Below are 236855 nucleotides of genomic sequence, written 5' to 3'. Positions count from 1 at the left end.
CCTGTAATTCTTCTGAAGATGACATCTTACAGCAGCCTTGCTGTTACTAAGCTCCACGGTGTGAAGCAGACAGAACTCCGCTTACTCTTAAAGGTTTAAACCCTGGAGACCTAGGGTCTGAGTCAGAGCCCCTAGCACTCCAAGCAGTCCAGAGAGTCATAGCTGCTGGAACGAGGAGTGTGGGGAGTGCTGCAGCACCTCCTGGCTTGAAGTGGTCTTCATTATATCTGGGGTTTACAGTTTGGTTCAATGGCTCTCACCACCCCCACTATAAAAATTGTTCCGGTAGTTTCCAAGCCCAGAGAGGAGGTGGATGAGAATCTGTCAAGATGATGTCTTCAGAGAAGCAGAATTCTAGCCCTGTGACCCTGGGTGCCTTCAGTGCTCTGCTGCTGTGGCTCACAGCCCAGAGACCAACAGCTAGCAGATGAACGTGCAGTTCCCAGAGTGGCTGTGTGCTGTGCAGCCCTGCTTCAGTGCTCTGACTCCAGCAGCCTGCCTACAACACCCCACCCTGGTCTCCACCAGCCTGGGTTACTACTTTCAGGGTAACCCAAACATACCCTTAATCCTGAATTGTCCCAAAACCATCTGCCCTGAAGTGTCCAGCCCTCTCCTGGGGTACTCAGAGAATTAATAAGATTCATTGCTCCTTTCAAGAGGCAAAGAGCTCAGCTGACTACTTTAACTGGAGTTAACAATCACTTCAATTCCAACACAGCACTGGGTTGGTTTAGATTCAACGTAAAACAAGTTTATTAATAGAAAGAGGTTTTAAAGTGAATTCAAGTACAAGGAATAAGGACAAAATGGTTACAAGCAAATAACTGTAAAATATGCTTTCAAGGGGCTAAGACTTAACTCAACAAGCTACAGCCTTGGTTCAAGCTAGTTTTCTTCCCAGTCCTTTTCTTTCCAGCTACGGTGGATTTTCACTCAGTCAGGACATTCCACAAAATTACAAGGTGCTGACTTCCCTTGTCTTTCTAGAGGAAAGAAGCCAAAATGGCTCTGTTTCCCCTTCCAACTCTGAGTTCATGAACTCTGTTTCAAGAGGCAGAATGACCCAGTACTATTCTTCCCTTCCCATTCCTCTGCTGATTTGTAAATGGGGCTTCCTGTGGTTTGATTCCACCATGGTTAATGTACATAGGAGACAGCTGGATAGCTGCTTTCCCTCCTGTCTGGGAGAAAACCTGTTTCTCTCCCTCTGTTTGGTCACAGACTTCAAAGCATAATATTGGTGAGCATCCATAATTCCTCCTGAAACAAGCTATTGGTGAGTTTTATTTCCTAGAGGAAAAGTGGAGCCTACTATGTTTGCTGATGCAAATTAGGACGATAGAGTTATCAAGCCATGCCATAAATGAGAGCTCTGGAAACCAGCTGCCATACATACATGTTACAATGACATTAATCACCCATGTATCCCCAGGTCGCATATGACACCTCACAGGACCCATTTTAGATACAGAGTACGACAACAGTGAATTGGGGTACCCTGGGCTGGTCAGGCCAGCTCAAGCTCACTGCTATGTCCCTTACCAGCTGGCACTGAGGTGCTCTTAGGGTCACAGTGCCTACCTCAGGCTTTGTGGATCCCAGTATGGTTCCAGTGATTTTCTAGGTGCCTAAAAATTAGGCACCACAACACTCAGCATCACAACACCTCAGTCCCTTTGTGAATCTGGGCCCAGGTCCCGAGGGGTGGAGTCCCTCTGTGTGGGCTCCTTGTCCCAGAATGGTACCTGCCATTTGAATGGGAGCTGTTTAGGGACCCACTCCTAATTAGAGACTGTCCCTGGAATACCACCAGGCCAGAAAAGCCCAGGGCTTGTCTATTACTTGGATGTGATGTTGCAGTCCCTGTGTTGCTTCCTTCTACCGGAATCTCAGGGTCTGGTGAGGTTGTCCCGGGTAGTGCCATTGGTACTGTGAATACCCTTGCAACCAGGAGGCTTAATCTTCAGAACATCGTGTGAACTGTCTCTTCCTGATTCTTACTTATCCTTGCTGCCAGACCCGATGTCCTGGATCCTGCCCTGGAGCAAAGAGACTTGGTGCTGAGCCATGTCTAGCTGGGCTCCTATGTACTACTTGTCTGTGGTAGACAAGTTGAGACTCTGAATACCGTATCCTGACCTCTAGTGACTCCACCCCAGTGGTGGCACAGATTGCTCTTTTCAGACCTTCCAGAGTGCTGTCCTTGGCCACCCAATTTTCCATGTTGCAGGGCATCCCCACATGGTGTAGCCAGGCCATGACCACCAGCAAACATTTTGTGAGAACAACACAGCACTGCTGCAAAAGGTCAAAGGCAAGATACAAAGTTGGTAATGCTGTTCCCCTATGAGAAATCTGAGATTGGGGAACCATCCCTTTATCTATGTGAGCATCCTCCTTATAGACACTATACACAGATCTCCTTTTGCACTTTAACCAGGAACTATAGTGACCAGCCTTTATATTCTGTAACTGAGGCTCGATGACTCATTGTTACAGAACTGGGATATTGCTACTGATTTGCCTATGGAAAATGGAAAATCTAGATCAGAGCTAGTGATTAAAATGCAGAAGTCCAGTAGGCCAGGATTAGAAGTGCTACTTAGACAGTAACATGTTAAACAGGCTGTTCCACCTCCTATCTCTTTCCCAAATCCTACCTGAAGATATCTGAGGAATTGCTGCATCTAAATGTACTTTGAAAATCTGATAACCTGGCCCTGTGGCAGCCTTATGCAAATAGACCATCGCCCCACAAGGGTAGGCTCTATTCAGGAAGTTCACCCAAACTCAGTTCTGTGATGAGGTCCATATTTGCCTTTCCAGGGTTCCCCAAGCTATTTCACTTCCCTTTAACGGTGTCTCCTCTAGGACACAAGATGAATTATTAGGGAAGTGAGAAGAACTGTGGCCAGGCCATACCGGGCTGAATTCTTGTTATATACTCAGTAGAACTGGGCCTTATCAGAACTTGGATGGGGAAGTGCCAAGGAAAACCCAAGAGATCTGGAAGTAGTTGGTAGTGACTCAATGGGAGGCATTTTTCCCTGTGACTCCTGACCCCAGCAGGGTACCATTGCTGTACTCTTGGAGCTGCAGTCTTACAGATCAGATGTAAATTGGAGCTCCTGACCATTTGTGACACTGAAGATGCTGTAGCACTTTTTGTGGTCCAGTGTCTTGGACAAATTCTAATCTGGATAATGACATTCCACTCCCCCATGCACTTTCACTGTGTAAGTTACTTTCCACTTTGGTTAATAATAGCTCCTACAGCTTCTAAGGGGGCTGCATTCACAAGGTGGGTTATAGAAGTGCTCCATGAGCTCTGTATGAAAAGTAACACTGGACAGACAGTATTACAGTGTTATTGTCCAGAAGGACAAGGGATCCTCTGATTGCAGAGAAATCGTTGACTGGACTCTGGCTGCCTGATGTTATAGGGGCATATCTGCCAGAGATAAGTCACCCTGCTGTAGGGAGAAGTTTGACATCATTAATCCCGGGAGCTTTGTGATTCCAAATAAATCTCTAAACTAAATTAGGAAACACAGACATGCATCCTGTACCCATAAGTCCATATAAATCCTCCAATTCGTTTTGTAAGGATTTATAAAGTCTAGAAGGAAGGGAAGGGGTCAGTCAGGGGAGGGTGAAATAAAAAAAGTCTGGCCAGCATATTCAGTTCTGATTGCTTGAACTCATCCACATCCTGAAAGGTTTCCATGAGACCTAGTTCAGTATTCCAAGTAACAGGGGGCTGCATCTTTCCAAAGCACATGTGGGAAGTTTGCGGATGCTTAGCACTAGCCTAACTCTGCCCTCAGTGAATGGTGAAACTCCCCTAGACCTCAATGGGAGTGGAGTAAGACCAATCCCACCCTACAATAATTCAGACATGGAAGGATTTCACTGCTCTCCATCACAGTTGGAGGGCGAATCTGGAAATGACAACCTCTGTTCTCAAAGGGTAACTTTCACTTGCATCCTCTAAAACGTTCCCTTTCTAAGCGATGAGTCAGTTGAAATACACACCTCTGCCCATGCTGGACGGGACCTGGACTTGCAGACTGATGCAAAAGCCAAAGTTTTCAAACACAGCGACGTAAAGCTAGGCTCCCAAATCCTTATTTAGGTGCCAGAATAAATCGCTGGAGTTTTCAGAAGTGCTGAGCAGCCAGCTCCCATGGAAGTAAAATCTGGCTGTCAGACACTGACAGCACAAGAGAGAGCGTGGTAATGATCCCCTAGAGTTAATCCCATTACTTCCGACCTTTCTGTTGAGGAGGCTGACAAGGTGAAAAGAATTGGAGACAGTTGAAACTGTATTGGAGGATTCAGCACTGGAAGGAAGGAAGATGTTTCTCTCCTAGAGGTCCATGTCTCTGTAGTCAGGCCCTCCCATTTCCAGCAACAGCCCTTTAATTCTACAGCTCTGATCTGTCATGCCTTATAAAGTCAACCTAGCCCAGGTAATACAGTTGCCCCTTTTTGACCTGAGCAGCGAGTCAAATTTCAGGGCCGTGGGGATGTTCCAGCTTGAAACAGAAATTGAGGGAGTCTGGTATTTTCTTTAATGCAGTCTTGTTTATTTAAAAGGAATGTATGAAATCCTGCTTCTCCGAACACAGGCGGAACCAAGAACGAAAGGGAACAGTTTCTTAACTCACAGCCCCAAACCTCTTTAGCCAACCGTAACGCTCGCTCCAGATTTTTCCAGGGTCAGGCTGTGCTCATAGGTTGCTACTCAGCTTGCTTCCTCTTCGGGGTTTCTCTTCTGTTCCTCTCAGGTTCTCAGCATTCAACTGGACTTTTTCCATTAAGTTTTGCATTATTGCCAATTTCCCTTCTTTTAACAACCAGGTTAGAATCTCCTCTCTCCTCACACACATTCAACATGGAGCTGGGCTTACAGGGCTCATGGCAATCAACTTCCGTCTTCCTCACTAGTGGTTGTTGCCTCTTCCAGAGAACTGCTGAAAGGAAAGATTCAAGTTCCCTGGCTATTTCCCCAGCCTCTCAGAGTGCTTTTAGGCTCCTTTCTCTGATCTTGATCTGCAAGTCCACATCCAGATAAGCATCTATAAACTGGTCCATCACCAGTTTATCTTGGAAGGCCTCGTTGGTATCTGGGTACACCTGGAATGCAAGCCCCCAGAGGTGCTCTGCCTGTTCAGTTGGGGTTTCTGTTTCCCCTCTATTCTAGGTCTTTGCTGTGCCCTGGCCCACTCAGATTGAGGTCTAGCTCCAAACCACATCAGGGACTTGCACCAGGCCTAGATAACTGTGTCTGTTTTTTGGGGGTAAGTCTACAGCACCGTCAGAGCTGGGCCACTCAACCTGGCTACTAGTAACCCCCTTTCTGTCCATCTTCCCAGCCATTCATTTGAGCTATAATGTTGAATTGAGTCAAATAAGCCTCCTAGGGAGTTTTACCCTGAAAGGTTTTGCATAATTTGGACTGGGACAGCCTGATCTCTCCCTTCTGGGCCTCTGTGGGTCACAAGCAGGGTAGAAAACGAGTATCAATGCCCGGTCTTACCCAAGCCTTCTGGCTGGCTCAATTCCTCATCCAGGAGGCTGCCTTCAGCTGTGTTCTGTGACCCTTTCATTTCCTTCTGGAGCTGGGTTTCCAGCTCCTTAAGTCCTTGCCGGAACTCATCTTGGTGAGCAAGTTCCAGACTGGCCAAAGCCTGTTTGGTCTCCACTGTTTCATGGAAAATCTCCACGCTGTGGCAGTCAGATTGCTGGTCCTGTCATCAATCTATTTTACCATTCCAGCCTGGGTGTGTTGCAGCTGGGTTTCTCAATCTGTCTGGTCACTGTGTCCTTGCTGCTCTAACAGGGATCTCATCTCGATCTGCAGTCCTGTCTAAGCCCTTTCTGAAAAACCTCCAGCTCCTATTTTAGATCTTGTTTTAAATCCTGCTGGCCAGTCTTGATTTCTGCAAGCACCTCCAATATTTGCTCTGTCTCGGTTTGACGGGTATACTAGCTCACAATTTCTCTCCTTGGAAACTAGGTCCCACCACTAACACCAGGATTGCTGCTTTTTGACCCGAGTGGCCTAGTCAAATTTTGGGGCCCAGCTGGAAGTAGAAATGGATGGAGTCTGGTATTTTCTTAGATGCAATCTTGTTTATTTACACAGTGGTTCTCAAACTCGTGTAGTGGTGACCCCTTTCACACAGCAAGCCCCTGAGTGTGACCCCCCCTTATAAATTATAAACATTTTTTAATATATTTAACACCATTATAAATGCTGGAGGCATAGCGGGGTTTGGGGTGGAGACTGACAGTTCACAACCCTCCATTTAATAACCTCACAATCCCCTGGGGGGTCCCGACCCCCAGTTTGAGAACCCCTGATTTACGAGGAACGTACAAAGTCCTGCTTCTCTGAATGCAGGAGGACCCAAGAACCAGGAGCTGCCCTAGCCATTTTAATGGCGGAGAGAGGGGAAACCATTTTCAGTGCCCCTCTCCAGCCTCACTGCACAGCAGTCCAGCACCCACTGGAAGTTGGGACGCAGGGCAACTGCCCAACTTGCCTGTCCTGCCAAAAACCAAGGGAGCAGTTTCTTAGCTTACAGTCCCAGGCCTCTTTACCCAACACCAGACCCAAAAGCTCTCTCTCTAGCTTTTTCCAGGGGCATACCATGCGTACAGGCTGTTGCTTGGCTTTCTTCCTCCTTTGAGTCTCTCTTCTTTTCCTCTCAGTTTCTGTGTTCCCTCATACACACAGACCTGGTCACAACACCCAGCTGAACCCCGCTGCCCACAGGGTGCTAGTCTCTGAGCGGATTCTATTACGCCTTGTTTTAGGTATGGCCCCTTAAGTGTTATTTATAGCTATCTTATGTGAAGAGGTTTGTGATCCAAGCAGTCCCCAGTACCTCGCACTGTAACAGTTCCTTTCAGTAGGAATTTACATGATGGATCTTTATTCCAAGTTTAAACTGTTATACCTTCTTGGCCTGGAGCAATAGCTTGGAGATAGAGTCGGTCAGAGATCTCATAAAAGCACTCAGTGCTCAGCCAGCCCTGTGACAAAGTCTGTCTGGTCAGGATGATCCTATAATCAGGTGATACTTCATAATCTAATAAACCCAGTAGAGAAACCTAGCAGGGGGTTAATCGTCTTTTAGAAGAACAATTGAAATGAGGCCCCTGTAAAAAACACAGAGACTTATTAGCCACTGCCCTTGTGCCATTGTTAATCTGGAAGCACTTTGTACTCACAACACACACATGTAATTGATTGAGCAAGGTGCCAGGCAGTGGAGAAACTGGCTCGCAGTGAGAGAGTGCCTGTGTTAAGCTGTATGAAATACTGTATCAAATACTGAAGGTTACATCCTCGGGGGGGGGGGGTGAATCGGCAGAGCCTCAGTGAAGTCGATTGAATTATAGCAGCTGAGGAGTTGACCCAAGTATTTCCTCCAAAGTGGCGTCTAGCTGGGAATGCAACTGAGACAGTGGTAACATTTTCAAAAACACCTAAGTGACTTAGGAAACCGGCTGGTCAAAATGTTCCATCAAAACTTGTTTTAATGGAAAATTGGGGTTTTCAGGCCCGGATTAACCAATGTGCACTAGATGGACTCGCACAGGGACCCCCATCTCTGTGGGAACCCCAACCACCAGAAAAAAACAAAACCTGAGTAGCTCTGAAATATAGTGTGCCAGGTCACAAGGCGACTCACTCAAATTTGACCCAGCCCCTCTCCCCACTGCTCTGTCATGATGGAGGGGCAGCTGGGCCAAACCTGAGTGAGAGGCATTTCAACATGGTACTTGGTGGACACCCCCCACACAAGCTTCTACCAGAACCATTGAACCATGAGAAAGCTCACTGTACCTCCTGTCCCCCTGGCAGTCTTGCTTCCCACCCTGGTGAGCACCTCTATTCTCAGGGGTAGGATGGGGAGGCATACTGAGGCCTTGCCCAGGGTGGGGGTTGTTTTGTATATCACATGCACTGTCTAGGTTCCATCATGCACAGGGTCCCCCAATTTCCATAGTGTGCAAGGACCCCATATTCTTTAATCTGGGCTTGGGGGGGTTGAGTAAACAAAAATGTTTGGAGGAAATGTCTGGTTAAAAAACAGTTGAAAATTGGAGGAAAAACATGTTGGTTTTGGGCGGAAAACAGGGAAACGCTGGGGTTTTCAACAAAAAATCCAACTGTTCTCCTGCGATTTTCAACAGCACCGAGATTTGTCTGGCTTCTGCCAACGTTGCCAGCGAGGGTATCCTATTTCCCAACCAGCTCTACGCGGCCTCCTGAGTCTCACTGGTATTCAGCTGCCTTGTGACTTTCAATGGCCAGGGTACCTCTTCTCTGTGTTTGAGATGGCCACATTGCTGGCTATTGATGAGGCCTTGAGCTATGGATGCACATAACCCTTTACATTGCGCCACACTAACAGGTATTTTGTATGGACGTAGGTGCCTCTTCAGGACTAGAGAAGGGCTGAAAATCACCGCAGGTTTACAATCTGCAGCCATTTTGCACCTGCCTAGCACTTCAGGGGAGCACTGCTGCTCTCAAGAGAAGGAATCTCCCATTGGCAGAAGCTGGAAAAAAACTTTCCCTGGGGGCAGGTTATCTCATCGCCACGTTTCGTGGAGTTCTCACACCTTCCCCTGAAACATCTGGTGATGGCCACTGTCAGAGGCAGAATACTGGGCTAGGTGGACTGCAAGTCTGATCTGGATTGGGAATGCCTCAGGATGATTAGTAAAAAGGAGAATCCACAGATATAAAAATGAGATCAAAGATGGACAAATAAGGGGGCAGCTTTGTTGGTCCTAACACTGGTGTCCCACCTAATATTGCTGCAGCAATTATGGGCCACCAGAGCTTAGTGATGAGCTGTCAGACAGGGCAGTACATAGCTGCCTAGACTACCATGTAGTAAAGCAATGTCTGGTTGGCCTTTTTGAATTTCTCTTGTAAGCGTGAGCTATAAAAGGTGATCTGTTCTGAAGCAAATTTCCAGGGGGAATTCATACTCTCTGTAGGTATTACATTGTGCATTCAAATAGCATTTATTCCCCTTTCTTAAAATCCTAGGGGGAAACTGTGCCATAATTTTTTGCGGACATATATAAACTGTGAGTCTAACGGAGGGCAAGCTACTACTGGAAACCGGAGCTATTCTAATCACAGGTATATTTCTTCTTTCCACAGTTGCTGGGCTGGAAGTTACCTGCTTTATAGTTTCATTCCTATAATAGCTTCAGAGTGAAGAAGTATATTTCAAGGGGTTTTTCAGTGCCTCTGGTGTGATCTTCATCAGGAAAGGACAGAGGCATTAACCTCTGATTTAAGATGACTCCGAAGGTCCTTTAGTTGGGTTTGAGATTCTGGAGTGAGATCCGCACCACGCGCCAGTCCCTTTCTGTCTGGTTAAAGAGCAGGAGAGATGACAAGGGGCCCTAAAAGGCTTGGTTCTGGCTGGGTGGGAGAGGATTCCCCAGGACAAGACGACCCATACAGCTGTCCTCTCAGGACCTCTCATAAGCCCTGGGTTGGAGGGTGTCAGGCTTGCAGCCTGCAGCGCAGTGGAGATTCTGGGCAGTGCTGCAGCCCATAGGGCAAATCAACGAGCTTAGACACGTCCCCAGGGCTGTCTAGGGGTATGGCGACATTGCAGCGAGCTTTGATCTAGCTAATTCAGGTACCAGAGCAGTGAAGCTGCAGCAGCAAGGGCTGTACAAACCCACCTGGAACCGTGGAATTACTCCCGGGGTAGCCCGTGCTGCCGCAGTTTCATTATGGTAGCCACGCTAGCTAGATTAAAGCTAACTTTGGTTCAGTTACACATGCTGCAAGTTGAACACTGACAGACACCGGTCGGCGGCGGGCAGGATCGAACCTGGGACCTCTGCAGCTTCATGCATGAGCCTCTGCCACATGAGGCTGTAGAGAAGACTCATTTAACCCACACTCACACTCTCTCTCTCTCTGGCCTCAATGTCACTAGATGGGACAGAACACCACACCCAGGAGGTGTGTGGGTTACACAAGCACACCTCATGCTTGCGTGTAGACATAGCCTAAGGCCTTGTCTACCCTTGTGGTGCCATGTAGGGTACGTGGCGCTGCACACCACTGTGAACAGCAGGCTGCCTCCACACTGCGGTGTGTAGCTACATGCGGGAGTGAAAGGCTCTGGCAGGGGAGCGGGACACCACACTGTTAAAAACAGCCGTCTAGACGTGGGAGGCGCTGCTTGGGTGTGCAGAGAGCCGTGCCAGGTATATAACCTAAAGTTCTGGCCTAACTTTAAAGTTCTGGCCTAACTCGGGGCAGGGCAGAACTGTTGTATGTAGAGGTGAGGACTAGGCTCTGCACGTGCTAGGAAACCAGCGAAGCAGTTGGATGGGTTTGCAACAGGGCTCAGAAAGCGCCATTCCAGCAGGGGGAGCTGCATTCTGACAGTGAGCAGCCTACCAAATACACAGGGATTAGCTATGAAAGCTCTTTGGAAAATCTGTCAAGGAATAAGAGCTGCAGGAATTAGAGAATAAACACATGGAACGTTCCTTGGCATTTGCATCCCTCCAAACAGCTGTCGGTCCCGGACGCACACACCCTCCTTTAGTTTGGCTTCTGAACTAGCACTTTCTCCCCCGATTCAGCAATTCATCCTTACTGAGCAAAGCCCTTAAGCGTGTCCTTAACTTCAGGCATATGCTTAAGATAGGATGTAAGCTTGTGCTTCAAGTTATGCATGTGCTTAAATGCTTTGCTGAATCAGGGCCTTCCACTGGTACTTAGAAGAGGCTTATGTTAGGGAAAGAGTGGAAACTACAATCAATTGCTCTTCCTCTCCAGTTATGATCAACCCTTGGGAAATCGCTCTAACTGAGCATTTCCTGTTCAGGGTCAGGTACACAAAGGGATGCTGGCAAATGAATAAGCAGTTCTTTAATGAATCAGCCAATCACTGGCTCCACCCCCATCTTCGCTGAAGCTAGCGTTGACATCATGAGGAAAATTAAAGCCTCCTGTCCAATTGACACCACTTGCTTTTCTTTTGTTTGGATGTCCTGGGTAGTTCCCTGTTGTTCAGTCTCCCCTTGGGGGAGATTTTTCATTTGGGGTTGTTAATAGTCTGGTCAGCGTCTTTCCCTAATGCACTTTGTTGTTGCTTTGATTCATGCATCGGGCTTGAAGGGATGTACTTTCTCATAGACTCATAGATATTAAGGTCAGAAGGGACAATTATGATCAGCTAGTCTGATTTCCTGCACAACGCAGGCCACAGAATCTCACCCGTCCACTCCTGCAATAAACCTCTCACCTATGTCTGAGCTATTGAAGTCCTCAAATCATGGTTTAAAGACCAAGGTGCAGAAAATCCTCCAGCAAGTGACCCGTGCCCCATGCTACAGAGGAAGGCGAAAACCCCCCAGAGCCTCTTCCAATCTGCCCTGGAGGAAAATTCCTTTCCAACCCCAAATATGGCAATCAGCTGAACCTTGAGCATGTGGGCAAGATTCACCAGCCCGATACCCAGGAAAGAATTCTCTGTAGTAACTCAGATCCCACCCCATCTGACATCCCATCACAGGCCATTGGGCCTATTTACCACGATCAGTTAATTTCTTCTGCTGTTCCCCCTCCTTTGTCCCCATTACGCTCCTCAGAAATGAGAGACAGAGACAGAAGAGTGGAGATATAAATCAGAGTTTACCTATGGATTCATTCATGCTGCCACAAGGAAACAAAAGCTGTTAAATCTGTGACTCAACCATCTTCTCTCAAACCATTCAATCCCGCTCGTATTTCACTGATGCTAACTTCGCTGCCATATGGAATTTACATTCCAAATTTGATCCTTTGGAGTCTAAATCAGACCCGCTTGCTTTTAAAATGTCATTCTGAGCCATGCATTCTAATGGGAGAGGCGAAAATGAAAGCTCCTGGAGAAGAGAGAGCGGCTGTCAGGTGCAAAATGATGGCACCAAACTCTGTGACTGAGCAACTTGAAAAGGGGAATGTGAATGTAAATGGCATATATCAGAAACTAATGATAACTGAAATGTCATTAAAGCAAATCCTGTGAGATTACTGTGTGTGCTTGGTGATAGAGGTGAGGAACTCTTTAACTATTTTTTAATTCTGAGGCAGAATTTCATCTTCCATCCACTCCTTTTATAGTATTTTAAAAACCTTTTTAAAGGCAACTCATTTGAAATCTCCCTCTTCCCTGTCTAAATTTATTAGACCCTTTATAGTTTCCTTAGTCTCAAAGTTTGATAGCAAGCAGATTATGAATATGATGGTGCATGGATGACAGTGTGTGACTTCTTAATAAGACATGTCATATTGCCCCAGATGATTATAATTAGTTTTCAGTGAGATTCTTTGATTATTGTGATGATTCTGCTATTTTTATGGGGGAAAAAAAAGTGAGAGGGGAAAAGTTTCCCCTCTTCCCATGTATTGTTATCTACTGGGGGGAGAAAGAGGGTTAATTTATTTTCTTGAAACAAATCAAACAATGCAGTGACTATGGGAAAGTCAATAAGCACAAATGAACCCTCAGGAATTAACAGCATCAGGAGGGGATAATTCATACCAGCTCTAGGCAGGAAAACAAGTCTGCAGAAGTACAACCCCCTGGGAGGAGACACATAGACTGGCTTTAACTGGGTTCAAGAGGCCCAGCAAACAGAACGCTATCAAGTGGGCAGCCTGATACACAGGAAGTATCTCTCCCACTGGATCCAAGAACTGACATGAGACTGTGACCCAGAGGGACAGACCCCGCAGCCACAGTCTGAAGGGATAGAAGATAGAGGATGCTTGGTCATACACGCATGTGTCCAAACTGTTGGTTGTTTTTAGGATATTCTTCCTCTACTTTGCTTCATGAAGGCTGACTGGTCGCTGGTAAACCTGCCATTTTGTTTGGGAGAGAGCAGGATGGCAATTGCTGGACTATGCCAGGCTCATTAGAGCGATCACAGTGAATGGCAGGCAGAACTGCCTCCAAACCCTTGTTCTGGAGGAAGAAGATTGTGGGGTCCTGCCCTGAGAAGGCCAATGGCTGAAGGTCCGAGTAGGATGCTCTCCAGGTCACAGAGAGGTCAGAAGTGCCGTTACGCTGGACCTATGCCAAACTGATCACGCAGCAATTCTCTCTCTAAAAATGCATTCATTATGTGTCACGATGCTGGTAGGATATTACAAGATTCTCATCCTTGGCCTGACTCTGCTCCCATTGGAGTCAGTGGGACTTTTACCGTTGACTTCAATAGGAGCCGAGTAAGGCCAATGCTGATGGCTTTTGAAAAACCCAGTCCCTGTACTTTGCACTTCTCCCCACCCGTGCTTCTATGCTAAGGGATTTTGCTCATTTTTAGTGTGCCTGGAAATTCGTCTCACCGAGATGTCGTTCAGTCTTTGTATTAGCCTGGGGAATTATTTTGTAATCAGAGGGGCAAATCTATGGAAAATATTAGTGATATTGTGAACAAGGAGAAGAGAAGTTACTAGAAATATCTACAGCATAAGGAAAGACTTGCACTAGTATTCACAACATCCCCACTGGTCCTAGCTAATCAAACACACAAACAGGTTCTGTATAAACTCACCTCTCCAATGGTGAAGGGGGGAAAAATATCTGACCAACTCACAAATCCTCTCTAGGTGGGAGCATACCCAAGCCAAAGAAATGAGATGCGTTAGTCAGCTCCACAGTGCTGACGATCCCCTCTGGTAGTGAAAAAGCAGATCAAAGGGCTGTTAAGAAGGATTGAGAATTGGGACCAATAATGTTCGGATCAGTTGCTTCCAGCCATTCCAGGGTCTGTTGGAAAACAGTGTTAGTCAGAACTATATATTAAATAATGTTAGAGAAATGAATCTTTTATATATATATAAATATATATTTTCCATATGGAAAAAGAAAAGATAAAGGAATTTTTGCTTTTGTCTCCGCTGATGCAGCATTTCAGAACACTGTTGAAACAGCGTCTGGGTGGTGTGAAACCTGGTTTGTCCGTCTTACTTTGTAAAACCTTGCTCTGTGTAAATAGTAAGGTGAAACAGATCGTTGTGAGTGAATTGTTAATTTCAGGTCCCTCCCTCCCGCCCCCGAGCTAACAAGCAAAAACCCAAGGCCCCAAAACAGACCAGCAAGCTAAAACAACTGGGTGGAGCCAGTGGGATTAACAGCAGAGAACATGTGGTAGAAATAGACAAATATAAGCTTAAGCAGGGTAAGCCAAAATGTGTTAGCCATTGCGATTTATGCCGAACAAGTTTTAGTCAAGGGGTTTAGAATGGGTGGGTTCATAGATGAGGTAACGGAGTAACAGAGTCTGCGTAAAGTTACGGAACAGGGTATAAAAGATCATGATTGACAACAAGAGAGTGGAGAAGACACAAGGCAGAACATAGCAGGACCAGAGATCTGAAAAAAAAAAGTCACCCTGTCCCCAGGAGAGGTAACTTGATCAGTTACTCTTCTTCCCTGATCTGTTTTTGGAACGTATAAGTAATTCATAGGTAATAATTGCATGGTCTTAAAACATACAAAGTAAAGGCTACAAAAAACTGTTTAAACCTAAATTGGAGTGGATCCCATCTGTCACCCAACAGGTCAGATCTTTTCTTTAAAAAACTCTTAATTTAGAAGACAAGAAACGCATGTAGTTAAATTGGACTGGGGAACGGGGTCATGGAGTTGTGACTCCCTTGCTGTTCCCACATTGCTAAGTGGGAGGGAGATTTGTGGGGGAGGAGAGAGTCCAAGTATGGAAAAGGTTGACTGGTGTAACCCACACCCCTACTAGGGAAATATCTCTTTAAGCTGTCTAAAGAGAAGCAGTGAGAGGAATTCGTTTTGTCTGGGACCTTGGTGCAGATGCACAATTAGCATTCCGCACCTAGAAGTTTCTAGGAATCGCCCTGTCTGAAGCTCACCCCCAGGAGCAGAAAGCAAGCAGGTTTCTCCTAACTCTGAAGCATTTTGAAGCAGGTTAGGTGACCCAGTTAACGTTCCAACAGGGAAGTACTGGCAGCGTTAGTTATAGAAAGGGGAAATGGGGAGGGAAAACTATTGAGGGCAAACAGTCAGGGCAGCTGCAAAAGGACATGTGACCTGCACTTTAAGGCCTCTTTAAAGAAGTGGTGGAAAGGGGTCTAAACATCTGTTGAAAAGAAACTATTCTCCCCGCAGTCAAGGAGAGCCGGCTGTTCAGTGCATAGGAACAACTAGAGAAACACACTTTCTTTATGCTATAAAGTTGTCTTGCTTAGCAAGAAAAGATCTGCATATGTTCATGTTCCACCCAAGCTGGACATCACGCAAAGGGGAGCTCCCTTCAGTTCTTAACCACAAACCCTTGAGACAACATAAACAGTGTTGACTTCTAAAGCCTGGTAGAGCCTTATTTTTTGCCATCCTTTGCCAAATACTGTATGCAAAACACAGTTGATGAGGCAGATGGAGAGAAAGCAACTGACTCAGGAGACCAGTGCCAGGCATATAAAGCAGTTCATTTAGAGGCTCGGCAGTACAGTAAGAATACTGTGAGGAACAAATTGAATTAATGCGCAGCTGAATGAAGAGCTGGGGTCTGAACATCACCCCCTGCAGTGCCATTCAGGTGCAGTTACAAGACCGAGGTTGTTACAGACACACATCTTCTTGAGGCCAAACTGCAGTCATCCTGAATCTTAAATAAGCCATTATATTAGCTCTGGTAGAGCCGGTGGGGAATTATCCCTTTCCCCTACCCCCTCCAAAGAAACATTTTTGAAGAAAATGAACATTTTTGTGGTTTTTGTCCAAAATTGAACATTTTTCAGATGACACATTCTCGGTTGCCAGAAACTAACCAAAAATGGGTATTTTTGTTTTTTTTACTGAAACCTCCAGAAAAGACTGAAAACAGACACTTCCAATGGGAATTGCCATTTTTGACAAAAAGCCCTTTTCCACTGGAAAAAAAAAAAACATGTTGACAACGTTTTCAGCCAGTTCTATGTCTCAGTGCAGGATGAGTCAGGTTTTCAAAGCACTCAGCATGCCCTAACCCCAAGTGGGAATTTTATCATGAACTTGGAATGGGACCAAAGTTATCATGAACTTGGAATGGGACCAGCACTAAGGCCCAGATCTTCAATGACATTTAGGTTCCTGACTTCCCTTGAAATCAACCGGCGTTGGATGCCTAAATACCTTTTGAGGATCTGGGTTTGAGTGCTTTTGAAAATTCCACCCAGTGCCTCTCCAAAGAGCATCGCTTCACGTAAGAACAGAGATTTGCATGTGCTAGCTGATCCGCAACATTTCTGTCTCCTGAACAGTATCTTGGGGAGTGAGAGCAGCCAGGACAATCGGCTAACAAGTGAATGTTACATTCAACGTGGGGGAAAAAATGCATTTCTCCTGAGAGGGGACAGACTAGCAGCCCTGCAGAATGAAGCCTTCTGTTCATCCACATAGATATAGCCAGTGGCCAGAGGTTTAACTTCCTCCAACATGGCATTTTCCACCACAGTGTGACATTCCCTGTGTGTCATACCCTCCCACTCCTCCCTTCAAATCTACTAGCGCCATCCTAGCCTAAAAATAACCCATCAATGCCACACCCTGGCAGCCAGAAAAATTCAACCTGGAAATAAGAGACACAGAGGGCTGTTAACCATCGGAGCAGCCTTTCCATAGGACATGGCAGATTCTCAATCACTTGCAGTCTTTAAATCAACTCTTTCTAAAAGATGCACTCTAGCTCAACCACAAGTCACTGGGCTTGATGCAGGGATCAAAGTGAGCTTCTCTGGTTTGCATTACCCAGGAGGTCAGATTACATGATAACAGAGGTCACAGCTGGTCTTGAAATTTGATGTTTAACAAAAGCCAAATTTTCCTCCCTTTTTAACCAGCTATAGCGACAACCTCTGTTTCTGAATTAACCTGTTTGTAAAATGTGTCTAACACCAGCTACATACATCATAAACAGGCGTGGAAGGATTAGATTTTTATTGGTAAACGTCAATCTCACTGTACACACAAACCGATGCAAAAATATTTCCATCAAAATTTACAGATGAGCTCAATAAGAAAAATGCTGTTAGAGAACTCATGAGTTTGATGTAAGGCTATTCGCTTTGCATGTTTTGCATGTGATGTTGACAACGGTTTTAACGGTTATACGGCTTTAAATTCTTGAATCTCTCCATCTGCTGTCATGAAATAATCGTCTTTCCCACGCTGTTGTCTGATTGCCACCCTCTACTTTCCCGCAACTGGGAAAATATAAATCAATAAAAATTGTGTGTGGGGGGGGTGGAATGCTTAAAGCTAAACATCGATATTTTCTGTCAAAAATATAACAAAATCAAAATCAAATTCTGCCAAGCCGAATTATAAGGGATGGTGCAAGCCTTGACAGTGTTTTCAAAGAGTTTCGAGATCGGCAATTAAAGGACAACAGAGAAGTGCCCCGCATTATCAGTAATAATTTGCCCTGTATCTTTAATGACTTCTTTTTGTTCTTGTTGGTCCTAATTTTCAGCATCCTCACCACAGATTAGCAATGAGACCAATCTTGTTTCGTCGTTTCCTTGTATTCCCTTGACAGTCTGCATCCACCTGTTGTCTCTTGTTTTATACTTAGATTGGCATCTCCTGGGGGCAGAGACTGTCTTTTCATTCTGTGTTTGTACAGGGCCTAGCGCACGGGGGTCCTGCTCCATGACTGGGGTGCTTAGGTACTATGTCATAACAACTAAGTCAGTCACAGTTCTGAGGTTGTCAAGCATCTGTAATGCCTTACGAACCCCAGGACACGAACCAGGACCCGGCGTGTCTGGCTTGGGCTAATGATTCAACAGTGAAATATATTTAATATGTTTCTTTGGAAGCCTTCTAAGGAGATTGTCACAATGTACTCGCAGACAAATAGCTACTGGAGCCTGAATTTCCATAATAATACACAGTTTCTTTTCCCTGCTGCCAGGAAACCACATTCTGGCACCCTCTTTAATCCCCCTCCAACCCATGAAGGCCGCTCCTCACTCCCCTTCCCTTTTTTAGTATAACTCACATTTGCAGGAGGAAACGTTGGTTGCTGATATTTGTGCACGGCTGTCAGTGTCTCTCATTGCCATTCTGGAGGTCAGCCTCCTCAGGGCGAACTGTGAGACACAGTGGGCCACTAAAAACCTAGAAGGGAGAACTTGGCCCCTCTGTGCTGTGCTTTGCCAACCTGCCCGCATCAGAGACAAGCAGCCACTGCTCAGGCATTCCCATGCATTCCCGATTCCTGGGATGTACATGTGCCCCGCTAATACCTACCTGGCAGCATACACTGGGAGGCGCCCCATGGGCTCTGATCATCTAAAATTAGAATATGCGACGTCAAACTAGCCTTCCCTCTCCCCCAGCTAGAGTGACCAGATGTCCTGATTTATAGGGACAGTCCTGATTTGGGGGGCTTTTTCTTATATAGGCACCTATTACCCCCCCACACCCCGTCCTGATTTTTCACACTTGCTGTCTGGTCACCCTACCCCCAGCACATGCATACAGACCCTGCTAGCAAGGGACCAGTGGACGCAGAGCTTAAAGCAGCGCTGTCCCGCTGGTCCATGGCCTCGCTGGTAGAAATGTCACTGCAGCCACAAGCAGAGCACAAAGAGCTTGCCCCTGTGTCCATGCATGGTCACCTACAATTTATCACATAATGCACTGTGAAATGAAACCTCCCTCAAAATCCTAGTCGCTTCTGATCGGACAGGGCTATAGATCCTTACACTTATTGGCGTCTTTCACGATAAGAGATTCCACTCCAGTTACTTGTATTAGGTGAATTGAAAAATACCCTTTCTTTTGATTTTACAGTGCAAATATTTGTCATCAAAAATAATAATATAAATGAGCACTGTGCACTTTGTATTCTGTGTTGTAACTGAAATCAATATGCTTGAAAATGTAGAACATCCAAAAATACTTCATAAATGTCAATTGGTATTCTAGTGCTTAACAGTGCAATTAACACTGCAATTAATTGTTTTAATGGCGATTATTTTTTAGTTAATTGTGCGAGTTAACTGTGATCGACAGCCCTAGAATAAATCTAATTTACCGAAGCTGGCAGGGCCTGATGAAATTCATCCTAAGGTACTTGTTGGAGCAATTCTCTTCAAGAACTAATGGAGAACAGGTGAGGTCCTAGAGGAATGGAGAAGGACAAACATAGGAGAGCCCAGGGAAATATCGACCAGTCAGCCTCACTTCAATACCAGGAAAGATACTGGAACAAATTATTAAACAATCCATTTGTAAGTACCGTACCTAGAGAATAACAGGGTTATAAGCAACAGCCAACATGGGTTTGTCAAAAACAAATCATGCCAAACCAACCTAATTTCCTTCTTTGACAGGGTTGCTGGTTTTGGGGGAGCAGTAGTTTTCAGTAAGGCTTTTGATACAGTCCCACATGACATTCTCAAAAGCACATTAGAGAAATATGATCCAGATGAAATTACTATAAGGCAGGTGGCACAAGCGGTTGAAAAACCCTACTCAAAGAGTCATTATTGATGGTTCTCTGTCAAACTGGAAGGGCGTACTTCGTGAAATTCCATAGGGGTCTGTCCTGGGTCAGGTACTCTCAATATTTTCATTAATGACTTGGATAATGGCGTGGAGATTATGCTTACAAAATTGGTGAACACCACTGCACTTGGAGGGGTTGCAAACACTTTGAAGGACAGGATTAGAATTCTAATAAATGACCTTGACAAACTGGAGAACTGGTCAGAAGTCAACAAGATGAAATTCAATAAAGACAAGTGCAAAGTACTACACATAGGAAGGAAAAATCAAATGAACCACTACAAAGTGGCGAATAGCTGGCTAGGTAGTAGTACTGCTGAAAAATGGTCTGGGGATTAGAGTGGATCAGGAACTGAGTATGAGCCAACAATGTGATGCCATTGAGAAAAAGCCTAATGTTCTCGGGTGTATTAACAGCAGGGTTATATGTAAGATTCAGGCGGTAACTGTCCTGCTCTATTCAGCGCTGGTGAGGCCACAGCTGGAGTACTGAGTCCAGCTCTGGGCACCACACTTTAGGAAAGATGTGGACAAATGGAGAGAGCCCAGAGAAGAGCAACAAAAATGATCAAAGGTTTAGAAAACCTGACCTATGAGGAAAGGTTAAAAAACTGGGCATGTTTAGCGTTGAGAAAAGAAGACTGAAGGGGGAACCTGATAACAGTCTTCAAATATATTAAGGGCTGTTGGAAAATGGAGAAAATTCAACACTGTCCATGTCCACTGAAGACAGGGCAAGAAGTAACAAGCTTAATCTGCAGCAGGGGAGATTTAGGTTAGATATTAGGAAAACTTAGCCATAAGGACAGTTAAGATCTGAGGTAGGCTGAAGATTTTTAAGAACAGGTTAGACAAACACCTGTCAAGGAAGGTCTAGGTTGACTTGCTGGTGCCTCAGAGCAGGGGACTGGACTAGATGACCTCTCGCGGTCCCTTCCAGCCCTACATTTCTAGATTCTGTGATTTTCAAACTTGGGCTCAGTGAAAGTTGCGTGCACTCAGGCCCTCTGCAGATCAGACCACTTGTATTTAGGTGCCTGCCTTTAGGCACTGAAATTTGAAATTTTTTGCTCTGTGTGTTCAACCTTAATTTCAGCCATTACTGATTTTTAGACTATGTACATTTGTAACCCTAGAGTTCTATCTGTGTTCAATTTGTGCATGTCTCTCTCTAAATATACTATATATCAAATACAAAGCCAAATTAAACTAGCCAGTAATTTGCTCAGCAGCCATTGACTTAATAAAGTAAGATCAAATGTTACCGGTATTATCCAGCATACCTCAGCAGTATAGATTCCACAACATGACATAACAATACTGCCTTAGGCTACTCTTTTTGCCAGTCCAGATCATAGATTTAATATTTGTCTCAAACACGTGCATGATGCCCAATAAACTTTTTTATTGTTATAATTACAGCCTTACCTGAATATAATCCACAGTGACAGATTTACTGTAAATTGAAAGGACTCATAGCATAATTTCTAGTTATCAAGAAGATATCCTTCCCCACCCCCACCCCTGGTTGAGCAACCAAGAGTAGGATTGGAAGGTGGGGCAATAAAAACACATGGTAAATTGCCTCAGTGGTGGGGTAAATCCCAACAGGATGATTTGCAAATATTCTATTTAGACAAAGAGATGAAGGACATTTGTATTCAGCTTGAAGTTGTGTTCACTCCTCATGGGCATTTCAAGCTGAAAAACAAAAAGAACAAAACACAGAATTTCTTGCAGTCTGATTTGTTGCATACAAACTTCACAGGACTTTCTTGGGACTCCTGAGGAGAAACATTTCCTAGGACTTTACAAGACAGCAGCCACTTTTTCATTGCAATGAGCCCATTTTTAGCGGTGTTTACAGGGCTTGTGGTTTTACAGCAGTAAAAAGCTTATGAGGTGCTTAACTGAACAAGACCACGAACCTCGCCCCATACGGCCCACAATTCAGCGTCAGCAGCCATGTGAGGGTGGGGACCAATCACTCAATGAGCAGGGAATGAAGCAAGGTAGGAAGAGGGTTACAGAGAAATGGACACAGGGTTACTCAACTGAGGTCCCATTTCCATTGTTAAAATGTAATGATTATTTAATCCATGTTCCTGCAATTCAGCATCATGAGGAATGAAGGTCCCAGTGTCCCAAAAACATCCTCCTCCGATTCTGACTCCAGAAATGCCAGCGTGAAGGTAGACAACCTCAGGCTGGAGCTTACAGACACCAGGCTTTCTGAGTAAGAAGCAGCTTCATATACAAGCTGATGTTAATTGGCCACTCCCTCCTTTCACACACATCTTCTTCTCACTCCTTTGCACAGCTTCCTCCTCTCCTATGAGCGAGCACAAGTAGATGTCCAGGAGTAGATTGTTCAGGAGTCCAAATCTGCGTAAAGGAAACTAAATGACCACCACCTTATTCATCACTTGTGAATCTGAATATTTGTAAACAGATTAAAAAGGGAAAACTGCCTTTTAGCCAAACAAAGTAATGTTAAATCCCTCCTCCCCGGAACACTCATACATACACGTACATGTCCTTCCATGTCAAAATGTCACACATGCCCCAAAGAGGGAGAGACAGGAGATAAAAGCTGACTGGGTGGGTTGACTCAGATCAAGATTCATTGGATGAAGGAAAGTATTAAACTTTTGTGCACATAGACTCAGACTTTAAGGCCAGAAGGGACCATTCATGATCATCTAGTCTGACCTCCTGCACATTGCAAACCACAGAACCTTGCCCACCCACTCCTGTAATAGGCTGAGTTAATGAAGTCTCACATCATGACTTAAAGACTTCCAGTGACAGAGAATCCACCATTTACACTAGTTTAAACATGTAAGTGACCCGTGACCCATGTTGCAGAGGAAGGCAAAAAAAAACCCTGGGTCTCTGCCAATCTGACTTGGGGGAAATTTCTTCCTGACCCTAAATACGGCGATCAGTTGGATTCTCAGCATGTGGGCAAGACCCAGCAGCCAGACCCCCCGGGAAAGAATTCATTGTAGTAACTCAGAGCCCTCCCCATCTAGTGTCCCATCACCGGCCATTGGAGATATTTGCTAATGGCAGTCGCAGATCAGCTAGATGCCACTGTAGCCAATCTCCTCATACTATCCCCTCCGTAAACTTATGAAGCTCAGTCTTGAAACAAGTTAGGGAGCAGTGAGGGCAAAAAAACCTTTGGAAGGCTTGTACCTTGTACCAGAACAACCACACAACAAACAGGTACAAGCTTGGCATTTCTGAAATATTCAATGACATCTGTCACTCTATCTTTTCCAATTGTGTCGGGAAGTACCCTATCAAAGGCAGTGACTCCTGGTTCTTGCACATTAACATTGGATCGGTAAGTCCTTTCTTCCTCCCACTATGTAGCATGCTACCTCCATCCAGAGAACAAAACAATTTAGTAGCTAATGAGAGCTAGATTTCAACAAGAAGTTGTCATCGTTGCTACACAACAAAAACGGGCCAAAGGATCAAGCACAACAGTTACAGTTTAATGCCATAAAAGGCTGTCATGTGGAAACTTGTTTCGGTGTAACACTGCCAGTATCTTGGGCCTCATCAAAATTGAGTAAACAAAACTCTTGACCTCAGCTGCAAACATGACAGCATTAGTCATCTGTAGGCTGACTGTGGCATCATATTTATTGGAGTGGGTTAAGGACAAAAGGCTTGGGTGGGATTAACATCGATGATGTATTTGAAACCATCAGACTTTTTAGCCTTGATGGACACAGTCCATCATATCCAGACAGCATCACGCATCACACAGCAGTCTTGCCTTTCATTCAGAACTGATGGTTGTTTCAAATCCATTAGCACTTGGAATTATACCTACCCTTGGGTCAACATGATGTTGCTCTTGTAAATGAAAGCTTTGTAGGACATTAAAGTTAAGATATTCACAGATCACAAGAGAAGTCTTAGCTGTGTTAGGGGGATGCAAACATTGTTAACTTCACCATATGTGGTCCATTCTCCACGGTCCCACTTGAGGAGCAGAAGTGCATGCTTAACGCTCGGCACATAATTCACTGCTGTCCTGAACAGGACTGCTGTCTTGAAATCAGGGTGCATACTTAAAAAAAATCCTAACTCAAACATTGTATGTGGGGGCTGAACATTGAAAGCCTACTTTGGATAGGCCTGGCATAGCAGGAAAGCCCCACTGTAAGTCTTCTAATCATGAGGTTTTCTAACTTCTGCCCAGTTACGATGGTGCCAAGATTGCCGATATCCTCACAGCCCAAGACTGTGTTTTGCCATCATGACCGGAATAATTAAAACTAGGAGACATTCTAAAGCTCCATTCAGATTCCTGAGGCATTGTTGCAACATGAAATCAGATTATTTGGTTAGAAACACTCCCATCTCCCCAAACTTTGAGTCTATTGTAAGACCCATAAGATTTCTAGTGTAGAAATGCAGCAGGATTCTATACTGGGATGGAAAGGAGCTAAGAAAACCCATCCAGTATAAATGGATAGCAAGTAGCTGTGAAGTGAAGACTGTGGGATGTGCATTTGCTGTGGAATCAGGACTCTGGCTCCTGATAATGCCCTTGTGACAGCGAATCCACAGTGTAAGATCTAAATCAATCTTTTTTTACATAGTCACATACACAGTGGCATCGGTGCCAGACTACTCCAGAAATCATGATGTGGTGCAGGGGCGCAGTGGAGGCTAGCTCCCCCGCAATGTAAATACCAGGGAGTGGATCTCGGTTTCCGCCCTCCGGGTGGTTTCCATCCCTATGACTCTTGCAGAGGCGAGAGCAGGCACCAGCTATGTTTCCCCCCACGCACCCAGGGAGGGGGCAGAGACAAGAGCAGAGCGGCAGCAGGGGCTGGAATTGCCACCATGATGCAGGAGATTGGGCCAGCCACTAGGGAGCAGAAGGGACTACCAGCAGAGATACCCACAGTGTGGGAGGGGCCAGAGCACATGGACCAGCCCCCAGGCTGGGGTACCAGCACCTAGGTGGGTGACAGGGGACGTCACCGAGAGGGAGGGGAAAGCACTGGGCACCAGCTGCCCAGGAATGGCAGTAGAAACTGCCGGGATGCCCCTTCCCCGCCTGAAGCCGGCATTCCCCCCAGTCTCATTAGCTCCCCTCACTCCCTGTCGTAGCTCTCTGTCCCCCAATGTGTTGTACGGGAACTGAGACACAGAGGCTAAGTGATATGCCCAAGGACACACAGGAAGTCTGTGACAAAGCAGGTTATTGACTGAGGGGCTCCTAAATTGCAGGCTAGCCCCCATACCATAGATCCTCCTTCCTCTCATTTTAATGACAGATCAGGAGAGAAACACCACACTCATCCCCCTAGAATTCCACTCAAAGTTTGTTTAGTTTCTCTTTGCTTTCTCTTTGGATTTTAAAAGCTGTTCTTTGATTTAATGTCTCCCAATTTACCTTCCCGAATGCAAAAGGGGTGACTATGTCCATGCCATACTTTCAAGCTACAGGACGGAATGCAAGAATTCAGAAGTGGGCTGTGGCAAGTGTGTGACAGAAGGGCTTAGGTAGGTACAACAGAGGGATCCCAAAGTAAGTGGAGCTGTTGCTTCAAATATAGCATCAGTGTTTTGGATGTCTGGGACTCTGCTACGAAGCTGGTCGGATTCATTCCTCACAACTGATTAAACACCGATCTGATCCAGATTGTCAGGACACTGTTTATATACCAAAAGAATCCAAAGTGACAAGACACGTTAGGAGAGAAATGATCCCCTTCCTCCCAAATTAAAAACAACCACTTATACACGGAGACGCAAAATGCCTTTCGCACCAGGAAATGACTTGATATGGTTTATGGTCTGCGTGGTGGCAAGATTAGGGTCTACAATCAAGTGAACCATTAAAAGCAAGATTAATTGAAACCTTTCAACCAATGTTAGCTACTTACTGCTCTGTTTAGAGTGCCAGGGTTGTGGCCAGCCAAATCTTTGTAAGAATAGCCATACATGGTGAGTTTCTGAATTCTTCCTGTCCTCTGTCAAATGTTTTATTAGACAATAAACTGTGAATTATAAACACAAGCAGAGAGCAGCATTTGGAAATGCTACATGAGCAAAAGACCATGGATGGCTTTATAGTCTTGCAATACAGTAACAATTGGATTCAGAATGACAGGTCATCAGTGAGGTAGCTCAACAATAAGGGATATAACAGTTTTCACATCATAAGGTACAGAGACAGAGTTCAGAGGAAATCTAAGGCTTCAGAAAGTAAATGGTTCATCTTCCAAAAGAATAATCTAGTGACAAAAGCAATTTAGAATCCATCCAAGCATACAAGTAAATTTTTAAAATAAATGCTGAAACACTGAAACCAATGTACGACAAACTGTTGTTGTTGTTAATGAATCACTGCTATTCAGCTATTTAGCAGGAATTATGTTCTTGCCTGGGGTTACCCTGGTAACAATAAGAAAAGGAGTACTTCATCGGATGCTGTAGCTCACGAAAGCTTATGCTCAAATAAATTGGTTAGTCTCTAAGGTGCCACAAGTCCTCCTTTTCTTTTTGCGAATACAGACTAACACGGCTACTACTCTGAAACCTGGTAACAATAACTCCTTCCTTGACAAATACACTTTATAAAAGTACTACTACATCTAACAAAGAAGCAAACATCACAGCCTTTAATTTCCCCTCTCAGAGGAGTTAAAGGGACAGGACTAAAATTTCCTGGGCTTTCACACAACAGCAGTTTCCGTAGCCTGCTATTTCTCTGCTCTCACTGCACTCTGCCAGTTTTCAAAGGTTATTCTGCCTCTGCATCTGATAGAAATATCACCAAATGCAAGATACTGTAGATGGAGCGGCTGCCTCTAAATTTTGGTGGCCAGCAGAAAGTGTCTAGAAGATCTAGACTGACTATGCCTAAAAGAGTTAAATGTACCAAGGCAGAAACTTTTGTCAATAGAATTTTTTTTAAGGGCGAGAGGAATACGATACTCTTCAATTACAAACTTTTCGGACAGATACTTGTGCTCTGCATTAGTTGTATTGTTAAAGTTCATTGCGTCCCCAAGATTACAGCAATCCATATCAAACACCAGCAGGCGATAAGGTAGTGTAATTTGTTTAATAAAGTGTTTTCTTTTTTAAAAAAAAATTTTATAAGACACACGTATTTCACAATAAATGATCAATGATACATGAAAAAAGACTGCACTCCCAAACCTGGTGTTAGACATAGATTGTACAATATATGGTAATGTACACAGATATACACATTGCTATGGAAACGGGCAGCACATGACACCACACAACGAAAATGAAAATTCAAGCTTGCTTTGAGATATCTCCAGAATTAAAGTCAGAATTTGAGGAAAATTGAATTTATTTTTGGAAACTGATCATGTGCTCTGTTATCATATGTTCTGTTACAATCGGCATGAAAACAAGTCACCCTTCATTCACTAACCATGTGAAAACAAACGCAGATACACAGAAAAAAAGCTGTGAATCATTTTCACTACTACAAATACATTTTACCTGAAACTGATAACATTCCTTTGGTTGTTTTTAGTACAGAATGATGGAGAGTCACAATTTCTTAGTTCTGTTTTCCTGCTTTTCTTTCTTTTCCAAAGTCTTTTAAGATCGACGCTGAGGATAACGTAAACTGTGAATTCTTAAGGATCCAACATAGCCTTTGTATGACAAACTGTTAAATGCAAAAAGAAATATGAATATCACTAGAGACATACAGGAAACTTACAGGCTTCTTTCAAACCACATGAAGAAAAATACCTTTGCTTGCAGTCATGTGAAGTCTCCTCCATGAACGTTTTTCCCTTTGCTACGCACACCCCACTTATCTACACCACTCTAGATCAGAGCTCCATTTAAAAACCAGGATAAAAATACATGGCTGAGTAGCTAAAATAAATAACTAATGGCACCCCACAAAAAGGAACAGCCCCCATCCAGTGGAAGATCTGCAGATTTGTATCTACGCAGTGTAATGGTGAGGCCAAAATTGTTGGGCTATTAACAAGATGTAGCAAAAATTTACTAAGTGCTTCCCCTTCCTCCAATATTAAAACAAGATGTTGCAAACACGACCAGCCTCTGTTGCTCTGAAGTATAGACCATATAATAGTAAGCTCTTAAAGTAACCCTCTCTACCTTCTGGCTTGATTTCAGCAGTTATATGTCACAGAAACCTCATTTGTTGTGATTGCAGTGAAGAGAGACAAATAATTCTCATATGCATAACAAAACTTCTTCGGTAAACAGCACTTAATTAGATCTCATTAGAAATCCTGCATTCTCATCTGGCAAACCCCCTGGCAACCCCCCGCATACATACTGCCATGGGTCAGAGCTCCTTTTGTTTACTAAAGTACATCGTAAATAGTGTCCGCAAAAATACAGTAACGGCAACTGGCCAGTGGAAATATTAGATTTACTGAATGTGTAATATGCCACTCCAGTACTAAAAATGAAGGGATCATCTAGTTTATCAGGAGACGTTTTGAAGAGTGAACTGTAGGCTAGCTGGTGTTAGTAAGCCAGCAGGATGTTAACAGGTAGAGAACATTAACAGAGCTGAGGACTGGAGCATGGGACTGCATACTCTATGATTCCAAGACAAAGAAATGTTTCCACTTAAAGGTTTCTCAAGATCTTCCCTGAACAGACTAAAGCCTTTATAGAGAACCTCCTCGTGCAACTTCATTCATTCATTCGCTTGGATCCAAAAGGTATGGGACCTACCATACTGTGGAATTCATCCCTGTAGCCCTATGCACCAAGCGGCATCACAGATCAAAGCAGTTTCTAACCAATACCTGATAAATCATAGTCCAGCCTGAGCTCTATAGCTACAGCATTTGAGAGGAGGGACCAGGTCTAACTTAGTCACTGTGGTAATAAATGAAAACGATTAACAAACTGAGATCTCAAATAGCCATTCAAGGGAAGCACTGCCTTCTTATTAGTAAAGGAGAAAATTTTCAAAGGTGCCCAAGTGATTTAAGCAACTATGTCCTATTGATTTTCAGTGGGAAGCAGGCCCATCCCTTGGGCACCTTTGAAAATTCTACCCAGACCAGAAGAAGTGTTCAAAGAAAGGGTGGGAAGCCCTGTCTTAGAGACCTCAACCATGTCCGAGATTACAAGATACTCAGGGACGTGGCAATTAAAGAGGACTACATGTCAGATCAAAACGTCTCAATAGCAGCTGCCAGGATGAACGGAAAGGGCCATTTGTCCAAGTCATCCTCAAAAATATTTAGAAATATTAGGAAGTTAGGGAGTCATAACTGGATGACTCATTTCTGGTCTCTTTTCCACTTTTAGACTGATTCCATAGCAACTCTTGGAGACAATGTTTTCTGGAGATAAATTATGGTGGCCACTGCTTTCACAGAGATGCCTCACTATTAGGGAAAGCTAGGAGGGCAAAATATCTCAGTGCCTCTTAATGCTGAAGAGGACAAAGAATAGGATTTCCAGACAGGCCACCAGAGAGCTTGAGAATAAGAATTTACTAGACTCCAGCTAGAATCAGGTCCAGATTCAGCTAAATCTCTATACACTAGATCTGGATTATGGCAGACATGAGTGGCTGTCAGGAGTTAAGAAGTCTCTCCCAAAGGCATTTATTACCACGCTCAGAACTGTGGGGAATGGATTCTAATAATCCTATCAACTGTCAGGATGTGGGGTATTCTCTCAGCCCCAAAGAGTCACAGCTGTTTTTGTTTTTACAAATAATATTTTTATGACTGTTACCACTGAGTGCATTATTTTCACTTAAGTATATTATAGGCCAAGACAAAGTTCAGGTCTCTTGGGTCAAACTAACAACAGACCCAGCGGGGCTTGCTTCTCATTTACACCAAGGCTATTTTACGCTTCTCTGGCAGAGTAAAGGGGCCTTCAAATGGAAGGAAATTACATTTGTACCCACTCTAATGCCCCCTCTGTGCTGCCATTGTGGTGTAAAACGGCTTGGGTGTAAATGAGAATCAAGCCCAGATGTTTTTAAAGACAAGGGATTTTGAGGAATAAAGCAGCGAACAACATACCAGGAAAGCCTGAGGTGTTGTGTCTGGAAAAGAAGGATGAAAAAGTATAATTGATGATGCAGTTAGTGTACACAATGGATATAAATATGAGAAAGGGCTTTAGCTGGGAGAGAGAGAGAGAGAGAGAGAGAGAGAAAACAAATTATTATTACAATTGGTCTGGTAGGTCTTGATTGATGGAACCTGGAGTGTGACAACCCAACAGCTGATTTGTGAATCCACAGTGACAGAATAAGATAAGGTGGGAGCAAGATTAATCTGCTCAGGGCAGGATATTTCTTTCTAGTCACACCAAGGTCAGATCAGGACAAGAGCTGCTGAAAAAAGTATCTTATTCTGCTTAAAGAGTCAGAATATGGAGCTTGACTGTGTCAGAATCTTTTAAAGGAGACACATTACAAACCCTTCTTCACTAGCTGGGACGGGGCTATGGATATAACTGGTATGCTTATCTCTGCTAATGGAAAAGCCCTGCAGGACTTCTGGCTGGCGTGCCTTAAAGCAAGAGGATAAGAAAAACAGAAGCAGCTTTTAGCAGTTTTATGTCATTTGATAAAATAACCAAGTCACATTTCTTCCTGATGAATGCAGAACCGTTGATCGCCTGGGAACTTGAACCGAACTGGAAAGTATCTTTGTATCTTCAAAGGAAATTTTGCACAAGATTGTATAGTCATTCATTTTATTCACTTTCTTAGATCTTTCTTGATATATGTGATGTTAAGGCCTCCAAGGATTTTTCAGCTCTTCAGTGTCAGCTTCCAGTGCAAAGCTATGAGAAATCTGCAGCTCACTTTAGCAGGCTCTGTCGGCTTCCTGAAACAGGAACAGCGTACAGGCAACTGCAGCACCAGCTACAAAACGCTCTACCATCAAGGAGTCCCCTCTTTGTTTTAAATTTTGCTTCACGCACCCGCCACTGGATTTAGTCATTTGAGTGCAGCTGAACTAATGCATGGCAGGCTGGCAAGTCATCAAACTCCACAAAAAGAAATAAAGAACAAGATGCAAACCTGGACAATGGATTCAGGTACACACGGTTCTGATTCTTCAGCTGAAATACAGAGCAGTTTTTTTTAAAAGTACCATCATTTCACCAGGAGCAGGTCTCATAAAAATAAGAGAAATTAAAAATGAAAGAAACATATATGGTAACATAGTTCACTCCTCAGCCTACGACCATCCCCTGCCGTATAACCTTAAGTGCTTTGTCCAATCGAGTTTTGAGTCAGGCACTCACGGGGGTTTTCACCACTACTTTATAAAGCTTGTGTAACACACCTCACTGTCAGGAAACTGTTTTCCAAAAACCCATTTTAGACGAAAGGTACGCCTGACCAGAGATGTGCTGCCAAAATGTTAACAGGGGGCTTCCCTAAAAATGTTAGCCTTAGAGGTTCATGTAATGTCCCCTGAGCAAAAAACCACCCCCCAAACCAACAGCCTGCTCACCGACCCAAATCCACCTATTTATTCCCTGCTCTTCCCTAACCCCTTAACAAACCAGAGGCTGGGAGTGGGCAACAGGGCATGGAGCATTTGGGTGATTGCCTGTTCTGTTTATTCCCTCTGGGGCACCTGGCATTGGCTGCTGTGGGAAGACAGGATACTGGGCTAGATGGACCTTGGGTCTGACCCAATCTGGCTGTTCCTAACCATCAATTCCATACTCGTATTTCCCCACAATCCATTAATTACATTCTCCCCCGCAACCATGAATCTTTCAACACCTCCCCTATCCTTGTGCCCTACAGCCCACCATGCTCCTCCTTCCAAGCACATGTCCAATTTCTTCCACATACAAGATTTTTTTTTTTAAGATAGAGTTGACTTTGTCAGAATCTTTTAAAAAGGAGACACCATAAACCAGGCTTCGCTTGCTGGAACAAGGCTGGGGATGGTATGATTTTTGCTGCTAATGGAAAAGTTCTATAAAACCTTCTGGCTCATGTGCATTAAAGCAACAGGATAAGAAAAAGAAAGTAGCTTTTAGCAGTTTTGTGTCCATTTGACAAAATAAGCAAGTCACATTTCTTTCTGATATATATATGCAGAACTTTTGATCGCCTGGGAACACTAACTGAACCTGAAGATATTTTCTTATCTTCAAAGGAAATTTTGCACAAGATTGTACATTTTTTCCATCTCCCAAACCATCAATCCTTCAATCCCACCCCTATTCTTCTACCCTTTAACCCACCATGCTACCCCTTCCACATGTCCAATTTCTTCCACACAAGCCATCTGAAAATTCTGGCTAAATGAGAGTAAGGAACATCCTACTCCGGAAATCAAGAGAGACATGAAAGCTTCTGTAAATGAAAACGCCACCAATTAAGATGTTTCCACACCACTGACTATTTCATGTATCTCCACAAATACAAGAAAATGATCAACAACTGAGGAAAATACCCACAGAACAAAATTAGTTGAGAATTAAAACATTCCAGACAAAAAGAAAAAAAGCCCACAAGAGCACTGACCCCTCTTGACACCTACATGAGGGTCTGAAAAGCAAAAGTATGGAGCTATGCAGCGACGACAATGAACTACTGTCTAACTGGTCGCTGAAAATTGCAGACAGGTCTTTGGTGACATTGTATAAGCAAAAGTTTGTATCTGATAATTATCATGAACTGAAGAAAGTCCATCTGTGCTGTGAATGAAAAAGACTTTCCTTTTTTTCCTCCAGAAAAGAAGCCTCGCTATTCTTGTTTGTTCAGTTTACACGGAACATGTCCATTTTCTCCACATACCACTGCTTCTCATTCAGGAAAATGGCAGATGCCAGTCACCTGGCTTCAAGTTTTCAAATACCAAAAGCATGGTCCTGTCAGAATGTTGCATTGCAGATCTGTGACGTCTCCTTTCGTTCAGATGATTTTATTAAATTAAGTGGCATTTTGCATTTCCACCAATGTGGAACATAAGAGCTTTAAAACCTACAAAAAGCTTAAGAATTACATTTACAACACATTAACAAAAGAAGACTTAAACCCAAAAGAGTAAGGTACATTTATTCCACTAATCCCAGGCACAAAAGAATTTACTACTTACATTCCCTTTCCAAAGATCTAGTTTCAAAGATGTATGACAACTCCTATATTATTCCACCTATTTTTAAATCAAGATTGGATGTTTTCCTAAAAAATATGCTCTCGTTCAAAACAGGAACTAATTCAGGAAAGTCCTAAGGCCTGTGCTGTAAAGGAGGTCAGACAAGATGATCACAATGGTTTTATAACCTATGAATCTACTCTTCTTATAGGAAAAGAAGCATTGACATACGGCACCAAACTAGTGGTCCATCTGTTCCAGTATCCCATCGCTGCAAGTGGTCAATTCCAGGTACTAGTTAATGGCCAGTTTCTTCTTCTTTTGTTTGTAATTAAAAAACAAAAAAGATGCCCTAAAACATGAGGGTTTATATCCCTATTTTAAATACCATCCAATGCCAAATGGATGTCCTCATAAACGATATCTATGTCTAATTCTTTTAGACATTTACATAAGTCATACGAATGGGTCATCTGACTCCTACAAAGATCTAGGATTCAATGTTATATTGTGGCAATGCCTATCGCAGGTTAATTATGAGCTGTATGAAAATATTGCCTTTAATACGTTTTAAATGGGTTGTCTTTCTGTTCTTTGAATGCTACTTGTTCTTCTACTATAAGAAAGGATAAATCAGGAGCATCTGATTTACTTTCTGTATACCATTCATTATTATGCATACCTCTACCATATCCTCCTATTCTTCTCCTCTAAATTAACAGTCCCAGTCTTGACAGTCTCTCTTTTTACAGAAGCCTGTCTGTGAACTCCTATTTCTGCCATATCTTTAATGAATGCTGTGTAGTTGTAGTCATGTCGGACTCAGGATATTAGAGAGACAAGGTGGGTGAGGTTATATCTTTTGTTGAACCAACTTCTGTGGGTGAGAAAAACAAGCTTTCAAGCCACACAGTGCTCTTCTTCAGGGATGGGAAAGGAACTTCCAGCATCATCACAAAATACAAGGTGGAACAGATTGTTTAGCATAAGTAGTTAGCACATATTGTAAGGGACCATTCAAGCACCCCTGCAGTCATAGGACAAAAAGATGGGGTTAGTGGGTCACAGGTTGTTGGAATAAGTCATAAATCCAGCGTCTCTGTTCAGTCCATGATTGTTAGTGTCTAGCAGAGTAATAAATTTAAGCTCCCAGGCTCATCTTTGAAAGTGTTGTGCAGATTTCCTTTGAGGACGAGGGCTGATAGGTCAGATCTAGTTTCTGCAGGTGATAGGGTGTTTTTGTTTTTTATTGTTTTCCTGTGCGAGTTCATTGGAGAGCGTAGTGATATGCTCCGAGGAGAAAGTCCGGGATACACACCTTAACACACACAAAACCACATTCACCGAACATGGGCACTCCACCAGAGAAGTCGTTCACATTGTGGAAGAGGCCACTCAAATACCCTGAGAGAACCTGCTTCAACACAGAAATAAAACCCTCTCTGACCACACCCCTAGTTGTCACGTACCACCTCACACTGGAACCCATATGGGATAGCATCAAAGAACTACAGCCCATACTCTATGGGGACACCATCCTGGAAGAAATCTTTCCTAAACCCCCTCTTCTGGCCTTCAAACACGCCCCCCAACCTCTCTAAGCTCCTCATTAGAAGCAAGCTCCCCACAGACCAGGACCCGAAAACAACTCAAAGCATCATCAGACCCTGCCAGAACAACAGATGCCAAACCTGCAGACTTATCTCCACTGCTACAATGATCAACACACATCAAGATCCATGGGTCCTACACATGCCTATCACAAGATGTGGTGTACTTCATCCAGTACACTGAACGCCCCAACAACTATGTGGGTGAAACCGGACAATCTCTACACTCCAACAAACTCTCACAGGAAAATGATAAAAGACAAAAACACCCTATCACCTGCAGGTGAACATGGTTCACAAAATGATCACTCTATATACATATTTGTAGTTTGAAATGCAAAACATACAACTTTAGAGTTCATTTTAATGTTTGAAGTGTCTGGGTTTAAAGAAGCAGGGTATATTGTTTGGAAATAAATGCTTAAGAACTTTGCTACTTGCGTTCATAAAACCCAAAGATATCTTGAAATGCTACGTGTATGTATATAAATATGTGCAGACCTATATTCAACCTTGGGCTGAATTTTTGGGGGAAAGTTTCACCTAAACAAGTTTAGCTGTTTCAGAGAATGAGATTAAGAAAAAAGATGTTTTGTCCATTTAAAAAAAATTGTAACTGTTTTGTTGAGATATTCTAGCTTCTCCCTGGCTTTGCAGCAGGGACTTGAAATTTGGTAAGGGATTCCCCGCCGTATCTGGGGTGTGCCTTTTGCTGTCCCCAGGAAATCCACCCACATTTGGCCAAGTTATAACTCTCTGAAAATCTCAGTTTGCACGTGAGCAGTAGAAACTTGTTCGAATTTGGCAGCTAAATTCTTTGGAGATCCTATCTACACTGAGCACGTTCCATGCCAGGGCTGCGGTGGCTGAGCCGGATTTTGCCTCCAATTGCTTCGTCTGGCAGCCAGAAATCACTGTAGTGTCAGGCACCATAACTAAGAGTAAGGATTCAGAGTAACAGCCGTGTTAGTCTGTATTCGCAAAAAGAAAAGGAGGACTTGTGGCACCTTAGAGACTAACCAATTTATTTGAGCATGAGCTTTCGTGAGCTCACGAAAGCTTATGCTCAAATAAATTGGTGAGTCTCTAAGGTGCCACAAGTACTCCTTTTCTTTTTAAGAGTAAGGAGACACTCTCTCCAGTGCTCCCAATGCACCCCATGCTGGTGGTACAAGCAGCAAGCAGGAGGAATCATCCTGAATGGAAGGCAGAGGGTGAGCAGCTGGGAGGGTCCTAGTTTCAGCCCCAAGAGGATTCCGTAACCTAGGCTAATATAAGGGTAGCTTTAGAAAAGATTGTACCTTTTCCTACATAGCCAAGGATTTTTCAGAAGTGTACCTGCCAATAGTCACAACTGCGAGCCAAATTCACACTTGGGCCTCGTCTACAGACAACTCCTACTGGTGCTGCCAACATTTCTGCTGGTAGTCCTGGCGGAAGCCTTAGCATGTGCAAGGTTTTGAGTGATTTCCAGCATTTTAACTGCTAGGGGTGAGATTTCGTGCTGCACCTCTGTGAGGCACAGCGCAGAACTTGCCACCAGCTGGAGAGGAGTTGGGTGAAGGCTATGGTGGCGGTGGCTTTAACCAATTTTGCTCTCTCCTAATCCTGGTCTGCTCTGGGGGCTGGAGAGGCAGCTGGCTTCCCTATGGACTGCGTGTTGCGACTCTACCTTCAACACACCCCTCCGACCACCAAGCCCTGGCACTCCCCCTACACCAGGGCTTGTAGTGGGGTCCTGAGAAGGCAGCCAGAGTTCTTTATTATGGGAGTCCTCTCCTGGCTGGAACCAGGGCTTTCAGACCTTCTTTGCGCTTGGGACCCTTTCGCCCAGCATAAACGTGGGGCAGAACGGGGCTGAGGATCTCACTCGGTCATGTACACCACAGTCTGGGTTCGGGGTTAGTAGAGGTGTTAGAATTGCAGCCAATAATAAACGAGAAAAAAGTGACTGTTCAAGAAGCTGAACTGAAGAGGAGATATACTTTTGAATTCTCTAAATCAAAGATGCTGTCATCTCCAACTTAGCTGTCTCCTTTAGGGCCAGGCTGAGGATACCCTTGTTCACAATGAATAAGTACCTCGCCCAACAAATAGCCCCTTAGGCTAGTCACTGCGAACAAGGGTATCACTATTAGGCCTTTAGGCATTTGCAAGGTGACTGTCAGAGTATCTGGGCAAGTGTCAAGGACTCGTACCTGAGGCCTGCTTTTGAGGATCAAGGTTCCCTTTCAGAAGACACATCTCCCTCTGCCCCACTGCTTGCACTGGGGTCCTCCTTATTACGAGGGGCATTTCTTTCTCTACTTGATTCAGAGGGTGCCTTGGTTCTGGTCTTCTCTTTCCTTTGCTGCTGTTTTTCAAGCTTTGCCAGCTATTAACAAAGAGAAAGGAAAAGAAACACTTTAAAAAATACAAACAGAATATTAGACAATAGCACCAAAAACTTCCTGAATTTGAACCTCTCTTCTGCAACTACAATAAAAACATTTTCAATGGTTCCTAACGTCACAAGAAAAGTGAATAATTTATAAGATGTGATCTCAGTGGATTGGAGGTGAATAGAAGAGCGCTCATCCTCACGCTCTTCTTTTGGGAGTGCAGTACCTGGTCATTTGACAATATGGAAAACTGATTAAAGACCTGGATCAAACAAGGACGGAGAGTTTAATTACAAAGCCCCGGATCCACAAAGGGACTTAGGCCTCACAATGCTGAGCACTTCGGCACCTAACTTTTAGGCATCTAGAAAAATCACAAGAACACCACTGCAGTCCACAAAGCCTAAGTTGGGAGATGGGTGCCTTAGAATGCTATCTGCAAAATCCAGTACACTGGGCAGGGAACCAACGAGGACAGGGCGGGTGTGCTAAAAAACCTCACCCTTTCTCAGAGACAGGCTCTTAAGTCCAGGCTACATGGAGGCACCTATCTCTGCTTAGTGAACCATGAATGGGAACCCACCTGGAGTCAGTCACACTCACTCTCTCTGGCCCAGTGACTATATAAGTATTTATTCCCAGTGAAACAGTCATTGGACCAGAGAGACAATGAGAATGACTCTGTAGTCCAGAGGTTAGGGCGGCCACCTGGGAGACCCAGGGTCCAATCAGCCTGCTCCAATCACTCTTTCATTATCTATCCACAGTGGAACAGCTTCAATGGGAGAGAGTGAGGGGGCCACACACCAGGATATCCCATAGCTCAGTGGTCAGAGCACTCTCCTGAGAGGTGGGAGACCCCTGGGCAAATCCTCTCCCACCTTCTGGCAGAGGGGGGGTGGAATTGAACCTACGTCTTCTACATCCCAGGGGGGTGCTCTAACCACTGGGTTAGAAGTTAAAAAGTGGGTACTACCACCACCTCCTCCTCCTAGATTTGAATAGGATATGATCCGGTAGACGGCCTCTGAGCATGCTTACCAGATCAGACCCCATACTTGGGTTAGGCGGCCAACAAATGTCTTCCCTGGCCTGTGAATCACGCCGGGGCTTCGGCAGGAGAAAGGTGCCTGGACACCTAGAGGGAGGGAGCAGCGCGCATGTCCAGAGGCAGAAACTTAGGCACTAAGGGAAATTTTACCCTGAAAACTTAAGCACCAAGTGAGTTTAGATGTCTACAGAATTTGGCAGGAGTTCTGTGAATTGCGGGGGAGCCAAATCCCAGACATAGGTGCCTACCCCCAAACTTAGTTGTTTAAGTCTGGGGTTTAGATGCCTAAGTCCCTTTTGTGGATCTGGGCCAAAGCTCTTGTAGAATTCCAGTGGAAACTCACCAGCTGTACAGCCTCGTGTTTTAGAGGGGCTTCATAATTTCAGCCATTTCTTATTCTGTACTGTTATGACTAAGGCAGAGCCAGGAACCAAATAAAGACATCCCATGTTCTGAGACCCAGCCTACACGACCATGCTAGAGGAGAATGTTATCTTTACAGAGAAAAACATTTGTATGGTCCAAAGCGAGGAGAACAGAACACCCAATTTCAGCCACATCAGAGAGAAATCTCTGCTAACATTGTAGACCTAATATTCAAAAGGAAAATAATGAAGAAATCATTTCTCAATGTAGAAGCCTTCAACCCAATGTGAAAAACCAAATTAAGTTGAATGTCGGTGTCACTTTGGCATTTATCTCCCATTTTTCAGAGAAGCAGCCTGCAACACGTTTCAGGTATGTTGCTTATCAATAGCTACCCTACTGACTAGAGACACTTCATGATTTTAGTTTATCAGTTGATTTGATTTTCTGTAATCTACTGTAATTTATCAAACTGCTTTTTCCAATTTCTTCTGGGTTAATAATGTGTTAGCTGCAAATCATCATTTCAAGGCCATCAGGACTTTTTGGGAATGAAATCAACAGAGAACAAACTGAGCTAGTTTACGTGTTACTATTCAGCAAGCTGAGAAACAGCTTCTTTTTCCTGTCTGAGATGGTAGAGTGTAATAGTTTAATTCATGCCATACAGTATATTGATAAGTCATGAGGACAAGTATGTAATATTTCGCCCAATGTATATGTATCACCTATATGTACAACAGTCTAAATCCCATTATATATTATTATAAATTATATAACATGCGCATTATTTTCCCAGCAACACTACAGATAATACAGCAAGTGAATGTTTTAGGTGATAATGGAAAATTGGTAAATTTGCATCCCAGGAAATCTACGGTACATTTGCACTGCAAAAACCAAACAAACAAAAAACCACGGCAGCGAGTCTCCGAGCCCACGTCAACTGACTTGGGTTTGTGGGGCTCAGAATAGCAGCGTAGATGTTTTCAATTGGGCTGAAGCCCAGGCTTTGAGACCCTGCCCTCTCACTGGGTCTCAGAGCCCAGTCAGTTGACTCAGGCTCGCTGCCGTGGGATTTCTTCTACGGAGTATTTGTACCCCTAAAGTAGAATTGTTATTTTAAGAACCTTTGTAATTTTTGGCTGTTCAGCCTCTCACAAAGCACTGACAGGTGGTACATGCAGTTCATGCTGGTGGCTATTTATGTTGTGGTAATGGTAAACTCCAAAGGCCCAAATCAGAAGCAGAGCCTCACTGAGCTCAGCCCAGTGTAAACACGACTGTCCCTACTGCAAGGAGTTAACAATCTAATTTAAGAAGCAACACAACAAGTGTGACAAATTGCACAAGGGAAGGAAAAACTGAGGGTGAGGGAACAGAATGGGAACATGCTAACATGAAGAACTCAAACATTCCCAACCAGTTTTAAAAAATGTTATATGTATTTTGATATGTGCAAATAATAAACAAATAAAAACTAACTAAATAAATACCAGCAATCTTCAATCGCTTAGCCCTCAACCTAGCGGTTATCAGTTACATTTATAAATCCGATATTAACCTCCAGCTACACCAATGCAAAGGTGCCATGAGGAGATGGTAGACAAGACCCACTACGACAAACCTCTGAGAAGTTACTCGTGTTATCAATGTGTTTCCTCGTAGAATTACAATCATTCCCTTTACTGAAACACACTTAATCGCAACAATGACCCACCTACCTTAAATAACGGTGGTGGAAACAATCTCTGCTCCAGCCGTGTAACCGTACCTTCCATAACTTTTATTTAATAGTTTGTGATAATGATGTGATGATCTGAACCAGATGAAACCCATTATTTTGTAACCGATGTTCTCCTGCTCCTCATATTATTCAATTGTTTAAAAAACAACATATGGCACCATGAATCAAACAGTCAAATTTTCTCTGAGAACACTGTGAACCAACCTAAGAAATCTAAGTCTGTACTTTCTGAACTTTGAAAGCAGCAGTGTATGCAAATTGTGGAATTTGCATTATGAAGCAGAAAAGCCACAATGTTTATTCTATATTTTTATATTATATATTTGATATGCAAATGGACCAGATATGCTCTTAGGATAACAGTCTTCAAGTTACTGGATAGATGCATGTGAAAACAAAAATACAACTTCGAAAGAAATAGTAAAGACTCATGTATATTTAATGAAATATTTGCAAAGGTCATTTTTATCGTTTGAAACAGTTCATATTTCTAAAAATCAAATAGACTAAACCAAGCAGAATAAGGCACTACAGATAGAAAATTAACTAGAGATCTAAAGGCAACTCCAGATCCATCTCAAAGCAGGTCAGGAATCCAGGTGTCAGTATTTGAATAAACCCCTTTCTTAGAGGATGTGGCACCTTTAATAGACAAAAAATGGGAACTGAGATAACCAGGTAATTCAGTCCTGTCCCTGGGTTGCAGTGGTCGAAATGGCAGTATTCTCCCCCCAAAATGGAAAAGATGTAACAAATGGCTTGAAGAAAAAAAGGTACCCACCTTTTTAGTTGCTAAATTAGCCTACAACTTGTGTCAGACATGGGATATAGTATCTATTACATAATACTTTATTAAAAGATTAAAAAGCAGATTGTTACCCTCAGCAAAAATACAAAGAACTCGTGAATGACATGTATGAGACAACAATCTAACTATGTACTTATATGCTACCATCACCGTACCATTAATCTGTGGGTCAGAGTTCAGATACTTGGGATGTGATCAAATAAGTATTCCTAGTACAAGACTGATTTTGACCTTCGCTTTTCACTTCCTTGCTTTTAAGTGCTTGGGTTTGTTAAAATGATGTGATAAGCAAGTACAATGTTGTCACTATGTTTAAAAAGAGTTAAGTTAGTTCCATTTTTTGGCTTTGGATAGAATATAATCTGAATTGTAAACACTCTGGTCCAACAAATCATGTCTTGCAAGCTTTCAATGTATTACTGAACTTTTTATAAAGATCACAATGTCCTTTGAGATGGTTTTAAAAACAAGCATAAGACATTTTATTGTTACCATTACACTGTGTTTGTTGATTTGTTATTGTTGAGAGACTTCATGTGTGCAAATGCTGTAGTCAATGAAGAGCATTTCCATATTTTCCAAGACATCCTGAGAGGATCACAGACTACATACCTTGTTAAATGAGTATGGGCTGCAAGGGGAGCAATTAAGCCTTCAAACTAATTAGGAAACCATAATTTTCAAATGTAGACCCTGGAAACTCTGACCATCCAATCTACTGATGCAGTGTCCTGGAGCTCATTTGTGTTATCTTTCTGGTCCTCAGCCAGAGAGGGCCAGGGGGAAGGGAGAACACACCATACCAAACCAATCAGTTACACAGAAATAATCCTCCAATTCCACCCATGTGTTCTGAATCAAGAACCCATGGTTATTTCTTTAAATATCAGCTTCAGTTTTGGTTCAACTGCTGACTTCCTGGAGCATGGTAAGAGTCAAAAGTGTCTTGAAATATCTCAGGTGTTGTAAGGCTATTTTTCTCCTCATCCCATATAAAAATGCAAAAGCCCTCACTACACAGAAGGCAACTTCTTCCATTTAATATTTATATTTTCTTTCGTTGTGACTGAGCTGATAATCAAATCATCTGGAACTATGTAAATACACATTTTTTCCACCACTAAAAAAAAAAAGCCCTTAAATAATCAACATGCAGATTAACTGATGTATGCGATAACAATTTTGAAAAAGGTCAACATTTACATCTGGGTTGACAACTTCTGTGCCAAATTCTAGCATTAGGCAATTTAACAGTACATGACAGATCTGAAATCCTAAAACTGGAATTCTTATAATGGAAAGCTTGACAGAACGTTAAGACAGGAGGTTTCATCAACACTGAAATGCCTACCATTATGTCAGTTGTAGAGTCATGTCATGTCACTTTTAAAAATCAGTTTTGCCTTTAATAAAAACACTCTGAAACAAGCTGGCATATCAAGTGAAAGAAAGCGCAGAGTCAAATAAAGTAAAAATCTTAAATGAACCAAACTGTACCATGGAATCTCTTTGGATAGTAATTCCATGCTCTAATAATAAGAATATAGCAGTAGGGATATACTATCGATCACATGACCAGGATGGTGACAGTGACTGTGAAATGCAGAGAGATTAGAGAGGCTATAAAAAACTCAATAATAATGGGGGATTTTAGCTATCCCCATATTGACTGGGTACATGCCACCTGAGGACGGGATGCAGAGACAAAGTTTCTTGATACCTTAAATAACTGCTTCTTGGAGCAGCTCGTTCTGGAACCCAAGAGGAGAGGCAATTCTTGATTTAGTCCTATGTGCAGCACAGGATCTGGTCCAAGAGGTGAATATAGCAGAACCGCTTGATAATAGTGACCATAAGAATGAAATTTAACATCCCTGGGAGGGGGGAGACACAAAAGCAGCACACTACAGTAGCATTTAATTTCAGAGAGGGGAACTACACAAAAGTAATGCACATTGGAAAACATAATCCCAACTATACATATAAAATGATGGGGTCTAAATTAGCTGTTACCACTCAAGAAAGAGATCTTGGAGTCCTTGTGGGTAGTTCTCTGAAAACATCCACTCAACGTGCAGCCGCAATCAAAAAAGCAAACAGAATGTTGGGAATCATTAAAAAAGGGATAGATAAGAAGACAAAAATATATTGCCTCTATATAACTCCATGGTACACCCAACATCTTGAATACTGCGTGCAGATCTGGTCGTCCCATTTCAAAAAAGACATATTGGGATTGGAAAAGGTTCAGAAAAGGGCAACAAAAATGATTCAGGGTACAGAACGGCTTCCGTATGAGGAAAGATTAATAAGACTAACCAATTTATTTGAGCATAAGCTTTCGTGAGCTACAGCTCACTTCATCAGATGCATACTGTGGAAAATACAGAAGATGTTCTTATACATACAAACCATGAAAAAATGGGTGTTTACCACTACAAAACGTTTTCTCTCCCCCCACCCCACTCTCCTGCTGGTAATAGCTTATCTAAAGTGATCACTCTCCTTACAATGTGTATGATAATCAAGGTGGGCCATTTCCAGCACAAATCCAGGGTTTAACAAGAACGTCTGGGGGGGAGGGGTAGGAAAAAACAAGGGGAAATAGGTTACCTTGCAAAATGACTTAGCCACTCCCAGTCCCTATTCAAGCCTAAATTAATTGTATCCAATTTGCAAATGAATTCCAATTCAACAGTCTCTTGCTGGAGTCTGGTTTTGAAGTTTTTCTGTTGTAATATCGCAACTTTCATGTCTGTAATCGCGTGACCAGAGAGATTGAAGTGTTCTCTGACTGGTTTATGAATGTTATAATTCTTGACATCTGATTTGTGTCCATTTATTCTTTTACGTAGAGACTGTCCAGTTTGACCAATGTACATCGCATTGCTGGCACATGATGGCATATATCACATTGGTGGATGTGCAGGTGAACGAGCCTCTGATAGCGTGGCTGATGTTATTAGGCCCTGTGATGGTGTCCCCTGAATAGATATGTGGGCACAGTTGGCAACGGGCTTTGTTGCAAGGATAGGTTCCTGGGTTAGTGGTTCTGTTGTGTGGTATGTGGTTGCTGGTGAGTATTCGCTTCAGGTTGGGGGGCTGTCTGTAGGTAAGGACTGGTCTGTCTCCCAAGATTTGTGAGAGTGTTGGGTCATCCTTCAGGATAGGTTGTAGATCCTTAATAATGTGTTGGAGGGGGTTTAGTTGGGGGCTGAAGGTGATGGCTAGTGGGTTTGTGTGTGTGGAAAGGCGGGGGGGGAACCTGGATTTGTGCTGGAAATGGCCCACTTTGATAATCATACACATTGTAAGGAGAGTGATCACTTTAGATAAGCTATTACCAACAGGAGAGTGGGTTTGTGGGGGGTGGGGTGGGAGGGGAGAAAACCTGGATTTGTGTTGGAAATGGCCCACCTTGATTATCATACACATTGTAAGGAGAGTGATCACTTTAGATAAGCTATTACCAGCAGGAGAGTGGGGTGGGGGGAGAGAAAACGTTTTGTAGTGGTAAACACCCATTTTTTCATGGTTTATATGTATAAGAACATCTGTATTTTCCACAGTATGCATCCGATGAAGTGAGCTGTAGCTCACGAAAGCTTATGCTCAAATAAATTGGTTAGTCTCTAAGGTGCCACAAGTACTCCTTTTCTTTTTGCGAATACAGACTAACACGGCTGTTACTTTGAAACCTGTCATTAATAAGACTGGGATTTTTCAGCTTGGAAAAGAGATGACTAAGGAGGAGATATGGCAGAGGTCTTTAAAATCATGACTAGTGTGGAGAAAGTAAATAAGGAAGTGTTATTTACTCCTTCTCATAATACAAGAACTAGGGGTCACCAAATGAAATTAACAGGCAGCAGATTTAAAATAAACAAAAGTATTTCTTCACACAATGCACAGTCAACCTGTGGAACGCTTTACCAGAGGATATTTTGAAGGCCAAGACTATAACAAGTCTTTTTTGTTGAAGAATTTTTTGCTGAAGAATTGTCACTTTTAGGTCTCTAATCGAGTGACCAGAGAGATTGAAGTGTTCTCTGACTGGTTTTTGAATGTTATAATTTTTGCCATCTGATTTGTGTCCATTTATTCTTTCACGTAGAGACTGTCCAGTTTGACCAATGTACATGGCAGAGGGGCATTGCTGGCACATGATGGCATATATCACATTGGTGGATGTACAGGTGAACGAGCCTCTGAGAGTGTGGCTGATGTTATTAGGCCCTGTGATGGTGTCCCCTGAATAGATATGTGGGCACAATTGGCAACGGGCTTTGTTGCAAGGATAGGTTCCTGGGTTAGTGGTTCTGTTGCGTGGTGTGTGGTTGCTGGTGAGTATTTGTTTCAGGTTGGGGGGCTGTCTGTAAGCAAGGACTGGCCTGTCTCCCAAGATCTGTGAGAGTGATGGGTCGTCCTTCAGGATAGGTTGTAGAGTCTTGATGATGCGTTGGAAAGGTTTTAGTTGGGGGCTGAAGGTGATGGCTAGTGGCATTCTGTTATTTTCTTTGTTGGGCCTGTCCTGTAGTAGGTGACTTCTGGGTACTCTTCTGGCTCTGTCAATCTGTTTCTTCACTTCAGCAGGTGGGTACTGTAGTTGTAAGAATGCTTGATAGAGATCTTGTAGGTGTTTGTCTCTGTCTGAGGGGTTGGAGCAAATGCAGCTGTATCGCAGAGCTTGGCTGTAGAGAATGGATCATGTGGTGTGATCTGGGTGAAAGCTGGAGGCATGTAGGTAGGAATAGCAGTCAGTAGGTTTCCGATATAGGGTGGTGTTTATGTGACCATTGCTTATTAGCACCATAGTGTGCAGGAAGTGGACCTCTTGTGTGGACTGGTCCAGGCTGAGGTTGATGGGTGGGAAGGAAACTGTTGAAATTGTGGTGGAATTCCTCAAGGGCTTCTTTGTCATGGGTCCAGATGATGAAGATGTCATCAGTGTAGCGCAAGTAGAGTAGGGGCATTAGGGGACGAGAGCTGAGGAAGCATTGTTCTAAGTCAGCCATAAAAATGTTGGCATACTGTGAGGCCATGCGCGTACCCATAGCAGTGCTGCTGATTTGAAGGTATACATTGTCCCCAAATGTGAAATAGTTATGGGTGAGGACAAAGTCACAAAGTTCAGCCACCAGGTTTGCCGTGACATTATCGGGGATACTGTTCCTGATGGCCTGTAGTCCATCTTTGTGTGGAATGTTGGTGTAGAGGGCTTCTACATCCATAGTGGCCAGGATGGTGTTTTCAGGAAGATCACCGATGGATTGTAGTTTCCTCAGGAAGTCAGTGGTGTCTCGAAGATAGCTGGGAGTGCTGGTAGCGTAGGGCCTGAGGAGGGAGTCTACATAGCCAGACAATCCTGCTGTCAGGGTGCCAATGCCTGAGATGATGGGGCATCCAGGATTTCCAGGTTTATGGATCTTGGGTAGCAGATAGAATACCCCAGGTCGGGGTTCCAACAAGAACCAGTCCAACAGACTCCAACAAGAGACTGCTGAATTGGAATTAATTTGCAAACTGGATACAATTAACTTAGGCTTGAATAGAGACTGGGAGTGGATGGGTCATTACACAAAGTAAAACTATTTCCCCGTGTTTATTTCCCCCCACCCCACTGTTCCTCAGATGTTCTTGTCAACTGCTGGAAATGGCCCACCTTGATTATCACTACAAAAGGTTTTTTCCCCCCCTTCCCCCCCACTCTCCTGCTGGTATTAGCTCATCTTAAGTGATCACTCTCCTTACAGTGTGTATGGTAACACCCATTGTTTCATGTTCTCTGTGTATATAAATCTCCCCACTGTATTTTCCACTGAATGCATCCGATGAAGTGAGCTGTAGCTCATGAAAGCTTATGCTTAAATAAATTGGTTAGTCTCTAAGATGCCACAAGTCCTCCTTTTCTTTTTGCAAATACCGACTAACACGGCTGCTGCTCTGAAACCTGACATTTAGGGTGGTTCTTATTTGCCTTTTGGCATTGGAGTCTTTCACATTCACGTTTTTAAGCTTTCCACTGCAGCCACGAGGGAGATATTTTTTATTTATTTATTAGTATTTTTTAATGAAAGCTGAGAGTCTCATGGAACGGTATGACTGGAACAGATCCTTCAGAGAAATACCAGATATCCTGAGACTCGTGATTCAAATCGTATGAGTTAGCAAGCACTGGCACTGGAGAAAACAGCAACTGTTAGTGCCAGGGCAGAGGGCTGTGGCTGTTTTTCACATGTGCAATATGCTGTGCGATGGGCTTTATATACCGAGACTGGGGAAGCAGCACAATTAGCTGATCCTGAGAAAAAGCAACGGTTAGGGGATCCTGCCCATACAGCAGAAGAATGGCATCTGCTTTTTGCCTCCGGCAACGTAAATGTCCAAATATACACAGATTACATTTGGGATGCCAAAACGTTATTATGCAAAATTAAAAATAAGCCAGCTTTCCCCTGCATTGCTGTAAACCAAGAGCACACAATTTTTATGAAGGGATTTAGATAAGGCACATTTCTAATGAAAAGGGGAAAAAATTATAATTGGATAATGTGGTATTATGGTATCATTCTTAACAGTTATGCAAAGCTGCACAAAGATAAAACAGCTGTCAGATAAACTTCATGATTAGTGCTGAAAAGCCCTTGCATTTTGCTTTAAATTCTACTGCTATTACAAGATGCAAAACAAACTGATGCCACAAACCAAAACCCCACAAAACTTTGTGAATAAAAGAAAGATAGTCTGTCTTTCTCAAATACTTTATCAGAGAAGCAAAGGAACATGAATTCCACTTCTATTTAACCTTCAGCTCTGATAGATTTTCACAAATAAAATTTGTAAAACAAATGGATTTTAACAAAAAATGGCCAGTCAAAGTGTTTCTCTTGAATCCTGACCAGATTAGGAAGGATTAAGTGGGCAACAGCTTGAACTTTCAACTCTGCAAACCTGTGCAAATCCAACTTCTGGTATTAACCGAAATGAGTTTAGTAGCAAAGGCTGCCTTTGCTCAATTCCTAGTGAACATATTCCACTACTTCTAATTCCTCAATATTAATCACTGTAAGATGAAAAGTATGCAACTGGTATGAATCTTCCACAGGAAGTGCATTACTTCTTGCTAGTACAAGGAGTGGTCCCACCAGGACAGGTTATGGATTACTGCCCAATCCTGACAAAAAGTTAATGATTGACGTCAAAGAGACTACTCATGTGAATGAAGTTACCCACAAACTTCTGTCTTTGCAGGACCAGTCACTATATGAGGTGTTGAGTTAAGAATACTTCCTACACATTGTAAGCTTTCCAACGATGTTTCAGAGATGTTTGTAGATAAAGTTTATTGAACAGCGGGAAAAAAGTCCCCAAAACAAAATAAAACAAAAATGCTTCAAAGTTTTGTTAATAGCACCTTCTGATAGTTAGGGGTATGTATTCTTAAGAATAAGTTGAGGGCTTTTGTGTGTCCAGACCATTGCAAGTCTTAACAGATTTCTTCTAGTTACTTGTATTAGAGGAAACTCTACAAAACACATTGTCTTCATAATCAATCTAGAAGAAAAAAAACTAGACAACTCATCTAAAAGTAAGAAACCTTGCAAATTAAACAAACCTCATTATTCGTTATTTGTATTTCATTAACACCTAGGAGCTCCAATCATGGACCCAGACCCCAACACCGTGTTAGGTGCTGTATCAACACAGAATAAAAAGAGAATCCATTAGATCATTGTTTGTTATGCTTTAAAATAATTTACAGAAGGACAAGATGGCTGAGGGGATTAGCAACAGGATATACAGCTTTTCACTTAGTGATGAGAATCCGGACCATGTCAGTAGTAACCAAAAATAATTACCTGATGTCTGTCTAGAAATCTGTTATATAAGATCAGTGTACAGGGCTATCAGTACAGTTACCAGTGTCCACACTGTGAAAAAGCACCACCAAAATTAGCATTAACTGACAATGCTCAGAGCAGTCTTGCCAGACAAGTGAGAATGGGCACTGGCACTGAAATGCACTCCAACCCCGCAAGACAATCCCATCAGGTGCCTTGAACTACACTCCAACCCTGAAAGACGGGCTCGCCAGGTCAGATTTCAGCCACATTGGCAGAGCAGTGTGAGGAAGCTTGCATCGCTACTGCTCATGTTGTTCTTGTTCTGTAGAGAGTAAACTTAAGTCTTCAAGTTTGTCAATCCAGCACCTTTGACAGGGACTAAATTCCCACACAAAAGCAGAAGTGTGTTTTGTTGCATTTCTTTAAAGAAAAGGAGCTACTTTACACAATTCAACTTGGTTTTTTTCATTGAGCAAGTTTTACATCTACGCAAAAATGAAAGACGACAAGCACTGGATAGCAACAGGCAAAGCAAAGTCTCATCTAAATGGGCTAACCTCATCCCTGCTGTCAACAGAGTTACATCCAAATTTGGCCCAAAATTCAGACAGGAGCTTGCTTAAAGTCTTGTTCATTGAAGTATATTTTTCATTAGAACAGATCAGTTTTATGTGGCAAGCAAAAATATTACATAAAAGTGAAAGACATCAATTTTATGGTTAATAATGGATCAAGACTTTTTCTATATGATGCATATTGCCTGCTCCTTTTCTTGGGACAATAGCATGCTCCTGAAGCAAGGTCTTGGCTAGCTAATTATCTTCATTTCTGAGACAAACCTGTTAATCAGAGAAGGATAATTTTTTTAGTCATTTCCAAACAAAACCATATTAACTGGTCTCAGCAACAAGCAAGCAATGACAAGGAGATACAGTCCAGGGCTGACTGGACTTACATTTGAAGTTCAGCTACAAGAAAGTTCCTTATCTACACGACGAAAATTAAACCCTGTAATTCATCATGGTTACAGCTCCACCACATGACATACCATATATAGGGCTCAGATATTTTTACCACATCCTTTGACCCTGCTCAGAGCAGGTCTAGCTGACACAGAAGTAAACATGTCAATGTAATTGTACCGGTGGTAGCAACAGCAGGAAATTTTAAGAAAAAGTGTCTAGGGTAGAAAAGGTCCAAAGAGACAAGCGTCATTTCTTTTTCAAACGTTATCTTGCTCTCATGCAGAGGAACTTGCAAGTCAAATGCCTCAGCCTCAAATATTAAAATATTTAAATTAATGTTTTAAGGCTGGAAATCTCTTTCATATAGTCTCTAAGTGAATAGGTCTATGCTTTGTTAAGATATGCTTTTTTTATCTTGCTTAATTCATATATTTCTTTCTAATGTAAATTTCAATTCCTTTGGGTTTCCATGTGAAGAACTGAATACTTGCTTTACAAAACACGGAAGTCAAATAGGAGGGCTAGATTTTCTATGATTATTAGAAGATTTCTTTAACGTTTCTTCCAAAATTTATTTACGTAGCTCTACTTTTGATCAATTCATTTTTCTTTTCTTCTCTTTTTGTCTTTTTAAGTTAATGATAATAAAATGAAGTTAGCACTTTTGTCTTTGAGGGATGAATGTTCGCCCTTCTGTCTTTCACAAGTGTAACTTTATGAAGCAGTTCTTCGGGATTTTCCTGCAGTTCTTCTAGGTTTGAGGAATAACTGCATATGTATGCAATGTATTGATCAATCAATCAACTATATTTGTACACAGTCAGTTTTATAACATGTCAAACAGTTGGTTCAACTTTCAGAGTTTCATCCTCCTCTGATTAAATATGGACTAAAACATTTGCAAGACATCGCCATCTACTGGCTATGAAGGGAATGCAATCCAGAAATCTACCAGCCATACATGTCACTAGGTACTTCTCAGACCAACAGGAATGAAGGGTGTTCTCCCATGCCTCTGACAGGCCTCCACAAACCTGAGTAAACCCCTATCAAAGATGCTCTACAACTGAACCCAGCCAGGTTGTTGTAGTTTCACTTCTCCTACAGCCTGTGGTATTCACTGTACATTATCCTCCCGCCCAAAATGGTCCAGCCATTCAATCAGGAAACAGAAACAATTCCACTTGACTATGGTGACCAATCATACCACAGGTAACAAACAGCAAATACACTGAAGAGTGTGCAAGTATCCACCCAAACTATCCAACAAATAGTTATAGACAACAAATACATTCTCAGAAATCAGCACTGGTTTGAAAATGTTTTGCAAACAGAAAAAAATATTATGAGCCCAGTGAATAATACTGGCAACAAATAATTCAGCTAACTTTAGTACTAATATACAAATTAACACAACATTATGCACAGAATATGAAATATTAATCCATGGAAAAGGATGAGGTCCAACAAGAACCCTACATAACATTCACTTATTATTGAAATGAATGAAAAAAATTGTTGCAATACAGTGTTGCACTGTTAAATAACTCATCTATCAAGCATTTGATTTTATAGAATGCTAAAAAGCTGAAGAGCATGGCCACATTTCCAGTTTGAGCCCATGTACTCTTTAAAGGAAAGTTTCTTTTTTCTATGACTCTCTGAAATGTCCCATTACCTAACATTTCAGGAGCTGTTCTTGTGTCTAGTGAAGAGGCTCAAATGTGAATGGGAGGGATTATTCTATTGATTAAGGGTGTCATCATACTGTTAAGAAAAATACGATCCTTTTTAAATATTTCAGTTGTTTTAAATACCATCCTTGTTGAGCGGCCAAGAACAACCAAAATCCCAGCCCAAAGAAATTAAGTTTAAATGACTTACCTCTCACACAAACTTCTGATCAAACAAGGTCCTAATCCCAGTTGCACCGACTGACCAAAATGTCTGACTTTAAACTGAGTATGAAAACAGGGGCCAAAAAATTTTTTTTAAAATGAACCCTTAAGTAAGGCTCCTGAATAAAAGTTTGCCTGATTTTTCATAACTGCTGAGCACCTTCAGCTTCTGCTGATTTCAGGGGGAGCTGAGAGTGGCTCACCATTTTTGGAAAAAAAATCAGGCCAAACTTCTTGAGGATCTCATCTTTAGGCACCCACTTTCAAAACTCATGGCCTGGACTTCCATTTCAGTTTGTCACTGACATGCAAAAGAAATTAATGTTCTCACCTGCCCAGCTTCTTTGTTTCTCTGGCTCTATTCTGCCAGCAATGTACCTATGCTGCAACGGGGAAAGAATGTATCTATGGCTTAAAAATCAATAAATAAATTCTGAATTATTTTCTTGTCAGCCAATAATCTGGAAGCTATATCTTTTGACATGGTGTTTTAGTTTTTTCTTAATGTATTGTGGTAATTTTTTTTTCACGGGGATGGGCCATCTTGTCCATTTCACATGTTATTGGATTCAAAGTAAAAGGTTCCAGAAATGAACATTTACCACAATAATCAACTACAGCAGCTGGGTTTATCATTCCTGAATGCATTTTAACAAAGATGCCAAGTCAAGAACTGGCTATTGCTGTGGTATTTTTCATTATTTTTAAAATATATGTTCCATTTCTCACTCATAATCACAAGTTTGGAAGCTTGATACTGAAAACTATTTCCCCTACAGCATGTTTCCCCTTCACTACATCTGTGGTACTGTCTGGTCGTAAGAAGAGTTGTAACTACTGGATTGAACTAACTGAATAGTTCACACACACACACACACACAAAGCATGGGGTTCGTGTTTTAAAAGAAAAGGTCACGAAACTAAAACCTTGCTCCTGCAAAACCTTCTGCATACCATTAACTTTATCCACATGAGTAGTGCCAGTGATCACACGAGTGAAGTGAGGCAAAGCCCGTGCAAAAGCATTTTTAGGAACCAGGGCTACAGTAGGTTCCTTAGACAGGAACAAACAATAGGCCAGCGCAGTTTATTTTAGCATGGAAAGCTTCACTTAAGATCATCTAGTCCGAGTTCCTGCCTAACACAGGCCACAGAACTACACCCAGCGATGCTTGGATCAAGCCCATAACTTCTGCCCCTTTCAGAGAGACATCCCATCCTGATTTAGAGACTTCAGATAATAGAGAATCCACCACATCCCTTGGTAAGCTCTTCTAGCAGTCAACGGCCCTCACATAAAATTTTGGTCTAGCTTCAGCTTCCAGCCATTATATCTTTTTGTGCCTTTGACTGCTAGGTATAAGAGCCCTCTAGTATCAGAAATCGTCTCCCCATGAAGGTACTTATAGACTGTGCAGGGTTATATTCTGGGAGATTGACAACATTAACCCCTGGGCCCCAGCTCCTCCCTCCACCTTTGGGGAGTCTTGAATCCTCCATGGTGCTTGGAGGGAGCAGTTTGCATCCGATGAAGTGAGCTGTAGCTCACGAAAGCTTATGCTCAAATAAATTGATTAGTCTCTAAGGTGCCACAAGTCCTCCTTTTCTTTTTGCGAATACAGACTAACACGGCTGTTACTCTGAAACATAACAGGACTGGAATTGTACCACCTGCAGGGGCTGGCGCAATAGAGAGGAAGGCTTCTTGGGACCTCCTTCCTTGCACACCTACAGAAGGTCAAACCAGCCTGGCACTTGGCAAGTTTTTCCAACATTTAGACTAATAGTGTAATGTGCTAGATTGTGAATTAGTTGCCCGAAGGCAAGACATTTGAAAACAGACTGGACAAAGTACTAACAAATACTGTAAGTAGCAATACTGCATTGGCAGCAAATGGACTAAATAACCCAAAGGATTTAACTTTTACGATTATACAAACCAAACCCGCTGAAAGAGTTCCCATCCTTTGAGTTACCCCTCTCTCCTCCCTCTGCTACTCCTCTCCCTTACCACACTGTCTATTGGACATGGAAAATTCTCTCTTCTCACACACACAGGCTGAACTGCACTCAACTAAGGCTGATTTTTGAAGCCCAATTCCATTCAAAATGACTCTCTCACACACACATAATATTACACACATGAAAATGTGAATGAGAAATTTTTTTAGATGTAGTTGCCTCTAGATTTCCCTGGGAAAGGTTATTATTATCATGGAAATTTAGAGGCACCTACAATTTAAAAAAAAAAAATGTAAAAGGGACGTGGTGTTTGTTGACTGTGAGAGGATCAAGAGATCTTCCCCTACAGACAAAAATGAAGTTAAAGCACTAAGAATTTTAAGAGCCCTCAGTGCCTAGCTGCTGTGCAAAACACAAAGTCACCCCAAGGAACGAGAAAAAAAAAAAAGCTTTATGTAGTATGGCTTACTTAAATTAAGCATAAACCTGAGACAACTAAAGGGGAATGCTGTAAATAGGGCAGAATACAACTCACGGAATATACAGAATGGTTTTAATACTGTTCACAAAACCATATGCAAACATGAAAATGGAGGGTAAGCTTTCCATAAGTTATATAAGCTCTCTGAACAATATAATTATAAGCAGAGCTGGTGGTGATGGCTAACACTTTCCATGATAAACCCCACTTTCAATCATTGATAACCTGCCAAACCTTAACTCTTCAGACTGGAGTCTTCCTTTCTCACTGTCTCAAGGTGATTTTCTTTTCTTTTTTTACGTTTCAACAAATGGCTCAGACATTTTCCTAATGCAGATAGGGGGAAAAATAAGTATTTTTGCCAGTGTTAAAAAATGTTTCCAGTTATTTCTTTGAAGGGCTCTAGCACTTCCATATCTTTAAAAAGGAACTCAAAATTTGGGTGATACTCCTGAGGTCAGCACCACACCTTTTGCTGTTTAAAGAATGTTAATATTGCTAAATCAACAATTCCTAAATTCGGAAGTGTCAGAATTAGGGGTGCCTATCCAATCTTAATTCAGCCCGCCTGTGCGTATGAATTGATATTGCCTTTAATCACATGACCATGCACTATTTGTTCCAATTTGTTCTACAGGATCCCAGCCTCAGTGTATGGGATGGACAGCAAATGAGTCCAAAGGCAATGAGGAGACGAAAAATGTTCTCTTGTTGTTATGGCACTGGCCTGGGACCCAGGATAGCTGAACTCTACCTCTGGCTTTGCCACAGACTCTATGTGATGTTAGGGGAGGCTATTATAACGCACACAAACAAGAGGGCCCAATTAAGGCTGCATAAAGAAAAACTTTAGCATGGCCATTCCTAGCATTAGAGTGCTTGATTCTGCAATCTTTGGGAGGGTTAATGGAGTTTTCTTGTATATAAAATAAAATAGACCACAAGCTGAGAGAAACCTGATTTTAAAAAACAGATCATACTTTAAATTTCCAAAATTGTTTGAACAGAGGAGAAAAGCACTTTTGACACCTCATTCTTGAAAATCCAAGTTCCATTTTGAAAACATTTCATACAGAATGTGGCTAGAGTATGTTGTACTTTTATACGTCCCTTGAACAATGAACTGTGAAAAGCAGTTAGTACAAATATGCTGAAATTGCGCATCATTTTAAAACACTAACCTAGAAATCTGAATGAACAGACTTCCAGCAATACCTTCCAGTGCTTTCCTGCTAAACAGGCCTGCTATAAATAATCCTGTTTCATCAATAATAAATTATGAATGTACTCAACAGGGTTTCTAAAATAGATGTCGATTCTGAACCATTCAATAAAAATGAACCTTCCATAAACAGCAGATTTACTCAACAAGCTAAAAAGCCATAAATTGCTGGTTGATCAATCAATCATGCATTCACAGTGAAGGCTGCCATAAATAGTGTTGCAGCCTGGAAATACTTTTTTAGTATTATTATTTCTGTCATCTTTGTATTACTGGTTTTATTTTATCAGTTTCTGTGCTTTGCAGAAAAAATCATGCTTCATCACCTCTACTAAAAAACCACCCATAGGAAAATTAAATCTCTGTTTTGACATGGCTGATCTAAGCAGTTGCATAATGTGAGTATATATAGAAATTACATCCCAATGTTTAGATCAGAGCACAGAAGTAACAGATATTTAAAAAAAAAAAAGAGAGATATCCCATGAAACTGTGGGTGGTTTTATATATGATATCTAGAAGGAAGTAAATCAGTTTACTGTATGTACATGGTTAACATTACTCTTATGCTATTTACATAACAAGCAAAAAAGATTTAAAAATGAGACTGGAAAATGGGAGTAAAATGGTGATTTGTCCATTTGTGATACTTTGCCAGTCAACTAACTAAGAGCTGAAATCTGTGCAATCACTTGGCACCCGTCCAATGGAAATCAGAGGGTGCCCCCTCCAATCAACCCTGAAACTAGTGTATATAAAATGGAGGTTACCATGCGCTCAGGGGAGTTGACTGAACCCAACACAAGAAGCTGCAGAATCCTAAATGTAAATAATGCCATGACCAACCATGTGGAAAGGAGTCTCTCCCGTCCCTGGGTTAAGAGGATAAGAAGTGGTGGTGAGATTTCATCTCAAAGGTTGTATTTCCTCTTCTGTTCTTTGATATAAATAACTATAGGTTATCTTGCGGAGTCTGCACTCTCTGGTGAGACCTCAAGTAACCATATTTTAGATTTTTACTCCTTTATAAATCCAAGCAAATTGGTCTGAGAGAGACTGAAAGGAACGGTTTTAAGCAATTTCTTTTAACATTCTCAACTTGTCCCTCTTGGATTAATCTAGTCAAAGAGAAATAACCACACTCTTCACAGTGCCTTAAAGACAAGTGCACCATTGGAAGTCTGATAAATGTGGGGTTTTTTTTAGAATTGTTGATCATAAATAAATGTAATAAGAAATCCTGGTAATTTGCATTGTTGTTTGATAGAACTACTGACCCTCAACTCTAGTCTGTGATAATTGCTTGCAGGACTGTATTCTGTGCATAATAATACACAACACTGATTACGTGTATATTTGAGCGGGGAAAAGTTGATTATATATTAATGTGGTTCTGGCAAAAATAAATAAATTGTGGTTGGTTAAGTATAAGCAAGTGTCCTGATTTGAGACATACTGTTCAAGTTAAAAGCTGAACGTAAGAACAGCCATACTGAGTCATACCAATGGTCCATCCAGACCAGTATCCTGTCTTCTGACAGTGGCCGGTGCCAGATACTTCAGAGGGAATGAACAAAACAGAGCGCTTTATCAAGTGATCCATTCTCTTTCATCCAAGTAGGCTGTACTGCCACCTGGCCGAGAGGAGAACAGAAGGCTGGTGACAGTTTAAAGCTGTCGGTCGAGCTGCCCACTGGATGACCTCTGTGAGCTGGAGCACGTGCGAAAGGGACTAGGAGTTGGTAACAATGTTGTAGTGATGGAAGGCTACACTGGATAATGGTTGGTGAGAGACCTTGTCAAAGGCTTTCTGAAAATCTAAATACACTATATCTACTCTTCATATTATTTTTTGGCCTGCTTAATTACACTTTTACACTTGACTGGCTAGAGTTTATGCTCCTTTCTATTTTCCTCAGTAGGATTTGACTTGACCAGAAAAAACCCAGCATTAAACTAGTACACTAATGCTCCCTGGACTCAATAAAAGAGGTTATCCTATTGGAATCTAATGTTTTGGCAAATTTAGTTTGTTAGATTTCAGCTTTAAAATCTAACTGGCGCCATAGCAAATTCATAAACTGACCACCTTTCAAGCTTAAAGGGGTGAAGCACTCTGCACCAGCCAGCAGACCTAGGCCAGTATGCATGTGTGGGGAAATGCACTCTGCACCCTCTAAAAGGGAAGGAGAAGCAGCCACTGTTCTGGGTGCTTCCCATAGGACCCCCTGTGATTGACTTGGGGCACAATGCCTCTATGAGCTGCAGCTGGTGTTTTGCAACTTTGAACCCTCCCCTACCAGAGCACTGTATTTTAAAAATATAATCCAGCCATAACTGTTTTATGCTACTTTCCTTAATTTTAACTAGGGCTGTCAATTAATCGCAGTTAACTCACGTGATTAACTCCAAAAAATTAATGGGGACTAAAAAAATTAATGGCGATGAATTGCAGTTTTAATCACACTGTTAAACAATAGACTATCAATTGAAAATTATTAAATATTTTGGATGCTTTTCTACATTTTCATATATATTGTATTCTGTGTTGTAATTCAAATCAAAGTGTATATTATTTTTATTACAAATATTTGCACTGTAAAAATGATAAACAAAGAAACAGTATTTTTCAATTCACCTCATACAAGTACTATAGTCCAATCTCTTTGTAATGAAAGTTCAACTTACAAATGTAGATTTATTTTTACATAACTGCACTCAAAAACAAAACAATGTAAAACTTCAGAGCCTACAAGTCCACTCAGTCCTTCTTGTTCCGCCAATGGCTAAAACAAGCGAGTTTGTTTACATTCACATGAGATAATCCTACCCTCTTCTTATTTACAACATCACCAGAAAGTGAGAACAGGCATTTGCATGGCACTTTTGTAGCTGACATTGCAAGGTATTTACGTCCCATGTTTATTAAACATTCGTATGCCCCTTCAGGCTTCCGCCACCATTCCAGAGGACATGCTTCCATGCTGATGATGCTCATTAAAAAAATAATATGTTAATTAAATTTGTGCCTGAACTCCTTGGGGGAGAATTGTATGTCCCCTGCTCTGTTTTACCCGCATTCTGCCATATATTTCATGTTATAGCAGTCTCGGATGATGACCCAGCATGTGTTGTTCATTTTAAGAACACTTTCACTGCAGATATGACAAAATGCAAAGAAGGTACCAATGTGAGATTTCTAAAGATAGCTGTAGAACTCGACCCAAGGTTTAAGAATCTGAAGTGCCATCCAAAATCTGAGAGGGATGAGGCATGGAGCTTGTTTTCAGAAGTCTTAAAAGAGCAACACTCCAATATGGAAACTACAGAACCCGAACTACCAAAAAAGAAAATCAACCTTCTGCTGGTGGCATCTGACTCAGATAATGAAAATGAACATGGGTCAGTCCGCAATGCTTTGGATTGTTGTCGAGCAGAACCCATCATCAGCATGGATGCATGTCCCCTGAAATGGTGGTTGAATCATGAATGGACATATGACTCTTTGGTGCAGCTGGCATGTAAATATCTTGCAACGCCAGCTACAACAGTGCCATGAGAATGCTTGTTGTCCCTTTCAGGTGACATTGTAAACAAGAAGCGGGCAGCATTATCTCCTGCAAATGTAAACAAACTTGTTTGTCTGAGTGATTGGATGAACAAGAAGTAGGACTGAGTGGACTTGCAGGCTCTAAAATTTTACATTGTTTTATTTTTGAATGCAAGTTTTTTGTACATAATTCTACATTTGTAAGTTCAACTTTCATGATAAAGAGATTGCACTACACTACTTGTATTAGGTGAATTGAAAAATACTATTTATTTTATTTTTTTACAGTGCAAACACTTGTAATCAAAAATAAATATAAAGTGAGCACTGTACACTTTGTATTCTGTGTTGTAATTGAAATCAATATATTTGAAAATGTAGAAAACATCCAACAATATTTAAATAAATGGTATTCTATTATTGTTTAACAATGCGATTAATCACGGTTAATTTTTTTAATCACTTGAAAGCCCTAATTTTAACTCTTTGTTACTGTAAAATGGACGTTCCGGGTCATGCTCATACCTTAACTAGTATTGCTCATTTTTTAAAAGTGAATGGAAAATAATTTGAAGATGTATAATAGGTAGATAATTATACATTTCTGCCACAAGCTGACATTTTTCTCTGTAATGTAGAATTGTAATTACATATTGTTTTTTTAAATCTGCAGGCAATTAATCTGTTGCTGATTAGAAAAGTGATACCAGCACTCTTACTCTAGAGCCTGAAAAATAATAAAATGTTCACCAAGGTAATAAAAAGCAGATGATATATAACCACAAGGCATAATGGTCTATAACTTGTGTTTAATTATACTGTAACTTACCCTGAGGTATTTAATATGAATCATCCCAACACTATTTACTTTCTTTGCTCCTCCTTCAATTCTAAAATTCTAAGCCTGCTAGATTACAAAGTAAAAAGATTTTGTTCATGAGCATCATTACCAAATCCGAACAGATAAGTTTTATCTAATAAGCAGACTTGCAGAACAGTAGGTCCTGCACTCACTACTCGTTTGCCTGTTGCGCCTTTATAAAAAAAAAACAACCCACTGTCTATTAGCCTACTAGTTCTCCCCATCCTACACAAATTAATGACACGCACCAAAAACACCCCACAGAACACCAGTCTCCATTGTGTCTCGGAGACAAAATACAAGATTACTTTGCAACAGTGCCATCCCTTTCACAAAGTATGACTCCTGAAAGTTGCAATAAACAGTCCTCTACCCCATAAAAAAGCCAATGACACAAACATGGCTCGGTATACTACAAGTGCCTGATCCCGTGCCATTGAATTCAGTGGGAGCTGACTTCAACAGGTACAGAATCATGCCCGAAGAACCACCAGGAACAAGCATTAAGTTATTTCAGTCACCAAGGAGTCAACTTATGAGAACTAAAGACAAAAAGTCACATTTTCACCTATCCGAACAACAGAGAGAGACTGCCAAACAGATTAGTCTCAATACTGAACACTGCAGTATTGCCAACCTCAAGTTCAACATCATGAGACTGGCTTAACAATCATGAGATTTTTTTTTAAATTGACTCTTTACTTGCCTTCTAGTTCCTGAGCCTCTGGAGTGCCCCCGTTTTATGTTTTCAAGCTTGTTGCCACAAAAACTAGAAACTTACTAGAAATGTACTTTGTTTTAATGAAAGCTGAGACTCTCATGAATTCTCCTGATTCTAACAGTTGGGTTTGAAGAATAACACCAATATCATGGGACTGGTTTCAGAACTGTATGTTCTAGAAGTAGCTTCATGTATGGATAAACCTAATCTTAACCTCAAATTGCTGGTTAAGGCAGATATACTACATAAACTAGCTGTTTCTCTGGTTCACAATATGCCAGATAAGGGATGCAATATCTGCACGTAGTAGCTTCTGTCCGTGATATATTCCTTTTGACATGCCAGCATTCAGCATGGAATGCAACAAAATGCAGCAGTCAGCATAGATGGAATTAGATTAAAAGTGTAATGAGAAAAAATAAGCAGTCCTCAGCTTTTTATTTATTATTATTTACTGCTTTCTTTATGGTTTAGTTTGAGGCAAGATTTTAAATACACACTAGGGGCTTGCCTTCACTGCACCGGTTTGCTCGAGTTGCTCCACTTGAGGGCTAGCCTCGCTCCGCAAGAGCAGAGTGAGGGGACAGCTACACAGCAAAAGCTGGGCATGGTGTAGCTACCAGTGCTGCCTTCAGTTCCAGCCTTGCTAACAACAGCAGGGAGGAGAGTGTAGCCCAGGCTTCAGTGCAGGCTAGCAGGGTCTGGGCCAGGCTTGTACGGAAGCCCACATTGCCCTGTCTTCCCTGCTCTGGTTACCCCCGCTAGCTGGATTCAGGCTACAGCTTTTGCAGCGTAGACATACCCTGAGAATCACCACACGTCCAAACACTCAAGCTGCACAGAGGGATTGGATTAGCAGCTGATGGGTGATTGCAACTTGAGCTGCTGCATCCACACTGCATTACTACCTTGAGCTTCAGTAGCACACTAGATCCAACCCATGCAGGCCCCCACGGGCCAGGTAGCTCAAGCTTAAAGCACCGCTTCACAATGGCATTATGGAAGCTTTGATGTCCAGGCTATACGGAAAAAACAAACAGGTGGCACGTACTGTAAAGAACAATCACCCACGACGCCAGACATTTTCACTCCTTTCTCTACTAGCTTTATTTGCGTTCATCTGTTTAGCCAGTTATTATCCGCTAATGGTGTACAGATTCCAGCTGGCATACATCTGCTGAGTTATGATAGAAACTCAAAATGCACCCTCTTCTGAGAAAATGTGAGCAAAGACAATATTTTTGTGAACAAGTTAAACGGTTAAGAATTAAAGTGCCAATATAGTTTTCATTTATGCAAGGGAGAAACTAAGGGTTGGTCTACACTGAAAAGTTACATCATCGTAGCTACGTCTCTGAGGGCTGTGAAAAATCCACACCCCAGAGAGACGTAGTTAGGCTGACCCAACTCCTGAAGTAGACAGCGTTAGGCCGACAGCAGAAATCTTCTGTTGACCTAGTTGCCGCTTCCCGGGGAGGTGGATGTCCTATAGTGATGGGAGAACCAGTCCTGTTGCTGTAATAAGCGTTTACACTGAAGCGCTACAGTGATGCACTCTGGCATGTTAAGCGTAGACATAGCCTTATGCATGGGAATAACGTTACACAACTAAGAGCAGGTCTACACTTAAAATGCTGCATCGGCGCTTAAGTGAAGACACTCCTACGCTGACAAGAGAAAGCTCTCCCGTCGGTGTACAGTAGAACCTCACAGGTACAAACACCAAAGTTACAAGCTGATCGGTCAACCACACACCTCATTTAGAACCGGAAGTATGCAATCAGGCGCAGCAGAGACACAAAAAAGAAAAGCAAAGAAAGTACTGTACTGTGTTAAATGTAAACTACTAAAAAATAAAGGGAAAGTTTAAAAAAAAAAGATTGGACAAGGGAAGGAAACTGTGTCTGTGCTTATTTCATTTAAATTAAGATGGTTAAAAGCAGCATTTTTCTTCTGCATAGTAAAGTTTCAAAGCTGTATTAAGTCAGTGTTCAGTTGTAAAGTTTTGAAAAAACACCCACAATGTTCTGTTCAGAGTTATGAACAACCTCCATTCCCAAGGTGTTTACAACTCTTGAGCTTCTACCGTAGTTAATCCACCTCCCCTAGAGGCGATAGCTATGTTGGTGGGAGAAAATCTCCCACCAACATAGAGCTGCCTACACAGGGGATTAGGTCAGTAGAACTACATTGCTCAGGAGTGTGGATTTTTCACACCCCTGAGCGACACAGTTATACCGATATAGGTCTATAGTGTAGACCAGACCAAAGCAGTTGAATAATGACAACTAACGTTATGTACTTGGGTAAGTGCTTGAGAAACAGGGCAGAAGGTTGTATTAAACATTGCAGAAAAAATTATAGTCTTTTGACTACATATTATTTTACGCAGTGTTTTTCTTCTGAAGCAGCATATACCACCTAATAGTCCTTACAGAACGTAAGTCAAAGGTCAATTCATATGTTTTTCTTAGACCAGATTAGTTATTGATTTCTTCTGAGGCAGTTTATTTTACATTGCTGAAACCTCAGAATTATTATTTTTAAATAGGAAACTCCAACATTAAAAATAATAGAGAGACACACTTTCCGTACAAAGAAAAGGAGGACTTGTGGCACCTTAGAGACTAACCAATTTATCTGAGCATAAGCTTTCGTGAGCTACAGCTCACTTCATCAGATGCATGCAGTGGAAAATACAGTGGGGAGATTTTATATACACAGAGGACATGAAACAGTGGGTGTTACCATACACACTGTAACGAGAGTGATCAGGTAACGTGAGCTATTACCAGCAGGCAAGAAAAAAAACCTTTTGTAGTGATAATCAAGGTGGGCCATTTCCAGCAGTTGACAAGAACGTGTGAGGAACAGTGGGGAGGGAAATAAACATGTGGAAATCATTTTACTTTGTGTAATGACACATTTTCAATCACATGAATTTATTATCACTAACCCTCTGGCTCAGATTTCATAGAGCATACTGAGGCACTATACCAAAAACAGACACCAACCAATCTTAGCCTACGTAAAGGATTCTCAATGACATTTCCAAAACAATTGGATGCATTCTGGGTATACCACTTTCTGCTGACACCATTCAGTCATCTGTTTCATAAGGATGATAATGATTTATTGGAGTACGTATTTAAAAACAAAACGAAGTTAAAGAAAAGGGTACTATTGCTTCATTCTCCTCGTGTTCAAACATCAGAATCTCATTAACTAACTGTCATCTATGAAAAAACTAGAACAGAGTATTATCTGAATAAGCTATTACCAGCAGGACAGTGGGGTGGGAGGAGGTATTGTTTCATATTCTCTGTGTATATATAAAGTCTGCTGCAGTTTCCACGGTATGCATCCGATGAAGTGAGCTGTAGCTCACGAAAGCTTATGCTCAAATAAATTGGTTAGTCTCTAAGGTGCCACAAGTACTCCTTTTCTTTTTGCGAATACAGACTAACACGGCTGTTACTCTGAAACCTATCTGAATATTGTTTTTCCTCCATAAAGGAAGAGGAAAATGAGTCTTTTCCAGCAATTAATATATGTCTCACGTATATCAAATTCTAATTATTAGCCAGAGGTGTAATACTAATAAAGGCATTTAATTCAAACACTCCAGGCTGCCTTTACTGCTCCTGTTTGGCAGCTGTAAAATTATTTTGGGGGTGAGAGAGATAGGCTATTGGCATCTTCTACATCTTGCAAGTTAATCTCTTTAAATATAATGAGTTTAAAGTAGGCAAAAAACTCTCCCGCAAAAATGTATGAAGCTACTGAAGGTCAAAAGAATTAATAACTGGAAAGGATACAAGAAGTTTCACTTTTAATGAACATTAATGAGAGTAAAGACCGGAAAGCAAGAAAGAAAGCAAGAAAGTGCTATACTACAGGGAAGGGAGGGAAGGGTGGAGTCAATAATAGGACCCAAAATCTTGCACTTAATATTTTCATTAGCAATCATGAAAGGTAGCAATTAAGCCATGAGCGAATTTCCCCACCACACTAAAAAGAGAGTGGCAGTAAATACACAGGAAGACAGAAGTAAACTGCAAATAATGTGGCAGACCAGTAGACTGTACACCAAAAGGTAAGATTTGTTATTAACAAATGTACAGGCATATGGCTAAGGAGAGGAAATAAACAGCACAACAGTAAAAAGAAGGCATCTACCTGAAGAGGTGAATGTCTGGAAAAGACCTGATAGGATCATGGGGTCATTTTAGCAACAACGTAAATAAGTCTGTCTTGTTTTCCACTTTTACATCTAACTACATATTGCCCGGTGACACCATTAGCAAGATTTTGGATAAATCTAAAATATCCCAGTACTCATGAGTGTTACTGAATATATTTAAGCAGCAGGGCAAGTTTTATCATTGACTTCAATAGGATCTGACTTATGCCAACGACGAGTGCTTTTGACAATCCCACTCAACGTGTTTTAATCCAACGGCTTTCAACAATTCAGTAACACTCAAGTTACTGTTATGTGCAAAATTTCTTTCAGACTCAGCGATCAAGTGCCAGTGTACAAAGAATGCAGTAACATAAACTACTAGGCCAGAAAAATCTAGCCCTCGTACGCCCCAATTCTCATTCACACTAAGGGTATGTCTACACTACCCGACGGATCGGCAGGCAGTGATCAATCCAGCAAGAATCGATTTATCGCGTCCAGTCTAGCTGCGATAAATTGACCCCCGAGCGCTCTCCGGTCGACTCCTGTACTCCACAGCCGTGAGAGGTGCAGGCAGAGTCAACTTCATGTAACTGAAGCTGCGTAACTTAGATTGATCCCACCCCCTAATGTAGACCAGGGCTCAGATCCTTATGCCCCTCTGGAAGCATAAAAGAGTCTTAGAGTGAGTGTGAACGTAATTTAGGACACTTTACAGCCCCTTTACACCGTCAAAGAACTGTAAGGAGCCTTAGCCCACTATAAACTTACACTGGTATATCTACGTCGGCCAGGGGTGTGAAAAATCCACCCCTAAACGATGCAGTTATACCGACCTCCCCCTCACCCCCCCCTCCCCCGGCGATGTGGACAGCGCTGTGTCAATGGAATGCATCTCCCACTGACACAGCTACAGCCTCTCGTGGAGGTGGATTAACTCCTGCAACGGGAGACGCTCTCCTTTCGGTGTAGTGGTATCTTCCCTGAAGCATTACAGCGGCGCAGCTGCACCGGTGAATCTGTGCCACTGCAGAGTTTGAAGTGCAGACCTGCCTTTAGCTTTTCTTTTCAATAATCAGACCAATAGGGCTGGAGTTGCTTGATTTGGCCTAGCATGAAATCATAGTCTCCAAGGAAACAGAATTAGATTGCCTTGAGGTGGGAATGGATTCCCTATACCATGATCTGTTTGATACCTATAGAGTGATAATCATCTATATACAGTACTTAGGGCTGGTCTGAACAAAGTTATTCCATCGCAAACTGGGGTGTAAATCTACAGCGTTCCAGTACACATACACTAACTATCCATGTGGACCCTGAGGCTGCACACTACAAGTTCCCCAGTGTGTTTTGTGTACTGCTGTTTCTGGAAACTGAGCCCCTTTTTGAATGGGAATTATCAACTAGCCACTGGTGTGGGGTCTGGATCATAGGACTACCTCCACATATTAAACTAACAGAACCATCAGAGCTACACCTCTTTTCATAGAGGACTTTCTGTTAGATAGAGGATCTGATGTTGTGTTTTATTTTCTCCCTCTTGGGTGGGAAGGAGAACAGTTTTCTTAGAGGTATATTGAATCACATTTCCAAATACTCATCATCTGAATCGGAATTTAAGGGGAAATAGCTGGGTCTTGTTTGCCACGTGATCCAATTCTCAAGTGCCTTGCTTCTTGTGTATTCCCATCTGCTGAATTTGAGTGTAAAGCGGGTGTCCAACTACCATTTCTGATCTGATAACATTTTACAAAGTGCAAAGCAGTGACGAATCAAGCCCCTGAACTCTGAAAAAGTCCAAGTAGTGACTGAACCGCTGACATCATTGCTTGTTTCAAAGCTGCATGGATTAACACCAATCATCTAGACCACAGCTGCCTATCAAGGCTGCTACCATGACTTGCATTGTATTCTGCAGCCTCCAGGAGCTGCTGATAGTCTGTGTGGCACTGCTTCGTATTGGAGATGACAGTACGCCAGGTAGTGCTGACTATGGGAATCTGAAGTAAGCACCAGATGCTAGTAATTTATGTGGACCTATGGAAACGAATGCAGACTTCACCAGCTTCAACCTGGGGTGCCTCTGTACCTGACATCTAGTATAGCTTTTAGGAAATATAAAATAGAGTAAACATCTCAGCAGCTCTATTTGCAGAACTCGAATATTGTCCCTACAGAAAGGAGGTGAAACTATAAACAAACAAACATGCCAGTTCTCTTTTTTGATTGTTGCTAGACCAAGGGAGGCAAGGAAACTTCCTGTCTTGAAACAGACAGAACTGGGAGAAGTCTATCTAGTGCCATGCTGAAGCTACAGCCAGGCCTCCTTTGCCTGAGGTAATCTGCGTCCCAGAAGAGTAGAAGGCTCTCTACTGGAGGAGCTGGTAAGGCAATCTGCTGACAGTCAGAAGGACAAAGCAGAAGTATGTTACGCCTCCCAGAGCCACGGACAGAGCTGTTGAAAGGAAGAGTCCCCGTTTTTGGAGGTTTATACAGTTCTGCCACATTTACAGCCTAGGAACATTTTTAGTTCCAGCAGACTACACTGGAAACCTATTTACTTCAGTGTCTCCTTTCAGAACGGTTTCTAAACTGAACACTCCTCTCTCTGAATCCCAAGACTGGTCTTCAGCTCTCGGATAATAGCTCAGGGGTGCATGCAAAAAACAGGGAATTAATCTTCCACAACTGCCTTTAAAAACCAGGGCACTTTTTGATGGGCCACTGAGGGAAGGGCATGAGCTGGGTCCTTTAAAAAAAGTAAGAGAGGAATACTACAGCAAGATCAGACAGGAGGAGAGAGACAAATTATTCAGCAAGCCCAGAGGCAGGAAGGCTTGCATCATATGGAGAATAGTCTAAATTCCTGTTGGCAGCATAGCAGGAAGTTTTTAGGCTCGCTAGTTTTGGAAGCCATACTTCTAGCCTGATAACTGCATGACAAAACCTAGTTTATTTTCTCACCTGTAGGCCCATGAACAGGTGAGAAAGCTTTAGATTTGTCTATCTGTCTCATTCTCCTTTTGGGTCCGTGGTTGTCTCCCCACACCCCGTGCAGAATTCTTTTCAGTTGTTTGATTTTTCCTTATTTTCTTATCAGGGCTGCTTGCTGTGACTATCTGTGCGAGAGCCACAACAACAAGCAGAAAGGTCACAGAGGGAGAGGCGCCAATAGGGAGCATCAGAAAGACAGGTTGTCGGTAGTTGTTGCTGCCGGAGGCAATATGAAGAACTCATTCCATCATAACCGGTGAACAGAAGGAGCAGAGTTACGTTTATTTTAATGGCATGCATCCTTGGCCCTAACCTTTAAAGCAATTAATGGGTCACGTCCCAGAGATCACATCTCCATCTACCAACTGCCAGCACAGTTGCATGCCTCTGGGAGAACGCAGATCACAAAGCCCAGAATGAAGCTTGGGAGTGTTGGGAGCAGAGCATTCTAAGTTAGGGGCATCCAACTACAGCATCAATTTCTAGAGAAGATTAGGTGAATCCAGTGCCTGATCACCTTTCGAAAATGCCACAAAACCTTCCAAGGTGATAAAGCTTTTCCAATATAACCAGAACATTCACAACATCAACCACCTTTCTTTTACCCTTTGCCCCCTCCCCGGCACAAAAACCAGACAAATAAACCTCTGTCTCAGGCAGAACTTTCTGGAACCCCACACGCCTCTCCCGTCAATCTATTTTAGGTGGAAGCCTTGAGATACTACATTAATGTGAAACCCTAAGAAAAGTTCATACTTAGTTTGACCACTGTTGGGTTTTAGTTCAATTTTCCTACTCGGCATTGATCTTTGAGACCGGAACATAAAACCTCCCAGTCTGGACTACTGTCGCAGATTGTGTAATTTTTGGTCTAATACCTGTTTAAAGAAACCATTGAGGACCTGAACCTCATCTCATTTATGCCGATCTAATTGCATGGACTTCAGTAAAGTTACTCCTAATTTACACCAGTGTGTAGATGGGTCAGAATCATATCCTTAAGGTTTAACAGATTGCTAAGAAATGGCTCAAATATCTTATTGTGCCAGGCTAGGCTTGTTATCTAGCAGCAGATTACGCATTCCAGTGGCAAAGCCAATGTTGGGTTCCAAGCTGTCAGAGACTGTGAACACTGCAGAAGCAACTTTCCCAGTCTGTGGTGGGAGGAGGCATCTCATATCCTTCAAACAATCGCCTATGCTCAGCATTGGGAGCACACTTAATGGACGCCTCTTTCAGTGGAGTCAAGAGGGCCACCATGACGTAATGGTGAGAAAGAAAAATGAAGGGGAGAGTGAACCCAGCAAAGCCTCTCCTTGAAATTTAAAAAAAAAAAAAAAAAAAAAGAAAGGAAGAAAATGGGATGGGAAGTCCTACAGATACAGGCCTGAAAGTTTTCAGTATATCACCTTGATATGCTGTGATCAATCTCGTGTCAAATTTGTAGGCAGGCAATTTCTTTTTCCCCTTCTCTTCCTTTATTAATAGAACTTCAGCCGCAATCAATGTGCTTCTTACATCCAAGATATCATGTACATGAGCCACCAGAAGGCAAGTAATCAAGATAATTCTGTTTTTAGGTTCGTTTGATGTTATACCATTTTATACCAACTGCCCAACAATAAGCTATTCCTCAAATGATTCAGTGTTAACCGCCAACCCTACATAAAATACAATCACCCACCTCTTCTGCTTGTACCCTTGCGGAATCTGAGTGCCTTGAACAAAACCATATTAAAGGACTCTAAACTAAAAATGACAGGAAAATGACAGCATGGAAAGGGCAACACATTTATAATACCAGGTTTCATTTTTCATAGATTTCATAGATTCCAAGGCCAGAAGGGTAATTCCTAGAGCTTATCTTTTAGAAAAACATCAAATCGTGATTTAAAAAATGTCAGTGGTGCACTCAGCAAAGAAATCACTCGCCGGTGCAGAGTTATGGTATTTTTAACAATATAAACAACAGAAAATTTATCTGGAATTTACTTACTGGATTTTCTAGAATCAAGATCATTCTGCCATTAAAAGTGTAACTTAATTAAATCTCACTCTTAAGCAATTCCACCCCCATTCAAAATCCTCTCCACTCAATTCACAGAGGCACTAAATTATTATGATTTATTACTTATAGAGCAGCATAGATGGGTGCAGTGCTTCACAGAACAGATAGCGCCAGATGCAATGACAAAGCCTGTTGCAATGCTCTTGTTCCCTGCTTCTCTCCCACGATAGTGTCCAGTTCCAAAATATGGGTCTAAAATAGAATGTAATTTATTTCCTTCTGGACAGTAATGGAATAAATGGGGACCTTGGAGAGCAATTCAGTCTTCCATTACAGTACATGCATTAAACATTAAAACTGCTATACTCTTTCCTAGTAGAAGTATTAAAAATGCACTGTACATTTCCAATTTAAACTTCCATAATTATGCCTAATGCTTTCAAAGGTTTTTCTTTTTTGATCTGTCACTATGCCGCTGCCGCCCCCACCACCACCATGCCATCCCTTCACCCTAAAACCTCCTAAGACCTCAGCTCTGGCTGGCATCTCCTGCTAGACACATGCTCCTTCAAAAGAATCTTGAAGATTCTTTCTCCCAAGCCTTCCCCAAAACATGACAAACATGACATAAGTGTTCTATCTGGCTATAATTGTCCTAATCAGTCTTTTGGGGATTACTATGTAAACTAATTTATATATGTCAGCACTGAATAAAGTTTACTGAAACAGCTTTACCTGGCGGCAGTCTCTATATGGATGTGGGTAATACACAACGGTCAACATACAACATTATGTGAGTGCTAACTATGAGACTTGTCTCTATTCTTTAACTGATGGAAGGTATTACAAAAACTTAACATTCTGAGAAGGGTGTTTGAAACACCACTCAGGTCTTTGTTTCTGTAACATATGGCTGGCTTCCATAGGTGAGACAGTACCTATAGGATGAGGCCAGCTCTAGGTATTCTGCTGCTTACAGGGCTGCAGTCTCCAATGCAAGCAATTACTGAATATTGTGTTGCTCCTAGTATTTTACTACTCGAGGTGACCATCTCTTCAGTCCATATCTCAGAGATGGCTCTTTGAACATCCCACAGGTAGTCGCATATTCCAAAGCTACAATAAATAAGTGGTAATATAATAGCAAAAGCAACAATATGATGTTACTACTCAAGATTTTGTTTTAAAGTTTATTTTTTACTGTACATAGGAAGTAACAAATAGAAGACAAGAAAATATTCTCTCTGCCCCTCTGCCCTCCCATCCTATGCAATTTTTTCCCTTTTCTTCCTTCTAGTTCTTTCCTACCCTTTTATCTTCTTCTGCTAATTCCAATCTCCTACAGTGACATTCTTTCCATCTTATCCATTAGGACCAAACCAGTGGTGCATCTAGCACAGTAACCTGTTTCCAACAGTGGCCAGTTCCACTGTTTCAGATGTTTCAGAAAAAGTTACAAGAAATCTTACCGGAGACAGTTTTGGATTAACTATCCACAAGTAAAGTTTCTATCTAAGCCCCATTAGTCAGTCGCTTGCTTATGCCTGGAGGGATCAGTGTTGATTCTAATTGTGACTTTTTTTGTACATGGACATACGTCCAACTTATTTTATTTTTTTTTTTAATTCTGCTATGCTCTTGGCCTCAAAGATGGCTTGGAGCAGTACGTTCCACAGGCAAATGAAAGAACTTTTCACACAAAGCATTATCAGCTTTAAATTTGTAACTTTCAATTTTGTTGCACATCCTTTTGCTTTTGTATCATGAGCAAGCATGAACAGAAATCCCTGATCTACCCTTTCTAGAACATTTATTAATTTGAATGCCTTTGTAAACATGTCTTAAGTGAAACACTGGAACTGTTTTAAAAACCCTTTCCATGGAAGTTTTTCTATGCGTCAAATCATTTTTGTTGTCTGGATACCCCAACCACCACCACCTTCCATTTTGCTACATCCTTTTTCAAGATAGGTTGACCAGGACTGAGCACAGTATTCCAGACAATGTGCAAATGATTTATACAGTGGCATTGTAATAATTTATAGTATTATTTTTTCTGTGGTTGTGCACACTATGCACAAAGCACTTTCCAAATTCCCTAAGAATCCTAAAGTTTTGTTTGCTTTTTTGATTGGCGATTCACATTGAGCAGCGATCTCCATTGATCTCTCTGCAATGATCCTTGGGTCTCTCTCTCCACCACACACCAAAGTGGTTACAATTAATTTATATCCTAGTAAGGTGTGCAAGTAGTTCAAATGGTTCCTTCTAATGTGCTTTACCTTGCACTTGTCAGCATGTACCTGACATGGTTAAGTCCCTCTGAACTACCTCATCCTCTTCTCTGGTTTTGAGAAAACTGAAATAATTGTCAAATTTTTCCAAATTCTTAAACATATTAAACACCGCTCCTAGTATTGTTTCATCATCCCTCTGTTAACCTCTTGCTCTTATGAAAAAGGGCCTTTTACTCCTATTCTGTTTTCTGTCTCTGAGCCAGTTTCTGATCCATGACAGTACTTCGCCTCTCATCCCATGACTACCTAGTTTTCTCAATAGCCTCTCTTGAGGGACATTTTCAAAAGGTTTTTTTGAAGGTGCAAATAAACTGTCAGTCGGCTCTCCTTTATTTCCTACGCTACTGTCATGTCCATAGAATTCTAGTACATCAGTGAGTCATGACTTTTTCTCTCATGATAAAAGCCAGCGGTTAGGCCTTTTCTCTCATGAGCACGTAGGTATTTTCTAATTTTATTTTTTACTTATTGTTTCAACCACGTACTAAATATACCATCCTTCTAACAATATCAGAAAAAGAGACCGGCATTTTACAACTAATAAAGTTATTCTGACGACTGCTTTTTACTAGTGTTTCACCTACAACTGGGCCACTTCCAGCTTCTAATTTTTATTATACAACCTCTCAGGAGACACTTATTGCCCTTAGTTTAATTTTTAACTGATTTATTTATAACAGTGTAGTCCAGAGAAATATGAAGTATACTTAAATAGCCAGAATTAGATTAAATCAGTATTACAGAAGAATTATAACGGTTAGAATTACCATTTACAATCTGAAATAGCCACTCCCTTTTAAAAATTAAGTGACAGTGAAATATACATAAAGACATGAATGAATTACTTCTCAGCAATTGTTTTAATCTCCTTTTGCCCATCTTACAATCACACATTATCGAGCAATTTGTCTCCACTTGTTGAACAGGAAGCAAGAAGCACTAGCCTTTCACTTGCAGCTACAACATTTCCCATGCTACAAACATGCCATCAGACTACATTATAGCAGAGAAGAACGCAGTGTTAGGATGTTGAGGGAAGACAAGGGTGACAAACATAAATTACCGGTCATTCTTCCTTATCTAACATCTCTTCACCTCCCCTACAACCTATCCTAAATGACAGCAGATACATCAAACAGTATTATGATGAAGAGAGCCTAAGTGACAGAGGTGACAGTGCCTCTGACAACGTGCGTTGAAATCTCAGTACAAGCAACAGAGGAATTCCCTTTAAACTATATCTGATGGTGAATACCAAGGCTGAACAATGCAAAAATATAGCAAACGCATGCGGATGCTGGGGGGGAAATGGTCACACAAAAGGCACAGAATAAAAATGCTGAGGGTACTGGATACAAACAAACATTATGCCAGCAGAAGTATCCGCTACATACTATTTAAGCTTGTTAGTTTATTTATATAGTTTTAATTCTCATGCATTCTCTTTCCACTGGCTTTAGATGTACATTCTGTTTTAGAGAGATTACTCTGTCTGCTGATAAGCTCTCAGACCTTTTTTAAATTTAAAGTTTACATGTAACAGTTCATTCTTGGAGCAATTTGAAGGAAATTCTGGTACCCTGGAGTAACGTTTGCCTTAACTTTTTACCCCTGGTGAAATATTGATTTTAGAACAAATGTTATCCAAGATTATATGCAAAGAGATTTTATTCAACAAATTCTCTAAATCTGCTAAGGGCTTTAACATGCAATAATGAAAAAGAATAAACTTGGTAAGCAAGTGTGCGACTTCCTGCCAATTGTGGTAGGTTTTTCACTGTGAACATCTATGCACTAGGACCTGGATGAAGGCCACCAATTCATTTTCAGAGAGGCCATTAAAGAGGTTTCAGATAGTAACTAGTTTTGCTCAGTAGGTGCCCCCAACCTGACCTCAGTTTGAACTAAAAGGAACAGGTTTGGGGCCAAACTGCATCTCGCCATATATAGGTGTGCAAGGGCAATGGGTAGAAGAGGGTGCAAAAAAGCTTTCACCTCTCTCTTCCTACCATTTGATTTTTACAGGCTTTTCTCTGGTGCTCATCATTGCAGTATCTGAGCAACCCAACATGAATTAAGCCTCCCAACACCCCTGTGAGGCAGGGAGGTGGTATTAATTCAATTTTACAGATGGAGAAACTGAGGGACAGAGAAAGGAATGGCCTGATTTTCATAGGTGCTGACCGCTTACAACTCCCACAGACGGTGATGAGAACTGTGGTTGTGCAACACCTCTAAAAAAACCAGGCCATATGCAACTTTCCTGCAGTCACACAGGAAGTCTGTTTTCGGGCTAGGGAGCGTATTCAGACTTGTCAATACACAGTCCAATGCCTTAGCCACAAGGCTACCCTTCCACTCACTCATCCATGGGAAGGAACTTGACACAATCTCTGTCCTTGGATTCAGGGAGCACAAGAAGCTTATACAGAGCTGGTCCCGTGTGTGGAGCATGTACTTAGCTTTCCAAAGGCTATGGCAGCAGCTAATCTTCCTGAGACTGTACATTCATCGGGTACAAGGCCTCTGGGAGGTCACACTGGACTGTTGACTCTTTGCTCACATTCTTGCCACTGGACTGAGGCTTAAAGCTGAAAGCCTTTGTGGTTTCCATTAGTACAGTTCTCAAACGTCTAGAACCTAGGGAAGATTATTCTAAAATATACTCAAGTCTATGCTTTGTTTTGTTTTTCATTTCAACAGTACTGGATAATGGAGAATTTAACCAAACACAACACAGCTGCCTACAGAACTGTTTACCTTATTTCAAAGGCAGGTATTTCATTGACCGACTGTATCTCTAGAAGTGGAGTGAAAGTATAATAAGCTATAAATCCCTCATAAAAAGCAGCTATTATAAAAGCCATAAAAAGCAATTCTGAGAGCAATAATGTGCAGAATTATGAGCCAGGAAATACAAAACAAGATCTTTTTTAAAAACCAAACAAGCAGAGAATTTAGATCATGAAGTTCAGTAATTTACAGCTACTAATGTAACAGTACAGCATGTTTCCCATAGCAACTGTTACCAAGAGAGTTGGTCTTTCAAGCCAAAGCCACAGAAAATGTAAATCACAATAGGCTTCAGTGGGTAAAAAATGCTCAATACTCACTCATTCCGGAATCATCCCTGTTTCTAAATAAGTACAGGAGTGGGACTCAGCCCACCTGGGTTCCGTCCCAGTCTCGTCCACTCCATCTCTGGGCCCATTTCCCTGTCAGTAAATTGGGGCTGAGCTCTCCCTTGCTCACAAAGGTGTTGACACACTTCACTTCTTAATGTCTGTCAAGCTCTTTGAGAGCATCAGACACGGTATTCATACTGCAGCTGGAGCCATGATACCACTGAGGCTGCAGGGGACAGACTGTCCCCCCACAGATAACCCTGTGCCCCACACAGATCTCATTTAAAGAGGGGGCAAACCCCAGCCAGGCCTGGACACTTTGAGGCAACAGTTCTAGAAACATTCCATGAGGAGAAACTCGGCAAGCTTCCGGACTGTGACACAGGCTACTCCCACATAAAGCATAATCTGGCCCGAGTGCTCAGATGGTCCATATCCACGTATTATCAGCAAACTTCTAGTCTATGGACCTTGAATTATTAGGTTTACCAGAAAGAAGAAAGTACTTATTCTTAAATGCCTTTATTTGTATTCTTTTATAAATACTATTTTCTGAAATTGCAAAATATCTTGTTACGTAACAGTCCACCCATTAGAGTCATGAAATGTTCCAGTATATATGCAACAAAGACTTTGCAATTAATAATATCTAATCATCGCACTGTTTTTCTTTACAAAACCTAAAAAATTCTAAAACTACGAATCCATCAGACTATAGCTGGGGAACCAACATGTTGAATATTTGCTGTTAAGGTTTTTATTGGTCTTGAAAATGCGTCACTTATTCAGGCTTCCTTCACTAGAAAAAAAAATGCAGATGTGACTTATTTCTGGACTACTCCACCTATAAAGCGCTTTTCACACAAGAATCTCAGGGTGGTGAGGAGGGTTGGTAAATACCATTAATGAATACATAAATATTCACTGGCTTCCTCAAGGTCATACAGTCAATCAGCAACACTCAGAAGAAACCCCGAGATGTTCTTACTTCTAGCTCCCTGTACTAATCATTAGCCAACATTGCCCCCCCCTCTTCCCCCCACTACCTAGGTCATGTCTACATGAAAAACCCTGCATTGCGTAGTTAATCCACCTCTCTGAAAGGCTGTAGTTAGGTTGGCGGGAGAAGCTCTACCACTAACATAGTGCTGTCTAGACGGGCAGTTAGGTCAGCATAACTACTTTGCTCAGGGGTGTAGATTTTTCACATCCCTGAGCAATGTAGTTATACCAATATAGGTCTGTAGTGTAGACCAGACCTGAGATCCCTACCTAGGCTAAAGACAATCTGTTGACAGTTTTATAAAGGCACTTTAGTACCATCTGTGATGATGAGGGATACCACATTAGCACCTTTCTAGAGAAATACGTTTTAACAAGGCTTTCTAAAATGGTGCTAACGCTTACACATCTCAGAGCTGTTCTATACTGAAAACTTACATCGGTATAGCTTAGGGTGCGGACCTACAGACACCCCCCCCCGCCAGCCTAGGCAGTGCTAGGTCGATGGAAGAATTCTTCCATCAACTTAGCTACCAGCTCTTCGGGAGGTGGACTAGCTGTAGCAATCGGAAAACCCCTTCTGCCTCTGCAGCGTAGTGAGTGTCTACACTGAAGTGCTACAGCGGAGCAGCCACTGTGCTGCTGTAGCATTTTAAGTGTAAACATACCCTCAGTGTAGACAGGACCTAACTTAACATTAAACAAAAGGGAATTCAATGGAGTATTTTTCCCGACCTTCTTCTCTACTGGAAGCTCATTCCAACGGGCTTGTTTCTTTTCTACGTAATCCAGTAATAAATTTGACCAAATCAGGCATGGGCAGGTATGGTTCTCAATTTTATTTCAGTTTTGAAGAATTGCAAGACAGACAGGCAGAGACATAAAACAGACAAAAGTCAAAAATATTTTAACACCTCTTCCAGCAAACAAGTTAAAGTGTGATGATAAAGCCTACTAAAAGTCAGACAGAAGACAGCTTCAGTACTTTACACTATGTAATAAACAGTACTAGGATACCTTATTGCTCTTATTCTTGGCTATAGGAATTAAGTTAGGAAGAGTGATGCTTTAAAAATTGCATAGCATGGAGTCTACTCAGCCAGAAAAGCAAGCTGAATTTGTGTTGCTCAATATAGCGTAACAGAGTCAAGAAATTATTAAAACAGTTCTTTACTAATCAATTACGTTTATTATGGGAAGGTGTTATATACTCTGTGACATTTCATATTATGTTTTATTAGTCATATTTCTTTTGTTTTTTAATAAAAGACTTTGGACTGGAGAAGGCAGATTCTAGCATGAACAGGCTACAAAGGAAAGAGAATTCAAATGTGATTAAAATTTAGATTCCAGGGCAAGAACTGCCAAGCTGCAGAAAAATTAATCACAGCAGAAGCATCATAAAGACTTCTATTACAGAAAAATTTATAAATGAACTGGCAGCTTTCCTTTCCTTCTCACTTTCTCTCTCTCTTTTTTTTTTTAAAGTGATGGTAAAGACAATACAATTTGTAAATACAAGTGAACCCAAAGAGCAAAAGTTACTGTAAAACTAGGTCTCCTGGATCATTGGCACAGCCTCCACCACCTTGTGGATGAGGTTCCCCAGTTGATTTTGGCGGTAACGCAGGAGGTGAACTTGGAACACCCCATGTCAGACAAGGATTCTGAAATCTACTCAGAGGTTAGATACAACTTTTCAGTACTGATAGGGAGACTAAATGGGAATTCTATATCACCCAACAGAGCAAATAAGTGATTGTCAATTAATGGTGGAGACTTGGGGTTTGGGTAAAGAGAGGATATTGAAGACACCCTCTGTTGACCCAGCTACATGTTGAGATATCGTCAATCCAAGGGATTTGGCCTTGGTGCTCTGCTGAGAGGTTGATCTTGGGCCTTCGTCTTAAGGAAGATGTGAATTTTTGAGGGCCATATCAGGATGGCCAGGAGGATTGAATCGGAGTTTGGAAGATTGATCAATCTGGAGCATCAGTGTCCTCAGATTTTTGTAGTAACAAACCAGGAGATATTAGGGATTATAAATTTAACAGCCAAGCACAAATCAGTTACTAATCTGTCCATATTCCACATGCAGTAGTCATGACTCAAGTAAGAGACTGACACCTTCCCCTTTGGACAGTGCTATGCAATGCAGGTCTGGGTTCAATTGTGGGTAAGACTGCCAACTTTGCTTGCATGGGTACTCAGTTTAGCATGCACCTAGAATGGGCAACGGAGAGGAAGTGACTGTGGATTTCCATCTGAGATGTAAGATGCGTGCTATCCCAAAATTGGCATTTGTTCAAATGTGACATGTCTACTTTGGCTAACCCTCTACATGATATTAACATAGCTGTGGTGGCGTACAGGTCATTCACCCTCTCCCCTGCTACCATTTGGGATCTTGTTGACTCTAGCACTGGGGTAATCAAAAGGTACTGTACTTGGTGACTTCCACATTTACATCAATTACCACTAACAACAATGTGGACATTGGTTACAATAGATAAAAGACCAAAAGATACAATAATAGGAGTGTCAGAAAATCCTAGATAAAAAGACCAGTCAACATTTAATGGATAAAGCCTGTTTTGGCCTGTCACAACTCATATATCGTGTACATTGAGAGACAGTCATATAAACTTGTCCAATAAGCAAAAGGGGAAACCACAGATCTGCATTTGCGCCCTCAGATCAAAAAAATTACGTAACTGAGTTTTGGCGCTGCTTGATTAAAGTGCAGTAAATAAATACAATTTGGATTTTCCTCTTACAAATATCAATTCCTAGATACAAATGTGGTGTTTGAAAGGCAGACTAAGCTACTAATCTTGGTGGTATTTACAGCTCTAATTATAATTATATCTCAAAAAACTCCCAGTAGGTTCAACAGCCTATTTGCTTAGCAACACCGATTTCCATTAATGTCACCTTGTGTTCTATTCTCTGAAAAGGCTCCTCAATGCATAAAGTTCAGGTCAAGGTCTCTGTTCTGATGTTCCGAACTCTTTATGCCTCCTTCATTCTGGCCCCAAATACCAGAGAAATCATCTCTTTCTCCAGATTAATCTACACTGGAAAGGTAGGCTGATCCAGCTATGCTGCTCAAGGGGTGTGAATTTTTCACAGCCCTGAAAGATGTAATCAAGCTAACCTAATAGACAGCACTGCGTTTATGGAAGAACCCCTTCTGCTGCTGTAGTTAATGTCTACACCAGTGGTTCTCAAACTTTAGCAACCTGAGGACCCCCATTTTGATTTAAATTTTTCTCGGATCCTCAATCCAACTTCTAATTTTCTCTGTGGGTGCTCAACTCCCACTCTACCCCTTGCCCCCAAGACCCCACCCCTGCCCCACCTCTTCCCACCTCCGCCCCACCTCTTCCCTGCCGCTTTCGGCCCCGTCCCCTGAGCACGCCCCATCTCTGCTCTTCCCCCTACCTCCCAGTGCCTCCTGCAAGCCGCTGAACAGCTGTTCCGTGGTGTGCAGGAGGCACTGGGAGGGAGGGGAAGGAGTTGATCAGTGGGGCCAGCGGTCCCGGGCATGATCCCCTAGAGCTGGACATGACTTGTAGACTCCATGGAGTACCTTCGTGGACCGCAGTTTGAGAACCCCTGGTCTACACTACAGCAGTGCAGCTGTACTGCTGTAGTGTTTCTAGTATAGACAAAGCCTCCATGGCCATGAACTCCTGCAATAATTGCATTTTACCAGAACAATGGAAAAACCATCCACCACCTACAAGGGGCTTGCAAACAGAGGAGACAGACCTTTTAGAGGAGCTGGAGTGAGGCTATGGAACTCAACCTCAAGAGATAAGAACCACCATGGACCTTGACACTTCCACAGTTAAATTCAAAACTCATTTCTTTGCCCTAGCTTTCCTTAGTAAATTTCTTCAAAACAGAGATGCTCAGCACACTCACAAACAACAAAGCAAGCACGCAAGCAAAATAACCATATAAAACTCATCAAGCAGAAATTATTGGGTGACATTCTTTGTCCTGCACTATGCAGGAGGTCAGACTAGATTGGGAGGGAAGGAAGGAAAGGAGAAATTATTATTTCTATTTTCAAATATCTGGGAGGAGCTCGGATACCACAGTGATGCAGATGACTGAGTATGCTGGTTCATCAACCATCTATATCATCTATCTATCTATCTATATATATCAAATCATCTATAATAATCAAGATCTGAAGACATAATGTACCACAATTTATGCTACAACTAGCCTGAACATGGTGTTCCCTTCTACAGCAATACCCTTTGTGCTTTTTAGTTTCAAAACATGCTTCACAGGGGGAAGAAAAAAGTACTCATACTCTAAATAGATGTCATTTATCTTCTGACAGAAACTGTCAAACAAATTGCTTGATTCTGAGCTTATATTTCCTTAGCAATTCTCTGGATTTCAGCAATTGCTACGCAATGTGTTCCTATAACTCAGCAAACTACCATGATGTTAACCAACCTGTTATTTGTCTCACATCCGAATGCCTAGACCAACTGCCTGTTTAAAGTGCTGCTTACCAGACTGTATGTCAAGATGAAAGGATCAGTGCCAAGATATTTCTTCGTGATAACTTTGGCAAAGCCAAAAAGCTGCCTTAGAAGAAAGCAGAGTAGTTTACTTAAGAATACTAAGTTAACTAGGTGTACAAAAAGTCTACCGTTAAAAGGGAGGTCTTTCCAAAACAAATACTGTTGTTCAAACCGAAGTTATGGGTTTGATACATAAGTCCCTGGGTGAGGATCTTTGGCCTGCACTATGCAGGAGGTCAGATTAGATGATCATAATGGGCACTTCTGGACTTAAATCTATGAAAGTGTGGTTACAGGCAGATAATTGACTATGATACAGAGGGGAGTGAATCTATGGAAAAAGCCCTCGTTGAAAAGATGACCATGGGATGATCTTTCCCTTCCCTATTGCAGCCATACTACCCTCCATGAAAGATCCACACAGTAGAAAGACTCTGCGTGTCTGGGGTCAGGAGGAATAACTGAATTCAAGTTCCCTGCTATCAAGAGCTTCATGCCTTCGACAGTAAAATATAAAGGCTGCTAATGCGGCTTTGAGCCCACTCAGAAGGTGTACTGCTCCGCAGGTTTAAGTGAGATGGTGGCAAAAATACTGGAAGTCGTAAGATCTTTGTCCATCCTAGGGCTCCTATTATTACGTATATTGCAGTAGCGCCCAGTATCCCCAGTGATGCACCAGGCCCCATTGTGCTAGGTGCTGTACACAGAACAAAAAGACTTCCCCTGCACCCAAGAGCTTACAATCAGTGTATCTTAACAGGTGGTAGCCCCAATGGGAATTCCCTAGCATAGACCCAGACACAATGAAACGCAAGCCATCAAGCCAACGGCAGCATAGCTGTTGGCCTGGCCACACTGCCGTGACTGAGGGACCTTCCATGCAGCTGTCCAGGATCCTTAGGATTCCACAGTACCCTGGTGTGGTCCTGCCACTGTGAATCCCTTAGACTAGTCGGGGCAGAAGAGACCATGTGCTGATTCTAGAGCTATTCAAAAGCCAGACTTTTTGTATTAGCTTTCTTCCTCCTCCGCGTGTATTTGTTCAGGAGATAAATACCTGGCCCTATTTTAAAATATCACCTTCATAATAAAGGGCTTTGCTCCCTATGAATATTCAGAGTTATAATACAGTCTTACTTTACTGACAAAAATAAACTTAAAAAAAAATACTGACAATGCTAATGCACCACCACAGCTACAAAAGAGGGAGAGAGCATGCTGGATTCTATTATGGTTTGAACTTTGGCAACAGAACTTTTAACCAGTCCAACTTTCAAATCTCCTAATTCAACCCACAGGGCTAAAGTTAAAAATATAATTTTCTACTTGTTAACAAAAGGATTTAATATGAAAAAATTACCAAGAAAACATACATGGAACCCTATGGTGTTTTTACAAAGTTACTTTTCAAAATATATTTTTCATCAGAGATTTTAGCTTTAACTATTGCACTGGAAAAAATAAATGCCAATTTTATTTTCCAGCACGTAATTGCAGTTATTGAACTGAAAGCTTTTCACTTATATTATGAATAAAAAAAAATTACAAGCACTAAAAAGCATCTGAACACTAAGGCATCTTTACTCCCCTTGATGCACATGTAAGCCCTGGTCTACACTAGGAGTTTTGGTTGAATTTAGCAGCATTAAATTGATGTAAACCTGCACCCGTCCACATGATGAAGCCCTTTTTTTCGACTTATTAAAGGGCTCTTAAAATCAATTTCCTTCCTCCACCCCTGACAAGTGGATTAGCGCTTAAATCAGCCTTGTCGGGTCGAATTTGGGGTACTGTGAACGCAATTAGACGGTATTGGCCTCCGGGAGCTACCCCAGAGTGCTCTATTGTGACCGCTCTGGACAGCACTCTCAACTCAGATGCACTGGCCAGGTAGACAGGAAAAGGCCCGCAAACTTTTGAATTTCAATTTCCTGTTTGCATGGTCACCTGCAGCTTGCCATGCTGGCCAGAACTCATCAGCAGAGGTGACCAGCAGAAGTGACCATGATGGAGTCCCAGAATCGCAAAAGAGCTCCATCATGGACCGAACGGGAGGTACGGGATCTGATCGCTGTATGGGGAGAGGAATCCGTGCTATCAGAACTCCGTTACAGTTTTCAAAATGCCAAAACATTTGTTAAAATCTCCCAGGGCATGAAGGACAGAGGCCATAACAGGGGCCCGAAGTAATGCCGCATAAAACTTAAGGAGCTGAGGCAAGCCTACCAGAAAACCAGAGAGGCAAACGGCCGCTCCGGGTCAGAGCCCCAAACATGCCGCTTCTATGACGAGCTGCATGCCATTTTAGGGAGTTCAGCCACCACTACCCCAGCCATGTTGTTTGACTCCTTCAATGGAGATGGAGGCAACACGGAAGCAGGGTTGGGGATGAGGAAGATGATGATGATGAAGTTGTAGATAGCTCACAGCAAACAAGCGGAAAAACCGGTTTTCCTGACAGCCAGGAACTGTTTCTCACTCTGGACCTGGAGCCAGTACCCCCCGAACCCACCCAAGGCTGCCTCCCGGACCTGCCAGGCAGAGAAGCGACCTCTGGTGAGTGTACCTTTTAAAATACTATACATGGTTTAAAAACAAGCATGTTTAATGATTAATTTGCCCTGGCATTTGCAGCTCTCCTGGATGTACTCCCAAAATCTTTGCAAACGTTTTCTGGGGAGGGCAGCCTTATTCCATCCACCATAGTAGGACACTTTACCACACCAGGCCAGTAGCACATACTCGGGAATCATTGTAGAACAAAGCATTGCAGTGTATGTTTGCTGGCATTCAAACAACATCCGTTCTTTATCTCTCTGTGTTATCCTCAGGAGAGTGAGATATAATTCATGGTCACCTGGTTGAAATAGGGTGCTTTTCTTAAGGGGACATTCAGAGGTGCCTGTTCCTGCTGGGCTGTTTGCCTATGGCTGAACAGAAATGTTCCCCGCTGTTAGCCACGGGGAGGGGTAAGGGGCTAGCCACGTGGTTGCGGGAGGCAAAATGCAACCTTGGAACGACAGCACATGTCCTGTGTATGTAATGTTAACAGCAAGGTTTACCGTGAAAGAGTGTAGCCATTGTTCTAGAAAATGTGTCTTTTTAAATACCACTGTCTCTTTTTTTTTTCTCCACCAGCTGCATGTGTTTCAAGGATCACAGGATCTTCTCCTTCCCAGAAGCTAGTGAAGATTAGAAGGCAAAAAAAACGCACTCGTGATGAAATGTTCTCTGAGCTCATGGTGTCCTCCCACACTGACAGAGCACAGATGAATGCGTGGAGGCAGACAATGTCAGAATGCAGGAAAAGCACAAAATGACCGGGAGGAGAGCTGGCGGGCTGAAGAGAGGGCTGAAGCTGAAAGGTGGCGGCAGCATGATGAGAGGAGGCAGGATTCAATGCTGAGGCTGCTGGAGGATCAAACCAATGTGCTCCAGCGTATGGTTGAGCTGCAGGAAAGGCAGCAGGAGCACAGACCGCTGCTACAGCCCCTGTGTAACCAACCGCCCTCCTCCCCAAGTTCCATAGCCACCTCACCCAGACGACCAAGAACGCGGAGGGGGGGCCTCCGGCCACCTAGCCACTCCACCCCAGAGGATTGCCCAAGCAACAGAAGGCTGGCATTCAATAAGTTTTAAAGTTTTAAACTTTTAAAGTGCTGTGTGGCCTTGTCCTTCCCTCCTCCACCACCCCTCCTGGTGCTTCTCTCCTCCACCACCCCTCCTGGGCTACGTTGGTAGTTATCCCCCTATTTGTGTGATGAATGAATAAAGAATGCATGAATGTGAAGCAACAATGACTTTATTGCCTCTGCAAGCGGTGATCGAAGGGAGGAGGGGAGGGTGGTTAGCTTACAGGGAAGTAGAGTGAACCAAGGGGCGGGGGGTTTCATCAAGAACAAACAAACAGAACTTTCACACCGTAGCCTGGCCAGTCATGAAACTGGTTTTCAAAGCTTCTCTGATGCACACCGCGCCCTCCTGTGCTCTTCTAACCACCCTGGTGTCTGGCTGTGCGAAACCAGCAGCCAGGCGATTTGCCTCAACCTCCCACCCAGCCATAAACGTCTCCCTCTTACTCTCACAGATATTGTGGAGCGCACAGCAAGCAGTAATAACAGTGGGAATATTGGTTTAGCTGAGGTCTAACCGAGTCAGTAAACTGCACCAGCGCGCTTTTAAATGTCCAAATGCACATTCTACCACCATTCTGCACTTGCTCAGCCTGTAGTTGAACAGCTCCTGACTACTGTCCAGGCTGCCTGTGTACGGCTTCATGAGCCATGGCATTAAGGGGTAGGCTGGATCCCCAAGGATAACTATAGGCATTTCAACATCCCCAACGGTTATTTTCTGGTCTGGGAATAAAGTCCCTTCTTGCAGCTTTTGAAACAGACCAGAGTTCCTGAAGATGCAAGCATCGTGTACCTTTCCCGGCCATCCCATGTTGATGTTGGTGAAACGTCCCTTGTGATCCACCAGTGCTTGCAGCACTATTGAAAAGTACCCCTTGCGGTTTATGTACTTGCCGGCTTGGTGCTCCGGTGCCAAGATAGGGATATGGGTTCCGTCTATGGCTCCACCAGAGTTTGGGAATCCCATTGCAGCAAAGCCATCCACTATGACCTGCACATTTCCCAGGGTTGCTACTCTTGATATCAGCAGATCTTTGATTGTGTTGGCTACTTGCATCACAGCAGCCCCCACAGTAGATTTGCCCACTCCAAATTGATTCCCGACTGACCAGTAGCTGTCTGGCGTTGCAAGCTTCCACAGGGCTCTTGCCACTCGCTTCTCAACTGTGAGGGCTGCTCTCATCTTGGTAGTCTTGCACCTCAGGGCAGGAGAAAGCAAGTCACAAAGTTCCATGAAAGTGCCCTTACGCATGCGAAAGTTTCGCAAGCACTGGGAATCGTCCCAGACCTGCAACACTACGCGGTCCCACCAGTCTGTGCTTGTTTCCCAAGCCCAGAATCGGCGTACCACCGCATGAACATGCCCCATTAGCATCATGATGCCCCCATTTCCAGGGCCCGTGCTTTGAGAGAAGTCTGTGTCCATGTCCTCATCACTCACGTCACCGCGCTGACGTCGCCTACTCGCCCGGTATCACTTTGCTAGGTTCTGGTGCTGCATATACTGCTGGATAATGCGCGTGGTGTTTAATGTGCTCCTAATTGCCAAAGTGATCTGAGCGGGCTCCATGCTTGCCGGGGTATGGCATCTGCACAGAAAAAAGGCACGGAACGATTGTCTGCCGTTGCCCTGACGGAGGGAGGGGAGACTGATGACATGGCTTACAGGGAATTAAAATCAACAAAGGGGGTGGCTTTGGGAGAAACTGAATGGCCCCCTCAAGGATAGAACTCAAAACTGGGTTTAACAGGCCGTTGATTTCACAGAGGGAGAGAGGAGAAAATGAATACAAAACAAATCTGGTCTATTTCTTGTTTTGAGCCACTTCATCTATCTTTATACATCTTGCTGGCAGCAGACTGTGCAGTACAACTGCTAGCCGTCATCATCTCCTGGGTGCTCGGTAGAAGACGCTGCAGTATGACGACTAGCCATCATCTTCTGCTAGCTGGAGGTTAAAAGACAGTGCACTGCCGGTAGGACTGAATTGCCACGAGACGAAACAAGGGAAATGACCTGGCTGAGTCACACCCATGTTTGCCCAGGCGCCCGATTAAAAGAGCACCCAGGACTACGTCGATGACGGCTACCAGTCATACTGCACTGTCTGCTGCCAAAAGGCGATAAACTGTTGCTGTGTAGCAATGCAGTACCGCGTCTGCCAGCACCCAGGAGACATACGGTGACGGATACCTGAGCGGGCTCCATGCTTGCCATGGTATGGCGTCTGCACAGGTAACTCAAGAAAAAAGGCGCGAAACGATTGTCTGCTGCTGCTTTCACGGAGGGAGGGAGGGAACGGGGGGCCTGACGATATGTACCCAGAACCACCCGTGACAATGTTTTAGCCCCATCAGGCACTGGGATTTCTACCCAGAATTCAAATGGGCAGCGGAGACTGCGGGAACTGTGGGATAGCCACCCACAGTGCAACGCTCCGGAAGTCGATGGTTGCCTCGGTACTGTGGACACACTCTGCCGACTACATGCACTTAGAGCATTTGTGTGGGGACACACACAATCAACTGTATAAAAACACTTCCTACAAAATCAACTTCTATAAATTCAACCTAATTTTGTTGTGTAGACATACCCTAAATTAAGTCACTGATGTAAATTACAGTCTGAGCTAGTCAGAGAATAGGGATCCCCTTCCACCCTCGTAATTACGAATTTACAATCTTTTTGTAACTAGAGTATGCAAATCCTTGAATTCTGATTTGCTAATGCCCTCACAACTGAATATCCGTATGTCCACAGATATAAACTTGGCTAACTTTTTATTATAGCTTTTCTTTCAGTTCAAAAACATACTTCAACCCAAATTATGTTGCAAAACATATAAGCATAATAATAAAATAATAAAATTTGAGTATTTTTTCTGTTAACTTGGTAATAACATAGTCTAGAGTTAATACCCAGTACACAACTGCAGGGTTGCTTTTTTTTTTTAAACTAATAACTAATTTATGTGAATTGGAATTCTGGATGCATTGACAAAGGAATAGATCTCTTTCTCCATTCCTACCCCTCTTTTTGTTCTGTTTTTTTAGGAGTATTAATCCTCCTCTTAAGGGCTCCCATATCACCAAGCTATATCTTAACAAGTTTACAAAAATGTAAACTAAAGTCAGAAAATAACTGTCATCAAAGAGAACAGATGTTTTTAAATGATATGAAATTCACTGGAAAGTATTCACTCCACAAGGGTGTTAGAACACTTTGGAATAACAATATACCTCATGAGGTCCCTGCCATATGCCTTAATATGTATTATTTCTAGCACTACTCTTCTTGTAAATGAAATTTCAAAAGGGTTTCACTAGTATTACAATTGCAGCATGGTTATTAGACTCTCAAACATCTTTACAAATGAAAGTGTTCAGTACTCCACAAGTCTTGTTTGGGATCTAACAGCCTGTGTTTAATGAGGCCAATTGCATCTCTGCCTCTGGAAAGGTTAGCCTCTGTGCTTGTGAAGGGTCATTGGTTTCTCCCCTAGGATGAAGTGAGGAATCTTGGAAGTTTCGATTCCCTGTTGTTTCAAAGAACACCAGCTGCTGATGAGAAGCAGGCATTGATTTGATGGGCACCAGCTGTTAAAGCCAAATACAAAAGGTAATTGCTGCATTAGAATTGTTTCTTTAATAGAAAGCAACTTCATCTGGATAGGATAGGCCCACATCAAGGGAACAACAACAGGCCTGCTTTTCTCCTAAAGCTGAAGTATATCATATCATCTCCCTCTCCACCCATCACCTCTACCGGGAGCTCACTCCAATTCTGCATCTTCTTATTTGGTATTCCTTCACACCTGCAGGAAAAGTGAAGGAGCTTAAGCAAACAGGAGCTAGTCAGTATTGCCAAGTTCTGCCTGAAATGGCTCTCTCTTGTCTCAGCAGCCAAGGCCTGTTGAAAAAAATATATATACTATCTTCTGCTCTTCCTGACCCTCTACTCCCTAACACACACTCAAAATTACATTTATTCAGCAATCTGTGATTCCTGGGGAACTCCTCCTTTACCTACTTTTTTACTATGACAGCCCATTAAAACAGAGCTTTTAGACAGATAATGTCTTAATTTCATCCTCTCCCAGTCTTTATTGAACACCACAGAGGGGTTATTTGTGGGTTCCCACATCACCCAGAATTCAGCCTCCATATCCTTGTCTGCCCAGCCTCAAGCACTAACCACTTGACCTGGAGAATCAGTCACTGTCAGTCTCCTGCCTCTCGTTTAGTGGGTTCTGCCCTCACCCCCAGTAGTCCCCCACCCCCACCCCCCAGTAGTCACAAAGAGTTTAACAGCCCGCCTTGCCAGTCCTTGTCAGGCAAGAGTCCATGTGCCGGATAGCACTATCTGGACAACATGGTTAACAGCTTTGCTGCAGAAGTCAAGAGAGTGCATGTCAGGTTGTCTAGAGTGGCTCACGACCATGAATGCCAACTGCAGCGCAGACTGTTAAGACACTGGGCACACACCCAAAACTGGTTGTGTGTTCTATAACAACATTTCACCAACCAAATATCAAGTGTGAACTCCTCAAGCACCAGGCTTATTTTGTATCTCTTCATACCACTGGATCAGGTCTAGCTATAAGGCCCAGCAGGTCTAGAACACGGGCCTGCAGACATCTCCAGGCTGCCACAACCAGTTTGTTCTCCGCTACTCATGATGCGCTGTGGACAGAGACCATGGGAAGTCCCACCTCAGGGGTCTGACAGGCAACAGCCTCATGGCTCCTGATTGGCTCCCCATGCTGGGTGAACCAAAGGGGTGTTCCAGGAAGTATCCAGGCAAAGGTAATTGCTGATTTCCTGTAGCCGCCAAGACCATTCTGGCTCTTGAACTCGTGACTTCGACCTCAGCTTGATTTAGACTTCGCCTCCTGACCCAGAAACCTGGCTTGGACTCTGACCCTTGGTATGGACCCTGACCTAGAGGCTGACTACAAACTCCTCTGCTACTCCCAGCCTCCGGTTTGACCCCGCTCTGATCCTTGCTCCTGCCCTCCCTTGTTCAGACCCTGACATTACCATACTTTACCATACGGTGGGTTGATTTAAATTGAAGTGATTTACATCACCAATTTTAATCATTTAAATCAGCAAGCAGGAAACCTTGATTTAAACCATTGGTTTGAATCGTGTTTAGGAAAATAACTAAAAGTACAAATGCTAAAGAAGGTTGATTCTCATTGGTTGGTAACTATTAAAACATGTTGATTTGCAACTAGACTTAGTTGCACATTTAGTTACCACTAAATTTGGTGCTTCTTTTTTGCTAATCAGGAAGATACTCTACTATGCATTTATTTAATCCAGGGGTTCCCAAACTTTTTGCCTGCATGACCCCACTTGGAGACTGTTTCTGGTGACCCCATACAGCAACGAAGCAACACAGCGACTAACAAATTTACACATTAAGTATGTTATTTAATGCCTCTAATGTGACACATGGGCTTGCATGTTGCAACACAGCTTCTCGAAGTCCAGCTGTGTGGGAGAAATTACACATCTAAACTCTGATGTGACATCAACGGTAGATCGATACTGAGACTTGATGGACAGAAGGGCGCTGAATCCAGCTTCACACAAATATGTGCTCGCGAATGGTAGCATCAGTTTCAAGGCACGTGTTGAGAGTGCAGGATATTCATTCTTGACATTGAACCAGAACTCCGGGAGAGAAAGTTGAGCACATGTTCCCTGAAAGAATCGATCACATTGACTACAACAGGGTTCAAACAAGAACTAGGTAAGTTCATGGAGAGTAGGTCCATCAATGGCTATTAGCCAAAATGGGCAGCGATGGTGTTCCTAGCCTCTATTTGCCAGAAGCTGGGAATGGGTGACAGGGGATGGATCACTTGAGGATTCCCTGTTCTGTTCATTCCCTCTGGGGCACCTGGCACTGGCCACTGTCAGGAGACAGGACACTGGGCTGGATGGACCTTTGGTTTGACCCAATATGGCCGTTCTTATGTTCTTATGAAATTTCAATGAGCTGTTCAATTTCAGCTGCTGGCAAAACCATGGCCTCAGGCTTGCACTTAAAGGGGCTTTGCACCCAGTTATACTTTGTCATGTCCAAGTCTGGGAAAAAGGATGCAAACTGTTCCTCCATCCAGCTGAGATGCTCAGCCATCACCTGTGTGGGAAGCTAAATAATTTCACTGTCAGCCAGGAACTTGCAAAGCTGTGGGAAGGATTCACAGTTTGCCCTCAATAGATTATTCTTCCAGAAATCAATTTGCTTCATGAATCCTGTGAGTTGATCACTCGCTGAAGGATGTGGATGTTCTTTCCTTGCAGACCTGTATTCAATTCCTTCCGTTTCCCAAACGTGTCCGTGGCACAGGCAAGAAGTCACATCTTCCTTTGATCACACAGAAAATCAACAAATTCACTTTTTGCACTCCACTGCATAGGCACAGCTCCACTCCACAGCTCATCTCACAGTTCAAAAAGTCATCCTAGTGCTGTTCCTCTTGAAAGCCAACTAGCATCACTGTGGAACAACACCACATCATTATCGGATCCCACGTCTTCACACAGTTTTGCAAACGAACACGTGCGAAGAGGCTGAGTCTTGTTGAGGTTCGTAATAGATGAGATCTCCTGCAATACTTCACCTAGGTCTGGACTCAGAGTTTTAGTTGCCAGTTGTTCTCTGTGAATCATGCAGTGAGTCCACACAACAGATGGAGCAACTTTCTCTACCAAGGCAGCCTGACCTGCTTTGTGGCCTGCTGTAGACGGAGTTCCATCTGTGCAAAAGCCCATCATGCAATCACATGGGATACTTTTGTCTTGCATGTACCACACTGAACATTCCTTGGGCAGTCTTGTGCCCAGGAAGAGGGAGTCAGAACAGAATATCTTTGAGAACTGCACCCTCCCATGTGTATTTCAACCAAGAAATGTGCATCATGCCCGCAGTGCTCACATCAACTTGAAGAGCAAAAGTATCCATGTTTTTCAGACCGCTCCACCAGTGTGTTTTCCTAATCTGCCACTATCAACTCAATCCATTGCTTCACTGTGTTGTTGGAGAGTGGTATAGCTTTAAGTTTGTTTGCCTTGGTTTCCCCACACATTACCTTCTGCATATCAGTTGAAGCTGGCAAAAACAAAGGGTCTCGAACTGTGGGAGGGCTCTTGGCCTATGCAATGCAGTAACTCACCTCAAATGATGCCTTTTGAGCGTGGTCAGAGTCGGACATAGCTCTCTTGAATTGCACTCGTTGTTGCAAACATTCTTTCCGGCGCTGGAAAAATTACCTTGCTTTTCCAATGTGTTCCTTCTGAAGGGGTTCCAAATGTTGTTTAAGTTTATTAGGCATCATGCTTTTACTAGATAAGTCAGTGTGACAGTAGGCATTTTGGCTTTTCTTCGTTCTTGACAAAAACACACTGGTGACGTCATACTCAAAGAAAGCCTCATCATATCTGTGAGCACATTTCTTGCACTCTCGTTTTTGTTCATAACTGCATCATTAGACTCACTGCGGGAGGCTGAAGCACACACTCTCTTTAAAATGAGTCCATTGTGCCTGTTATCACAAATCAGAAAGAGGAATTCAGAGTTAAGCAAATGAAGCCAGTACTTAGGAAGGCCCTGTGTGGTGACATTAAGGCATCACAGGTACAGTGACTTACAATGATTCTTTATCAAGTGCCAACAGGGTACTCATGGTGGCATAAAACAAGATATGCGCCCTGCCTTAAGGAGCTTCCAAGCTCCTGCAGATTCCTATCTCAGAAAAGGCTAGCACAGGCTCCTACCAGCCCCAACAGAGAGGATGCTCTGTTGATAAGACTGTTGCCCACAGATAAGGATTTTCTGGATTCAAGTCTCTCAACTGGATGCTTGCACAGCCAGATGGTGCAAATGACAGAACGGCATCTGCACACCCACCTCCGCTCAGCCAACATGTCCGGATCTGCTCCACAAACACCACTCCAGGAGGCCACCATTTTACAAAATAGCAGCCTCCCCACAACTTGGCCTCACACACCCTGTACATGTGAGGTCACACCACAAAGAGGCTGCCATTTTGATCTACAAAAATGGCATCCTCTGCACACTGTGACCTCGCATGCCCTGTGCATTTTGTAGATTAGATGACATCGTCTCTGGGCTGAATCTGGCCTGCTGGACCCACGATCCCATCTGCTGATGGCCTAACCCCATTTGGGGTCACAAACCAGAGTCTGGGAACTGTTGATTTAAGCAATGATACCGTTTAATTTACACTTATTCACTTTCTTAATTTTTATATTTTTTATTATGTTAATTGCATCATTCATCATTTTCTGTTATTTACTAGATTTTTATAGGTGATTTGTGTCAAGCTCTATTTGGATAAAAGGAATACTAGTGGCACCTTAGAGACTAGCCAATTTATTTGAGCATAAGCTTTCATGAGCTACAGCTCACTTCATCGGATGCATGAGCTGTAGCTCATGAAAGCTTATGCTCAAATAAATTGGTTAGTCTCTAAGGTGCCACAAGTCCTCCTGTTCTTTTTGCGAATACAGACTAACACGGCTGCTACTCTGAAATCTATTTGGATAAAAATACAAAATAAATTAACAAGCCACAAAAACAGCATTATTTTTTTAAACAATTTATTAGCTGAATTACTCCTGGGGGAATTCTGCGCCACTGCGCAATGCAGAATTTTGCAGAAATTAATGTTAGAGAATTTTCTTTTTCCCCCCCAACAGAAATGGGCTGAAAAGATGTTGTCCGCCACTAGGGCCTGCTGGACACAGCAGAGCCCAGCTCACATATAGAAGACAAGGCCGGGGGGAGGGGGAGGGAACTGGAGGGTACCTGGCAGCTGCAGTTCCCAGCATGCCCTGAAGGAAGGAGACTGCGGCAGGCAGGAAACTCTGTGCAAGCCCAGGACCCAGCATCAGGCTGTTTCTCACTCTGGATCCCTGGACTTTAGAGGGTAGGGTGTGTGAGTGTCTGGGCAGGGGGAAGCCCTGCAGCTGGCCTCTGAGGGGGGAGGGGGTGTGAGTGTCTGGGCTGGAGAGGGCCCCATGGCTGGACTCTGGGGTGCGTGTCTGGGATGGGGGGGGGGCCATGGCTGGGCTCTGGGAGGGAGGGGATATGAATGCCTGGGCCAGGCCCATGGCTGGGCTCTTGGGGGAGAAGAATTGTGGGTGTCTGGCCTCCTGACTGGGCTCTGGGGAGGAGGCAGAAAGGGGACAGAGAAACAGGAACTGGGTTGCCGTAGGGGTTTCTGTAACTCTCTATTCCTGGGAGAATTTTTGTGTGTGTCTGTATTGTTACAGACATACTTGCTGACAGGTATTTTGAAATAAATTAGCAAAATAACTGAAACTGGCGTGATTATGTAGTGTTATTTTGACAAATAAAATTTGCAGAATTTTAAAATATTGTGCCAGAATTTTTAATTTTTTGGCATGGAATTTTTAATTTTTTGGTGCAGAATTCCCCCAGGAGTGCTGAATAGAACTACCTAAAATGTGCTGGATACATAAGGGAAAAAAAGTTCAAAAAATGTATTACAGTATATTTTCCATTTAAAACAAACGTATTAATTCAACGAAGGGAGTTAATTTCAGCCCATTACACTTAGTTGTACCCTAGGGCTCACAGAGAGCATGGGGGAAAGGAAAAGGAACAGCAATCACAAAGAGAAGGGAGAAGGTAAGAAGCAGAGTCGAAATTGCCAGACAGAGGAAGCGGAACTTGAGTAGAAGTCTAGCATTTTTCTAAAGGACAATGATGGAGCAGCAGAGATTTTTAAAGTTGCAAATGTCTCAATGTGGAGCTGCAATGTGTTAGCCCTCTGAAAGGGAACATGTCTGGGTCCTACACACCTAAGTGCTTTTGACAGTGCTTTTAACTTTCAAAGAGTTAAACAATTAGATTAAAACCTCAAAACTAGGGATTTTATTTTTTGACAACTATATAATTTGTATAAAGTAGCTGATTTATGTTTTGTTTTATAAAGTGAAGTCAATGTGCTGGTCTTCGGCTCTGAACTGCTTTCACGAGCTAAGTCAAACAAGCCAGGCGCTGTCAGAGTAAATTCTTCTTTTATATTACTGTGAAAGTGTCTGGTGCCCTTTTAAAAAATAAAAGGCAATTTGACTCAAGATCAAACTCTTCACAAAGGTCTAAAAGGTTAATAGTGTCCCTAGTAATTCTTAAGACATAAGCACAGGTATTAAAAAAAAAAAATTAAAAGTCACTTGAAAATTGTTTCCCTTTATTTAAAAGCCATAGATTTCCTTTTTACCATTTAAATAGAACACAGCATTGTTTCAATATTTTTAAAAAACAAAGACAAATTTAATAAATGATGTAGTTAAAAAAAGAATGAGCTCCCATGATGCATTTATGAAAAGCAAGGTTCAGGTAAAGATATTAACATCGATTATTTACTGTGGCTCAGATTTAAGCATTCTGAGTACTTCTTTCTGGCTAGCAACATGAAACTTCCAGTCAAAAAGTTTTTTAAGACTGTCCCAGTTTATCTGCTGTGAGGATTTACTCCAGCAAATTAAAAATTGATGTTCAATCTCATTGGGCTTGCCAAAAAGTGAACACAAAATGCATTAAAAAGTTAAACTGCAAAAGGATAAAAACAAAACCTTAACATTTATCAAAAAAGCTGTGAGAATTACACACGCACACCACCATAAAACAAAGTTCTCAAAGATCTGTTGTAATTCACTTCTGCTGACGTGAGAGTATCAGAGTCCCAAGGCACATCAAGTAAGGACAAGGGGAAAACAGGACACTCAGTACAACAACACAGACCTGGGACAGTCAGTAGAATGCAATTCTGCAATTCAAAGGAAAAACATTCTGTTGACTGACAATCTTACTGTTATTAGTCTGTTATAATTTTAAAAGTTTGCACTGTTCAAAAGTATGCATAGGTAAAAGTAAGACAGTGCTGAAAAGGGTAGCTGCCAGTTAGGGGAAACTGTCTGTCAGCTACATCAGAAATCGACAGAAATTTACAAACACCAAATAGATGGAAAATGCAAAGAGGCTCCTCATCTCCCGCCACATAATGAGTTCAGTGGAAAACTCTGTTGTCTCACAGCACTAGTGATCATTTAAAACTTTTCTAGTGAAATAAGGGATGACGGTATACTGGAATGGAAGCTGCTTGGAGTCTCTGGAGTCCACTTTATACATCATTTGCCAATACAATGTCCTACTTCAGTCAAATCACACACTTTAAATAGCACCCTGGGATATTTGGTTCTAGCTATGTCTCATTTTGTGGAAGGAATACATTTATACATGAGGGGGAGTCACCCCAGTCTGGGTCAATGCTCAGGAACTATACAGAAGACAGAGGTATGTCTAAAAGACATTGCTGACAATGTGATTCTTCATCATTGGAAGGCAGATGACATTACAGCCTTTGTAGAAACCCGCGTATATGCTCTGGCTTTATTTAATACACGTTCTTTAGAACAAATTGCAAAACTCTGAGAAATCTGTTCATACTATAGCACTGGCTTGGTAGCAAAAAACCCATCATTGAAATTCCAGTGCTAAGTCCAGGCAAGTCTTGAGTACTGTGTTCAATTTTGATCACTCCATTTCAAAAAGGATACAGCAGAAATCAACAAAGCCCGGAAAAGTCATGGAGAGACTTCCATATGGAGGAGAGTGTATTTAATTTGGGTAGGTAACAAATAGGTAGCAGCATGCTGGAGCTGAATAAAATAATCAGTCTTTGGAAGATCAGTCAGATACTCCCATTTACCTTGCTGCACAATCCTAGAGCATGGTTTAATGTCATAAAAATGTGGAACTCATTGCCACAAGATATTGAGGCAAAGTACTGAGAATGATTATAAAAAGATGGAAAACATTTATCTGCATACTAACTAAATCGTCTACAGCTACACTAGCTAGGACTAGAATGTGTAAGAGGCACCAGCCCTCATGCTTCAGAACCAAAGCAAACCCATCAGCATATTACTGCATAGCTTCCTTTGAAATATTGCAAGTAGAAAACCTACTGCGTAACGGTAGAGTCAGGATACGTGAGCTAGGTGTGCCATCAATCTGATCCAATATGGAAATTCCACAACTCACAAGGAGAAAGATCAGCATCACCAACTTATTTCATAAGAATGGCCATACTGGGTCAGACCCATGGTCCATCTAGTCCAGCATCCTGTCTTCCGACAGTAGCCAATGCCAGGTACTTCAGAGGGAATGAACAGAACAGGTCATCATCAAGTGACCCATCCCCTGTCGCCCAGACTCAGCTTCTGGCACACAGGTTTTGCATCCCTGCCCATCCTGATTAGTAGCCATTGATGGAGCTATCCTCCATGAACTTATCTAGTTCTTTTTTGAGCCCTGTTATAGTCTTGGCCTTCACAACATCAGCTGACAAAGAGTTCCATAGGTTGATTGTGCGTTGTGTGCAGAAATACTTCCTTTTGTTTGTGTTAAACCTGCTGCCTATTAATTTCATTTGGTGACCTCTAGTTCTTGTGTTATGAGAAGGAGTAAATAACACTTCCTTATTTACTTTCTCCACACCAGCCACGATTTTATAGACCTCTATCATACCCTCACCTTAGTCATCTCTTTTCCAAGCTGAAAAGTCCCAGTCTTATTAATCTCTCCTCCTATGGCAGCCGTTCCATACCCCTTATCATTTTTGTTGCCCTTTTCTGTACCTTTTCCAATTCCAATATATCTTTTTTGAGATGGGGCAACCAGATGTGCATGCCGTATTCAAATGTCCTTATTCCATTTCTGGACATTACTGAGCACTGGCCCAGGACAGGTTACATAGCATTCCCCTATCAACCCACAAACAGCATGATATGGCCCATACGGTTTGGCCCAGAGCATGGCATTAGAATCTGATTCACCTGAAAGTCTGTTTTCAGTGCAGATCTGCCAGTATGCAGCTCACTGAAGCACAAACTAGTTTGGTTCTACAGTACAGTACAACTGTAATACAGATATTTAGACATTGGAATATTCTACCCAAACTATTGGTAGCTTACTTTTTTTTTTAATTTACATTTTAGATAAAGAGTGATTACAAAACAATGCTTACTCCTTGTGCAAGTCTATTCTCCAGAGATGTTTGTTTTCAGATATAAAATGGCCCTTTATGTTTTGATATAAAGAATTTAATTTCACTGAAGAGCTAATGCATGTACCATCAACTAGTGTTCAGAAAAACTGAAAAGTCTGCATCACCACCAAAATCAGCTTCTCTCTATTGCAACCATAATGCTGAATGTCTCTTATTAATCTAATTCCACAGAACATTTTATTAAACAGATATTACCATTGTTTCCACTCGTCAAAAAGCTGCTTGGAACTAATAAAATATGACCGACTGTGGAGACTATAAATTGAGATGTCCATGGCTTTGGCTGATAAAAGTGCAAACAGAACTGCAAGGACTTGAGTTCATAAGTATGGCACAAAGCAGTATTGACACAATATCAATAGCGTGTCATCTAGAAAGATTTTAAAATAAAACATTGGGAATGAAAAACAACAGAAGCATTATATCCTCAGTAGACTGAATCACCAAAGAATCTTTCCAATTGCTCAGTCACAAATATAAGCATGAATCCAGGTACAACTTTCTGCAGCCAATAAACAGGTCTAATTTTTTTAATCAATATTTTGAATGTTTTGGGGGGTTTTAAATAGCCACATGGACAAAACCAGAAAATGCTTATTAAAAGAAAAATTAACATACTGCAATTTCATATAATTTCACGTCTTCTCCCATCAATAGTTATGATTATTTCTTTTTAAGTGGCAACTTAGGAGTAACAGGAGCTTAAGTCTCCAAAATATAGGGCATCTGAGGCTGAAAAATCCAATCATCCACAGTAAATAGGAGCTTTCCCTTTTTAAGTGCCATCAACTTCTGCAGAATCTAGGCTTTCACTTAAAAAAAAAAAAAGAGATTCCATCCCATATGGTTCCAGTAATCTTGCCAATAAAACCTTAGCGTCTTCTTACGTCTGTACACACCTCCAGTGCTTCTGCTGCAGCAGAGGAAAAACAGAACGGTCGGGTCCGTTTTTAGTGCTGCTGTTCGAACCTCATGAGCAGCAGTGAAACCAACCAGATTCGAGACAGCTGCATCCTTCCGCAACTTGGGAAAGTTCTGAGCAACCGGAGAGGCAGGAACTTGGGCTATACAGGGATGGGGGGAGGGGGACCCACAATGGAGGTTGGGAGAAGGATGAATTAGTAGAGATCCTCCCTTGTAGAAGCCAGGAGCCTGCACAATGTGAGAGGGGAGGAGAGAGCATGTGAACATTCAATATCCCGTCCAGCAACCAGAGACAGGTGATGTAGATGTTTGAAGCTTGTAGTCTGAGGCTACAAAAGAGGGAGCCACTGAAAAGGGTCCAAGGACAGCATCCTTGCAGGAATCCCAACAGCTACCCTTTCCTTGCAGGTGAGTGGGGGAAGGGCTTGATTTCTGAATTGGGCATTGCCTCTGGAGTGTGGCTCATCTTAGTGCCTACTGGGTGTTTGGCAAAGTTTTCAAGTCTCATATTTGAGCAGCAGAAAGAGAAAGAAAATAAAGAAGTCAGAGAAGTGGTGAAGCAGGTTGGTCCGTCCTGGCCTGCCCAGAATGCAGGGTGGAGAGGAGGGGCAGGGTCACCCCCATGAAAGATTGACAGTGGCTGTTGGCAAATGGCATCCCTCTGTTAAGGAAGCTGCTATTGCTTAGTGCCCAGCACTTCTTCCAGGAGCTGGGATTAGCTAGTCAACAAGGGAGCCACAGGCGGCGTGTTCCTCGTTTTGATCCAGTCTCCATAGCTGCAAAAGGGTCTGTGGTCTTTGCCAAGCCTGGGAATACTGCAGGCTCATTAGGAGGCCCAGTTAGAGCACAGAAAATGGGGAACTGAGGCCTGCCCCTCCTCATCCCCTTCACCGCTGCCAGGACAGGTTGTTTTTAGAAGAGCTCCTGTATTACGGTTCAACAAAGCTGCAGCCAAAAAATACTATTTGTCTGTCCTCACTGCCTCCCTGCCATTCGCAAGCAACATTTTACATGTTTTATTAAAAGGGAAAGTTGTTCTGACAGTACGGTACTAATTAACACAGCACATGACTCTTTCATTCCATCCGAGTGCTGGGGGCAAGGCTGCACAGGTATTTCTCATCGTGTCTGGTATTAATGGCCAACGAAGATTAATTATCTCATACCCAATTTTTAACGACAGGCTAGACACTATCTGAGGTACAGTCAGAAAGATTTGATTTCCCCAACCTATGGTCCCCAGGGAGTGGCTATTTTCCTCAGCTGGTCTCGCTCAAGTGTATGGTTGCCAGATGCTATTTCCTACTCATTAAACTGGAATCAACACCACACCAAGGTCTGCCAGGATGCTGGCAGACAGATCTGTGACACTTCAGAAGTCAAGTGCTCTGAAAAGTTCAAAGAAAATATAACACTACACCACACATCTGGAAATCTAAGGCTCACTACATCAAGCACACCTCAAAAGTTGAGATGCCAAGATTAATAATGAAACTACAGCGTAATAGGCTGACCTGTGTTCTCATTTACATCAGTTGAACCCCAGCAAAACCATTCTAACCAAGGGTAGAAGTTAGCTGAATACCTTTAGATTTTAAGTTCTTCGGGACAGAAGTTTTGCTTTATGGTATTTATATTTTTGGTTGGGTTTTTTTGTTTGTTTGTTTTTTAAAAACCCACTGTGTACATCTATCAGCCTGTGTAAGTAACTTATTTCCCCTTTTCCCAGCTCCAACCTAGCCATTCTGGTCCATGCATTTGTGAGCTCCAGGTCCCACAATCTTAATGTACTGTACCTAGGAATGCGGACACCAGCCCTGAAAAGAGATTCCATTTAGTTCAGAATGCAGCCCCCCTCCTTAACGATACAGGTTAGTCAACCTCTCTCCTTGGGAGCTCACTTGCTTCACTAACTCCCCAGGGAAGGGGAGGAAGTGTCACATTTAAGATTTCAGTCCTGATGTTCAAGGCCCTCCATGGAGATAGGCACCTCTCTCCGCTGCAGTCATGACCTCCCACAACAGCAACATACCTCAGAAGCAATGAAACAGCCTACCTTGCAATGGCAGGTGAAATAACTTGGTAACCAACTGCGGAACTTGCTTCTGCAAGAGATCAGAATGGCCACAGACCTTGCCACATTCAAAACAAACATCTCATGGCTTCAGTGTCATTTCCCCACAACAAAGCAAACCAAAAGGATGGAGTAGAGAGGGGGAGAGAGAGAAAAACAGAAATGTATTCAATCTAACTTTTAGAAGTTGTAATGCACTCAGGTACTATGGTGATAGGCACAGTTTAAATGCCTAGAATAAGAGAGAATAGAATAATGGTCCATGTGCAACCCCAACTTGGATACTTTTTAATTAGTGCATGGAAGGCAAACAAAGATGTGATTTTAGATGTTGTCCATTGTACACTGGAAGTTCCCTATCCTTCCGTGCTTGTCTTGATAGACACTGGCACTGGCCACACAAAATGAACAAAGTCAACCAGATATTGCATTAGGCAAGGACTGTTCTGTTTAGATGTGCAGACGAGCTCTCAAATTAGCTACTGTAACTTGAACAAGCCATCAGGAGAAAGGTTTCCTCTGGAATTCCTCATGGAGTTACTGACAGATTTCTTTAATGTAAGATTTGGTCCCCAGATCTAGTAAACAACAGCTTCAGTTCTCTAAACCTCAGTGTCCTATTACAGCAGCAAACCCCAAATTATTTCCTTCCCAAATATCACAAATATCTGGAAAAGTCAGGACATTTATTTCCATGCATTTGAAATAAGAACTTTGTCATTCTGTCCTCCGAACTGGAACAGCTACTTATTTGAACTTATGGGACTGATTTTGGATCTCTTACGGTTCTAATGCTCAGGGCTCATATGTTGTGTCATCAGGTATTGTTTCAACTATTGAAGAAAGATTTCACACGTGTGCTTTACAGCATTAGAGAATCTCCTTAGGACAGAAAAAACTAAAGCTGCACATCTATGATTAAAATGGAAGAAAAACAACACACTTTCATGCTAAATACTCAAAAGAGTTCTGGCAAATGCCTCAATATGTTGTATTAATAACAATAAAAACAAGAAGGGTGTGTAACAAGTTAGGGATGAAAGGGCTACTAAAAAGCTTTGACCTTATGCAATTTCCATAAGGGCACTCCAATTTTAGCTCTGTGCACCGAGAAATCCCCGCTTGGCCTCAAGAGTGAGCATCTTATAATCTCATATTTACATTTCATAAATTATATATCAACTTCATGCCATGAAAACCTCTTCCCAAATAAGGAGAATCTATTTTTTCTTTATTATTCTCTGACTTTTATAAATTGATATGCATCATCTGGGACACAGATTTTTTCAGCTTTCCTAACAATATATTTATAAACAAAACAAATGTGAAATGTGTTTACTGATCACATTTTTGTTTTAGTACTTTAATTTATTTTTATGTTCATTAAAAAACCCAGATACTCTAGGAAGTGGACTTTGTACTATGTAGACTGCAGTACTCAATCCACAGACCTGGGTTAGTCTGGAAATGGTGGTAGTGTGACCTTCCTCACACTGTCTGGCTATCGTACCTGAATCTGATCTAACAGGGGCTGACTAGAAGGATTAGGGGGAAGTTCAGCCTCTAAGCTTTTTCCATCCTTGACCACTCTGCTGAAAGTACCAAATCAGAAAATGTAAGTGTCAACTGTGGTATTGACTTTATTTACATGCCATACCGCAATCTCAAACAAACACCAAGGCCAGGTCTACATGACAAAGTTCAACATAGCTGTGCCAACAGAAGCGTAGTAGTAACTACCGTAATAATATAGCATTAGTATGGTGTTATTATACTGACAGAAAAACCCCTTCGATCAGCATAAGATGTGTCTACATTAGAGGCCTCTGCTGGGATTGGTATACAGGCAAAGTAATTTTATGTAGACAAGGCCTGGCTAAAGATATAATCTACTATGGCTAAATCAGAGGAGAATGACAAGCAAGTCCCAATACAGCATGGTTCTCCATGGGGACTACTCACATGCTTAAGTATCTTTCTGCATCGGGGCTACAGAGCTGGGGGTCATCAGCACGCTGACGACACAACAACCCACATATCCTCACTAACCCCTCCCGGTGGCCTTATATGCATGTGAAAGAAAAGGGGAGACAAGATGGAACTGTGAAGAACCACGTGAGAGCCAGCACTCCATTTTGAAACGGCTTAGCAAAAACAGCCACCTCGTGTTAATGGTACCAAAGGCAGCTAATAACTGTTCAACTTAACTCTATAGGTAGGCTTAGCCAAATTCAATTTTATTTATTTATTTTTATCATTTCAACAGATACTGATAGATACATTTAAGTATTTTTTTTTTGGCTATTTTTATCCATTTAAATTTTCACAGTTGTGGAAAGATATGGGAGGCTCAGACTATGAGCGCATTGGACAATAATTATTTAATGACAGTAGATGCTGAGATTCAAAAAGTTAAAGCTTTGTGAGCATTAAAACACAAATTGCCAACATATATGTCAAAATATACACAGCAAATAGCCTTAAATCAAATTCTAATAAGTTCTCTCAAGCAGCATTTTTCTTACCTGGCCTATCGTGAATTTCGATTATTATTGACGGAAATATTTTTTCTTTGTGTGTGTTCGGTGAAATCGATGTTCACTGACATTTATCAATAAAAATCTCATTCTTCCAAGCCTATCTATAGGTTTTACATTACACACTTTTCAATGTTATGTAAAAGTCCATCCCTTTTCCCTTCCTAGACATGGCCATATTCTTGACATGTCAAGAATTATGTTTGCAGTTGTTCAAATAAATTGAAAGATAAAAGTTTCTACCTAGAAAAAAAAAATCTTATAAGTAAAGACAATTGCTAATAAGTATTAAAATACATTTAAATATAAACATGCTACTGCAGTACCAAATTATTTTGAACTGGGAAGAAGAGAGTTAGAAAAATATGCTCCAAATAACAATACAATATTTGAGTCTATAAATCTAAAAGTGCTATTGAATGAAATACTGAAAGTCATATTACTGGAAACATTTTACCCAGCTCATCACGAACTAAAAGCCTGCCGCTTGCCTTTTGCAGGTCAAGTCTGTAATGCTGGAAAATCAGCCTGTGTGCTAAAAAACAGACTAAACATGCACTGTCTCATTAATGCTCTGAAGTGTAGAACAGTTTTAGTACAACAGATGTTTTGTTCAGCATTACAATCCAGGTTGGAGATTAGAAATGTTTTATGGTTCAACACAAAGATTAAAATGAGTCTCTGAGAGAAATGCAGATTAGGAATAAGCCTAAAAGGCTGGAGGTAAGGACGGGGCACACTCACCACATTTAATTTATGAGTAGTTCCAAGAACATGGAACAAAATCTTTCAGTTTTGCAATTTCAGTAACACAGGCTGTAGAGTTAGAGAGGTAAAGTGGGGGACGATAAATCAGGACTTCATGCTGTGCACCAGGCTCAAATTAACTCTTGCACTTCCTGGAAATGGTTCTTTTACCTTGGTAATGCAATTATCAGATAGCAATCACAAGGGAGGCAAATTACAATACCTGTGTTTAAAACAGCGACCCCTATTGCTCCTCTTTGGTGGGGGAGAACTACCCACTCTTCAGTTAACCACTGGCCCTTCAGGCTTTTCACACTTTCCGAAAAGGAGAATAGCTGATGATGCTTAGATATAATGGGCAGTTGAATTAACATTCCATTACAACATGGCCCAATGTCATTCCATAGATACAAAAAGGAGGAGTGTCAGGTTTGGCAGTGAACTCGGAAGTATCTTTCCCCTACAGGTGTCCCAAAGTGGCGATTCCTTTGGTCTACTGGTATTAGTGCAGCAACACACCCATAAAAGTTCTGAGCAACCCTAATTGAAGAGAAATGGGAAACTGTATGCAAGAGAGACTAAAGTGATTTAGAAATACCAAATTAGAAATACCAAATACTCTACATGTTAATCTATCACTAGAGTAGCTTGTATTTATTTTTATCTGATGTTCTTCATTAAACTTCTACCTTCACCTTCCTAATCAAAGCAGTCATCACATTTGCCTACAGCAAAGTCAGCTCTCAAGATAAATTATTTCTCAAGACAAGGTCACTTTATTCAGTTTATGATAGGAATTTGTATTGATTAAACCTTTAATATAGTTGAGTTACCATCTCCAAACTCCAGCACAGCTTATCCTGTACATATAAAAATATAGTAATTTAGGAAGGTAGACAGGCTTGCCATTACATACCCCTGTGTAGCCACAAAGACTCACCCAATGCAGGGGCAAATGAAGGAAGCTTATTAATCACCAGAATTATTCAGTTATCATCTCTCTGCTTCCTTTGGGGCTCTTGTGTCCAATTTAGACACCTTCTTTTTTTCTGATTAGCATTGTTTAAAGCGCTATTGTGCAATTTTAAAGGAATTATATGCAAGAGATTCTACTGCGGATAAGACTCCTCATAGGGTTTTACCATTCTCCCTTTTCTTTAAGGCCCCCAATAACATTTGAAGACTATCCAAGGATATCTAGAATTTCTGATTTACCTACTCTGATATTTGTTTAAAAAACTGTATATAAACACAATCTCTGATGTAACTCTACTGACACCTAGTGTTACGTGTGCTCTTCCAGGAATAAAGAATGTGCTTTTTAAAAAGAAAACGTATTGAAGAAAGACTGAGGAATCCTCAGTCTCCAATTCCAGAAGCAGTCTCCGTTATTGCAAAAAGACTGCCCATAAAAAGGAGATACAGGCAAGATCAACACCTGGAAAATGTACAACTTGCCTTGGGTAAAACCCTGTATGAACTCGAGTCCATCACGGTTTGTCTTACGCTATTATGCATTGAGATATGTTTTTGGTTATCATGCTAAAACAGTGCTGCTTTATCATGCCAATTTTTACGAACAGTCAAAGAGTCATCATGGTGATAAGGGAGAGAATTATATAAGTATACAGTAGTAAAAAAGCATCAGGGATTACAGCCACCATTTGTATTCCAGAGACGTTAGACCGTGTCAGTTCCATGATACAAGAGGACCAATATGAATATGCAACAGCAATTGTCGTTCTAGAATGAAACGGAAAACCCCAACATAACTCCACGAATAATTACCTTTACCCTAGAGGGTAGGGAATCCTCGTCACCTGAGAGGAACTAAGTTCTCAGAGTTCTCTAGTCGGATCCAGTGCATCACAGCAGTGCTGTCCCTACTTCTCATTAGCCTCCCACGCTGCTCAGGGTTTAATCTGGCAGCACTCTAGTTCCTCAGAAAAACCAGTTTGCCTGTTGATCACCCCATGCACCCACCCATGAACAAGAGCCCCAAAATGTCAAAAGTCTTGATTGTAAAATAAAAAGCAAATACATTAAAAAAAAACCGATCTATGACTCATGATTAAAAGGCAGCCTTAATGAAGAATGTACTATAAATGCAGCTCCACATGACACATACGTGACCTTTAGCAAGACAGTAGGCAGCTTCCAAGAAGCCAGGGGACTGAAGAAAAATTATTTAACTTTGCAGGAGCAATTCAGAAAGCATTAAGACCTTATGACAAAAGTCAGCTGTACCGTGTGATACAGAACAAAGTAAAGCCCCAAGCCACCCAACTGTCAGCAGGGCACGTCCACCCTGAGAACTGTACAAGTGTCTCCCCTCGCTCTGAATTAGAGCCTTCTAATGGCTTACCTGCTTCGGGTCCGTCGTGGCAGCAGGGGATTCCAGTTCTATAGTCACAGGACCATCATTCTGGATGTTTACCTGCATGTAGGCTCCAAACTTGCCATCTGAAAATGAAAAGAAAAAAAAATGTCACAGAACTCTTGAAAGAAGGCTGCGCCCTGAGGGATCACACTATGGAAAAAGTGAGATCGACATTTTTTTTAAATGGCTTTTTATGTTAGGCCTTTATTCCTATATGTAGGTGCCTAGATAAATGGCCTGACTTTCAAGAGTGTTGAGCACCCAGCAACTTCCTAGAATGAAATGCTTATAAATAAATTAAGCAGAAATAAACACTCATGCTTTCATCTAATAAAAATGTAATGCAATGTAATTTGGGGAAGGGACCATTTTTTTGTTCTGTGTTTGAATGGAGTTCTTGTCCATTACTAGGGGTCCAAGGCACTATGATAATACAATAAATAATAGCTTCATAGCCTGTTTTGGTAAATGGGGGCTCTCTGAAGCCTGTCGCCTCTGATATACACATTGCGTGAAGTGGGAAAAGGTAGGGATGTGGTTTACGATCGAGGGGGTCTGCTAGTCACACAGCTGAGTGAATGCTGAAAGTATAACAGAGCTTCCAATACAGAAAGAGAAACTCGATGGGTAGACTGAGCTCTTAGTTCATGCTAGAATGGCACACAAGAGACAGTGCTCTTTCGGTCAGAGAATAAAGATGCAGCATGTGTTTGTGTTTTTGAAACCATGCCAGGAAGTCAGGGTGGTAGACGGCCATGTTTCTGGTCTGTATTTGGAGGATAAGAGGCAAGAACACAGTATTTAACGATAATAAGCAGATAAAATGGAGGGTGGCACACAGGCTTTATGGGGTGGCTGGATAAAGGTTCATCGCTCATATTGGAAAGATATAGGAGGCATGGGGGGGGAGAGGGAGGGGGGGGGTAGACTTCATGAAGTGAGCTGTAGCTCACGAAAGCTTATGCTCAAATAAATTTGTTAGTCTCTAAGGTGCCACAAGTCCTCCTTTTCTTTTATCTATTTACAGCATTTTTTCCTAGGGTGCCCACTACACCATGGATTAGTGCCTGGGCACTCCACTTCCCACCAAACTTGGTCTCAAAAAGAATCATAGAATATCAGGGTTGGAAGGGACCTCAGGAGGTCATCTAGTTTAACCCCCTGCTCAAAGCAGGACCAATCCCCAATTAAATCATCCCAGCCAGGGCTTTGTCAAGCCTGACCTTAAAAACTTCTAAGGAAGGAGATTCTACCACCTCCCTAGGTAACGCATTCCAGTGTTTCACCACCCTCCTAGTGAAAAAGTTTTTCCTAATATCCAACCTAAACCTCCCCCACTGCAACTTGAGACCATTACTCCTTGTCCTGTCCTCTTCTACCACTGAGAATAGTCTAGAACCATCCTCTCTGGAACCACCTCTCAGGTAGTTGAAAGCAGCTATCAAATCCCCCCTCATTCTTCTCTTCTGCAGACTAAACAATCCCAGTTCCCTCAACCTCTCCTCATAAGTCATGTGTTCCAGACCCCTAATCATTTTTGTTGCCCTTCGCTGGACTCTCTCCAATTTATCCACATCCTTCTTGTAGTGTGGGGCCCAAAACTGGACACCGTACTCCAGATGAGGCCTCACCAATGTCGAATAGAGGGGAACGATCATGTCCCTCGATCTGCTCGCTATGCCCCTACTTATACAGCCCAAAATGCCATTGGTCTTCTTGGCAACAAGGGCACACTGTTGACTCATATCCAGCTTCTCGTCCACTGTCACCCCTAGGTCCTTTTCCGCAGAACTGCTGCCTAGCCATTCGGTCCCTAGTCGGTAGCGGTGCATTGGGTTCTTCCGTCCTAAGTGCAGGACCCTGCACTTATCCTTATTGAACCTCATCAGATTTCTTTTGGCCCAGTCCTCCAATTTGTCTAGATCCCTCTGTATCCTATCCCTGCCCTCCAGCGTATCTACCACTCCTCCTAGTTTAGTATCATCTGCAAATTTGCTGAGAGTGCAATCCACACCATCCTCCAGATCATTTTTGAAGATATTGAATAAAACCGGCTCCAGGACCGACCCCTGGGGCACTCCACTTGACACCGGCTGCCAACTAGACATGGAGCCATTGATCACTACCCGTTGAGCCCGACAATCTAGCCAACTTTCTACCCACCTTATAGTGCATTCATCCAGCCCATACTTCGCTGCAGTCTCGGGTTTTTCTCTGTACAAGTTTTCTCCTGTCCTTTTCTGCCTGTTCCTTTTCCTTCTCGTCCCTCCTTTATTTCTCCTGCAGCTCTTTACATTTCTTCAGCTTCCTCCATCCCAAGTTTTTCCCCCTGCCCCCCGTGCTCTCCTTGTCTCCCTTTCTTCCTATGCAGTTCAGACTGCTCCTATGCTAGACCCAACACATTCCCTCTCCCGATGCATGAGCTTCAGTCTCCTTTTTAGGCCTGCCGTAGAGACAGGAGGTGGCAACACAGAGAGAAAAACTGTGTGTAATGCCTCATGGGAGAGGGAAGAGGATACCAGACAGATAGAGAGGAACAGTTACCCAGAGGCTCCTTTACCACTGAACACGGGTAGCTGGAAACCCCTTAAGTAGCCTGGAGCACCCCCAGGCTGGGACAGATCACTGACGCGCTGCCTTATGGCAATGCTACCAGAGCTTAATTGTTTTGGTGAAGAACATCTGCAAAAACATTGTGCTATTTTGGATAATGCTTGAAAAGGATTTTCAGCAGATAGGAAATAGCCACATGTCAAAATTTGCTACTCCAAGTTTTTGTGGATGCTGAGCCAGTCTCTGATGGAACTTCTGATTTCGAGCAAGCGCTTCCTCAAAATTACGGACTAAAATGAGTTAAAGCTCCCCAAGCACAAGGGCTTCTTCCATTCTTCAAAGCAAAGTGGTGAAAAACCCCGGGGGAAAATATTTCCCCTGACCTTGGATTAGTGTTCCCAGCACAGATGTGCATTAAGCCACGTCTAATAGATCAGACGTTAGCGGACAGTAGAGGTGACGTGGGAAAGCCCCATTTCTGACTGTGTAACATACCTGAAGAAATGTTCTGAGACCCTTTTTCTGTTTGCCAGATACAAGCTGAGTTTTGCTACGAATATGAATCCCAACTGGCCCATTGCAGGTGCATACGTTCGGAATCTCAGCAGAAATACCATGTTTCTGTTGCTCAGCAGGCCACCCCGCAAACAGTCCATCCAGGGGTACCGCGTGGCCCTGTGTCATGTAGATCCCAGCTCCAAGGCAGCTCTCCAGGAAAGTGCAAGGGGCTGCGCGTGAGGCAGAGGAGTGGCATGGGTTTGGCCACAGCAGGTCCCACCCTGCGTGCGCATGGGAAGAGAGGGTCTTCAGAACACAACTGCCTATACTGTACATTCTGTGGCAGTGGCTGAAGCCAGCCTGCACAGCGCTTCACACCCTCCCTTCAGGCCGAGAGGCTGAAGATTACTCTCGCCCTCCCAAACTCCCATGTTGTTCCCCAGTCCTTTGCTTGGGCTCTGAACTGCAGGTGGGGGTTTGACCAAATCTTTCCACACAGATGGGAGCAACTTGCTTTGAACAACGGTAACCAGATCAGTACCGAAGCTGCTAGTTTCTTTCTGATAATCAAAGATGTAACAACGCACTGCCGCTCTTTGGGGGCTAAAAGTCACAACGTTCCAAAACACAAAGCAAAATGAGATTTTTTGCAATGGAAACTCACTAATGACTTCCCTAAGGACTGACAATGATGAAGAATTACTGCTTTAAAAAAAGCTATGACAAACCTGATTTTCCATTCAAAAAGATACCATGAAATATTCACTATCCTGAGGAAATGCCATTCTATTCTCAATTGCTAACTAGCTACGCAGCAAAAATACCAAGTAATAATGGAAAATAAAACAAATTTATGAGACTGAATTGCTACCAAGCAAGCAAAAAACAGACCTGATCTCCCTTGTACTGCCTCTTTCTCAATTTGCAAACTTGCAGGAGACTGGAACATGAAAGGGGACCCCCACGGGGAGATGACGTCAGAGCAATCAAAAAGCCACAGTCATTATAATTCTTTTGCACATTTCTTAAACTCTTTGCCACCCACAACAGATTAAAACCCACAGAGAAACCCCAGATCGTTTTTCTATATTTGTGGCCCAGAGGTTTGCTGGTGAATCACATGGGCAAATGTTTTCTGGGACTATTATAAATGATTCCCAGCTGAAAAATAAGTTTCAGAACTCTGAATTTAACAATGGTTAACCAATAGCCATGTTCACAGACCTAAAGTCTAAATACCTATTCAAATGTTTGGGGAAAATCTCTTTGCATTTATATCGATTATGGCACAGTACATCTTACAGGTTTGGTTCCCACTCAGAGGGAGAGGTTCCTTTTTCTGATAAACACATTAATCTGGAACTCTAGCATTAAACATAGGCTAGCAGGGATGGTCCACACCAATACCCAAAAAAATATGCAAAGTGGTTACATGTTTACAATAGCTTCTCCAGGAAGTGACTATAAACTCTGGATGAACTTGTACCAAAAAGGTGATTATTATTTGTATGTTACATATGCCCATATTACGCAGATGGCACCAGGTTTATAGCCCCATAGTTAAAATTGGATGAATTGTTTTGATTCAAACAACATTCACCTCAGGCAGACGCCAAGCTTGTCAAATTTCAGTCCAAAAGATAAACAGAATTAAAAAAGATAAGAGCTACTGAAAACATCATCTTAAAATGGTAACACTTGCTGCTAATGCTCTGGCTCCTTATACTTAAGGCTTGGTCTACACTAGAGCTTACTTTGGTATGACTCACACCGTGTGAATAATCCACACCCCTGAGTGACGTAAGTGACACTGACCTAAGCGCGGGTGTGGACAGTGCTACATCGGTGGGAGAGCTTCTCCCATTGGCATGGTGTGTCTTCACCAGACGCGCTGCACTGCTGTAACGCTGCTGATGTAGACGCGCCCTGTCTATATCTCCCTGCCCTGGAGCCTCTGTTTCTACAAAGGTCAAAGCAGAGTGGTACTTCAAAATGGCATAATAATGAAAGGAAAGCCAGCTTTCGTTCTATGCAGCTTCATTCTCTCATGGGATCTCACAGACAAAGTGAGGAGGAAGACCACCTTAGCTAGAAAGTCTCCAGAGAGTCTGTCATCCCTCCCGGGGGCAGTTGCTAGCAGTTATTTGGCTTGCGAGTCAGCTTTCCAAGTACTCGGTCACAGACCATGCTCTGGCGGCTGCACTGGATAGCACGGTGCTTCAGACGGGATGGGATTTCTATCACTTCCTTGCACCTCATCAATACTGTTCTGAAAGAGCAAGTGAAAGATGATGGAACTACGAGTTCTCTACAGCCTTCATAGACAGGCTTGTTTTGGTCTCTCTACCTGTTTCTAAGGCATGTATTCTCCTTCAGCAGGAGTCACCATTTTCTTCATACACGTGGCAACTTCTGCCTCTATTTTGGGTACCTGTACCAAAAGTTGCTCCTTTTAGCAAAAGCTGAGATACTTTCTTACCTGTCAGTTCAGACATCCTCTCTTAGCGGGCGCTTCTCATTCAGATGTAATGATTCCTGAAGGCATGAGTTGAGAGGCAAGCCTGGCCCCACCTAACTGCAGGAGGGAAAAATACTTGCCTGACAGCAGTACCTCTCTCCATCTTGCCTAGCTGTTGGCATAACACGGTACCAACACACCTGGACACAGTGCCAAGCTAGACAACGGAGAACAGACTGTTCTCTGACCCTGCATATGACTTCTTGAGTTCTGATCATTCCTTTCTTCCTTTGACAAGGGAAGGAAGCATAAGATTCTGTGGAAGAGTCCAAATCCCTGCGATGCTTCCTGGATTTCTTTTATATTTTTGGTGGACTTCCTGTATTGTCCATAGAAGACATGGAGACAAGACCATCTAGGTGCTATTTCTTGGACAAGGCCTTTCTAGGGGGAGGCAGTTCCCTCGGTCTTCTGAAGTGTTGTGAAGCACCAAGGGATTGCTGGGTAATAATCCTGACCAGGGCTTGGGAAAGGATAGCTGTGGAGTGGCCACAGCTAGAGGGAGAAAACTAGCTTGTCTGCTCAGAGTCAGCATAACCCACCTTAGCACTTTGGGGCTGCACCAGGAATGAAGGAAGCGGGAGTTGTGAAGGCAGTGCCTAGCTTCCCTTGTGCTCTCAGGTCTGCCTGTTGAGATAGCTGACGAGGTAACAAGATTTTTAGTCCAGACGGAACCATGGTGACCATCTAATCTGACCTCCTACGTAACACAGGCCACATCCAGTGATTCCTGCATCAAACACGAAAACTTGTAGCTGAGCTCGTGAATGTTTTAGGGCAGTGTTTCCCAAACTAGGGACGCCGCTTGTGCAGGGAAAGTCCCTGGCAGGCCCGGGCGGTTTGTTTACCTGCCGCGTCCGCAGGTTCAGTCGATCACGGCTCCCACCGGCCGCGGTTCACTGTGCCCGGCCAATGGGGGCTGTGGAAAGCGGCGGCCAGTATGTCTCTCGGCTCGCGCCGCTTCCCACAGCTCCCATTGGCCTGCAGCGGCGAACCATGGCCGGGGGGAGCCACGATCGGCCGAACCTGCGGACGCGGCAGGTAAACAAACCGGCCTGGCCCACCAGGGGCTTTCCCTGAACAAGCGGCATCCCTAGTTTGGGAAACACTGTTTTAGAAAAACAGCCAGTCTTGATTTGCAGACTCCAAGTCATGCAGAGTGTACTACATCCCTTGGCAAGCTACTCCAATGGTTAATTTCCTTTCCTGTAACAAATACACATCTATTTCTTTTTGAATATTTTTACGTCAACTTCCAGCCATTGGATTTTGGTATGCCTATATCTATTAGATTTAGGAGCCCTCTCATCAAATACCTTCTCCCTGCCTATGCACTTATCAATTGACCAAAATACCTTTCAACTTTCTCTTTGATACAATACGCTTATAGGCATTACTCTATGTGTAAAAATTTAATTAAAATCACAAGTTCATTTTTGCTTACATCATCACCCTCTTAATTTTTTTAAATCCTTTTCCTTTAGAGGTTTCTATGTGTGGTACCTCCAGGGCCACAGAATTTTTTTTTTCTTTTCTGTATTTAAGGTGAAACAAACAAGACATTTCTGAGATATGAGACTTTAAAAATAGAAGTAATTTGCTTTTAGAATATTCTTTGGACACATCTCTCAGACAGCATGGCCTAGAAACTTCATATTTGTTTTATTCATAAATCTATCTAAGGATATGTCTGCACTGCGCAATTAAACCCAAGCTCTCATCCAGGTTTTGGCCTTAACTCCCCTACTGTCCACACAAAGACCTCTGACCTGGGTTTGGAGGTGTTTTAAGCCCAGGTTTGCTGGCTCAGCTGGGGATGTGGGCTAGAGCCTGGGTTCCAGTTTGACTTTGGCTGTAACCTTCAGGCTAAATCATTCAAGTGCTAATAGTCTTCCAATACCCTTCCCACAATTCTCTCCCTCCCAAAGGACAGACATGTTCTCTTGGAATTGACACAAACAGCTGAAAAAGAATCTTAGAGCTTCTCAAAGAACCATAGGCTATGCCCCCAGACGGGAGAAGTGCAGAAATAGTGAGGCCACAGTAACTCAAGCATTGCTTTGCAGTGGGCACGCTCATATCTGGGCTAGGCTAACCTGGATTCCAATCACATGGGTTAATTGGGTAGTGTAGACATAGTCTTAGATAATTATCTCCTCCCCTGGCCCTCATTTCCATAATATATTCGAGGAACTGAACCTGGGTCCCCGACTAGTTCTCTGGCCAGTAGACCATTCCTCCCATTATCCCTCATAAAATCTAATGCACAGAATAATTTCTGGCAATGTAGGCTGCTGACTTTTGGAAGTTTTCAGTACAGATGTCAGGATATTTGAATGGTCCATCACGTCCTAGACTGGTTATTACAACTTTGCCAAAGGTCTGGTGAGCTCCACAAGCCCCACTGGTGTATCTCTTCACTGAATACGAAAGCGCCGTTAGCTACAGTGCTCCCGCTCAGCAAGATCATTACAGTTTGCGACTGCCATCAGCCAAACTACCGGGTGTACTAGGAAGAGAGCCTGAGAATAAGCCCTTGCCTCAGAGGCCTGGTATGAGACAGGACCTGCTCACAGAATCTGGCAAAAACAGGGCTAATATTGCAGAAATACACATTCCTAAGAAGTGCTAAGGACAGAGCACTCACGCAAACATACCCCGATATCAAGTGGTTCCAAAACATCCCAATATCGAGGATGGTACAAAAACATTCCCCAAGGATAACAGGAACACACTGACCTCCTAAAAGATAAGGTCAGGATGACAGTACGTAATAGAAATGTTTCGATCGAACCAACATGTACAAGGTGGTGGGTGATAACTAGCCATGTCTGGAGGCAATAACTATGTCAGAGGCAGCACATAATTTGTTTGTATCAGGGTATAAAGATGTATCTCAGAGGGAGTATCTTTGTCCAGCCAAGGGGGGAATGGAAAGTCCCACCATTCACTGAGCTTCGTCCGTTGTTACAAGCATACGTGTCTTAGTATCCTCGTAGAGTCTGCCAGGTGCTATTACTGTGCTTTGTTGACAATAAACCTGGCCTGGTGCCTTCGTACCTTAACGGATCTTTTGGTCATTGGGTGGTTCACTCAATGTCTGTGATGCCGGCTGTCTGCACAGAGCTGGGGCAGCACACAGACTGTCTACAAACTTCAGAAAGTTTACAAATATTCTGGCAAAGGCATAGCACTCTGTAAGCCACAAATTGCTGGAGGAGATTTTAATATCCATCAGCAGAATTAGACTCAATAGGACACAGACTGGAACAGCCTCCAGAAAGTATAAATTAGTAGATGGTTCTTTTAACTGAGCTAGTTTGAAATGTGTATTACCTGGCACAGTAGTGAGGACAGCAATTCCCGACCCATCACACAACACTATTACAGACAGTGTGCATTTTTAAACATACAATTGCAGCAAGACAGAGCAGAAATCAAAGCTATTTTTAAAGTAAAAGCAGACATTCAAGAGGCAGTGGTGATTACTATTTTATTTCAAGTGCACAACTATTATGTTACTTGGGGACAGGGGGGAGAGAAAGAGAGAGCATTTAAAAGATTGCTGTCAAAATATAAGAAGCCTCAAAGTGAAGCGCTGTGGTATGAGAGTTCAGAAACAATGAAACAGAATATTCCACAAAGCCAGAAAACAAAGCTAGATATGCCAAACCTTCTATATTTCATTCTTTGGGGGAAAACACACCTATGGTTTTCAGTTTAATTTCACTGAGAGATGAGGATTCAACCAAGCAAAGTCAGTACTGGACCAGATTCTGGTCTCATTGACTTCAAGGGAAGTTTTGTTACTGCCTTCAGTGAGCACAAAAACAGGCCCCTTACTTAGTAATAACTTGACATACACATAAAAAGAAATATGTGATTTAGGCTTTAACGATGGTGGATAAGAAGCAGTCTGAAAGCTAGAGTTTAAAATTTCAGGACGCAAGAACGCTGTGATTTCATCAGATTTAGGTTTCCTATATTATGTGTCAAAACTGAAGCGTCTATCAGAACAACATTACTTAGATCATTATCAGCATATTAGCTGCAAAAAAATATTATACTAAGACACTGGAAAGCTGACACGAGACTGACATTTTAGGAATGGATTTCATCACTAGCAGACACGATCTCTTTTGAAAGTCCATACGATACACAGGTATCTGGGATAATTATGGTTCATATACTGTCAATCAGGAGATTAACCCTTAAACCTTTCCCTATCTACCATTCTTCTCCTTACTTTTCTGCTTTCCTCTTAAGCAGGATGAAGCAGACCTGTACAATACGAGTTATATTTTTATACTTCAATCTACCCTATTAGCGATAGCAAAATTAACACCAATGTTCTTGCTGTATACACTTGTTTGCTATACAGTGATACTAAAAATTCAATACAAATTAGGAGAGGACCATAGGAAGCAGAGAGAAAAGATGAACAGCGGCCTGAGAGCAAGGAAGAATGGCATCCACCATGTTTCCTTTAGCCAAGAGAAGACTGCTGTTTAGTAACTATGAATGGAGCAGAGAACAGACTGACTAGATAATATCCTAGTATCAGCAACATATAGCATATCCTATTACCATCATCAACATGTGACATGGTGGGAAATGAAGGAGTAAAAAGTGAAAGTCATAATGTTCACTACCCCATTCACTTTTAAGTGCAACTAGTAGAAAAACATTAAGGAGAGAAGATTCTGGTTTGGTCTAGCTGTCTGGGGTAGTAGCATGGCCACACCTGGGAAGAAAGACTGAGGCATCGTCTATGGAGCAAAGCATCAATGTTACGAAGTGGCAAAGAGAAGATGGCAACTCTTAGGGAGCTGTCTATGTAAGCAACTTTTGCTGGGGACATTAAAGACTGGAGCTTAAACCCCAGAAAGGACTCAGTTCTACCCTAAATGGGAAAGACAAAAGTCACCCACAACATTTTTAAAGTACCCCTTTTTCAAACATATCGGGTCTACCTTACCTTTAATAAGCTCTGGTTTGTAGGCTTTTTTAAGTTGTTCTAGGAAGTTGTTGTAGAAAGACTCTGCTTGCTCTGCAGGCATAGCCATGTGATAGTCTGGTTTGTTTCCTTTCAGGATGCACTGCAGAGTAAACTGGCTGACACAAAGCACCTCATACTGTTTATCCATCACGCTTTTAGACCAGTGTTTCCCACTTTCGTCTTCAAACACACGCAAGTTTAAAATCTTGCGAACCCTGTGAGGAGAAACAGAACAAAGAAGGCTACTTGCATGACCTCGGCTCGTTCCTAATCATCATGTGTAAGGTTAACAGATGTGAATGGCGCACAGGTATCAAGATATATATTATAATATATCTGTACAGGTATTTGATCACAAATGGCAAAGTTACAAGCCATTCATTCATCCCTTCCCCTAAAAAAGGGGGATCTTATCAATATCACACATACAGAGCCATAGGCATGAAAGCCCTTACAAACTCATCACACTATTTGTATAAAAGCCTTCTCTTAAACATCCTGCTAGAGAATGTGGGATTGGGATGGGAATAAAACAACAACAGGCCAGAGAGTACCACGAGAAAACCCCAAATTCTGAAAGCTTGCCTTTCACTGGCTAAATCAAGACAGGACTGTCTGGTTTAAGATGTAAACAGGCATTGAGGACTATGATCCTCTCACTGCGTGGAGAAATTAGACTTATTACAAGAAAATTTAGATTAGAAAAGGAAGATCTCAAAAGTCAGGAAACGGCCACACACAACATGAGCTCTGTCCCCTTGCACAGGCGCAGTGAGTCCCTAGGAGGACAACAAGTCATCTGGGGTCAGGGCTTCGCCAACATAGCAAGGAGGAAGGAAGGGAGCAGGGAGTACTGTGCTTTGCACAGGAAGGGAGCAGGGAGAGAGGAGCGGGTAAGCTGGAAGGCTCAGAGTCCATGAAAGCAGCAGAAACGGGCAGTGGAGTTAGGGGAGGGCAAAATTATTTGGGGAGTCAAATTGGCAATTTGGGGCTAAATAATTTGAATGAGAATTAATTGACTGGGGAGGACAATTATTTATTTGAGGGGTTAAAACTGATTTAGAAAACAGAACCAACTGCCTAGACTGGGCACACAAATGGGCCACAGGGCAACTATAAACTGGGCCCAACAATAGTCGTACGCAGAGATGCAATTGCTCCCTGTATATATATGCATTGTTGGTTCACTTCTAGTGTTCAATCAATAATAATAGTCCATTCCCATCCATCTTGATTCTTTTAAGTTCTTCCTTTAACTTTTCCTCTGTTTCATCACTTGCAGCACCTAGTAATGAGTCCTGCGAGTTTAAGTTTGTCTGGAGGAGTACATCCAGGGAAAAACACTACAGTCATCACTTTAAATTGATCATTTTGTTCCACATTGAAGAGGATGTTATTAGCCTAAACTTGGAATGCACTTATCATCAAGCGTAAGTCTTTGCCTTTCAGCTGTTTTTATGGGACAGTCATATATTGATGTTCAAGAATCTCTGGGTGTCAAAGAAACAGAAACTGCTCCTGAATCGAGCTGCTGATTAAAGGCTGCAGGCCTGCAGCAGGGACTTAAATCATCATCATCACTGCTGCACTTTGCAGATGATGACAGCATTGAAATTGTCTCATTTGCAGGAGCAACAGAGAAAGTTTCATTCAATGGCACTTGAAGAAACTGGTTAAACCAGTGTGTCATTTTTTCTCCTTAGCAATTCTGGACCATGTTTATATTTTATTTAAGAATAATTTTCTCTCTTCAATAGCTCAGTCCATTCAATTGTTTATTTCTTGACTCTTTATTCAACTTCATATATGTTGAGTCAGATAAATTAATCCCTTGGAGTTTGGGTATCTCTACATTCTAATCACCTATGTGCAGTATTGATCACCAGCTTTCACAGGTACTAAAGCAAGTATGAGATACAGTGACTCAGTGAATTGAACACACTGTGAAGATCGGAAAAGTGAGATAAGATAGCCCAGCTTCACACAGAAGCACATTTTCAAATTTCTTGCCCATCTTCTAAGAAGTTTGGATTCTAACAAGTCACGCCCTGGTACAGTTCACACTCCACGCACCGTCTCTCTTCAGCATCTAATTACAATTGATTCACCCATTCTCCACTCTTCTCTCTAATCACCAATCACTAATCACTCCAGCTATTTCATTCCCCTTCCCTCTCTAGACATGTCTTTAGTTTTCTTACTCTGTCTTGTCGACTTAACAAAAACCTTGATGGTCCCCTCACGTCCCTTTTAACTTTTCAGAAGCGCTAAAGTTTTCATGTGCAGATTGAAAAGAGATCCTAAGATTTCTAGTATCACAAAACCTTTCAAATATGTTCTATGTTAATGTAAACAGTTTATAGTGACACAGATAGAAATTTTTTAAAACACCCAGAAAAAACGCCCAGAAAAAAAAAACAATGGGAGGTTATTTTCTGGGAAAAACATGTAGTGGTTGGTTTATTTATTTTGGGGAGACTTTTCCACAGTGCTGCATAAAATGAAGCTAAACTATAACTAGGAGGCCCACACACAAAGTGTAACATAAAAAAAAGAACATAGAGAAGCTCACATTTTCCTACAGCGAGAGGCCCCACTTTCTGAAGATAGTTCTGATATTACTGATATGGAATGAGTAGCATATGAATGAACAGGAATTACAAGGAAACATTCAATGCATGTCATGACTTACATGTGTTCCAGCTCTTTGTGCGTATCTTCCAAAGAAATACCCAGCAACACACAGATGCCTCGTCCAATGGAACTTATTTGTTCCCCACCCACTGCAGGACAACAACAAAAAGAGAGCGAAATTAAACACCCTATCTGGTTTTATGCCACCTCCAAGCATCAATTCCAACAGGCAATGGTACAATAAACACTTTCTGGAAACGTCACTTGAACTTAAAGAATTAACTAGCTGTCCACAGCATGTTGGCTCAGGTACACCAATTCAATTTTACAGAGAGGACTGAAAGTCATTTCTGTGAAAGGAGAATTACCTTACAAGTAATTTTAGCATCTTGCAACGTTGTAAGAAAAATCAGAACATGTACACATGCCATACCAGCATTCCAAATGTTTACTCCCTATGTTTACATTTCTAGCATCCCTTGAAAGGCAATATGTAGTGGCACCCTTGGGGGTTTTTTTGTGAGTTACAAAATATCAGCCCCTTGCCTCTCGTGAAATTGATTTGCTAAATGAAGAGGCGATCTGGCAGCTCAATATGCTTGCTCCAGCATTTCAAAACATTGCATGAAGAGTTTTAGTACTGCAATTCTCATTAGAGTCAATACGAATCACTTGGTTAAGAACGTGAAATAATTCTTTGAAAATTTACCCAACTGTATGAAATCAATAAACTCATTTGATTTCTGCATTGCAGAAGTCCCTAAAAAATTAACATTTTTTAAAGATTGATTTTTTTTTTTTTGGTACTTTCCACCCTGCAAAAAATAAGTTGCATTCAATATTTTGTTTTTTCCAGATTTGCAAAGAGACACACATTATGATGCAGTGGCTAAGGCCCTAAGCTGAGGCCAAGTAGACCTATGTTCTCTACAGCTCTCAGGTTGGCTAAGCAGGCTCCGGGGAGACTGCAGTTTCCCCTGGAGGCATGGGTTCATATCCCAGTCATGTTAACATGTCGAGCTTTCGGAGTGTTTTTCTAAACGTAATGCTCTAACACAAACACAGCTATTGAACTCAAAGCAGGAATGAACACAGGGACACCCTGTGACCTTGTTATGCAGCAAGTCAGATGAGATGACCACAACGGTCCCTTCTGGCCTTCGAATCTGTCTATGAAAACGGATCTTGGTATAAATGGGTCAATTCTATCCAACCACATGAAAACAAACATCAGTTTCAAGAAATCTAAAATAAAATACGTCCCTCTAGGCCCACTGTAATATGCTGAAAGAGATAAAAAGTGATTTTAATGAGAACCCATTGCCATGGCTAGGATTATTTTATTTAGATTTATACAACATCTAAAAAAATCCCACTGAGATAAGCACATTTTAATATTTGTTAAAAAACACAACCATACCTGTACGAACAAGAAAAAAAGCCAGCGGCCACCCACAAAACAGAATATAAACTGCCATGAAAGATGAGAGTCAAAGCCGTGAACAGAACCTTACCCACCCTCCAGCACGCCCTCGCTCAAAACCCTACAACAAGTGATTGGCTGCGTAGCACACCTGAGGGGTCAACAGATTTGGACAATTTCCAATGAGGGTTTGGAAGGAGCAAATTATAGAGTTGAAGGGTCTTCATAGAGACTATCTTGTCCCCAGCCATCTCTGATTGATACTGAGAGGTCACCAGTAAAGCACCTCGGCTTATCTCAACTATATTTCCCTCAGACAGGCATGTCCCAAGCCACTTAGGGCTTTATGGGTCAAAGCCAACACCTTAAATCCCATCCACAAATCAGCACGTCATCAGCGTGGATCGCAGAGCACTGGTGCCATGCTCAACGTAAGATACTCCGATTAATAAGTGGGCTGCTGTATTGACGGTCTGCTTCAGTTTCCAGGTGGATTTAAGGGGAGCCCCAAATTGAATGTATTGCACTATTATTGTTATCTGTCCTGAGGGAGCATCTAGGATCCCTAGTCATGTACCACTGCCCTGCTGTCATAGGTGCTGTACAAACACAGAACAAAAAGTGATAAAGGCATGGATCACAGTAGTGAGGTCTGCATCCAGAAGAGATAGCTGCAACCTCTTAGCCAGGTGCAGATCAGCAAAGCCCTACTACCATCAATAACAGTCAGCAGTTAATCCAACATGCAATTACAGTCATGTTATTATAATTGATTTATGCAGCAATATTCCCTTGTATCAGTGAATAACAGTAAAGACACAAAAGACAGAAGTGTGTTGAACAACTAAGACTGAAAGTAAACAGAAAATAATGAATTTGCAGAGGGAGTTCCACCAAATAGAAGACAGACAGACAGACAACCTGACCTCTGGACTATGCAAACTGAAAGAGATAGGTTATGAGCAGGTCAAGTCAAATCAAATGTAGCAGGCATGCTGGAAGTACACATCAATCAGTTCCTTCTCTGAAAGGGGCCTTTTAACCATCTACACCAATGACAAAATTTGAACTTAATTGGGAGGCTCCCAAACAGCAGGCGTAGCCGAATGTAGCAATGGGAGAATAATGATAATATATAGAACGCTTTTCATCAGTAGATCTCAAAGCACTATACACAGGAGTTACAAATCATTATCTCCGTTTTACAGATGGAAAAACTGAGGCACGTGGAAGGGAAATAACGTGCCCAGGGTCACCCAGCAACCCAGGGGCAGAGCTAGGAATAGAACCCAGGACTCACAAGTCCCTGTCCAGTGCTCTCTCCACTACTCATCCTTGCCTTTGAGTCCTTCTCCCCAGTGAATAGCGATAGTGTCTGCTCCCACAGCTGCTCTGAGATTACCCGGCTGCAACACAATGGTTTTCACTTTAGTGCTGTGAGCTCCGTGGCTGTCCAAAGATCAGCAGAGAGAACGAAGGGGGCCCTGGTCTGTTCTCTTTGTGGCACAACTCAGCAAAGCACTGAGCAGCAGCAGAGGCACTGGGGCTGGCTGCAGGCTCGGGAAGGCAGCACTAACATTTAGAAGGGCTTTTGTTTTGTTTTGTTTTGAATCTTGAAGGAGATTTTGAATGAAAGCTTCCATCAGGTAGGTGGGATGAATGGTGGGTACAGGGAATGTGGGAATGGGTATGTGGGTGAGAAGGACAGTGGGAGAGGGTAGGACGGTGGGTGAAGGGGCAGGAGGTACACTGGGTGCATGGATAGGTGGGTACTGGGGAGTGTGGGTGGGTGCAGGGATGGAACAGTGTGTGGGAGTGCAGGGCCAGCATTTGCAGGTATGTGGATGGGAAGGTCAGTGGATGCATAGAAAGGTGGGGGCCAGAGGCAGCATGTGGGTGGAAAAGCGGATGCAGGGGGTGGGAAGGACACAAGGTGCCAGGAGTGAGGGTGCTGTGGAGGGTGGGAAGGACACCTGGGGAGGGCAGGGTGCAAGGGGAGAGATAAGGACAGGACATGCAGGGGGAGAAGGAAGGCCAGGGGTGCAGGTGTCGGGGGTGTAAGGGGAGTGGGGAGGACAGGGGGTGCAAGGGGAGGGGGGAGGGCTGGGGGTGCAGGGGAAGGAGGGGGAACGGCAGGGGGTGCAAAGGGAGGGGGATGCAGGGGAATGATGGGGTACAAGGGGAAGGACGGGGGAGAAGGGTCCTGGGGAGGAAGGACAGGGGGGTGGGGGGAGGACGGGGGGAAGGGGTGCAAGGAAGGACAGGGGAGAGCATCCGGGGGGGAAGGAAGGACAGAGGGGGAGGGGAGTGCAAGGGAAGGACAGGAGAGGGGAGTCCAGGGGGGGAGGAAAGACAGGGGGAGGGGGGTGCAAGGGAAGGTCGGGGGGAAGGAAGCACGGGGGGGTCCGGGGGTGCAGGGGGAGGGGGATCCGGGGGGAGGAAGGAAGGGGGGGTCCGGGGTGCAGGGGAAGAAGGGGGGGTCCGGGGGGGAAGAAGGATGGGGGAGGGGGGGTCGGGAGGGGAAGGAAGGACGGGGGGGTCCGGGGTGCAGGGGGAGGGGGATCGGGGGGGAAGGAAGGGGTGGTCCGGGGTGCAGAGGAAGGATGGGGGGGGTCTGGGGGGAAGGAAGGATGGGGGAGGGGGGCCCGGGGGGGTAGGAAGGACGGGGAGGTCCGGGGTGCAGGGGGAGGGGGGCCCGGGGAGGTAGGAAGGACGGGGGGGTCCGGGGTGCAGGGGGAGGGGGATCCGGGGGGGAGGAAGGGGGGGTCCGGGGTGCAGGGAAGGACGGGGGGGGTCTGGGGGGGGAGGAAGGACGGGGGAGGGAGGGCCCGGGGGGGAAGGAAGGACGGGGAGGTCCGGGGTGCAGGGGGAGGGGGATCGGGGGGGAAGGAAGGGGTGGTCCGGGGTGCAGGGGAAGGACGGGGGGGGTCTGGGGGGGAGGAAGGACAGGGGAGGGGGGGTCCAGGGGGGGAAGGAAGGACGGGGGGGTCCGGGGTGCAGGGGGAGGGGGGTCCGGGGGGAGGAAGGACGGGGGAGGGGGGGCCCGGGGAGTCCGGGGTGCAGGGGGAGGGGGGGCCCGGGGAGGTAGGAAGGACGGGGGGGTCCGGGGTGCAGGGGAAGGACGGGGGGGGTCTGGGGGGGAGGAAGGACGGGGGGGGGGGCCCGGGGGGTAGGAAGGACGGGGAGGTCCGGGGTGCAGGGGGAGGGGGGTCCGGGGGGAGGAAGGAAGGACGGGGGGGTCCGGGGGGAGGAAGGACGGGGGAGGGGGGGCCCGGGGAGGTAGGAAGGACGGGGGGGGTCCGGGGTGCAGGGGGAGGGGGGGCCCGGGGAGGTAGGAAGGACGGGGGGGTCCGGGGTGCAGGGGAAGGACGGGGGGGGTCTGGGGGGGAGGAAGGACGGGGGGGGTCCGGGGGGTAGGAAGGACGGGGAGGTCCGGGGTGCAGGGGGAGGGGGGTCCGGGGGGAGGAAGGATGGGGGAGGGGGGGTCAGGGGGGGCAGGAAGGACGGGGGGGTCCGGGGTGCAGGGGGAGGGGGGGCCCGGGGAGGTAGGAAGGACGGGGGGGGGTCCGGGGTGCAGGGGAAGGACGGGGGGGGTCTGGGGGGGAGGAAGGACGGGGGGGGGTCCGGGGGGTAGGAAGGACGGGGAGGTCCGGGGTGCAGGGGGAGGGGGGCCCGGGGGGAGGAAGGATGGGGGAGGGGGGGTCGGGGGGGGAAGGAAGGACGGGGGGGTCCGGGGTGCAGGGGGAGGGGGATCGGGGGGAAGGAAGGGGTGGTCCGGGGTGCAGGGGAAGGACGGGGGGGTCTGGGGGGGAGGAAGGACGGGGGAGGGGGGGTCCAGGGGGGGAAGGAAGGACGGGGGGGTCCGGGGTGCAGGGGGAGGGGGGTCCGGGGGTAGGAAGGACGGGGGAGGGGGGGCCCAGGGAGGTAGGAAGGACGGGGGGGTCCGGGGTGCAGGGGAAGGACGGGGGGGGCCCGGGGGGGAGGAAGGATGGGGGAGGGGGGGCCCGGGGGGGAGGAAGGACGGGGGGGTCCGGGGTGCAGGGGAAGGACGGGGGAGGGGGGCCCGGGGGGGAGGAAGGACGGGGGGGTTCGGGGTGCAGGGGGAGGGGGGTCCGGGGGTAGGAAGGACGGGGGAGGGGGGGCCCGGGGAGGTAGGAAGGACGGGGGGGTCCGGGGTGCAGGGGAAGGATGGGGGGGGTCTGGGGGGGAGGAAGGACGGGGGGGTCCGGGGTGCAGGAGGAGGGGGATCGGGGGGGGAGGAAGGGGGGGTCTGGGGTGCAGGGGAAGGACGGGGGGGGCCCGGGGGGGAGGAAGGACGGGGGGGTCCGGGGTGCAGGGGAAGGACGGGGGGGGTCTGGGGTGCAGGGGGAGGGGGATCGGGGGGGAAGGAAGGGGGGGTCCGGCGTGCAGGGGAAGGACGGGGGGGGTCTGGGGGGGAGGAAGGACGGGGGGGTCCGGGGTGCAGGGGGAGGGGGATCGGGGGGGAGGAAGGGGGGGTCTGGGGTGCAGGGGAAGGACGGGGGGGCCCGGGGGGGAGGAAGGACGGGGGAGGGGGGGCCCGGGGGGGAGGAAGGACGGGGGGGTCCGGGGTGCAGGGGAAGGACGGGGGGGGTCTGGGGGGGAGGAAGGACGGGGGGGTCCGGGGTGCAGGGGGAGGGGGATCGGGGGGGAAGGACGGGGGGGTCCGGGGTGCAGGGGAAGGACGGGGGGGGTCTGGGGGGGAGGAAGGACGGGGGGGTCCGGGGTGCAGGGGGAGGGGGATCGGGGGGGAGGAAGGGGGGGTCTGGGGTGCAGGGGAAGGACGGGGGGGCCCGGGGGGGAGGAAGGACGGGGGAGGGGGGGCCCGGGGGGGAGGAAGGACGGGGGGGTCCGGGGTGCAGGGGAAGGATGGGGGAGGGGGGCCCGGGGGGGAGGAAGGACGGGGGGGTTCGGGGTGCAGGGGGAGGGGGGTCCGGGGGTAGGAAGGACGGGGGAGGGGGGGCCCGGGGAGGTAGGAAGGACGGGGGGGTCCGGGGTGCAGGGGAAGGACGGGGGGGGTCTGGGGGGGAGGAAGGACGGGGGGGTCCGGGGTGCAGGAGGAGGGGGATCGGGGGGGAGGAAGGGGGGGTCTGGGGTGCAGGGGAAGGACGGGGGAGGGGGGGCCCGGGGGGGAGGAAGGACGGGGGGGTCCGGGGTGCAGGGGAAGGACGGGGGGGGTCTGGGGGGGAGGAAGGACGGGGGGGTCCGGGGTGCAGGGGGAGGGGGATCGGGGGGGGAGGAAGGGGGGGTCCGGGGTGCAGGGGAAGGACGGGGGGGGCCCGGGGGGGAGGAAGGACGGGGGGGTCCGGGGTGCAGGGGAAGGACGGGGGGGGGCCCGGGGGGGAGGAAGGACGGGGGGGTCCGGGGTGCAGGGGAAGGACGGGGGGGGTCTGGGGGGGAGGAAGGACGGGGGGGTCCGGGGTGCAGGGGGAGGGGGATCGGGGGGGGAGGAAGGGGGGGTCCGGGGTGCAGGGGAAGGACGGGGGGGGCCCGGGGGGGGAGGAAGGACGGGGGAGGGGGGGCCCGGGGGGGAGGAAGGACGGGGGGGTCCGGGGTGCAGGGGAAGGACGGGGGGGTCCGGGGGGGGAGGAAGGACGGGGGGGTCCGGGGTGCAGGGGAAGGACGGGGGAGGGGGGGCCCGGGGGGGAGGAAGGACGGGGGGGTCCGGGGTGCAGGGGGAGGGGGATCGGGGGGGGAGGAAGGGGGGGTCTGGGGTACAGGGCGAGGACGGGGGGGGATCCGGGGGGGCAGAAAGGACGGGGGAAGGGGGCCCGGGGGAGGTCCCCGAGGGCCGGGGGGCAGAGGGGAGGTGCCCGTGGGCCGGAGGCCGGGCCCGGCGCTGACCTGTCACGCTGGCCTGGGTGACCCGCTGGATTATCGCCTTCATGGTGCCGCGGTGGCGGAGCCAGGCCCGGCCGGGGATCGGCGGCGGCGGCGCGGACAGCGCCGGGATCCGGGAATCAGCGGCCGCGGCCGCCCCCTCCAGGCCCCGGCGGGCACTGCAGCCTCCCGGCCGGGAGCCGTCGCGGGGGGCGCCCGCAGGGGGTCGGGCTGAGCTCTGCCCCTGGTGCAGGGCGGGGAACGGGACCGCCCCTCTGGAGAGAACGGGGGGCATTCCCATAGGGGAGGGACAGTCCCGGGTGGGGTGCAGCAGCCCCTATAGACAGAGGGATAGAAGGGGGCAGGCCAGATAGGGGAGGAATCAGAGCAGACCCCATGGAGAGAATGGGGGACTCTCCCCAAAGGAGTGGGAAATGGGGGGCAGCCCCCTAGAGAGAATGGGGGACACTCCCTGTGGGAGTGGGAACTACTACTGTCTTCCTTGAAAATGAAAATCAGGATGTTTGCTCAGGTACAAGGGTGGGCAGAGGCTCTTCTTCAGGGCTACCAAGCCGGTCTTGCACCCAAGCAAGCAGGCGCTGATGCTGACAGTCAGCAGAAAGGCTGCTACACATCCTGGCTGTTTCTAATGTCAGGGAAATCTATGCAGGCGAGAGGTCCTGGTTTTAGCTTTGTGATTGGTTTTCCTCACATTTATGTTACCACCACTCAAGTGACCACGTTAAACAGCGCTCCATGCAAGCCGCTATTCTGTTGCCACAGAAATGGCCACTTTCAGCACAAAATTCCTAAGAGTCATTTTGTCGCCACTTCCCCGTGGCCTTTAGCTTACCCACTTGACAGTATATGCTAAGGGTGGTTTTAAAGACAGAGGAGAAGGCATTGAGGTGGTGAGCCTTTTCAAGTTCAGCACAGCAGTGAACTTTTAAGGGTGATACGAAGCGTGCCACCTAGCCCCACAGTGGACCTGCCCTCTGAGAAATTGGGATGGTCTTCTCTGACTTTGGCCAGATTCTGGAATACAAAATGTTAGCCAAAAAAGAATGCGACTACCCTATCATAAGCCATCGTAGTTCAAGCCCACCGTTAACTGAGCCATCCTTGGGCCCTGTAAAGCTGAATCTCAGCTTTGTTAAACAAAAGAGACATGGTTTTTCCCATGAGAAGTCAGCCTTGAAAACATGAACCCACTATGTTAAGGAAAAGAAGTAAGGTTTAAAGGATCTAAAGTACCCACCCACCCAATTAGTCATGATTGGAGAGTATCCTAAAGAATAATTTTACTACCCACCCCAGATCAGCAGACCTGCCCTGTGTAAAGTAGTGGGATAATCACAGAATCTGGGTAAATTTGGGAAAGGAAAAGCAATAAAAAAATTATTCACGATCTACCCAAACGGCCAAGGCCAGCTCTGCTTGCTAGTGGTCAACCCTCTCTAGAAAGCAGTCACTACTGCCCAAGGAAGTCCCTTCTTGCATTCCTCACCAGTGCCACTAGGTGTGTATTAGGGAGACACGAGATAGTTCTTGTAAGCCCCACACCTCACCCCATTCTAATAGCACCATATGGAGACAGAATCAAGATGCTGCTACAGTAAGTAGGAATCCTCTCACTACTGCCTCCTGGCTTCCTCCCTGCTGTACCTGCCCAGCTCCATACTAATGCCATTCCCACCCCCCGGGAGGAAACCTGCTCTCCCATCTTCCTGGAGAGACCTCCCCACCTTAAAAACCAAGAAAACTCATTCTCCAGCTGACCACCTAGTCCACCACCAGAAGGACCCATCTTCTACCCAACCAAAGACTGCATAACATTGGTGCTGGTACCATCACTAAAGCAAGGAACAACTGACAGGCAAGGGAATCACTCTGAAGAGTCCCAAGTGTTGAGAAGGGAGGAAGTATGAGGTGCTAGAAATATTAACTAATTAATTCTTGGTGGTAGATTGAGTAGGTAGGGGCAGGGCCTGGGAAATAGCATTGAACTAATGAAGTGTGTGTGATCAAAAGATGGGGAATAATTTCTTCAAGGGAAAGTCATATCTAACCTTCACTGAGCCTGCTGCAAATTGGTTTGGCAAGCTCCACATCCGGTAAGACGACGACGACAACTGAGGTAGAAAATTGGAGGGAAGGCTATGGTAAAGCTTTGCCATCACACTTCTATCTGAAAAATGTCTTGTGCTTTTGATAGCACTTTGTCTACTGGGAATGGGAAACAGGAGATGGATCACTTGATGATTACCTGTTCTGTTCATTTCCTCTGGGGAACCTGGCATTGGCCACTGTTGGAAGACAGGATACTGGGCTAGATGGACCTTTGGTCTGACCCAGTATGACTGTCCTTATGTTCAGTTTCCCTTGTTCACATGGTTTTTCAGGCAGCTAACGGAGAGGGAGAAACCATGTACAAATTGGAAAAAAATATATCACCCTGCAAAAACTGACAGCTGAATTCAGGGTCAGGTGGTGTACCTGAAACTACCTCTAATTCTTTTTTAAATGACTAGATTTCAAGTTGATTGTGTTCATTTTAAAGAAAAAAAAAGTGAAGAGAGACTTGACCTGATTTATAATTTAAAGAAAGAAGATCCATTTGATTAGCAGGCTAAATAGAAAGACCCATTTCCCCTCCACAATTACTCCCTGACTAGGCCTACATGCTTTTTAAAATACAGACTTCAATTTAAAATGTGTTTATGGAAATCTGCCTTTGGTTGCAAAATAAGATTCTTTAACTCAGTAAACTACACCTCCACCCTCTTACTAAAAGCTTTCTTTGGCTGTTCATTCACCATTTCACAGAAAAGCAGACACTCCTTTCAAAGTAAATGCAAATATCTCCACTGATGGACTTATCCCTTACCTACACTACATACTAGCAGCTGTGGATGGTCACATATAAAGCTTCTGTTTTATGGAGTTTGACTATCCTGAAGGTAGTACACACTTAGCTGTTTTTTGTTTTAAAGTCCTTGGAAATACCTCAAGCAGGAGTTTCTTTTCCTAAACAAAGTTGATTTTTGTGTCTTGTTTTTCAAATACTGCTCAATTCACGGCTTTTCTTGTAGTTTTTTTTAAATCTACTTCACTTTAAACAATGCCTAACTGTAATAAAAATGCATTACTTGTGGATTAGCATCACTACTGTCAACATGGATTTGGGAATACTGATTAGTTACTTAATACTATAAATCCAGCAGAGAAAGCACCAAATGTCTCTTAAGCGCCTGCCTTTTAAAATTTTCTAGTTTTGTGATTAATCCAGATGTTCTCTCCCCTCCACCCATTACAATTTTAAGATTTTTTAAGTCCTGCAAAACAATCAAGATTTAAGAGATTAAAGATTTTACTGTGTTCCCAATCTGAAAAGTTATTCTAAAGATAGCATTTCATATTTACTGCTCCATGATTTCCACATCATGTGTGTTCAGTTAATAAATTTAAAAAAAATTGCTTCCATAGCTGCTACTACTATAAAATCCTGCTGAGCTCTGAAAATCAAACTATGTTATTTCCAGTTTACTGATCTTCCCTAACCCTAACCCAGATGAGATGTAATATAGTGGTAGTGAAGGTGTATAATTATGGCAAACACCTCATTGGTAAAGATTCTGTAAATGGTACTTTGTAAAAAGACATGATCAACTTTAAGTCTAACCTAAGTAACTTCAGGTACACCTGCCCCATGTTTGCAGATAGTGTGCATCTCTCCTCCACTGCTGTATGAAAGAGCAACATAAGGAAAACTGTCAAAGCACTAGATGAGCAAACTGAAAACAGAGGTATTTCTATACTCTTTTCAGTTAGCGATCTCAGATGTTACTTGTAATACAAGAAGGCTAGTCAATGTTTGCACAGTACTTTGAATATGGCGAGTGCCAGGCAAGTGTTACATATCAGTAATAAATAAATGTTCAGGTATAACTTTGATTTTTATAGTAGTGCTTCTTAACAATTCTCTTGCTGAAGTTACAGCCAGAAAACAGATCAACTCAGATCAACTCAGACTCCCATATCTGTTGTCTCTGCAATGCTAAGATAAAATACATTTACCAGTACAGTAACTCTGTATACACAGAGATGACTCTGAATACACATAGTGAACTGATCTGTGGAGTAAAGTAGTGCCATTTTCACCGAGGTGCTCTTCAGATGGGAGCCACACTTTTAAGTTGTTGCTAATGCAACTTTACACATAAAAATTGCTTCAGGAAAGTGACCTGGTAGAACGGTTGAGTCATGAAAATGGACACAGCTGTTGGTGAGAGTGCAGTTAATACTGGGCACTATTTACACCTTTAACTTCACTCCTTTAGGAAAAGAGATGAAACAGATGAGTTACTCCTAGTGAGTGGTGTACACTTGAGTCACTTAATTTTGTTTTTGGGAATGGAAGTAAATAACATGAGGACTCTCTCAAAATCCAACAAAGTAAAATATAATTCACTTTACTGGAAGAGCAGTTGGTGTCCAAGACTGGCTCACATTCACAATCCCTAAACTGACACTGTGCAATTTCTTATTACCTGATCAAAGCTAAAGCTCTAGTGGAGGCAATTATGTTAATTTAGTAGACACTACATGGTGTGCAATATCATTAAAATAAACTTCAAACTACATAGATTTAATTATAGGAAGTTTAATCATTTGTAATTTATTTAATATTTCAGCCCTCCAAGAGTTTCTGGGAAAACCCTGCCTTTAACAGAGTTGAAAAGGTTTATTAGGCTTTGCAAATTATTCTGCGGTTTGTTTGTTTGTTTTTGGGGTGGGGGGAGGAGGAGAGAGTGTGTGTGTTTGTGTGGGGGTGGGGGGGGGTGGGGGTTTAAATTGAAATAGAATGAAACCTGCACTTCAACTAAAGACTTTTCATGTCCAAGCAAGCCATCGTGATGAAAGTCATTTCTCTTCTATACGTATCAAATTCCTAATTTCCAGGATGTTACTCTTCTGGACCAGGGCCATCACTGGTTGCAAAGATGGATTTCACATAATCACGCAGTCCACCTGTAGGATGTACAGCATTCTGTTTATATGTTATTGTTGATGTGAAAAAGACATCTGCTGGTGTCTCCCTTGGAGGAGTTTTCTCTTCACCTAATTAAAAAAAAAGGGGGGGGGGGGTGTCATTCTTCAGCACTCTTTTGTTTCCCTGCTTATGGCTGCCAACACAGTTGTATCCAGATACTGCAAGAACTATATTTTTAGTCAGTTTTTGTAGAAAACAGGAAACGTTTTTGAAACAAAACTGTCAAGACTTCTTTACATATCATCCCGCAGCAAATATGGGTGCAAGCTTCCCTCCATCTTATGCCCTTTGTAGATCACCTTCAAGTTACAAGTCAAGGGCAACTCACCAACTGAACTGGGGCCTAAATATTGACTGAGCCTTCACTGGACCCCTCTCATGTTGCAGGCACCGTTACACACAAGCACAATTAAATGTGGGTGCACAACTGCAGGCCCACCACCCACGTGAGCACGGGCTCTGCACGTTTCTGAACGCCAGCACTTCCAGCCTCCCCTGCTCTCTCCGGCGTTCAACTGGGGACACACAAGCCAGGCACCCGAAACAGGGAGCGCCCTGAGGCCTTCGCGCCCGCCGCGGGGGACGCCCTGGGTCAGTCGCGGGGCAACGCCAGGGCAGGAGAAGCCCTTGCCCAGGAGGCGGCAGGGACGGGCCAGGGGAAGGTCGCCGCGCTGCGTCCAAGGCCCCCAGGATCAACCCCCGCACACCCAGGGGGCGGGCCTAGCCCCGCACACCCAGAGACACCTCCGGCCCCGGCAGGCGCGGCGGGGGCGGGGCCCGGCTGTGCGAGGCCTCAGGCGGGCCCTGCCCGTACCGGGCGGCAGCTGCTCCGGGCGGTCGCGCCAGCAGTAGTAGAAGAAGACGCAGCCCAGGAAGCTCCAGGTGCCCACGGCGTACAGGGCGGCAAAGCGCGCCTTCCAGCGCAACGCCTGCTGCGAGAACATCGTCCGGCCCCCGCGCGCCGCCGGCCAGCAACGCCCGCTCCTATTGGCTGCGCGCCGCGCCGGCGGCCAGCGACGCCCGCTCCTATTGGCTGCGCGCCGCGCCGGCGGCCAGCGACGCCCGCTCCTATTGGCTGCGCGCCGCGCCGGCGGCCAGCGACGCCCGCTCCTATTGGCTGCGCGCCGCGCCGGCGGCCAGCGACGCCCGCTCCTATTGGCTGCGTGCAGCGAACCCAGCGGGTGCGGCCCCTGCGCTGGGCGCGGCCTCGCCCCAAGGCTGCGAGAGTGCGGGACGGGGAGGCTGGGTCTTTCCGGGAGCAAACGCGGACTCGCGCAGGCGCACTGCCCTGGCGGCTGGCCCCGCGGCCGGTCTTCCCCAGAGACCCCGCTCCCGTGCGCGGTGGGGGCCGGGGCTTTGGGGCCGCCGCCCGGGGCCCCGGCTCAAGGGGGGGCCCCGCAAAACTAAACCCCCGGGGCGGGGGGCAGGTGGCTCCACGGGCCGGTTCGAGCGAGGGGGGCGCAGGGACACCTGCTGCGCCCTCCCCGCAGGGACAGGCCCGCGGCGGGCCGCCTCCGGGCGCAGCGTGGGGCCACGGCAGGCAGCCTGAGCCCCGCTGCGCCGCCCGGCCGGAGCCTCCGCCCCGCACCCCTGCCCCGGCTCAGAGCCCCCTCCCAGACCCTGCCCCGGCTCAGAGCCCCCTCCTGCCCCCAAACTCCCCCCCCCGACCCTGCCCCCGCTCAGAGCCCCCTTCTGCCCCCCCCGACGCTGCCCCCGCTCAGAGCCCCCTCCTGCCCCCAAACCCTGCCCCCGCTCAGAGCCTCCTACTGCCCCCAAACTCCCTCCCAGACCCCCTGCCCCAGCTCAGAGCCCCCTCCTGCCCCCAAACTCCCTCCCAGACCCTGGCCTCATCGCCCCTGCCCCAGCTCAGAGCCCCCTCCTGCCCCCAAACTCCCTCCCAGACGCTGCCCCCCAAGCCCCAGCCCCAGCTCAGAGCCCCCTCCTGCCCCCAAACTCCCCCCAGACCCTGCCCCCGCTCGGAGCCCCCTCCTGCCCCCAACCTCCTGCCCCAGCTCAGACCTCCCTCCTGCCCCCCAAGCCCCTGCCCCGGCTCAGAGCCCCCTCCTGCCCCCAAACTCCCTCCCAGACGCTGCTCCCCCAGCCCCTAGCCCCCTCCTGCCACCTAACTCCCTCCCAGACGCTGCCCCCCAAGCCCCAGCCCCGGCTCAGACCCCCCTCCTGCCCCCAAACTCCCTCCCAGACCCTGGCCTCATCGCCCCTGCCCCAGCTCAGAGCCTCCTACTGCCCCCAAACTCCCTCCCAGACCCAGCCCCCCTGCCCCAGCTCAGAGCCCCCCTTCTGCCCCCAAACTCCCTCCCAGACCCTGCTCCCCAACCCCCTGCCCCAGCTCAGAGCCCCCTCCTGCCCCCAAACCCTGCATCCCTCTGAATCCCTGGGTTCTGGGGCAAAAAGGATGTGGGTATCTCAGCAAAACCAGAGGCACAGCTAGGTTCAGGGGGGAGAGAGTGTGGGTATCTGGGCCAGGAGGGCCCTGTGGCTTGGCTCTGGGAGGGAAGGGGGTGCAGGTGTATTGGCTGGGGAGCATCAGGGCTGGGCTCTGTGGGGGAGGGATTGTAGGGGTCTGCAGACTGCATTTCAAAGGTGTGGCATGTGTTAAAATTAGATTTTACACACAGAGCTATATAAAGCATCTTACCATTAGCGACACACTTGTGATGTGAAATCTAGCTATAGACACATTCTTCATTCTTGGCTCATATCAGTGGTTTTGAAGAGGGTAAATGAAATGCAGAAAATCTTGTTGTATTAACAAGTCTGGAAAAAAAACCCTCAAATTCTGTGACAATTACGGGCAAGAAATGTTATTTTTGGTCTATATAAAATAAGTGTTACATTCAACAAAGCCAATATTAAAATTCCTGTAATTACAAGTCAATGCAAGTCAATGCAAATCAACAGAGCTGGAAATTAATAAAGGTAATTTAGATCGAGTCCTTATGTTTTTTATCAACATAACCCTATATACAGGAGCAGGTCTGAGCCATAACATAATGAAGTAACAAGATGAAGCATTCTAAGATTTCAAGAACAAAGAAAAAGTTCAAGTTCATAGTGTACTTTATTGTGTGATAAAGTCAACCTCTCAGCATAGACACACACACACACACACATACACACAAGTTCAGTCCAGCACTAAATGCTCTCCTCCTCCACTTTTATTTTTCATCAGTATAGTCCCCCTGATGAAGCTGCTGAAAGGCAAGTTACTGTTTTTTAATTATTTTACACACAGGCCATTAAAATTAATCTAAAAATGTATTAATATCTATATCAGCTAAAACATCCTTGGGCTGCAATGTATGAAAAAAATAAAGATCAGAGAGATCACATAAAAAAGGAATACAAATAAATTAAAAACTAAAAGAACTAAGTACAAAACTCTCCTTGAATATTCATTTTGTGTAATATTTAAAAGCCTTGATCTCAAAGAGGGAAAGGAATGGAGTACGTTTTTCCACACTAATTGTCACCATGATCCCAGTAATTCTTCGCTTTTTTTTTTTTGGTCACTTCCTTGTTAAGTCAAAGTTATGATGCACTTGACACTGCCAACTTTTTCAGATGATCCATGAACACCTGGAGACTAACATCATCCGTTAGGATTGGAGATCCTGATTCCTACAATAATATAAAATAAATTAGTAAATAACTGTAAGAACAAAGCAAACACAGTTACCACTAGGACTGTTCTGAAAGGATGTCAGGCTTCAGTGCTCTACCCTAATTGCCTGCTAAATCAATTGCATAAGGATATATTGGGAAGAAGCTGCTTGGTAACAAAAGCAACAACATTCCATATTGTGGATTCCCAAAAGAATACATAGTGAAATATTTATTATTCAAGAAGCAACCTGTGTATCCCTGCCCCGGAAAGTTTACATAGACAACATAAAGGTACAGGAAGAATGAACAGACACAAAACCAAGCACATTGTATATTCAGATGCAGTACACTTATACCTGGTGGGTTGATTCATTTATTATTAATATTTTTACTCTATAGTACCAGAGTACTAATGTAAACCAGCTGTGATCTAATGGTATCAGACCAGTTAGTGAAGGGTAGATCAAGATGATATTGTGGCCAACATTTTCAAACCTGACTGCCTGAAACTTTGGAAGTGCAGCCTAAATCAAAGTAGCTTGGTTTTCAGAGTTGCTGAGCTCTGGCAGCTCCCACTGAAGTCAGCAAAAGCTGTTTAGGTGCTCAGGACCCAACAAGCAGATTACTGTTCCCACTAATTATCATGTTACCTTTATTTAGGATCTTAATTTTAAAAAAAAATTAGGAGCTTAACATTAGACATCCAGGTTTGAAAATGTTATCCTGAATGTGCAAGTTATTTTTGTTCATCTAATTGTTCCCTGTTCATCTAGTTTAGCTAGTATATTCTAATCAGTTGATATTTACTGTAATGAACACACGATGTATGTCTAGGTTATAAAGAAAATCTGGCTCCTCAGAATTGAGTTGTACATTTCTCCGTTTTTAAATACTGTGACTATCAGAGCCAACACACAGAAGTTCCGTTCTTAGCTCCATTGTTACAGGGAGATGTTTTCTCCCCTCACAAAACATGACAGAATTTCAAATCATCAAGGCATCAATGTCTGTGAAAGTTGCTAGCCAGGGGAGAAGCATGAGAGGTCTAAAGCAACCCACAGGAACTAAGCAAGCCATTGTTCATAGCCTAATACTATGTGATTAGAAAGCAAATAGAATGGGGAAGGAAAATATAAATTTAAAAATGTGTATCTTATATATGCATGCTTCTGTCCTTCCTCCAACAGCAGTAACTCCTCCATAACTCACCTGTCCCCACGCATATAGGTTATTGTGAGTCTGAGAGGGGTTCACTTTAGACAAGAGGAAGCGGGCCTGTAAAAAACAAACAAAATATTACAAAAATAATAAAATAAAGAACATCAACTCCTTCAGGACTTATCACCACACCTCAGGTCACCACAGCAGTCTGGCTAGCCTTTGCTTTCAGGCCCTTGTCTAGAGAATATTTTTTTCTCATTTAACTTGAACTGATGTCCCACTAAAGTTCCAATGCAATAGCTATATCACTATGGTAACCACATGATGCACTGGTTTTCATCTCTTGATCACTGTAACAGCTAAACATTTGACCAATAATTTTGGACATCAGTTACTGCTGCTAACTGATGTGGCAGTTATGCTGCTTTTATAGAGGGTGTGATAAGCAGAGAAGGGAATAAGAGGAAGATAAAGCTAAATAGCTTCCTATTACCAGAGGCATATGGACTATACCAATTTTTGTTGGTACAAGTGTTCCCACTTGTTGCTAGTTATGAATGCTGCCATAGGCTTCGGAGAGAGAATGCCAGGACTAGGCTTCTAATCCAGCGTGACTCATAAACAAAGTTGCACTGAATGTATTACTTAAGCTAGATACGTTTTGATATGTAACTATCATTTATTCTCCATGCAGTATGTCATCTGACCATTTTCTTTTTTGCACCCTTTTATTTCAAAGGCCTGTCCCATGAACAATTTCTAAACTACGCTTTTAAAACAGACTATTAGGGTAAGGGCTCACAAGGAAAGATATATAGGCTGTACACTTTGAGGGTTGAATTACTGCAAAGTTATTTAGTCTACAGAATCAGCTTATTACTAAACCTATGAACTTGCTTCAATCAAAAGTAATGGACACGTGCTCCTGGATAAGGCTTTGCTGTACCTGACTGCCTCCATGTTCAGTGTTAATATAACGCGGCATTGGGAATCTAGTCTGCAATATTTCCTGGGCATCGTCCAAGGGGGCTTGCAGTAAATGCTTGAAGTTTTCATATTCAGGCATGTCTTGGTAGCCAGCTTTCCGCCACTGTGCAATCGTCTATTGGAGGAAAAGAGAGAAAGTAGGAGAGAAGTCTCCATGTTACCCCTCACTTTGTAACTTTTGTGTCTCTGCTTTAAAACAGTAAAATGTTATAGGAAACACATTTTTATTATTTAGTCAATTACTTAGTATTTGTCTAATCCTGAATTCAAATAAAGAACATGCTAACAAGATGAGAAACTCAGCCAAATATCTACATTTATTTTGTAGAGCTGCAAGAGCAATTTGTTGAAAATAACCAATAGTTTAAAGTTCATCAAAATATACATTTATGAGGGATATGCACAGCATTGTTAAAAATTGCTATTTCTTAGTTTAACTAAGACTTACATACCATGGCAGTAATCATTTTCTTGTAGTGTTTATAAGGCTACAGAGACCTGACAACTGCTCCACTCACATACAAATTTACCCCTTCCCGCAACAGATTTCACCAAAACAGCTGATTGGCTCAAACTGCAACATTACAGGAAGGTGATGATTCCTCCTGCTTGACTCAGGTGTACATACAACGCACATTCACATTAATTAGATCTGTGTGCATATCTCTCGCGGAGACCAAATCTCTTCAAAAAACAGGAAGCAGATAACTGAGCCATTGCAAACTGACATGCCTTTAGAGGCAATATTGCAGGGGAATTAACATTGGTGTCATTACACTAGCCCAAGCTTTTCAAACGGCTCGTTTTACACACACAGTAATGGTGCAGGGTAACAAAAGACACATGATTTGCACTGTACCTCACCAAGGTAGATTACAATCTGGAAGAAAGTATCCATCAGCAGAATTCTGTCAGCAAGAATGCTGCTGCTGTCCAAAAGCACAGGCTGGGAAAGATAAAATGAGAAGTCAGTCACCATGATGCCCTCAGAACTGTATTAAACTTCAAGTTCAGTGCAATAGATCTTAGCAGTACACAACAGAATCAACTGAGTGCCAATCAGTCTGAATAAGCAAATTTCAGACTGTAGCCAATGACACAAGTATCGCGGAACGAATCATCAAGGTTTCTGCAGGAAATATAATGTGTAGAAAAGCTATTTTTCAACTACATGAGTTTGATTTGAAATGATCTTGGACAAGAATCTCTCATCAAAAGAATATTATGTTTACTGTATGTTCACAACTTTAGAATTTTAAAAGACGATACTTGTCTTTGAAATACAAATATTTTTCTGAATAATTATCTTAATTAAAGGCAGACCATACTACAAGCTGGACCATTTGTATAAAACAGTACCATTTTGATGACTGACTAGACATTATTAAGGATTGTTCCAAAGCTCTCTGCTCAACATAGCAAGTCAGTGACTTACCTCAGGTGGTCCAGAGAAAGAATAGGAATAAAGGATGGGCTGGATCATGATGAGGGACTGGGTCAGATCTTGTCTGGCAAAGTGATGACGGTAATAGGAAGATTCATCCGGGCTGTTATTAAACACTTGAAGAAATGGAGATCGTCGCAAGTGGAACATAAACTACATTTAAATAGAAAGATGAATGAGGAAAGAAAAAAGAAAAAAAAAATTGAATTTTTTTTTTTTAACCTCCCTATTCACAAGTCCAGTCTGAATGTACAATAAGTTACTGCCAAAGTCTTTCCTCTAATTAACTCTTTGGAAGCTTCATCTACCAATCGTTTACAGCATTTAACTGCATGCCAGGGTGCTGACTTGCATCACAACAAATTTAAAAATCATCAGACAATCATAATTGTGTGTTTTATTGACCTTTCTGCCTGTAACTGCCTTTTTCCACATCTCCATGTCTATGCAAAGTGGAGTCCTTACCTGGGGATACAGAGAAAATGAATCTGACAGTCTGAAGGAATTCGGATCATCCTTGTTATATTGTCCAAACTTCTGACACTGTTGGAAGGAATGCGTATTACCAATGGGTAATACAGAGAAACATTACACAATGTGGTGTCTCAACATCTCACTGCTAGTAGCTGGGACTGGATGACACAGGATGGATCACTTGATAATTAACCTGTTCTGTTCATTCCCTCAGAAGCACCTGGCATTGGCCACTGTTGGAAGACAGGATACTGAGCTAGATGGACTTTGATCTGACAGAGTATGGCTGTTCTTATATTCTTTTCACATTATTAATTAAGTCACTAATATGCGGGGCTGTTTCTGGAATAATGATTGGACTCCATCTTCACTTATCATATTTTAGCATGTAAATACATATCATAAGCTTAGTACAAAGGTCAGATTAAAAATAACTAAAGGGGAAAAAAATTGCTTCCACGAAATTAATGTTTTTTATTGGATCAGTTATGATCTGATAGCTGGCTCTCATTTAATGCTTTGTATATCACATCACTTAGACTTCATTATTGCCAAGGTGTTTTGTATGCTACGAAACACTGGCTGGCCCAACGTTCCTTGGCTCTGCAACAGCAGACTGGAAATTCTGCAGCAGCGTCATTGAAAATCGACGGTTTTAATGACTGAAATATGCAAATGAACACTGCAAATAAGAGCAGTAGCCAGCCCCTCGCATTTGTTTAGTATTCAATTCACTTTTATTTTACACTGACCCCACATTTTCAGAACTGGACATGCCACAGGCTTTTGTACGAACACAACATAGCAGCATTGTAGGCTATGTCTACACTTAAAATGCCACAGCAGCACGGCTTCAGTACTGTTGCTGGACTGCTGTAGCACTTCAGGATGGACACTTACCCGAGTGACAGGAGGGGTTCTCCCATCGCTGTAGTTAATCTACCTCCCCAGGAGGCGGTAGCTAGATCGAAAGAATAATTCTTCCGTCAACCTACCACCACCTATGCCGGGGACTTAGGTCGGCTTAACTCCATCACTCCATGTGTAGGTTTTTCATACCCATGAGCAATGTAGCTGGGTCAATTTAATTTGTTAGCACAGACCAGCCCTAAAAGCCGTTGGGGCATAGCTGGAGATTTCGGCAGCTGGGACTTTTGGCTCCTGTAGAAAAGTTGGAGGCAGTCTGGCGTTGTAATATAATCACGTCAGCTGGAGGATTCTGCTGAAATGATCAGTAATGGACTAGCTGATGTTTATGGGCTGGTCTACACTGGAAGCTTACATTGGCACAGCTATGTCTCTCAGGGGTGTGAAAAAAATCTATATCCCTGAGAGTTGTAGCTGTGGCTAACCCCCAGTGTACACAGCACTAAGCTGATGGAAGAATTCTTCTGTTGATCTAAGTACTACATCTCGGGGCGGTGGAGAACTACAGCAATAATCTCCCCTCCCGTTGCTGCAGTGAGTGTCTACACTGAAGAGCTACAGCAGCGCAGCTGTAGCGTTTTAGGTGTAGACAGAGCCTAGTAGTTTACACAGTTTCAGATTTAACCCAACAAGATTCGCCCATCACACTTACCAATCTGATTAGCTGCCTGTCTAGCCATCGCAGTACATCAGGTCCCTCCTCCGACTCAGCTCTGTAGACTCCCAGACGAGCCATTAACACTGCAGCTGCTTCCTGGTCAAACGCCGCTTCTATATGTTGGAGCTGACTCTGCGCATCTGCCCAACTGATAATAGCAAAGTTAGTGCTACATACATGCATCTTTACCAAGAACAAAAACTGGATCATGCTGTACAGGCAAAACACCCTGTGTCCAATCCACCCAGACCGCTGGAAAAATTCAGAAATACAGATTATACTAATGCTTCTGCCATCAAAGAACAATACAGTAGGGACTGGCCTATGGAGCTCACTTTCTGGCAATGGTGGTTACTCGAATGCGTCTCTGTGTACTGGAGTGCTGATACTGAGTGACAAACTGCACGGCGCCTCTGCCACCCTGAGGTATTGGTGCATTGTGCTGCAAAACAGAGGAATAAAGTGTTACTCTCATGAAGCGTTTCTAGGGTAGAGTTACAGAACAGCAAAAGAACTGCAATGCATTATACGTCAGGCCTGAGTATAATTGCAAGCTTCAGTCCCGCTGCTCAAGGTGGTCACTTTTCAGCGCTGCTGGAAAATATAAGGAGTATTAAGCAACCCCAGAGTAAGAATGGGGGTGGCAAGTTAATTAGATACTTTGCTAACAGGCTCTACATCAGTTGGGCAATAAAGGATGGGAGCAGTTTCTCATCCCTACAACAGTGGAAAAAAAGCACATGGAATAAGTATAACAGGTAGGGAAGAGAAAAGAGAAACAACAGCGTCACTGTGCAAGGTAAAAACATTTATCACTTAGCTCTTATCGTGCTTTTCATCAGCAGAGCAAGTAGGAGCATGAATGCAGTCTGTGTGAGACTGTTTTTTTCTAGATATGACACTTGTTAATTGGTATCTCATACGTTACAAAGGGACCATTGTAATTACTCTTCGGGGATCTGCTAGGGAGGTGATCGCTACTATAGACAACAGTATTCTGTAACTCTACATGAATGAGGAAAAAAACTGGACTGACCTGATTCACCACTTCAAAATATATGGCAAGAGTTGAGCTGGGATCCAGGCTACAGATTTTCCACTGACATGTACTTCCAATACCAAGTTCCTGGAGAGGGTTCAAAGGAAAAAAAAGAAAGTGGTGATCTTTTCTCTAGTGCAGGATAAGTTAAGATCACTTTAAATTCTGACCAAAGGTAAGACTCAGCACGTGCCTTCTACTGCATCTCACACCTAGATACACGTTAAAGTCCAAAAGTGAACTTGAAAACAAATAATTAAATGAAAGCTTTACTGTTTAACAGCTGAAGCCAGATTCAGCTGTCTTCTCCAAGGACACCAGTCATCTTTTTCCACTGGTCAGCCATCCGTGGAACACATTAAGAGCAGCCCTGCAGGAGACCCCACCCCTCATTCAAAGACCAAGCATGTCACCTCCACAATGCACCCAATTTACCTCTAGCCTGGGCTTTGCACTGTTTATTTACTTCTTTATGAAAGATTTTCCATGTTGGTAACTTACATTTTCAGAGACGCATGGTCCTTTAGCGTTTAGTGATACGCATGGTCCAATAGCCCCTGAGATTTTCAGCTCCCTAGAAGTCTAAAATAGGGTCAGAAAAGTCCGAAAATCAAATCAGTCAAACAAAGTACACAGCCGCTCAGCTTTAATCAGAAAAGACATTGATGATCAGAGGTTCCCAAACTGCTCTGCAGAAACCTGGCAGGTCACATGGAGCTGCCTTCTCCTCCTCCTTTCCAGCTGCTAAGTTACATTAAAAGACAGCTAAACCACATCCACTAATTTTCCAAGGTAGTTATTGTTGCAGTTGCCACAGGGACGTTGTGCAATCGTGAAGGGGAGGAAATGTAGCCCACGTGACTGTATCTCTGAACGCCACACCACGATTAGAGTTTGAGAACCTCTGATCTACATAATCAGATTTCAGACAAAAACCACAAGCCCACAATTGCCTGTGGGAGTAGGAAATTGTCCTTGACAAGTTAGGGCAAGTAGGGCCAAGCCATTCATCTCTGCAAAGATTAAGCTTTCCCTAAGGAAAAACACCCCAAAATATCCATTGTCTGTGAAAGTGACAAAAATCTGGTCAATTTCTTTCTCCTGCTGCCTGGCTGCAATAGCCTGGGAAGGCACTGGAGCTATTCAGCGTGGGGAGGACAACACCAAAAATGGAGGCAGGGGAAGGGGAGAGCAGCAGAGCCCAAGCCACTCCCTATTCAACAGGCTCCAAGATGGGACCAGAGAGAAAGCTCCTCCCTTCCAGCAGCCCAAGGGACATGGATGCTTCAAGTCAGTGGGGCTCAGCACCAAGTGCAGGGATCTGCCTGCATGGAACAGCTTGGAAGGCTGAGGAGTTAGGTTAGATACTCAGTGTCAGGATCTTAGGATTTCCTCCAAACAGGCTTGGTTTCAAAACATACACTCTCTCTGGCTGCTGCTTCCATCACTAAGAGCCACTGGAAATTTAACATAACTCACTAAAATGTTGCATGTTGCAAAGTAAGCTTAAGTATTTCATTGTTTACATCCTAGACAGAACCAACTATTTAACAATCTGTTACATCGGAGTGCTCTTTACTGATTTATCTGTTCGTTCTGTTTAATGCGCCCTATCTCTCACCTTCACTTCTAACGTAGCACCAAACGCCATACGGAATTCTCCATGGAAGTCTTTGCTAAACACCCGCTGGAATGTCTGCTTGAAGAGAGAAGTGTTGAAAGAGTCTCCCATCACCATGTGACCCCTGGGAAAGAAAAATGACAAGGGAACTAAACAACAAGTAACTGGAACGGAATTGCAAAAGATGTCCCTCTCCTACCCTTCTCCCACCACAGAAAGACAGACAGACAGACTTTTTAAAAGTTTCCACGGCGAATTGCAAAGTAAGGAACTAGCTACAGGAAGGATGCATTCCAATCCTCAAATCTGAACATGCTGGCACCACCCCCAGGAGCAGAGCACAAAGGAGCAAGTTCTGGGTAAACACAAAAATGGAAAGTACAGTAAGTGTTTATGAAAGGGGTTAGATTGACAGCCAGGGAGTTGTCCGTTTGGCCACAGAACAGTTCTTGCAATGGCAGTGCAGTCTTCCCCATCTGTGTGCTAGAATGGAGATTGGGGAAACCTAATTCTAGGGCTGGAGGGTAGTTCTGTCTTTATCTGTTTATTTTCCAATGCATGCAGTGCACGTAACTCAAACTACTTGATGCCCTAGCAGTGATGATGCTTGACACATTACGGAACTCCCCAACCCCCAAACAACCATCAACTAAATCCTCTTCTAATTAACTCACCTCCTCAGAAAAAGCCAGAGTAAATGGATAGGGCCTAATAGCGCAGACTGAAGGTCTATCACACCAAGAAAGGGAAGGCAATTCTAGAGCTAAGAGTATTCTATCGAAAACACCTTGCCTCCAGCAAGACGAGCATAGGGACTTTCCAGATAACTGGCCCAGTAAATCTCAACTGGCAGATTAAAGAGACAGACAGTCCCTACAATAATCCATGTAGTGGTTGGCACCTCTGCAAATGCCACCAGCAAGGGTAAGGAGTACTTGTGGCACCTTAGAGACTAACCAATTTATTTGAGCATAAGCTTTCGTGAGCTACAGCTCACTTCATCGGATGCATACTGTGGAAAGTGTAGAAGATCTTTTTATACACACAAAGCATGAAAAAATACCTCCCCCCACCCCACTCTCCTGCTTATCTAAAGTGATCACTCTCCTTACAATGTGTATGATAATCAAGTTGGGCCATTTCCAGCACAAATTCAGGGTTTAACGAGAACGTCTGGGGTGAGGGGGGTGGGGGGAGGAGAGGAAAAAACAAGGGGAAATAGGTTACCTTGCATAATGACTTAGCCACTCCCAGTCTCTATTCAAGCCTAAGTTAATTGTATCCAATTTGCAAATAAAAAAAAAAAGTCATTATGCAAGGTAACGTATTTCCCCTTGTTTCCACCCCCCCCCACGTTCCTGTTAAACCCTGGATTTGTGCTGGAAATGGCCCACCTTGATTATCATACACATTGTAAGGAGAGTGATCACTTTAGATAAGCTATTACCAGCAGGAGAGTGGGGGGTGCAGGGAGGTATTTTTTCATGCTTTGTGTGTATAAAAAGATCTTCTACACTTTCCACAGTATGCATCCGATGAAGTGAGCTGTAGCTCACGAAAGCTTATGCTCAAATAAATTGGTTAGTCTCTAAGGTGCCACAAGTCCTCCTGTTCTTTTTGCGAATACAGACTAAGACAGCTGTTACTCTGACACCAGCAAGGGTGCTACTCAGTGCAAATGATGATGGTTGGACTGGGGATACATGCCCACTAGGGACTGAAATGACTCTTGGCACTGGCTTCTTGACTCCAGAGAGGCCTAGCATCTGTAAGAAATTATAATTCTGCTACTACCCTGAACCAAACTCAATCCAGTTCCTTAGCACCAAGCCCATAATCAAGCCCTCCTGGTCCCTGCAGAAAATTTCATTTTGCATGACACTGTGCAGGATTAACAAGCACTTAACATTATGCTCATAATGCCACTGCTCTTCATGTCACTGCTTAATCTGTTTTTCAGCTCTCCTCTCTGGAAGTGTCCTTGCTAAGTCTCAGTGAAATAAAACGTGTTTGTAGAAAAAGACCGCATCCAGGGTTTAGGAGTTGGTTAAAACATTAAATCACCCTTCTCTAAACAGGACATCTGCTTTGCCACTGACTGCATCAAAATTCATCCCATACAAGCTGCCCTGAAGTACGACCCTGCGCTACTGAAGTCAATGGCAGCTTTGCCATTGAATACACCAGACACAAGATCTGACTGCTGATGCTTAGAATCAGAGAAATGACAATAATTTTCACCTCCATACATTTATATCAAACTAATCATTTCCTATCCCACTCTTCCCCCGCAAAAGACAGGGCCATGCTTGCTCACTGCTCAGGGCTGAGGACATACCCAGTAAGGTTTGCACAACACTTCATCTCCAAAAGGCCAGTCTGATCAAGAGCACAGGCGTAGATATCAATGCAATGGCCGTTGGCTGCTGTGCGATTAGCTAGAATCTCGTAGTGCTGTGGAGACAAAGGGCACGCAGAGTTTTTAAAACATTCCAACAGGCAGGTAAGGATTTCCTTGGGTTCTACAGCTGGGGCCAAAGCAGGAATTTGCCCCTGGGGAAAGCATGTTCTATTTTAATGGTGACATACCACCCCTAAAGTAAGGGACCCAAATCCCAGAGCCACAATACACAACGAGCACTGCATTAGAGCTTGCGTTTCACCTTTGTTATCATCCCCAAACTGCACTGTACATTCAGAGTAAGTACAGCACATTTTAACCACTTAGCTATGTGTCAAGAAGACCCAGGAGGCATTTGGAGATTGACTGGTTCTCAGCAGGAGATGCAAGTGCGCTCTCTTGCCAGGAAGAGAAGAGGGGTTAGGATACTCCTGGAACTGAGGGTCGAATCCTTCTGCCCTCCGAACAGCTGAGGAAGAGATGCTAAAATACCTTCTTGCTCTCTGGAGAAAGACCTGTGCTGGATGCAAACTAGGACTGAGAGACTTAGCCTTGTTTGGGACTTGGTGGAACAGAACCCGGCCTTATACCTTGACCTAGGTAATAAAAACAGCATCTGTATCTGAGGGAGACCCAGGTCCATGTTTGGGCATACAGGCTTCAGGGCCACGAAGAAGCAGCGTGCTTGTCACTAGTAAAGTTGCACAAAGGGGTTAGTAGGGTGAAGTGCAGCTCACCAATACAGACCTAGGATTAGCTATTGGTTCCCTAGGGGTGGCTTAGAGCCATGAGCTGGCACAACTATGTTGCCACCACATACACCATAACACCCAAACCAGTTATACCCAGCAGGTCCATCACATCGTTTGTGCAGCAGAAGCAGTGTCTTTGCTTTAGCAGACAGCAAGACCTACCTTTGTGGCCTTTTTCATGTACCGTGCATTGTCCTTCTCTATGTCGTGCCAGGAACGAATGGGGGTTTTCAGTTCGTCTCCTACCACCATGCCAGGCCCTTGTGTTGGTGGCCCGCCTGTAAACAACATTATTCTGGCCCCTGTGTTTGGAAATGTGCCCTAAAATAAAATTAAAGCCTTATTTTAGAGATTAAAGGACAGCAATACTTTTAATATACTTTTTGGGGCAAGGTCTGTCTACCTCTGTGTACAGCACCTAGCACATCAGGGGGCTGATTATGATGGGGGTGTTTGGGTGCTCCCTTAAAAAATAATTCCTGCCTTCTTGACATGGAATAGTGGGGACTGATGCACCGCTGTCAATTTCTAAACAAGGGGAGGTCAGATTTCATGCTCCCACCCCAGATTTCTGCTCCCATCTTCCCCCCTATGCCTCAGGTGATCTATCCACAAAACCAGCGTATGATTCCACAGAGATGCAGTGAGGCTCTGATGCATCTGAAAGCCAAATATTGTTTGTAAATATCTCTGAGATTCCTGAATGCCCTCATACAAAGTATCTTTCAAATATTATTTAAGCGTTAACTATCCCTGACATCACACCCCAGGAGGCGTCATTTTCCCATAACAAAGTTGAGTAGGTATTTCAAAAGTTAAGGGATGTGACAAACTACACTCACATCTGATATGTAAGGCCCTACCAAATTCATGGCCGTAAAAAACGCGTTCTCTCCTCTCTGGCTGTGAAGTAAGGGTGGCAATCCCACGACCCCCCGACAATAGCCTTGCGACCCACCCCCACCCTGACCACCTTTTGGGCGAGGACCCCCATGGTTACGCCACCATGAAATTTCAGATGTAAATATCTGAAAACATGAAATTAACTAATTTTAAAATCCTCTAGTCGTGAAATTGACCAAAATGGACCATGAACCCTATTGATACACAATCAGGCCACAGACTAAGTCTTTCAAATACTGAGACATACTGGCCAAGCACAGCATAATCCCATAAGATTTTAATTTTACCAGGTAATCTCATATTAAGAGTGAATTAGGATTACCTCCAATAAACCAACAGCAATTGACAAAGCTACTCCAGTTGATCGCAAGGGTCGCTTTCCCTGAGTCACTGGCCACGGGTCCCTCTGTAGTTCCCCAAGAAGATCTGTCAGGTTCATGTCAATCTTCTGTACGGGCTGCAGGAACCTGCAAGAATTCAAAATGAACAATTATAAATCCTATTGGTTTGGTCTTTGCTGCCAAAAACTGTATCAAAGTAATGCACCTCTTACACCTGAAGTTTTCAAAACAGGCACAAGGAACAGATAAACAATTTGATCAGAGCAAGATACAAAGAGCACATAGCATGAGGACTTGGAAAAGCTACTCCACCAAAATGCACAAGAGAACTGGCCACGAACGAGAGCTTTATGAGTGAGTGAGTGACAGAGAGCACATGAGCTAGGACCCAACACAGGGAAAAACAGTTTAATCTGGAAACAAACTCCCGCTGTTTTCTAATAATTCATTATTCTGCTCGACTTTTACAATATTATTATTTCTATTTCATTAGTGCCTAGGAGTCCCAGTCACAGACCAAGGCCCCATTGTGCTAGGCACTGTACAAACACAGAATAAAAAGGCAGTCTCTGCTTACACTTTAAGTAATAAGTTTTCAAATGCTGGCTCCATATAGAAATCCAGCGTGGATGGCACTATTTTTGGAGTCTGTAAGAAACAGACACTATGAAAGCACTATAGGCTGCTCAAATAAACCCCATCAATATAGATCTACAATTGTAAACAAGTTATTGCAATGAGAGAACTCAAGCCATCTTACAAAGGATTGTCTTTAAGAAACCCGCATTTAGGGGCTTGGGTCCTACAAGTCATAATGTGAACATGGGCTCTGTCCTGCCCTTCTGGGATAGTGTGTTTCACTGAGCCACTTACCTGCTTGAAATAGGTGGCTGTTCCTGAGGCTGAAGAGGTCTTCCCTGCTGAACGGGTACCACAGGCCTTGTAAGACCCAGCATATCCTACAAGACAGAGGGAAGCGGTGGGAAGGATAAACTTGATTACTTAAACATCAGATCTATTATTTACTATCTAGCTACCGATCCGAGGTACTTATCTAGCACCTCTTCCCCTAGTATCTAACTGCTTCACATTCTTTAATGTATTTATCCTCATACACCTCTGTGAGTTTGCTATTCTCTCCATTTAACAGACAGGGGAAACCAAGGCACAGACAGGTTAAGTGACTTGCCCAAGGTCACACAGGAAGTCTACAGCAGAGCAAGAAATTGAACCCAGGTCTCCCTAAGGTTAGTGCCCTAAACACTAGACCATCCTTCCTATTTGCTCTCTACAAGCCAAGAGTTTGAAAAGGGGGGAATGTGATAAGAGACCTAAATGGAATTACATGTTAGATTAAGTGTAGGAAGAGAAGGCAGAACACACCTGTATTTGCTTAGCTGTCAGGTCCTTGGTCCCTCTGAAAACATAGCTCTTGGAAATTCCTTCGCAGCTCAGTTCATGAACCTGGACCATTCTGCCAAATGTGATCAGCCCCACCAGTGCATCTGGAGGCAGCAGACTCAAGGACATCTGCAGGGATTCCTTCAATGCTTGCAAGTCTTCCTCTTCCAGACACGTGTCAACAACGTAAAGGAAGATCAGTGGAGTTGGGGCACCTCTCTGTTGTGGAAAGAAAAAGGTTTACTATGAATCTGTATATGCTCTCAGTGACACATACTGCCCACCCTCCTTGGGCTGGGAATTCTCATAATGAAACAAAATATTTTAATCACAATGGTTATAGAAATAAGAAAACTCTTATGTCTTTCACTCACAAATATCCATTAAAAGTCAGCAAGTTAAAATTTCTTATTTCGGGAATATCACAGCGCTCCTCCTGAACGATAGAGAACAGCTAAAACAGATCCGCAACTGGATCAGCAAAAGATGGTCACCTTTTCTCATGACTGGAGGCATCAAGAACAAAGCACAATGCAGGCAGGACAAAGACCTGGGAGACACTTATCTCTCCATTGACTTATTTGAACTATGAAACTGGTTTTAGAGACCCACTGCTCAGTGGGTTGGCAGGATTGGGCCACAGTCTATAACAACAAGACTAAGGGCTTGTCTACACACAGATTAATTCTGAAATGGGTTAAACTAAACCAGAACAAGGCACTCTTGTCCTGGAATAAGGATGTCTGCACATGGAGTTATTCAGGAACAGCTACTGCAGAATAGCTATTCTGGTCAATTTCCAAGTGTAGACAAATGCTTACAATATGGCTTGTTTGGCTTCTATTTAATTAAAACAGAGAATCTGGATGCTAAACGTAAGAAACTGCATCCATTTCCACTCTCCAGTCTTCACATGAAAATTGTATACACAGATTTTTAGAGGAAACCTATTTAAATTAAAAAGCTAAAAATGAATGGCTTAACCCAAGAGATCAGACAAACAGCAGGGAGTTTAAACTGTGCTTAATTAACCTAAAGTCCAACTGCACTTTGCTCATGAAAACACTTTATTCAAGTTATGTTAAATAATCTTACAGCATACATATGTGTTTCAAATGTTTTCTGAGAATCCCAAGCTTGACCATGATGCACTTACCTGCACTATGTATTCGATTGTGGAAAACTGAGGCATAAGTTCTGCTGGCTGATTTATTTCGGATATGCCTGCATACGCTGGAGGGAACTGAAAATGAGAAGCAAGGATTAGAAAAAGAAAGTTAACTGTGCAGGTTATTTGAAGAAATGTACAACACCAGGTATATCTCCTGCATTATGAAGGCTGGATGATGTACAAGGGAGGAAAGCTTTCGAATTCAAGTACGTGTTGCTCAATTGCTTATTTCCTGATACAGCAGCAAACTCTTTTACCTGAATAAAATGCAGCATTGGTTCTTCACTGCTTTTCATTATGAATGGATAGGAGTGGTGGTTAGCAGCATGTGTATAGGTCTGAAGCATAATTCAATTAGAAAGCAACTGAGAATCGTTTAGTCAGATGACACACAGTGTTTCTGACAGCAGACATCCACTTACAGCACAGCAAGTTTCATACTCAGAAGAACAAAAGACAATGATGAGCCCTGGCCTCAACATGCACAAAGAATATGATGAAAATGTAAGGCACAAAAATAACTACAGATCAGCTGCCTGTAGCACATGTGCTGGCAAACAGCCACTGGCAAAACTGAACCAAGACTAGAAGAGATGAGATTCCACTGCTTTCACATCACACTGAGTAAAAAGAAATGCTGAACTGGGTGCACCAAGAGAAAGAGGCCATGGGGAAGGGTCTCATTAGCAGAAATTTCTACTTATTTTACTACCCTTTGCTAGAGAACACTATCAATTGAATACTCAATGAAGAGAGCATGAAGGTGATAGAGAAGATAATGAGAAAGTGAAGCACTTTCCCAACCTACCTGGTTTCTCTGAAAACAGAAGTTACAGGCCCAGAGCTTGGCACGATAATCAACTTGGCTAGAAGAAAGGAAAGGTGGGACATTTAGTACAAAGGTATTGATTTTATAGCCAAACACCTACCAGGCTTTACAGTTGAGATGAAAGAAAATAAAAACACTCAATATATTTTCTTAATTTTAATGACCGAGTTAAAGGACCTCAGATTCACAGATTTTAAAGCCAGAAGGAACCAGTAGATCTAGTCCGACTTTCTGTAGAACACAGGCCACAGCATGTCATCCAGTTACCCCTATATTGAGCTCAATAACTTGTGTCTGACTACCAGCATATCTGCCAGAAAGACATCAAGGTTTGATTTGAAGAGAGAACATCAAGAGAACATAACGCATCTAGTTCAGAAAGGCATCACCATTTCACCCAGTAGTTTGTTCCAATGGTTAACCACTTTCACTGTTAAAAATCTGTGCCTTACTTCTAATTTGAATTTGTCTGACTTCGGGTTCCTGTTCTGCCTTTCTCCACTAGGTTAAAGAGCCTTTTAGTACCCAGTATTTTCTCCCTGGGAAGGTCCTTACACCGGAATAAAGTCACCTCTCAATTTTCAGCCTGTGTTTTGGGGTTGGTGTTTTTGCTCCCAACGCGTAACTAGCTGATAGTTAACAGATGCCACAAGTCAGTGGAATATTACTGTTATTTATTATTTGTATTGCAGTAGGATCTATGACCCACAGTCTTGGAGCAGGACCCTAATGTGCAAGGGATGTACAAACAAAATGATGGTTCCCTGCTCCAAAAAGCTTGGCCCCCTTAGCCCCTGTAATTTTATAGTGTGAAGACTAGTGCAGTAACACTTGGATGTACTCTCCTTCCTCTAGCTCAGGGGTCGGCAACCTTTCAGAAGTGGTGTGCCGAGTCTTCATTTATTCACTCTAATTTGTTTCGCGTGCCAGTAATACATTTTAACGTTTTTAGAAGGTCTCTCTCTATAAGTCTATAATATAGAACTAAACTATTGTTGTATGTAAAGTAAATACGGTTTTTAAAATGTTTAAGAAGCTTCATTTAAAATTAAATTAAAATGCAGAACCCCCCAGACCAGTGGCCAGGACCCAGGCACTGTGAGTGCCACTGAAAATTAGTTCACATGCCGCCTTTGGCACCCGTGCCATAGGTTGCCTACCCCTTCTCTAGCCTTCCTTTACAATCACACTTCCTGTTGATCTCATTGGCAACAACTTCTTCCCAATACTTGTCAGAAGACATGCATGTCCATAAGATCATCATGGGAGTTTGAGAACACAGAAACTGTTTCCTCCCCTAAAATAAAAGCACACGCACAAACAAAACCTTTCTACTTACATCAAACCTCACCTACATCCAGGAGGACTACAGCGTTGATTCAAATTCCCACTTTGCCACCAAAAGCACAGAGACCAGTCTCTTCAGACATTCCTGGCCCTAATTAATATGTAGAGCCCTGCAAATCCACAGATAACTGCTTTATATCCGCAGATGTGGATATCCATGGACCACTTTTGTGGCTTGGATGCAGAGACCAATTTTGTATCTGCGCAGGGCTCGACTAATACGCCCATCACTGCAGCCTCTAGGCGCTAGGCATGCTTTTCATTCAGTTTAAGGTGCACAGCATACTAACATTACACAAGGGCAACGTCTCAGTGATTAGATATACGTAGCTATTTGCACATCAGTGCTGGCTTCCCTTGAATCGCTGACCCCCGAGCTCGGATAACCATTTGCCTCTCCACCCCATTTCTGCTTCCTTCTCATTCTGGCAGCCCGGACTAGCAGACTGGCATTCTTTACTTATCACTACGTGTGCAAGTGTTTGAAAAATTTCAGGACACCTAATCTGAAGGGTCTCTTGGGACAGGCCCTGGCCTGAGAGACGGGGAAGGAAAGGGATGCAGATCAGGGAAAACAGACTGCGATAAGCTCTATTTCCATCCAATGTTAACATTCAGAGGTTAGAGTTAAGTCAGAAATTCATACCAAAGCGGGTTGAGCACGGCTTTGCAAGTCTGCCTGCTGCAAAGCACTGGTTCATATTGTACAGGCGGCAGGTCTAGACGTTCTTTCAGGGGAGTCAGTAGACAGGCCAAGGGTACGACCATTCTTGTAGCCTCCAACCTGCTGGAAGGCCACACGTTCCAGCTGAAACGCACTCCATCTCGCTCTTCATTTTGCTGAATGAACTCCAGATATGTCGCCATGGAATCTTCAAGGTTCTGAAAGAAAGGACAACCGATATGACACATGTTCATTCAGGAACCACTCACTTGAGCGACAGCACGACAAGGGAGTTATCACTTGGCAGATAAACACAAGATGACGAGATTCCAGCCCTAAAGAGAATACCATCAAAAGTCAGAAATTCTGCAAAGATGGACACCCATCAGTGGGACTACTCACAAGAGTAAGTTACAGTCATACACAAGCCACTGCAGGATCAGGCCCTACATGATGAAATTAGCCAATCCCACAATAAAATGAGCCAGTATGAGTACATCCACATCTATTAAGCTCTCACCCAGTGCTCTGGCCAAGCTACCAACATTTAAGAGCCAACTGAAATCAGCAGATCCCAAATGCTGCAGGTAGACCTCTCCCTCACACAAGATTACTCCCCATTAAGCATGAGCATCTCTTTGCGGTAAACACCCCAGTTCCCCAACTCTGTTGCCGACCTCAGCCTCACAGCTTCCAGATCAGTGGTTCTCAACCTATTTACTACTGTAGGCCACGTATGCAGCTCTGTATGTGTTATGTGGGCTGCATTCACACAGTATATATACTACCTGTATGACCCTGAGAATGTCACGTGGGCTGCAGCTGTGTGCTGACTGGGCTGCAGGCTACCCCATGGAAGGCTTGGAGAAAACTGGTCAGGCTTCCAATACAGCCTGAAAGTCACCAAATGAGAATGCGTGTGGACCAAAGGAAGAAGCAAGTTGTAGAACGCAGGACCTTTCACAGAGGACATCTTGCTGCCAGCCCTCCCCTGTTTGTAGCAGGAAAGGGAACTGTTAGCCTGAACACTTCAGATGATCTCTGCTCTGTGGCAGCAAGAGACAAAAAGACCCCAAACTATTTAGGGCTTTCAAGGTAGAAATGTAAGGTGCTGTTTCACCTGGAAATCACTGGTTGCCATGCAGATCATGGAGCATCGTGTAACGTGGTCCCTATGCGAAATCCCTACATGAGATTCTGCACTGGCTGCAATTTCTAAAGGGTTGCAAGGAGAAGACCCATGTAAAGTGCATTGCAATAATCGATCCTACAGGTGACACAAGCATGGCTAATCAGGCCAAAGTCTGTATCCAAAAGGAAAAGGACACAACATCCTCACCAAGGGCAGGTAGGAAATACATTTGACCACCACTGCCGTCTGGGACTCCAGTAGCAGTGGAGATAAAAAGATCCTCAGGTGCACTTACAAACCAACCACAGACACAAACATTAAGCAGAGATGCAGACAGAAGAAATGTCTCCCTCATACCCAGTGTAAGCATTCTCTCAGTCACAGCTGGGTTGCGTGTCAGTCACCCTAATGTGAAGCCATGTCCCAATCTCCGTCAGAGAATAATTTGCCTGATGACATCTTACAGAAGACATGGCATGGAAAGAGAGCTGAGTTCCTTTAGCATACTGAAGAAATCATCATTCCTGCTGCCTTACCAAACTGTCTACCAGCACCACATACACACTGGACAAGACAAGACAAGACGAAATCCTGGGGAACCCCATATGAGAGCACCTTCACAACACAAAAGAAACTGCCCACCATCCTTGAGGCATCCCAGAAAATACAGACCCGCTCAAAAGCAAGACCATATCAGTCCCTGTTAGGATCCATATGCATGTTAATGGTCAACGGCCAACACTGTAGCATTTAATTTCAGAAAGGGGAACTACACAAAAATAAGGTTAGTTAACCAGAAATTAAAAGGTACAGTACCAAAAGTAAAATCCCTGCAAGCCGAATGGAAACTTTTTAAAGACACCATAATAGAGGCTCAACTTAAATGTATGCCCCAAATTAAAAACATAGTAAGAGAACCAAAAAAGAGCCACCATGGCTAAATAACAAAGTAAAAGAAGCAGTGAGAGGCAAAAAGGCATCCTTAAAAAGTGGAAGTTAAATCTTAATGAGGAAAATAGAAAGGAGCGTAAACTCTAGCTAATGAAGTGTACAAATATAATTAGGAAGGCCAAAAAATTTTGAAGAACAGCTAGCCAAAGACTCAAAAAATAATAGCAAAAAAAAAAAAAAGTAAATAAATCAGAAGCAGGAAGCCTGCTAAACAACCAGTGGGGCCACTGGACGATCGAGATGCTAAAGGAGCATTCAAGGACAATAAGGCAATTGCGGAGAAACTAAATAAATTCTTTGCATCGGTCTTACGGTTGAGGATGTGAGGAGGAATCCTCAAACCCTCTACACAGTACTACTTCCTCTAAGTGCTCCACACACAACCCCATCCCCAGGGTTCAGAGCTCTCTCCCGTGAGCCACTCAGCTGCATCTAAACATCATGACACCCTCACCAGGGTCCCTGTGCTGAGCAGAGCCTGTGAGTCAGATAGGCAGGCTGACAGCATCACAAAACAGGAGCTGACGGAATTGACTAATCCTGACGTAAAGAAGTTAGCTAATCCTGGGTTAATAGAGGAACGTCTTGCCTCTTTAGTTTTAAATGGGGCTTGTATCCAAGATGTTCTCAGAAGGTCTTTGTGAAGTTTGTTGAACTGCGGGTGTTAGTTAGAGAGTGAGGAGATCAGGGCAACATTTTTAAAAAAGGAGAAATTTTAGCTGTTTCCTCTGTGAAAGAGAGTAAAGGTTTACCAAAAATTACACAGAAAATGCAATAATGAGGCAGGGCCCCTCATGCCAACCCCATACTGGGGGAGACTCCCCCATCCCACTCCAACAGCAACACAGTGGCCTCACACCAACCTCCACATAGAGTGGGGGAATCAGTGAGGTGGGGGTCCTTGTCCCTCCTTCACTGCCCACAACAGAGGCCCAGGGGATCCTCCCCCCGTTCTCTGAGCCCTAGGGTTGCCACCTCCAAAGTACAAAACCCGCACAATATTCAGGAGGATCCTGAGCACATCAAGCTGGGCAGCGAGCACCGAACACCCCGACAGATTCCCGGGGCAGTGACCTCAGAAACAGGACAATACTGGGGAACCTGGACAGGTCTAGCAGCCCTACTCAAGTCCCAAATCGTAGAGGAGGCGGCCCCAACAGCAACAGTGGGGCCCTTTCCCCTCCTACAGTGGCCTGGGGAAACTGACCCCACCCCCCACTGGGGGACCCCTTCACCCCATCCACCGACTGGCAGGACTCCCTCCCCAGACCCACGAGACTCTCTTGCCCCATCGCCCACTTGGGGGACCTCCTCCCCTGACCCAGGGGACCTTCCTCGCCCCCACACCCCATCCCCCACTGGGGGAATCCCCTCCCCTGACCCACAGGACCCCCGCACCCTTTCCCCCCACTGGGAGACCTTCGCACCCCATCCCCCACTGGAAAGGAACCCCCTCCCCTGACCCGGGGGACCCCCTTCGCCCCATCCCCCACCCCTCCCCTGACCCAGGGGTCCCCCCTCCCCTGGCACCTTCCCCACTGGCCCGGGGGGAGCCGTCGCCCCCTCCCCTCACCTCACCCGGGGAACCCTCCCGCCCTGGCGGACCCCCCCCCCCCCAGCCTCAGCACCGGGGGGCCCTGCCGAGACCTGCCCTCCCGCCGCCCCCGAACACCCACCTGCCCGCGGTGCTGTCGCTCTGCCGGCTCCGCTTCGCAGCGCCCGACGATCCGTGTCCCGGCAGCGCCCGCGCCCGAAAGGCCAGCTCAGCGGCGGGGCTGCCCGACAGCGAGATGGCGGCGCGGGCGCCTCGCCGGCTACATTGCCCTTGCCCAAGATGGCGGCACCATTGCGCGGCTGCTGTCGCCATCTCAGCGGGAGGGCACCCGCGCCTCGTTACGGGCTTCCGCCCGCATCCAGTATGGCGGGCGGCTCCATGAGGCTCCCGGTCGTGGGCGGGGCCTTGCAGGGTTAGGGCTGACTCGCCCTTCCAGTGGGCGCTGGCGGATGGGGGTGGAAGCGGGGAGGGCAGCTGTGAGTCCTGGTGATGTGGGCATCCCCCAGCAGCCAGCCAGCTCTCTGTGCCCTGGGCATGGGTGCGGCTCCCCTGAGGTTCCCTCACCAAGCCGCCTCTCCCTTCGCCCCCCTGAGGTGGAGACCACACGGCAAACGTGCTCACCTCGCCACCCCGCCGTGCCAGCCCTGAGGGTGCCCGCCTCCTGGCACAAACATCACCCCGACTCCGAGTGCAGTGACACCCCACAGTCACATCAAAGCCTCGCCGCCCCGTGCCGCTTAACAGCCTCCTTCGCCCTTGGCCCTGTCACGTTAAACAAGCCGCGCATTCAAAGGCCCCTTTCTCACGTCAAAACGTGTGTCCCCATCTTGTACCAAAGCATCCTTACGTGGCAACAAAATGTCACCCCACAAATTGCCCCAGGCCCTGACACTGAGCAGAGGATCCAGGCAATGTGGGGTGGCCCAGACAAAGTCAGCACAAACACCAAGACAAATGGGAAACCTGTGGGGTGGAATAGGTATTCTGACACCATCTCAATTGATGCTATAGAGATGGCTATAAAACAACGGCGAAGTCATGTTTAACAAAACACACGCAGTGATGGTGGGTGTCTGCAGGAAGACTGAGGGCCAAGCTCACAACTGGTATAAGGGACTGAACCCAGTTTTGGAGACTCAAGACCTGATGTAGGAGGGGAATTTTTCACTCTTTTAGAGATACTATTTAATGGACTATGTGACCACTAAATAATCCCAGTACTGTTTGTATACAAAGGGCTAAGGCCCTCTATAGTGCTGGTAAACCAGGTGCCAGCTCTTGCCAAGGTCATATGCATTAGCTAAGAACTGACAAAACTCATAGCTGGAAACCTAGCCAGCTCACCTGTGTTAGTTGTGTTCAAAATAGGTATTAGTCTCATAAGAATGTATTTAGTGTTTAGACTCTATTAAATGCTTGTAAATTTCTGCATGCATTAACCTCACTTGTCTGTATTCCTTCCTACAAGGTAAAATATAAATTTGTTTTATAATTATAAAAATGCCTGACTTGTGAACTCAGTCTCTCCCCCACACACACCCACGCCCACCCAGCAGGACTATCAAAAATTAAGTGGGCCATCATAGGACAAAAGCTTTGTCATCTCTCACAAGGGCTGGAGCTAAGAAACAAAAAGCAGAGATCCTTTTCCAGCACAAATCCAGGTTTTCTCACCCTCCACCCCCCCACACAAATTCACTCTCCTGCTGAATTTGTGTGTGGGGGGTGGAGGGTGAGAAAACCTGGATTTGTGCTGGAAATGGCCCACCTGATGATCACTTTAGATAAGCTATTACCAGCAGGACAGTGGGGTGGGAGTAGGTATTGTTTCATATTCTCTGTGTATATATAAAGCCTGCTGCAGTTTCCACGATATGCATCTGAGGAAGTGAGCTGTAGCTCACAAAAGCTTATGCTCTAATAAATTGGTTAGTCTCTAAGGTGCCACAAGTACTCCTTTTCTTTTTGCGAATACAGACTAACACGGCTGTTACTCTGAAACCTAGGGTTATATAAAAAGCATAGGCCAATGTTAGCTATATAATTGCTATTATATTTGTGCTTAATACTATTTATGCTTAATGCATATAAAATACATATATATGGTGCAGATAATACGTATTATTGCTTCCACAAGTGGAGCTGAAACAATGGCAGCAACAAAGGGAAAGTGGACTAACACGCCCAGTGTAGATATGTCTTCAGGGGCTATGGTAGTGTATTTGAAACATTGCGGTACTGTTCCTTATAGTCACTCCCACACTAAAATCTTTAACATAAAGTTGCTCAATTGTATTTCCTCACATCAATGCAAACACTATAAAGCGAGAAACGCATATGTTAAAGCAACATTCACACCTGCACAATAACAATCTGCCCACTGCCACCAATGGTCTAGGTAGCTATACCATGAGGCTAACGCCATCTCTAACACATTCAATTCAACTCAGTGCTCTCATCAAAGAACTCAGAATTACACTACAATTTGCAACCTTAACTTTGACATTCCAACCTACTTTATTTAATCATCTAAAGACAATTATAATCATTAAGACAATATTAGCACCTTCACATACAGTACACCAGACAGAGACCCCAAAGGCTGATCACATTCTCAGATGTTCTTACCTTATCAAAAATATAAGCCTATACTGTATAATATATTTACACTACATCTTTCAAAAATTATATCAGCTATCCAATACACACTGCTAAACAAAACCATACACAAACCTTATTGAAATTTATGCTTAGGTATATTGATAATATTCTCTACTGAAAATAATAATTAATAGTAATTTGCATTGCATTAGTGTCTGCAGACCCCCAATTGTGGACCAGGACGGGCCCCATTGCGCTAGACACTGTACAAACATTCAAAAAAAAAGGTGGAAATAACAAAATTAACAAGAAGAAGAACTCTGTGTAGCTTGAAAGTTTGTCTCTCTTGCCAGCAGAAGTTGGTCCAGTAAGAGGTGTTACCTCACCCGCCTTGTCTCTCTAATATCCTGGGAGTTGGGACCAACATGACGACAACACTGCAAACAAAATTGACAAGTAGCAGGTAAGGCGCTAGCTCCCATTGTGATTGTCAAGTCTTTGACGTGTCGCTTTTGTCTCATTAACTTGTGCTTTGGGGTTTCTAAATTAGCTTATTTCAGAGAGCAACAAATGACAGCAAGGACCACACTGTGAATAATTTTCTACCGAGAAAACTTCAACTCCCAAGATGCCTCCTTTCTGCCTCCATTTCCCAGCCATCCCAGGATCCCCTCTTCTTGGCTTCAGAGTGATTGCCCTGTTAGTCTGTATCAGCAAAAGCATCTGCTCCTGCTGCTGCAGTGCAGCAGCAGCATGTTCCAGGTGCGGCAGAAGCTTCCTGCCACTAAAGCTGTTATCGTACCTGGGAACGGGTCAGGCGATATCGAGCAATCCAACTGGTACAGATGGGTGTGGGAAAGACTAGAGGAGGTGAGACGTGGTGATGACACGAGGTTTGATCTGACTGCATTTATTTACTCTTCTCCCCACCAGGTGTTTGGAACACCCTGGATCAGGCACCTGGCTTCTTTTCCTCGTCAAGCTGTGTGCCCCAGTCTCTGCTTCCCTTTTGTGAGGTTTAGCATCTATGTTCCCTTTCTTTAAATCCACAGCTGGCAAGCAGGAGGGGGACTGGGGAAGGGTCTAGGCCAGCGGTTCTCAAACTTTTTTTTTTTCGCCGACCACTTGAAAATTGCTGAGGGTCTCGGCAGACCACTTAATGATCTTTCCAAATGTTGTTTGTACCGTTAGCTAACTATTGTAATGCGCTTTGCATAAAAGTGCTATATATAAAAAACCTTAATAATAATAATAAACGTTGTTTGTTCTCCAAATAAAAGCAAACAACTCATATTTTAATATCAGTAGTCTTACCTTTCTAATGCAATGGATGTGCCCTCTCTCCCGCACCAGGACAGCCCCCCAAGCTGGGGCTGGGAAGGAGAGGGGGTGTTTCTCCCTGGCAGCCACAGCCCTGCACGTTCCAAATTCCCCCCAGCTGCCTTCTCACCCTACTGCCCGCTCCCACCTACCCCCTGCCTGTGCAGCTCCACTAAATAGGTGGGTGGCCCTTCATTCTCTCATGTGTGGCTGCCCAGGTGTGCACCTTAGAGGGAACTGTCCGCGGACCACCTGAATGGAGCTTGGTCCGCGGACCACAGTTTAAGAATCTCTGGTCTAGGCAGAACTTCTGCAGTGAATCAGAGAGCGAGAGAGAGAGATCATATAGTTTTTCTTACTCTAATAAAGTTCCTTGTTCAGCATTAGAAGTAAGTAACTTTCTCTGTGATTCTTGTCTTTGTCATATAACATCCCCCCCTCCCCTCAGGCTTGTTCAGACCTCCCTTTTGGGGGAAGATCCAGCACACTGATTTGAATGATGCATGAAGGATGCAGTATATGATGCTTTATTGCTCCTCTCGGGACTCTCACCTGGTTCCCTGTAATTCCACTCGGGTATTTCTGTTATGACGTTCAGCCACTTGACATCATATGGAGGAGAAAGTTAGCACAGAAATAAGGGATCGCTCTTAGTGAGATGCAAGCACAAGAGTGCAGTGATTGGTCTCCCAAGGGAGAACCCCAAAAGGTATGTTTGAGAGAGATTGCTGGTAATTCAAATGAGGAGTATTTGTAAAATCAGCAATCTCCCTCCACCCAGGGTATAATAATTTGCAGTGTGTACAGTGCTTTACGTTTTCAAAGGACTAGGTAAATACTAGCTACTCACTCTTCTCCGTGTTCCCCAGTCCACCTCAAGCGTTCAACCTTTCAACCTGACACACTGTAGCAAGGCCCGTCTTTGAAGACCCTCTGGAGGAAAGTGAGCAATCCAGTAGTTGTCTAACTTTGCTTGCTAAGAGACAACCTTTGACAGTGCAATCATTGGTATTCTCCACACAGATACCTGGTTTCCAGTGTATACTTCGAAATATGCCTGACCCAAGTAAGTCTGTTTTTTCTTGTCCCCTTATTTTGCCTTATCCCATGCTCAATATTTCCAGAAAATGAATATGAGCCTGCACTATCTCAGTGGCTGTCTTCATGCTTGGGGAGTTGGTGCACCCCCAGCCCAGAAGGAGATCCATAGTGCATAGCCTGCTCACATGCTTTAATCGGGAGAGGGCTTGGGATGCTCATCTGAATGTTACGTGCACATACTGTGATGCAAAACATTGCTCGTGCACAGACAATACATGTTTGACTAAGACCTGCAAGCCCCAGAGATTCCACGGGGCCCTGGATGAGCTGGAGCAAACTGGGGAGCTCGGTGGGGAAGTGTTCATGAAGGCTGACATTCCAGATCGCTCTTTCTGCCAGTAGTTCTAGACAAATAGTCTCTGTCTCAGCCCAGTTTCCAGCAGACCCCGGTGTCCACAACACCACCACCACCATCAGGACTGGTGTCTTTGTTGGCAATCTCAGCCAAGAGGCCAAAGACTGAGCCGTGAAGGTTAAACTACACACTGACCCTTACACCTGGCACCTCCAGCTCCATGTGGAAGTGCTTTTTGGTGGGGTAGCATGGTTGGAATTTGCACAGCTGCAGTGTACACTTGATGCATAGTAGGGATAAACAGAGGCCTTTGGTTTCCAGGGCTGCTAACCTAACCCCTTTCCCAAGCAATAAGTACACGGAGAATTAAACAGAGAGAAAATCCCTGAAAGAGATGCACACAGAGCATGCCAGCCGGGGTGGGGAGGAGGGGAAGAGTTCATTCTTTGCCAGATAAGGAAGCACAAAGCAATTGAATCGCTTCTCTAAAAATCAGTTACAGCTCGAGAGAGAATCTGGCTGCCATTCATGGAATCAGAACTCCATTGCGATGAGCAGACTATCATTATTGGACACAGTTCTGGTGCGGCTGCTGCCATGAGGTACAGTACAGGGGACATTGCACAGAGCTTCATGTTTCACACTCTAATGTGATCAGGCCAATTTAAGCTAATGATCCCAGTTCTGCTTGACTTGAGATCAATGGCAAAAATACCCCCTGACATCAGTGTGAGTAGAATGCTTTTAATGGGATTAGAACCATGCATAAGGGATTCAGGATTGGCTCTGTATTGGGCCTCTGATCTGCCATTGAAGAACTAAATATGTACCAATGGGGACGGAATGCCACGATAAAACACCCCCACCTCAATCGAATGTAATAGTTTGGGTGCTATAGCATTACATGATCCATCTGAAAATCCTTGGGTGACTTGCCTGTAGCTGTAACCTGTCCAAATCTTTTACATGAACTTCACCCCATCTTTGCAGAAAGGACATTGTAGAGCCCTGCTGTCAGATTCAGTCAGTTACTTCGTCTTGACTTCTGCTGTTCCCTGCTTCTCGTTCTCCTTTAAATGTAAAAACAATCTAGATTTTTTTCATGTTCTTAAATGATAGATTAGAAGGTAAAAACCATCTCCCAAAGGTGCAAACTGCTTAAAATGACAGGAACTATGTATTGTGTACGAGAATGATGTACAGCCGGCTTAGTCACCTGGCTCCTTTTTTTCTCAGGTTTGCAGAAACTCACAAGGTGTATGCAGTTATTTTAGTGTCTGCTTACGTTTCCGACTTGGGAGATGAGAATGAAAGAGAGAGCGGTAAGTTGATCTCATCTGATCTACGTGTGGCATTCTCTTGAACCAATAAAATTACTAGCATGACATTCCCTAATAATGTGAAAGGAGAGTCCTGTCCTTTCACATATGCCTGCTTATCCACAAACCGGAGACTGATTGCTTGACACTGGGCAGTCAGAAATCTTTTAAATCCGTGACTGCTCCCAGTTTGCATCTGGTCCCAAGAAGAAATTTATTTGCATTGGAAATTTACAAGGAAGTAAACAGGACATTGAAGATACCACAGAGAGGTTAGATTCAGTTCCATAATGATTGTTTTTGTGCCCTTCAGGATACTTTAACCGACCTTGGCAATGGGAGAAGATCAAGGCTAACTGCAATCGCATTGTGCAGTTTGCTTCCACAGATGATCCTTTTCTTCCCTGGAGTGAGCAGCAGGCAGTGGCCAATGAGCTCAACGCAGAGCTTTACAAGTTCACAGACAGGGGCCATTTTCAGAGCAGTGAATTCAATGAGCTAATCAGTGTGGTCCAGGGAATACTCAACAGGGCTGCTTAAAGCAGGGCCTGTTCATTGTGTGTAAAAAGAAAAGGAGGACTTGTGGCACCTTAGAGACTAACAAATTTATTTGAGCATAATGCGCCAATAAATTTGTTAGTCTCTAAGGTGCCACAAGTCCTCCTTTTCTTTTTGCGGATACAGACTAACACGGCTGCTACTCTGAAACCAGTTCATTGTGTATTTCCTTACCTTGGGGGCAGGAGGTGCAGGCTGTATTTTCTTCTGAGCAATTTGACAGCAAAGATCTAGAGCAGTGGCTTTCAAACTTTTTTTTTCTGGGGACCCAGTTGAAGAAAATTGTTGATGCCCACAACCCAACGGAGTTGGGGATGAGGGGTTTGGGGCGTGGGAGGGGCTCAGGGCTGGGGCAGAGGTACAGGGATGAGGGCTGTGGGGTGTGGCTGGGGATGAGGGGTTCAGGGTGTGGGAGGGGGCTGTGGGCTGGGGGTGCAGGCTCTGGGGTGGGGCTGGGGATGAGAGCTTTAGGGTACAGGAAGTGGTTCCAGGTGTGGGGGGGCTCAGGACTGGGGCAGGGGATTGGGGTGCAGGGTTGGGGTGCGGACTCGCCTGAGGCGGCTCCCGGTCAGCAGCGCAGCTGGGGTGCAAAGGCAGGCTTCCCGCCTGTCCTGGCACCGTGGACCGTGCTGCGCCGCGGAAGTGGCCAGCAGAAGGTCCAGCTCCTAGGTGGAGGTGCGCAAGTGGCTTCACGTGACTCTCGCCTCCAGGCACCGCCGTTCCCGTTGGCTGGTTCCCAGCCAATGGGAGTGCGGAGCTGGTGCTCAGGGCAGGGGCAGCGCGCAGAGCCCCGTGGCCCCCCGTGTAGAAGCTGGACCCGCTGCTGGCTGCTTCCAGGGCACAGCGCGGTGTCGAAACAGGTTTAGCCTGCCTCAGCTGGGCAGCTCCACCAATGGGACTTTTAGCGTCCTGGTCAGCAGTGCTGACCAGAGCGACCTGGTGCCTGACAAGCCACGACCCAAAGTTTGAAAAACGCTGATCTAGAGCACTCGCAGTCACAAAGCACGATTAAGACCATGTACCATGTGAGCAAAGCTTGAATCATCAGCTTGCCTGTTCTCTGGCAGCAGGCTCAGCCCCCACACTGCCAGGAACTAAGAAAGAATTGACTGTTCATGTAAAGGTTACAGATGGATGGAATGTGTAAGGGAATACAGTGGGAAGAAAATGAAATCTGAAAGAGAACAGCTAATCCAAGGGCTGGATGGGCACTGTTTGGGAAGTCCTCACTCTGCTTTAAGGACCAGAGCCAATAGCCATTGAACTCAATGACAGGTTTCAGAGTAGCAGCCGTGTTAGTCTGTATTCGCAAAAAGAACAGGAGGACTTGTGGCACCTTAGAGACTAACAAATTTATTTGAGCATGAGCTTTCGTGAGCTACAGCTCACTTCATCAGATGCCAATGCACCCGGTATTTTCCACTGAATGCATCCGATGAAGTGAGCTGTAGCTCACGAAAGCTTATGCTCAAATAAATTTGTTGAACTCAATGGGCGCCTTTCCATTAATGCCAAGGGGCTTTGAATAAGGACCTCCTATAGCGTTGTGATCATACTTCCATGTGTTCTCTTTCCCAGTTCAGTTTTGCTGTGCAGCTTGTAGGACATGCCAATTCTTTCGCCCTGTCTTTTTGCGCTGATTAGATTCACGGTTTCGAGGGTGATGATGATTTTTGCTTACTTAAAAAAAAAAAAATCAAAGCCTTTGCAATCTCACAATAACATGGCTTTTGTTACACAAAATATGTATTGTTTCTTTTAAGGAGTTTAGGCTGTTATGTGAGTCTATTCCAATACCTGCGGCTCAAGGCATGGAGATAGAGCCACAGATTTTAACATCAGAAGGGACCTCTGACGGAACACAGGCCAAAGAACCTCATCCCCTAACACCCTGTGATGGTGTGCTTTAAAGCGACATCTTCTGCATTATTGCTGTCAGGCTGTTCTTTAATATTATTGTTTCCAATAAAATACTGACAGGTTGGTCTGAAAATTGGCAATGTAACTAAGTAGCTGCCACTCCATTAAAGTCAATGAAGTTACACCAGTCACAAAGAGCTATTACTCCAGACCAGACAACTAATATTGGTAATTAACACGATAGCATAGGCATGGATATTTTGGGGGAAAAAATCAGTGGCTGTGCAAGAAAAAGGGTATGGGATAAAAATCTCAGATATTGCTTTGTACTTCAGATAGTCTCCTTTTCTATTTGCTATGCAAACCTGTCTTAGTGCAGCAATAAAAGGTCCCTCTTGCATTAGAGAAGTACATTCCTCCCCTGGTGTTTTGGGAAGATCAGTTAGACTTGTGAGGGCATTCTTTCCAGTTACCCATTTACTACTCTTCCAGCTCTACATGAATCGGGATGTGGGTTCAGGGTGTTGTTGCCAGGGAGGCAGTTTGTCTTGCTGCATACGGGACAATGCAAACTTTTATTAAATGCTTTAAAAGAAAAAAAAATACATTAAACATTTTACATAGAAATGATCAAATTAATCTGTGTATCACTGCGTGTAATTCCCTCTTCACTATATGTGCGTGTGTACAGGCCTGCATGCACACATAGGCCCAAGCGTATGCCTCTAAACTTTAGAGTCTGAAGTTTTTCAAAGAGAATAACTGTTGCTTGACAGTTTCTCAGAGGCTGTCAATTATCCTTGGTGAGGAAGTATCATTTTGAGGTGTTAGCTCTCAGGCCCTGATGTTAAACTCTCGTGGTGTCTCCTCTCAAAACAGGATAAACACACACAGTTACGGAGAGCGTAAGCTTTTGGGGTACGTCTACACTGGGGCTTGGGCTGTGGGACTAAAAATTGCTCTGTAGACTTTGGGCTCAGGCCGGAGCCCAGGCTCTGGGACCATCCCCACCCCCTCATGGGATCCCAGAGCTCGAGTGAGCCCTAATGTCTTGACCAGGGCCAGCTGCGGGTGTTTAATTGTTATGTAGACATACCCTTTGAAGCCGGGGCTGTCCTTTTGTTCTGTGTTTGTACAGTGCCTAGCACAACAATCGGGTCCTGGGGTGCAGTACATAGAATTAACAACAGGGGAGGGATAAAAGAAGTGCAGTAAATGCTGCTTTGTCTCCTGCCTGGGTGGCAGTTCAGTTGCTGGAAAGCTACAAACAAAGTACATGCCCCAAGACTCCGTCCGACACCCCGGGATCTGGCTTTACTCCTCCGCTCTGGGAAGTGTCTGGCTGATCTACATTTAATTTCCTCTGGCCAATCTGGGGGAGACCAATCTTTTTCACTGAGGTTGGGCTGCCCAGGACAGCTTTTTGCTTGGAGAACTGGCCCCAAAGCCTTGCAAGGTTAGAGCTGTGCTGGCAAAAAGACAAGATGTCGGAAGAAGGAATAAGACAGAGGGTGCAAACTCTCATGCTGGGAGGGGGTGACAAGAACCTTCATACAGGGCATCACCATGGCACTGGTGATGTCATTGCTTGCCTTTTTGTCTGAACCAATCATAATATCCATTTCAGGGTCAGCAAGAAAGGCAACAGGTAAAGCCCCAGGTCCCAGCATGGGTGGCCGTAGTGATGACCACAGTGAAGAGAACGGCCCCTGTGAGACTGATGCCGCTGCCCCACTGAGCTATGTGCATTGCCCAGCACTCCCCAGAAGTGCACAGCAGGGTTAGGAAGCTGGTCTCATCTAAATGACCCAATCAAAGCACATTTTTGATGGTCCACGTACAAACTTTCCCTCGTCTTGCAACGATTTGCCTGTTAGCTTGGGTAGCCTCACGAGCTGCCTGAGCCCTGTAGTCAGTGGATCTTTTAGTTCAAACTCCCTTTGCGTCACATCATTTCTTTGTCTCCCTTCTGGGCGTCCTTTCAACGAGAATTGTAACATCCCAGCTACCCAGCTAGTCACACCGGCTTGCTTCCCGCTTTTCACGCCCTTTGAGATGTCAGCTCAGGGGAGGGCTCAGCACAACAGAGGGTTTTATGGATCTCCTGTCACTCATTGAGGCGCCCCTCTGCCATTCTACTGTGTGTGCCTGGTGTCGAGCAGAAACAACAAGGCGCTGTGTCTGTAGTGGGGACGAGCCCTCTGCAGAAGCACTCTTCGTTAGACTGAGCACCGTCTCACTGTCATAATGGAGACTCCTAGGGCAGACTCCACGGGGTCAATAATTTGATTTGCAGATTGGTCCAGCACATCACAGTCATTTTACACACACACACACACCCCCCGCCCCTATGCAGGCTCTGGCCTAAGGCAGCCTGAATTGCCAGGGAGCAGCCTCTTCAAATAAGGATGGGGCTTTTCTTTTAAGAGCTTCCTGTCTTGCTCATGCTGCAGAAGTCACGGCTATGCCAAACCTCTGCCCCCGCTGGTAATGGAATGGACGGAAATAGACCTTGCAGTAGAAAAGGGGGAAAAGATGTTGTTGTTTTTAAATCATTTTGAAGGCTACAGCTTAGCACAATGGGTTCACGGTCCATGACTGGGGCTTCAAGGCACTATGATAATACAATTAATAATCTTCTTCAGACTGGATGCTAAAAACCCACCCTATTCTCCAAAGGGAAGACATTGGATACAAATGCAGGACTACCCAGAATAGGCAGCAGATGGTGCTCGAGGAGCAGCAGATAAACCTAACTAGCCCTTCACTATTTCCAGTCAAATGTAACAATGAAAAGAGCCTGAGAGTCACAGGGCAAGTGGTTTCTCTATCAAAGATCCTGGTATATCATTATTGACACAGTCTGTAACCTTTGGACTTTTCTGTGGAAAGGTAGCTCTGGTAGGCATTGTTAAAGAGCACCTGTTAGCTCTGTGCTATCAGTATATGCCACGCAACCTGGCTACTGGAGTTAATTTTTTCTACCAGGAACTAAAGCAGATCTTGTGTCTGATTTCCCAGATAAGAACAGTATTTGGGTGTGACTATCATCAGCTTGCATTTGGACTGTTAGTTTCAGATCCCCAGCCTGCTTTATAGGGCCTTCTGGCCAATGAATTTCTGATGTTTGAACCGTCTCTTGAGGGTTTGAATGCTAGTGAACCTCTCCAGGTCTACTTTAGTTAAGGTTTAGACCAGCATTCTGCTTAAAGCTTGACTCTTCTAACTGCTCTAAAATCAGCACGGGTTTTACTCGGCTAGATAAAGGATTCAGAAACACAGTCTGCTCAGACATTTTTTCTTTGGAGGCGAAGTTGAAATCCAGTCATAAATTCTAGATTTAAAGGTCAGCAGGCACCTCTGTGATCATCAGGTCTGACCTCCTCAAAGGGTCTGACCTCCTTAAAGCTGCTCAAAGATCTAAAGTTTATATGAATAAGATATTCCATTTTCAGTACAACATCCAGAATCGTGGTTCCCTCTAAACCAGTGTCTCTCAACCTTTCCAAACTACTGTACCCCTTTTCAGGAGTCTGATTTGTGTTGTGTACCCCCAAGTTACACCTCACTTAAAGACTATTTTCTTACAAAATCAGACATAAAAATACAAAAAAGTGTCACCGCTCACTATTTTTCAGTTTCTCATTTTTACCATATAATTATAAACCACTAGTGAATGCAAGCACAGCCATACACTGCCACACTGGAGTCCATCTTCTCAGTCACACCAAGGAAACTGAAGGAGGGATAGCTCAGTGGTTTGAGCATTGGCGTGCTAAACCCAGGGTTCAGAGTTCAATCTTTGAGGGGGTCATTTAGGGATCGGGGCAAAAATTGGGGATTGATCCTGCTTTGAGCAGGGGGTTGGACTAGATGACCTCCTGAGGTCCCTTCCAACCGTGATATTCTATGATTCTAATTTGAAAAAGAAAACTGACTGTGTTTATTCTGAGTTTGCCGTCTCTCCTGAGAGGGACAGTGGAGACAACATAAACCAAGTTCAGAAAGGCCCAAATGATAGAAAGCTTGTTCTTTATTTACTGAAACACATTTTTGCTACACCCAGCAGGAGTTTGATTTCAGAGACAGTGAAATAAAATTAGTAGCACCCCAGGGTTCCCATGAGAATTCAGGGCCCCATTGTGCAAGGCACTTTAGAGACACAGGTAGACAGATGCCAACTTGAACTGCTTAATAAACCAGTTCTTCATTGGTGATGTGCTCTAAGACTTCCAAAATACATTCACATAGCAGGAGGTCTCTCTCATTTCCAGTGCCATCCATCCATAATATTGCGCACATAACAAGGATATGCTGAAATTTCAGCTTCTGGTACTTGTTATTTCTTGGCAAATCAGTTTCTAGCTCTAGTTTGAAAAAAACTTTCATTGCAGGAGGCCCAGTCTCAGACCAGGACCCCATTGGTCATTCACAATCTACCTTGGACAGTTAACCTGAGTAGACAAGACAAAGGGTACAGAGAGGTGAAATAACTTGCACAAGTGTACATAGCAGAAATGGCAAGCTGGAAGTCATGAGACTCCAGTCTTACGATTCCCTTTTCATTGCCCTACTCACTAGACCCCATTGTGCTAGGTGCTGCACAAACACAGAACAAAAGTCTCTCCCTTGTACTTTAATGCTAATTATCTTTCTGTGAGTAGACAATGGATCCTCAAGCAAGGATTAGAGTAGCTCAGGTTTCCTGAATCAGCATTCCTGTTATCCTCTCAACACCCTGAGGTGAGGACTAATTAGTCTGAAAGATAAGTATCCCTCCACTATGTCACAGCTCATCTGCCTGGAAACTTGCTCCTCTTGAAATTACTATTAAAAGATGTAGCGCTGCAACTGTGATCTGGTCTACTCTTAAAAATTAGATCAACCTTGTTACATTGCTCAGGGCCTGCACTGAAGCAAGGCTAAGTATTATCTAGACCATCCCTGACAGGAGTTTGTCTAACCTGCTCTTAAAAACCTCCAGTGATGGAGATTCCACAACCTCCCTGGGCAATTTATTCCACAGCTTAACCACCCTGACAATTAGGAAGTTTTTCCTAATGTCCAGCCTAAACCATCCTTTGTGCAATTTAAGCCTACTGCCTATCCTCAGTGAATACGGAGAACAATTTGTCACCCTCCTCTTTATAACAACCTTTACATATTTGGAGATTGTTACGTTCCCCTCTCCCCCACCCCCCACTCAGTCTTCTCTTCTCCAGATTAAACAACCCAGTTTTTTTAATCTTTATTGTCCTAGGTCACATTTTCTCCAGCAGAGGCCTTGTCAGTGCAGAGTAGAGTGGAAGAATTGCTTCCCGTGTCTTGCTTACACTCCTGCTAATACAGCCCAGAACGATGATTTTTTTTTTTTGCAAGCGTTTTACACTGTTGACTCATATTTAGTTTGTGATCCACTCTAACCTCCAGATCCCTTTCCGCCGTACTCCTTTCTAGGTAGTCATTTCCCATGTTGTATTTGTGCAATTGATTGTTCCTTCCTAAATACTTTGCATTTGTCCTTATTGAATTTCGTCTTATTTATTTCAGACCATTTCTCTCGTTTGTCAAGATCATTTTGAATTCTAGTCCTGTCCTCCAAAGCACCTCTAACCCCTCTCAGTTTGGTATCATCCACAAACTTTATAAAAGCATACTGTTTATGCCATTATTTAAATCATTTATGAAGATCTTGAAAGAAACAGATTTAGGACAGATCCCTGTGGGATCCCAGTCAATATGCCCTTCCAGGTGGACTGTGAACCATTGAGAACTGCTCTCGGAGCACAGGTTTTCATTTGGTTGTGCACCCACCTGATAGCAGGTTTGTCTAGGCAGGCTATATTTCCATAGTTTGCTTATGAGAAGGTCATGTGAGACAGCATCAAAAGCCTTACTAAAACAGATATCACATCCACTGCTTCCCCTGCCTCCATAAGGCTTGTTACCCTGTCAAAGAATGTGGTTAGGTTGGTTTGTTATGATTTGTTCTTGACTGTTACTTATCACCCTATTATCTTATAGGTGCTTACAAATTGATTGATGGAGCAAATAATTAATTATCTTTCCGGGTACCAAAGGTAAGAGGACTGATCTATAATTCCCTAGGTTGTCCTTATTCCCTTTTTTATAGATAGGAAGGAACTATATTTGCCTTTTTTCCAGTCCTCTGGAATCTCTCCCATCCTCCATAAGTTCTCAAAGATAATTGTTAGTGGCTTAGTGATCCCTTCAGACAATCCCCTAAGTATTCTAGGATGTATTTTATCAGGCCCTGCTGACTCGAAGACGTCTAACTAAATTCTTGTTCTTTTCCTATGTTAGCCTCAAATCCTACCCCATTTATACTCATGTATGTTCACTGTGTTAGTCTGAGCAAATTCACTGCTAACCTTTTTGGTGGGGAAAATAAAAAAGCAAACACACACACCCCTCTCCCCCCAAGGAATTTAACACTTTGGCCATTGCTTCTTTTCAGTTATTATCTCTCTCTTGCCCCTGAATAATGGGTCCACCCTCCCTGGTCTTCCTCTTGTTTCTAATGTATTTGTAAAATGTTTTCTTGTTACCCTTTGTGTACCTAGCATGTTTAATCTCCTTTTATGGTTGGCCTTTCTAATTTTGTCCCTATTTGCATGTGTTATCTTCTTATATCCATCCTTTGTAATTTGACCTAGCGTCCACTTTTTGTATGACTTTTGAGTTTTGGGTCATTGAAGATCTCCTGGCTAAGCCAGGTGGCCTCTTACCATACTTCCTATCTTTCCTACACTTTTGGATAGCTTGCTCACGCCCTTAGTAACATCTCTTTAAAAAACTGCCAACTCTCCTGACCTCGTTTTCCCCCTTAGACTTGCTTGCCACAGGAACTTACCTACCAATTCTGAGTTTGCTAAAGTCTGCCCTCTTGAAGTCCATTGTCTTTACTTTGCTGTTTTCCCTCTTACCATTCCTTAGAATCATGAACTCATCATTTTATGATCACTTTCACCCATGCTGCCTTCCACTTTCAAATTCTCAACCAGTTCCTCCCTATTTGTCAGAATCAAATCTAGAACAGCCTCTCCCCTACTCGCTTTCTCCACCTTCTGTAATAAAAAATGAACTGGTTGGATAATCTGTGCCCTGCTGTATTGTTTTCCCAACAGAGGTCTGGGTAGTTGAAGTCCCCCATCATCACCAAGTCCTGTGCTTTAAATGATTGTTAGTTTAATAAAAGCCTCGTCCACCTCTTCTTCCTGCTTAGGTGGTCTATAGTAGACCCCTACAATGACATCACCCTTGTTTTTTACCCCCTTTGGTCATGATCCAGACTTTCAATAGGTCTGCCTCCCACTTCTGTCTCAGCCTCAGGGCAAGTGCCTTGTATACCTTTAAGTACCTTTTATCCCCTGCCTATCCTTCCTCAACAAGCTGTACCCTTCTAGACCAATATTCCAGTCATGTAAATTATGCCAGCAAATCTCTGATGCCAACTATGTCATAACTGTGATTATTCACTAGTATTTCTAGTTCTTCCTGTTTAATCCCCTTACTTCTTGCATTAGTATACAGACCTTTAAGATGTTCATTAGATTTCCCCTCTATATTCCCTCTAGACTCTCCTTTGTCCCAGCTTTGATTGCCCATGTTCCCCAGATTCCAATCCTTCACCCAGGTCTCCATGTTACAGACTCACCTGTGGGCTTTTGTCTGCTGCCCCACTAGATTAGCAGATCTGCATCTAAAGATACTCTTCCCTTTCCTTGATAGGTGGACTCCATCTTTGTTAAGCAGTCCTTCTCAGAACAGCATCCTGCGGTCAAGGAAGCCAGTCATCCTGGCAACACCATCTGTGGAGCCATGTGTTCACCACCAGGGTGTGAATGTCTGTGCCTGGGCCCCTCCCCTTGGCCAAAAGGATCGATGAGAACACCATCTGCACCCCCACCTCCCTCGCCCCTATGTAAAGATCAGAAACAAAGCCATCATGACAACATCTCTAAAGAAGTTAGAAAAGTTTCTTTACTGAATAGCTGGCCAATTGTGAGTATTCCATGGCTCTCTCAATCTTCGGTTCGTGATTTGGGCGAAGAGCTGGATCATTTGCAATGGGTGTCATTGGCGAAGGAAAAGATCTTATCTTATTTCTAGTTCTGTCCCAATCCCACAGAGAAGCCTTTGCTAAAGGATGTGTGTAAATTTCTGGAGGATGTGATTTTACATTAATCCATGGTAACCCAGCGATGTGAAACACTCTCCTACCTGTAAGACTAGATGGTGGAGATTTTTTAAAATCTCACTGTTATTCTATTCAAAGACTTTGCCTTATCTCTCAGTTATGTGATTTTAATCCCCAGAATGCACTTACAAAGATTAACAATCTATCTCTCTGGCTGTTCGTTGAGTGAAATGAAAATCTTAAATGACCCTCAATCCTGCGTACCCACAGCCAGGTTCTACTATAGAATCATAGGGCTAGAAGGGACCACAAGAGTCATCTAGTCTAACCCCCAGTCAAGATGCAGGATTTGGTGTGTCTCAATCATCCGAGACAGATGGCGATCCAGCCTCCTTTTGAAAACCTCCAGTGAAGAAGCTTCCACAACCTCCCGAGGCAGTCTGTTCCATTGTCCTACTGTAATAGAAGTAACGAAGACAACAAAGACCAAATATACCTGTTGATATTAAAATAGCGTTTTATTTATAACACTAGAGGAGGAGAAGGAAGAATCAATGAGTGATGCTTTCCAATGTCCTCGAGCCTTTGTTATGCAACACTTGTCTCCAACCAGACTTTTGTTACCACTGGAGTAAGGTGCTGCCTTTAGGACTGCGCTCTCTGCTCAGTATTACCACTTTGAACATGAGAGTTCTTTGTAAAGATCAGAGCTAGCGACTTCTTTTCTCATGTTCAAAATATAACCTTCAGTACAGAGCTATACATAACTCTCCAAGATTTTCTATTACATCCCACTCCTGTTGTCATGTTTGTCAAGTCACTATGCCTTTTTGGTGCGAGAATGAGGATAGGTTGCCATCAATGACCTGACCTCAAGTAGTGCATCACTTTTGGTCCATTATCAGGACTGCTAACAAACCAATGTGTTGCTTCTCTGCATGTAATTAAAAAAAATTAACGTCATGTCCTGAAGTCGCTCACAAAAAATCCCGAGTCCACGATTAAAAAGCCAATTGGTTCATCAAGGTAGGCTGCAAAGAGTGGTACAATCCATGGTTCTTATCTTGCCATCAAAATTCTAGCCACTCTGCCATATAAATGCAGTTTGATGGAGAAATCTCACCACCTTCATGGCAGTCATCAAAGACCTGTGGTAAAATGAAACCAGGTGTAAGACTTCCTTACATGTAGTGAGCACAACACAATTGGAAGTAAAAAACTGAAGTGTTTGCTCCATGGAGGAGTAAAATGAACACAAGACTGGGATCCAGGAGATCATCTAATCCCAACCCTGATAGAGATTATTATTTATATTACACTAGCACCAGAGGCCCTCACTCAGGATCAGGGCCCCACTGTCCTAGGGACTGTACACACAGTGATTGACTGTCCCAGCCTTGGACAGTTTATAAATTATTAGACAAGACAAAGGGTTACAAAGAGGTGAAATAACTTGCCCAAGGGCATACAACAGGGGAACAGCGCTGGGATTAGAACCAGTTTTATTACTCCCCATTCAGTTCCGTATCCACTAGGCAAGACCACAGTGCCATCGCAAAGAACAGGAATAATCAACAGCTATGCTGGGGCTTTGATGTGCAAGAAATCATTACATCAATACAAACAGCCCATTGTAAAAACTCCATTTACACATTATACTAATAAATGAGTTGGATGAGGGTAAAGATGTTAAAAATGAGAGAGGGGCTTGAAAAAAGCTAAATGGACATTGTCCGGTTAAAACCCTGGTTTGAAAACATTTCCTACTCACGTTTTCAACGCCTTTGATTATTACAGCTAAAGAGTGTTAGAACCATTTAGTGTTTATTTCTGCTTTCTTATTGCAAGGCTTTTTGTATTTCTGATCTTGGACAATGAAAATAAACCAGGTAGTATCTCTTTTTGGTTCCCATGCATTATAACAATGCAACAATGTTTGGGCTGTCACTCAGCTGGGACATGTGCTTGTATAAGCTTCCCATTGAAATTAAAAATCCAACAAAACAAAAAATGATTAAAACAGTTTCTACTGGTCTTAGATCTCCCAGACATTTATTTATAAAAAGACTACATTTTGGAGCATGTTTGACTTAACAGTGTCCTTTTACCATGCGATCAAGGGATGAGATGCAGTGTTTAAATAGGAAACATCATGGCCTAAATAAAAGTATCAGTCTTTTATTTACTCCATAGCCAAGGCATTTGTGACCTCCACTGACTTTTTGAAGTCAATGGGACTACTCCTGTGTGTAACGTTAAGCATGTGACTAAGTGTTTGCCAGACCCGGGTCTACATTAGTAAGTACTTCTTCCTCCACATACACAATCAGTAACTTACTGGGCAGAGTCCACAGGGTGTTCGGATTAACCCAGTGGGTTGGATGATAGGATTGACAGATCTGTACAATTTCATGTGTCCATCCACACTGCCAACTGTCCCTTCTTTTGCAGCAATGATGGTCATCTCCACCTTTCCATCGTATATTAGTGTGTTTAAAATAGTTTCGATATCCTCCATTGACAATTCGACCTAAAGGCAATTTTGTAAAAATATAACAAAAGATATTGGTAACAACTAGAGAAAAGGTGTAGCAATAACTCCTGCAAAAAGGAAAATAAACTCTCATTTATGAATGATGACATTCATCCCTCATTCCTAAGGCTTTAGAGGTCTGGTGTAGCCTTGATACAGGCACAGAATTCACTGAATCATGGATACTGAATGGCAGTTTATGCGGAAAAGGGAAGAGCAAAGAGAGTGAGGTTTTCACTGTTTTTCTTACAGTTCTTTTAAAATAATGCTGGGCTTTCAGATACATTTGCCAAGTGGAATTCACCCATACTCCTCAAGTGTCTGCAACAATTCAGATACAATGCAATAACCCTCTGATGATTTGGGATATCTAAGCACAGGTTATGAATTCTGATTGAGATTATGAACTAATGTTCAATCATAATGTTTAAGCCCTTATGATTATCATTGTGATGTTCGTGCCTCTAAGGAAACAGGGAGGAGTGCCAAGTCTCTATTGCTGACTAGGATGGCCTTTAGAGACCATCAACACCTGAATATAATCTTACCCAAACAGAACAGGATGGCTGTATCCCCAGAGAAATAATTTTTCTCACTTGTCTGCATACAGTTAAGGTTTCAAGGAGCGGAAAATCCCCAGAAAGGGGACAAAGAGAGGTATCAGGGCAGAAGCTTAAAAACACAAGGGTGAGAAGTTGAAGGAGGACTTAGAGGGAGACAAAGGAATAAAGGGCCAGGTGTCATAAGCTAGAGGGAATATTGTTGACTGTCAGATCAGCTGGAGCTGAAGGACACTGATTGAAGGGGAGAGAGAGAAACACACACACCATGGTTTAGAGAAGCCTTGAGCTGGAGGATTGCAGTTCAACAGAGAGCACTTGGACCCTGAAGAGACACTGATCCAAATCCCATAGAACTCTCAAGAGTGGTGAGGAAACTGAGGCAGGGAATGGCACACAGGCATTTGTTGTTGTTATGGGTCTGTATATTCCATGCTGTCTAAAGCAGAACGACTGTTTTTAGAAGTCCTTTTACAAAGTCTGTGTCTAGTCGCTTCAACTATCATGTGTCCCTGAAGGTGACACCTGTAAACTAGAGTGTTCACAAAGCAAAAGCTCTGGGAATGGGCATGCTAAAGCAACTGAGATATCTCGGGGGTCAGCACTGGTCCTAGGGCCAGGACAGCAGGGCCCTGGGGTCCCACTTCCAGAAAGGGCACCAGACAGAGTCTGCAGCCAGGAAGGGTGCCAGAGAGGCCACAGCCAGAGAGCGCGGCTAAACCAGAGCCTACCCAGTGAGCAATGGGAGCTTTAGAGCACATAGATCCAGCATGAGTCCGAACACAGCAGCCTGGTGAGTGGCCAGCAGGGGAAGCTTGACCAGGGCTGTGCCAGATCTTCACTTAACAGGGAACCCATGGCTGTTTTCTTGCTCTTACATATTATGATGGAGCTTTTCGAAGGCAGCTAGGAATTTGTTACACATCTCCCATTAAAACTGTGTGGCTAAATTCCTAGCTGACTTCAAGAATCTCAGTTTATGTTCATAGGGAAATTCCAACAGAGCAATTATAAAATTCCCTATGGCTGGGATTGCCAAAAGAAAATGGGTCCCAACTTGCATTGACTGGGCACTGGATGCCTAACTCCCTTAGGTGCCTTTGGAAATCCCAGACTATATTGGCTCTGGGCTGTAATGCAGCACAAACCCTCTACTTCATACACACTGCAATATAAGACCCCAATGTGCAAACTTGGATGCATCAAGTCAGGCACCAAAATTAGGACTTAGGGCCCAATTCCAAATGCTAGCCATTCGGCACCAACTTGAAAGGTGGTAAGTTAAACGCCATTCTGACCTTACTGATGCCCAGCTCGCAAATGTATTTCCACACCTCATGGGATGATGCAAACGAACTGTTTCTCTGTATCATAGGGTTCTGTTTGCTGTCGCGAGCTGCTTCTGCCTGGGGAAGCATGGAGGGGAGAGTGTGACAAACGCAGTCAGTGCTCCCTGTGAAGAGAATGTCTCTAGGTATACAACAAGCTGCTTTTAAACCATTGTAGAGGCAATTTCCAGACAATCTCTCCCAAGTTTTAAGCCAGGGTGGGAATCTGGCCCCCTGGTTAATTTCATCCAGCCCATGGCAAGTCTTGGCGCCATGGGCAAGAAACCCTGAGCCTCCACATTGCCCCGCAGGGCTGGAGCTGCGAGCACCGGCTCACCCCGCTGCGGGGGAAAACTAGGGTTGCCAGGCCATTAAAAGTCCAGTCAGTGGCACAGCGGGGCTAAGGCAGGCTTCCCACCAGTCCTGGCTCCACACATCTCCCGAAGCGGACGGCATGTCCCTGCGGCCCCTAGGCACAGGGGTGATCAGGGAAGCTCCGTGTGCTGCCCCCACCCCCAGTGCTGGCTCCGCAGCTCCCATTGGCCAGGAACCGCGGCCAGCGGGAGCTGCGGGGTCACTGCCTGCAGTGCACACTGCACAGAGCCACCTGGCTGCGCCTCTGTCTAGGAGCTGGGCACAGCAGCTGCTTCCAGGAGCAGCGCGGAGCCAGGACAGGCAGGGGGCCTGCCTTAGGCCCGCTGCGCCGCCGACCAGGAGCTGCCTGAAGCAAGCACTGCCTGACTGGAGCCCGCGCCCCAAACCCCTGCCCCAACGCTGAGCCCGCTCCTGCACTCCAAACCACCTGTCCCCATCCCAGAGCCCCCTCTCACACCCTGAACCCCTCATTTCTGGCCCCACCCCAGAGCCCGCACCTCCAGCTGGAGACCTCACCCCCACCCGCATTCCAATCCCCTACCCCAGCCCAGTGAAAATGAGTGAGGGTGGAGGAGAGTGAGCAACTGAGGGAGGGGGGCTTCAGTGAGTGTAGGGCGGGGTCTAAAAGAAGTGCGGGGGGTGTTCGGTTTTGTGCAATTAAGAAAGTTGGCAACCCTAGGGGAAGCCCAGAGCCTCTGCGCCCACCTTCCCTACCACCGGCGGGGCTGTGTGTGGCCCACAATTGATTTTTTCTGGGGATCAATGGCCCCTGATAGGAAAAAGGTTCCCCACTGCCGTTTTAAGCAGGTGATTATCAACAAATGGAATAATCCTAGATATATATTGCACAATGAACAGTAAGTGGCAAATTACAAGTTAACACTATATACAGTAACATGAAACACCATATTGACATGAAGAGTTAGAACGTAGGCACCATCATTCTGAGTTTCCCGACTATGGAAAAACCTCAGCCATAGCCAGTGGCCTGTAATGTATATTTTGGAGGGAAAGGGAAATTGACACGATCTGACTAGGACTCAGAGGATGGAGGTTGGGCTTTCCCTGTAGCATGGATAGGGAGTAACACTTTCTAGACACAGTCCACAATAATCAGGGCCGACAACCTTTTTTGCACAGCTGAAGTAGTATGGGAAAGCTGACCTTTCCTCATTTGTTCCTACATTCTTCAATACTCAGTTTGAGATATGAATCTGGGGGAATGATGTTTCTTTTCTTTTAAAAGTACAAATTATGGGTTTATTAAGGTGAATGATCCATTGCATGCATTTGCAGTGACAATTAAATTAGAAAAATGCCAATAAAGAATTATGGTCCAGCAACTACATAACAAAGTCCACCTATTTTTATATTAACAACTGTATACAAACTTTTCTTCCACCAGTTTTTAAAGGAAAAGCAATTACTTGTAAAAACAATCAAAGATGGGTTAATCTGTAGCAATCCCTCACCTTAGTCTGTAAGAATTTACAACACTGTTGGTTCAACACCTCCACAAATTCAGATTCAAAGTCTTGGTCGCTGTACCAGGCCCCACCAGTCACGGACCGGTCAGGCTGCAGGTTATATAACATGTACACCTTCTTCTTTGAGGCCTATTGAACAATACACACTTTTTTTTAATAGCTGAAGATCTTCCATGAAAGGAAAATTTCATTTAAACAAGCATAGGAACGATCCATGTAGTGCCATGTGCCCCGAAAGATGGGAAGTGCATAGCTGCAGCAAACCATTAGAAGCACTGTCTGCACTCCAAGAATACCGGGGTTAAAGAGGAGGTCGTCTTTTTGGATTCTGACTCTCAGACTTGTTTTATGGAGCAGGGTTGGAAAAGGGAAACAAAACTACACAAAGATAAAGGGCTTTAAAGAAAATGGGACAGATTCAGGCTCGGGTGCGAATCGCTACAGCTTCATTTCAATGAAGCTGCAAAAGATCTGAATTTAGCCTGTTATCTGATGTCCTTCCAAGTTCTGAGCCTGGTTTTGGCCCTCCTTCAGGTCAGAATGTGGTTCAGCTATCCCTCCTATAACAGTATGATGATTAAGCATGCCTGATGACCTAGTCTAAAGGGGATGAGAAACCGCTTTTAAAATTGTTTAATGCAGAACTAGTCCTAGACATAGCCAAAATGCCCGCTATAAACATTTCCCAGTTAAATCAGCTTCCATTTTAAAATCACTTCTGAGAGTTTACTCTTTGTGGAAAGGACACTCATTATTCTGCTTTTTGACTCATGGCAGCTACAACAGGACATTGTCTGAGATGAAATACAGAGTCAGATGACTTTACACATACAATACAGTGGGGCTATGAAACTTCAGAGGGTTAACTTCTGAAGTTATACAATGGCATCTTTAAATTAGAGAAGTTAATCTTAAGATTTTTAAATATAAACGCGTATCTTTAGCCGTAAATTATAAATCTTGCTCTGGTAATTCCAGAGCGATGTATTATGCTGTAGGCAATAAGTGGTACCCAAGCTTTTGCACAGGATGGTGAACATGAATTCAGTACTATGAACAGGAAAAGGGTTTTATTACATTAAACAAGTTAGAAAGACAAGGTAGGTTAGGTAATATATTTTACTGGACTAACTTCTGGTGGCGAGAGAGAGAAGCTTTCAAGCTACACAGAGCTCTGCTTCAGTCACAGACCTCACATAGAGCTCTGTGTAGCTTGAAAGCGTCTCTCTCTCTCACCAACAAAAGTTGGTCCAGTAAAATGTATTACCTAACCCACCTTGTCTCTCTAATATCCTGGGACTGACACGAAGGCTGTAGCAACACTGCACTAAAACACAAGTGCCTAATGAACACATTTGAAAGTGAGCCTTTCTGAAGCTTCATTAACTATGGCAAGAGATGAAAAAAGCTCAGAACATGCAGCAGCCCCCCCAATAAAGCCCCTGGATTCTGCAATAAATGAAGGATGAAGACACTTCACAAAGCCATCTCATAAATGGCTTACATATTCCAAATCAAGTATTTATAAACTGGGTTAGATGCTTTTTCAACTCCATTGAAGTCATGTTATTAGTATAGGCTTTGATTCAGGAAAGCACTTAGGCATGTCTTTTAAGTTTGTCCTGAATAGGAATGTTTTCCTGAATCACAGTTATAATAATCAGCAGGTTAAAAACTCTCCCCCACTTAAGAGAAATTACGTCCAAAGAAAATTCTGGCTGTGGGATAGTCTGGAAAGAGCAAAGCACAGAAGTTTTAATTTGGCCTAAGCAGTTCACTCCTAATAGCAGAAGAGACAATTGTGATAAGGGTTATTATGATTCCTACTGTTTTGAATAAAGGATACCAGCAACTCTTTGCTAAAGTTATTGCACCTCTACCCTTCTCTAATATTTGCACTTAGATAGTGCCATATGTCTGAGACCATCAGTGCTTTACAATGTAGTTAAAGTATTGGCTCCATTTTATAGAGGAGCAAACTGAGGTACAGAGAAGTTACGTGATCTTCTCAAGGTGCCAGAGAGTCAGTGACATAGCTGGGAGAATAACCCAAGTTTCTTGACTGCCAGTCACCTGCTCTAACAAACATGCTTTGCAGTATATACAGTATTTCAAGTATTTAAAACTATAGATTACTCACTGCCACAGACTTAACAGCTTTAATAAGTTTCTTGCTCTCCAAGTTTTTCAGTATCTTGTTGATCTCTGTTAAAGGTAGATTACTTTTGTATCTAATATCCCTGCTCCAAATACCTGTTTAAAATGAAAAAAGGAAAGCTGAATTCAAATGAATATGAACAGAGCATGACAAGTCTCAGGCACATTACATTTGCTCTTATGTTCCAAGCCAAGTCTCGAGCTGTTCCTTTCCGATTCAGAATTCGCATCACAATGTTGCTTGAGCGCTACCTAAATAGAATGCACATACTTAACATAGTATATACATACTTAAGCCAAAAATTTCAGATTGTGCATACATACTAAAGATCCCAAACCTCCTGCCAAGAGCCAAGCACCGTCAACTCCCAGTTAATTCAGGGGGATTTAAGGGCACTCACTATATCACTACCACAGTTAGCACCATGTACAACATGCAACACGTCTGTATTATTCCAACATCTCCCTACAGTTGTTATAACCCAAACTTGCCTGCTCTGAGAGCTCATACAGGGGAGTTCTCTTTTGTCAACAGACTTGGCCAAAAAATGGGGAAAACATTTTTTCTGAGGGCCCCTTGGTTCTGGAACGCTCATCCCTTCACTCCTCAGTCTGACAGAATCCCAGTTTCTTGGCCTTCATATGCTGCAAGGCTCATCTGATTTCCTAGGCTCTCTCAGAGAGTTTGGGATATGAAACAGTCCGGCAGGGGAGGGTATTTTATAGGGAATTTGTACTTTTTAGTCACAGAAGGAGCTGGGAGAGGAATTGACTCAAGTCCTAATGTGGATACAGATACTTTACTTGTTTATTTTTAGTGATTAGTTAAGCATGTCATACCTCAAACAGATGCTTTTAAAACAACTATAGTAAAGAAGCTAGAGTTAATAATGCTTTGGTAGTTTATTACCATGCCTTTAATTCTTGAGTATTGAGAAACAGTACACACTGTTTTCCCCAAATACATGCTAAGCAACGAGTCATGAATAAAATTATAATAGCCCTTGAATAAGTCACCTTTGTTGGCTGCATCCTCTATAATTTGATAGACCAGCTTCTCTTGATTGTCAGATCCCTTCATTTTACTGTAAAGGACAGATTACAAAAGGGAAAGGAGTTAGTTATTGTGAATGTCCAGCAGGTTGGATAGAAGTAAACTAGATTTGTTTTAAACTGTGGAAAGCAAAACTATAAAATGAATTCAATTACACAAAAAGAAAGCAGCTGGCACTAGCTGGTTACTGCAGTTCCTTGTTATTACAGACAGCTTTTATCATTTCTTACATGTCATGGCAAGTCAGCCAAAGTAACTGTCAGCATTTTGTTGGTGCAGTACTCCAGTTTCCCCACCACTACCATGACCACCAATTGCTCACCTACAACTGCAGTAGCTCAATCCTGAATAAAATCTTACCCAAAATAAGCAGCCCCTGGATGGAACATCTGGGAAGGTGCAGCAAAGTGCTCTCAGCTCTGAAGTTTGCTTTCCCCACTGGTCTAAGACAGCCTGATTCTGCCAAGCTCCAGGCCACAGTGGGAGGTTCATCTCTTTTTTGAAGCATTTGAGAGTGGTGGTGGAGGAGTGGGGAGGACTGTTAGGTTTGGGGGATTTTCCTTCTTTGAAGCAAACAGAGTATGTCTTTACTCAGTTTTGTACAGGCACATTTTATGAACCAAATAAAACTTCCATTTAGTATACTGAGTAATATACTTGGGGTTGGATGACTGTTACAAATATAGGGCCTGATCCTGCACTCTGCTCCATCTAGGCAGACCCCTGGACCCACAGCAGAGCTCCACTGATTTCAGTGGGACTCCACTTGGGCATACAGGCCTGCCTGCATGGATCAGATCACCTGATGGGGGGCTTTACTACCAGCAATAGTGCTTCCCACACCATGTAATCCCACTTCAATGCAACTATTCACAGTGGGAAGCATGACCTCCAAGAGCATTTACAAGATGGGGCCCAAAGTAAGTAAATGTGCCATCTTGGAATGAATGGGTGAATAACACTTGATGATTACTACCATCACCCTGATTGCACTGGGAGAGTGCATGAGAGCTATGATCAAATGACTGTCCCTTCAACAAAATAAAGCTTACCCAGCATTTTGAGACTCTTTGATCCTGTAGAGAAGGCCAGTGTTGCTCCTGAGAAGGTCTAGCTGTCCCTGAAAGAGACAGGCATAAATACTATTATTAAGAGCTTGACACTTACCTTTTAAACATGAAATCTCATTTAATTTTGCCTAAATAAAAAACAGACCAAAATACATTTTCATCCTTTGGAAACACTAGGACATTTTAGACAGCTCTGCTCAGGAAATATTCTGTTCATTTATCATCGAGCTGCTAGAGGTTATTGACATTGCTCCTGGTCTCTTTCTGCAACACGTGTCATTAACTAAAATGTAGAAATCTACTCTTTCATCTTCCAACATGGCACAAAAGATGTAAAGCTCCAGCATGCACCTCTCTCAGCCTGCAGTTACATGTCCATTGAATCATTTTTTTAATTGCTCACTTACATAGCCAACAGTTAGCTTGAAAACATAAGTCAATGTAAAAAAAAATTACTTTGGCTCAGCTCAGGTAAGATGGAGGTGATACATATGGTATGAGAAAGCATTCTAAACTGCAGTAAAAATTGTGACACTTCCTCCAGTTGAGTGAATTTACCCACCTACTGTCAGAATAATTCACATTCTCAGGATGCTGCTAGATTCTCCTCCTTATCATTCCCAGACTCCTACATAACAGCTGTGAGTAAGAACACATTCTTTCATCTTCAGCTGGCCAAGAGATGGTGGCAGGCTTTGCCATGATTACCTATGTCTGTTACCTCAAGGCAGGAAAAGTGCAACATGGTCTAACTTGGACTAACTTTGAAGATCTACCTTTTTAGATAGGGCAAACTGACAGAAGCATACTATGCCAGTGCATAATTTTCTACATTGCCTGCCAATTAATTTACAGGTGGAAACCCTAAATACTCTATGCTCCCAGTTATCTCAAAGAATGCTCTTCCCATGTACCACATAACTGTGCTCAGAGGGAACACTTGCTATCTATGCCAAGCGTGAAGCATGTGAGAGATGAGTGCAGAGTATTCTCAGTGGTGGCTTCTTGCATCTGGAGTTCAGTTCTGACATATACATCTATATCAGGACTCAGGTCTGGTCACTTTTAGAACAAGATTCAAGATGTCTTGTTATTAAGGCTTTAACTATAACAGCAAGGCTTGGACTTTCCTGATGGTCTGCTAAATTGTTAAACACCACTTCAAATCCTTACAGGGAAGCTGAGTATGCTACTGTAGAGAAATGCAGGAAACATTGTCGCTATTTTGGGCAATATGTTGGTTGGTTCCATGCTCGCATATGAATGGCACTCAGTTATATTGGTTACATGTGTCTTATAATAATAAGTGCAACTAAAACTACAGTAAGTCAAAAGGTATGAGATAATCCCAGACACTTTGACCTAAAAGCTGGAATCTAGTAAACATTGGGTGAAATCCTGGCCTCACTGTAGTCAATGGCAAAACTTCCTTTGACTTCCATGGGGCCAGGATGTCACCTTCCCTCTAAAAGCAGATACCAACAGGATTCAATAATGGCAGGTAAATCTATGGCTCTTTCAGGTTATCCCTATATTATATAACAATACCAATGAGGTTTGAGATGCAGTTACAGTGGTTAACAGAAACGCACTCATATTGCTTTGCTAGATCGCAGAAGATTAATACACAAGGCCCAACTCTGCAGCTGCTCGATGTTGGTAATGGCTGATGAAGTCCATGGCGTGCATGCATATGAAAGGGCGGTGCGATCCCTCCGGCACCGCAGAACGGGCTGTACTGATGGGGAGGTGAACCCTACCACGGAAAGCAGCCTGTTGATAGCCATGGCCCGCTGCTGGGGTTCCATGTGGGGCATGTCATTCTGGATCACTTGGTCGGTGATGCCGTGAGGGAACTGGTGGCAGAGCTCGATGATCCTGGAGGCGAGGAGAAGAGGAGCAGAGTCAGATCACAACACACAGACACAGCCCCACCACGACCCCTCTCAGGCCTAACCCCAACCCCAGCTGCGCTCCAGCCCTGCCCCCCTCTCAGCCCACCCCGCTACCGTCCCCGCCCCCCAGCTCTGTCCCAGGCCACTCCCCAGGCGCTGGGGGCCCGCACCCCACCCAGCACCGCTCACCCCCACCCAGACAGACCGGCCCCGGCCCCTCAGCCGCACCTGTTCTCTATCTCCAGCGGGTCCGGGACCTCCGGCTTCACCTTCACCTCGGCCATGGCAGCCGGGACCCGGGCGGAGGGTGGGTGTGGGGGGGTGGCAGCCCGCAGTGACGCGGGGCAATACCCTGCCCCGGCGGCGCAAACCCCAGCCAGGTCCCCCAACGCCGGGGCGCGGGGAGATGACGTCACAGAGGGGACCCGGTTGCCATGGAGCAGCCGGAGGCGGGCCAATCCGGGGCCGCCTTCTTGCCGGTGTTACAGCGTCTCTAGTGACGGGGACGGGTGAGTAACGGGGAGGGAGCCGCGTGGGGGGTGACTGGAGTCTGGGGTGGGAGCCAGGGTCCGGAGCCGGGGTGACGAGCCCGGAGTGGGGCGGGAGCAGCCTCATGGGGGCGGGGTCCAGAGCCTGGAGTGGGGCAGGAGCCTGATGCGGGGGGGCATCCAGAGCCCGGGGCGGGGCGGGCGCAGTTTGGGGGGGTGGGGTCCGGAGCCCGGGGAACCTGATGCGGGGCGGGGGGATCCAGAGCCCGGGGCGGGGCGGGCGCAGTTTGGGGGGGTGGGGTCCGGAGCCCGGGGAACCTGATGCGGGGCGGGGGGATCCAGAGCCCGGGGCGGGGCGGGCGCAGTTTGGGGGGGTGGGGTCCGGAGCCCGGGGAACCTGATGCGGGGCGGGGGGATCCAGAGCCCGGGGCGGGGCGGGCGCAGTTTGGGGGGGTGGGGTCCGGAGCCCGGGGAACCTGATGCGGGGCGGGGGGATCCAGAGCCCGGGGCGGGGCGGGCGCAGTTTGGGGGGGTGGGGTCCGGAGCCCGGGGAACCTGATGCGGGGCGGGGGGATCCGGAGCCCGGGGAACCTGATGCGGGGCGGGGGGATCCAGAGCCCGGGGAACCTGATGCGGGGCGGGGGGATCCAGAGCCCGGGGAACCTGATGCGGGGCGGGGGGATCCAGAGCCCGGGGAACCTGATGCGGGGCGTGGGGAGCCGTGTAGAACAACCAGAGCCAGCGGCTGCGGGTGGCTGCCCGGCTTTGGCATTTATTCTGAATGCGGTAAAATAACCTACTCGGTGCACCAACAGAATTACCATTTTTGGTTCTGCCTCCCGCAGGTGCATAAGAGCCATCCAGCTTCTCAAATAAACCGGTGTGGTCAGCTGGCCACCTGAGGGTGGTAGAAAACCAATCGGAATGGTTCTGCCATCTGTTAATCCTGCGCTCGAGGTGGCAGATTCTGGCAAATGTACTGCACCAGGGCGTATCTGGTGGGAGGAGTAAAGGCACTGCTGGAAATTGCTCTCACAGTGCTTGCTGTCTGTACAGGCAATACAGAAGTTCAGACTGACACTATAGTTACCCTTGATCAGAACAAGTGCAGTCCCAGCGTTCTCATGAATGAATGCCTGTCTCTGCAGAGTGGGTAGTAGTTTTATGTGTGACATGTTACAGACATGTTGGGGGGTTGGGAAGCTGATTGTAAAACCAGAACTTGCTAGTGTAGACAAGGCCTTTGGCTGTGAACATAACCACCCAAGACCTACATTAGGGGCTTGTCTATATTATACACTTTTATCATCTCTAAGCACAGTTGTTCACAATTAAGTTCATTGACACAGTGCTGGCCATTGTAAACCAGGACAAAATCATGTTCAGCATCATTTGTCCTAATATACTGCAGGCGAGACACCACTCAGGAATACCAGAGAGTGCCTTATTTTAGTCCTGTTTAGCAAATAATCTTGGGTTCCATGTAGGCACTCATATAGACATAGTGAAATAAGTAGCTGATTTCTCTTACATGAGATATTAGATGGATGGAGCCACATCTATTATAAACAAGGCCAACACTCTTCGTGATTATCTCATGAACTGTCACTCAGATCCAGCATGTATCACTGACACCTCATGGACAGGGCTGACCTTGGCAAAGCTGGTTTCAGCTGCGTATGCAGAGATCAATTAAACTCATGCAATGAAGATCAGATTGGAATAAAAGTAGTGGTACTTTTCTCACACTCTGTCCAAAATTGCAGAGTTGCAGAACTGGTCAAAATTTTGATTAGCTTTTAGCATGCTCAGATGGGTTCAATAGGAAAAAATGTTCAATGGACAGCAAAACAAATAAGAATGTTATTGTTATAAGGATTAACAATTTACTGCATCTCATGTTCTCTTTTTTCAGGGAGGTGGAATAGGGGTGTGAAATTGCATGAAGATTCATTTCTGCTTTACTCTTACATTTTAAAAGAAACATTTGCTATTTTTTCAGATCACTACAAAGAAAAATGACTGCTGGTTCAGTGTCAGTGCCTCAAATTATACCACTTCGACTCCCTCTGCCAGGGAAGGCTAAACATGAAATAGACACAAATACACATGTAGAAATAAAATCAGGTATAAACAACAGCTTTAAATCTGTTCTATAAACCCTGTTCTTTTATTTTGTCATTTGACTCTCACTTTTTGATACTGTGTTTGCGTTCACATTTTATCGTGATTTTGATGAGAATCTATTTTCATAAATACCTTGCATAAATTAATCCTTTACATCTCTATCCTGCAAACGTGCACATGCTTAATTTCGTTCATGTGACTAGTCCCGTTGAAGCTAATAGGGCTACTCGTGTGTAACGTAACTCAAATTTTTCAGTGTTTGCAGGATCTGGGCCTTATATTTCTGTGCTATTGTGTCTGTTCCATAGTCACAATGAAATATGAAAACCTTAGAATTTGATAATTTTGTGTTTTGTGATTTTGCAAAACTGGTACTTGAAAATAGCATGGGTCCATTTCACTGAAAAGGCCCTATCTGTTAGCAAGAGTCTCAGTTTTGAAATTCCAACTTTTATATTTCAACCATGATCATTTTTCATATCCGAACATGCCACATGTAGAACCTGTGCATATTTTCACATACCCTTTTTGCAACTTTTTTGTGAGAAGATGACTGGCCTGTAATGAAATTGTGATTATTTTGTCACCAAATTTTGTGAGGAGAGAGGGAAAGGGAAAAAACCAAAACACACATTATGGCCCTAATCTTGCAATCCCTTACTCACATCCTTATGTTGCTCATGTGAGTAAATTAAGCATGTGTGTAAGCATTTACAGGAGTGAGGCTTATTTTTGAACAGCTCTAATACAATTTTGGTAATTATCTTATTCATGTCTTTCAGATACTCCTGATGTCACTATATATTACACTTTAGATGGAAGTAAACCAGAACTCGTTAGGAGACCTGGCTATGGAGAACATAACACTTTTAAGTATAAGGGACCTATCAGATTACCTGATGGGAAAATAACAGTAAAAGCTTTGGCAGTCACCAAGTAAGTAGCAACTGTCTATATTGCATTATAATTATGGTAATTTATTTGCATTACTGTAGTGCCTAGGAGTCCCCGTCATGGGCCAGAACCCCATTGTGTTAGGTGCTGTATAAACACAGAACAAAAAGACAGCCCGTACTCCAAAGAGCTTACAGTCTAATTAATATTCATGTATTCCTCTGTATGGACATCAGTATCTTCTATGCCAGAACATTTATTATTATTATTATTATATAGTAATTACTTGTATTGCAGTGGTGCTTAGGGCCCCAACCATGGATCAGGGACAAACAAACTTTGCTCATACTTGCCCTGGAGTGAAACTACCGTGCATTCCCTGGGCAAGGACTTGCAGAATCAAGGCTTATATATAGTTCTTGGTATCGCTGTCCAGACCATACATTATTTTTTATTGTTGTGATTGTGAAAAGACACATTCTCAGCTCTTCATCCCCTGCTAAATGAATGGCATGGACAGTGAATGTGTGTGGTATCAAATGTCAGCAATGACATATAATGAATGGTATGGAATGGCAAGCTGAATGTGGTTCAGCTTTGGAGGTAAGGGCTCCCATTCCATGTGGCATTATGTATAATGTGGAGCATATCACCTTTTCGCCCCCACAAGGGAGTTGTACAGTAACAAGGACAGAAAGAGGACATGGATTAAGGTATATCAGGAATATCTTATATGAAAGGGAACCAGGTATTAAAATTATCCATATTTTCATCATTTTAAACTGGTAATTTTTTATCATACATAGAATTCCTGTCGTTTTTTAAAAGCACTGATTGATTGGGAGTATGAAGGGATCATGGCAGCTTGCTGAAATAGTAATCTGGCTAGCAGGAGGAGTTTCAATAAACGACCCATTTTCACCACTGATTTCCTTTCTAATAATACCCATAATTTTGTGCTCTAGCTATCTGTATCCTTTTGATTATTAACTTTCAGAGACTGCAGGGAGAGTGCCATTGTAACAAAGGTATTTCTGGTAGAATATGAGCCACCAAACATACTCTTTGCTGATGAAGATAATGATGAGAATTTTCTGAAAGACCTCTCCAACCAGGCAAGTTACAGCAATGGTGAATCCCTGTTTGACCATAACATTTTGTATTCTATTACAGAGAGACAAAATCCAGGTAGCTGTAGAGTTTCATTACTTTTATTTCTTTATCTGCCCATCGTTGTTTTTTTCAATCTTTTCTGGTATTGAAATCTATGAAAGTTCAAATGGTTGGTTCTTTATTGGGACAACCAATTGAAACTATTGTGATACATCTCTTTTACTTATGAGCAGCTGACATTATGCAAGAATGGTTTTGTTTCAGTTTCTAGTAACTTACAACATTTACCATTCATTGTGCTCAGGGAATGTTGTGTTTAACTGAAAGGTTTATACAGAGACTTCGTTTGGAAATAACACTTCAACGTGTCCTGTAATGTTTTCTCTGGGATTGTTCTGATCTCATTAGAAAAATTAAGCATCTGAAAACGAGAAGTCCAGAAAGGGCCAAATCTTGAAATTCTTACTCAGAGCCTGGTTGTGCCCTGCTGCTTGGGTGTGCAAGGGGGGAATGTGCACAAAAAATCTGGTCCCACTTGTACACCACCACCATCAAGTGCAACTGCCTGGCACTACTATAGTTCTTGCACTCCACCACATGCTGAGATTGCACCCACTTTCTATCTCCACGGGGTACAAATCTCATTGGTTAAGAAGAAATTTATACTATGAGGGTGGTCTGGTAGTGCAGTGACAATCCTCCTCCTTCCATACTTTTCCTTTCCCAACCCAAAGACCTGGACACCTCATAAGTCCCTTCAGGGGAGTTTCCATGTAGTTAGGGTAAGGGAAGGATGATCATTTTAGCATCTGTGTTTTAGGCTATGTCTACACAGTTTTGTTGGTAAAACTTTTGTCGGTCATGGGTGTGAAAAAAAACACCTCCTGACTGACAGAAGTTTCCCTGACAAAAGCTGTCGGCGGGACACGTTCTCTCGCTAACATAGCTAGTGCCACTTAATGGGGGTGGTTTAATTAAGCCGGCTGGAGACCTCTCTCCCATCAGCATAGAGCAGCTACATGAGAGACCTTACAATAGCGCTGTAGTGTAGACATACCCTAAGGCATACTGGAGGGAAATGATATTGTTATCAGGGAAACCGAAGAAGATGAGGCAACAATAATTGAGGCGAGTGATGACTAGACTGAGCACAGGCATGTGTTTGAATTCAGTGTTCTACGGAGTGTGCATGTGTGACTATAGACAGGTAATCTTTGTATTCGTAGGAGCTGGAAGGTGGACTGTCTGTCACAAAATTAAAAAAGAAAGGAGTGAAAGTGGAAAGCAAATCCAGCTGGAATGATACAGCCCAAGAGTTTCAAGGTATGACTGCATTAAAGCCAAATTGGACCTTAACCCCACTGAAAGTAGTTGGTAGGAGTGTATTTTTCTGTTCTCTGCAGGAAACTGCAGATAATCTCACAGATATCTCAGACACTGAGCATTCTCTGTGAGTTCCCATGTGCTTTAGAACCCCTTATGCTTAACAATCTGTCCCAATTTGTATTTAGCTTAGACACTCTGGTTACCTTCCCCAGACCTGAAGAAGAACTCTTTGAAGCTTGAAAGTTTGTACCGTCCACCAACAGAAGTTGGTCCAATGATAGTTATCACCTCACCTGTCTTGTCTCGTACCCTCTCATATCCTGGGACCAACACAGCCACAACAACACTACAAACATTTAAGTTAATGGGAGTTTCAGATGTCTTAGACACAATTGTGTCGAGGGCCTTCAGAGTTTTGCCTGCATAAGGAGTGCAGGATTATACCACAAGGCAAAAATGAAAACTTAGCTCAGATTTTGATTCATGCTATAAATAAAGCTGATTGTTCCATAGCTATGATAAATGAGCCTGCTTAAGAGCATAAGATCCTAATGCCATCGCTCATTAATTTACTTTTGGGTGGAGGTTTTAGGAGAGGAGAAAATCTTAATTAAGGGGAAAATGCAAAAGGAAACCCTTCATTAGAGAGGAACTTGTGATAGATTTCCACTACCAGAAAACTGTTTGCCAAATAACCTTTTCGAAAATGGCGAGAACTGTTCTTAGATGTTGGGATGTGATCCTGGGATTACATGTGTCATAATGTTAATCAAATCTCATGTTTTTCTGAAGTGCATGATAGAGGAATGATGGGATGAAATTTGCCTGTAATTTTAGACTTGGAGTTAGAGAGAAGAACTGTCCACAAGTCTTTGAAAGGGCCACGGTTCGTGAATGGTCATTTGGAAACACAAGGTTATGGAGAAAAGTCCATCTCATCACCACCAACACACCAGTCCCAGGTAAGTTAAACAGTTACTGGGGGAAACAATAAGGGCCAGGCTGAGAGTTGACTCTCAGCCCAGTGTGAGGGAATAGCTCCAGAAAGGAGCTGTGAGTCAGAGAGAGGCCTATGAATCACAGTTCCTCCAGCGCTCCTGCCTTGCACCCAGTTGGAGGCAGGGGAATTTGGTTGGGTTGGCCCATTTCCAGAACCAGCATGGTTGCTGGCTGGTGTATAAAGGGTGCAGGTTGAGGGCCCTTCCCGCTCCCCATGCACTAGCTTGGTGGGGTCAATATCGGGTCTATGGGCTTTACTGTTCCGCCAGATCATGATTTATGATGAGTGAGTCCTGCAGGGTGGTCTGAGATCCCTTTACTCTCCTGCACAACCATGCAGGACTGGATGAGAACTGAGCCCTAAACAATTAAAAATATTTGAAGCTTTCGTAGTCATCCTCATTCCTTTTTCCATCTAGTTCACTTCTCTGCCTATACTGTACAGTACTGATTTAAACAAGTTGGTGGTGACAGGCCTGTAATACATAATTCAAGGAACGTCCAAAGCAGAACTCAGCCATCAGTAAAGACTGATGAGGCAGAGCAAATAATTGATGACTGACTCTTACTGTTTCTCTTTCTAACTCGTTAGTGATTTATAGACCTGCAGCAGTAGTAGTTTCTGTTTGTTAAATACAGGTGAAATTGTTAAAATGTAGGATCTGATCCTGCTCTCATTAAAGTAAATAGTAAGACTCACATTTATTTTATCAGGAGCTGGAGGTCCTTATTGTGGATCACAGATGAAATTCACTGGTTTAGCAGGCCTTACCTGAAGCCTCTGAATTGCAGTGAGTTTTACCTTGAACAATAAGCATTCATATGGGGATGTAGCTGGGTCAACCTAACTTTTCAGTGTAGACCAGCCCTTGTTCTACACTGAAAAGTTAGGTGGACATAGCTACATGGTCAGGGGTGTGGAAAAGACATACTCCTCAGACATAGCTATGCTAACCTATACTCAAGCGCAGACTCAGCTATGTCAATGGAAAAATACCTCCATCAACATACTTAATTTAGTTCAGGGAGGTGGACTTCCTACAGAGATGGGGAAAAAACCCCTTCATTGGAGTAGGCTGCATCTACACTTTGGGGTTATGCTGGCATAGTCTCTAAACTGTAAATGTACTTGGAGACTAATGCAGCGTACACACAGCCTGGACTGAGAGAAGGGGTTTTCTGTCAGTGTCGGAACGCCACCTCCCCAAACGAAGTCAGCTGTGTTGACAGCTCTCTTCCACTGCCATAGCTGCATCTATTCTGCGGGTTAGGTTGGCTTAGCTACAGTGGTCAGGGGTGTGGTTTTTTACATCCCTTGCCAAAGTAGCTATGCCAATCTAACTTTTCAGTGTAGATCAGCCTATAGGTAATAAGTCATTTATAATCAAATTAATATTTTTACCGTGCATGTTTCACTATCTTAAAGAACCATCTTTATTTCAGTTCATTAGTTCCGCAGTGTCTAGCAGGAAAAGTCTAACAAGCACCCAGACAATGAGAATCCAGAGGGAAACAGACTTCCTCAAGTAAGGTGTTTTTTTCCCCCGTGCTGTTTGTGGTAGGGGAATCACAGAGAAATTGCTTTAACAATTGAAGGGACAATGCTGTTAAATTAAACTAAAATGAGGAAGGTAAGTGTGGACATTGGTTAATAAAAGGGGACTGCTGTTGTCATATTGTTTTAATGTTACAGTATCTTACTGATAATGTCTTATTATAGTGAGATGTCAACTTAATTAGTGATCTGACATCCCAAAGAATGGGGAGGGGGAGGAATTGGGTTTAAAATTCCAGTATGTAGCCCTTTCTCGTGTTGGTGAGCATTTGCCCAGGAGTAGTCCCAGACAGTGAGTGTGAGTAAGTGCTCACCAGTCTAGGCTCTTTGATTCCCTGCGCTGGGTTTCACTACAGGAGGTTGCAGGATTTAGCAGCACAAATTGAGAACACGTTCAACCAGTTTGCTGTTATTTCTAGGTGTGCACATTGCTTAGCTCCTCGCCCATCTGATCCCTTTGCTCGCTTCTGTCAAGAATGTGGTTCTCCTATCCTGCCAGTGCCAGGGTATCACCTTCCATCCCCTGAAGGAGCTCAGGTCAGCAAAAAAAATTGTAACCAACTCCCTCCTATTTCGAGAATCAGCCTCCACAAATTATATAAGTTACTGCTGAGGGAACTGTGTTTTCATCACACTTTCTGTTGGAAAATCCTGCTCTCTGCAATTCTTCATATCGGTCAGTAACTTTGACAGGAGGGACAATAATAATTCTTTCTGGTTTGTTTTGCCTGTGGCTTTCAGCTGACCAGGGCAAGTTTCTAATGGGATCTGTTCTTGTAAGCATATTCTGGAAAAATAAATTATTTTCTCTTCATCTGTGCCAGAAAAGAGCAAAAATATAGATTCCCATTAGAGCTGCAGTGACCAACAAATCTTCAGAAACTGTAAAGTTACGAATACTTACATTTCTACTGGCTTCACTGAGAGCAGTGTCAGGCTCTGATTGGAAAATAAATTGCTTTTGCAACTAACACTTTTGCTCCTTCTGTCTCATACAGGAGGCAGTATCCAATCATGAGCTGGTCAGGCCAACAAACAATGTAACTTCCACAAGAACGTATCTGCACCCAGGATTGTACTCTTGGGTTCTGCAGAAATCTGACTGAATTAGCAAAACCAATTTCAGATTTTGCTTATTCATGAGTTTTTTTGCCTCAGTGAGCAATGTATAGGGTTAAATACCATGGGAAGAGTAGGTCTTGTTTATTTCAGCTCCATAAATGGCTCCTACTTGAAAAGCAAATGCAATTACTAGAGTCCACACATAAATCTATCAGCAACCTGATACTGAAAGGGGAATGGTATAGGATCAGTTGTAACCCTTCCCTTGTGCTCATGATGGGGAACAAGAGTCAGTGGGACTGGACAAGGGAGTGTGACTTAACTAGAGAGCAACGGATCTTCATCACGCTCCCGCTATGCCCAAGAAACCCCTCTTTAGGTACTGTCTTGGGTTTTGACCTCTGCAGGTCTCAAGGTAATATATCAGGCAGGAGGAGCTAAAATGGAGGATCAGCTACTGTACAGTTCCCACTGAGCCCAGCGGATTTCTTAGGATAAATAAACCTGGGAGTTAATGCTGATCCATTTTAATACAATACAAAATACAGTGTGATACAAAGTATAGTGTAGCCCCCTTCCTTTAGAATTTTGTGAGCTTGTTATTTTTTTTAAAATGTTATTAAAAATGGACCAAACATGCGCGTGCTGTTAGGTGGTTATAACTCAGCCAGGGTCACTGAGTTGCAAGAATAATGTTATCATGGCAAAAGTGTATTTTTTTTACTCTTTTAGTTCTCAGAACTGTTGCTTAACTTTCTGCCTTCAGGCAGAGAAGGGATCTGGACAATTTCAGCCTGAAAAGTGAAAGTTTGAGACAGTTGTCAGTAATTAAGGAACAGCCTTTAAAATGGAACTACTTCGGTAACTTTAACTATAGCTGGAGCACACCCCGTTAGCGATAGTTAGGTTTTGACATTGCTGCAGTATCATTAATGTTGAACTTGTTGCAGTTGGAAATGAATATTATTCTTTTGATGGACTGCATGTATAGTTTAATTATTTCTCTGATGGGGCACACACTTCTCCCATCCTCTTTGCTTTGCATAAGCTGCTCAGAGAGTCATAAGATAAGCCATACTGGGAGAGACCAAAGGTCCATCTAGCCCAGTATCCTGTCTTCTGACAGTAGCCATTGCCAGGTGCCCCAGAAGGAATGAACAGAACAGGTAATCATCAAGTGATCCATCCCCTGTCGCCCATTCCCAGCTTCTGGCAAACAGAGGTGAGGGACACCATGTAGATACCACCGTACAGTTCATTTATAGTGTTTTACTCCACCACCTTCTGTATACTAGTGCAGTCACAGTATTTTATGTTATCCAGCTTTACTAGCCCTGTTACAAAGGGTAGGGGAGAAGTTGTCTCCCTCCTCCCAGAGGACTCCTCCTTCTGCACTCTTCCTCTCCTTCTCTTTCTTGCTTTGCTTTTTCCTTTGCTTCCTTTCTGCGCTCTTTTATCCAGTCTCCGTAATGTGCTAATTAGCTCATTAGCTCCCCAGCCCCAATCAGAACATCAGGAACTCCTCTTCTTAATCCCCTAGGCCTAATCGATTAAACAGTGACCATAGTGCTTCAATAGGTGCTGATTCCTAGCACTCTGTCACAGTTTTAGGATTTTGCTCACACATATAATAGTCACAATAACACAATGAGGCTGATTTAGATGCACAATTCCCATTGGAATTAATGGGAATTGTGTGTCTAAATCCACTAGGTGGCTTTGAAAATCTTAGCCTAGAGCTCTGTATAGCTCTATTTCTTATCTATTAACCATAATCAGGATGTTTGATCCTGTACAAAACACAGAGATAGTCATTGCCACAAGTAATAGTCTAAGTCTCTGATCCTGAAAACACTCGAGTAATTTCACACATGTAAGCAGTCCCATTGATTTCAATGAGACTGGTCACATACTTAAAGCTACTTAGGTGTGTGTTTGCAATATTGAGGCCATAAATGCAGACACATGCCAGATGACAGACAAAGTGTAGATTTCACTTTCTTTTAAATGTTACATTAGACACTTAGCATGAACTCCTGGCCCCACTGAGATCAGTGAGAGTTTGGCCATTGACTTCAATGGGGCCAGGATTTGACCCTTATTACTTTGTGGTGGAGATGATTTGATGAAGAAGAGGGAGTTCCAAGCACAAGGGGAAGCATAGAAGACAGTGCAAAGACAAAGGTGTGAGGACATACAGGGACATTTTGTGGGAGATAAGAGTAGAGATGTAGGCAGTGCCCAGCTTGAATGAAGGGAAAGATGCGAAGTTTGAATCTGACATGAATGCCAGTGGAAAGCCAGTGAAAGGAGTGGTATGGTCAGAGTGACAGGAGAAGAACAAGTTTGGCAGTGGCATTTTGAATAGACTGTAGGGGTTGAAATAAGAAACAGTGAGAACAGGAAATAGGAGGTTTTATCAGATGAGAGCTGACCAAGGCCTGGACAAGAGTTACAGTAGTAGGAAAGAGAAGAACTTTAGGGACCTTGAATAATATGGTATATCTATGGAATAAGTACACCATAATTACATGGGTAACATTGATTCTGCTGTGTTAAGACTGCATGGATCAAAATAGGTAATGTTGTGGGATTCAAATCACTTGTCCCATTATCCTAAAAAATGATTCATAGCAGGGTAATGCTGAATGACAGACACAGAAAAGCAACAGGTATTTTCTGGTAAGAACCCATCCTGTAATCTCTGAGATCACATATGAGGAGAGAGAGATTGTTTGAAACAAATGAGAATATTCTCCCTCAAATACTGTCTTACATGTCAGTACAGTACTCGTGTTGGACTTGTTTTCCTCTAATAATAGTAAATAAACACCAGGCCTTCAGAACAGCAGCAGCCTCCTTATTTAATCTGCTGAGCTGGGTATCTAGATGAGAATGTGGATTGACTTGTTTTTGAATGGCAGCATTACTCTGGAATTAACTCTTATAATGGCAACATTAGAGGTCATCATTAATTCCAATGAAACCACTATTTTGAGGGGGGTAAAATTTAGCTCTAAAATGTGTATAAATGGGTTGACAAATGAAGTTACAAATTTCCACTCAGGCATCTATTTTTTGAGCAAAACTTACCTTGTATGAGTTTGTCCTTTGTTTTTGTTTTCTTAGTTTTACGGGACTCTGAAAAACCGTCCCTGCCCTGGTTTCCAGTCTCTACTTTGTCTCCCCTTTCCCCCAGCTAAAGTAACAGTAATCTTTATTATTTGCATTGCAGTGGTGCCAGAGGGCTTGATCAGGACTTTGTGCTAGGTGCTTTGTGCTAGGCATAGGAAGACCAGCCTCTGCCCCAAGGAGCTTAGAATCCACTTTTTAGCAGAGCACTTGTCTAATGGGAATAGTTCCTTTTGACAGCTATAGTTCATGACACTTTTTAGTATTCACTGTGTATTATACACTGGTTATTTTGATTATTGAGGAAAATCTTGCCCCATCTATTGCATGGCTGTAGAAAGTTCTGGAACTCGCATGGTTCCTTGTATGGTGGGTGGATTGCAGCAGATCCTGTTTGGCACAGGGCCCATTCCTACGAGGCTCATGGGGGAGGTGTAATTTATGGGCATGGCAAGAGCAGCTAATGTGTGGAAGTATGCACATACAACTGTTATTCTCCTTGTGCAAATGGCCCTTGGGCACATATCATCTCCCTGGCCTACTGGAACCTTAAAGCAGCAATAAGTGCTGCAGAATGGCACTCTGCAGCCTGGAGGGAAGATTCTTTTCCCTTCTCCTGAAGCACCCATAGATGTCCTGGGTATACCCCTGTGCAATGTAAACTCCAGCTGGGGCCGAGGGGGGGCGGCTTAAGTGAGGTCAGAGGTCCCTGATGTTCCCTTCCTCCTCCCTTTCCCCACTGTGTTACTGTTGCAGCCATAAGAGCAGCTGTGAAGCTTCCCTACAGAGGCAGGATGTTGTCAGGGGAAAGGAATCCTTCCCCACCACAACCACGAGGGCTACTCCAAGCATAGCCTAAGGTTTATCTACTCAGGGCATAGCCCAGGATTTAGGTGTTTAGGAAGCAATTGCCAGAAGTTGGGAATGGGCGACCGGGGATGGATCACTTGATGATTCCCTGTTCCGTTCATTCTCTCTGGGGCACCTGGCACTGGCCACTGTCAGGAGACAGGATACTGGGCTAGATGGACCATTGGTCTGAACCAGTGTGGTCGTTCTTTTGTTCTTAATTTCATTCCACTTTCCTGCAGTGTGAATTGCCATAGATATTTCATTGTAATGCTCCGTGTGCTGCAGTGTGTACTTTCCTTAGCATTCCCTGACACCCTATCTCAGAGGAAAGGAGCCAGTCCTTTGTGAGTGTGTTATGACTCAATGCTGAGTAAATGTCCCACTGGAATCAGTGTGAGGCTTTTTTCCTGAGTAAAGACTAAGGATTACAGGATTTGTCTTATAAAGAACCCTAGTAATGACAACATCTTACCGTTTGTAGCAGGAATAATATATGGGGTAGATGCTTCCTAATATCAGATCCCTGTGCCTACTGCTTTACCCTCTGCTAAGTGATAATATTGTGAAGTCTGATATTAACTTTCGTGATAGTGTAATTTTCCATTATAAAGAAACATCATGTTGTCTTTTGTACAGATGGGACTATGCGTAGAATGCAGAACTATGGTACCAATGAACACACCAACTTGTATTGTATGTGAGGCCCCTATAGCTCCACAGCTGCAGCCCCAGGCCAGCATCTGCTTAAAGGTAATGAAGAATCAATGTAACCAATAAGTAAATTACCTAGAGCTTTGTATGTTTCCTATAGACGATTTTTTGTCACAGATGTTTTGGTTCCATTTGGCTTTGGGTCTTTACCTTGCCGCAACTTTGAGTTAGTAGGATTTAAAATATTTATTGAACAGTAGCTGTCATTAAAGATAGACCTCAGTAGCATGACAAAGCATGCTGTACAAGAGCACAATATGTCAGTAATATCTATTTGAGTGAGGTAGGGATACATTTCTTCTGCACAGTATAGAGTATGTTAATTTGATCTGTCTAGACATTTATACCTTACTCATAGCTATTTTAACGCTAATAAATCTGTCCTCACAATTCTATTTGCCTCTTTTGATTGTGAAATATTACTTATTCTATGAGAATGGCACAGCTGGAGCAGTTACTGGAGATGGGGTGAGGGGGAGACAGGTTCCGGGGGGTTCCTGTGGGATGTAGAATGCAGTCTCAGCTGGTGATTCTCAGCTAGCTTGTTATCATGGGGTATGATGGGCTGGGGAGGCATTTCTGGGAAAGGGAGGAGGCTGCTGAAGGAAGAACTGTGGGAATGGGGATTGTCAGAAAGTGAACTGAGGATGTTCACTGGCTGAGGACTCCTCGTTGTTGTTTTTACATTTGTCATAGACATCAGCCCACGCTTTAAATGGTTTAGAGCAGCCCTAATGTAGGTAGAGAGCGGCAATCCTAAACCAGTTGAGCATGGCTAGTGTGGACACGCTTGTCGACACTAGAATTTGTCATACTCATAATTCCTAGCACCGGTGGAAACTCACACTCCGTAGCAGTAACCAGGGCTGACCAGTGAGATCTCCCCAGGAAGAGTAGCCCAAAGGTAAAGGTGGCTTTCTTTTGATTTTCCCTGCAAATAATAGACTGTTTGCAAGGAACTGTGTGTATAACTAAGCAAATTGGCACTAGTGTATAAACAGCCTTGAAGGGAACACTGATGTTGGAGCCCCTGAGGCAAATGTATTGCCAATTCAACACTGCCATCAGCTGCAGATCTGCATGGCAGCTGGGCATGGTAGCTTAACTTTATTAAGGAGTTATTTGAGCACTGTGTGTGCACACTTGAGGGAGTTCCTCCATCTGTAGGACTAAGCTACGCGTACCTCTGCAGGCTCAAATCCCTGTTGAGCAGATGGTTTATCCTTACCGTTCCGTTGGCTGCAATTTAAAATTATCCGGTGATTAGTCTGTTTTTTCTGTATTTTAAAGGGCAAAGTAATCTGTCGGGTGTGTGGCACAGGAAATCCTATTCACATAAAACACTGTGTGACCTGTGAAAGCAGACTGCCTGAAATACAGACGGTAAGGTTCATGTACAAAACAGTCACAGTTGGTTACATGAGATCAGTGAATGAACTTAGTTTTCTTATTCTTGAAAACATGGGGCCAAATCTGGTCCTGTGCTGGGGACTGTGCTTTCTCTTGCATAGCCTAGGACAGAATTCTGGCACCTAGCAGCTCTCCCTTTGAAATATCCTGCTCCGAGCTCTGCAAGAATACTGGAAATCCCATCACACACCTTCTTGTATCTCTTGCGGGAGCCACAATTGTACAGTGCTGCTGTCTCTGCCAAAAGGTGCTTTGAAAATGTCTGTTAAAGGTGATGGTCTTGACTCAAAGTTTCCTTAATTTAGTGAAGCTTGTGTATGTTCAGTTCTCTTTTAAATTGCAATTAAAAACTATAAATCTTGACAACAATGATGGGTATTTGCAGCAGGAAAGACCACTCTTATCAATTTAAAATTTTGTGTGTATTCGTGATCTTTTAATTATTTTTATTATGTCCACTTCCTGCATTCCCTATCAGCGTACAACTACTATGCTTGTTTTTGGCAGTGACTCTGTCCAGAGGTGAGAGAAACAACAGTGAATTTTCCCTCTAAGATTGCTGTCTGTGTCATCTTCCAGTTTAGCTGTGTTCATTTGGCTGGGTGGAGTAGTTATTAATTTCTACCTCTTAGGCAAAATCTCTTCTAAATGCCCAAGGAGAGATTTTCTTTTGCTAAGCAGGGAGAGATACAGAGATGAGAGAAGACAGTAATAATTTGGATCTCATTGCCTACTGGTCACTATGACAACAATGCTAGATCTTAGCTAAAACTACCAGGACCTGGGTGTAGAGGTTTCCTGGACAATCCCTGTAATCTTGAAACTTCAGTGGGACTACTCACAAGCTTTAAATTAAGCATATTGTGCACTCTCACTGGTTCATTGTAGTAGGGTTACACTGAGGAGCTGGCTTGCTGGCAGTGAAACAACTATAGAAGATGAGGGCTCAAAATAAATGTGAAACAAGTGATCTAATCCCCCCAGCCCTCCACTCACGCCAACATTTTAAGATGTACACGAATCTTGCAAACAAATAAGAAAAATATTGGTCAAATTTTCTATTGTGGAATGTAGTTTTTTCAACATAGCCTGTTTTAATTTCAGATTTTCCTTATGCCGCCATGTTTCTAGGTAAATAATTGCACTATTAAGAAAGGACAAAATATGTTAGGAAATAAGGTTTTGTGGTCAGATTTCTCAGAGGATGAATAATGGAAAGTTAGAGGCACAAAAAACTATTTAAAAACATATTTTATTGTATCCTTTTAATGAGAAAATTCCACATTAGATCAGAGTAAACCCAGTGTTAATTCACTGCTGAAAGAATAGCTTTAGTCTGAGCATTCCCTTAGATTGAACATTGCTTTGTGCTTTCAAATTGGCTTGCTTTCGCACTCCCCTTATTTCCTTTTTGGTTTTCTTTTACTGTAGCCTATGAAATTCTTGTTTTGCTTTACTAGCCTGCACTCAGTCGAGATACACCCCCACCTTTATCTAGTCATCTAGGGAGAACAATATCCTGCTCAAAATGTGGCCGTGATAACCACTGTGATGCTCGTTTCTGTGACTGGTGTGGAGCCAAGGTATGCTTTTAGGCTCAGGCTTCTGTAAAGACTGTTTTCTCTTTCTGTTTCATTGGCATTTGGTGTTTGTGTTGACAAGCCTGGTTTTACTCATCTGTGACCTGAAGCAATTACATAGCTCCATTCCCAAAAATCTTGTGGGTTAGGGCATGTTTTTATATTGTTATTATTTAATGTTTGAATAAAGTGCTATAGATGTGCAGAGCTCAGTAAAGAGAAATTAAAGACATAGGATGAAATTGTGATCCCATTAAAGTTAATGGCCAAACTCCCATTGCCTTCCAGAGGGCCAGAATTTCACCCATGTTCCCTGACCAGAGGAGTTTTTACCTAAAATAGCCAATGTAAAGATGTCCCCATGTAATGTATTTCTGCAACCATATTTCTATGTATTTCTACAACTTCTTGTGCTAGATTCACCCCCACCAGGATAGGGAAGTTCAAACTGTATCTTCTAGGGCCTCATACAAATTAGACAGGTTTCAGAGTGGTAGCCGTGTTACATAAGCTTACACAAGCTTATGCCCAAATAAATGTGTTAGTCTCTAAGGTGCCACAAGGACTCCTCGTTGTTTTTTTATAAAAATTAGAAACTTTGCTATATATGCCAGTGAAATCATGCTTCAGAGGGGTAGCCGTGTTAGTCTGGATCTGTAAAAGCGGCAAAGAGTCCTGTGGCACCTTATAGACTAACAGACGTATTGGAGCATGAGCTTTCGTGGGTGAATACCCACTTGGTCGGATGCAAGGTGAAAGTGAAATCATGGGTCTTCATAGAGAGAGGGCCTGGGGAGGAATACCATTGAACAGAATATTAACTGAGATGCTTTGACGTTCCAGAGCTCCACAGTACTGATGACAGGGTTTCCAAGAGGAGAATAATATTTTAAAAGTGCATTTGATATCAATAATTTAAGGTTGGTAGGCCTAAAAATTAACCTATGTAGTTGCTGATTCCATCTGCAAAACCCTACCTCTGCATGGCCTGGTTCAGCCAAAGTTGACGGTGATGAGCTGTATATTTGGTCTGGCTTTTGTCAGGGTGTGAGCCTGGTTTAGAACTGGCAACCAAGTCACCAGTCTAACAATTGTAACCACTATTACTCTAGTTTCTCTAAATTCATACTGGTTGGTCTGATTGGTAGTTTATTTCTGGGAGTACAAGAAGGTAGATCTCCATTGTGCTATATATGTATGTGCTCCTATGGTGACAACAGTTCCATTGTACTTTTCAGCCAGGTCCTCCTCCAAGCTACTTTACTTGCTTCAAGTGTGGTGCAAGCAACCACCCATATGCTAGATTCTGTGGATCTTGTGGTGTTTATATTGAGCCTCCATCAAGACTGGGCTCTCAGAATAGCATGCTATTGGGTGCTGGAGATACCTTTGTGTTTTCTGAGGTAAGTTGCATAACGTCACAAACGAGGCTGAGACCACAGTAGAGAGACTGGTATCCTCAACTGGTATAAATTGGTGTAACTCCATAGACTTCTTCCATCTGAGGATACCATGTTCTGCTTGCAAGCATTCTGTGAGCAGAAAAAGAGTTTACATACGTTCACTGAGGGAATTGTTTGCTGTGGATATTTATTCATCCCTAATCATTATTACGTATAGCAAAATGAGAAGCAATCCATCTCTCCTTAAAGTGTTTGCTCTTTAAGTACTTTTATCTGGTTCTGACACAATCACTCACAAATTATATCTGGCTAATTTAAGGTTTTCTTTGATTAATGCATATGCCACGTTGTTTTAAAAAAATATATTTTAAGAGAAGACCGTAATACTTAGCAAGCACAAATGTAAGGTATTAGAACATAAGTCAATTTCTGTTTACAAGAAATAGGTTGCATGGATTTTTCTGAGTATTTCTGATATGTGAGGGTGGCATTTTTCCCAAATGTTAACTGTAATTGGGCATTATTAAAATTATTCCTTTAAACAGTTTGCATCTCTGATTACTTTTTTTCATTCTAGGGTTGTTTTTACAGACATAGTTTCTTTCCTTTTTTGGTGATTTTTTTTTCTTGTATAAAGTTATATAACTATTAATTACACTTTATTATCACTTTTATCATCTGGGCACTGATCGTTCCCAATAGGATAAAGGATTACAGACTCGAGCTGCCTGGGAGCCTCTGGTTGTTTCATTACCAAAGTCAAGGCTAGATATAACAGAAAGAAAAGACAAAGGAACCCAGACCATTGGCCTGTTCTACCCATCCAGCACACTCTTGGAGAAGAAGGAACTTGAGCTGATTTCTCAAAAAGAAAAACAGGATAAGATGAGTGATCGCAAGCCCCTGCTCACAGCCATTAGTCCTGGAAGAGGTTAGAAATAGTTCATGATTGCACATGGTCAGCAAGGAAAACTTCCTCTGGTTCTGAAACAAAACTACAGTACTTTACCTTGTATTGTTTTAAAACGGGTCCTCTGTGGAATAATCCCTTGAAAAGCCACTCTTTTACATCATTACTCTGGTCTCTCTTCCCACTAATAACTGTATACCCTGTGTCTGGAGCTTTGATCTGAGACCGCAGCCATTCTCTAAAGCACAGCAAGCCTTCACAGAATGCACGAGAATTATATTATAAGGCCTTTGTGCAGCTTTACTATTTGACTGTGATGTCATCAAATCTCACAAGCGAAGTGTCACACTTGGTCAGTATTTGGATTGGAGACTACCAAGGAAAACTCAGGTTTTGTCTGAAAGTGATGTTCATATAATCAGTGTTCTTAGTCTTTCTGGCAATAGTGGCATTTAGTGCTGCTGGAGGCGCTGTCTTTTGGAAAATATATAAGGGCTTGTCTGCACAGGAGCATTGACCTGAATAGTTATTGCAGAATAAACTGTGGAAACAAATTAAATGAAAAAGGCACTGTTATTCCAGAATAAAGTGTCCACACAGGGAGCTCTTCTGGAATAACTATTGCAGAATAGATTATTCTGCAATAACTATTCTGGTCAATTTTCCTGTATAGACAAGCTTAAACCCAACATCTTGACAGTTTGTGGTCATTAAAAATCCTTTACTGTTAGGGATCGTAGCCCCAGTGTCCTGGCAAAATTCCAGTTTAGGGCCAAAAGAAGCCTTAAGATAGACTCCTATAGCTATATTTGAGCACCTAAATAAGTGGCTTAATTTTCAAAAGTGCTGAACACCCAGCAGCTCCCACTGACCTCATTAATCTCATGATGTGTTCCAGTCTGTCAGCCCAGAGGATATTTTAACTTTTAAAGAGCTAGAGCCTCAATACAACTAATTGTATTGTTGTATTGTAGGGCAGTGGTTCGGTGGGTTGATTTTTGACCCAGCTGGCTCACCCATCTGTAGCTATTCTCCCATTCAGTAGAGTACCTAACTCTTAGAACACTGGGGTTTTTCAGTGTGCCAACCAAAGGACTGGTTAGAATGATGTATATGTCTGTAGTGTAAAAAAAGGGGTTAATGCATCTTTCAGGCCTTCCTAAATTTTTTGTAAACATCTAGGTGAGGCTTTTTTATTTTTAACCTATTACAGTACTTGGGGAATAACTCTTTACACTGCCTTGCAGTGAGGAATCTCCTCATAGTTCCATCACTGCAGTGAATAGAGTACTTGACTCAACATGTGAAAGAAGTTATCAGATCAAGGTAAGGGATTGGCCCAAAATAGGGCTGAGAAAATATTTAACTCTAAAGACTTTTGTGTCTGTGCATCGGAAGTGCAGCTTTCACCATGTGAAAGAGAACTCCCTTCACAGGGGCAAGTTGAGGAGAAGCTTTGAATTGCTTTGTATTACAGTTGAACCTCATCAGCTGACATAGAGTTAGAGTCCCCAGAGGCCTTTGCTGAATATAGAGCAGGGGCGGCTGGCAGGTTGTTCTCCATTAGAATCCCCTAGGCTTTGTCCCGCACATCCATAACAGTTTGTTTGTTAGCCCACAGGACTCGCCTTCCACATCATCACCCTTGCTTCATGCTAAGCTACGTAGGCCAGAGACACTTGTACTAACCACAGCCATTCAGTGACACCCAGGCCACATACATACATCATTTCTTCAATGCAACTGTATTTGATTTATGACATTATTGCTAAATTAAAAAGCCAAATAATTAAGGTAATTGTTTCCTCCCTAAACAAATAAGCCTCCTGCACTAAATAGACAATCATGCTTCCAGGGGAAAAATGTACAAGTATAGGACAATTTAGAGAGAGAGAAATAACAAAACAGAAGTTTCAGTTTTCTGATCTGAACTCTGTTTTTTCTGTTGTATTTTCAGTTGGTTTTGAACAGGAGCCAAAAGCATTTGCGAAGTAAATATCACAGAGAAGCCATCCCTTTATTTACTGTAATATACAGTAAATCGGTCCGATCTAGGTGTAACTGGTTAATGACAACATGAGTTCAGATATTCAGTCAAGGCTGCCAGAAATCCTTTAAGATACATAACGAACATAAGTAGCGTGAAGCCAAGCACGCACAAGTGTATTTCTAACGTCCTGGTTTTACATCTTGATTTTTATGTCATGGGCTCCTGGCCCAATTTAACCCTGGCTTTACCTAGTGCAACTATCACTGACTTCACTGGGCATTGCATCCACAAAGTAGTAGCCCAGTTGTAACGTTTAATTGTTACTTTAAATTAGTATTTATTGCAGTCTGTGATTTAGTTTAAAGCAAAATGCCTCTGCTTTGGAAGCCATTAGGGGAACAATTTTGGGTCCTGTAGAGATGAGTACCCCCTCTTAGTTTGTTTCTTTAAAGCTTATCTTGGTGATCAATACCCTAGAAGTCTGTCTTTTTGCTTTACCATAGTTTCTACATGGCCAACCTTTGAACTTGTTGATTTTTCTTCTAAGCTTCCTTACCTTGATTTCCTCAAGGGCAAAGATGTTTAGAGAATCATTTCTTTGTTTATACTTTGACCTTATATATATATATATATATAAAATAAAATAACATTTATATGGCAGTAATGTCCAGAGGCCCCCGTTGGGTTGGGCCCCATTGCACATCCTGATATTAAATCAGGGACGACTGTTTTTTATCTAAGTATATAACAGCTTATTTTACTCTCTGTACTCTCCACAGTTTATTTACTCTCTGTACTTTCTATAAGGGCACTCTACAGTAAAGTTGGCTGGATCCTAATACACAGCCACTTAAGGTTTAAAACAAGTCCTTCCATCCTTTTGTCCACTAAACACAGAATATTGCCTTGGAATTAATGGATTTAGATTGCAAAAGAATTTAAAATAAATCCTACTCTGACTTCTTATTAATTATTTAGATTGTGGCGGCACCCAGAATGTGCTCGATGTTGTTCACCCCTACCTCAAAGAGCTTGTAGTCTGATAGACGAAGAGCAGACAGAAAGAGATACAGTATACCAGGGGTGGCTAACCTGAGCCTGAGAAGGAGCCAGAATTTACCAATGTACATTGCCAAAGAGCCACAGTAATAGGTCAGCAGTCCTCCATCAGCTCCCCCACCGCTCCCAGTGCCTCCTGGGGGAGGGAGTGGAAAGGGGTGGAGTGGGGGCAGGGCCTGTGGCAGAGCCAGGGGTTGAGCAGTGAGCACCCCCCAGCACATTGGAAAGTTGGCGCCTGTAGCTCCAGCCCCGGAGTCAATATGCTGGGGGGTGCTCACTGCTCAATCCCCTGCGCCTGCCGTGCCCTCGCTTCTCCCCACTCCCCTCCAGAGCCTGCTGCACACCATGAAACAGCTGATCGGGAGGTGCAGGGAGGTGCTGATCAGCAGGGCTGCTGGTGGGCAGGAGGCACTGGGAGCAGGGTGGGGGAGCTGATGCGGGACTGCTGATGTATTACTGTGGCTCTTTGGCAATGTACATTGGTAAATGCTGGCTCCTTCTCAGGCTCAGGTTAGCCACCCCTGGTATACTGTATCTCTTTCCCCAGTTTTCTGTCTGCTCTTCGTCTATTAGACTACAAGCTTTTTGAGGTAGGGATGAATAATATCTAGCGCTGGAGGGGAGGGGGGAGAAGCGAGGGCACAGCAGGCTCAGGGGAGGGGGTGGAAAGGGGTGGAGTCGGGGCAGGGCCTGTGGCAGAGCCAGGCGTTGAGCAGTGAGCACCCCCCCCAGCACACTGGAAAGTTGGCGCCTGTAGCTCCAGCCCCGGAGTCGGTGCCTATACATGGAGCCGCATGTTAACTTCTGAAGAGCCACACGTGGCTCCGGAGCCCCAGGTTGGCCACCCCTGCAATATACAAGCAGAGAGATCAGTGTTAGGATGGCAGCTCCACACTATATGCATAAACTGTCTCCAGTTACCCCCTAGATGCTACCTAGCAATTGGCTAATGTCTCGTAGGTGATGTCTCAGAAGTGGGTCTGGAAAAAGGCTCTGAAAGATGAGAAGGCAATTGTCAGTTGTATCAGCTCAGTCCATTTCAAGTGGAGGGGCCCCTATGGAAGGAAATACAGAGACAGTTCATCTGGAGTTAATGAGCCAATATTGATTTGTTAGAACTCCTCCCATTCCCAACAAATTGCATGTCAAAACTCATCCTTATCTGTACTTCCTTCTGTCTATGCCTTAAAATATACTTTGTCTTTAGGAAATTATAAAGTATTTGTCCAATAATACAGTTTATAATACAAACTGGAAACCCTTATACGCTGTTACAGTGTATGCAGTTTTCAGACCTGGCTTCATTTTTACTCTCTGTGAGATCTACAAAGCAAGCCAAATTTCCTGAAAATCAGTTCAGTCATGCCTGATAACTCCGGCTTAATATTGCACTAATGCAAACTTTTTTTCCCCTAAAATTGTTTTACATTCTCTGTCACACAGGGCTAACGTGAGTCTTTAGACTCAACACTGAATATGGGCCAGCACATAGCTTTTCCATCCCAAGAGGAGCACTGGGAAGGAATGACTCAGTGCTCCACTTTTGATCTGAGAGGAAGAGTATTATTTCACCCCTTTATGGGGTGCAGCTTGCTTCTCTTCCTCCTCCGTGGTAAACTGGATTTGCTACAGAAAAACGCAGTGTTCTTTGTCCTGGTCAAAATCTACAATTCTTTACTTACTCCACCACATCAGTGGAAGCGTTATTGATGACAATTACAGGGTATTTTCATAACTCCTACTTTTTAGGGTACTGGAGAAAACAGTTAGATCATGTCTGCGCTCACCTTAGAAGCTATGCTCAGAACAACCCAGAGTTCAGGGCTTTGATTGGAGAACCTCGAATGGGAAAGGTAAGAAATAGCTTGTGCACCTAACATTTTTCTTGTGATTGAACAATTGAAGAGCAAATAAATCTTATCAAAATACTTTTTTATTTTCTAGAAAATTAGCCCCTTAGGCCATGTCTACACTAGGAGCGCTTTACCAGTATAGGAATACCAGGGCACTATACCAGCACAGTGCTCCTAGTGTGGATGCAGCCATACCAACAAAGCAGCGCTTTGTACGGGTATAGTAAAACCACCCCCATGAATGAAACAAGCCACGCCGGTTAAAGTGCAGCCTTGCTAGTGGAGCTACATCTACCTTAGGGGGTTCTGCTGGCATAGCTGTGTTGTTCAGGGATCAGACACCTCTTCCTGCCCTGACGGACATAGCTACGCAGCAGAAGTCTGTAGTATAGACCTGGCCTAAATAACTGTGCCAATTATTGTCTTGATTCATCTACCTGTGTTTTATTTCTGTCCTACTTTTTTTCCTGCTTGCTCTTTCTAATCCCATTTTGTTCTCTCTTTCTCACTTCTTTCATTCTATTGCGTTTTTTTCTTCTTAGTTTGCTGTTGAGCTCTTTCTGCTTTCTCTCTAGTTATAATTTCCTTCCTTCTCTCACATATTCTCTTTGGAACCACCCCTGAAGTTAGGGGAGATGGTCACAACAACCTTAAAGGCCTTGCTGACCTATCAGAGCAGAGGTGTTATTCAACTGATTTTATTATAGCCCAGAGCAGATGTTCACCCCTGTGCCTTCGGTCAGCACAAGGCCAATGCACTATTTAAGTCCTACTTATAAGTAGTGCATTTGCCTTGGGCTGGCCCTCTGCACAGGGATGAATTTCCCCAGTAGACAGCAGCAGGTCACTTTGTGTCATACACTTTATTTCTGCCACAAACTATGCCATTATTGGAACAATGTGTTTTTACCTCAGGCACTTGGCTTGTGCATATTAGGGATATTAGCTGACTTAATGTCACCAGCCAACACTAAAAAATGGTTAGCTGGGGCTGTATTGATGGCTAAAATGGTCATACTGGGGAGATGGAAATTTGAGGTTCCTTCTACGTGCTGTGACTGCTCTCAATGGCACAAATGCAAAAATCATACCAAACAGAAACAGTTGAAAATGCAGGTGGCTGGCAGCAGGAATGGCGTAGCCATATGCCACTCTTTGGAGGTGTGGCATCCCATCACGTCCTTATTACCTCTCTGACATTGCGCAGGGTCCTGCATGTGAGTGGTGTCTATTTTAAAGCCTTTTTACACTGCCAGAAGGTGTAAAGTGACTTTAGTGAAATGAGAATCAGGCCCACTGCCATTTGTTTTCTTTGAGAGAAGGTTCAGGCATATGCAGTTTGGAGAGATATGGAAAACATCTCCAGGAGGGATATTTCCTGCAATTTCTAGGCCTCTATCATCCTACTGTAATGAAACCTCTGCCAAGAAAAGTATCAGTGTTGATTCAAGGCAAATGCCAATATTTGGTCTTTATTAATGCTTTTTCATGTTTCATGAAGAATATATCTAGAGATATAGATAAAGTTCTTAGCCTGTAGTGATGCCAACCTGCATTGTAATCTTATCAGCTTTCATAAGCCAACCAGCTATGTGCCACTTGTCTAAAGTCTCAATTTTATAAATAACACCATTTCTCCTCTTGAAATCACTTTCATAGAGTGTTTATATGGTGTGGCTGCCACAGAATGGTGCCGTTTCCTCTCCACAGCAGGCTGCATTTCAGTAGCGGGTGACGTTAGCCCCCCTGTATATACAGCACTCTGCTCATGTGCTGGCGCAAACTGGCACAACCCAGGTGGCAATTGTCCGACGGTGATAAGTCTTCCTGGAGCAGGGTGGCACAAGCTGCCCATAACTCATGCTCCACTGCGGCTCTGTAGCCATATGGTGCAGCCCAAAAGTAAGTGGGAGAGAGGCCAGGTCAGCTGAGAAATATGCTTACTTAGCACCAGCCCTCCTTCATGGTAAAGCATCTCTATTTATCATATCCGTTGCATCTACTGTATTTATGGAGCACTGTGCACCGTAGTATTTGCCAATAGCTGCCCCTCTGGGTGCAGGGTGTGTGTGTGTAAATGCCATCCCTCTGCAGCCCTGGGTGTGAATCTGTTTCATGGCATGTACAACATTTTGGGATAAGAGTGTGAGGAATCATTAATATCATTTTTAGACATTTGGCATTTTCAGTCATTCAGGTTTCTCTACTTATCTCAAAATATCACCTGTTATAAATTCTTACCCCTTCACTCAGTTACAGTGGAAAGATTATTAGTTAATGTGCGTACAGTGCTGTAAAGAAGTAAAGTGTGAATTATTAATTATTATTATTACTGTATTATTTATTTATGAATGTACTGGTTCAGTTGATAAATACTTTCAGCCCACATCAGGACTACTTAGCATTACTGAAACTGTCTTCCTGTACTTTTATAAGAAGAGATGCTAACTTGTGCTTTTTTCCTTATAGATTATTTCTGCTACAGTCCATGAGGATGGTTATGAAGTCAGTCTCAGATTAAATTATACTCTTTCCATAAACAAGGTCAGTTTAGGGGACTAGGCTAATCATTGGAGAAGTTGACCTACTGAGCCAATAGCCATTGTTTGACAGCTCAGCACTAATATGTATCTCTAACCCTATTCCAGAACGTCTCTTGTTGGGAGGGTGTTATTCCTTTCTAAAGTGAAAGTCTTTTCTTTTTCTGTTTGAGCTAAGTAAACAGGAATCCCTATTGATCAAACCAGACTTCATGGTCATGTTGCTGTTATCTTGTATTCATTGCCAAGGCATCTTATAAAGTATGCTATTCATATTAACATTCTTCTTTCAACTGAGAAGATTTTTAATAGCCTTAATACCACTTTCCTCCTGCTCTCAAATCTTCCTACTCTCCAGACTGCAACTGGTTGTCTTGTGGCACAGGTTTTCTAATTCCAAATACAGGTCAGAGGCAGCACATGCCAGAGCTTTTTCTAATTTTGCTCTGCGGCTCTGCGTGTTCCTGCAATATTACCTTGTTTACCCACATTCCCAATCCTTCCAAGGAATCCAGCTCAACTCAGAGATTATGTCTTTTGGAGGGCACCCTGATGAAAGGTGTTTCAGAAGGTGTATCATTTGGCTTCTTAGTGCTGTATCTTATTTGACAAGCAATATGTTAAGAGGTTTTCTTAATCGATATATATATATAATGGTTTTCCTTGGATGTGTGTCTTCATTTCACAATATTGAGGTGGTGATCAAATTTTTGCATTAAAACAAGTCTTGAATAGTGAGGTGCTTTAAAAACTTGTTTCCTTTGCCTGTGTTGAAACAGGATTAACTAAGATTGAAGAGTTTAAATAGCTGTATATCTTTTCTCATATATAACTTCCTCCCATTTCATGCTACTGAGGATATTACTGAATTATGTGATCATCTGATTAAATGTCCACATGTTATGATTCCCCAGGATATTCTCACTGGTAAACCAATGAAGTTTGACAATCATTATCTGAGCACTGTGACAGAAGGCAGAGATGGATGGTATGATAGTCAGGCTAGTTTGGGTGAGTTTTCCTATATCTTTATAATCTGACCTAACTACAGCAGTCAAGAATAGGAATCTGTCTCCTATGAATAACATATTAGATGCTCAAACAGGGAAATTTATCACTGTGCAGACAGCCTGCAACATTTAAAACCTCAAAATAGGGTGTAAGTGGGATTTAGAGGTGGGATGCACAGAGGGACTTAAGCATTGCGGCACCTACTTCTTAGGTGCCTAGAAAAAATCAAAAGAACAACAACGGACTCCCTAAAGCCTACTTAGGTGCCTAGGAATGGGAAGAGAGCAGTGTCTTAGAATGCAATCCACAAAATCCAGCATGAAGCAGGGAGCCAATGGGAGATGCCAACGAGAGGGGGCTGTGCTAAATTCCATCCCTCTCAAAGATGTAGGCACCTAAATCTGGGCTGCAGAGAAGCGCCTGTGTTTACTTAGTGGTGCACGACCAGGAACCTCTCTCCTGGAGTCAGGTGGCTTAGGCTCCTGAAGCGTTTCTTGAGAGAATGAGTTAGGCCTGCCTTTCTCCACACAAAATAGCTGGAGAAGGAGGTGGTGCTGCTGGTACCCACCGTATAACTTTTATCCTAATGATTAGAGCACTCCGGTGAGATGTGGGAGACCCAGGTTCAATTCCCGCCTCTCACAGGAATGCTATAATCCCTGAGCTCTCACGTTGGAGCTGTTCCACTGTGGATAAATACTTAAATAGCCACTGGGCCACAGAGGGAATGACTCTGTGGTCCAGTGGTTAGGGCATCCACCTGGGAGGTGTGTTACCCAGAGTCCAGCCTCCGTGCTCCACTCACTCTTTCATTATTTATTCACAGAGGAAGCGCTTCAGCAGGACAGACTGAGGGACCCTACCCTCCTCAGAATAGCCACAGCTCAGTGGTTAGCGCACTCTCCTGAGAGGTGGGAGATCTTTGTTCAAATCCTCTTTCCCCCATCCCAGGCAAGCTCTTTGACCGCTGGACTAAAAGTTATAAGGCAGGCACCGCTCCCACCCACCCTAGTTTTTGAATGGGACCTGATCCAGTCAGGGGCCTCCGAGTATGCCTACTGGATTGAGCCCTGCATGCAGGTCAGGCGTCCATACCCCTATCTTGTGACTCACTCTAGGGCTTAAGTGGAGAGACAGGAGTCTGAACACCTAACAGGATGCAGCAGTGTGCATGCCCAGAGGGTGAAACATCGGCACCAAACAAGTCTGGGGTTTAGGTGCTTCAGTATCTTTGTGGATCTGGGCCTAAGTGGTTTATAGGCATTGTGCAGGCTGTGTTGAGTGCTCACAGACACTGAATTACATCGTCAGAGAATAGCTGAAAAGCTCATGTAAGTGCAGCTGAAGCTCAGGGTTTTGAATCCTAGTTGTAAAATCCGTGCCCAGTGACACTGTATGGCTCTAATCAAGCAGTAATAGAATCAGAGAAATGGAGGGCTGGAAGGGACCTCAAGTGGTCATCAAGTCCCAGCCCCTGCACTGAGGCAGGACTAAGTATACCTAGACCATCCCTGACAGGTGTTTGTTTAATATCTGAAGGCCACAACTTCTAGGTTTTTGAGCTGTTGTTTGCAGGGTTTTGGTTTTGCTACATTTGACAAATGAAACAGAAATGATTACATGTATAATCCTAGGGCTCAGTTTTCCAAGGTGCTGAGCACTCGTACCACCCATGGGTTTCAGTAGGAGGTGTGAACGCTCAATACGTGAAAATCAGACCACCTGTTATTGGACTCTGGCTTTATTGCCATTTACTATCAACACTGCTCTTATGAATGCACATGCATGTGAATTATCATGGTGCCTTATTTATTTCTGAATGCTTTTATATATACCTAGAGAGACAAGATGGGTGAGGTAATATAATTTATTGGACCAGCTTCTGTTGGTAGGAGAGACAAGCTTTCAAGCGTGCACCTGAAGAAGAGCTCTGTGTAAACTCGAAAGCTTCTCTCTCAGCGACAGAAGTTGGTCTAGTAAAAGATGTTACCTCACCCACCTTGTCTCTCTAATATCCTGGGACCAACACGATTACAACAACACTGCATTTACACATTCCTGTCAGTTTTCCTTATTAGAGCTGTTGTATACCAAGTCACTTGAGATTTGGGATGTGGCATGGTCTGTAGAGTTAACCCATTTTCAATGCTATTCAAATCCGAAACACTCCAATTGAAGTTCATTTCCAGTGCAAATGGCCAGTACAAGGGGCCACTTAAATGGGGTGTAGGCTTCATGCTGGTGCTCTGGATAGGGGTTGATTTCACGCTGCTACAACAATGTATGAATGTATGTACCACATATGGCTCCTGAGTTCTTGCTACACCACTAATATGACTTTTAGTTTTAACTCTGGATTCTCCCATTTTAGTGTGTGAAGAGGGTCACAGCATCACAAGCCCCAGAGAAAAAGTAAAAAGAACAAAGAAGACAAGAAAATTGTTAGAAAAAGAAGATAAGTTATCTGTATGTATATGTACAATCTGTGAGTGTAGGAAGGATAGTGGGACTGCCAAAGTGCTAATGCTAATCGACACATCCAATGGAAAAACTGGGCTGCTTTATTTTTTAACACCTTCTAAATGCATTGGTCTAGGAGAACATTTTGGAAGGGAAAGGTGGAACATAGTCAAATTTGGTTTAAAAAATGGCTCTCTTTCTAAATAGGCATGGTTGGTTGGCATGTGTATATTTTTGTAGAAGTTGGATTTAACCAAATTTTCCCCTACTCCCTGGAAAAGTTTTTTTTTAACTAGATAGCTTTAATTTTTTAACGAAAGCATTACTGTCTGGACAGTATGCAAGTAGCTTAATTAAAGTATTTTGGACCCATTCTTCTCCCTTTGAAGTGAATGGTAGCACTCCCATTAGAACAGGATCAGGTCCAGAATCTTTGCCACTGTTACTAATTGGGAGTGTTAATGCTACAGAAAATGTGTTATGGAAACCTTTAAAGGCAACCTACCATGGACGTGGTTACATCATTTATCCAGTGGGGACAAGAGGAGACTTGCTATGTTACATTGTAAGAAATATAACATGAGTACCTGAATTCAGGGCTTTTAAAAAAATAAAGAAACAAAAAAACAGATAACTGATTTTCAGTGCAAAAATAAAAACACTTCCAGTGAATTACACCCCAAATAAAAGATCACATTTCTGCAAGCCATACTTCACAAGAACCTCTGTGTGGCAATGTGATGGGGCCACTGTATGCGTTTTACATGCTGAAGTGCTTCCCTCACTCCTTGCTATTTTATAGTCTCTCCTGGGCTTAGCACATATTTAGGCTCAGCCGAAAGCCACTGGGCCATAGATCTAGGGAACTGTGGGGTGAAAATGTTTGTATAGGCTAATCCCGCCATTGGCTCGAGTTTGCATGCCATAGAGTGACTCTGAGGCCTAGTAGGATTTCCCACCTCTTTCTGTCCTCGTGTCACCCATGTGCAGCCCAGATTTTCAGGCTGGATGCTGGAGTTTGGCTTAAGTGAACAAACACAATTAAAAAGCAAGGCTAGCAAATCACAAAGTGTATTTTGTTAAAGTGCTTTGGCAATTGGAGTTTAGTTTTATTTGATAAAACTTCATAGTATGCTAGTAAATATTATGCAGTGTATTTTGTAAAAACAGGAAGTCGAAGGCCCTGAATTGTCAAAGATATGTATGTGCTTAACCTTATTATCTTGTGTTTTATTTTATTTCAATAGGACTACTCATGGTAGTAATGTTAAGCTCGTGTATAAGTGATTACAGGATTGGGACCTTAGTAATATGACCGTTGACGATAGCATCCTGCTGTTCAATATTTGCTCAGAAGTAGGGCGAGACAGCCTTTTTTTGTAGAAATTGTGTGTGGATTAGTGAAGTTCAAATACCTAACATACATAAGACCAAATTCTGCCCTCAGCTACATTTACGCTACTCTGCCAGTGTGAGTTCCCTATGATCATATTTCTACTCTGTGAAATGTTATCGAGTGTTGTTGATTTCTGTATTTTCACAGCCTGAGGCTAGACAGCTCCTGAAAGAAGTGGGTCCAGAAGGGGAAGGAAAAATTTCATTGGTAGAACAATTGCTTGATGAAGTAAGTTCATGAAGTAAATGGGCCTGGATCTGTGTCTTGAAAACCTGAACTAGAAATTACTCTTTTTTAAAACTTTAGTCCTGCCTTCATGACTTTTAATAAGAAAAATAATAAACATAACCCAACACGATTGTTCCCAGGGCAATCGCTGCAGTAGAGCTTTTAGGCCTAGATCCTCAAAAGTACTTAGGCTTCTAACTTCCACTGATTTCAATGGAAATTAGGAGCCTAAGGGAACCTCTACACTAGAAATGCTACAGCAGCTGTGCCACTGTAGCATAGGCACTTACGACAGCCACGGAAGGGGTTCTTCTGTCAGTGTAGTGAATCCACCTCTCCAGGACGCTGTCGCTAAGACGACAGATTAATTCTTCCATCATCCAAGCAGTGATACACTGGGGTTTAGAGCAGCTTAATTACATTACACATGGCATGATGTTTTACACAGCCCTGAACGATGTAGTTAAGTCAGCCTAACTGTGTACTGTAGACCAGCCCTAAATATTTTTGAGGCTCTGGGCCTTGCTGCCCCCAGTATTAAAGAAAATGAAGTTTAAATAAAAAGAAACAGGAAAATCTATTTGCATATATCCTAGTTCAATCCTTGAGGGGGCCATTTAGGGATCTGGGGCAAAAATTGGGGATTGGTCCTGCTTTGAGCAGGGGGTTGGACTAGATGACCTCCTGAGGTCTCTTCCATCCCTGATATTCTATGATTCTTCCAAAATTGATAATGAACAGATACATGAGAAGTTTGCCCCGCTTCCACCAACAGCATGGTAGTAAGGAAAAAAGTAACCTTTTCTGTAACCATTTTATGGGTTAAGGTCAAATCCTTAGAAGAACTGCCACAAGCCTGCCCTAAAGTGGGGGCATACACCTTAACTGCATGGTGATATACTGCACAGTAGAATGCAAGAAGAGCGAGAGCTCTGAGGTGCAAGCAGGTTGGGGAGTCCTCCATTGGCCAAATCCATCATCACAACACTACCGCCACCTCTGCCTGGAGTTGTGGCCACAAAGCAGCTGCAATGTCTCTCCTCCAAATAGGTGGGGAAGCCTTTGACCCTCTCTCCCTCCCATGTGATTACTCTGGTTTTGTGCTAGGCACAACTACAAGGGCTTGACCGAAAAAAGACAAATACATGAAAGTTGAATTTTCCAGGTTTGGCTGTTTCTTTAGTGTTTTGAATGTTAAAGCAGATTTGAGAGAGACTGTGACAGTACATGTGACAACTAAAGCTGAATTTGTTATATTAAATCGGGGAGGCGAGTTGAAACATGTATAGCTTGTAATAAGCTAGTCCTTTTCTGCACATTCCAGGGAGCTGACCCAAACTGCACCAACAGTGAAGACCGACCTGCTTTAACAGTTGCTGTCCTAAACAGACATGATGAAGTGGTTCCAGTTCTTGTCCAGAAAGGTGCTGATATTGACCAGCAGTCAGGACCGTAAGTGAGCAATTTCTAACAAGAATCCTCTATAGAGTTTGACCAGCAGGGGGACTTGAGACTTATATTTCACCAAAAGGGACTAAAATCTCCTAAAGTGACCATGAATCAAATTTTCAAAACCAAACACACACACACCCACAGCTGCAAACAGGTCAATCAACAGACAATTACCCCTTTTATTGCTTCACTTTAATTGGCCAGCTTTAAAAATGTGGCCCCATATTTTAGCTCTACAAAACCTCAATCCTTCTCCTAAACCCTTCCCCTCAATCTTCCTGTCACTGGTACCTTCCTTGTTCCCCCACTACCACCCCCCAGTCTTCTCCTCTCCTACACCATTTCTCCCTATCAAAAAGGAGAAGATAGCCACCTCACCGGAGACTACATTTGTTGGTCCTTGATTTTCCCACCTAGTTTGAGGCAGTTGATATACTAGTAGAGATAAAACATTCCTTTAAATAAAGTCATGACTTTCTTTTTAAATAATATAAATTATTTGAGTACACCCTGTTTTCCACCTATACAGGCATAACACCACTGCTCTTCATGAGGCAGCTTTGCTTGGATTAGAGGGAAAGAAATGCATCAAAGTCTTGTTAGGGTAAGTTCTGCTGTTGTGGCATCCAGTGCAACTCTGGGCTACTTGTAATCAGTAACAGGTATGGGCTTCATCCAGCAAGGAGCTGAGTGCCCACAACTTAATATTGTGCTGTACATGTACAACAGGACCCAGGGCCAAACTCAGATATCATCACTTACATTGTAACACGAGTAAGCATCAGAATCTGACTCTGTGATTTACTTTTGAGTTGTAGTGAATTGAAACAGATTCCTTTTCTAAATTAGCTTAAGCAGCCTGTTCTTTATTTACAGCTGTAATGCAAACATTAAAAAGAAGAATGGAAAAGGCTTATCAGCATATGACTTGGCCCTGAAGACTGGGAATGAAGAAATAATTTCATTGTTTGCTAGTAAACTTGGACAGGGAATGCTGGACAAACTGACCAAGCCCAAGAATATCAGTCTGGCCATGGCTTGATTGGAGCTCTCTTATCCAAGGCAGAGCTGGATGCTGTGTGTATGTGAGGAAGAAAGTGGGTTTTTTTGGTTTTTAAAAGACAGCACACCTTGGCGATGCATTTTTTTTTTTAAACTGACTAAGGGACTTTGAATCAAGCAAGTAGCTGACACCTTTTGATATCAAAATCATAAGTAATCTTCTTATACTTGTAAGAACTACAGGATTGAGCCCAAGGAGAGTAATTGTGCCTTTAAGATATTTCCAACAGCACCCTAATCTTAAATGGATCATTCACCACTTTCGCAGTGGTGCCCTTAAGACAGCAGTTACTGTGATTAACTTACATTTTAAAATAAAAAGAATGTATGTGAACTATTCTAATAGGAGAGATTGATACACTTCACTAGAGAATACTCAGTTTGAGCAGTTAAATAAATCATTGTGCGTTGTTTCCTTGAGACATTTATTTATGTGTCAACATGAGACAAAATAATTTCAAAGGAGGTTTGCAGAGTCATGTAAGAGATTTAGGAACACAAACGTCAATGGTAGTTGCAGTCCTAAATGCCTTAGATGATTTTGAAAATCTCCCCCTTTGTTTTTAAGTATACATCCCTTTGATCCTTGCATGAAAGGGACGTGAGCTACGACCACCACGCAGGCACAAAGAGGCAACTCTAGAGAACATATATACAAGTCAAACACTGCACACAGGCAAGTCGCAGGGGCCTAGGAGACCAGCTTCTCAATATCACGACGTGCACGCTCTGATTCTTCCTTAAACTCCGTCACTTTCTGAGAGATTTGCTTTTTCTGGAAAGATCAAAAATAAAATTCCTTCAGCTTAGTACAGGCAGTATCACACTCAGCTTGGTGGAAAAGGACAAGGTACTGCAGCTCAGCACTCCCCCCAGGGCAAAGGGAGGGAACTTCAAGTTGACATGCTGGCTGACCCAACAGGTCCTAGGACTGGAGGCTACCTTAGCCTTTTGGAATAGAGGCCTAACACACACACCCCAATTCTGAGCTGTACGTACAATCACGTTTCTTGTTCGTTCCTTGTCCAGTTTCAGGAACTCCTGAAGTGTCAGGTCAACAGGGTTCTTACGGAGGGAGAGAAAAGCGCAGCCAGAGGAGTGTTTCCTGTGCTCATCCCTAGGAAAGGGAGACCAGGCTCATGTTAAAGGCACAAATAGTTACTTGCTTTCACCCCATCCTCCACCACAAGAGTTCTCAAATTGGGGTCCTTAGAGACTGCACATGGGCTCCACAAAATGTTACGAGCAGAGGCGACATCCGGGGGGCCATGTGGGGTCCTGCTTGTGGAGTCAATGGTGTGGGGCAACCCCTTCTGATGGCAGGGGGAGCCATCAAAATGTTCATGGGCCCAGGGAGGCAGTGCCACCTCCACCTCACCTGTCACGCAACTAAAAATTGCAGTGTGTCACTGCAGAAGAGAGATCTCCCCCTGCCATCAGAAGGAGTTGCCTCACAACCACTGACTGCATGAGCAGGCAGCAGCTAGCCAAGGAGAGACACCACTGTTCGGCCCTGCTACATCAGCTCTTCAGGTAGCAGGGCCAAAAGGAAGACAGAAATCTGGCAGGGCACATCTGCGTGCACACACACATCCATTGCCTCTGGATAGAGGCTGCAGAAAGAAGCAGACACACCCATCTCACAGGTATCTCTTACACTCTTTTTCTTAAAACATTACTAACAGTACATGTTTATATGAAGTATACATACTTTTGTCAATCAGTTCATCAGTTGGGAGTTTGTGATTAACATTACATTTGAAAAGGGGTCTGTCAACAAAAAGTTTGAGAACCTCTGCTCTACCATATGTCCACTAGTCACAGAGCCACAAGTGAGTCACTCCCTGCAATACTGAGAAGATACCAAGTTACTGGTATTTTGCTAAAACACTCCACCATTGAGGTTCAGCTGGCATTTCAATCCTAAAGTACTTTCCTCACTCTCAGCCCCTTCAGTCTCCTCAGGGCTCAGTCCCAAACCCATAGTAGCAACTGGGCTGTGGGTTCAGGGAACTATTTAAAGGATCCTAGTCCTCTGTTCTGATTGCTATTAGTTAAGAAAAGTAGAATGTAACCATGTCTCACTTGGCATGAGTGAAGAACAAGGTCCTAGAGGAGGCTAAAGACAGGAGTGTTCCAGTTGTTGCTCAGTGATGTGTTGTCTTGCACAAATAAATTGGTTAGTCTCTAAGGTGCCACAAGTCCTCCTTTTCTTTTTGCGAATACAGACCAACACGGCTGTTATTCTGAAACCTGTCTTGCATAGTATGGTACTCTGGCTTCACTCCCATATTTAGCGGACCTCTGTGTTTGTGACTTTCACACGCCCCCAGAGGGGGAAAGCTACTGTGGGTTCCTACAGTGGAACTCCTTCTATGGAGGTCCAATAGACTGGCTCCACTCCTGAGTAAAAATTCAAGTTACTTACTGAGGACACACACAGGACATTCGTTTTCCTTGTGATACTTAGGAGAACGTTGGGCCCAGCTACCAAAGCAGGCCTGGGGCAGCAGAGGCGCCCTGTTCTCCTCTGAGGAGCATAAACCCAGTACATAAGCCTGTAGTCCTGCAATAATCAGGAGACAACTCCACCCAAGAGGCAGACGCTGGGTAGCTTCAGTGATGTGTAATTAGACAACGTGCCACATGGCCAAGAAAATGAAGGCTGCCATGGGACCTTTCGGCACCCTGGTTTGCAGGGGTCTCGTCTCCCCTGTTACGGGCAGCTTCTCTCTGTGGGCAGGGCGCCGGGCGATGGTGGCCCCCGTGGACGGGGATACTTACATGGGGTCATCCTCAGGCTCCCAGCCTTCCAGCTCCTTGAAGCAGAAGAAGCACTGAACCACATCAGGCCCATTCTCGCTGGGGCAGTGGACGAATCCGGCTTCTGCCATCTGGGTGGGGGGGGGAGAGAGAGGAGAAAGCCGGATCAGCAAGACCACCGCGCTCCTTCCCGACAGGTGGGACCGACCGCCCCGCGGGGGCTGGCGGCGGGCACAGCAGGGGCCCGCGGGAGAGGCCGGAGATCCCCGCCCGCAGCCGCGGGGAGCCTGGGGCCGGGGAACGGGCCGCTCGCAGCGCGGCGGGCGTGGGGGAGGGAGGGCCCCGGCTCCCAGCCTCACCCGCTCCGGGGTGCAGGCGCAGCCCTCGGTGAAGGGCCAGCTGCGGTAGGTGGCCAGGCGGGCCTCGCTCAGGTAGAGCTGCCACTCGGCGGGCAGGAGCGCGGCGGCCGCGGGGCACTTCATCTTCAAATCCCGGCGGCGGCGGCGGCGCGGGGGCTGCCGGGACGGGGCGCGGCCGCGCGCGCGGGGCACCCTGGGAGCTGTAGTTGGGGCGGGGGAGGGGTTAGGCGGGGCGGGCCGTTATAGCGGTTGCACCCTCGTGCGTGGGTAGCGCGTCACAGAGAGACGGGGCGGGGCCTGGGGGTGTTGATGGGGGGGGGTTGAGTGAGTGTGAGTGTGAGTGTGAGTGTGTGTGTGGGGGGGTTGATGTGAGGGAGGGGCTGTGGGGACATCGGGGCCATGAGGGTTGTGGGGGTGTCAAGGCTTTGGGGGTGTTTAGATGAGAGCGGGACCGTGGGGGGATGTTGGCCTGAGGGAGGGGCCATGGGGAGGGCATCGGGGCCATGCGCAGATGTGGGGGTGTCAGGGCTGTGGGGGGGTTGACCTGAGGGGGGGCATGGGGGATGTGGGGGGTGTCAGGGCTGTGGAAATCTTGAGCTGAGGGAGGGGCTGTGGGGCGACATGGGGGGTATTAGGGCTGTGGGATTGTTGACCTGTGGGGGGGCACTGGGGCCAGGGGGGGATGTTAGGGGTGTCAGGGTTGCGGGGGTGTTGATGTGTGTCAGGGCTGTGGGGGATGTCGGCGTGTCAGGGCAGGGGCTGAGGCACTCTGCCCTGAGTGGTGGTGTGGCGGCCCTTCTTTGCCCCAGCTCAGCTGCTTGGTAGTTTGGGGAGCAGGACAGAGCTCACCCCATCCTGGGAACAGGGCATGAGCAGTGACACAGGTGGTGAATCTGAAGAAGTGGTGTTTTACCCACGAAAGCTTATGCCCAAATAAATCTGTTAGTCCTTAAGGTGCCACCAGACTCCTTGTTGTTTTTGTGGGTACAGACTAACACGGCTACTCCCTAATACTTGAGGTGGTGAATCGCAACCCCTACCCGTCAGTCTGAGCCTGGAGCCAGAAAAGGAAAGGCTGGAATGAGAGGATGGCTTTGGGTCTGTGCTGGGAGCAGAGATTGGGCCCTTATAGGGAATGGACACAAACAGGTGCAAGCTCAGTTGATTCAGGTTTCATTGGTTCTTGGATTTAAATGAGCACTATTATTATTTGTTTTACCGTCATGCCTAGGAGCCCTTTACAAACCAGGACCTCATTATGTTTGGCACTGTACAAACAGAAAAAATGACAGTCCCCACCCCAAGAGGCTTATGATCTAAGCATGAAAGCCAGTTTTGTTTACTGCTACCTAAAGATGAAATTTTTATATTATAATTGAGGTGGGAGTGAAACCCTTGTATAGCTTGTAGTTGCTAGTCTCCCTCTTCTATACAGTCCAGGGAGCTAATCCCAACTGCACCAACGATAAAGACTGACCTCAGACCACAGAACTTGGGGTTGGAGGGGGTGGAGAATTGTGGCCCGTTTGGGGAAAGGTTGCTGATAGGCTGGCATCCCGACTGAGGCTTGATTAATATTCTGAGGTATATGATGGTTGTGCTAAAGATGAGGTGTGTCTTTGAGTGGAGGAGGTTGGGGTATATATTTCTGATAGTCTTAACTTATTTCCTTCTGTTAGATATGCTATGTACAGAGCAACCTTATCTGATGCACAACGTGGTGCTTTTGTATATTAATTCATATATGCTGGCTCCCACAGAATAACACTACGAAAGATGGTGGTGTTGCTACTGGTTTGAAAAAGAACAATACAAACTGTAGCTGTCTAAGTGTAATAACTGCCTGCTAAGATCAGTACTGAGTTTGCATAGTAAATTAGCTCTTACTGGTATGTTCTGCTTAACTCCTTATTTAATGTGAAAAGCAAGCTTTTATGGAAAATATGCTGTAACTTTAATAACAGGTACTGTGGGGCACTCAAGCCCTTAGGCTAATCCTTAACAACCTAGTCCAAAGGGAGTTCTGTTTTGTGAATGTTTGCCACAATTGGCAGATGAATAACAGCCCTGTGTGGGTGTCTGTAATTCACAAGAAATCAAAGGTTATGCTGTCGCTTTTTTCAGGGAGTTAGTCAAACCCTGTTTCTCAGTTCCACTGAAACTCATTATAAATACACCTAGCTATTACACAACTATCTTGATGAAAACTTTCAATGTCATTTACATGATGTTTGTTCTGGATCATCTCAGAATTTTATGTCTGCCATCACATGTCATGTAGACAGTTGCCATCTTTACTCATAGTGTTGGACACGCTCAAGTCAGGGTGAAATCCTGGCCCCTTTGAAATCAATGGCAAAACTCCCATTGCCTTCATAAGGCCAATAGTTCACTCCTGGTGTTTGGCTCCAGCCTGAAAGCTGAGCAGGAAAATATTATTTCTTTGTCATGGGCTGACCATTGTCTTCTTTATTCTGTCAGGGCAATGACCCTTTTTTGCTGGTTCTGTTTCCAGACCGCCATGAGGGAGAATATTGTTAAGCAGAATGACTGCTCTATCAGTGGTGTGGTAAGATTTTATAGTGATCTTTTGTCTTCTACTATTGGTATGGTGGGCTTCAGACACTTTCTATACTAGCTTCATCTTCATAGGTCACAATGATAGACTGATTCCCTGCAACAGTGGAGAGAGAATATTCCTGGTGGAAGTCTTGTGGCCAGTCTGACTGCTCTGCAGAATAAAGAGCTTTTGATGTTCAAAACTCTATGGTTGCAGGTTACCACACCAGATGGGACTATTGTGATCATCTAATCAAACGGGTTGGCAATCTGTGGCATGCATGCCAAATGCAGCACGCAAGCTGATTTTTAGTGGCACTCTGCTAACGGCCAGGTTCCTGGCCGCTGGCCCCGCTCAGCCCGCTGTCGGCCTGGATGGACGGAACCCTGGGCTGGCAGCGGGCTGAGCGGGGCCGGCGGCCGGGAACCTGGCTGGCAGGGGCTGGCAGATGGAACCCCAGACCGGCAGCGGGCTGAGCAGCTCAGCGTGCTGCCGGTCTGGGGTTCTGTCTTCTGCCCACGCTGCCGGTCTGGGGTTCCTGCCGCCAGCCCCTGCAACGGGGGTCCTGGTCGCCGGCACTGCTCAACCTGCTGCCAGTCTGGGGTTCTGTCGGAGGGCTCCTGTAAATGTAAAATTTATTACTGGCACGCAAAACCTTAAATTAATGAAGACTTGGCATGCCACTTCTCAAAGGTTGTTGACCCCTGAAATCTGACCTGCTGCATAACACAGGCCTTAATTAACTGCCACTGGATCTTGTTATGGTGAAGTTGAAGGAAGGCATCTTTTTTCCCATTATAGTGTCCACAGTTACACATTGCAGAACTCTTCCAGGTAATTAAAAGGTTGGTTAATCATTTATATGATTTGATATGGGGGATAGAATTTTTCCCACTGGGAAAAATATTCATGTTACACTGCAGATAATAGCTCACAGTGGATCTGAGAGATATCTCCTGCTGCTGAAACAGAGCAGTGTCTCGGGGATAAATGCCAAGTAGTGTGTCCATTTCAGCTAGAGCTGTTCATTGATGCTGTGGAGGTGCTGGGGGGCCTTGAGGCAGATGCACAAGGGAGCACTGTTGCTCAGCCTTTGGAATTTTTGAGTACTTGATTATTTGACCTTTAAATTGTATTATTGATTCCTAAATGACCATTTTTCTGAGCAGGTACCCAGGTTGTGCCTTCTGTTACTGGGTACACATTTTTACCTATGGACTTTGAGTCTTCGTGTTTAAAAACTTGTTCCGTAGTGTGTGCATAATTCATAGTGCACTGAACTTGCAAATTAATATTATAGCCAGGTAGTACCCAGGTAGTAGCCCTTGATGTTTCTCCTTAAGTAAGTGGAATATCTGGCATCCAGCCCAAATTTTTAGAAATATTCACTAATTTTAGGTGCCTCAATTTTTGGGTACCCAACTTGAGACCCAAGGGCCAGGATTTTTGGAGGTGTAACACCACTGGCTTCAGATGGAGCTGTGGGCATGTTTTGCGCCTCTGAAAATCAGACTATAGGTGTCTCAAAATATGTATCGAAAATCAGAGCTTACTGCTACAAATGTAGGCCTTAAGTTTCAATAAAATTGATATATATTTCTGCAAAGAAATCAAAACTGCTTTGTCCTCATCCCTGTGTCAGAAAGAATATGTCTCTAATTCAGATTCTCAACATTATTTCCTGTGAATGGAAATAGATCTACTTTAAAGCAGGCTGCACTGTTTTTGAACTCAGATGCCAATCACAAGGAAGAAACTGCTTTGTTTGTCATGAGTGAATGATGGCACAATCAAGGTTTGGAATTATTCTACTTATCAGCTGGCCATTCTGCTGCGGAGGAGGAGGGGGTCCTCTGGTATACCATTACTTGGATAATGCACTGGTATTTGGGGCAGGTTGTGCTCTTGGCACAGAACCCATTGCAGTAACTGTGGATATTTCCTCATATATAAAGAAAAGCTTCAGCAGCTCTTCACTGCAGAGTTAGCCCAGGTGATCAGCAGCTGGCTTAGCCTGGCCGATGCGTGAGTTGCCACACCTCAAAGCCATACCCCAGATACCGCACCCTCACTGGTGCTACGCTCACCCATGTGTGTGGCTAGAACTGCTGGTGACTGACTGCCCATGGTTCTTTGTGCTGCAGTAAGGTCAGCTGCTCTTTTATTATTTCCCAGTGAATTGTGTGAGAACTTGTCTGTCCTTTTGAGAACATGGGGGGCATGTGGGAAGGCATTGGAGAACTGTCTGCATAAAAGTGGTTTACCTGTGTCCTCACTTCAAAGTGGGCTGGTTGCCAACCCAAGTGAAAGTGGAACCCGGCCTTTAATTCACATCCCCAGCTGTGTCAGACTGAAAGTATAACTAAATTTGTATGAGAAGTTTCTGTGTGGTCGGGAAAGGGGTTAGAGAGGCAACACCAAGTAAGAGCCTGAACTAATTCTGCAGTGAAGACATAGGCCCTTTGAGGGTGGTCTCTGAGTCTTTCCTCCTTCAGCTTTTGTGCTGATTATGCAGGCCTCATATTTTTCCCATATAAACTTGATTTCCAGCTTCAGAAACAGCAAAGATGGAGAAGTTCTTCAAGGGCAGCTCCAATCTTAAAAGCAACTCTGTAAAAGTGGTGCTATCTTACTTAAAAACATGGTCCCATTTGTAGTCAAAGCTGCTGACCTTACTATCAATAAGTTTGTGCTGCTTTTTATTCCTGTAAACATTCCAGAGACAAGAGAGTAAGCTGGGTTGTATTTTTGTTTGTGCATCATCAGTAGAACAATTAGCTAAATTTTGATTGCAGAATTTTTATGGTTGGTAATACATGAGCCAGAAAAAAATATCCTTGAGTTTTAGATGCCAGGCTGAGTCTGCAGGACTGGCAGTTAAAAATCCATTGTTTTACTTGTAAACTGAAAGGAAAGCCTGCTCTCTAAGGTGGGATTATGGCGGGGTGCTAGGATTGTTGGCCCTTCTTGATGGTATGGGAAAAATTATATAAGAGCTGGTGTACTCATGATGAAAGCGTGGTGAAGTTCAGTGGGCAACAGCCAGGAACACAAGAACGTTGAAGTTTCTTAGTTCTCTTGAAAGGACAAGGGAAGCCTGGTGGGGTATAGTGGTCACATTGTGAGGCCTGGTTGATATTGATACAGCCCCACATACCCCTGTTCTGAGGACTATTTCTGTTGCTGGCATGAATACTCTCTACGGGTATGGGTGCATGCTTAATACCACAAAGACAGCATTCAGGGATGCCTACTGTCAATTAAGCCCAAAATGTGACCATTTAACTTCGTATTTAAAGTGTTTTTTTTTTAAATCATGAACAGGGCTCAGTCACAGAACTTTCTGATTGGCCATCCAAGATTTTATACTTATCAGTCATCAAGATATAAGTGTAATCTGAGTCAACAGCATGTGTGTTTCAATACATGTGGAAAGGTTTCTTTTGGAATACCATGATAAATCCCATGCCTTACAACTGAATAAAAAGATCTCCTATTAGATTATAGTACTTCAGTAGAAAGAACCCACAATAATTGAGAACGATTACTGTGATCACACTATAAGGGTCTGAATAGAACTGTGTAACTTAAAAGTCTCCTAAAGAGGTGTTTTTTTCCTGTCCACTTCAAATAGATGCAATGATCTGAGGACAGTACAAAACTTGAACATGTTTCTTTTAACATCCCTTACAAACTAGACATTAACAATCTGTAACTGTATTCTCAGGGGAGATGAAGAAGTCTCCTGCCAACTGTATTTACCTCTAGGCTAGGCAATAAACTGGCTGGGAACATTGTTTTGTTACTAGGTGAGAATCTGGCTTACTCAGTTAGGAATAGATGAGTTCCTGTAAACATTGTTCTTATGAATACATTATATATCACAGAAAATATTATAAAGGAAAATAGGCATTAAAAAAATGTAGGACAAATCCTATCGAGGCAGTGTTATCTGGTAGGTGGAGCAGTGAACTCCATTAGTTAAACCAGTACAACTTCTAAATGTGACTTCTATGTGAAAACAATTGCATGTGCAACTATAAAAGTGAGCTGTAGCTCATGAAAGCTTATGCTCAAATAAATTGGTTAGTTGCTAAGGTGCCACAAGTCCTCCTTTTCTTTTTGCGAATACAGACTAACAGGGCTGCTACTCTGAAACCTGTCTTATTTTGCAAAAAGAAAAGGAGGACTTGTGGCACCTTAGAGACTAACCAATTTATTTGAGCATAAGCTTTCGTGAGCTACAGCTCACTTCATCGGATGCATACTGTGGAAACTGCAGAAGACATTATATACACAGGTTTCAGAGTAACAGCCGTGTTAGTCTGTATTCACAAAAAGAAAAGGAGGACTTGTGGCACCTTAGAGACTAACCAATTTATTAGAGCATAAGCTTTCGTGAGCTACAGCTCACTTCCTCAGATGCATATCGTGGAAACTGCAGCAGGCTTTATATATACACAGAGAATATGAAACAATACCTACTCCCACCCCACTGTCCTGCTGGTAATAGCTTATCTAAAGTGATCATCAGGTGGGCCATTTCCAGCACAAATCCAAAAACCTGGATTTGTGCTGGAAATGGCCCACCTGATGATCACTTTAGATAAGCTATTACCAGCAGGACAGTGGGGTGGGAGTAGGTATTGTTTCATATTCTCTGTGTGTATATATAAAGCCTGCTGCAGTTTCCACGATATGCATCTGAGGAAGTGAGCTGTAGCTCACGAAAGCTTATGCTCTAATAAATTGGTTAGTCTCTAAGGTGCCACAAGTCCTCCTTTTCTTATTATATACACAGAGACCATGAAACAATACCTCCTCCCACCCCACTCTCCTGCTGGTAATAGCCCATCCAAAGCGACCACTCTCTTTACAATGTGTATGATAATCAAGGTGGGCCATTTCCAGCACAAATCCAGGTTTTCTCACCCCCCCCCCTTTTTTCCAAAAACCACACACAGAGACTCACTAATAGCTTATCCAAAGTGACCACTCTCCCTACAATGTGTATGAAAATCAAGGTGGGCCATTTCCAGCACAAATCCAGGTTTTCTCACCCTCCCCCACAAACTCACTCTCCTGCTGGTAATAGCTCATCCAAACTGACCACTATCCTTACAATTACTATTACCAGCTATTACAATTACTGCTATTACCAGCGAGAGAGTGAGAGTGAGAGAGAGAGAGAGAGAGAGAGAGTGTGTGTGTGTTGCGGGGGGGTGAGAAAACCTGGATTTGTGCTGGAAATGGCCCACCTTGATTTTCATACACATTGTAAGGAGAGTGGTCACTTTGGATAACCAATAAATTGGTTAGTCTCTAAGGTGCCCCAAGTACTCCTTTTCTTTTTGCAAATACAGACTAACACGGCTGTTACTCTGAAACCAGTCTTATTTTGGTTAGCTTCAGTCAATAAGTAATTGACTGAAGCCATACCAAAATAAGAGTGTCCACAAGGACTTTTGCACTGGTTTAACTAAGTTGATTTAACATCACATTTTTAATTAAACTGGTGCAACACCTATGTACAGACAAGTCCTAAGTGTTTTGACAGAGCCAGGCATAATGGGACTGCAGTCTCAGCTGGGGCCTCTAAATGCTACTGCAATAGAAATAATATCAAACCCAGAAATAACACAGACTATTAAAAGCATATTTAGGGCAAAGTTTAACATTTTTGACCAACATTTTTGAATGAATGTAACAAGAAGAAAAAGAAGAGTTTAAAACAGCTGGGTTGAAGAACTTTTTACAGCACTTCGCACAATTATATGCTTATCTCCATGGGGCAAGCTAATTAATTACTTTTATTCAATACAACAAGACATAGTGCTTGTACCAGCAGCCATTGCTGCAGGTCAAGTTGCAAAGCACTTCCTATGTAACTCAAAATGCAGCCAAAAGTTGGAAAATACAAATGTTAGGGTTAATCGTGCTACTTGTGTGTATGATCAAATTAGCCTTTTAGATTTGTGAGTGTATGTAAGGCTGTAAGGAAAATGGTATTTGAAATCCTGTGTGCTCACATGACTAAAAATCCCATTATAAATGCTTGCATGCAAAATGATAGAATGAAAGTTGCGTGTTAAACCTTAACTTTCTCATTTCCTGACTTTGGAGTGCTTCTTTGTGGAACCTTAACTATACATTAACTTAGTGTTTTACACCAAGGTTGAAATGTTCAAAGCTGACTGGGGCATTTAGCCACATAACTCAATGATATTTGTGTGGCAAAATCACGTAATTGGTTTTGAAAATCTGGCTCTGATTACACGATAGGTGCACTGTACAGGCCAAATCATGCAAGCCCTTTCTCCCATGAGTACGGATTAGTGAATAAGAATTTTGTGGCTCAGGCCTTATCTATACAATAACATCTCATGGAATTTGTAGCCAGTTAATGGTATGGCTGGCTCTAAACATGATTTTTGTGACAGCACAGAACATGGCTAACGTTCTGTGTAGCCCTCAAGTGCTCATGGTGTTTTGCTCCTGTCACAGGCCTTGGCTGCCATATGGTTGTCTCTGTAACCAGTTCAGCATGCTGCTTTTGTGCGATATGGACAGGTCCCCTAACTGCCTGAGTAATAGGTTTGGACAGTCATCCTTCTTTGCCCCAGCTCTTTGTAGTAGGGCATCCAACAGCATGTTACTTTACATGTTGTTTGTGATGCTCTGTTTTTGTCCTTAGGCCATTCAGTGCTTCCTACAGCTGAACAAAAACAGGTACAAATCCAGTTTTGTGGGGAAAGGAGGAAACATTTTTTGTGTCAGGTTGATATTTTTTTAAATGACAGCTATTAGGAGCAGCTCATTGGTCTGGAATATTCTTAGTCTTGGTGGAGAGGGATGAGTGACCATGGTGCACGTGAGATGGGTGATGGCAATTTATCCTGTTAGTCTGCAAACAGTCAGAACGCTCCACCATGTATGTTTGTAGTTGTGTAAAGTACACGTACACACAAGAGATTGAGACACCTTAGAGACTAACCAATTTATTTGAGCATAAGCTTTCGTGAGCTACAGCTCGCTTCATCGGATGCATACTGTGGATGCTCACGAAAGCTTATGCTCAAATAAATTGGTTAGTCTCTAAGGTGCCACAAGTCCTCCTTTTCTTTTTGCGAATACAGACTAACACGGCTGTTACTCTGACACAAGAGATTGTAGCATTATATCAGGGGTTCTCAAACTGGGGGTTCTGAGGTTATTACATAGGAGGTCGCAAGCTGTCAGCCTCTACCCCAAACCCCACTTTGCCTCCAGCATTTATAATGGTGTTAAATATATTGAAAAGTGTTTTTAATTTATAAGGGGAGGTTGTACTCAGGGGCTTGCTATGTGAAAGGGGTCACCAATATGGGAGTTTGAGAACCACTGCAGTATCTGTACCAGACTTTGCCAGTTCCCAGCCTTGTTTGTCCGAAGAGTAATTAGATTCCTCTGTCAAGGTGAAGTGCCAAGCATGATTTTGCCCAAATTATTTAGTGCTCAGATAATTATAAAACAATCTCTTTTGCCTATCCTGCTCATCTTATGTTGCAGATCTAGATGCAAGATGACCCCAATGAAATTCGGGTTTCAGAGTAGCAGCTGTGTTAGTCTGTATTCGCAAAAAGAAAAGGAGGACTTGTGGCACCTTAGAGACTAACCAATTTATTTGAGCATAAGCTTTCGTGAGCTACAGCTCACTTCGTCAGATGCATTCAGTGGAAAATACAGTGGGGAGATTTATATAGATCGAGAACATGAAACAATGGGTGTTACCATACACACTGTAAGAAGAGTGTTCACTTAAGGTGAGCTATTACCAGCAGGGGGGAGGGGGAACCTTTTGTAGTGATAATCAAGGTGGGCCATTTCTAGCAGTTGACAAGAACGTCTGAGAAACAGTGGGGGGCGGAATAAACAAGGGGAAATAGTTTTACTTTGTGTAATGACACATCCACTCCCAGTCTCTACTCAAGCCTAAGTTAATTGTATCCAGTTTGCAAATTAATTCCAATTCAGCAGTCTCTCCTTGGAGTCTGTTTTTGAAGTTTTTTTTGTTGAAGAATTGCAACTTTTAGGTCTGTAATCGAGTGACCAGAGAGATTGAAGTGTTCTCTGACTGATTTTTGAATGTTATAATTCTTGACGTCTGATTTGTGTCCATTTACTCTTTTACTTAGAGACTGTCCAGTTTGACCAATGTACATAGCAGAGGGGCATTGCTGGCACAGGCAGCTTCCCTATCACGTAACATTAACCTACACAGGTAAGGCCACTTAGATGGATTTTTGTCCCGTAGGAGGAAGGTGAAATTCAGTTATTAGTCACAAAGGTAAGATTGCTCAGCTGAATTTGGCTGTGCCAAGGTGCTGGTTTAGCAATTGGAATTGCACAGTCACTGTACAGCTCAGTGGAGCTGCAACATAATTCAAGTTGATGGGGTGTTGTTTTTTTAATCAGTGATAAGATTGCTTGGTAGTCAAATGGCTGAGGCACAAAGGAAAGGAAAGCTCAGTAGTGAATAGCATGCTCTACTTACACTCTACCAGAGGGCTCTAGCTATTCCAGAGAAAGCCAGCTGCCCCATGGAGATTTGTGTGTGCGCTTGTTTTCATATTAGTGGCCTTGAACGGCAAAGAGCCATTTGGAAGTTCAGAGTTCTGGGTCCCTTTTCCATTTACGTAAGGCCTTTTCTACACAACAAAGTTTTGTCAGCAAAAGCTGCCTTTTGCCAACAAAACAGGGGAGGTGTACACACTACAAAGCTACTTTAGCGGTCAAAAATCTGCTGTTTTCCCTACAAAAATAAAACTACCTCCATGAGAGGCATAGAGCTTTTTATAGCAAAATTAAAGCAACAAAGCATCAGTGTAGACACTGCTGTTTGTATTGTTGACATAACTGGCTTCCACCAGTATCCCACAATGCTTGCCGTGACCGCTCTGCTCACTGTTTTGATCTCTGCTGCCCTGCAGGCATGCGACCCTCTCCTTCAAAACTCTGGAAAGTATCTGATAGCTGAGCCTGCTGCTCCCTTGGGGACTCTGGAAAGTATCTGATAGCTGAGCCTGCTGGTCCCTTGGGGGAACAAAGAGCAAATCATTAGCGGGGAATGCTGCTGTTCTGCCCTGCACTGGGAACACAGGGGCACGCAGACTGCTGCTGCAGGGAGCGGGGGTGGAGGAGGATGGGAGAGGGGACTGCTGGGCTGCTTTGACATTCCTCAGCGCCTGTCTCCCGCACCCCAGACACACTGCTCTCCTCTCCCTCCCCCATCACACTTCAGTTGAAAAGTGGCTGACAAGGATGGGATTGAGAAACCTGCCCCATGTGATGCTGTACCTGCCCAATGAGGCATGGCAAACCCTTCCCAAAGCACCCTGCGGCCAGTTGCACAGTGGGATAGGTACCACAGTGCAATGCTCTCTGGGTCTGATGCAAGAGTTGTTAGTGTGGATGTGCTCTGCCGCCACAAGGAGCTAGGGTGGACATGCAACAGTGGCTTTAATTAAGGCAACATAACTTTTATGGACAAAACTTTATAGTGTAGACAAGGCCTAAGATAGATTCAACACGTGAGAGGAAAGGAGACTGGAGTCACCCCATAGTACAATCATAGATGGTGATTGGGAAGACAAACAGTTAATATTCTGGGACGTAAAACTGCCTTTCTACCTCTTCAGGTGGGTCCTCTGAGGACAAAAAATTCCCTCATTGGACTTCCACCCCCTCAAATGCCTCATGGTGTGATGACTGTCTAATGGGGAAAGGCTGTGCACAGCTCCCTTGGAACCCATCAAAACTGCACCATAGAGAAGGAAGTGCTTCCCCAGGACTGGACATGCTGCCTCCTCAATGCTACCAGCCTAAGGACCTGACCCTGATCTCTCATAGTGGGGACGGCCCAGCCCATCATCTCTAAAGGAAACATCAGTTTAATGAGCTTTTCTGCATTCTGCCTGGTTAGCTGATAAAATAGAAGCAGCTGAATTTTGAGACACTATAGCAGTTTGAGTCACAAGTGAAAACAAACTCCATATCCTATAGAGCCATCAATCCAAACCCACCCTGGACAGGTACAACACGAGAAGCATAGCCCCACCCACGTACTTCAGATTCAACTCAGAAGGACTTTCATGGGGCTCAAGGGTGCTTTCATTTCCATGGCCATTCAGTGCCAGTGATGTCTTGCTAGACTGCCTGCGAGAGCGA

General features: G+C 43.9%; 7 protein-coding genes across 17 annotated transcripts; 2 read left to right on the top strand and 5 right to left on the bottom strand.

Annotated features, from left to right (window-relative positions):
- Nucleotides 1-20980: 20980 nt before the first annotated feature.
- On the bottom strand, nt 20981-126410 carry DTD1 (D-aminoacyl-tRNA deacylase 1). 3 transcript variants are annotated; one of them, XR_012158340.1, is made up of 7 exons: nt 126270-126410; nt 119043-119133; nt 116330-116565; nt 105768-105865; nt 36522-36697; nt 30670-30710; nt 26682-27285 (listed from the first exon to the last, which is right to left on the bottom strand). XR_012158340.1 is itself a non-coding variant. In XM_073339740.1 (6 exons), exons 1-5 carry the CDS (start codon nt 126310-126312, stop codon nt 36542-36544), a joined length of 624 nt encoding a protein of 207 aa, XP_073195841.1. In that variant the 5' UTR covers nt 126313-126410; the 3' UTR covers nt 20981-21296; nt 36522-36541. The 3 variants fall into 3 exon arrangements, 2 of the variants coding, with proteins under 2 accessions (XP_073195841.1, XP_073195840.1); XM_073339740.1 differs by lacking the exons at nt 26682-27285; nt 30670-30710 and adding an exon at nt 20981-21296; XM_073339739.1 differs by lacking the exon at nt 30670-30710.
- Nucleotides 126411-130892: 4482 nt separating this feature from the next.
- On the bottom strand, nt 130893-132298 carry SMIM26 (small integral membrane protein 26). Its single transcript, XM_073339738.2, has 2 exons — nt 132113-132298; nt 130893-131366 (listed from the first exon to the last, which is right to left on the bottom strand). The coding sequence occupies exons 1-2, from the start codon at nt 132240-132242 to the stop codon at nt 131212-131214; spliced, it is 285 nt and encodes a 94-aa protein (XP_073195839.1). The 5' UTR covers nt 132243-132298; the 3' UTR covers nt 130893-131211.
- A 2060-nt stretch (nt 132299-134358) lies between these two features.
- On the bottom strand, nt 134359-156940 carry SEC23B (SEC23 homolog B, COPII component). The gene is made up of 20 exons (XM_073339736.2): nt 156802-156940; nt 153025-153260; nt 151011-151068; nt 150188-150274; nt 149014-149250; nt 148504-148589; nt 147612-147756; nt 146549-146707; nt 145572-145687; nt 143234-143357; nt 142114-142194; nt 141610-141699; nt 140909-141015; nt 140568-140721; nt 138980-139057; nt 138506-138667; nt 137930-138016; nt 137030-137185; nt 136132-136197; nt 134359-134937 (listed from the first exon to the last, which is right to left on the bottom strand). Exons 2-20 carry the CDS (start codon nt 153243-153245, stop codon nt 134848-134850), a joined length of 2304 nt encoding a protein of 767 aa, XP_073195837.1. The 5' UTR covers nt 153246-153260; nt 156802-156940; the 3' UTR covers nt 134359-134847.
- Nucleotides 156941-159964: 3024 nt separating this feature from the next.
- On the top strand, nt 159965-163937 carry RBBP9 (RB binding protein 9, serine hydrolase). Its single transcript, XM_073339754.1, has 5 exons — nt 159965-160151; nt 161625-161667; nt 162494-162599; nt 163234-163319; nt 163630-163937. Exons 1-5 carry the CDS (start codon nt 160035-160037, stop codon nt 163854-163856), a joined length of 579 nt encoding a protein of 192 aa, XP_073195855.1. The 5' UTR covers nt 159965-160034; the 3' UTR covers nt 163857-163937.
- A 10457-nt stretch (nt 163938-174394) lies between these two features.
- On the bottom strand, nt 174395-186765 carry POLR3F (RNA polymerase III subunit F). Of its 2 annotated transcripts, XM_073339752.2 has the most exons (9): nt 186583-186765; nt 186220-186337; nt 184442-184509; nt 183353-183420; nt 182319-182431; nt 180164-180307; nt 178287-178394; nt 176234-176425; nt 174395-175043 (listed from the first exon to the last, which is right to left on the bottom strand). In XM_073339752.2, exons 1-9 carry the CDS (start codon nt 186636-186638, stop codon nt 174966-174968), a joined length of 945 nt encoding a protein of 314 aa, XP_073195853.1. In that variant the 5' UTR covers nt 186639-186765; the 3' UTR covers nt 174395-174965. The 2 variants fall into 2 exon arrangements, with proteins under 2 accessions (XP_073195853.1, XP_073195854.1); XM_073339753.2 differs by lacking the exon at nt 178287-178394.
- A 775-nt stretch (nt 186766-187540) lies between these two features.
- Nucleotides 187541-221380, top strand: DZANK1 (double zinc ribbon and ankyrin repeat domains 1). Of its 8 annotated transcripts, none has more exons than XM_078852363.1 (21): nt 187541-187687; nt 188845-188969; nt 189752-189905; nt 190861-190978; nt 192203-192299; nt 193140-193264; nt 194745-194827; nt 195276-195393; nt 200539-200652; nt 201904-201996; nt 203484-203606; nt 204842-205006; nt 205709-205937; nt 210715-210818; nt 213288-213362; nt 214273-214369; nt 216741-216835; nt 218373-218453; nt 219778-219905; nt 220435-220509; nt 220782-221380. In XM_078852363.1, exons 2-21 carry the CDS (start codon nt 188861-188863, stop codon nt 220945-220947), a joined length of 2349 nt encoding a protein of 782 aa, XP_078708489.1. In that variant the 5' UTR covers nt 187541-187687; nt 188845-188860; the 3' UTR covers nt 220948-221380. The 8 variants fall into 8 exon arrangements, with proteins under 8 accessions (XP_078708489.1, XP_078708488.1, XP_078708490.1 ...); XM_078852362.1 differs by having other exon boundaries at nt 187569-187628; XM_078852364.1 differs by lacking the exon at nt 187541-187687 and adding an exon at nt 187700-187799.
- On the bottom strand, nt 220703-224266 carry LOC140909741 (baculoviral IAP repeat-containing protein 5). The gene is made up of 4 exons (XM_073339755.2): nt 224090-224266; nt 223752-223861; nt 221967-222084; nt 220703-221742 (listed from the first exon to the last, which is right to left on the bottom strand). The coding sequence occupies exons 1-4, from the start codon at nt 224210-224212 to the stop codon at nt 221659-221661; spliced, it is 435 nt and encodes a 144-aa protein (XP_073195856.1). The 5' UTR covers nt 224213-224266; the 3' UTR covers nt 220703-221658.
- Between the last annotated feature and the right edge of the window lie 12589 nt (nt 224267-236855).

The sequence above is a fragment of the Lepidochelys kempii genome, chromosome 3 (genome assembly GCF_965140285.1).
Source record: "Lepidochelys kempii isolate rLepKem1 chromosome 3, rLepKem1.hap1, whole genome shotgun sequence".
NCBI classification, from domain to species: Eukaryota; Metazoa; Chordata; order Testudines; family Cheloniidae; genus Lepidochelys; species Lepidochelys kempii.
Note: the sequence above shows the minus strand (reverse complement) of the source record. Positions and strands in the feature narration are given on the sequence as shown.

Bases quoted from the DNA above. Each gene is read 5' to 3' on its own strand.
- DTD1 (XM_073339740.1), bottom strand. From the start codon at position 126,312: ATGAAGGCGATAATCCAGCGGGTCACCCAGGCCAGCGTGACAG. The intron at 105,866-116,329 runs GTAAGGTAGACC...TTTCATTTTCAG, and splicing joins CAAACCAGAGCTTATTAAAG to ATGGCAAGTTTGGAGCCTAC. The intron at 36,698-105,767 runs GTAAGCCATTAG...CTTTGTTAATAG, and splicing joins CCACGACGGACCCGAAGCAG to CTGGCAAAGCTTGAAAAACA.
- SMIM26 (XM_073339738.2), bottom strand. From the start codon at position 132,242: ATGTTCTCGCAGCAGGCGTTGCGCTGGAAGGCGCGCTTTGCCGCCCTG. The intron at 131,367-132,112 runs GTACGGGCAGGG...TTTTTTAATTAG, and splicing joins CCCGGAGCAGCTGCCGCCCG to GTGAAGAGAAAACTCCTCCA.
- SEC23B (XM_073339736.2), bottom strand. From the start codon at position 153,245: ATGGCGACATATCTGGAGTTCATTCAGCAAAATGAAGAGCGAGATGGA. The intron at 146,708-147,611 runs GTAATCCTAATT...ATTTTATTTTAG, and splicing joins TTGCTGTTGGTTTATTGGAG to GGCACATTTCCAAACACAGG. The intron at 138,017-138,505 runs GTAAGTCACTGA...TATCTTTCCCAG, and splicing joins CTTTCTCTGGACCACCTGAG to CCTGTGCTTTTGGACAGCAG.
- RBBP9 (XM_073339754.1), top strand. From the start codon at position 160,035: ATGTTCCAGGTGCGGCAGAAGCTTCCTGCCACTAAAGCTGTTATCGTA. The intron at 160,152-161,624 runs GTGAGACGTGGT...TTCTCCACACAG, and splicing joins TGTGGGAAAGACTAGAGGAG to ATACCTGGTTTCCAGTGTAT. The intron at 163,320-163,629 runs GTAAGTTGATCT...TGTGCCCTTCAG, and splicing joins TGAGAATGAAAGAGAGAGCG to GATACTTTAACCGACCTTGG.
- POLR3F (XM_073339752.2), bottom strand. From the start codon at position 186,638: ATGGCCGAGGTGAAGGTGAAGCCGGAGGTCCCGGACCCGCTGGAGATA. The intron at 186,338-186,582 runs GTGCGGCTGAGG...CCTCGCCTCCAG, and splicing joins CCGCTGGAGATAGAGAACAG to GATCATCGAGCTCTGCCACC. The intron at 176,426-178,286 runs GTCAGAATGGCG...AATTGCCTTTAG, and splicing joins GCGAGCTGGGCATCAGTAAG to GTCGAATTGTCAATGGAGGA.
- DZANK1 (XM_073339742.2), top strand. The intron at 203,607-204,841 runs GTATGCTTTTAG...TGTACTTTTCAG, and splicing joins GTGACTGGTGTGGAGCCAAG to CCAGGTCCTCCTCCAAGCTA. The intron at 205,007-205,708 runs GTAAGTTGCATA...CGTTCCCAATAG, and splicing joins ATACCTTTGTGTTTTCTGAG to GATAAAGGATTACAGACTCG.
- LOC140909741 (XM_073339755.2), bottom strand. From the start codon at position 224,212: ATGAAGTGCCCCGCGGCCGCCGCGCTCCTGCCCGCCGAGTGGCAGCTC. The intron at 223,862-224,089 runs GTGAGGCTGGGA...CCCCCCACCCAG, and splicing joins GCGCCTGCACCCCGGAGCGG to ATGGCAGAAGCCGGATTCGT. The intron at 222,085-223,751 runs GTAAGTATCCCC...TCCCTTTCCTAG, and splicing joins GAGCCTGAGGATGACCCCAT to GGATGAGCACAGGAAACACT.